General features: G+C 47.6%; 3 protein-coding genes and 1 long non-coding RNA gene across 6 annotated transcripts in view; all 4 read left to right on the top strand.

The window, feature by feature from the left end:
- Positions 1–6293, top strand: part of Htr3a (5-hydroxytryptamine receptor 3A) — an 11125-nt gene extending 4832 nt beyond the window's left edge. The window contains exons 5-9 of the mRNA XM_005069491.4: positions 1454–1623; positions 3878–4038; positions 4365–4575; positions 4655–4876; positions 5508–6293. Of these exons, the coding sequence (XP_005069548.1) occupies positions 1454–1623; positions 3878–4038; positions 4365–4575; positions 4655–4876; positions 5508–5806 (1063 nt within the window). The 3' untranslated portion in view covers positions 5807–6293. The remainder of the gene's footprint in view (positions 1–1453; positions 1624–3877; positions 4039–4364; positions 4576–4654; positions 4877–5507) is intronic.
- Positions 6294–66831: 60538 nt separating this feature from the next.
- Zbtb16 (zinc finger and BTB domain containing 16) lies at positions 66832–250958 on the top strand. 2 transcript variants are annotated; one of them, XM_040729733.1, is made up of 7 exons: positions 66832–67117; positions 70025–71382; positions 158463–158560; positions 184837–184923; positions 238208–238378; positions 243257–243424; positions 245546–250958. In XM_040729733.1, exons 2-7 carry the CDS (start codon positions 70115–70117, stop codon positions 245773–245775), a joined length of 2022 nt encoding a protein of 673 aa, XP_040585667.1. In that variant the 5' UTR covers positions 66832–67117; positions 70025–70114; the 3' UTR covers positions 245776–250958. The 2 variants fall into 2 exon arrangements, with proteins under 2 accessions (XP_040585667.1, XP_040585668.1); XM_040729734.1 differs by lacking the exon at positions 66832–67117 and adding an exon at positions 67224–67402.
- Positions 126557–128749, top strand: LOC121133417. The gene is made up of 2 exons (XR_005870243.1): positions 126557–126754; positions 128511–128749. It is a non-coding gene; the product is annotated as an uncharacterized LOC121133417 (long non-coding RNA).
- Positions 250959–286731: 35773 nt separating the features above from the next.
- Nnmt (nicotinamide N-methyltransferase) overlaps positions 286732–287442 on the top strand; it is a 12647-nt gene continuing 11936 nt past the window's right edge. Inside the window, exon 1 of one of the 2 annotated variants that reach the window (XM_021226788.2) lies at positions 286732–287442. This exon is cut by the window's right edge and continues 287 nt beyond it. The gene's annotated coding sequence lies outside the window, so the exon portion shown is untranslated. The other variant, XM_005069489.4, reaches the window with a different exon arrangement.

Here is a 287442-nt window from a genome sequence, read left to right as displayed (position 1 = left end):
CAAGTTGGCATTTGCTCAAGTCCTCCTTTATCCATCCCTTTCTTTCTGTACTGGATGCTACAACTTTATCTTCTTAGTGCAGGGGCCTCTACCATAGGAACAGAAGCCAGCAAGCGATGTCACACTGAGTTCTAATAACTTAATGGAGACAGCTGCATTTGTCAGAGGGGACCGTTACAGTTTTTTGGAAAGGAGTGAAACACCGATGGCAGCCAGTGCTCCTGGACACAAAAGAGATTGGGAGCCAAGGAACATGTTCAAACCTCCCAAGCCACACATTTGCTGAACAGGCCACAATTGGCACCTCCAGGATGAAGTGGGTCCCATTAGCTTTTGTTCCCAGCAGCCCAACACCATCCCAATGCCTTCAGCCAGCTGACTTTCTCCCCATCCTGCAGGTTCATCCAGGGTCCACCAACTGGACATCTGAGTTCAAAGGCAAGGAAGATACGTGGGGAAAATATGGATAGAAGGGGGAAAGTAGGCTGGGGCTGTGACTCAATTGGTAGAGTATCTGGCTAGCATGCAAAGTGCCTGGGTTCCATGCCTAGTATCAAATGAACCCAATGTGGTGGCACAGGCCTACAATCCCAGCCCTTGGGACATGGAGGCAAGATTATTAGAAGTTCAAGGCCATTTCTGACTACATGGAAAGTTCAAGGCCTGGACTACATGAGACCTTATCGTAAAAAAAAACAAAACTAATACTAAGGGGAGGTGCGGAGGGATTCATGTAGTATCAACTGCATTGTCCAACTCCATGGCATTTTCCTAAAGAAGGCCATTGAATTTGACTCCACCTTTGAATGCCCAAACGGCACAGGTGGCAAGTATTCCACCTGTATTTTAGCTTCTTACCTTTCAGACAACCCCACAGAAGGATACAGGCAGGGACCCTGGGCTTGGCTTACCTCAGGCCTTGGGGTCCAGGCTCAGTCAGGAGAATGTGCTGAATTCTTGTTGGATTTTCCTAGGCCCCCTATTCTTATTCATGATCTCTGTTCTCTTCCCTCCTGAGATGACTGCTCCCATTATGGGCACTTCTAGAAATGAAAATCAAAGCAAAATCAGAGTCAGGATTGAACAGGATTCTTCTTTCCTATCAATCATTGGCTACTCTGGATGCCAGCTCTATTCTGTGGGCGTGACAGCCTGGAGACAGCTAGACTAGCTCCCTACAGCCAGTGGCTTATAGAATCATGGATTCCTTCTCTGCCTTTGAGAGCTAGGTTGTTAGGGGAGTCAAAGAGAAACACCCTTTACTGTTTGGAGCACAGCTTCAATAATAGTGGGTCAGGAAGCTAAGATTGATAACACTGGAAAGTTAAGGCCAGACAAAATGTCTGGATTATCTTGCTGTCTAGATCCTTCCCTGAATTTCTTTTCCTATTAGGCTACCCAAAAGATCTTTAGCCTCTCTGTGCCCACAAACCAATTCCTCTTCCCTTTCCAGTGTGGACGTGGGGAAGTCTCCGAACATCCCCTATGTGTATGTGCGTCATCGAGGTGAAGTCCAAAACTACAAGCCCCTTCAGGTGGTGACCGCCTGTAGCCTTGACATCTATAACTTCCCCTTCGATGTGCAGAACTGCTCTCTGACCTTTACCAGCTGGCTGCATTCCAGTGAGTATGTGGGCTTGTGGGTGGGGCAGAGGTTGGGGTTCCCGGGCACTTGGGGCCAGGAACACTCTCTATGATAACAGCCTCCATTAATCAAGACACTACTTATCTTCTCCCTCCTCTCTTCCCTTCTGACATATCTTTCATGTATCTTGTTCCTTCCTGATTCTGGGGATCTGACCTAAGACCTTGCCTGAGCTAGGCAAGTACCCCACCACTGAGCAATAGATCCTGCCACTTGTCTTTTTAACGCCAGTGAGTCTCTGGTTCCTATTCCTCCTGTTGGAGCCAATATTCTCACTGCCTCCGCTAGTTGCTACAGGGAGTAATGGGACAGTGTGACTGGGCTCCTAGGTACTCTGCAAGGGACAACTCTTACTCAGTGTCTCAAAAAGGGTCTGTCAGGAAGTGTATCTCAGACCCACCCACTCCTCTTCACCCCTGAGTTAAGCCGTCCCCTCCTGCCCAGGTGTCCTTGTTCCCTTCCTGCCCTGGTTTTCCCCATGCGCCACCCCCACTGTGGCTCCTGCTCCCACAGCAGCCAGTGAGCTCTTATTAAAATGCAAATCTGATCATATCATTAAACTCCTCAATGGTTTCCCAGCAGTCCTGGGACCCAATCCAAATCCTCGACCTGGTCCTGCCCACAGTGTACCACACCAGCTTCATCTGGTGTGTGCCAGCCCAGCTGCCTTCCTCTGGAGGCCCGGAGGTTCTGTCCGTTCTCTTTATCACAGGCTGTTCTCTCCCCCAGTGACCTACCCCTCTTCCTTCTCCTACTCTCAACCCCTCCACTCACCTGATTATCCCCCATGGATCACCAGCTCCTGGGAGGACTTCCCAGAGCCCCCCAGACTAGCTATCTCTTGTGCAGTTTAAAAAAAAAGCCTGGTTTTTCTTACTAACTTCATCGCTTGACGACACTTGTTCAGTCCATGTCTAATTTTCTCATGGGTATAATTTCAGAGGAGTGGGAACATGGTTTCTGGTCTACTATTAGACTCTCTAGTACAGTGTCTGGCCCTGAGAATTTTTACTGAGCATTTAAGTGCCAGATATTCAGTGGAGGACTAGAGAAGGCATTATAGGAAGACAATCTGTCCTGTTCTGATGTATTCATTACATTAAACTTCAATTATGGGGGCTAGAAAGATGACTCAGCAGTTAAGAGCACTTGTTGCCCTGCCAGAGGACCCAGGTTCTGTTCTCAGCACACACAAGATAGCTCATAACTGTAACTCCAGTTCCAGGGAATCCAATGCCCTCCTCTGGCCTCCACAGGCATTGCACACATACAGTACATAAACATCCATGCAGGCAAAACGCTCATACATATAAAAATTGTTTTTAAATACAACATGACGTGATAGTCTTCCATGTACTTCTCTATGCATTTCCACCCACATGTGTGTGCATGCACACACACATGAGCTATGTATGGAGAGCACATATTGCATATACTGTCATACAGTGCTACTTGATTCTTTGTATCAACAGTGAATCCCTGACCTTTTTCAAAGTTAGTGTGTATGAGATCTTCCTCATAAATTTTATCTTCAATAGACTCATCTAGGTGTATCATTGTTTATTAAGTATTTTCCTCACTGATGAGCATTTAGATAATTTCCTTTATATGTATATTATATATAGTACATATATACATATATATGGAGAGAGAGAAAGAGAAAGAAAGAGAGGGACAGAGATATCTGTGATATGGACTAATTTAGGATTTATCTTATTTTCCTGATTCTTATTCAAAGACAGGTAGTTCTGTGAAGACAGGGTAAAAAATGTTTAATTCATTTCCTAGATGAGAAGTTCTAACAAAAAAACACAGAAGGCTGTTTGGAAGGTGTGTGTGTGTGTGTGTGTGTGTGTAAGTAAGTAAGTGATACAGAGACATAAAGCTTCCTAATGAATGCTTCCTGCGGTTTTTTGCACTGTCCCCTCACTATAGGCTTGTGAGATAGACAAAATGTGTTCTATCGCCTCACTTTTTGAATCTCCTGCAGTCACAGCCATGCCCACTCACATAGAACTTCATTTCTATACAGCTGGGGAAACCAGGGCTGAAGGTTAAGGGCAGAGGTCTGGGGTTTAGAGATCTGACAAGAAGGTTCCTTGGGTGCTGTCCATCATATGCATCACCTTGTTATGCTTGGAGGCTCTGGCTCTATACTTGAGAGTCCAAAGCCTTTTTTTTCTTTTCTTTTTCTTTTTCTTTTTTCTTCTTTTTGCCTTTGTCTCTTCTCAGTCCAGGACATCAACATCTCCCTGTGGCGATCACCAGAAGAAGTGAGGTCGGACAAGAGCGTCTTCATGAATCAGGGCGAGTGGGAGCTACTGGGAGTGCTCACCCAGTTTCAGGAGTTCAGTATGAAAACCAGTTACAGCTATGCAGAAATGAAGTTCTATGTGAGTGGGTGTGGCTAGACCTCCACACTGGGGGTGGTGTAATGTAAGGAGGTAAACCGGGAAGGACATGTAGCCCTTGTGCCAACTCCAGGTCCACACACATTCCGTGCAACTTCAGCAGGGGCCATGGGAATGCAATGGAAGCACCCTGTGTTTATACTCAACAGGCACAAGCCTGGGGCCGGAGGAAGGACATGGGTCCGTTACTCTCCTTCCCCAAGAAATCCATGCTAGATGTTCTATAAGAAGAGTGGGGTGGGTAGGGGATAGTGGTTCCTAGGTTCCTGTCTGCCCAATCACCTGCTAAGCTTCTGTCCTGGTCCCAGGTGGTCATCCGCCGGCGGCCTTTATTCTACGCAGTCAGTCTCTTGCTGCCCAGTATCTTCCTCATGGTCGTAGACATTGTGGGCTTTTGCTTGCCCCCGGACAGCGGCGAGAGAGTCTCTTTCAAGATCACGCTCCTTCTGGGATACTCGGTCTTTCTCATCATTGTGTCAGATACACTGCCAGCAACAGCCATCGGCACTCCCCTCATCGGTAAGGCCTTCCCCCAAGGAAGTGTTCACTGTGGTGAGGACCTGCCCCCACCCTTAGTGTTTCTCTTTCTCTGGCTCAGGTGTCTACTTTGTGGTGTGCATGGCTTTGCTGGTGATAAGCCTTGCTGAGACCATCTTCATTGTGCGGCTGGTGCACAAGCAGGACCTTCAGCGGCCAGTGCCAGCCTGGCTAAGGCACCTGGTCCTACAGAAAATGGCCTGGTTGCTCTGCCTAGGGGAGCAGCCCATAGCCCATAGGCCCCCAGCCACCTTCCAAGCCAACAAGACTGATGACTTCTCAGGTGAGAGAGGATAGGGACAGTCTCACACATAGAGTCTGGAGGTTTTGACATGTCAGAGATACAGGATAGGATCTGGGAGCTCAGTGCAGGATAGAAGCAGGAGGATGCTTCAACCAAAAAAATCAATCAGACTGGAACCTTGTTTCCCTTTTCCCTTTTTTAAAAAGATGGGGTCTTACTATGCAGCCCTGGCTGATCTGGGCAAGCTTTCACAGAGATCTTTCCTGTTTTGGAAGTGATAGGGTTAAAGGCATGTACCACCTTTTGCTTTTCTTTCAAACCCCTCATCAGTCTAGGTGAATGAAAGGTGAGAGTCATAGAGGCTGAGCCCCATAGACTGAGAAGAGCTCAGAGGAGCTGGGTGTGGTGGTGAGGGCATGCCTTGAATCCCAGCACTTGGGAGACATACGTAGGTAGAGCTCTGTGAGTTTGATGCCATTGCAGGCTATGTAGTGAGTTTCAGACCATCCAGGACTACATAGTGACATACTGTCCTTAAAAAAGAGAGAGAAAGGTAGAGTGCAACTGAGGAAGACACCCAACTTCTGGCCTCCATGCCCTACCTCTCTGCCTCAGCGTCAGAGTATCTCACTGGCCTCCCTGTCATACCAAGGCTCTGCTCTTCTTTCAGTCATGGGAAACCACTTCAGCCATGTTGGGGAACCCCAGGACTTGGAGAAGACCCCGAGGGGCAGAGGTAGCCCTCCTCCACCACCTAGAGAGGCCTCGCTAGCTGTACGTGGGCTTTTGCAAGAGCTATCTTCCATCCGGCACTTCCTGGAGAAGCGAGATGAGATGCGGGAGGTGGCTCGGGACTGGCTGCAAGTGGGATATGTGCTGGACAGGCTGCTATTCCGCATCTACCTGCTGGCTGTGCTGGCCTACAGCATCACCCTGATCACGCTCTGGTCCATTTGGCATTATTCTTGAGTGAACCCAACCCAAAAGGTTATGCAGGGCTAGTTAGGCTAAGGATGGAGGATTTCCCCTTAGGTCCTTCATTCTGTTTCCAACACCAAATAGTTTGAGCAATCCCAAACCAGTGTCTGAACCCTTGGCTCTGAAATTTAGTGCTGAAGACCCATTCTGCCTCTGCAACTCATTCACTACTTCCCCACCATAGCTTTAAAGTATAATATCTTAGTTCAAGTATGCTCTAATTTTACTTATCAACACATCAAGCCTGGGTTTGCTTTCCGGTACTTCCTCGATTAAAGCCCTTGTAACTGCTCATTTCCACAAGATTTGGTTTTTGATTGAAGAAAAATTAGCTCTCTAGCACAGGTTCCTGGGACTTCTGCATCCATTTTATCCATCCTCTAAGGGCTCCCTATTCAGGTCACCTGTGGCCACCCCCTAGCATTCAGCTTTATCAGCCAGTAGGGGCAGGAGGATAATAAAGCACAATGGTATCTTGTTCTCTGCTCATGACCATTTGTATTGAGCTTTGGGAAAAGTCTGGATGGTGGAATTACCTGTAGTTTCAGTTGACAGATCCTTTCTGGACGGAGGAACTAGAGGGTGACATGACAGCCATCATGATGAAACAATAGGAGGTGGATGAGTTTGAAGGTTAAGACTGACCATTTATCAAATAAGTGAAGAGAGGAAGGCTTTCTGCAGTCCATTGGGAAAATGCTGGAAGGATCCATGTGGGCCAACTCTTCTAGATTTATGGTCTCTAGGGAGCAAGCTCTGCAACAGAGTGCCGCCAAGGAGATAAGACTTCAGCACCACGGCCAGCACCCCTAACTTAGTGTTTAGGAGATGCTGAATGCAAGACTTGGGTTGAGGCATCTCCCCTGAGCGCTCTTAGTACCTAGTGTCTAGTGGCCATAACCAGGAAGCAGGGCTTGGTGGGAGGCAGACCTGGGATAATGCTCTTGGACATAACTTTTCCTGGTCACCTGTCCTAGACATCAGGGCTTAAGACAAGCTAAGCAAGGCCCCAACTTCCACTCCACGCACCTAATAGGCATCTAGGGGAAGGAATATTCTGTCTTAGTCTCAAGAGTGTATAGAAGAAGTTCCCTCTGACACTTTATCTTGTTCCTATCTTATTCCTCTCCCTCTTTTGAGCTGCTTGACACTCAAAGGAGAGCAAGATAGGGAGGGACTAGACAACGAATGGCCAGGCTACAGGGACAGGAACCCACCGACAAATGTCTGGGATGAGACCAAACAGTGCTATTACCTCTTAAGCTATTCCAAAGCAGCCAACAATAAGAAAGTCAATACAAACACTGGGGATGACACCTTCTCAAACCCCCAAACTCTGCCACTTCAGTTCATAAACCACCTGGGAGGCTGAGCAGAGCGCAGAAATTTATGGCCTTGGGTTTTGTCACACGTGAAAGAGCCCAAGGCTGAAGAAGGGCTTACCTGGTTTATCTTTTGTTAGCTGCCTCTTGTCCAAGAATCCACGCCATACAGAAAGAGCTCCTGAATTCTAGCTGCTAGCTCCTCAGGTGACCTGGTGTTCATCGCTATCTCTACCCCAGACAAATGGGCTTTTGATATGACTTCAGAATTTCACCTTTATTTTTTTTTGTTTGTGTGGCAATCAGGCTCTGTTAACAAACAGGAGAGTACAGGACCCAGAGTTGCCTTTGGCTGAGCAAGATGTGGAGACCTTCTCCTTGTTTAGGATAGGCTCTGCAATTCCTCATTTGGGGCCTGTTTTTTTTTGTTTTTTCAAGACAGGGTTTCTCTGTATTGTTTTGGAGGTTGTCCTGGAACTCGCTCTGTAGACCAGGCTGGCCTTGAACTCACAGAAATCCGACCGCCTCTGCCTCCCGAGTGCTGGGATTAAAGATGTGCACCACCAATGCCTGTCTGGAGCCTGGTTTTAGAGTCAAAAGCTGCCCTACCTACTAGGACTTCTGGGCCTAGTCACTCACTATCAGAAGGTTCTCGTGTCCCAGGCCACAGGATAGAAAGATGGACAGTCAATGCACCACTGGCCATTAAGTGGGTAGCTATTGACAAAGTGTTCAACCAGAGAGCTAGTAAGACACTCATCAGCCTATTGATTCCCCATCTCCCCCTTCTCACCCTTCACTCGTAATCAATGGGGCGACAGAGCCCAGTACTGAGGCAGCCAATTAACCACCTCAGGAATGAGCTGCTGCATGTAACATCTTCCAGTCCACTGGCCACATCCAATAGGAGCATTGATCTGGCATCTGTGCCATACTTCCCATGGATGGGAAACTGAGGACCAGCACTGGAGAATGTCATCAGTGCACCAACTTCTCTTCATCAGTGTTAATCTTGGACTATGCCCTAAGAAGTCCTTACCATGTTTGGGGACACCTCCAGTCACTTGCCTACCTCCTTCCTTTCATAACTAAAGTTCATACTGAGGCATTTCAAAGAGGCTAGGCTGGGGCTCCAGTCCCTAATGTGACAACTAAAAAGACAAGTAAAACCAGGAATGGTGGCTACATCTGTACTTGTGAGACTGAGGCAGAAGGATTACTGTGAGTTCAAGGTCAGCCCGAGTGACAGTGAGATCCTGTGGAGAGAGGGTGGTGAAGTTTAATGGGCAGAGAGGTTTATGCAATGTAGCCATATTGAGATAAAACAGATAAGCGGGTACAGTGACCCTAAATTCAGGTTTGGGTCACTGACATGAGCTTTAGGAGTAAATAAAGGAAGATTCATGGCAAGTGGCAAGAGATATGAATAAGCAGCCAATCTTGGTCTAGATAAGGACCTGCCTACTCCCACCCATCATTGCCTCAACTGCAAGGTGGTCCTAAGAGGTCCTTGGCTTGAGGGGCCAAGGTGGCTCTCAGAAGATAATGGCTTCTATCCCAGAGCTATCCCCATCTAGGGTGGGGGTAGTCTGAAGTAGGAAGATAAGTTAGACAGACACTCTCCAAGTGACTCACAGACAGACCCACAAAGGAAAGTCCCAGGCTCCAGGGAAAAAGGAGCATAACAGAGTGAAGGGAGAGAACCAGCCTTCTGTTCTGCTCATGGTTAGCTGCGGGGAATCGAGGCCTTTAGCACACTCCAGCTTCTACAGGCCTGCGTTAGTCTACATGGCCCCACTGCCTCTGACCCTATCCTAGGCAAAGGGATTGGCTTGATAGGCTTCAGGTCTCCACGCCCCTCCCGCACCTCTTCATCTCCCCTCTCGAGCGCTCCTAGGAAGGAAATGGCTTTTGTTCCTGATGTTGGCCACCTGTGCTCAATGACCTCAAAGCGTGCTCTAGAGTGGACACCTGGTGGCTTTCAGGAGCGCTGGGACCGGGAGGTTGAGCTTAGCAGCCAGTGCAAGGGGTTGGGGTAGGAGGAGTGGGAAGGCTGGGTGGGGGGGGCGGGGAGAGGTGGGGGAGGATGGACGACAAGACCAGGACACAACTGTGATTTCCCCCAGGCTAGCTTAGAGGAAAAGTTTCCTGGTGATGGAGTGGGGAGTGCAGCTCAGTGTTCACCAGCCAGCTCCCCCCCACAGCACCCCCACCCGGAGCTTCTGAATCAATACATTCTGAATCTAATCTAATAACAGAGATTTAACGAGGGGATAATGTGCGTGGAGCCGCCAGGCGCTTTGTCTCTTCTTTCAGGAGGCAGCTGGGGCCCATTATCTGGGGACAATGCCCCATGCTAATCACTCCCTCTGCCTCCCTCCGCTTGTTTGGGGGAAGGGGTGTTGGGCAAGAAGGGGCAGCTCCTCTGACTGCACCAGAGGCAGGCACACTGGTCCAGCCCACCCCACGAAATTGCCTTGGCCTAACACCAACTCCCTGGCCTTCTCTTCCTGCCGCACTGGGTACTCTGACCTATGAGAGATGGGGGACATCCCACCAAGGCAAGCACACAGCTACTAACTAGGTTTCAGCTGGGACTTGGATGGGTTTTTTGGTTTTTTTGTCTTTCCATCTTTCTAGCTTAGTCCTCTATAATTTAAGCTACCACACTGAGGCCTGTGATGGCCAACCCTGAGTGTCACAGTGTCGTGGTTAGAGAATTCAACCCCAGTTTTAGGGAATAAGAATATCCCATCCTGAAATAGCCTGGCCCCCTCTCTCTCTCTGTCTCTCTGTCTCTCCGTCTCTCCGTCTCTCTGTCTCTCTGTCTCTCTCTCTCTTTCTTTCTCTCTCCCTCTCCCCCTCTCCTTTCCTTTCTGTTATATCTGGAAGTGTGAAAGTTAGACTGAAGGAAGAACTTCCTGGCAAGGCCAAGGCTAACAATGATTATTAGGTCAGGAGTCTGGAAAGGAACAAATCGCATCTCCTTTAGCTCTGTGGCTTGGGAGCGGTGACAAGGGAGGACAGATCCACCTCAGTTTTTGGGAGGAGGGAGCCCAGAGCTGTGCTTGGACACCCACTGCCTGCTGAAACATTTTTACTGCAGGATATGAGCATGTGGTGGAGTGTCACACCCAAGTGTAAGTAAGATCTTCCATCCCGGGCTCCTTGTGTCCACACTATCCCACATCATAGGTGTTAGGGGTTTTGTGATCCCAATGAAGAAATGCTCAGGGACTCCACAAGGCTCTAGTAGAGTCACCAGGCATCATGCTGGCCCTTCTTCATTGGCTCAGGTCACATTTGGAACCAGTGAGAACTAATCCTGGTAAGTGGTGGATGGAGACCTTTGTCCTGCTGGTCCCATATTAAGGACAGGCCTAGCCAAGGGAACTAAAGAACCTACCTTTGCCACGCCGTACCCAAATACTGGTGCACATTCTGTCCCCGTGTTATGTCTCATACTCAGCCCCACACCTTCGGCTTCCTAACAGAGTTCCTCCATAAAACTTCAGCTTTGAGTTCCTGTACTGAGACAGTGTGAGAGTCTTGCACACTCTAGGAACCTTGCCAGATCTCCCATGCAGCCCTACAATCTGTGTCCCTTTGTAATGAGCTCTAAATCCATAGAAGAAGGAGCTTTGTGAGCATGGCACCTGGGACTTATAGGAACCCAGGAACTCACTTACCCGAAGTCAGAAGAACTTTTCCAACCAAGGGTTCAGAAAGAAAGAAATATCCAGCAAGACACCAACATTTGGCCAAGACAACTACAGCCATGGCTTCTAAGTTCTGTCCACCAGGTGGCAGCAAAGCCCAGAAATTCTATGGAAAGTCAGGCACAAAACATTTTATTGCCCCCCTTCCCTGCTGCACCTTCCAAATAAAGGCCCCTATCCCTCACCAATGGTGTCTGCAGCCACCTTCCTTCAAGGCCAGCCCTATCCTTTGGGCCGTCAATAAGGACAGCATTCCTGAGCTCCAAGTATTCAGGCGGAGCACCTCCACCAACCGCTGCCACAGACTTGCCCACACTGAGCCCTGTGCTCTGAGGCTCCTGCTCAGACTCTGACCATGCTCATCCCCCCCATCCACAAAGTTGGCTCTTCTGTCTCCCTCCTTTCTGCACACGTGATGAAGATGTGGGTGGCTGGTGGAACACTGTTTTGCCCAAAGCACTCTCAGCCTAAGCGCTGGGAAGACTATTTCTCTCTCCTGCCCAACTCCAGCCATACTACACCAACTTGGAACCACTTCTCACCCTCCTGGGGAAAGCAGCTGGTGGAGGGATTGGCACAAGTACTAGGAGCAGGTCAGTGGGTGAACAGGCAGGACAAGTGCCTGAGAGACAGTCACTGACCCCAGGCTTGGCTCAGGGAATGGCTGAGGAAGACATGGCTGTCCTCAGCAGGGCTTTCAAGAATCCATTCCTTTACTTATCAGGACATGTATAATGTTCACAGTGTGGCTACTGCCATGCCCTCCAATCCCCAGTCCCCAGTCGTGTCCCGTCCCCCCCCTCCCCCGGCAAATAACCTACTGCACCTGCGCATAGTCAGACCTTGTGAACTGAAGTTCCCTGAAAAGGCCACATCTGTGTTGAAGATTTTGCATATTAATTGACTGATTAGAACATCCACGAATGTGGAGACTTGGAATGTGGCAGATTCAGAGCTAAAATTACCATGGGCTATCTTTAGTACCCATTAGTAGGCATTGGCCAGCCATGGATCTAACCTAACATCCTTCCAACTATCCGGTAAAACCATTGGAGTACCTTAACAGACCACATTGACCAAAGCTAAGCATGTCAACCTTAGATAACACGGTGTCTTAGCCCTGCAGCAGAGACTTCCCTTCTTCGCTGCAACCTACCCACCTGCTGCTCCCACAGTGCAGTTGGTAAAACCACTGTGGCATGGGTTCTGTGACGGTAACCATTTCCACAGTGCAGCAGCAGGTCATTTGGGACAACCTGAATCCAATTTGCTTGCCACGGACTCTCATATCTGGCTCATAATAAGCCATCTATTTCCCCTGGAATGAAAACTGGTTTTTATTGTTGTTGCCGCTGCTGCTGCTGCTGTTTCATGGGAGGTGGTTCATTTGGTTGAGAAGTCCAAAATGGAGCCACAGGGCTGAGTGCCTTCTGGACAATCTGGGAAGAATCTGCCTCCTGGCCTTTCCCAGACTTGAGCCACCTGTGCTGACTACAGGGAGTTCTGTCCCACCTTCAGAGTCAAGCCCAAATGTCTCAGCTCAGCTTGGTATTGGCATTCACTGCTCCCAGCTCTCTCTCTCTCTCTCTCTCTCTCTCTCTCTCTCTCTCTCTCTCTCTCTCTCTCTCTCTCTCTCTCTCTCTCTCTCTCACACACACACACACACACACACATCATTATTCACTGCCCCCGGCTTGCCCCTTTCCTCACATCATCTTTGTGAGAAAGTTGGATTTTTAATTACACACATGCATCTGTTTCTGCAGGGGAGCATGGACATGTGTGTACAGGTGCCTGAAGAAGGCAGGGCACCTGATTCCCCTGGTGCTGGAGGTACAGGCAGTTGTGAGCTGCTGGGCATGGGTGCTGGGAACTAAACTTAGGTCCTCAAGCATAGCAGACAGTGTTTGTAATCACTGAGCCCTCTCTCTAGTCCCAGCATATCATCCTCCTTTTCCCGTGTGTGTGTGTGTGTGTGTGTGTGTGTGTGTGTGTGTGTGTGTGCATGTGTGTGCATGTACAGAGGCCAGGGGTTGACATTGGGTATCTTTCTTACCTTCTCCCTGAACATGGATCTCATTGATTTGGCTAGGCTACCGGCAGCAAAACCCAGGTCCAGGGATTCCCCTGCCTCTGACACCCTCCAGCATTAGGGTTACAGGCCCACGGCACCAGCTTTTTATGTGAGTGCCAGGGGTCTGAACTCGGGTCCTCATGCTTTCACATCAGATACTTTATGGACTGTTCATCTTCTAGCTCCTTATCACACCATCTTCTGGCCCGTGTTTCACACAGATCCCTGTGGCTATAACCTGCCCATACTGATCATCTAGAACCTGCTCATCTTGAGAAGTCTCGGCTCAGCACCCAGAAAAGGCATTCCAACTCACAGTGTGTCACACTCACAAGCCTTAGAGCTCAGGAAGTAGATCTCCTTGGCAGGGTCATCATTCCTACTCTGAGATCTTCTCTGTGCCTCCATCTACTGTCTGTAAAAACCACAGAATAAAGCACTCAGTTTGTGAGATTGTTCTGAGGGTTTAGTAGATGGTGGCTAAGCTCCAAACACTGTTTATTCTTGCTGGGGTTTTTTGTTTTGTTTTGTGTTTTGTAAATCTGTCTGCCTCCAGCACAGGAGAGTTGTGAAGTGGAGTATCATGTACACACTAAGTTAACACAGAAAGAGAAATCATGTTTGTATTAGGCAACATGTGCCGTGTGTTTGCAAGGTAAACATGGATCAGCTCTAGAAGTTCAGGAGAAGGGGACAGGAAAGCTGCCTGGAAGCCAGGATGTCGGTGCAGCAAGAGACAGAGGACCAAGCTTGGCTCTTCCCATCTCCTCTCACCACCAGGACAGTCTCCTGAGTGGAGACGGTGCCAAGGGCTTCCAGGGCTAGAGGTCCTACCCTGGAATGGGGCTCAGACTTTATGTATGCAGATCTTCTGAGATATTGGCAACCTCCTGGTCCAGCTTCTCTGTCCAGGACAGTGGATGCAGGAGATGGTGTGGTGATGTCCATAGGACCTTCCAGGTCAGATCCAGTAAATGATGCCTTTCCCTCCAGGTGACACTCGGCTGGGTGTTCAGGCTCCATGAGTGCCCACCCTTTCCTCTTGACTGTTGTGTTCATGTCTCTTCTTTTGCTCCTAAGACCTATTCTTGGTGATGAAACTCAAATCCACTAAGCATCAGGCTTACAGTTCCCACAGGGGTCACTCTGCATTGTGGGACAGCTGGTTTGGGACCGTGTCTGCCCAAATCACCAGTACACACAGCATTGGCTTTGCTGTTGTTTACCCAGAGAGGTATCCAGAGCTGAGCACTATGTCTAGCATGGGGTGGAGGCTGAATACTGTCCTTAACAAAGGAGTCTGGTTCCTACTGGAGTTCTTTTCTGTCAAGATGACCACAAAATTGGGGTCCTTCTGTTCTGGAAAAACCACTGCACGTGCAGCATGCCATTAAGCAGGATCATCTGGTACACCCGCTACCTTGGGCTCTCTCCAGCCCTTTCAGCAGCCTCCACCCCAGAGGCAAGGGAATCTCCAGGTTCTTCTGTCAATCTGTCCTCCCCAAATCAAAAGTAGTCAGTCTAGTGATGGGGGTGGGGAATCTCCCACTTTGCTCAGTGTAGGGCCATGGTTTCCTTCCTGGCATAGACCAAGGAGTCTGAAAGGTTTCCTGTAGGGGTCACAGGTCAAATGCTGCATGACTCAGCAGAGCTCATAGGAGACTGGTGATCCCAAGACCTCCCCTCCCCCAGGAAGATGGAAGACCTGGCAGGAAGCAGTTGTAGTGAGCTGCACAAGGGCTACCACTCACAGAAAGGGCATGGTTCTCTCCCTTCTCTGAGAGATGGTCTCCTAGGTGAGGCAAGGAATTGTGGGTGTGGTTTGAAGAGGGCACTGCCAGCAGATGAACTCTCACTGTGAGGCTGAAAGTTGACTCAGCAGGACTAGATTCACAAGAGAAACCTGGTAAACTGCTGTTTTAAAAACCTTTTTGTCTATATGGGGCATGATGGCACATACCCTTAATCCCAGCATTTGGGAGGCAGAGGCAGGCAGATTCCTGTGAGTTCAAGGTCAGTCTGTCTGTATAGTGAATCCTAGGCCAACAAGACCTAACATAGTGAGACCCTGTCTTAAATTTTAAAAAATCTGTTCTTCAACAATACTCCAATAATGCTACCTTTGTGAGAGGAAATCTGTAAGCTTCCACAACAAATGTGCTTTTTTTTTTTTTGGCTGAAAGGGGAAATGGATTTGCCTGTCCCCCACTTCCTGCCCCCCCTCCTAACATCTTCTCGGGGCTCCTCAGGTTGAGAGTGGAGCAGAAATCAATCACCCCGTAGCCAGGAAGAGACAAGTAGCTCCCTCCCATCCAACCTCCAGTCCTAGATACCAAAAATGGGAGGACATGAAGACCTGCTCTGGTGCATACTGGGTCTTGGGCTCTGCCTCACCCTCCTAGTGAGCATCTGATGCCCCAGCTTTACAGGGTGTCTGTGTTGCTTCACACAGGTTTTACGCACTCTGTAGGGTAGAGGGTATGGTTCTCTGGGGTGCTTGATACAAGCCTTCAAAACCTGCGATATTAAAAAAAAAACCCCAGCAAGATGGCTTAGCAGATAACAATGTTTGCTCAACAAGGCTGACAACCTGAGTTCTATGCTCTAATATGCGTGTACATCCCACACAAAGACCAAATAAAGACAAAGAAAAGAAAAAGCCAAGGTGGCGAAGATAAAATCCAATGGCCACTGCCTCAGGCACAGAGGCACTCTACAGTGCCTGAAAGTCACCTGGGCTCCTTGTCACAGTAAAGTATACCCCCCCCATGGCATTGAATATCCTAATGAGGCACGTGAGGTATAAGGTTGTCTGTAGCACTCCCTGTAAGGAATGGGGCAGGGCAGAAAAGCCTACACCATGCAAATGAGTTCAAGTCCCACTGTGATCCCTGGAATAGTGACTGAACTCCCTCTTCCCTAACCCACTTCCTCCTTTGGAAGTTGTGGTGGCATGATTGAGAACGTCCCCTGTATGTTTGGCTATTTGAATGCTTCGGTCCCAGTAGGAGGCGCTGTTTTGGGAGGTTATGGGTGGTGCAGTCTTGCTGAAGGAAGAAGGTCACTGGGTGCGTACAATCTGTCCCAACTCCAGTTCACTCTCCCCGCTTCGTGTTTGCTGTGGAAAATGCTTGCTGTCAGATTCCCGTTCCAGTCCCCTGCTGCCTTGCCATTCTCACCAATATGGAGTCTCCCTCCGGATCTGTAAGCCCAATAAACTTTTTCTTCTCTAAGTCACTTCTGGTCAAAGTGTTTAATCCTAGTAACAGAAAAGTAAACAATACAGAAGTGTGTGTGTGTGTGTGTATTTCTATGTTCCTGAGCATGTGTGAACCTTAGTGGGAAGGCCAGAGGTCATCCATGAGTACTATCCACCTTGTTTAAGACATGGTTGCTGGGTGGTGGTGGCACACATCTTTGATCCCAGCACTTGGGAGGCAGAGGCAGGAAGATCTCTGTGAGTTTGAGGCCAGCATGGTCTACAAAGAGAATTCCAGGACAGACTCCAAAGCAATACAGAGAAACCCTGTCTCGAAAAACCAAAAAAAAAAAAAAAAAAAAAAAAGGCAAGACAAGGCATGGTCAGTCACTGGTCTGCAGTTCCCTGATTAGGCTAGGTTGACTGCCAGCCCTAGGGTTCTGCCAGTCTCTGCTCCCCCAGCTCTGGATTACAAAGGTGAACAACCACAACTGGCCTTTCCCTCCATTTATTTATTTATTTAGTGTGTGTGTGTACCGTAGAACACATGTAGCGGTCAAAGCACAAACTATGGGAGTCAGTTGTCTCCCCCTACCATGTGGGTCCCAAAGATGGAGCTTAGGTCACCAAGTGTCAAAGGCAAGTCTACCTACCCACTGAGCCATCTTGGTGACTCCATAGTCTCGGCCATTGAAGTATATCTTTTCCTAATATATTGTTTCTGCTTCTGCCGCAACTGTGTGTCCCTGCTCAATTCCTGGGACCCCTGTGGAGGTACCTCCGGCACCCTGCCATCAGCTGCTATAGCACCATTTACAGGGTTGTAGTACGATTGGACCTGCGGAAGTTACCTCACTCAGAACACACTATTCCCTTGTACATGACCGTTTGTCTAGTTATAATATCATTCTGGAAAGCTCCTGCCCTGCCACCAACACCCAACTCAGGTCAGCTCCTGGCTATGAAGCCCTGCATCCTCTCCGGGTATCTATCCTGTCCACTGTCCTCTTCTATCACCTACACATGCCTGCCATCTGCTTGGCTTTCCTATTATCCACATACTGTCTTCCACCCCAGCTGCTAGCACAGTGCAAGGCTGAAGGAGGCCCCGGGATGGGTGGGAGCTGGGTATTGGGGTGGGAGGGCTAAGGATGCTCTTGTGCCCTGTCACTGGACACTACAGTCTGGGGAGAAATGCCCTCTCCACTCCTCTGGGTAAGGATGGGAAACCCAAGACAGACTTGGGGGAGGGACTAGTCACCGCTATTGCGTGTGTCCAGCACTTTTGAACAGCAGTGTTCTCTAAAAGAGTCAGAACACGACTCAAGTCTCTCTAACAGGTCACCCCTTCCTGTCTCTTTTTCCACCCCTTTTCACTCTGCAGTGTGGGGTTTTTAAAGCCTATTTTGACTCTCCCTGTTGTAATAAGAAACTAGCAATTAACTATTATAAGGCTGTTTTACAATCGCGTGGAAGCCCCTTTTATCCACTTTGCCTTAAATGGTTATATCTTTTATCCCTAGTTTTCAGGAATATAAAACTTTACAGCGCCCGCTGCAAACCTTCATACTTTGCTTTCCAGTTTATGGTTCCCTCTACAGATATAGCTTTCACATAAATAACACTTTCATCGGTACAGTATTGGGGCTGCTGGGGCTGGTTCCATCAGTGGACTTGGCAGAAGAACATAAGGTGATTCCTCATGAGCCAATGTCCTAGTTAGCCACAATCAGTCCTTTTGCCTCCAATAGAGGCTGGACCAGCAGACTTTAAAGAAAGTTGTGGACCCCAGTGGGAAAAGATTTAAGTGGTCCCCTTATGATACTCCTGGTCTGAGACTTGCCTCCCAACTGTCAAGAAAAGAATGTTCTGGATACTCCAATTCTTGTGTAGGCAAAGATTTCCCCAGAGTTACTAGATAGTAACAGTCCTAAGCTTAGGTGGAACTCTCCGTGACAGGCCAGGAACAGAGCTCAAGCCATGCTCTATGTGAGACACCAGACTTAAGGACAGTCTAAGGAGAGGCACAACATAGCACAGTCACAGAGAGATGGGTCCTCAGGTGGAGTCTCTTGAATATGAGTTTCTGTCAATTAATCTGTACTTTTGTGTTTTCCTCAAGCACTAAATGATGCCTCATGTGATATCCAAGTGAACCTGTGCCCCATCCAAACTACAGCTCTGACATCTCACATGGGCTTATGGAGGTCAGAGACTGAATGGGACAGAGATGCTAACAGAAGTTCCCTCCTGGCTGGAGATGCAGCTCAGCTGATAGAGAACTTGCCTAGCATGCAGGAAGCCCTATGCCTGAGCCCCAGCACAGCGCGAAACTGGGCATGGTGGCACGTGCCTGTGATGGAGCACTCAGGAGGAACAGGCAGAGGAGTCAGAAACTCAGTTTTCTACATAGAGATTTCAAATGTGACTCCAGTCTGAGACACAGGAGATCCTATCTTAAAGAAGTGGGGGAGGGAGGGGGTTGGGAGAAGGAAGAGGAGGACTGCCGCATTGTGCTGGAAAGCAGGGAACTCCTCCTGCACCCGACCTGCCAGATCGTCATTGCACGGCACAGCAGCCAAGAAGATGCCTCCCAAACATTCTTCCCTCCTTCCTTGACTCAGGTCAGCCATGCTATGCAGCCTCACAGCATGGTCCTCATTTGTCTTTTATTAGACATTCCCCCTAATAAAATCCTTGCACATTTAATCCCTTCTTGACATCTGAGCTCATGAGGCCTGGAATAATGCACATTTCATTCACATAAGGAGAGGGGAGTATACACAAGCATCGCTCACATCTCGATCCTGTAGACAGCTTCTTGAAAGACCCACAGCCAGAAAGACAGGCATGCAAATGTTTGTATGAAATGCTGGGAGCCAAGGTATATATCCCTAGGTATAGATTTATGTAGGCAAGTAGATGTCAATAGCTATAAATACAGCTCTAAAATGATAATCATCCAACACCTGGGAATCAGTCTGTAATTAGTGGTGATGCTATGCGTGGGGAGAGCAATGGATGTGTAGCCACAACAACAATTATCTTAATACACATCTTTATTTATACACGTGGTTTTACTTAATCCTCACAGCTATTCCACGAGGGGTACAATTACTATCTCTACATCACAGACGCCGAAGGGGAGAGCAGGAAAAGTCTTCCATAGTGAGACAGTAGCTTGACTTGGTTATAGATAATTTCGCCTAGTTGTAAAGCTAGTCAATGAGTAAGTAGGGAGGAGAGGGGGAGAGAGGGCTCAGCATGTATAAACATACATGGGAATGGATGTGGAGGCCTCAAATAGATGAGCAAACCTTCCCTCACAATCATGACTTTTAGTCTGTAGCCAGGGACCCAGAAAGGAGCTGTGAATTCAGAATACAGTACTGGCTAATGGAATTCATCTCACTGTCCAGCAGGGATAAGAGCCCCATTTCTCACTGTGTAACCCAGGCTGGCCTGGAACACACAGAGATCCAACTGCCTCTCCCTCCCAATTGTTATGAGGGGAAGCATGTGCCACCACATCTAGGACATGGCATTTTAGTATTCATCTTGTTACAGGTGCATCCAATGTAGTTTATAGGACAAAGAGCTGTACCAGGACACATGGTAAGGTAATAGAAAAAGAGGCAGCCAATTAAGAAAGACAGTTGCTCACAAGAATGGGAGCAGCTATGAGTGGGGAAAGGCATAGGTTCAGAAGCTCTGGGCTTCAGCTCTCATGGCCTTTAGTAGTCATGTGCTAGCACTTTTATAGATCATTTACACAGAGCTCACCTTTCCCATGTGTATATGTTACATGTGGCTGACTTTTCTCACACATGCTGGTTTTTGCAAGCAGTCTAGGTGTGGAAGGTTCCAGTCCTCTGCCAATTGGCTTCTTTCATATGTTAACCTTGGAACTTTTCTCTCCAGCTCCTACTCTCCTGCCACAATCTGATTGCAGGAACACCAGTTCCAACTCTTTGAAATTACTCTAGTAAGTCTGTGCTTTATTATCATTCTTTATTATTGTTGTTGTTATTTACTGGTTTGTCAAAAAAAAAGGACAGGGTCTCACATTGTTTCCAAGACTGACCTGGAATTCACTATGTAGCCTAGGCTAACTTTGAATTTGTGGAAATCCTTTTTCCTCAGCCTTCAGAGTGCTGGAATTACAATTGTCAAATATAAGCCCCCTCACCCATCTTATAACGTCCTGGTTTCTGTAACTAGGCTTCTATTTTGTGTTCAGAATGAGAAGCAAGTTCAGGAAAGCCTTCCCAGTTGCCTAACCCAATGGTGACATTGTCAAAATCATCCTCCTAGGCCTCTGGGACACTAATGGTGTTGCCCACATGCACCATTCTGAATCTCTTGACATGCTGAATGCTTTCCATTTTCCACTTTGTTTCTTTCTGGTGGGAATCCTGATCTGGGAACTTTCCAAGAGTTGAGTTCCATCTTTGAGATGAATCCTGATTGGTCTAAAAACACAGGTTCTCAAAGAGAGCTCCAAGACCAGAGATCTCAAACTCTGGGCTGGCAAGATGACACAGGGTAAAGCACTTGCCCCACAAGCTTGACCACAGGAGTTTGAATCCTGGAACCTACAGTGGGAGGAGAGAAACAGCCTGAACATTGTCCTCCAACCTCTATAGAAACACCGGTACTCATAAGCCTACCCCCACCAACCCCAGCTTCAGGTGCTAAGGATGTAGAGTGCTTGTCTTTCATACTTAAGCCCTGGGTTCAATCCCAGCATTTAAACCAGGTGTGGTGGCACATGCCTGTATGTAACCCCAGTACTTAGGAGTGATAGGCAAGAGGACCAGGAGTTTAAAGCCATCCTTGACCACGTAGTGAGTTTGAATCCAGGCTGGAATATCTGTGACTCTGCCTCAAAACAACAAATCAAAACAACATATGTGAAACAAGCCTGCCACAGAAAGACAGATGTGGCAAGAATTCTCTCACACGCGGAAGGGGAGGTTGTTGATACAATATAGGATGGAATGGTGGTCATCAGAGGCAGAGAAGAGGGAGGATGGGGAGAGGTTGGACAACAGGTTCAAAGTCCCAGTTAGAGAGCAGCAAGTTCAGATGTTCTGTTAGCAGTGGGGTGACTACAGTCAACAAAAAAGTACCATCAATTTCACAGTAGCTTCAAAAGAAGATTTTGAATGTTCTCAGACAAAAAATGATACACTTGAAGTGACAAATACCATAACAATGCTGATTTAACTATTTCTACAAAGCATACATGTGTCAAAAATCACCTTGTAGCCCATGAACATGCACAACTACCATATGTCAATTAAAATAAGATAAAACTTAAGAAAAAGTACAAATTCACAAGCCTCACTTCCAGTACAGATCTGCTGTGTTAGAGACTGGAGATAGATGGAGCCGTACACGCTGTGAGATTTGGGTTTTCTTGTTGTTATTTGCTTTTCTGTTGCTAGGGATCAAATCCAGGGCTTTGCCTAAGCTGGGAAAGGGATCTTCCACTGAGTCACCCCGCCAGCACACAACCTGTGTTATAACAAGCATCCAAGTGCTCAAATTTGAACCCACTGGTCTAAGGCAATAGTGAGGAGTGGCCCTGTTCCCTTCCCAGCGATTGGGTTGGACGTAGTCATGTGATAAAATCATGCTGATTGCCAATGAGAAATGAGAGGACGTCTGCTGGTGATGGAATCCTGGGGAGGCAGGTGGGGAAGGAGGTCCCTTTCTGTTTACTTGACATAATCATAACAGATGACTCAGGGACCGTGGCAGCCAGGTCTGAGGAAGCCAAAAGGCAAGCCCCGAGCCGACAGTGGTGGAGAAGCAAAAAAAAAAGGGGTTTCTAGGGGTTGAATTGAGTCCCCACTAAGATAAACTGAAGTCTTCACTCCTAGTTCCTCAGTATATGAACCCTACTTAGATAAAAAGGCATTTGCAAGTCTAGTTGGCTATATTAATGTTAAATTAGAACAAGGTGAGCTCTAAGACCAACCAACTGGTGCCCTTGTGAGAGGAGAGAGTTACCCAAGAAAAAGAGATTTGTGCATCTCAGAGCTCCGTCTGGGAGTCAAGCCTATGCAGTCACCAAGACAGCTTCATGGCCTAAGGGAAGGGGCATTCCCGTGTGACCAGCCATCGGGAGGTCCTGTGGCATGCTCCAACAACCTGCAGCTTCTGCATGCACACCTGGGACCAAGCTTCTCTGGTGTTGAGGCTATGGAAAGGCAGCCGTGGCAGAGGTGTGACGTGGCAGTCTCTTCAGTAAAGGTTCATTGGTCAGAGCTAAGTCAGGTGACTCATGAATGTGGGTGAAGACTCTAAGACACCAGAGTTCTTGGGGATCTGTGAGGGTGTGCAGGTCTGCTTTGTATTTTATGGTCACCACAGATAGCGTCTGTTCCTGTGACCCAGTGAGACTAAGGGACTACCAGAAGACACTGTAACAGGAGAAGGAGCTGATCCAGTTCAATGTATGGTGCTGTGATAAAATACCTCAACCCAAAGAAACCTAGGGCTTATTTTAGCTCCAGGTTACAGTCCATCTTAAAGTAGGCATCACAGGGACAGGTGCTTGAACCCGTTAGTCCTCACACTCGCAGTCAGGAGCAGGGAGAGAAGAGCCATGCATGCTCACTCACTTGCTTTCTAGAGTTCAGCTCCGTTCTTTCCGCCCTCACACAATTCAGGTCCTCCTGTCTAGGAAATGGCACCACCCACACTGGCCTGGGTCTTCCTACAGCAACTAACTTATTAAGACACTCCCTCATCCCCTGCACCACGAGCTGGGCAGTGGTGGTGCACACCTTTAGTCCCAGCACTCTGGAGGCAGAGGCAGGCAGATCTCTGAGTGTGAGGACAGCCTGGTCTACAGAGCGTGTCCTAGGACAGTCAGGGCTACACAGAGAAACCCTGTCTCGGGGGGAAAGAGGCAGATCTCCAACCTAGCACATGCAAAGGCACTAAGTTTGGTACCCCAGCACTACAAGACACCCCCCCACACACACAAGCATACAAGCCAACCTAATATAGACTCACCTTCCAAATGATTTTAGGTTGTGTCAACCTGACAGCTAAAGCTAATCAACACAAGACCACATTTCACTTAACTGTAAACCCAAATCTGAGGTTGCCTCAGGCTTCTTCATCTTTCAAAGTTCATTGATCTTTAACTCCTATTCTACTTCATAACTATTTTGTCGTCTATCACTGTTGCTTTGTTGTGGCTGCTGTTTTCATGGTAGCCATTATTTGGTCTCCCTTTGTGTGACAGTTTATTTGCCAATTTGACTGGGCCATGGAGTGCCAAGATAATTGACCAAACGTTTCCAGAGGATGTTTTAGATGATGCTAACATGTGAATGGATAAACTAAGTGAAGTAGATTTCCTACTGTTGTTTCCTTGTATGTTCTGGATGCCTTGCTAAAGGGAGCAGGAAGGCTCAGGAAAGGTAGAAGAAACAAGACTCATGAGGCTCCTCCTGAGGTTCTATAGGCAGTTAGCAGTGTCTCCAGAAGAGGAGGCTCTTCAGTGAAGCTGCCTATAAGTTGCATAGGAAACTGGTGATGCAGCTTTTGCGAGAGGTCACACAATTTGGCGATACAGATGCCCAAGTCACTCATAGTCTTGTAAATAACCAATCCTAGTTCCTGTCTGTTGTGGTGATAAAACACTCTGACCAGCAACAACTTAGGGGAGAAAAGGGCTTATTGGGATGACATTTGCAGGTTACAGCCCATTGCTGAGGGAAGTAAGGAGAAAAACTTGAAGCAGAAACCATGGAGGAACACTGTTTGCAGGCTTGCTTCTGGGCTTATGCTCAGCTAACTCTCTTGTACATTCCAGGAGCTCCTCCCTAAGGATGGTGCTTCCACCATGAGCAGGGCCTGCATCAATTAACAATCAAGATAACCCCCCACAGACATGTTCATAGGCCAATCTGATCTAGGCAACTCTTTAAGTCTTCTCAGGTGACTCTAGGCTGTGCCCAGTTGACAAAGTCAACTAGGATATAACCCCTCACCCATGTTTCTGTAAGTAACCCCAATAACCTGGTTAATTTAGTTTTTCTTATCTGCCATCAGTGCCTTATCTGGGGTAAATACTGTTATTTCCCATCTTCCCAGGGAAAAGCCACAGGATACTCACCGTAATATGTATGGGCCTCGCGCGCATGCGCGCGCACAGCGTCAAGTTAAAGGTAAGAAAAAAAGCAAAAGGCTGACCCCTGCTTTCATAAGAGAATTCCTGCAGCCTGAATGCTGTGAGTTAGGACATGTTTCTGCTTTTGTTTTCTTGACCTTTGAGTTTAAACAGAAACATCAGCTCTTCCTTGATCCAGCCCGTCTTCAGACTGAGCCTACATCATTAGCTCTCATGAGTCTCAGGCCTTCAGGATTAGATAAGAACTACATTATAGCATCAACTAGATCTCCAGGTTGCGCTTGCAGATATTGGGACTTGATTTTTCTGGGTCTTTCTATCCACTCCATCCCTATTCTTTGGTTTTCATTTCTCTGGATACTTCCAACTTAAGTAGACTACTACAGAAGCTTCCAGAAGGATCTCCTGCCTAGACTACTGCAGAAGCTTCCAGAAGGATCTCCATCCTTGCTGAGGTACTTGGCCTTCTTCCACTTTGCTTTCAGAGTGGATTTCCCAAAGCATGCCCTGAATGTGTCTCTGTATTCTAGCTGGATGCCGTGACTTCCTGTTTAACACTTCTGCATCTGTGATTCCTCTGCTCCTCCCTACTTCTCCATACTTCTCTTCTTGCCTCTTTACCCATGTGCATAAACTCCAGCATCGCTGGGGAAAAATAACTCTTCAAAAAGGCCTGGCTACCTCCTGCCTCCAGGACTCTTCCCACTTGGGATACCTGGGCATCACATCTGGTCTTGATAGCCTGACTCAGAGCCTGCTGTTAATGAATGTTTGCTCCAGTTCCATGCATAGAGTTCAGGACCGTGTAAGGCTGGGTGACAACTCCACCTGAATGTACTGTGTGCAAACAGTGGCCAACATGCTTCAAGATGACCATGCATTTAATAACCTTCAGGGAAAGGCCTCTGGCAAGAGACCTGCGTAGATCATGGGCTGGCATGGGTGTGTGTTTACTTGTGTAAGCAGAAGCAGATTTATGGCTATCTAAGCTCTATGAAACTTTATTCCAACAAATCCTTCCAAGGACCTAGAAAATAAATGTGTGCTGGGCTTTTTTTTTTGTCATTTTTTGTAACCTTTAAAACTGTGTCATTTGCTCTAATATTCTCTCTCTCTCTCTCTCTCTCTCTCTCTCTCTCTCTCTCTCTCTCTCTCTCTCTCTGCATCTCTATCTCTTTTTCTTCTCTTGCTTTCTCTTTGATCTTTTGATTTCCCAAGCATGGGTTCTCAGACCTGTGCTGGCTTATGCAGTACTAGGAAATCAATCCTCGGGCTTCATATATACTAGGCAAGAAGTCTGACTAAACCATATCTCTGTCTCTTTATCTTAATTTTGTTTATTTGTGTCTCACTTTGTAGCTCAGGCTGGCCTCAAGTTTGCAGTAGTCCTCCTACCTCAACCTTCTGAGTGCTGGGATCACTGGAGTGAACCAGCCACACTTAGTCTGTCCTCATTTTATAGATTAAAAAATCGTTCCTCGGAGTTAAGTAACTTTCCCATGTTCACTCAGGTAGGAGGCTGAGGGACTCTGTCATCTGACCCTAATTCCCAGTGTTCTCTGCCCTGTTTCCACCTAGAGTTGGGGACAATGCTCTGAGGGAGGACTGGACTTGGATTCTTAGAGAGGCCACACCAGGAAAAGGGCAGGTATCTGAACCGAGTCCAGATGAGGGCAAAGGGTACCTGCCTTCACTTCCCAGCACTGAGGGTTGACAAGATACAGCTGCTTAGGATTTGGGCCGGGTATGGTCTCTGTGGCCATCCCCCTACCTCTAGGCAGCTCTGGTAATATGGGACCCTGGAGAGCAGTGACAAGATGTAGCATCACATAGCTTTATGATGCTGAAAGCTCTGGCTTCTATTTTGGGACCTAGAAAGGTCATAGTCAGTTCCTGCCTATGGGAATGGCAGGAGAGACTCATGGCAGCAGCTGGGGTTCCCAGCCTCCTGGGTCCCACTAACTGGGAGACACGAACTTCAGCCCCACCAAGTGCAGAGCTGACACAGACTTCCTGCTGAGCCCCACGGTGCTGCTCTGTACAGAGTGCCTGGTGAGCTAAATGCAGGGAGAAATATAAAGACTCCTGGCCTCTCAGCCCATTCCTGGCATCGCCTTTGGCAGTGACCACACCAATAGTTCAGCTAACTAGTAATCACAGTAGCAATTAAAAGCTGCCCTGCAGGGGAAGGGGAGGGGGAGGCTTTCTCCAATAGCTGGGCAGAGCACTGTTGACTCCAGAGGGGCAAAATCTTCACCCCATCCCAATGGCAGCATCGAAAATGCCCCCATAGAACACCCTGTAAAGGCTGCAATCTTGAGAATGTAACTCAGTGACTACCGTGCTCGCCTAGTACATGGAGCCCCTGGGTTTGATCTAGGCCTGGTAGTGCATGCCTGTAATTCCAGCACACAAGAGGTGGAAGCAGGAAGACCAGGAATTCTAGGTCATCCTAGGCTGCACAGCAAATCCAAGTTCAAGGACAGTCTAGGGTGCAGGAGACCCTGTCTCAAGGAGCAGGAGCAGGAAGAGGAGCAGTAGCAGCAACTGTAATGGCCAGTGAGCCTTGCCTGTGGTCCAAACCTCCATCCTCAGACCTTCTCATGGTACCAGAGCTCAGGGCACTCCTCCCTTGCTTTTCTCCATTTACAAGTTTTGTGTTTACAGGAGACTTCGACCCATCCATACTATTGTCAAGTTAACTAATTTCAAGGCATCGATGGTGATCCTAGGCAGGCATTCTACAAAAGGAAGCCATCTGTGGGGAGGGCCAGATTTGGGGTCAGAAGTGTCCATTTTAATTCTCTCTATCCACTGACAGCTATGACCCTGAGTGGTCTTCAAAGCCGTATCCCCCAACCTATACACCACTGGACGCCAGTTTTCAGGCTCTACCTCAGACCAGCTGACTCCAGAACAGAACAGGGCCCTGCACTGTGTTGTGTTGAGTCAGCCTTCAGATGTGCCTGATATACACTTGAGGCTAGACCAACACTGTTGACCACACCTCGGGACAGAGACTGCAGGGTTTTGCTCTAGACAAGACTATGGTGCCTGACAATGCCTAGCTCTTCCCTGTGTGGTTGGGTGGTCTTTGTTGTGCTGCAGAATAAGGTATCAAGGCCCCACTCCTACTCCATGGTGGACCTCGGTTTGCACCATACATGACATTATGCCGCACAATGGAGGTACACTGCCTGAAACACCACAGCTCAGAGTCCACACCACTGTACACTGTGAACTGCAATGTGTTCAGGATATTTAGCAAATTTTCTGTTATTTTTCTTATAAAGGGGTTTGCATATATTTTATGTGTATGAATGTTTTGCTTACGTGTACGTGTATGTGAACCACAAGCATGCAGTGCCTGTGGAGGCCAGAAGAGGGAGCTGGACTGGAGTACAGACCATCATGAGCTACCATGTGGGTACTAAGAACCAAATTCAGGTCCTCCACAAGAATAGCAAGTGTTCTTAACTCCAGAGCCGTGGCTCCAGGGCCTGTTTCTAACTATCTAAAACAATCAGAAAATAGTTGTTTTTTTTCTTTTTATTTCTTCTCTCATACATTACATCCCAACTGCAGTTCCCCCACTCTATCCTTCCAATACCCCCTCCTACCTCCCTTTTCTCCCAGATCCCCGCCTCCTCAATTTCCCTTCAGAAAGATCGGGCCTCCCAGGGATATCAGTTAAACACAGCATAACAAGATACAATAAGACTAGGCATAAACCCCCATATCAAGACTGGATTAGGCAAGTCAGTAAGAGGAAAAGGTCTCAAGAGCAGGCAAAATAGTCAGAGACAGCCCCTGCTCCTACTGTTAGGGTTCTGCAAGAACAGCAGGCTAAGTAACCGTAATACATATGCAGAGGGCCAAGCTCAGACCCATACAGCTCCCTGATTGTTGCTTTAGTCTCTGTGAGCCCCTATGAGCCCTGCTTAGTTGAGTCTGTAGACCGTATTCTCCTGGTGTCCTCCACCCCTCTGGTTCCTACAATCCTTCCTCTCCATCGGGTTTCAGAGCCCTGCCTAATGTTTGGCTGTGGGTCTCTGCATCTGCTCCCCTCAGTTGCTGGATGTAGCCTTTCTGATGATAATTAAGCTAGGCACCTATCTAGGTCTCTGGGCTATCCAGCCTCTGGTGGTTCCATTCAGGAAGTGTCAGGGGACCAGGCCTCAAGTTGGAGCAGTCATTGGTTGGCCACTCCCACAGGTTCTGTGGCACCCTTACCCCAGCACATCTTGCAGGTTGAAGAATTTGTGGCTGGGTTGGTGTCCCAATCCCACCACTGGAAGGAAGCCTTGCCTGGTTATAGAAGGTGGCCTGTTCAGGCTCCATATTCCCCATTACTGGGAGACTTCCTAGGTAGATACCACTACACTAGGTTTTCACATCCCCTCCCCAACTGTCCCCTGAAATCCAGTCATTTCTCCCAGGACTCTCTGAGAGAGTCATCCCCCCGCCCCCACGCAGCTACTTTTGTTATCTCATTCAGGAATTGTGCTCTGCAGTGGTTTACCACATTGATTGCTCACTTGCCACCAAGCACCAAAGAAGGGAGCTGCTATCCACTTTTGTTGTTGTTTGTTTTGGAGACCAGGCTGTCCTCAGACATGAAGGTGACCTTAAACTTCTGATCCTCTTGCCTCTGCTTCTGCTGCCTGTGTGCTGATAGCAGGCTTTCCCCTTCCACAACACCCGCCCCCACATGCCTTCTCCTGAGATTACCAGAGTTCCTACAAGGAACATCTGGACTGACCTGGAGACATTGGTCCTTTTATCAGCAGGTGTGGGATGCGGGCCTCAGACCCAGCCCCACAGTGCCATCTGCAGCAGCCTGCAGTTACCAGAGACCTCCGTGCAGGTGAAGATGGGATTCTTGGCTACACCACAGAAAAGAATTTCAGGAACAGTCGGTATAAAATAGAGTTGGAATTTACTGGGAAAAACTATAATATAGGTTTTAGCCTAGGGTGTGGGGCTGGGGGCGGTGGTTTAACGGAGTGAGCACAGGGGCGCTCAATGAGAGGTAATCAAGTGTGGGCTCCCCCAAAGAGTGTCCATTAACTGTCTTAGTGGTGGCTCCTGGATACACTCAAAAAGCTGCTACAGAACTTGACCAAGGTCACAGCATGGTTCTGTCTGCACTGGCTGAGATTACAGCTGATAATGAAAAACCTAGGTCTCAAGATGTTTTTGCTATCAAGTTTATTCTTATTTGTGAGACTTCCAGGAAATATCTGGGAAAGGAGTAGGCATGCTTGAAGTAAGCATGATTCATTGCTATTTTAATATTCTTATTTGAAAGTTTCTCCGTATAATAGAAACGCCGTCGATTTCATCAACCTTCACAGCAGACGCGGCTAGTTACGCTGCCTTTTGATTCTCTGCTGGTGATGGACAACCAGGCTCTTTCCCCCTTCCTTCCTAGCCCGCCTCAGTTGGTGACAGGGACATGCTGTCTGTCAAATTGCATTTCAGATTCCTTCCCTCTGGCACTACCCACTGAAGAGTCATGATTGGCTTTCAGTAAACTCCAGTCTTCCTAGTCTCTAGGGTGACCATCACAACTCAGAAAGGGACAACATGGCAGATTTGTCTCCCTTCATGAAACAAAGAACAGCAGAAAGGAACTGTATCAGCGACTTTTCTCACAGCTGCAATCAAATAGCAGCCGCTAAGAGATGAAGGACTGCTTTTAGCACATGGTTTGAAGAGAACTTCATCACAGCAGAGGGGGTACGACAGAGGGAGGAGCTTGCAGCTGTGGTTTGGGTTGTGGCTTCTTGTTCACGTGTAGGTGGAGCAGGGGGCACACGGGGGACAGGAAGCCAGGCCGTGTTACAGCCTAAAGATACATCCTACAGATACCCATTTCCCCCGTCGAGGTCCCATCCCTAAAGAGCCCACAAACTTTCAAAATAGACCACAGCTGGGGGTCAGGTGTTCAAAGCTAGGGGGGACATAAAGTGTGGTGGTGCATGCATTTTATCCCATCATTCAAGAGGCAAAGGCAGACAGATCTTTTAGTTCCAGGACACAGGACAACAAGGGCTACATAGTGAGACCTGGCCAAAAAAAAAAAAAAAAAAAAAAAAAAAAGCTGGTGGGAGGCATTTTATATCCAAACCACAACAGTGTCTCCAAACATGTCACTGCAACGAAGAAAGCAGGCTGGCCTAATCATGCTGCAATTTTGTAGGCTTTGGAATTAGTCTCAGAAGATATGTGGGAAGCCATGTTTGGGCCACTATTTCCACACCTGCCCTCCACTGGGATAGGACAATCCATGTCAGGTGGCCCTGGGAGTGGGGGAGCTAATGTACTTACTGATGGTCGATAGCCTGCTCTCTCAAGATTGCCTGTACGCACTCACACATACACAAACGCAAACATGCAGTCACATTCTCACACACATTCACAGACTCACACACTTACACACTCGCACACCCAGAGACACACGTACTTTCTCACACATGCGCACACAGAGACACACACACCTTTTTACATGTGCACACACAGACTCACATACACACACACTCTCTCACACATGCACACCCAGACATACACACACATGGGCACACACAGACTCACACACTTACACACTCTCACACAAATGCATACACAGACTCACACACATACTCACACACACACACATGCATACACACACTCACATGCAAGAGAGAGGGGTCTGAGCATAGCAGCTTAGTCAAGACACTAGATGGGATAAAAAGCCATAAACCAGGAAGTTAGCCCCTTGGGTCCCATGCTTCTTCGGGTCTGTGTGTGTTAGGAGTTTAGCACTTTAGGGAACCTACTACACAAGGCCTAACATGTGACTGATCCCATCTATAGGGGTAGCTTCTGCAATCATGATCATGCAGTATGTTAGTCTTGGGGGAAGCTTGGCAAGCATTGAGGGGGGATTCTCTGTAGTATTTTGTCAATGTTCCGTAAGTCTAAAGTTAGCTCCAAGGTTGAAAAAACAAACCCTGCCACCTTTCTCAGTGTCTGTGCCTTGCTGTCATGTTCTCAGCATCTCTGGCCCCTCGTTTATCCCTCCCACACAAATCTACACACCCGCCCCCGGAGGTAACCTCCCTACAAACACCCACTCTGTCAGTCCCAAGGATTCCCATGCTCTGGCCTCCATTCAGTGCCACTGTCCCAGCCCTGGGTCACACCACCTTCCCCTTTGCCTTACCATCATCACCTGATTCCTTTCGGTGGACCCTCCACTCCGGTATGGTGCACAGTCAGTGAACTCTTCACCCCCTGCAGCTTTGACTAGGTATCTCCCCCCATGAGTGACATCGCTGATTCTGAGTCATTGTAAAATGGTCCTCATACCCGTATCAGTGGCATAAAGACTTCAGGCGGATCCCGAAACAAAGTCTAACAGGGGCGTCCACACACAGCACAAAGAATAGTGGCTTGGACTGGTTAATTCTAACTCTCAATTCAACAACCTAGAATCACTCGGGAAGATTGCCTTAATGAGGAATTACCTGGATCATGTGGGCTTATCTGTAGGGGGTTGTCTTTCTTAACTGTTAATTGATGTTGGAAGACTCAGCCCATTGTGGGTAGCACCATTCCCTAGGCATGGGGTCCTAGACAGTATAAGAGAGGAAAAAGCTATTTGAGAGCCAATGAGGAAGCAATATGCATTTGTTCATTTCTCTCTGCTCTTGATTATGGATGTGTGAGTTCCTGCTGTCAAGGAAGCCCCCAGAATGAGGGGCTATAAGATAGAATTGTGAGCTGAAAGAAACCCTTTCTCCCTCAAGTAGCTTGTCAGAATATTTTTATCACAGCAACAGAAATGAAAGTAGAACAAGTCAGTGTGGTGACGACACACACCTGTAATCCCACAACTTGGTAGGTAGAAATCAGGAATTTAAGGTCATCGTTGTCGATACTCAGAGTTTGAGGCCAACCTGGACAAAGTGAGACTGTCAAAACAAAACCAAAATTAGCTGAGATGAGTGTCTCTTCTTGGACTGGATATGAAGGTAAGGCAAGGGAGAGGGAGTGGGCTGGGTTTCAGGTCAGTATCTGTACCGTGTGACTTCTAAAGAAGAGAAGGGAGGGGTTTCAAACCATCTCAGTAGCTTTCATGATTCTAGTCTCTGCTAAGCAGGGACTACAGGTGATACCAGAGCCAACTGCACCCTCCAATACATGAATTGAAAAAGAGACTGAGCTTAGAGCAGAGCCCACTACTTCATCCTGTCATACTGGCACCTTATCAGTCTCTCTCAACTGTGGTCTCTCATAATACCCTCTTTAGTTTGGTCCTTGGAATGAGTTCAGTTCACACCTCTAAAGTCCACATGCCCTCCAAAAAGTGCACTCCTAGCTTGATAACTACCAATTCCAGCCACAATATTCTATGTTGCAACAGTAAGTAGCAAACACATGATAATAGTATAGTCATTGGGAGGCCCCGTACTGGGGTGGCGATTGGTTAATAAGAATCAGTCATTGAGCCGGGTGGTGGTGGCGAACGCCTTTAATCCCAGCACTCGGGAGGCAGAGGCAGGCGGATCTCTGTGACTTCGAAACTGGGCTGGACCGACAGCCTCAAAAACAATACAGAGAAACCCTGTCTCGTAAAAACCAAAAAAAAAAAAAAATCAGTCATTGAGGCTGGTGGTGATGGTGATGGTGGTGCATACCTTAATCCCAGCACTCAGGAGGCAGAGGCAGGCTGATCTCTGTGAGTTCAAGGCCAGCTCAATTTAAAAAGTGAGTTTCAGGATAGCCAGGGCCTCACAGAGAAACCCTGTCTCAAAAAACAAACAATCATTGGCTAATTACTATACCCAGAGGGTAGGAACTAAGCTGTGTAATTCCAGGCACTTCTAGTAACTTCTAGCACAGCCACTTCTAGCAATTTGAAGGCTGTGACCTCAAAGAGACCTTGGTAACTACATTGGTAATGTACCCAGCTGCAGGTCTGTGAAAAAAAAAGGAACACTGACACACACTGGCAGGGCAGAATGACATATTACAAACTACAGCTGTCGCACTACTGGATAAGAGGGCCAGGGAAAGCCAACCTGAGGAGCTGGCACTTGAATAGTCCTGCGGGAAGTACAGCAAGTGTGAGCACTTAGGCAGTTAGCCTTCATTTCCACCAGTGCCCCACTAAGCTAAGACTCCATTTTGTTTTAACTTGCAGGATGAATGGATGAGCCATGAGGGTGTTTCCACACACATCCCCCCAGATGTGTATGTGTGTGCAAATACACCTGCACGCTCGCATGCATGCATGCATGCAGACACCAAAGGACAGCTTCAGGAATCATTCCTCAAGTGCCATCTACCTTGTTTTTTTGAGACAGGGTCTCGCTGGCCTAGAGCTCCATGAATAGGCAATGATATTTTTGGTTGTGAGCCTAGCCTTTAACAGTTGAGCCTTCTCTCCAGCCCGAACAGGCAACGATAACTGGCCAACATGTCCCAGGAATCCACTTATCTTCACCTGTCTCCTCAGCACTGGGGTTATACATACACGATATTTCCAGGCCTGGCTTTTTAAATTCAGGTATTAGAGACCAAACTCAGGTCTCTATGCTTGTGGCAAGCACCTTACCAGCTAAGCCATCGCCCTGCCTCTCCCTGTGCCTTTCCACCTGCCTAGGAAGGAATCCAGGCCCGTTCCTAACCCCAACGTCCAGATGGAATGCTGTGGTCCATGACACATGCCAACCAGAAGGTCCAATTGCAGGCCTCCCCTGGCTTGACCACAGGGAGCCTGAAGAGAAATTACATATCAACTCCTACAGCATCGCAGTGAAGAAAACACTCCCAAGTGTTGGAGACTTGCAAACTTGCTGGGTGCGCGTGGGCTGCCTCAGGAGCAACAAATGAGCCTGTGCAGATGGTGCTGAGATAAACGGCACCATCTTTTTACTGTAGCAGTACAATTGTAAATTTCTAGAGACATTTATTAGGTGGCGTCTCCCTTCTGTGGGACTGTGCCTGGGCTGGCACGAAGAGCTGCTGCGAGCAAGGTGGAGAGTGGAAACTCAGCTCTAATGGCATGGTGGGCACCCGGATCTCCCCCATCCCTCTCCTCCTGTTCTCGCTTCTGACAATTTATAGTTCAGTTTGATGTGTGAATAGCTGTGTCTCTCCAGTAATATGTATTCTCTGTAAGTATTCCCTGCTGTGGCAGATCCTAAGAGAACTCCATCAAATAATTATCTTCCCTTTTTATTTATTCTTCGTCTTTTCACTTGATCTGCACCACTATAAAATATTCCCATGGTCTCTTCTGAGTGGAAAGCCTTTCGCGTGATTGTAAAGTTTATTTATATACAGTATTAACTCTACACTCTGTGGTCGTTCATCTAAGCATTTGCTCAATTTGACAGCACTCTGCGCCTAGGATAGCTTCTTCCACCTCCCACCAGAACAGGGAGAGCTGGGGTCTTAGGGGTCACTGGCTTGGCCACAGGCCCCAGTGGCTTGCAATAACCAGCTCAGGAGTTTCTGTCAGGCTTTTTCTCCATGATCCTGACCTTGAGAAAGTAGCTCCCACCCCAGGGCCTTGGTGATCATCACTAAGGCCTCCTTTACCATGGTGTGTCTCTATCTCCCTTAATCCAATTACTGCTCCCCAAAATTAAGAGAAACTGAAGGTCGGCAGTAGGAGGCCACAGGACCAGGGTGTAGGTTTCACACTCCAGGTTCAGTGACCTACCTGACCCAGTGTCCTCTGGTCCTCTCCCATCCTGTGGCATCTCCAACTAGACTGGGTGTGCCCTGTGAACAGTCTCTATTTCTTCTGCCTTCTTGATTTTGACCAAAACCTTTGGCATGGGCATTCAGCTCACATCAAACTACAAGTAGTTATTATCTGGACTCAATTCCAGAGAGTCATGGTCTATCTAGGATATTCATCCTAGCTCCTCTATAGCCAAGTAAAACTGTATATTTAATGTACAGCTCTATTATTTCTGTGGCATTCTCTCCAGCCAGATGACAAGATCTCCAGACCTCTCCAGGGTTCCTCTGTCCCCTCACATCCAGGGCATGGCTCTGGGTCCTGGGTTCTTTATTGCCCCTGTTTATCTTCTACATACTTCGATGGTGCAACCAGAGAGAAGAAAACACAAACTACTCCAGAAAAAGAATATATTTGATGTCAGGACATCTGGAGTCTAGTCTATTCTGACATTGCTTTTTTAAGATGCTTTTGCCTTTCATGGTCCTCATGCTGGATACGGCAGCCCACTCCTTTAACCCCAGCAGTTGAGAAGCAGAAACAGGTGGATCTCTGGGAATTTGAGCCAGCCTGTTGTACAGACTGGATTCCAGGCCAGCCGAGGATTCATAGTGAGACCCCATCTCAAAAGCAATGATGGCAATGACGGTGATGATGGTGACAGAACAACTACAGGTTTCAAAAGCTAAAGACTTAAAGGTCACTCAGCATCACTGTCCTGATGCCTGGTGGATATGGTGACAAGTAGAATCCCGGGGCTTGCTGGCCAGCCCAATCTGTGAGCTACAGACAAATGAGAGGCCTTATCTGGAAAACAAGAGCAGAGAACTTCTGAGGAGGGACACCTGAGGTTGACCCCTCTGGCTCACACACACACACACACACACACACACACACACACACACACACACACACACACACACGCCTATACATAAACAAGAAGAAAGAAAGCACAGAAAGGGAATTTAACCATTAGGAAAAGGAAAAGATAAAAGGGTCTCTAGACCGCCACATTTGTTTTTGGATACTGAGATGATCTTCAGGTTTAGAGGAAGAATTGGAGCAGGAGACAAGAGGTATGCATAATTAAGTTATTCCAGTCGAACTGTGGTTGATCATTGTTTCAAGTGACTTACTATTGAGTAGATGATCTGGTTCCCAGGAGTTGATTAATCCCCACCTCGGGGTACAGCTAGTTCCCTGGCCATTGCCTTCATCTGGGGATAGCTTGTCCTGAGATGCTGTGCTTTCCCTGGAATCCAAGATGACTGCGTGTTGAGAACAATGACTAGAGACCTGTGTGTAACAGGACATTGCAAGAGCTGATAATAAGGTGTCTCGGTTACTCTTTGTGCTTTCAGCCTTGAAAGGGAAAGAGGCAGGCGAGGTGTCCCTAGTTTCGAGACAGACATCCCTTGAGTGACTAACATGCTACATGCCTAGGTGAGCAGGTGACTAGAAGGGGGCAGATGCAAAACGCAGGCCATTCTGCTTTGAACGGCACTGATGGCCCAAGTGAGGAGACAGCGTTCTGTAGCACAGGCGGGCTCTAAATGCTGTTCTAGAGTCATCAGAATCAGAGGGACCAGGAGGAAGAGGAACAGAAGAAAGAGGAAGAACATTCCTAAGCTCTCCAAGGTACAAGGCTGAGGCGTCACCACGAGACACCTGTTTTACAGAGGAGAGGCACATGGAGATCCGAGGTTCTGATACTGCCTCTCCGAGTCATACCCTGTGACCCCAGAGCCTCCTTTTCTGCTGCGGACCCTTTCCCTCCACGTCCAAAGAGGTGGAAGGTCAGCAGGGTGTATTGCAAACCCCAAAGCCGAGCTAGGAAGCAAGGCAAGGCCGTTCCTCTTTCCCTGGCAGCAGTGAGCTCTGCTCTCTCAGGGACCCTTGGAGACGCCTGGAAAGTTCAGTAGCAGCTGCACAGCATTTACATCTTACACAAAGCAAGGTTACAATGTGATCTTCTCTAGTTAATAACCTTGACTTATGGAATAATAGCAGGGATGGCTCTGTTCTTTTCCTGCAAGGGATTCTGGCTGCTTAGGAGTGGTGAGTGAGCACAGACCCTCTTTCCAAGATCCCGTGTCTTCTTGCCCCATAATGTAGGACTAGGGAGGTCCAGAGGGTTATGATGATAATTGAATCTCCTCTCACCCCACTCCCACTTCCATTCTCAGCTTAGTAAACCGTCCTGACCACGGCACACCTTTCCTGACTCTGCCTCTTGGACCAGAGCCACAAGCAGCAGAGACTGCAGTTCCGATGCCTCTCCACTCCAGGAGTGTTCCTGGCAAGGGTTAACTGTGTGTATAAAATTGATTGCGATTTTAGTAATTCGGTATAATCACAGTCTACCAGCAGGTTGCTTTTCCAGCAGGAGGGTTTGGAATTATTTTCTGGAGTTTGCAATATAGAACTTAAATTAAGCCTCAGAAGTCAGGGGAGCTCGGCAGCATCCCTAATGCGGTGCTAAATTCTCAGCAGCACAGTCTCTGTGTTAAAGCCTTCGCTGGCAATTAGGTTCATTAACTATCACAATACCTTATTTATTACTCTCCGTGCCATATGGTTTCCCAGCTAAAGAATGGCGCCCGTTCTCCTCCAGACCATTTGGCATCATAAAAATGTTAACAAATAATATTATGGCTCTCGGGGGCACAAGGCCTCGCTGGGTTCTGGGTCTGAGCGGCGGGAGAGAATATGAAAACATTTTTCTTATATAGTGAAATAAAAACTTCCTCAAGACAGAAGTATTCAGAGAGTAGCTCATTGTATAACGTAAACCGCAGTTTTATTTACCCTCCGTAATGGTTATGTCGATATTTGCATCAGCTGGGTCCCTTACTCATCTTCCTCCCCACTCTTTTTGGGTTGTTTTCCCTTCTATCGTCCCCATTCTTGCTTCTTGGCTTCCATGGTATGAGAGTAACGACAGGCAGACCCAGCCCAAGGCTCGTGGGTGAGCTGCTGATGAGCCGGTAGCTGTTCTGGGGTTGATCGCAGTTTAGCCGCCGTATCGGTCAGCTTTCCATCACTCTAACAAAGTACCTGGGCGCATCAGCCTATGGAGAGAAGAGGGCAGATTTGGCCCACAGTGTTGGAAATTCCTGTTGCTTTTAGGACGTGATGATGTGGTGCATTTGTGTGGGAATACCTGGCAGAGAAAAACAGCCAATAAGCAAGTGAGGGGCTGAGCCAGGAGCCAAGGTCTCACAAGAAACCCCAGAGATATGTCTGTTTTCTCTCGTGAGGTCTCATTTCTCCATGGTTCTCCCATCCATCGGTAGCCCCTTTGGGGGTCAGTTCTTTAACACGTGGACCTTTGAAGGCGTATAGGATCCAGACTTCAGCAGCTGTCTGGCCTCAGGTGTGAGCTCTGCTCCCCCCATCTCAGGGCTCTGTTTCCTGCTCCTTCTTCTGCTAGTGTGTCAGTGAAAATGGGAAGTGCTGCCTGAGCCTGTGCTGCCCCAGTCTGAACAGGGGTGTTTGGCCACCCAGACCAGGCAGCCTCCACTGTGGAGGAGAGATGAAAGGAAACAGGCATAAGAGAGCAGGACCGGGAAAGCCACCCAGAGAGGACGAGGCATTGCCCACTTCTCCTGCCCAGATGTTGGAGTGAGAGGCGTTGGTCTTAGAGCTAGAGTAAAGGGCCACATGGAATCTGTTCTTCAGCAAACAGGTCCCGGTGCTGCGAGGGCCCCGCTGCAGTCTGAATATGAACTGTCTTCCGTTGGCGTGTGGGTTTGTTCGTCTGTTCCCACTGTTTGGGGGAGGGAATGAGTAGTTGGATGGAGTGGGGCTTGAGGATTATCACCTTACCCAAGTCCAGCCCCAGCTTCTGGTCCCTGACCTCAGATACAGCATAACCAGCCTCCTTGTACTTCTGCTACCCCAGTCTGGAGCTACTATGCTTTCCCTACATGATGAAATAGCCCCCCTCACAAAGCAGTAAGCACCCCCCAAAAATTCCTCAAACAACCTCTTTAGTCTGGTTGAGAAACCCTCTTTGGAAAGCATCATAATGCAATGGTTAACATTGTAACTTAAGGCAAGACTCCATCTACTGTAACCACTTATTTGGGTAAGTTGTCTATGGGTGGGTGCTTCCATCTGTAGAATGAGAATAATGATACCAATACCCATTGCCATTTGGTTGGTCCAAAGAATGAATGAATTAAACTCTCTAGGGACCAAGGACGATAGCTACCACAGAATAAGTATTATACAAGGGAGAACTGTGATGACAGGGTCTGTTGGGCCACCTCTTTTTCATTTCCACTATCATTGAGGTTTAGGAAGCTGTTAAAGACCCATGTGCTAAGAGCTTGGTCTCTAGCCACTAATGCTATTGCAAAGTTACACATTATTTAAGATAATGGGACCTAATGGAAGGGAGCTGGGTCATTTGGATATCCTTGGAAAGGACACTGAGATCCTGGCTCCATCTACTACTTGGCTTCCAGGCCGTCGTGATGTGCAGGGCTTACTCTGCCATGTGCTCCTCCTGTGGTGTGTGCTCCCTCATAACAGGTCCAGAAACAACAGGCCATGGTCAAACACCTACAGAACTGACCTAAAGCTCTCCTCTCTAAGGTGAGCACACCAGGTGTTTGTTACTACAGCGGGAAACTGACAAGCACAGTCCCTCTGGGGCATTTAGAAGAACAGACTAATCCCAACTCCCCAGTTACACCATTCCATCCCACGTCTGGTCCTGATGCTGAGCTGTATGAGCCAGGGTAGTGACAGGTGACATTTGTTCCCATTCCAACATCATTTGCTCCATGTGCCATGTATCCTCTGGGTTCCCAGACTGCACTGAGTCCCCCTGACCCAAAACCATGGTGGCACAGGGCGATAGCGACCTGCTAAGAATCAGAGTCAAAACATTAAACTAGATGACACTTTGGATATGATCAGGGGAGGTGACATCGCCATAGTCAAACATCTATGACAGAGTGGAAGAGCATCACTAATAAAATCCCTGCTGCCCCAGCTTCACTCAGTAAAATAGGGGAGGGAACAGTGCTGTGAAGAAAACCTCAAGCTGAATCTGGGAAACGTCAATTGATAAAAATACTCAGAAAACCTGGGTCCCATCCGTGGAACTGAGCTGACCCAGGCCCTTTACCAGCTCCAGGATCCTTAGAAAGAAGAACAAGTTTTGGCAAAGAAAAGCCTGTCCCTAAGCTGGGTGTGGTGACACAGTCCTAAAATTCCAGCTGGGAAGGCTGTGGAAGGAGGATGGTGAGTTCAAGGCCAGTCTGGACTACAGAAGGAATTCAAGGCCATCTTGACAACATATTAAAACCCAGTTTTAAAACAATGCAAGCTAATTAGGAACATATTTTAACCCAGTCCTACTCAGGGGCAGGTCTCACAATGTGAGGTGTAGGGATGGACTCTCCACCATTAGCCCAGCTGCTCCTCAGGATTCCGTCTTTCTCTCCAAGCTGCCTGTCTCCCTGCTCTTTTCCTCCCATGATTCCAGCTAACTACCTTGCTTCTTCTATTTTTACTAAGAGGGAACAGTCTTTTAGGAGGATTGCAGGTATGCACCACCATACCTGGCTTTGCCTGCTTTATTTTCGTGGGGCAGTTCCCTCCCATTTTTAGATTTGTTTTACGTGTATGACTTTCCTGCACTGTATGCCCGTGTACCACCTGTGTGCAGTATCTGTCTGCAGTGCCTGTGTGTAGTGTCTGTGTGTACCATCTGTGTGCAGTGCCTGTATGCAGTGCCTGTGTACACCACCTGTGTGCAGTGTCTGTGTACACCACCTGTGTGCAGTGCCTGTGTATACCACCTGTGTGCAGTGCCTGTGTATACCACCTATGAGCAGTGCCTGTATACAGTGCCTGTGGAGTCCAGAAAAGGATGTTGGGTGCCCTGGAACTGGAGTTACCCATGGTGATTCACATGGGTCCTCTAGAAGAACAACAGGTACTCTTTTTTTTTTTTTTTTTACGAGACAGGGTTTCTCTGTATTGTTTTGGAAGCTGTCGGACCAGCCCGGCCGCGAACTCACAGAGATCTGCCTGCTTCTGCCTCCCGAGTGCTGGGATTAAAGGCGTGCACCACCACCCGGCTGAACAACAGGTACTCTTAACCACTAAGATATCTTTCTAGTAGACTAGGTTTTCTCTCTCTCTCTCTCTCTCTCTCTCTCTCTCTCTCTCTCTCTCTCTCTCTCTCTCTCTCTCTCTCTCTCTCTCTCTCTCTCTCTCTCCAGAGTCTTGCTATGTAACCCTGGCTGGGAACTCAGAGATCTGCCTCTGCCTCCCGGGTTCTGGGATTAAAGGGTATACCACCATGCCTACCTGAGTAGGCTATTGCCTTTGCAGGTACATGCAGAGTCTAGAGCCTCAGGTGTTTTCTTCCACCTCTTCCTAACTTGGTCCCTTGAGACGATATCTCCTACTGAATCTGGACCCTCACTGAGATTTTTCAGCTGGTCAGTAAGTCCCAGCAATCCTCCTGTCTCCATACCCACCCACTGTGGGGTTACAGGTGTGTATGGTCGTGCTAGACTTTTCACCTGGGTGCTGAGGACCTGAACTTGGGTCCTTGTAGTAGTTTGAATGTACTTGGCCCCATAATCTCATGGGAGTGGCACTATTAGGAGGTATGACTTTGTTGGAGTGCATATGGCCTTGTTGGAAGAAGTGTGTCACTGTGGGGGCGGGCGTTGAGGTTTGCCATGTGCAAGATACCAACCAGTGTGTCAGTTAACTTCCTGTTGCCTGCAAGATGTAGGACTCTCAGCTGCTACTCCAGCGCCACATCTGCCTGCATGCCGCCGTGCTCCCACCAAGATAACAATGGACTGAACCTCTGAAATCGTAAGCAAGCTTCCTCAGTTAAATGTTTTCTTTTATAGGAGTTGCCGTGGTCATGATGTCTCTTCACGGCAATAGAACACTGACTAAGACAGTCCTCACGGTTAGTTACTCAGCAAGTGTTCTTTCCTACTGAGTCATCTCCACAGCCCCGTTCTGTTTTTTTAAGGTCTCTCCAAAGTTGCTGCCCCAGTTTACTCTCCCATCTGCAGGGTTTCAGGCTTTTCTTTCCCCACATCCACACCAGCATTTGCTATCATTTCAATCATGACTGACGATTCAGCAGAGATTACCAAACAATGCTTGTCAAAAGCTCAGACATCATCCCGCAGCATGCGGTAAATGCTAGCTCTAGAATCATTGATTATCTGCCACGAGCCAGCCTCCATCACTTATTATGTAGTATAGGTTCTGTACATTACCTCTCTTGGTTTTCACTACAACCCATAGGCAGCCATTCCCCTCTTTGTTAGAGGAGAGGGTAGATGAGTTAGTTAGCCCATGTGCTGACTCTGACATCCAGGATAAGGCTCATTTGCTCCATCCTGAAAGGACAGGCAAGGAGAGTCCAACATTCTACTTCCCAGGACCACTAAGAGTGCTGACGTATTATGACAGATGGTTCCACCCTGGGAATCCTAGTGTCACCAAATGTCACCCTAACCCAGCACCCACACTATTTGGGAAGGAGAGTATCAGGCCACTGAGCCATGGGGGCAGGGTCTCACCAGTCCATCGGCCTCCAGCCCAGCAGGAGGAAGGGCAGCTTGGGATGGGAAAAGTAATCAGAAGTGGGTACTCCCGAAGCTGTGACCCCCAAGGAAAAGCAAAGAGAAGGCCAGGATCAGGATATTGTTTCCGGGAACATTACACAGAGGCCAGAGAAGAGGAGTGGGTGGTGTCAATCCCATGCAGCTGCTGGAAATTAATCTAATGGCACTGGCGCTGGATCTTCTTCTTCCAACCCATTTCATCCAGAGCCTGATGGAGTGCTAGGGCTGACGGGCAGCTTAGTATGCCATGCAGCCTTGGGTCCACAGCCACACCAGACTTCTGTCCCTATGACTGCTGCCAGAGCTGATGGGGGAAGCTGTCATGGGGCGTGCGTGCGTGCGTGTGTGTGTGTGTGTGTGTGTGTGTGTGTGTGTGTGTGTGATGTGTATGTGTATGTATGTATTGTGTGTGTGGTGTATGATGTATATGTGGTGGTGGTGGTGGTGTGTGTATCTGTGTACATGAGGCCAAAGGTCAAACTCAAGTGTCTTCCTCAGAAGTCCACCCTATTTTTTGAAGCAGAGTTTCTCATTGATCTGGGACTCACCAACTAAACTGGGCTGTCAAGCCAGTGAGGCCTGTATTGGGGTAACAATCCCATGTAGCCATGATCTTTTAGTTGTGCGGTTTCTGGGTTCTGGAGTTTGAACTTGGACGCTCATGCTTGCACAGCAAGCGACCCCTCCTGCTCTTGTCCTCTTCTTTCAATGTGGCCTTTTCTTCTCCTCTTGAGAAGGGACCATGGTGAGAGAGTAGGAAGGGCTTCACAACAGCAAAAAGTGTAAACCACATAACAAGCGAGGGCAACTGGAAACCATCGTTTCTGTTTTGTTTTGTATTTTGAAACCAGATCTTACCACATAGCCTGGGCTCACCTTGAACTTGATGAGTAACCCATGGTAGCCTCTGTCTGCCTTGGCCACTCAAATGCTAGGATTGCAGATGGGTACCACCTTCCCCTCTAAATCCCAAGACCCAGATTCACTCTCCTTAGCTGTTAAGGACAGAAGAAATATTGATGGGACCTTTTTCTCCCTGCATCTGTGCCAGGGGTTCTTCTCTCCTTCACCCGGAGAAGCCTGCACCAAAGGCTCCACCCGCAGGCAGACACCAGCTTCAAAACAGCCTCCACGCAGGCACAAAGATCGCTCAGAGAGCCACTAATTCAAGGGGACATGGCCCTATGCAGGTTGATGACATTGCAAGCCACGAAGGAGATTTTGACTTAATAAATGCCTGGATTGTAGTAGTATCCAAAACTCCCAGATAATTCTGAAGTGGACACCAGGACTGAGAATTATGGATGGAGAGGAACCTCCTTGACCGGCTGGTGTCCGGTTCAGTTCTGCCTTATGGCCACTAGAGGTCAGCAGGGCCTGGCAGAAGGGGCAGCAGGTGGCCTTGCCGAACGCTATGGCTTCTAGAGCTGACCGCACAGCCAGCCTCTCCCTGTCTGGCCTCCAGCGGGCGCAGATCAGGCCCTCCACTCTGGGCAGAGGGGGGCTGGGGACACCGCAAGGGGGCGAAGGTGGCCTGCTGACAGGATTAAGGCCTGTGAGCTACAGAAAATCAACCTCACTTTAAAGATTTTATAAAGCTTTCCTGGTTAAAAGCTCGCAGCCCTGACCTCTTCCCTGCACCAGGGCTGTGTGAGAGACCTGGTTGTTCCAGGGCACTGTGCATACTGAGTAAGCCAGGCAGTGAATCTGCTGGCAGGGGCATGTGGAGGAGCTCAGGGCACAGAGAGGATGCCCATAGGGTGAGCCAGCGTCTGTACTCCAAACGCTGTTTATCTTGACTCTCGGCTGTTTCTGCTGCAGGAGGAGTAGCACAGAAAGTTCCTTTATCCTGGCTCAGAGACCACACCTCAGATCTCTCAGAGCCCAGGTTTCAGATGAGCTAGGGAAGCAGTCCAGGGGCTGAGTCTTTGCCTACCCCAACAATATTCAGAGCAGGAAGAAAAGAGGCTTCCCCATCTGGCAGCTTGGGAGAGTAGAAAAGGGAAGCTAGAAATGTCTGATCTCAGGATTCAGACCTGGGAAGGCCCCAGCTTATTCGTAGTTCTCTTCCCCAGTATGGTGTCTGGATGGCCTGGTTGGACACTGCACATGTATTCGCTGGCTGTTCCCTTTCTGTGGGGAGCACGGGTCTCTAAACCCCAAGGTTGCTTTGTGATAGAAAACATTGATCAAACCAAAATGTTTGATGTTGTCAATCTTTTTTCATATCTAACTTGCACAGTATTTTAAATCAATCCAAAGAGAAATTTTCTAGCTCTTTAGCTATCTAGCCCCCAATTCCCCATTCTTAATCTGAAAAATGTTTGGGGGATATTTGTTAAAGGACTCCCAAACCCCTTTCTTTTAAATCAGTCTTATAAAGTATGTGTGTGCCTGTGTCTGTATGCATGTGTGTATGTCTGTGTGTATGTGTGTGCCTATGCCTATATGTATGTGACGTGTGTGCCCGTGTGTGTTTGTGTGTATGTATGTGTGTATATGTAAGTCTGTTTGTATGTGTGTGTCTGTATGCATATGTCTGTATATATTTGTATGTATATCTGTGTGTGTGTATTGTTGAGGTTGTTGTGTAGAGTATAGTGCTGAAAGAGGTCAGAAGAGGGCATTGGATCCCTGGGAGCTAGAGTTACAGACAGTTGTGAGTTACCACACAGATGCTTGGAACCGAATTTGAGTCCTTTTTCAACCACTTTGCAGTCACTGAATTTTACAGGACTCAAGTTGAAGAAGGGGTATGTGTGGAGCATGTGTATATTTTGGCAAGCTAGAAAGGGTGAGCATATCCTGTTCCCAAACCCTTGTTGTCACCTGCCCGATGTCCTCAAGAGAACTATGAAGGAATGCACAACGACTAGAGAAATATATCTACCTGCTGTCAGTTTTCCTGCCTGTAAGTAGGGATAGTATTTTTGGTTCTGCCCGACTTCCAAAGCAGATGTGAGGCTCAATTTTCACCACCCTGTTTTCTTTTCTTAGCTTTTTTTGGCGGGGGTATAGGGAGGGCTTCACTATGCAGTCCTGGTTGGCTGGAACTGCTATGTAGGTCAGTATACCCAGTAGGTGGGTATAAACTTATAGAGATTTGCCTGCTTCTGCTTCCAGAATAGCAGGATAAAAGGGATAAAAGCAGTGTGCCACCAGCCCAGGACCACCTTTTGAAAAAGCAGGAAGTCTGATAGTGTGTCCAAAGGGCCTGAACTGTCAATGACAACCTCTCAAAACTTCAAATCAAACTAAGGAAGCACCCCAGTGATTTGTACATGCCTCTACTCCTGCCCTTAATTTTTTTTTGAGACAGGGTCTACCCTGCCTAGCCTTGAATTCATAATCTTCCTGCTTCAGACCCCTAAATGATGAGATTCTAGGTCCTCATCACTAGGTCTAGATTCTGGGCCTCCTGTTATGGGTGCTAATCCCACCCCAGAAAGCTCTACAACTCATCAGCTTCCAGTGGCTACGCCTTTGGATATCTGGTCACACTGATGATTAGGTTCCAGCCTTATCAATTCTGTAAATTCAAACAGTTGTTGTAGAGCAAATGCCCTCTTTAACGTGTGCATCCAGGAGTTGCCCAATCTTTGAGCATCCTCCGTACATGCACTAGACCCTGGGTGAGATCCCTAACACTGTGTAAACCAGATGTGGTCAAGCAAGCTTGTATCCCAGCACTGGGGATGGAGAGGTAGGAGAATCATAAGTTTAGCTCATCCTTGGCTCCATAGTAAGTGCAATACCAGTCTGGGTTGCAGGAAACCTTGCTTTAAAAAAGGGAGGGAGGAGGAAGAAGAAAGGAGGAAGGAAAGGAAAGAGGGAGGAAAGACAAATCAGAGCGCAGCTACTGTGTGGTTGGTGAAGCCTGTCTTCAACCAACACACATAAACTTTCTTTCCAGGAATGAAGACTAGAACTCCTTGGGGATACCAGACCAAATGTCATCCTGACTTTGACTTCATTGTCAAGATCACACAAGGAAGGCAGAAAGTTAAACACAAGGGAAGAAAGAAAATAAAGAGCTGGCAGCTTAGACAAAAAAGTGGGGTGGCGGAATGCCACCCCAAAGACTGTGGCTATGTGTGAAACCTGCAAGTCACTTACAGCACCCTGACCCTGGAGGCTAGGCCTGAAGTGTAGAATGAGCCCAGAGTCCCCAGGGAGACGGGAAAGCCTTGGGACATTTGAGAACATGGCTTCGTCTCAGGACCAACAGCTAGGACCCACATTGTCACAAGAAAATATAAACAAGTGAGTTCCAAGGTCGATTCACACTTCGATGGATTGTAAAGTCAGCACGGCAGACATTGCTGGAGATGATTCCCCAACCCTCTCTGTGCAGAGAAAGTGGGGTACAGGCCCAGGAGGCCCTAACTAATGGCTTCTTAGGGTGATAGCCCTGTGCCTAACAGTGGTGTTTAGACATAACTGCTTCTTTGACCTCTAATGGTGACTAGGGTTTATATGAGGTTTCTTCTAATTTTGAGACAAATTATGAAGAGGAGGAACCCAAAGAAGGATGGAGAGCAATGGTGACCAGGAAATGTGCCCTGTAAGTTCATGTGTTTGAAGGCTTGGTCCTCAGTTAGAAGTGGAGTTTTGCTGGAGGAAGCACCTCACGGGGATGAGCTTTGAGCATTTAGAGTCTCCCCCACTTCCTATTTGCTTCCTGTGTGTGGTTGAAAATATGAACAGCCAGCTTCCTGTTCCTGCCACCATGATTTCCCCCCTCTGCTGGAAGTCTGATGGGCTTCTTTCTAGTTCCCCCAAGGCTCAGCCTCCTCCTCCTGTCTACTCACCTGAGTGTTCACTGGGACTTCTGGTGGGGCTGTGAGTTGGTTGCAATTACCTTGAAGTACGATGCTATAGGAGAAATTATTTAAGTTTAGACAAAAGCATGACTCCAGTGCGAGGCACAGGCTGTCCAGAGTCAGGGAGGGGTGACGATGCCAGCATGTTTATGGTGTAGAGAGTGAGGGCTGGAGATGAGTGCCAACATGAAAAGGCCTTAAGGGCTGTGCTAAGCAGTTAATTGTAGCCAGAAGAGTTCTTGGAGGTTTGTTGTTTCAAGGGTTTTTATTTAAAGTGTAAGGGTGTTTTGCCTGCATGCATCTTTGTACACCACCAATGCCTGGTGTCCATGGAGACCAGAAGAGGGCACTAGATCCTCTGAAGATGGAGTTATAGACAATTGTGAACTGTCACATAGAAGCTGGGAATCCAACCTGGCCCTCTGGAAAAGCAGCCTGTGCTCTTAACTGCTAAGCCTGCTCTCCAGTCCCTCTGAAAGATTTTTTTTTTTTGGTTTTTACGAGACAGGGTTTCTCTGTATTGTTTTGGAGGCTATCGGTCCAGCCCGGCCTCGAACTCACAGAGATCCGCCTGCCTCTGCCTCCCGAGTGCTGGGATAAAAGATGTGCGCCACCACCACCCGGCTCTGGAAGATTTTAAAGAAAGACTGAGATCTGTTCTTTAAAAAAATAATTTTAGCATCAATTTGTGAAAAGCTTGTCTAGATGGATAGAAGTATGATGGCAAAGAGGGCCACACCTTCCCCAGCAAAGTACTTCTTTGACATGAATCAGGCTGTATCTATACAAAGAAGTTATCTCATGACCCCATAGCAAAGGCAGCTTTCTAAGAGCAGGGCCACAATGAGGGGAGGGAAGTGGGGATGTGCCTGGCCCAAAACGGAAAGAGACATCACTCTTTGAAGTTGGGCAAGTGATTGAGAGTGATGTCTCATAGGGTTGGGAATGTGCCTTAGTTGGTAGAGTGCTTGCCTGACACCCACAAGACCTGGGTTTAATACTCAGCATTATGTAGACTGGGTTCAGTGGCATATGCCCATAATCATAAGTAATTCAGAGGTGAAGGCAGAAGAATCAGAAATTTAAGGTTATCATCCTCAAGTACATGGTGAGCTGGAAGCCAACCTGGGCTACTTTTGACCTGGTCTCAAAAATAAAAAAGGATGGATACCTAACCACCTTGCTTACCTTGTTCTGTCCAGGTCCTGATGATAAACCTATCGACAATAGGTCCAGTTTCAATCTCTCCATGGAGAGCGCCACAGAGAGCCAACAATTCTATGCTCACCTGTTAGATGCTCACACATCATGTAAGAAGGCTAACTGGTGTGACAGACCCGGGTCCACTTCTCAGCTTTGCTTTAGTCAAGTGGAATAGCTTCAGAAGCCTCGGGTTTCCTCTTGTAAAACGTTAAATGAGAATCTGAGATGGGACAGCGCTAAGAACAGAGCCGCTCATCCGTCAGACGCTGTCACCCAGTCCGCCCTCTCTTTACTGCTGGTGCACCCTTACAGAGCAGGGAGGGACATAGGGATACCTGAGGCCATTTCTTTTTGCAGAAGTACCGGCAAAAACAACTGTAGTGTGCAAATGGCCCGTGGAAAGACATATCCCTCTCCCTTCTCTGGCTGTTAATTATGTGGGCCTGGATCCCACACTCTCAAAAACACGTCGCCTATTTGTGTAAGCTTTCCTGGAAGGAGAGAGGAAAGAACAAATAGAACAAGCGTCTCATCTTCTTCTTTCTTTGTACAACTACTTATTTTTTGTCTTTTCCCCACCCTGTACAACTACTCATTGTGTGCCTACTATGTGCTAAATATTGTTCTAATGCAGCTGGTGCCCTACATGAACCACGATCTAGTCTCTGCTCTCAGACGCACTGTTTAAATCGAAGAGAGGGCTGAGCAGGCTCCAGGGAGGCTAGCCAGGAAATGAACAATCAAATAAAACAAGGGAAACAACCTCTAAAAAGAGCAAATGTTGGGGAAACAGGCAAGGCAGGGGTGGCTGGGATGGGGACAGCAAGGGTATAGGGATCAGTGGAACAAGAGTACTGTGAGTGGAAGGAGGTCTTTGCACTCAGGGAACAAGTGCAGGGGCCCAGAGGCAGGAGCTGGTGGTCTGCAGTAGCACGAGCTTGGGGCCAGGTGTGTGGCACCGGGGCCTGATTTGCGGTTAAGGCAGGAGTAGGCGTGTTCAGAGCTCATGCACACTAGGCCTACATTCAAATCTTCATCCCCACTTCTTCATCTTATCTGGGTCACTGTTAAAGTCTTCCCTAGGTATGCTGACATGGCCCCCTCATCATGGAGTCCTTCCTCTGAGCTGGCCATAGCCTCACCACCGATACTTCCTTTTCTTTCTGTAACCACAGAGCATCATTGGCAGAGGCAAACTTGCAGTTTCCTGCCCACACTGAACCCCTTGCTCACCCGCTCTAGCCCTCTTTCCAGTTTGTATGTTCCCGTGGGTGAGGGTCCCCCAGCACCTGGGTTATCATCACATCAAAGCCGTAACGCAGAATCCTCGCTTTAAAAGCACCCACGCCACACCTCTCCAGCTGAAGTCCCAGGCTCAGTTTCAGAGAATCTGATACAGTTCACAGAATCCTAGAGAGTTTGAAAGTTAGGGCAGAATTAGGGATGAAGCCAGCTGAGCGTTTTGTGTTACCCCAACTTGAGGGGAAATACCTTGAAAGTGATTTACAGATTGGCCAAAGGACAGTCTAAAGAATAATGCAACTAGTTTAAACTAATTAAAGATACACCAGAGAGGTGGAGGTGAAGATAGCTGGGCTACACTGTGAGTTTCAGGCCAGCTTGGTTACATAGTGAGTTCCAGTCCAGCCTGGGCTGCACATCTCAAAACAAACAACAAAAAAACCAAACAAAGCAAACCAATACTCACAAAAGTCTAAGGCATTTTCCATATAACACCTCCATGACGTTTTTTGCATTTATGTTATTGTATACTGCGGCACTGTGGCTAAACCCAGGGTCTCATGAGTGGTAGTACAGCACTCTACCCTCAACCATGTGCACATACCCAGATTTTTAATTACACACATTTATTCACCTACCTATTTATTTGGGTGTCTTCTGGGGACCCTACATGCCATGGTGCAAGTGTGGTGGTCAGAGGACAGCCTGAGATAGTCAGTTCTGTCTTTTCGTTTTTGGAGTCTGTGGATCAAAATCAGGTCGTTAGGCTTAGCAGCAAGCACCGTTATCCACTGAGCTGCCTCACCAGCCCAGATGTTCTTAATTTCATTTTGAAATGGGGTCTTATTAGTTGAGCCTGGCCTTGAACTTGTAACCCTGATGCCTCAGTTTCCAGAGTAGTGGGAAAGATAGGGATTACTGCCACACTTGGCTTTATGCCAAAAAAATTAAAACCCAGAGACATCAAGTGACTTGCCAGAGGTTACACAGGAAACATTTGATAGAGCCAGGCGTGAATCCAGATTTTCTAAATAGAAAGCTAAAGTTCACAACATTGCATCATGCTCATTCTATGCCCAATGGGACAGAAAAAAAGTAGCAAATAGACATTCCAGAACAGTCTCAAGAGATATTGAGAGTGGAAAAAATGTACTAGCCCTCCATCATTATTTTCTTTTCCTTGTCATTAATGGTAAATTCAATAAAACGAAAACTCTGTTTGGAAAGAGTCAATAGTAAGCCAGTCTTTCTTAGGAATGAAAGTCACCAGTGTATAGCTACTGTTTGAATGTGTCCCCCTAGAAATACAGTTTCCTTTAATGATGGAGCTTTGCAGAATTGGGTATCCATAAACTGGAACCATCCACATCTTGCAATAGACTATAGTCAATTTATAGTTTTTCTTGTTTTTATTACATTTCTCTCCCAGGTAATATTTTTGGCATCTTATTTTTAGATATGGGTGAGGGGGTGGGAGAAGATTATTTTTAAAAACTGAAATCTAACATATATATCACTAAAACCATATGTAATATTAACCTATATGCAATTTTAAATGATTCTTTCAGGCAGGCTCTACATGATAGCTTTAAAAAGAATAGACTGGGCAGGCTATGCGTCACCTGTGGTACTAACGGTGATGTTCCATCTAAGAGATTCATCCTTGACTTCCTTTGCCCAGGAGGGAGCCACGTTTGGGACTCTGACAGCCCTAGGCTTACTTCCAGCATGGAAGTGTGGAATCTTGGCCAGGTTCCTTCACATCATGGAGGTTACATTGACTCTTGGTGTGCTAGTTACTTTTCTTGTTTTCTGACAAAATACCCTTAAGGGAGGAAGGGTTTATTTGGCTCACAGTTTTAGGGAATACATTCAGGGGTTGTGCGGCTGTAATGGCAACGCCAGCTGTGGCGACAGGAGCTGAGGCAGCTAGTCACTCTGCTGGACAGAGAGAGATGAATGCTGGTGTTCTCTCTCTCTCTCTCTCTCTCTCTCTCTCTCTCTCTCTCTCTCTCTCTCTCTCTCTCGCTCGCTTCTTACGTTCCATCCAGGACCCCAGCCCATGGAATAGTGCTGTCCCCATTCAGATTGGGTCTTCGCTCCTCAGTTAAATCTCTCTAGAGACGTTTTCACTTCTGTACCCAAAGGTGTGTCTCCTAAGTGATCATTATTAATCCTGTCAAGCAGGCGGTGGGAGGAGCCTTCACCCCGGGAACTCTGACTTCAGAGGTGAGGAAGCTGAAGGTTAAAATCTGCCAAGCTTTATGCAGCTGTTCAACAGCAGCTCTGGGGTTGTGACCATGTGTGTGACTCCTTATATGTGCCACACTGCTTCTCCATGGGACGGTCACCGTTGCCAACTGCTAAAGGCGCATACTCATCAACTGTGCCTGCCAGAATCACAATTATCAAGTTAACTGGAGAAATGGCTCAGAGCTGAGTTCACAGTGCTCTACCACAAGGACTAGAGTTCAGGTCTAAGTACAGCTCATAAACGCCTGTAACTAGCCGGGTGGTGGTGGTGCACACCTTTAGTCCCAGCACTCAGGAGGCAGAGGCAGGTGAATCTCTGTGAATTTGAGGCCAGCTTGGTCTACAGAGCTACACGGGAAACCCTGTCTCACAAAACCAAAAACCAAACCAAACAAACAAAAAAACCACCTGTAACTCCAGCTCCAAGGGATCTGATGACTTCTTCTGGCTTACTTAGGCACCTGCCTGTGCATATTCACTTACACAGACATACAAATACACAGAAATAATGATTTTTTTAAAAAAATTAAGATGTATTCACTTTAAGTGAGTATGTCAAAACAACTGTCCCTGGGTATGTGTTTGTATGTATGTATATATATATATATACAAACACACACAAACACACTAAAGAATATAAATACAGAATAATAGGAATCTACAAATATAAATGATCACTTCTAACTGGTCACATCGAAGATGCTGGCAGATTTCTTACAACACTACGGCCATCAGTGCTGGATTATGAGTCACAGGAGGCTTTCAGCCTCGCCCCTCCCCAGTCCCACTTGTTGGTGAGCTCATATTTGGTTACCCAGTTTCCATCACCCGCTGTGATGGTTATCTCAGTTGTCAACCATATAAACTCTGCAGTCTGCATGTGAGATGGGCTTCTGGGCATGCCTGTCATGTGTTGTTAGCTGACTTAATTGAGATGTCAAAACCTGCCCACTGTGGGTGACACCAGCCCTAGGCAAGAGACACTAGACAGCATGAAAGGAGAAAGCACGTTCCTGTGCTCTGCTTCTTGACTGTGGGTGCTCTGGCACCAGCTGCCTCAAGGTCTAGGCTGCTCGGCTTTCCCACCGTAACAGAGCATCCTTAGAACACCCCCCCCCCATTTAGAGTATTTCATCACAGCAACCAAAAAGAAACTAGGGCATCCTCTGAGCTAGCTTTGAACATCAAGTTGTCACCAAAGACTCCCAAAAGGCTCATGCTACATGCAGGGAAACAATTCCAGAAGATTTCCAAGAATAACTCAATGCCTTCTATGACATTCTCATGGTAGCCCCAGACTGACTTTGGTCCCATGTCCTGACTTTGACTAGCCTTGTGACTTTGGGAACATTGCAGCACTTCTCTGCTCTGCGCCCTCTCTGTAAAAAGGATCCGGTTAAACCAGAGTAGGTTTGAAATCCTTGTCTTCAGCACCATCAAGCCAGAGGACAAGCAAAGGGTATGAAGAGAAACAGAAAACACATTTCCCTTTTGGCCTGTTTGCACGTGTTTGAGTCCATTCTTTTTTTTTTTTTTTCCGAGACAGGGTTTCTCTGTATTGTTCTGGAGGCTGCCCTGGAACTCACTTTGCAGACCAGGCTGGCATCGAACTCACAGAGATCAGCCTGCCTCCGCCTCCCGAGTGCTGGGATTAAAGGTATGCGCCACCAACGCCTGGTCCTTGAGTCCATTCTTTACAGTGCCTGTGCTCATCCTTCCAAATCCATGTAGCGTCACAACTGGTACCAGGGCCACCAGTCCCGGGGCCTGTCACTCCTCCAGAAGTGGCCCCTGGTGAAGCTGCTGCTCCACCTTACTTCTCTGGTTTCCTTGTGGGGTTCACCGGGAAGCCTTTGTCTTCACCACCTGTAGAAAACCGAAGAAACTGGGTCTTAGCAAAAGTCACTTTCTGCCCACACTGCTGCTTGAAGGCCACCTGGCAAGGCTCCCAGTGTTTCATTCATGCTCAGGATGGCATGGTGGCTAGATTTGAAAAGCCCAGTGGGTTTGAAGTCAGCCCCATTCCACCTCTTTTCCGTCCACTGAGAAAGGCTCAAATGCCTCTGTAGGAACGGCACAAGATAGCTCAGAAGGGGGTGGGCGGGGGAGCTGGCTCAGTGATGTGATAGCACCCTTGATATGTAAGCTCAGGACTTGAGTTTGGATCTCCAGCACACGAGCGAAAGCCAGGTGCGGGCAAACACCTGCAACCTCAGCTTTGGGGGGCACACAGACAGGTGGATCTTGGGGGCTTGCTGGCCAGCCAGCCCGGAGAACAAGCTCCAGGTTAAATGACAGATTACATCAAGAGAAGACGATACCTGGAGCTGATCTCTGGTGTCTCTGTGTGCATACACAAGTGAGTATAGCCACACGTGAGCACACCACATGTACAGCATGCATGTTGTACTGGTTTGAATGAGAATGGACTCCATAGGCTCACATATTTGAATGCCTGGTCCCTAGGTGGCGGAACTGTTTTGGAAAGATTAGGTGTGGTCTTGTTAAGAGAAGGTGTGCCACTAGGGGTGGGTTTTGAGGTTTCTAAAGCCTAAGGCAGGTCCAGTGTTTCTCTTTGCCTCCTGCTTGTGGGTCACATGCAAGCTCTCAGCTACTGCTCACCATACCTGACTGACCTCTGTCATGGTCCCTGAGAGGATGACCATGGACTCACAGTCTGAAACTAAGCAAACCCCTAGTTAAATGCTTGTCTTGGTCATGGAGTCTCTTCACAGTAATACAAAAGTAACTAAGACACTCAAAGCTACAAAAGAAGAACAGTAACTAGGGTAAAGAGGCTCTGAGTGCTGGGTCTGTGGGAGCAGCTGTGTGTCTGCCAGCTGTGTGTCGTTGCGAAGGTTGTCTTGCCTGGTTCAGCTTCTGTCTCTGTGAAAGGGACATGGAAGAGGACCCACCTCCTTGGACTATGTGCAGGAATAACTAAGTGATTGATGGTGAGGGCCAGTGCTCAATATAATGTCAGCTGTTTTAAGTGTACCAAATCGATAGACATTCTGCATGAACTACAGGATCCCGTAGGCAGAGTCCTCTCCCAGAGACTGCAGGAAGGAGCCGGGCAAAGCAAGATGAGAACAGATGGAGAAGGCCGAGCTTGGCTCCGTTGGTTACAAGGTATCTGTCTCCCAAGCCTCCACCAGTCTTTTCCTGTTTGTAGTTTTTGTTTTTCAGACAGTAAGCTTCCTGAGGGGGAAATCTTGATTCTTTTGAACAGAGAAGTGGTCCCCCTCGCCCCCCACCCCCCACCATGCCATAGGCTGTTGAGCGGCTGGCCTATTTTCTTCTCACATTTTACAGAGACCGAACTGTTCAGAAAATCAAAACAAGCTGCCCACACGAGGAACTACGGTCCTGCCAATTTGTGATTGCACCACAAGGAGGAAGGAGAACGAGACTGTGAGTGGATGAGGGAACTAAGAACCATGGATCTAGGGCAGAGAGGAGCTTATGTGACACTTTCTCCTGTCCCTGTAGACCTGAATGCCTGGTTGCGAAGTGACTGTCATAAATATCTATAATGTCATAAATATATATAGTCTTGGTGACCTAGCTACACTTAGGAAGTGGCCATTGACCTGGTAAATTTCAGCTGCTCAGCTCAGCATTCTGCTAATAAATAGATGACCCAAGAGAAGAAATTCTGGCTGACAAGCTATCTCTGATTTTCAAGGTATCCATAGAAGATCTCTTTCCCAGATTTCCCATAATACCCAGTTTAAGATCTTGTGAATATGAACAGAGAGCACTGGATACTTTAAAATTTTTCCTTTATTTAAAAATGTTTAATTTTTTCTGTCTTAGTCATTGTTCTATTTTTGTGAAGAAAGAGACACCACGATCAAAGTGATGCTGGTAAAACGAAGTGTTTAATTGGGGCCTGGCTTGTAGTTTCAGAGGCTTAGTCCATTACCAGAATGACAGGGAGCATGGTGGCACACATGGTGTTGGAACTGTGGCTGAGAGTTACATACTGCTCAGATGAACAGGCTGAAAAGAGAGAGACACTGTACATGGGTATGGGCATTTAAAATCTCAAAGTCCACTCCAGCAAGTACACACCTCCTAATCCTTCCAATGCTTTCAAATAGTGCCACTTCCTTGTGACTAAGAATTCAAATATATGAACCTATGGAGGCCTTTCCTATTCAGACCTACCACATTCCAATTCCTGTTCTCCATAGGCTTACTTACAGTCATAAAATAATGCAAAAACACAATCAGTACAACTTCAGAAGTTCTCATAGTCTATTGCAGTCTTAACACTGTTTTAAATTTCAAAGTGCAAAGTCTCTGAGACTTGTGGCAATCTCTCAACAATAGTCCCTATAAAATAAAAAAAGCAGGTCACATGCCTTTAACATGCAATGGCACAGAACATACATTGCCATTCCAAAGGGGAAGAAAAGGAATATGGTGAGGAAATGCTAGACCAAAGCAGGACTGAACCCCAGTGTGAAAAACTCCAAATTTTGCACTCTATGTTTGATATTGAAGTGCTCTTCAGATCTCCAACTCCTTCCAGTTTTGTTGATGGTCACACACGTCTATCTCGTAGGCTGGTTCTGTACCCAAGTCTGCAGCTCTCCTTGTCAGGTCTCCCACACCTCTGGCATCTCTGACATTTTGGAGTCTTCAATATAATCACAGTTATGAGCGTTGCTTCTCAAGGTCTCCATGCAGGGACACCAATGTCACACACATGGCCTCAGCAGCTTTCCTTAGTCATAGATATTCCCCAACCCTTTTCTTGTATCCTTGACCCTAAAGCTAGAATCACAGGACTGAAGCTGCCAAGTTCTGCGGCTTGATGGAGCTGGATTGTGGCCTCCTCATTTAATTACATTTGCGTCAGCATTCTGTTATTGATGGTTTCCTTTACTGCTTAAACTTTTCTTTAATTGCTTTTCAGAAGTTGAAGGATTAGTGGGGTCTTGCCCTGAAGCTACCCCTCCCTTTATTCCATTTAGTATCAGATTTTTCTTTAAACTTTTTTATCTCCTTGGACGCATGACTTGGCTCCAATATCACCTTTCCTGGTGCTCTTCTTCTCTTAAAACTGTACATTTTGTATTGCTCTTTGTGCAGCTTACTCTTTTTCATTATAGAGTTGCATAAGAGTTGTTACTAATAACCACATGGCAGTGTCAGTACTAAGCTGTCTCAAAATCTCTGCCAAAGCCATTAATCTAAAAGTCTTCAATTTAACCTCAAGCAGATTTTTAGGGCAAGGGCAAAAAGAAGCCCCTCCCCCCAAAATAGTATAAGAATGGTTTCTAGGCCACGAACTAATATTCATTACCTCTGGAGCCTCTTGAGCTGGGCTGTTACAGTATGCACCACTCTTAGCACTACTGTCTTCCATGATCCTACTAGAATGGCCCAATAACCCTGCTTAAAGAATTCAACTGCTTTTCTGGTTGAAGTTCCAAAACCTTCCCTATTCCTCCAAACAAAAGCATAGCATGGCCTATCACTTCTGCTCCCTGATACCAACTTCTGTCTTAGCCATTGTCCTATTGCTATGAAGAGGCACCATGACAGCTCTTATAAAAGAGAGCATTTTACTGGGGGCTTGCTTACAGTTTCAGAAATTTAGTCCATTATCATCAAGGCCAGGAGTGTGTTGGCACACACGGTGCTGGAGCAGTAGCTGAGAGCTACATCCTGATCCACAGCCCGAGAGAGACATTGGGCCTTTTGAAACCTCAAAGCCCAACTCGAGTTGCATACTTCCTCCAACAAGGCCACACCTCCTAATCCTTCTAATCCTTTCAAATAGTGCCAGTCTCTGGCAACTAAGCATTTACACTTATGAGCCTGTGGGGGCCATTCTTATTCAAACCTCCACAGCCATTGTCTCAGCAAGTTTCAGCAGCTCAGCTTAGCATCCTGTTAATAAATAGATGGCACAGAGAAGAAATTTTAGCTGGCAAATTATTTCTGAATATCAAGGCATCCATAGAAGATCTCCTTTCCAGCTTTTCCATAATACCCAGTTTAAGATTTTGTGAATATGAACAGAAAACACTGGATACCCTTAAAAATAGTTTTTCATTTAAAAAGTTTATTAAAATTTTTGAGACAGTGTCTCTCTGTGTAGCCCTGGCTGTCCTGGAACTCATCAAACTAGACTTGAACTCACAGAAATCTGCCTGACACTGCCACCGCCACCAAAGTACTGGCTTTAACTCAAAGACATCTTCTCCCCCTGTCCTCCAAGTATGCATGAGTCTGGAAAAGTGGGTTGGATCATTGGAGCTGTAGTTACAGGAGACTATGAACCACTTGACATGGGTGCTAGTACCCAAACTCCAGTCCTCTCTAAGAACGGTATGCACTCTTAACCTCCAAGCCATCTCTCTCTAGCCCCTAGACATGTTTGTTTCTAAAGACAAGATCTCATGTAGTCCAGGCTGTCCTTGAACACCCAGTCCTCCTGACTCTGCCTCTCCAGTACTTGGCAGGTGTGTTCCCTCATGCTCCTCATTTCTTCATCCTCCCAGCACAGCGACCTCTTACCACAGGCTGATGGGATGAGTCCCTTTGCTAGGCTAAAGGGAACACTCCCATGCCTGCTTCCCTGAGAAGAGATGCTGGGTGGGCACAGTGGGCAGCTTCTTTGCAGCCCCCTGGCCATGTGAGCATAAAGCTAAAGGTTAATAATAATCACAACAGGCAGCCTGCCATTGCCTCCCTGTCTGGCTGAGAGGTTTACAACTTAAACTCACGGCAGAGGGAAAAATTGGCTCAATCACTTGGAGTAATGGTACATGAAGAGCCAGTTGGGCATGTCTGCTACTTAACTCAGGGAAACCAGGCTGCTGCATTTACCGTCCGTACACACTAATAAACACGGAATGCTACAAGGTGAAATTAACACCATCCCCTGCCCACCTGGCCTCGCTTTGCATTTGCCAGCTTGCTCTTTACCAAAAAAAGCAGGGGGGGAGGGACCAGATTGGGAGAACAGGGCCACAAACCACTGTGCTTAATCCAAGTATTAAAGGCCACTCTTTTTTTTTTTTAAGTCAGGGTCTCATGTAGCCCAGGCTAGCCTAGAGCTTGTTATGAAATGAGGATGACCTTAAACTCCTGATCTCTACCTCCCAAATACTGAGGCTGTAGGCAAGCCCCATTTATACAATGCTGGGGATAAAACCAGGGTGTCAGGCATGCCAGGCAAGCACTACCAACTGAGCCAAATCTTCAACCTACTACTTAATTCTTTTAAAAAAATATTTATGCTAAGAATATCTAATGTTTCACTTTTCTCATTGGAACCCAGACCTTCACCTGTCTAGGCAAATGCTTTCCTACTGAGCCACCTCCAAAGCCCTTGTTTCGCTTTTGGAACGAGGTCTCACGAAGTGGCCCAGGGTGGTTGTAAAGTCCTCCACTCCGGACATCCTTCTGTCTCAACATGGAGCTATAGAATGCAGTACCTGAATGGCTTTCAGATCTTGGTGCATTCTCCCAGTGGCTATAGTGAGGTGGACACTGTGGTGGCCCACAGCTTCCAAGTGAGGATTTTGCAATGCAGGATCACTCAAATCCTGTGTGGAAGACACAGTACTCAGTCCCTTTGATCAGAATGTATCCTAAGCCTTCAGGTTCCTCTCAACCCCACAGCTCTGATTCCAAAGTATCTGTGCCATGCGGGTTAGGTCACAGGTAGGAAAAGGGGATGGAGGACTCCAGTCAGAAGGCTTTTATGAGCCATTCTGCATATAAAAGGAATTTACTTGGTCTATCTTCAAATACGTCTGCCCAACTTGACAGGCGGGCTCTGGGGCTGGGAGAGAGGATGCCACACTAAACAGGACTGAGGCCTGGCTTTCTGGAAGCTCTCAGTGGAGGGGGTGGCCAGGACATGCAACACTCAGTCAGATACAAGGCAGATGGCAGTATGATGATAAATGCCCAAACCGTGCAAAGGGACTCACGGGGGAGGGAGAGATTAATTCTGACAGAGGGTAGAGTGGGGAAAATTACTCAAAGATCTAGCAATGGCCTTCAAAAGAGAAAAACGAGCTGCACTGGTGAGGGAGACAGCGTACCAACAGTCTGGCTTGGAGTCCAGAGCAGCCTCTGAGCTGGGGTATTCTCCAGACTCCCACCCACCCACTCAGCACAGAGGGCAATGCAGTGAACTTTTCTCTCCAGGGGAAAAGTCCTGGGAATTCTTTCATACTACCTTAAAAATGGATGTAAATTTCAAACTCTAATATATAGGATGTTAGCATCTGTTTTGTTATAGTTTTAATATATAAGCCTTAAACTACCAGTTGCTGAACAATGTAACTTCATCTTGTGGTTTGTGAAAGCCCAGCATATAATTTCCTTAATTTTTTTGGCCAGGCATGGTGGGTCACACCTTTAATCCTAGTGCTCAGGAGCTCAGGAGACAGAGGTAAAAAGATTGAGGCCAGTCTGGTCTACATAAACAAGTTCCAGGCCAGCCAAAGCAACATAGTGAGTCCTTGTCTCAAAAAAGAAAACCTAAAAAAATTTGTATTTTATCTTGAGACAGGTTCTCCCTAAGTAGAGACCAGGCTGACCTTGAACCTGCAGAAGTCACCTACCTCTGCCTCCATAATTCTGGGGCTAAAGGTATGCGTGGCTCCATCAGGCCCCCCACATAAGAAAATGTGTCAGGGTGTGTGTGTGTGCTTGTGTGCGGAAGCACAGGACACAGCATGGAAGTAGAAGTCAGAGGACAACTTGTAAAAGTCGGTTCTCTCATTCTAGCACGCGGAGCCTGGAGACGGAACTCAGGTCATCAGGGTGACAGCGAGTGCCTTGGCCTGCTGAGCCATCTCCTTGGTCCCTGGCAATTCCCATTTGAAGAATAACTCCAGACACTCAGCAGCTGAAGGTGCACTGGAAACAGAGCTTTCTCTTTTTCTGCTGCCTCGCCTTTTCTCCCTGGGTCAGGGTACATGATGGTGTGTGCTAAGAAGTGGTAGTGATCCGTTCTAAACATCTTAGGAGTCGATTTCATCATTGTGTGAGTGTACATACACAGACTAAGTCAGCTCTGACGACATTGTCATGTGATTACAGTTTCACAGGCACTGTCATGTGGGAACACTAGCATAGATGTGGCCCAACATCAACTAAAATGTAGTTATAATGTCCCTAAGCATGTTCTGCTATAAGGACCCTCAGGAGGCCAGACTTTGTTTTGCAAACAGACAATGGTAACCACAGGTTCAGTCAGTAATGGGGGAATAAGGTGATTTTCATAAATTTATTATCAGGAAAGAAATGTCTAATATCATACAACTTGGCAGAGTACCTCCCAGAATTGTGACCTTACACTCTTCCAGGGTTTTTCCATAGCTATGGCATAGTAATCCCTCTCACTGTAAAACAGCTGCCTTGACACACCCTCCCTCCCTCCCTTCCTCCCTCCCTCCCTCCCTCCCTCCCTTCCTCCCTCCCTCCCTCCCTCCCTCCCTCCCTCCTTTCCTCCCTCCCTCCCTCTCTCTCTCCCTCTCTCTCTCTCTCCCTCTCTCTCTCTCTCTCTCTCTCTCTCTCTCTCTCTCTCTCTGTGTGTGTGTGTGTGTTTAGAGCTTTTTGGGGGGACAGAGTCTCACTATGTAGCCTTGGCTGGGATGAAAAGGGCCAAGTAAACTGGGCTGGTCTCAAACTCATAGATCATCTGTTTCCTGAACGCTTAAAGACATGTGCTACTGTGTTTGCCTGCCTGCCTTCTTTTCTTTTCTTTTCTTTTCTTTTTCTTTTCGACAGTGTCTCACTACATAGCTCCAGTTGCCCTGAAACTGGTTTTATAGACCAGACCCGCATCAAATTTACAGAAATCTGTCTGCCTCTGCCTTCCAAGTGCTGGGATTGAAGGTGTGTGCCATCATACCTGGTCCCTGACATATATTAAAGATTTATTTTTATTTTTAACTGTAGATACATGTGTGTCCATGTGTGGGTATGTACATGTGAGTGAGGCCTTTGGTTCTTCTGGACATAGAGTTATGGGCAGTTGTGAGTCTCCCAATGTGTTTGGGATGGGATTCTGGTCCTCTGCAAGAGTAGCAAGCACGCTTTATTTTTTTTTAAATGACTTACTCATTTGTGTGTGTGTGTGTTTTGCTTGCACAGATGTCTGTGCACCATGTGTGTGCCTGATGCCCCTGTAGACCAAAGAATGAGCTGCTGAATCCCCTGGGACCTGGGATTGGAGTAACAGGCAGTTGCCAGCTGCCGTGCGAGTGCTGGGAACCAAACCCTGGTCCTCTGGATGACCAGCCAGTGCTCTTAACCATCCAGGTATCTCTCCAGCCCCAAAAGCAGCCTTGGAATCTAAATCTGCAAGGATAGACTGGAGTAAAAGCTGAACATCTAAAAAAAATAGGGACATGCTTCCCTTCTTCCCCAGCTCCCAACAAAGAAACAGAGTTTTGTTTGCTTTAAAGGCCCCATTATTTCCCCAATGAAAACTTGGGGGTTAATTTTCAGCATGGCGCCTGGGGATTCAGCTGTGGGACTATCATTACCTATAATGGGAGTCATGCCGATTCCCTCCATGCATACTATATGGAAAATGCACCCCTCGATAGCTACAAAAGTTTCCTTTTGAAATTGAGGCTGTCTTTCTCAGCACAGAGCAGATTTCCAGAAACACCCAAAGCTATCCGGTGTTGGCCTGAGGCCTGTGTGAGTTTGTGTGTAAGGCAGAAAATGCTTTTGTGTGTGTGTACAGCCCCTTTCCAAATAACAACATTAAAACAATGTACCTCTGTAGCTGATAACAGTAGTTGCCATATCTCACTCCAAAGCTTTGTTGGAAACCATATAAAACATTTCACACGGTTTGTGACACTCAGTGAAATGCTGCACTTCCCCATAATAACCTGAGCCCTGCTGCCTGCCATTAAGGGACCTCTCTTATTAGGCATCTCTTTTTTAAATGGCTGCTATCATCTGGTCCCAGTGTACATTAAATCCCATTATAATTATAAACACACTTCCCCATAACATCCCTTGCAGATCTCATCCACACTGCCGACCCCCTCAGGGCATCTTTGCACTAATAACAACTCAGATTTGCTATTTGAGTTGACAACATTAGGTCCCAACACCATTTGCAATATGCTGGGTAGAGAAAGAGGAAAGAAAACACCTTTGTGTCCTCAATCACAAAGATCTTGGGGTCACAGTGACCCCAAGGCTCTGAGGCTAAAAAGAAAATCCTTCCTCTGTCTTTGAAAAGTTGTTCTTTAGCCAGGTGCATTGGTGTAAAGAGGTTATGTAAGTGGGACTCTGTCTCAGTCAACCAATAGTTCCCGCAGATGCCAGCCAGAGTGTCCTTGGTATCTGGAAGTGATGCCCAAGTTTGTGGCCTCCATGGTTCAGTGCCTCATGGTGGAAAAAGAAATTATCATCTAAGCAGCCATCTTTATTGGGTTTTCTGAGCCTAAAATACCAGAACATACACTTCACCTCAGTACTTTGGTTGGCCCTTTGCTATTTGGAAGATGTGTCCCCTGAAGTTCTTTAACTTAATTCTCTTAGGGAATACATGATATGGGGGCATGGACACCACAGCCAGAGTACTGTGGAACCAAACCCAGGCCTATGTTTGCCAATCCAGAAGTCTATGGATTAGACTGCATCCTCAACCCAAGGAACCAGACTTTACATTCACATGCAAGAAAAAAAATACTCAAGCACTCGAGTGTCTACTAGATGTTTTTATTGTCATTCAAACCTCCCTTCCAGTAGTCTAGAGATTCTGGAGAAGGAAGGAGAGTGCACAAAGCCTTGAATGATAGCCGAAGAGTGGAGTTGCTGGGTCCTCAGCTCAACGCACTGCTACCTAGCCCTGTCTTCAGCAGAGAAAGACAAGGGAAATTTTTAAAAAACCCTTGGTTTTTTCATTGACTCCTCTCAATAAAGGCCAGGTAATCCAGGCTCGAGCTGTGCAGTCGCACAGCATGATTCAAAGCATCAAGTCAGATTCAAACAATCTCTAGGAGTCAGTGTTCCCTGCTACCCAAATGAGGCTACTCAGAGAATGCCAACAGTGTTGTTAGGATGACTAACTTCAAAAATATAGGTAACAAGATAAGATCCACAGGGAATGCTCCAAGTGAGTTGTTACTCCCACCATCTCCTTCCTGTATGTTTCCCTCAGACCGGATACACTCTTCCACTAGCTGAGCTTGGAAAGGCTACATAGCTGGGAGGTATTTAGGGAGAAGAAGAATGAGGAGACTTTGTAGTTGAATGTTACCCGCAGGTTAGCTCATCTCTGTCTCGGCTTCCAGCAAGACAGAGATTGGGGCGTCTTGCATTTTGTCAGAAAACCTTAAATCAAGGTTCCATATTTTGTTTTGTTTCTGAGACTAGGTCTCACTTAGGTGCCCTGGGGCTAGCCTTGAACTCACAGAATTCGGCCTGTCTGTCTGGATAAAAGGCAGGCACCACCATGCCCCATGGTCTTGTGCTGAGAGAGAGAGAGAGAGAGAGAGATTGTTCCTATGATTTTCTTTCCAGTCTGCTCTGTTTTAGGCATTACCTTATGAAATCTCTCAACTGGGGACTCTCGTCAGCCTTCTAGGACCCAAGGACACAGCTCTAGCTATAAATGGTGCTGGTTTGGGATGGTGCTGCTTTATCTGGGCCCAATAAACCTTATCAAACTGCTGTGCAGCCAGCCTTCATCGCTAAGTGGAAATGCTCCAGAGCCCAACTCTGGCACTCAGCCCACAACCTCGCCTGCCTTCTCCCTTTCTGTTACCTTTCCCACCTCTTAAATCCAGGCATTACTCTCTCTTTAACACTTACTAACAAGGGCTGGGCTCTTTAATGGGCAGAGTTTATGAAGCAAGGGAGATTTTCACATAGAGTGACTATGGTGGTGGGGGGGGGGGAGGCCAAAGCCAGGCAGGAATCTTTCTTTCTTTCCCATTGTGTGCACAGATTCTCTTTCTCTGATTGGAGGATTAATGGGAGAATAGGATCAGAGGTTAATTGTGAGCTTCTCAGGTGACTGCTAGAGAGGCTGGTAGGTGGATGTGGACTCCAGACAGCAAGCCCTCCTTAGACAGGAGCTCAACAGGTGCAGCGGTTTCATTCCTCTAAGAGGCAAGGCGTCCATCCATGGGAGGCTCTTCTGCCCCTTATGCTCATCCACTTTTTTTTTTTAATGGCAGTTCCATGTTAACTTGCCTCAAATTCCCCTTGTGTCACAGAAGGCCGGCCTTAGCTTGAAAAATCAGGTAGCCTTTAAACAGGATTCCTTTTTGTTGTGTATCAAATGACTTCGGGGGACTCCCCTTGCCTCACCCATGTGATGTTGCCTATTAGAGGGTCACTCAATCTCAACTTCCTTCCTCCACTTTTCCAGTGCTCCCTTCTTCTGACTTCTGTCTCCCACTGCTAGTCTGAGAACTGCATGTCCCTTGCTAGGACGGAATGCCTGGTCATTATGAACACTTCTAGCAGCCCCGTGTAGTCGGTGTGTAAACTTAGCCCTTGCCAGTCAAGGACACAGCACTTCTAACTGAAGCTTGGAGCTAAGAAGACCTCATGACTTGAGGGTGGGGCTGTGTGGGCGACTTTTCTGAGACCCCTGGGTGGCGCTCTCCACCACACCCCCAACATCAATGCTCTGGGGCTTTTGCCAGAGGCCAAGGCTCTGAAAAGTACCTTCCAGCCTCACCCCACCCCCAGCTCAGAGTGTAAAGGAGACCCAGCTTCCCGTAGCTGGAGGAAGGACACATTTTCCTTTGGTCTCTTTACCTTAGGGTTGTCTCAACTCTACCCTTTAAAAGTGGAGCTAGCTGCTGAGGGGGAGAAAGTGTTTTAGAGAGGGCAGAGCTTTCCCGAGCTTCCATTCGCATGCGAAGGCTGAGCTGAGCTAGGTTCAGGCTCTTCAGAACTTTCCATCCAGATTCCCGGGGCCGGGAAAGTTGGGCGGGGGGCGGGGCGGGGGGGGGGAGGCGGCGATGCCTAAGATTGAGAACGTGAAAGTTTTACTCAAGCCTTGACCTCAGCTTGGAACTATCTAGATAGCAAAATCGAGACGCCGCCCCCCTTACCAGATCTTCCCTGACGCTCACCCCCTGCGGGCAGGCACGAGAGGCCTGGTTTGGGACTAGGGAAGCAGCCCGTTTTAAATCAATGTCTAGGGTAAGGCAGGATGCAACCCGAATCCCGAGGAAAAGTGAAAGGCTAGATGCCACACACTGAACTGGTGCAAATACTAGAAAACGGTACAAAACTCCGCTCTTGAGCACCGAAGTTGGGGGCGCGGGATACACCGCATGCCCAGTGGAAATGAAAAACCTGGGGTTAAAGTAGGGACTGCTCCTCCCTCTCATTCTTCTGGTCCCTTGGGGGTTGCCGGGTCCTCTGCGGCTCCTCTGCGGCTCCTCTTCCTTGTAACCTTTTGCCCTCCCCGCCTAGCCACGAGCAGCGGCCGCTGGAGCCGGGGCAGCAGCTAGATGTCAGGCGAAGCCCGGAGCGCCGAGCGCAGGGAAGGGAGGGTAGCGCCCGGGAAGGGAGGGCCGGGCTAGGAGCGCGCACGGACTCCGCCAGGGCGGGGGTGGGGCGGGGTGGGCGGGCCGAGGCCGGCCAGGGGGGAGGGGAGGGGGCAGCTGTGGGCAGGGAGCCGGGCTCCGTCGCCAGCACTAAAGATGGAGAGGCGCCGGGGCCTCGCAGGGGAGGGGGCTCGGCGTTGACGTGGGACGCGGCGGAGGCGCCGCAGCCGGTGGTGATTTGCTAACCTAGCGGCAGAGAGGAGTTAAGGGTGATGAGAGCGGGTACTGCGAACTGCCGGGCGATGCCGCCGCTGCCGCCGTGAGATCCGGAGCAACAGTTCCCCAGCAACACCCCTTCCCCGATCCAGGCACACCCCTCACCCCCCCAGGCACGCACACCCACCCCAAGCTCCAGGCTCGTCAAGCGGTGAGTGTGTGTGTGTGTGTGTGTGTGTGTGTGTGTGTGTACAGAACCCGGGAAAGACACGCACCGCCCAGCGATCGCCTCACGCCAGGGCGCCCTGGGGCGGGAGAGGTTTAGGCGGGTGGCGCTAGCTTTGGCCACTCGGCCGCCGGGTTCCTGCGGGGCTCTCTGGTTGCTGCTGCTGCAGCGGTCACCCTCGCCGGTTGGGGGTCAGCTAGAAAGCGGAGCCCAGGCTGTCAGCTTGGGCTCAGCTGCCTCCCCAACCTTCCTCCTCCGGGCACAGTCCGGGTGAGAGGTGGCAGGCCGGGAGGTCTGCCTGGGCTGCGGGCGCGTGTGGTCGGGATTGGGTGGCTTTGTACAGCCAAGGGCTGGCGGAAGAGCAGAGAGCCTGTGGGTGCTCATATGTATGCGGACCGGTGCGCTTGGCGTGAGATAGAATTGTGCCTTATTTATTTGTGTTTATTCGCTGCCCCGCTGGGGAGCTAGAGCCGAAGGAGTCGAGGAGTGGACCTGGGTGGTGGAGGGGAGGGGACTGATACCGCTTGGGTTTTGTTTTCTTTAGAGAAAAATGTGGTGGGATCTTTTTTCTTGATTGGACTTGGAGCCCCTTTTTAAGGAGAGAGGGAAGCTTCGAAGAGACTCCCCATGCTCCGGGTCCTCCTCGGCTCTCGGTGGGAGCAGCCTTGGCGCTGGAGCTCGCTGTGCGCTCCCGGCCGCGCAGGGTGGGTTCCCGGGCTCTGCACCTGATGCGTTCGGGATGTCTTTCCCACCCTGGCGCGCCGGCTGCAAGCTTGCCTAGCCCCTCGCACGCTCCCGCACGCGCTCGAAATGCGCACGATCCTGCCAGCCAGTAGACCCACCGGAATGTACAGACGCGCTCCGCAGCTATCAGCTCGCCTCCTCCCCGCCACGCTCCCAGCGTGTCTAACTCGGGCACGCCGGCAGCTGGTGCGGGAGGCCGGGGACCCTGCTGATGGCTTCCCGGGGATCCTGATCCTGGGTGGGAGACGGAGGACCCTGAGATCTCTTCTTGCTTGGCCTCCCACCACTCGCCGCAGGGCTTTTGTGCTTCTCCTCCTGCGGGTTGCGCCGCTTTGGCCGGCCTCGCAAGGCGACCAGCCAGTTCGGACCTTCTCCTTTCCCGGGCTCTTTCGCTTTCCCTCTTTTCTTAGCTCGGTTCCCTTTCTTCCAGGCGCCTGACTCCCGGGGAAAAAGTTACCTTCCTAAGTTTGCAGAAGTCCTCTGCAAGTCTCTGCGGGGGTCGCTGGGAACGAGGGGTGTGTTGGGAGCGCGATCGATCCTCGGAGCTCTGGCGGGTTAGCGCTTTGCCCAGCGCCCCGCCTGGCTGATCGTTGCTGCTAGCGGTGGTCCGATCGCGGGTGCAGAGCCGTGGATGAGGGATAGGGCACCTTGATTTGCCTGAAAGCCCAAAAGGCTCCTTTGGGGGAAGGTATTCGGGCAGCGAACCTTCTTTATTTTGGCTTCTCCCTCTTAGTTCTATGAAACTCTGATCTCTGCCGAAAGCTCACCATGTTCATGAAGCCTTTGATGAATGGATGTCTCACCCTTGTTGATGCCCTCCGTTTCCACTTTGGGGTGGGCAATAAGAGTGACCAGCCAGTGCCATTAACATTTTCTTCACGAGTTTTGTGCGGAAGACTCCTTAAGAATCTTATTGAGGGTGAAGGCGAGCTCCGTGAAGAGTGGCTGAGAAGCCTACCTCTGTCCACCCTCTCCCCAGGCCATTGGCTCTGTGGGATGTTGACCACAGTTAGGCAGAGACTATGACCTGGGCCCCGCAGGTCTTTCTGTCCATGTCCCAATGGCTGTTCAGAATCCGAAGCCACTGAGTCATCCAGAACACGCTCTGGGAAAGGCCTTTGTGTTCCAGCCCCGTCTTCCCCACCTTCTGGACGTAAGGCAACCAGAGATGCTGGTGCCAATGTCACTTCTAGAGCCATGTCCAATGTCAGTTTTTCTCCTTGCCACTACTTGCCAACACCTGGGAGACATCCAGTCTGGCATGAGCCCTCAAGGCTGTTGGGAACATCCCCACCCTCCCATGGTGTCTCTCTGCTTTCTCGTTTTAGAGCATTTTGTCCATTGGGTGCTTGTGGGCAGGAGGGAAAGGAGGAGGCTGTAACATCTTGTTTAATTGTATGCCAGCAGCTAGTGCAAACACACACACACATACACACACACCTTGGATATACACAGTAACTTTGAGGAACTTGTAAGTAGGAATGGCAGTCTAGAATGTGAATTGTGTGTGCGCGCGCGCGTTCTCGTTGCAGCCCTGACTACAGAGTGGGAGGACAGAGGCCATAGGAGGCACAGGATGACGGAGAGAGGGCTTGACTAGGAGAGGACAGCCCCATTGCTCGTAGATATCAGGCCACCACCACATCTAGCAGCCATGGCAAGATTTGTCTTGTCTCTTAAGGCCATCTCAGTGAGGCAGAACTAGAACAACGTTGAAGATGAGGGTTTGCTTATAGGGGTTTGACAGTAAAGCTGGATGCTTAAGTTGACTAAAGGAAGGAGCTAAAACTCGTTCATCTGAAGTATGTTTGTGAGGCTCATGCTGGACACTGGTCTTACACGGGCAGTCTGTACTCTTGGGGTAAAGAATGCCTAGGACTCATTGTAATCTTCATCTCACTTCATCCAGCAGATGCTACCTATAGAGCAGTTGATCAAACATATGGGCAAGCATAACCTCATTTTTACTCTCAGAATCTGGGCTTGTTGAGAAGGCTGATTCATAGATTCTCGGAAGCCCAAGCCCCTTCCATTAAAGCCCTCCAAAGCCTCTTGCCGGAATGGGGGTATACTGTGATGTTTGAATTCTTATTTTTAGGGGATGTTGACACTTGGTCATCTCTTTTATCTCTTCTCTTCTTTCTCTAGACCCCTCCACTAGCCTTGGAAGCCTACCCTGCCACACCGCGTAGAGCAAAGAAGGAAAGAGAGCCCCATGCCTGAGCCAAGGGGAGCACTATGGATCTGACAAAGATGGGTATGATCCAGCTGCAGAACCCTAGCCACCCTACGGGGCTGCTGTGCAAGGCCAACCAGATGCGACTGGCCGGAACTTTGTGCGATGTGGTCATCATGGTGGACAGCCAGGAGTTCCATGCCCACCGGACAGTGCTGGCCTGCACCAGCAAGATGTTTGAGATTCTCTTCCACCGAAACAGCCAGCACTATACTCTGGACTTCCTCTCCCCAAAGACCTTCCAGCAGATTCTGGAGTATGCCTACACGGCCACACTGCAAGCTAAGGCAGAGGACCTGGATGACCTGCTGTATGCAGCCGAGATCCTGGAGATTGAGTACCTGGAGGAGCAGTGCCTGAAGATCCTGGAGACCATCCAGGCATCCGATGACAACGACACAGAGGCCACCATGGCGGATGGTGGGGGCGAAGAAGAAGAGGACCGCAAGGCTCGATACCTCAAGAACATCTTCATCTCGAAGCATTCCAGCGAGGAGAGTGGGTATGCCAGCGTGGCTGGACAGAGCCTCCCCGGGCCCATGGTGGACCAGAGCCCTTCGGTCTCCACCTCTTTTGGACTTTCAGCCATGAGTCCTACCAAGGCAGCAGTGGACAGTTTGATGACCATAGGGCAGTCTCTCCTGCAAGGAACCCTTCAGCCCCCCACAGGGCCCGAGGAGCCCACACTGGTCGGTGGTGGGCGGCACTCCGGGGTGGCTGAGGTGAAGACGGAGATGATGCAGGTAGATGACGACCCTGGCCAGGACAGCCCTGGGGCAGCAGAGTCCAGCATCTCAGGAGGGATGGGGGACAAGCTTGAAGAAAGGAGCAAAGAGGGGCCTGGCACTCCCACTCGAAGCAGTGTCATCACCAGTGCCAGGGAGCTTCATTATGGGCGAGAAGAGAGTGGTGAGCAGCTGTCACCTCCCGTTGAAGCTGGTCAGGGACCTCCTGGGCGACAGGAGCTCCTGGTACCCCCAGTGGAGAAGCATTTGGGCATATACTCAGTGTTGCCCAACCACAAGGCCGATGCTGTGTTAAGCATGCCGTCTTCAGTGACCTCTGGTCTCCATGTGCAACCTGCCCTGGCCGTCTCCATGGACTTCAGCACCTATGGGGGCCTGCTACCTCAGGGCTTCATCCAGAGGGAGCTGTTCAGCAAGCTGGGTGAGCTGGCTGTGGGCATGAAAGCCGAGAGCCGTCCTCTGGGGGAGCAGTGCAGCGTGTGTGGGGTCGAGCTTCCGGACAACGAGGCCGTAGAGCAGCACAGGTAATCCCCTGCCACAGCCTTGCCACCATGCTCATCTTCTGGCCCTGATGGCAGTCCTTAATCATCCTGAATCTGGGGACCTGGCTCCTCTGTGCTCCTTGAAAAGCAAACAAAAGCAAAAACAAACCACTCTTTCCCACATTACGGTATAGGAGGGCACACAGTTATTTTCAGAGTTCAGTGAGAGGAAATGGTGTCTATCTAAGGCACGAGGGAACTCATGGGCCCAGCCTCTCGGCCCTCCTTTCTGTTTTGCTTTTGGGCTTCCATCTGGTTTTCCTGTGGTTTGATCTATGCTTTTGTTTTGCCCAGAGTGACTAACTGTTTAATAAGAGTGGCAAGAAAAAGGGCAGGAAGTAGGGGTTCAGGTTGAGGGTCTCCTGTGGCCAGGGATTGAGCTGGGCTATCACGCTTGCTTTTCCTACCCCCGCTGGCCCAAGTTTGTTTAATGGCAGCCCATTGTCTTTAGCCTAGGACAGCAGCATAGGCTGAATGCTGTTTAAGTCCTACGCATACCCTAGGTCCCAAACATCTGTCCTGGCAGACACACTGTGAGGCAAAGAAAGTTCTAGTTAAATTCAAGGAGAAGGACGAATATAAGAGCTTTGGTTTTACAGCCTGTATAGTCTGCTCTTATTCCCTCTCTGAATCACAAGGACCACTAGCCTTGACTGCCCTCAGGCTTCTGTTTTAATCTCTGCAAAACGACCCCCCTGTGAGTTTTTGTGACACGCTTGGTTCAGGACCAGTGCTTTACCTGGAATTGAACATTTGTTACAATATCCTTACGAGGTAGGCAGTGTTTTTGTTGTTGTTTTGGTTTTCCCCAGACAGGGCTTCTCTGTGCAACAGTCTTGACTGTCCTGTAACTCTTCTCTGTAGACAGGTCTGGCCTGAATTCAATGAGATCCGCCTGCCTCTGCTTGCCCAGTGCTGGGATTAAAAGTGTGCGCCACCAATGCCCGGCTAGTAGAGGAGTTTTGTTTCTTTGCTTTTTTTTGTTTGTTTTTATTAATACACAGGCAAGTGCTGAGAGGGAGTCCTAGCAAGGCAGAAAGAATGAAACTAAGACTTAACATGCCATGCATTGTGGTTCCTTGTAACCATCCAGTGAAGAAGAGGACTCTTCCTGAAGAGCAGGTGGGGGAACATTGACCAGTGTTCACCAGAGAGGGAGTCAATAGTGGGTTTGCTTTTTCTGTTTGCCATAAACTTCAAGCCCATCATTTTTGTCCCTCATCCCTGGGTCTGATGAATTGTACCCACAAGTCTGGTTTTCTGTTGTCATGGATGCTCACCTGTTGCACAACTTCTGGCTGACTGTTATGCTGATTTTGGGTGGATTTTCCACTTTTGCAAGCACTCTCCCCTTCCTCCATCCCTGTTGCTTATTTAGGGGACCTGAGGGTGGATGCGGAAACCGATATAATCACCTCTAGCCGCAGCTTGCTCCGAAACTGCCTGATTGGCTGCTCTGAGCTGAACCCTATGGAAAGTGGCACTCAGCTAAAAGTAGCCTTTTTTTTAGTGATATATAAAATAACAACTGCGGATATTTGTCTTCTTGGTACTTGGTCTGCTCAGAAATAGATTAACGAAACTGTTTTTGCTTACATTTTCCTTAAGAGGAAACCCCCTCCCAAACCTGACCGGATAGGTCTGTCATCTTCTCCGGATGAGGGCATGCATTGAAAAGTGGGGTATGATGGAAAGTCACTTTTTATGGACACTTTTGGGGTGGGGATGAGGCTAGAGTTGAAAAGTGATTGCTATGCAAGTTGGGATCCCTGTGTAAAAAGCCATGCACACCAGCAAAAAAAAAAAAAAAAAAAAAAAAAAAACCAAGCTCAGCAAAATGTGCCTGCTATCCTAGCCCTGGGGAGGTGAGATAGACAGACCTCTGGATCTCTCCAGGCAGTCAGCCTCGTCTATAAGCTCCAAGTTCAGCAAGAGGATTGAAGTGGAGAACAGCAGAAGAAGATGCCCCCCCCCACACACACACACGCAGAGCGGTGTGCACACACACATGAATGCTTTTACTTCTGACTCAGGTTTTTTGGGAAATTAATTGATTAATTTATTGTTAAGACAAGGTCTTACTGTATAGCCCTAGATAGCTTGGAACTGCTGTGTAGATCAAGCTAGACTTAAACACACAGAGCCCTACCTGTTTCAGCGTCTGGTGAGCAGTGCTGGGATTAAGGTTGTGTACTGCATGCTTGGCCTTTTTCTAATTCCTGAATCTTCTGAGCCTTCCTTCCAGAACCAACAGTTCTCCATGAGTCTGTGTATGGTAATTTTCTTTCTACTCAAGAAGGCCATGAAGGATGTATCTGTCCGGGGAGTTCTGGGTTTTCATGTGATGGGACCCTAATGGGAATAAATGAGGGTTGGCTGAGCTGTATCCCAAAGGGCTGGGATGGGGAACCCAGCCATGTGCAGGGTGAGCATCTTCAGAAGTTCCTCAACTTTCTGTGATCAGCTTTAGGGTTGATGCTGATTGAAGTGACATCCAAAGTCACTGGGACTGTGGCCACCATGAAGGTGAAGAGCTCTCCCTTCTGTCCTCTGTGTAGCTCTAGCTTACTTTTTTCATCTCCCCCAATTGTCTCTGAGCTCTCATGTATGAGGTTCCAAGCATTCTTGTCTATCGGAGCCTGTGTGAGGTGGTATAGACTATGTCCCTGTCCTCATGAGCTTATGACAATGAGGCTTGATTCTGGAGTCCTTGGTGCTACACCGTGGACTGCTGGAAGGAAAAATGTGCTTTTGACTGAGGGTGGAGATGAGTCCTTCGTCCCAAGCATCTAGATCTGGGGCCACACCCCTCTGTGCTAACAAAGCTGTGAGATCTGAGCAAATCAAGAGAGGGAGAATATATTCTTTGTGTGTGTGTGTGTGTGTGTGTGTGTGTGTTGCACACAAGTGTGCGCACATTCGTGCATAGCCCTGGCTACCCCAGGCTAGATGCACTTTGTGGGAGGCCTTTCCTCTCCTCCCTGCAGGCACCAAGATTAATACACCACCTCCCCATTCCCCACTCTTCTCTGTGCATCACCCCCTCCCACCTATCAGCAATCTGAGAAATGTTCAGTGGAAGAAAAATCATCACAGCTACCAGTGCAAACAGAAAGGCAAGATAGAAAAATCAGATGCCAGGAGCTGTGGGAATTGGCTGGAATCCTAACAGGGATGATTGTGATAGGGTAGAGGCCACAAGGTTTGTTTTATTTTAAGCCAGCAGGTTAGAGTGTTGGTACAGATGAAGTATCTGGCATTTATTCTTGCTTTGGGGATGAAGGAAGAACAGTTGTAGAGAAGTAAGGCAGGGAAGTGGGCTGGTTATTGACTTGGATGCATAGGTTTCCCCATAACTTGATTCCAACCTGGGGTGGCATGATGGGAGTACCTCTTGACTGGACAGAGACTGGTAATGAAACGTGGTGGGATTGTGTGTTGCGATTCCTGTACCAAATGGTGAGATATCAAGGAAATATCAGATGGAAGAAAGATGGATGGATGGGAGGGAGGAAGGACAGAAGGACGGACCAGACAGGGGCGCCATTTGCATAAACCAGGTGGCCTTATTTAACTAACAGAACCCGAAGGAAGCTAATCAGTGAGAAACCATGATAGGTCAGCAGTCTTCTCTGAATTCTGGACCCAGGGATCTTTTCCAGCAGGTCTCTAGATGCAAAGGGCAGTGTCTGTAAGAGAGGGGGCCCTATCAGGCTTCTGGAAGACTGGACTCTCCTGGTTGAGGCCCACCTGTTTTCTTCCTCTGAAAACCTGGAGCAGTTCTGCCTTTGGGTCAGTCTGGATGTGGTCTCGGATCCAGCTCACCTGGGTCAGGTGAGCCTTTTCATCCCTAACCTTCCGCTGTGGTCAGTGACTTTACAGGAGCAGCATGGCTGACTGTGTGGAGACGCAGCCCTGGTTTATGGCTATGTCTGCCAAACACCCAAGGCAGCTTTTATTGTGCTTCTGGCCTCAGTGCTGCAGAAGCAGAGTGAGGTCTGGATCTTCTATAGGAGCCTCTGCTGGATCAAGTACCGAACAACCCTCAGGTCAGATCAGCAGCTTGGCTGCATAGTGGAGACTCTTACTTAGCTCTGCAAGGGAGGCTCAGGCACCAAGGAATGATCTTGGCTGGCTCCCTGAACCCCCTGTGTAGAGCCCTTCCCCATAGCTATGGGGCTGCCTGGAGGATACACGAACCATGTGGCTGGGATGTGGGAGCTCTGTCTGCTCATCTTAGCATCTCTCACATGGCAGATTCTTTTCTGTGAGGGACCCTGCAGAGGTCTGATGGCCATTAACAGCTTGTTTTGAGACACGATCTACTGGACCCCAGTTAGCTTCCAACTTCTATATAGCTGAGGATGGCCTTTTTTGGACTTCTGATCCTCCTGTTTCCACCCCCTGAATGCTGGGAACCACCATTCCCAGTTTTCATGGTGCCAAGGATTAGATCCAGGGCTTTGTGTGTGATAGGAAAGTACTCTACCCACTGAGCACATGCACCCTGTCCATCAATTGAGTACACACACCCTGTGAGTACACACACCCTACCCACTGAGCACAGGCACCCTACTGATTGAGCACACATACCACTAGCTAAGGCTTCCTCAGCCGTCTTCCTCCTCTGCCTTCTCCTCCCATCTTCCTTCCCCCATCCCCATGTCTCTGTCAGTTCACACTGTAGCCCAGACTAGCCGTGAACTCCTGGTGGTCCTCTTGTCACAGTATCCCAGATGCTGAGATTGTGTGTCTGAGCCGCCATGCTTGGCTTCTAGGCACCTATGAGGTCACATCAAGTTCTTGTAGAACAAGACAAGCCGTGGCGTGGATGGGAGCCCGAGTAGCCACATCACTAATGCCCACTCTCTGCTGCAGTGCACTATCATTTTGTAAAACACATTGACAGGCTTCCTCTCTTCTAACTCACAGTCTTTTGAAGGGGTGAGGGGATGAGAATCCTAGCTCTGTGATTACAAAGTCGGAGAAGCTCTGAAAGCTAAAAGGTTTTGTGTAAGTTTGCAGCAAACTCATTTAGCGGCAAAAGCTGATGCGAGGCTATATTTATCCTGCTTTATTTTGAATATTCATATGTTTTGCTGCAAAAATATTAATGTGTTTGATTACAGAGTGCTGCCCTAGATGCCACTGGAGCTGTTAAACACAGGTCCCAGTGAGCCTACCATCTGCATGGTTTTGATTTCTGAAACACCTAGTGGGTTTGGGTAAGTGATTGTGGGGCAGTATCATGGCAATTTAGAGATAAAGAAAAGATTTGAAAGCGAGTCAATGACTTGCCGATGGCCACACAGCTATAGACGGTTAGACCCAGGCACTGGGCCTGCCTTCTAGCTCATGAGCCTTGGGCACACTGCAGCAGGCCTTGTAAGAACATGGACAGTGCTGTTCTGGCTCAGCTCCATCTGACCTCGTTTAGGTACCATCACTGTCCCTAACCTGCCAGGGTTGGAGGCTTCAGCCATCTTCCTTGACGCCCATTCTAAAGGGTTTGCTTAGTAGCTATTTACAGTTACTATGTCACAAATTTGCCCCAATCCTATTCAAACCCATTTCTGTTTCCAGTAAGTGTCCTTTTGGGGGCGATGAGTGATTCTGTCCCTAACCTCCTGGGATCCTGGAAACCTAGTCTGTGACTGTGAAGAGAAATAAGGTGGCAAAGGCTTTGCCAGGGACCTACCTGTCCACGTGTCTGTCCAACTGCTTTGGAGGCCAAGGCTCTGAGTTATCTGTGTTATGTCCCTTTCCAACCTGGGCTTTCTGTCTGTGTTATATTCCCTTCCATCCTGAGCTTTCTCCTCTAACCATGATGAGTACTTTCTGGGTTGTTAGTTAATTGTGGTTTGGAATTTGCATTGTGGGGTCTGACAGCCAAGATGGAGATCAGTTTGGTTTCCTTCTGTCTGCACTCACTTTTGTTTTTGATTTTTTTTTTGAGATTGGGTCTCACTATATAGCCCTGGCTATCCTGGAATTCACTGTGTAGATCAGGCTGGTCTTGAACTCACAGAGATATATTTGCCTCTGCCTTCCAAGTTCTAGGATTAAAGGTGTGCTCCACCATGTCCAACATGTGTTGCTAGAGGTTAGTGAGCCATACAAGATCTAGAATGAACTCTTGCAACTTTCATAGACCTGCATGTTCTAGGAAAGTTCTAGAGTCTTTAAAATGCTCTTATCCTGAATGGCTAGACTCAAATTCCACTTTTGACTTCTGGCTAATTCAGTGTATGTGTGTTTGTATGTGTGTGTTTGTGTATGTGTATGTGTGTGTGTGAGTGTTGACTTTGAAGCATATACAACTGAAAGGTCAAGTATAAGACTTGAAGAGTCTTGCTAAATGAAGATAAGAAGTGACAAAAGGCTTTCTGAATGTTCTATGATAACTAAGACTTCAGTTGGCATCTTAGGGGAAAGGGATAGCTCTTCATAGTTATTCTGGTAGAGAGGAAGATTGTCACAGTGTCCACTACCACCTCAAACCTATGTTTTATACATAGTGAATGTGCTCCCACTGGTCTGCTCAGAGTACTGACTTTATCAGCGACCAGGGTTGTGGTAGTTAACCTCTGCAGGCTGTCATTATTTGTAAAATGGTGTGACAATAACATTACCTACTCAAGCGGGCACCTGTAGCATTTTTTTTGTTTTTGTTTTTGTTTTTTTGGAGACAGGGTTTCCCTATATTGTTTTGGAGACTGTCCTGGAACTCACTCTGTAGACCAGGCTGGCCTCAAACTCACAGAGATCCACCTGACTCTGCCTCCAGAGTGCTAGGATTAAAGGCGTGCGCCACCAATGTCCAGCACCTGCAAGTATTTGACACACATGGAAACGCACAGTGCGTGTGTTCTGTGGGTGTTTGCCGCCTGGTAGCCATCTATATTTTGCAGAAGGCCATGCCTACAGCACAGACCCCTGTGCTGCTGTCTTCCCTGGGAAGTGGACCAGTGTACTCTGGTGTCTCAGGTACACTTTGTCCCATTGACCGGGGTCTGGTAGTCATTCCAGTTCTTTAAATTTAGCTGGATGGTGCTGCTGCTGTCTGGTCTAAATACCAAGCACAGATGTGGTGTCCACTCTCGGTTCACAGGGCTCAGTGTGGAGCCCTTTGATGGAGGTGGGATGGGGCACACACACACCACCTTATTACAGGTGGTCTTGGGCTGGGCTCACAGGAATGATGGGGGCTGAGAACTCCTTCCCTAGGGCTCCTTTCCAGAGTGATTCAGGGACAATACTCAGTGCTTGTTATATGTTAGTGTCTGGTCTGGGTACACTAGTGAGATCTGTTAATTCCTAGCTGGCCTATAAGGGGGATGCTATTTTCGCATTTCTGATGGCCAAGGAAAATCCAAGAGTTTAAGTCGACTTGTGTACGGTAAGCAGGAGAGGGCGCCATGATTGGTGCTTTGGTCTTCTGATTCATTTTCCCTGAAGCCAAGGGACCAGCTCTGTTCTCTCATTTCTTCTGGTGGCTTCAGTCCCCTGCACATGGCACAGTGGACAGGTGTTTAGGGGTCCGAATTGTAGAGATCCGGGAAATCTGGTGTCATGTCTTGCTGACAAGTGACCAGCTTCTAGAGGTAGAAGCTTTTATGCTGACTGGAAAACAGAAAAACAGAGAAAGGGAGAGAAAACAGAAACCAGTTTTCAAAAATAAAAACTCCGAGTTGTTAACTCCATGCCAGCATAATCAGAAATCCCCCTTTCTACTGTTTCCCCTGAAAAGCCCCCGTGTCCTTATTATGCTGGCTCAGTCTGAAAAAAAAAACAACAAAACTATGGTTGGGTTTTGCCTATGCGAGGCTTAACTCTGCAGCTGTGGGGAGGGGCTCTGGCCCTTTCTTGTCAGCATGGAAACTTCGGCTAAAACTCCCCCAAATCCTGTTTGAGTCTCGGTTCTGAACTCACTTTCCACTCTGACCCTAAGACCTGATTTTCTTCAGTGTGAACAGATTGTATTCCGTGTTATGGGAGGAAGGATCCAAGTTAGGTAAGAGAAGGGACTTCCTGAAACAGCACGGCAGCGCTGAGGGAATTACTAAAAGACCTGCTCACAGATGTGTTGATGAAGAGGAGAAAAAGAAAAATGCTAGTCTTGTGTAAGTCCTGTGTGGCCAACAGGACTGCTCAGAAGGTAGAGACACAGCACACATGAACTCCAGCCATCAGACAAGCTAAAAATAAGACCCACGCTCCATCAAACCCTTACCTCTGCAGAGGACAGGGTGGCGACATGCAGAAACAAAACTGAGGTGACTGGTAGCAACAGGGATGGGCTGAGAAGTTGCCTACCTACCTTCCACTTCTCTTGTGACCCCAGCCTGATAGGGGTGCCACCGAGCCCCATCATCCTCTCCTGGGCTAAGTGGATTAGCTGAGGGTTGTGGTCTTAATGCCATTAGGTCTGTTGGCACGACGCTCCTCGCTGTCATGAGAAGCAGATCTGGCCTAACGTAATGGCCCTCTGGGTAATCCATCAAGCCTGGAGTGCTGGGGAAACATTACTAGTGTTAATTTGGGGGAGTCTTTTATGGTGACTGGGAAAGATGTGGAAGGATGCTTAGGAATTTATTTATTTAAGCCATTCAGCAGGTTAGCGGCTGCCAGGGGTCTACTGAGGCCAACTCCTCCCACCCATTTCTTCAAGGAAGCCCCTCCCTAACCCCTGAATCCCAGGTCTGATTACTTCCAGAGTTGGAGCCAGGACTTAGCAGGCTCTTGTTTCTCACTGAGGTGCCTTATTAGGAGCACCTGGCATCATAAGCCTCTAATGGGAACCAGCGCTCTCCTCCTGCGTGACCAGTGACAAGTCGCCCTGTCAGCCGGAGCTCGCCGTGCGAGGAAGTTCTTATTAGCTTTATGGTCAGGAGGGCTTGTCCTGTTCAGGAAATGAATGTTGCCGCTAAAGGTCCTCGGCCCTGACCCCGGTGGTGTAACCTGTGCGGGCTGGGGAGACTCACTCAGGATGCTCGGGATTGCAGCCCCTCTCTGGTTCTCGTCATATGTAAAGAGGGGATCATTGTGGTGTGGTGCAGCCTTGAACTTTTGATTTATGCAGTGAGGGTAGCTTAACCCTTTCTGAGCCTGGAGGGCTTTGCAGCAAATAGATCCAGGGTGTGCATCCATGCATGTGTGAGTCTTTGTGTGTGTGTGTGTGTGTGTGTGTGTATGCACATTTGTATGTGAATGTGTGCATGCATGTTTGCATGTGAGTGTACGCATGCATGTTTGTATGTGAATGTGTGCATGCATGTTTGCATGTGAGTGTGTGCATGCATGTTTGTGCACCTGTGTGCACATGTGAGGGAAAGAAAATGCACCACATACCAGTGGGCTATTAATGGAGGGGTGTTTAGGGGGTCTTGCTCTTTCTCTCCCCGCTCCTTCACCCTTCTTTCCTAAATTCCCTACAGCGAGTGGCTACAGAGTGGCAGGTGGTGAGAACATGGCATCTGGAAGTGAGAGTGGGCTTGAATACGTTCCCTTCTAGAAGCTGGTGGACAGGGCAGGGTTCTTAGGCACTTGCATCTGGGTCAGTGGGAGGAAATTAGGAGCATGCCATTTGGCATGGTGCCATCCTAGTAGTGGGATCAGGGTGCACACAGCATAAACCATTAGCCAATTTGGGGTGTTCGCATGGCCCTGGATGACTGATTCGAAAAGAACATGTAGCCCTCTTTAAAGTCTTCTTCATGAAGTCAAATTTACAGAGTTAAAGAATAGTGTGTGTGTGTGTGTGTGTGTGTGTGTGTGTGTGTTTCTTCCAGTATATCAAATGCTCCCCCTAAGCCCATCATAGCACCAAGTCCTCAAAGTAAGGCCTCTCTGGTTGTCATCCTGCCCCCACGCCCGAGGGAATGTTTCTAAATGTGACTTTGGCTGAGAACAGTGGCATCTGACCTCATTCTTAAGGGACACTTCTGTTTGCTTCTTTTTGAGAAAAGATGTTTGTGAGTTGTCCGGTCAATGGGTGCTCTACTTGGTTGCTGCTGGTTTAAAGTCCTCTGGCGACAAAGGAGTGAACGGCGCCTTGATGGGGAGCGTGTGGAGTGTGGCCTAGAAAAGAGGGGTCAGTGCTGGCAACTGCCTCCTTGGGGACAGACTTGTCTGTGTGTGTGTAGCATCGTTGACGGCAACTCACAGAAAAATACAAGAAAGTGCTTTCTAAATCGTGGGGTTGGGGACAAAGAAATGACAGACTGGCCAGCCGGGTTGAGGTCATTAAGCTTTGGAGACCAAGACATGGACCTGTTTCATGCCACTGGAGGCAAACTGTGACCCCCCCTTAGATTTTTTTTCTTCTTCTTTTGCACAGCAAACCTGCACCGCATCTTGAGTGAGTCGGTCCTGCGCAGCTCAGAGCAGGCAAAAACTCTGAAGGCACTGGCCACGTTAGGAATCGGAAGTACTCAGTGAAAAAGCGAATTTGTGACAGTTGTCCTCTAAAATGATCTGCTAAATCAAGGCTCAGCTAGCAGTTGTGAATCTACCTCCCTGCATTCCCCGCCCCCCCCCCCGCCCCCACTCCTCTGGCAGAAGGGCTGAAGATGGTACCTAAATGCAATGGGAAGCTAAATCGAGTGAGCCTAAAAACACTTCTTTCCTTGAAGTTCCGTGTTGAGGGCTACAGACCGTGGGGCTTCCAGCACAGTGGACTTCAGGGCCACCATTCTCTTTTTCATAATTATCTTCTATTTTACTTCTGGTGTTCTGACAGCTATAAGAGTGTTTTTTTTCCTGTTTGCCAAGTCACAGATAAATACCAACTCCCCCAAGCCAGATTCAGTGGTGTGTGTGGGGTGCAGACCAGAACACATCTTGGCATTCCTTGTTGCAAAAGTGAAAAATATCTCTGTTTGCAGTTAATTTTAGTGGCAGGCAGATCATGTTAACTGGGTGTAATTACTTCCAGATATGGCCGAGGGTTTTGTGTGTTGAGATGAAGGACCTGGTAAGTGCTCACTTCCTGTGTAAATTAGCCTCTTCCATTCCGTCTTTCATTCTGGCCAGCCCTGGATTGTGTCATTCTCCCGCTCTCCCCCTCCCAGCCTGCAGCCCTGGGGGTAAGACTTGCTTGGTCTGTCCCTCTGAGTGCGATTCTTTTGTCACCTAGAGACACTCACTTCACTGAGTTTGCAGTTGGAATAAGAAGCATTTGAAAAGGTATTAACTGGTGTCCTGGCTGCATCTGTCCCACAGATCTGCCCGAGAGCATCTCCCAGTCATGTGGGCTGCATCTTAGAAATCAGAACTCGTGTGTGTGTGTGTGTGTGTGTGTGTGTGTGTGTGTACATGTGTACATGTGTATGTAGGTTCACACATGTGTGCACGTGTGTGTTTGGATATACATGTGTGAGTACAAGAGCATATGAATATGTATATGGGCTCATGTGTGTATATATGGGTGCATATCAGATGTTAGTCTATGGTTCTTCCACTTTTTTTCTGAGACAGGGTTTCTCTGTATTGTTTTGGAGGCTGTCCTGGAATTCACTCTGTAGACCAGGCTGGCCTCGAATTCATAGAGATCTGCCTGCCTCTGCCTCCCGAGTACTGAGAATAAAGGTGTGTGCCACCAACGCCAGGCTACTTTTATTTTTTTATGTCAGATTTTAGCCTTGGTTTCCCCCAAGGGTTCCTCCACTTTTATGCTACTTTGAGACAGAATCTTTCAATGCCATGGATATCACTTGTTAGGTGGTTAGGATGGCCATCCAGCAATCCTGAGGGATTTGTCTGATCCTGCCTCCCCAGTGCTGGTCAGCACATCCAGATTTTTCCTTGGGTGCTGGTGATAGAGCTCAAGTCTTCACTCTTGCACAGCAAGCACATTTCGGACTGAGCCATCACCCTGCCCTCTTATTTTTAATGCATCTGTCTGTCTTATTTTTAATGCATCTGTGTATCTTTGGCTGTCCTGGGACTCACTATAGACCAGGATGACTTAGAATTCACACCTGTCTCTTGAGTGCTAGGATTAAAGGTGTGTGCCATCATGCCCAACAGAACTTTAATCCTTTTACTTTTCTATCTCAGCAAACAGGGCATGTGACAAGTGGTCAGGAGTCTCAGAAAAAAACGACCTGGTTATTGACAGACAGTAAAGCTATAGTCGCAGAGAATATATAAGTCCCACATGAAGCCACCAATCTTGACAAAGCAGGAAGGACCCACATATGCATAGACTCCTGCCAGAAAGGGAAGAGAAAGCCCACCCGAGCCGTTTCTGCCAAGTTGTCTGGGTCCCCAGCATTGGAATGGAGGAAAAGAAGATTCATTTCAGACTCTCTTAAACACCGCTTCTACTCTGTGGCTAGCATTCTTGGTGCTATTTGCATAAGGGGTGACTGTTTATCATCCTGCATCAGCTCTACTGATAACCCTTGTGGTCTGTGGAACAATCTACTAGGAGTAGATGGCTTGATAAGGGCCACCTTTCTCAGTCTGTGAAGATAAACTGTAGGGGTCAGGTGAGAGGTGGTGAGGTTGTCAGATGGGGTGCAGTTGCAGGGAAGAGAGCTGCATTGGGTGGCTGCATTGATCTCATGATGTCCCAGCTTCCTGCCCTCACCTCCTGTCCCCCTGCTTCAAGGAAACATTTAGAGACTTAGGTTCATGCTCAGATCAGAGTCGGGTGTTATCGGCCACCTTTGCCTCTCACGGTCCTGCCTTCTCCCAGTTTTAAAAGCTAAGGATGTCAGCCTGAGCCCATGTACCTAACCCCAATATGCAGCTCTCGCTGAAAGAAAGTATCTAGGTAAAGGAAAAACTTCTGACCCTAACCCTTGTCAATAAGCTGCCTGATACTCAAACAAAAGAGTTTGGACTGGCTGCTAAAGACAGGTACCCAGCTGATAGCTTTGTTTTGATGTCCTTGCAATGTTTGCAGATCACGGAGTGGGCTATTTAGAGCAGGGGGTATCCACAGGGCAGACTTACTGGGAAGCACAAAGTCCAAGAGATGCCAAGATAGAGCAGTGCAGTCCAGCATCAGGCGTGCATGGGGGGCTGGGCTATCACTCAAAAGAGGGTTTCTGGAAGGTGGTGGCAGTGTTAATTTTTAGTTGCTGTTGAGTTAGTGACAAGAATGTAGGCTTTAGAATGAGGTATGACTCAAGTCATCATAAGATGGCTACAGTCTGCTAGCTGTGTGCCTTGGACAAGCTGCATAGCCTCTCTTTGTCTATAGCCTTGAGGGTGTGTTACATTTCAAATGCTCAGAGCAGTGAAGGTTTTCTAGAGCTATAGTGCTGGGCTCCTTGAATGCTGTTGTTTTGACCCGAGGCAGAGGCGATGGTAGGAAATCCCGCGTTAGCAGCCAGCAAGTTAGATCAAAGAGGATTGTGCAAGTGCATCAGGAATATAAAGGCCCCCACTTGGCTAGGGCTGGAGCTCAACTGACAGAGTGATTATCTAGCAAACATGAGGTCCCGGGTTCGATCCCCAGCATTCCGTAGGCCTGAGTACAGCGGTGCCTGGCTGCAGTCCTGGCAGGTGGGAGATGGAGGGAGGAGGATGAGAATCTCACACCCTCAGGTTACATATTGAGTTTGAGACTAACCTGGGCTACATTAGATCTTGCTTTAGAACAGCAACAACAAACCCCTAAAACAAAACAACGAAACCCCGAAACAACAACAAAGTGAGTAGCCAACCAACAAATTAAGGTGTCTCTGTAGAATACTACTATTGTAAAGAGGCCATATTTATCATGCGAGGCTCCTCAGTGCAGTGGTGCTGCTGCCATCCCTGATGTTTGGAACATCTCTAGGACTTTTTAGAAGTCTGCACTACATCCTTTTGCCTTGCCTTTGGGAGGATGGCTTAGAATTGGGGAATTGATAACCCTTGGAAATTTTGTTGAGTGATGAGTGCCAGGGTGGGGGTACTGCCTGGGAAGGCAGGATCTAGGAGCTAACCCCCCTACCCTGTGAGTACTGACTCTGATTCTCAGCTGGGAAGTGAATGAGACCACAGGGCATATGACTTCAGCTGCTGTGGCTGGAATCCCAGTGAGGCAGTCTCCATTGTGACGACCTGGCCTGGTCAAGACCCCGCTCACTACTATAGTGTTTCTGTGTTTGTGATGCAGCCTCCTGTGAGTTTGGGCCCTTGGGAAATTTACATTGAATCACCACACACACACACACATACAACACACCCCTGCAACTTGGGCATCACTGAATAATAAGAGTCAGAGTTGGGCAGCATTGATTAAGATTAGACTAAGGTAACCTAAGGGTCAGTGCAGAGCCTGCTTTGGAATCCAGATTGCACCTTTTTGGAAGACTCCAGAAGACTAAGGCTCACATGTGTTCAAATTCTAGACTGATACCCAGCACCAACTCTGTGGTCTCGGTTCCCTTTCCTACCAGTGTTATTTTCCTGAGCCCTTGGCGAGGTTGGGGAGGGGGAGCTTTTGTTTCCACTCTCTCCCAGAGCAGTGGTGGAAAGCAGTTCTTCTGAACACACCTTAAGGCTGGTTGATTGTCCTGCCTAGCTCTGCGGTGGCCCGGCAGGGCAGAGCCTGTGCTCTGCCTGTGTGCCCCCCCTGCATTATTTATAGTAAACCCCATGAGCACAGAGTGCTAAAGAGGAAGGGTGAGTCACCCATTGAAGCCATCGATGACATAAAAACAAGCAAAATGCTTACTGTGTGTTATGCAGCATTTCAGGGCAGGTTGTGCTAATTTGAACACTCCCAAACTGGATCTGTGAAGATGTACATGGGGGGGGGGGGGAGTTAAAGTTCAAGCTAGGTATTGAGGATCTGCTTCTGTGTCTGCCCTCTGTCCCCTGCTGCCCTCAGGTCCCTTGGTGTTCCACCAAGAGGAGTGCTGCCTCACTTGGTGTGGGTAACCTGTATTTTGGGATAGTTAAGGAATAGCCTGGGGGCGTTAGATTGGGCCTCTTCTCTGTCCCTACTCTTGCCTCCTGCTGAGGAAGACACCCCACCTGCTTTATGCATTGGGTGCTCAGGTGTTTGGGGTGACAGAATCATGATAGAATTTCAGGGTTGCCAGTGCCTTCAGGAGCTTCATTTTCAACGTGTTCATTTAGGGAGGGGTTACTGGAGTTCTAGGGAGGGTCTGTGATTTACCCAAGACTACATAGCAAGCTAGTGGCCAAACTTAAGACTAGGAAGTGGGACTGTCACTCTCCATCTATTTAAATTACTTCTTACAACCCAGCCAAGGACCACCCAGGCCTGCTCCCCACTTCCTCCATGCTGGAATCTGACTTGAGGAGTATTTCAAACCTTTGTCACTGGACAGGGGTCAGGTGAGTTTTGGCACAGGGGCTTGAGTTTGCCATCCCCCCATGCCTCTTTTCTGTCAGCCTGGGTTGTCAAATGTCCATTAAGTCTTTAGGCTGTGAGGGTATTGTCTGTGTTAGGGGGCTTGAAATGCAAAGACTGCTAAAATAATGGGTCATGCCCTTGAGCTTCGGATTTTAGCAGAGTTGAAACTCCCTGGAGGGTACGTATGTGTTGGTGTCTGTGACCTAGTGGAACAATGGAACAATGGTGCAGGAGAGGCACGCACTCTCAGATGACCTGGCTTCCCACTGGAGGCACTTTTGTGAAAATGTCTTGAGTTCGTTACTGGCACTGAGGAGGACTTGCAACATAGCCGTGTGACATCTTGCCAATGGATGAGAGACATTCACCTAGTAGCTCTACCCCATGCCCTGTACCTGTTGTAGTGCCAGGAGAGTGGCATTTGAGTGGGCTGTTGAAGGACAAGTCGAGTTTTGGGCATGGTGGCTCACACCTGTGATTACAGTGGGCAGAACCCTAGGCTACTGAGTGCAACCCTGTCTCAACTACCTCTTCAAACCCAAACGTAAGATTTGTTTCATTTTGAGACAGGGTTTCTCTGGATAGCTCCAGCTGTAGACCAGGTTGCCGTGAATCTAGATAGCTCCAGCTGTAGACGAGGTTGCCGTAAACTCAGAGCCCTGCCCGCCTCTGCCTCCCTGCTGCTTGACTGAAGGAGGGCACCACCACATCTGGTGTCCGAAAGTAGGATTGGAAGATGGAAACAGAAAGTGGGAACGTGTGGTCAGACCCGGCAGACAGAGGAGGAAGTCACTCTTCTACCAGGGCTAGGGGTCATCCATGCTGGAATGGTGGATTGGCATCCCCTGGGGCCACCCTAAATGTTGTGATGGGCCTAGAGAAGGGAGAGTGTGGCGATAATGACAGAGGGGCTGGAAGCTCAGTAAAGCCTAAGTTAAGCTCAGATTCTGACCCTTGCAGACATCATGGCCTGAAGGGTCCACCTTGTCCCCTCAGAGAAAGATTCTAAGGGTTTCTGGGCATACACTTACCATCCATTACACAGTATAGGGAGCAATGTAATTGTTCAGTAAATGTAACCGTTGCTCAGTTTGGGGCTGTATCTTGGGATAACTGGGAACCTTGGAAGGTGTTTTGAGAAGGAGCCCGGCAGAACCCCACACTGATGTCACTTGCACTGAGTGTGCCTTTTACTGTCTCCAGCCTCCTTCCTGTCTTCTAGCAACTGGCTGAAAAGGTGCTTTGAGGGTGGTTAACTGTCCCTAAAGAGACTTCCTCCCCATGTCTCCTATCTGGCACTCTGCCAGTGAAAGATGAAATAAACCCTCATCACCTCATGTCTGTGGGCGGAGAGCCAAGGAGAGTAGCTCTGGGGAAGAGGGGCTTCAGCCTGCAGGATCAGAGAAGTGACACCATGACGCTGGTTCCCCAGTGTGTTACCCATCTCTCTTTTAATAGCAATAGGAGGGCCCTAAGTTAGGCTAACGGTCAAGCCTTTCTTCTCGCCTACACTGACAGCAGGGGCAGAGCGGGAGGCTATCTCTCACAGGCCATTCTGGGCTGTGGTTGTCACACCATGCAATGTCTGCAAACCGACAGTGGCCAGGGGAGATAAGGGCCCCCGTTGTGTAATGAGGGCCGTGGGCTGTTTGCCCGATGGATCTGGCCCCTGGGTAACTGCTAACCTCAACGGAGGGGCGGCCGGGCTTGGCAGAGCCCAGGCCCCTCACTGACTTGCTGGGGCCTTTTTGTGGTTGGATAAAGGAAGCTCATGTAGGCCGCCTGCAGTGTGGAGGCCTGGCCCACAGGGCTGGCATGCCTTGGTTTTCTCTCTTCTTTGTCTTATTTTTGTTGTTGATGAGAGAAAGAGAGCGAGGGGGGAGAGAGATCCAAAGAGGGACACAGTTTGTCTGGGCATCTCCCACATCATTTCAGCATAAAATAAAATGAATGGTGCAAGCTGGAAGCCCCATGGGCCCTGAGTCTTGAAACTTAGAGACCCTGGCTGGAATAGAAGCATGGCTGAAGTTTCTAGAAGCCAGCAGATGCTTGCAGGAGCAGCAGAGGGGGCTGTGTTGCTGTTTCCTCTCTCTTTCCATCCCTAGGTGCATAGGCGAGGTCTAGCACGTGTCCTTTGACTTTTAGAAGTGACAGGGCCCAGACCCTTGGCTTCTGGTGTCTCCTGGTTGTCTGAGATGGGCAGCGACTGAGCAGGGCCACGTGGCCACTGACTTCTTGGTCTGTAACCTGTTCCATATCCCCCATCAGAGAGGTTTTTTGGGTCTCTAAGCAACTTGGTTCTGTTTCTAGGTTGTTGTTTTTTTTTTTTTTGAGACAGGGTTTCTCTGTATTGTTTTGGCGGCTGTCCTGGAACTCACTTTGTAGACCAAGCTGGCCTCAAACTCACAGAGATCTGCCTGCCTCTGCCTCCCAAGTGCTGGGACTAAAGGCGTGTGCCACCAATGCCTGGCTTGTTTCCAGGTTCTTAATGCCCTCTAGTAATTCTTCCTGGGGAGGGGACCACAGGGACTCAGCCAAAGCCCCTGGCTGTATTTTGTAAGGTGGATTTGTGTCTTTCCCATGGGGGCAGTGGTTTCCCTTAAACAACCGTGATTTCGATCCTATTGTTATTCTCACAACCGCCTTCTAAGTATCTGAGTTTGTAAAACGTTTCCTGATGGCATCATGGTGGTTATATTCAGTGACATAACCAGGTGGATCTGCCCAGTTTAGACATGAACCAGGCTCTGGTCTCCATTGTTTAACACCTTAGGCTTACATTAATGTGCTCTCCCCTGAATGTCTTTTTTCCTGTTTTTGATACCATGTGCTCTTGGTTATCTCTGGGCTGTTTGACTGATCCCCAAGGCTGAGGTGATATCTTTTTTCCCATAGAGGTAGGCATGTTTTGTCTTTTGCCATCAGCTCGAGCGGATGGTCTCTTTAGTTGGGGGTTGCTTGTGCCCACTGTAGGGTTCTGGCTCAGGGATGGGCAGGCACAGGAAAGTGGTGATTTAAAGGAGTCAGAGGCAGTGACTCTCATTGATTTTAGCTTATCTGACCCGTTAGCTTGAGGCTGCCCTTCCCTCAAAGTGTCCAGCTTGGCTGTGAGTTAGAGCAACGGAGAAATGTAACGTATGCCATCCTTTTCCTTGCATTAATTAGGGCTGAGAAATCCATTATTTAGAGGGATCCCAGCACCCGAAGGAAGGCTATCGAGCTTGCTGTAGAGATCTGCAGCTTCAATCTGGGGCCAGCTGGAAGATTCCCGGGTAGCCGTTGAACAGGGAAGGGAGTGTTGGGGAGTAGTAGAAGGGTCAGGTGCCCGCTACACACTGTGCTGTCTTCACTTTTCGCTGTCCCCCTGATTTCATTTCAAATACTCATCAAGATCCTCCCAAAGCTGGCTGTGGTATTGCATGCCTTTAATCCCTGCACCGGAGAGACAGGCAGCTGAATCTCTGTGAGTTCTAGATCTGTCTGGTCTACAAAGATCCATGACAGCCAGGACTACATGGAAAAACCCTGCCTCAAAAAACAAACCAACACATACCCACTCAGGGATGGCCACTCTTTGTTTGAAGAACTCACCAAGACAGGGAGGACTAAGCTATGGATATTCAGGTCAGAAACCATTTATTGAGCACTTGCTGTGTTTGCTCATGCTGTGTTGACCTAGAGACCTAAACTAGAGCCCAGAGCAAGACAGCTGTGTGTGTGTCCATTGTGTGTGTTCCTGTATCTGGACATGTGCTCAACTATCCTATGAGGGAGGCTGAGGAGAACAGAGGAGAGGGAGAGGGACACAATGCTGAAGGAAGACTTGGGGGGGCAGTTTCATGGTTTAGGTGGCACCTGGCTGGCCCTTGCGGGATAGCTAGGCTTTGGCCAAGGGCTTCCACTCAGTAACTCGTTTGTAGATGGAGGGGAGCAGAGGTGTGGCAGTGCGAGTGTGGAGCTAGAGTGGAGGATGAGTATTGGAGCCCCGGGAGGGAGAGTGAGCTAGGGCAAGGTGTGGATGCTAGGTTACAGTCAGGTTGTTTGCAAGGCCTGACTCGTTGGGGTTAGATGACAGAGAACAGGGAGGGCATATGTGGCGAGATAGATAGATGCTTGCTCAGGTTGCTAGGTCCTCTCTGATCATCCATTGTCCCTGCAGGGTCAACTGGTAGGACTGAGTGATGAAAAGGAGTCTTGTGGGAGGCCTGGACCCTGTGTACTGGGCTTTCTCTGAAGTTCTTAGCTCTCCTATTCCTCCAGAATCTCTGAACGATACTGAGTGGGCATTGCCATTATAGTTTTTTTTTTGAGGCCTAGTTTCATGCATAACATAGAGTAAACATTCAGCAAACCTTGATGCTTGGACCTACTTTACCCATAATACATTTCTTCTCTGCAAATTCAGATTTCTAGGATCACACGGTGCAATCCTTCACCAATTGACGTTGGTGCTGCTCTTTCAAAGGTGACTGCTGGTCTCTCCTGTGAACGTCCTGCCACTTCCCCCACTTCTCTGGTAGACCCCCTCCTAGGTACACACAGTCTCACACAGGAAACTCTGGCATCTGTGGCACTCCCAGATTGGTTCCTTCCTAAGAGGCCATCTCTGTGGTTCCCTAGAGACCATTCCTCCAGGCATGAAATGCCTGTGCAGGCTGAATACCCCAAATCCGGAAATCTGAAACTGTAAACTCCCCAAAGCAAAGGGTCTCAGATTTCAGATCAGGGATGCTCAGCTTGGAGGGCTGAATACACCTGCTCCAAATCTTAAAGAGATCTGGGGTCTGGAATGGTGTAGTGTCTGTGGGTAAATGTGCTTTCTACTAAGACTGACATCCTGAACTCAATCGCTGGAACCCACATGATGGAAGGAGAAAACCAACTCCTTGCGAGTTGTCCTCAGACCTCCACATACATACATACCGTGGCACACAAACCCTCACACAAAGAAAGAAAAAAGGAAGGAAGGAAGGAAGGAAGGAAGGAAGGAAGGAAGGAAGGAAGGACTCTTCAGAATCTGAAGTCTGTTCCCAAGCATTTCTCGGAAGGAGGAAGGCAGTGTGCTCTCACTGTGTCACTAGGCGCTGAAGGAGACCCTCTTCCTCAGAATGAGAGTGCTCCCCAAGGGACTGTCTCTGTGTCCCCTTTCTCTCCACATCTCTTTTTCTTGGCAGTTCTGTGGTTTCTGTCTCTCTGATGCTGACTGTTGGAAATCTGATCTCCTCCTATTAGTTGTTGTTTTGTTTTTTCCGTGCGGGGTGTGCGTGCTTATGTGTGTGTGTTCCATTCCCCTTGCCTGCTGAGCATAGCAATCCTGCCAGGAAACAGAATCCAGGATCTCTCAAAGCTGCCTTAACATTGCTTCTCTAGACCCTCCTCTGTGACTTTATTTGTGAGGGAGGCTCTGCCCTGTCCTAGGCACTTACCTTCAGACGTTGGTGTTTCTTGTCCAACTGTCTGTCTTCCGTATCTGCCATCTCCCTGGTGAAGCCATTTCCTCACCTTCAGGTAACCACCCAGGCTGGTCTAATCAACCCCCCCAATGCTTCCCCCACCACACCCTTTGTAGGCCGGGCTCCACTCTAGAGTTGTCAAGAAACTAGAGAATTCTTTGCTCAGTGTTCAAGTCATTGGTGAGCCTAGGTCCCAGCTGCATGTGTACCGTCCCCCTCTTTCTCAGCCTGTACTAGAGGATGGCCACTCCCTCTTTCTCAGCCTGTACCGGAGGATGGCCACCTCATCTTTCTCAGCCTGTGCTGGAGGATGGTCACCCCCTCTCTCTCAGCCTGTACCGGAGGATGTCATCCCATCTCAGCCTGTACTAGAGGATGCTCACCCTCTCTTTCTCAGCCTGTGCTGGAGGATGGTCACCTCATCTTTTTCAGCCTGTACCGGAGGATGTCATCCCATCTCAGCCTGTACTAGAGGATGCTCACCCTCTCTCTCTCAGCCTGTGCTGGAGGATGGTCACCTCATCTTTCTCAGCCTGTACTGGAGGATGGTCACCTCATCTTTCTCAGCCTGTGCTGGAGGATGGCCACCTCTCAGGGAAGAGGCCATCTTGCATCTGTGCTCCCACCTTGAAGTCCACTGTCCATGTTCTTTGTCTCGCCTGTTTGTCCCTCTTCGTGCCCCACTATGGGGTACAGGCCTCGAAGCCCGGTTGCATGCTGCCACCTCCTTCAGCAGTTCCGTTTAATGCATTCCTGCCCTCCACTTCCAAATGGGAACCAACCCCCACTTGGTACTTCTCTGTGAGACTCAGTTCTGGAGGACAGCCCTGTCAGGGTGAGCCAGGATGGAGGGTTGAGTGCTGGCTGTTTCTTTGCTTGTGAAATTCCCTGGGGCTTGTTTTTTTCTGGGAGTTATTGGAAGGCAAGGGCTTGGGTTCAGTACCTGCTGGCTTGGTTAACCCTCTTGCCTTTCATTTTTCAGTCCTTCCTTATAGCAAGCTTGATGACTGTTTTTATCTGTCTCTCTGTCTCTCTCACCCTCCCTCCATCCCTCTCTCCTTCCCTCCATCCCTTCCTTCCTTTCTTTTTTGGAGATAAGGTCTCATGTAGCCAGGGTGGCTTCAGACTTTTTATGCATCCAGGGATGACCTTGAGTTTTGGGTCTTCTTGCCTTTACAAGGGGTTACAGGTGTGACTGGTCTCCATCCCCCCACTTTTTGGGGAATGGAGATGGGAGAGTTCTAGAGTAGAGGACAAGGACTGTGGTTTTTGTTCCGCTCCAACACTGGTTGGGAAGGACATAGATTCATGACCTGTGATGTCTCAGGTAGGTTGCCTTGGGGAGCAACTTCTGATCCCAAAGGTCCCAGGAAGCAGTAAGTCTTGTGTACAATGCTTGGAGACCTTCCCTGTCCATCTTAAGCTAGAAGAGTGGGAGACCAAGGCTGTAAGATGTTAGGGAAGCAGAGGGTAGAAGCTCACTATGAAGTCCCAGTGTGCCCACTGGGGACTTGCCCACTAGGGATGAGTGTGCACCTAGGCCATTTGGAGCCTACAGTTTGTAAACTTAGTGTATGTGTGAACGAGGGACAGAGATGAGAGGAAACTGGGTGGGGACTTGAGGGGGGTGGTCTCCCCTCCTCCTTTCTTTCCACAGCCATATGGAAGGTGCTTGGGGCCTCCCTGGGGTGACCAGCAAGTCTTTAGGAAGGAAGCAGGGGATTCTGGAACACTTTGCTGCCCTTGTTCCCTGCTGGGTTTGTTCCTGTAATTAAGATGGGAGGTTCACAAAGGGATCACTCAGCATTCAGCTGGTCCAAGGCCATCCAGGCAAGACAAGTGGTATTACTGCTTTGAGGCCCATTTTATGGATGACTGACCGAGGGCCCGCACCCCTGCCTAGCACAGTACTAGTCATTCTAGGTGACTTCCTGACTCTATGGTGCTATTCTCCATTTTCATAAGCTGCTGGTGGCTTAATGGGACAGGAGAGGGCTCTTTCTTGAACTGTAGATTCATCTTGTCAGACCAGCATCTGAGTCCTGAGAGTGGAAAAATAATCTTGTTTTATTCTCATAGTCCTAGTGCAGGGAGTATGGCCTCTTGGATTTTCCATTTCCCTGAGCTGAAGCCTCACTGGCCCAACCTCAGAGCTCCATGGGGAGTAGAAGGTGTCTGTTTTAGCTGTAGGAGACTCATCAGTCCTGGTTTCCTGCTGGTGAGAAGGTGCTTTGGAGACCTATGTGGCTTAGGCTATGTTTGGGCAGAGCTTCTGAATTTTTGGGTCAGAGACCCAAACCTATTGGTCCTCCAGTCCTGGGAATCCCAAGGGCTCATTCTCTAGGTTGCTGTATGGGTGAGGCCTGTTCTATTTTCTTGGTTATGACCTTCCACTGGACCCTCTGGTATCTCAGATACTCATTTCCTGTAAGATACAAATGGACAGACTAGGCCCTTGGTTTCTGTTTGCTTGTTGGTTGGTTGGTTAGTTGGATTTTTTTCCCCTTGCAACATTTTGTTTCCATTGAAAAGTTAAACAAATTTGTTAATAACTTTTCATTAAGTTCCCCATCCCCTTTTCCTTTTGTGGGGCTGGCCATGAAACCAAGAGCTACGCACACATTACGCCTGTGCTTTCCAACTGAGCTGTACACCTAGCCCAGTTCTGTTGCTATAGTGCTGACTGCAGCCAGTGTAAGGACCCGAGTTTAGATCCTAAACACAAAGGTTTGTGCCTACAGTCAGTTTCCTGAAGATTCTATCAGTAGAGAAACAATGAGTTACATGTTCAGTGAGAGATCTTGTCTTAAAAAAGATGTGTGTCAGTAATTGAAGGTGATACCTAGTGTTGACCTGTGGTCTTCCTATGAATACACACATATGTACTGCCACATGAACACACATACATACAGAAATATATACATACATATGTGCAATTTTAAAATATTTTGTTTTGAGATAAGGTTTCACTATGTTGCCTAGGTTGGCCTTGAACTCACTGTTACACAGGCATGCCTTGAACTCACGATCTTCTGCCTTACCCTTACGTGTAGATAGGATCACAGGCCCGTGCCACCAGATCAAGCATGCTTATCCCTGCCTTCTCTCAGCTGAAGATTTTGTCTTCTCCCTGCCCCTTCCCCTTGCAAACTTGCGACTGTCTGGGTGGTACAGGAGGAGGGCTAGGAGCTGTGTGTCGTCCTTCCTGACCGTAGACACAAAGCCGTGTGGTTTGAATGAAGAGCCTTCTGTCACCATCTCATGCTTTTTGACCATCTGCCCGCCCACTCCAGCTGTGAACTGACGGTTCTTAGACTGTGTGGGTTAGGTCCTGTAAAGGTGGGTGCTGGTAGATGTAGATGACTGAACTGTTGGGTGGATGTGGAGGCGTCCTCTGTGTTTAATGAGTTTGGTTGCTACCTCATTGGGATCTTTTTCACTCCAAACTTCCTCCCTTGTTCTCTGGCACCTCACATGGCATGGCTTCTGATTGCACTTGAAGTTTGCTAGAACAGTTTCCTCAGTGTGCAGTTGTGAACAAGAGTGGACTCTTTGGTGCCTACCCAGTTGGCTGGATAAAGGAAAAAAACTCTCCCTCTCCCCAGCTGTCCAGTCTGGGACGATTTTTCCCTGTGAGCGTCTTAAATCTTGACTAAGCAGTGTACCCCCTCTTCGTTGGCATCCTTAGACCAGCTGGCCTTCAGGGGCCTGAGGGTCATTGGTGTTGGGTGGGGTGAGCAGAGGGCTTATCTAAGTGACCGCTCCATTGCTGTAGAGAAGAAGATTAGTCAGAAGAACAAGTCAAGCAGATGTCTTCAGCTCACAGTCCCCTCTTAACAGCCCTGATTCTCGGTGAAGGGGCTGTGTTCATGCATGTAGCCTTCCAGGGCTGACTAAAACAAGTGGGAAGTGTTCCTGGCTTTTTGTCACAGTCATTTTTGGTTGCGGAGGAAGAGCCGATGAGAGAAAGGCTTGGACTGTCAGGAGGGTCCAGAGACCTGTGTGTGTGTGTGTGTGTGTGTGTGTGTGTGTGTGTGTGTGTGTGTGTGTTTGCACCCATGTGCTTGGGTGTGTGTCTCTGACTCTGTTGCTGACCAGGGCATGTGGTGGCACTGGTCCTGACTTTGCTTTCACTGGAATGATGGAACCCTGCCCCTCAGATCCTCTGTGCTTCGTTGGATGGTCTGGGCATCCTCATGGGAAGAATAGATGGAGGAGATTCCATGTTTCTTTGTCCAAATAGCAGGTGCCTGGACAGCTCCTTGTCCCTCACAGGGCTGTTCTCCCTGTGTTGTCTTACTTTGTACATTAAATCCATGAGTAGCACTGGAAAGGTAAAAAAAAAAAAAAGGATTCAGATTAGCCCTCTGGGACATGTCACATACAAGGGCTGTTTTGAAATGGTGTCATAGAGACTTTTTTTTCTCTGTATTTATGTGTTTGGAATAGTATTGACGTCAGTAGTTCAGCCATTGAGCCTTCCCTGGTTAGCTCTTTAGTGTAGTCACTCATAAATATTGCTGTTTGGATCTTGTGGTAAAACAAAAACCCAGTGAGTTCACTTATCTAATCTGAGATGTGGGTTCACTCAAACACTTAGGAAGGTTTACACTATGGTTACCGAGGAACGTAGGCCATTCCTGTGGGTTACATAGCTGTGGTTGTACCCATGTCTGTGGGTCAGTGGGCTCTCAGGCAATAGGTTGAAGGCCTCCATATGGGGCTATCACTGCTCAGAAAGTTTCCGTGTGGGCTCAGGTGCCGTTGCTAGTGGGCCTCTCGGTGCTTTTGTGTGAATTAGAAAAGTCGCCCATTTTGTGGGAGGATGTGGTTCTTAGAGCCCGTGCCTTGGTAAGCTGGACCTAGCTGGATCTTATATCTTCTCGCTCACCCTACCTACCATCAGACCCCTGAGTTCCCAGGACCAAGGGTCTTTTGCAGCTGGAGAGGTCCCGAAATAAAAGCCGTTCTTTATGTGAGATGTTTTGAGTTCTTGGTTCACTGAGTTTCTGAAGATCATGGCCTTCAGAATCCAGTCTGTTAATCCCTCAGCCAGGTTGGGCCCTCAGGTAAGCAAGCAGTTTCTATAGAGCGTGCGGCACAAGGCTGCAGGTCGCCGTAGCTAGGTATAAACAAATGTGGGGCATCGCCGGCTGCTCTGGGAATGTCACATGGAGTTGGTTGCATCCTTTTAGCATGGCTGTCTCTCTCGTGACCAGGGCCAAGAAAAATAGCACAGAGGTAGGAGTGGTGAGGAACGAAGACATGAGCCCACGTCTCACAGCCAGTCACCACAGTCCTCAGGCTTAGCACAGGTCTTACACAATCAGTTTCTCACACACTAATAATCGGCAGTGACCAGGAGACCCGTCCTCTGGGCAAGTTTTGGGCCATTACAAGAAGATCCAATTTCCTTTCATATTTAATTAATCTCATCAAGTCTGGGTCTTGCATGTGTGTGCGTGCATGCGTGTGTGTATGTGTGTGTGTGTGTGTGTGTGTGAGAGAGAGAGAGAGTGAGTGTGTGTATGTATGTACAATGTGTGCATACATATGTGGAGACCATAGGTGATTTCTCCAGTTGTTCTCCATGTTATTTTTTGAGACAGTATCCCTCACTGAGCTTAGAGCTTGCCAATTTGTCAAGGTTGTCTATCTAGCAAACACCTGGGTTTCTCCTATCTCCATTCCCACCCCCACCCCCAGTGTTGGGATCTTAGGTGTACCGGCCACATTAGGCTTTGTGTGTGAGTGTGTGTGTGTGTGTGTGTGCGTGTGTGTGCGTGTGTGTGTGCGTGCGTGCGTGTGCGTGCGTGTGTGTGTGTGTGTGTGTGTGTGTGTGTGTGTATGTGTTGGAGATCTGAACTCAGGTCTTCCATGTTTGTATAGCAAGTGCTTTACTGAAATGGACTATTTGGGGGGGTTAGTGTTGGTTTTTTGAGACAGGGTTTCTCTGTGTAGCCCTGGCTATCCTGGAACTGGCTCTGTAGACCAGGCTGGACTTGAACCCAGAGATCTTCCTGCCTCTGCCTCCCAAGTGCTGGGATTAAAGGTGTGTACCTAAACTACCACCCGGCTACTTGGGTCTTTTAAAAGCCATTTCTGGGCTTAGTCTGAGGGGTGGGTGAGCGCACAGCATAAACCGTTCATCTCCATGCCACAGCATACTTGGGCACTGAACTGACAAGCTACTGAAGTGCCCATGGGAAGTAGACCAGGCCCTGAGAATAATTTCCATTTAACTAATTATTATTCTTACTCCAATAGATTTGAAATCTATTTAACTTTTCAGGGTCCCCTAGCCTTTTAAGTGTTTCAAGTGTACTCTCTCTGATAGGTTACCTTTTCTCTCCCTGTAGGCTATAATTAGTGTCCTTTACACAAAATTGGCTTAGAATTGGATTTGGAGAAGATAAGAATCAAATTACCAGTATTTATCTTGTAAATTCCAAAAGATCTACTTAAGACACTGTATTAAAAAAAGGGAGAGAGAGAGAGAGAGAGAGAGAGACATAAAAGGCATTTTTATTCTATGAAAAAGCAAATTTCTTGTGGCCTGAGCAATCCAAGGGCATTTTAATGCTGTATTTCCAAAATTCCCATGCAGAATCCTAAAATTGCCTCTTCCCATGCCTGTTTGTTTGTTTGTTTTTTCCTCCAATTGAACATCTGAACAATGTTCCCAGGCTTTGAACGGTGGAGAGGTGTGGGTTCATCTTTCATTAAAATTCGGGGAGTTTGGCTGATCTATTATCTCTGTTTTGTGGTGCAGTGTATAAACCTCTTATCTTAAAGAGATAGGCACACTTTTAAAATAAAAAAATTATGTCTGTCTGTCTGTCTGTCTTTTGCTGCTGTATATGCCAGGTTAGCTGGCCTGAGAGCTTCCTGAGATTCTCAGGTCTCCACCTCCTATCTCTCCCCTGGAGTTCTGGGACCAGGATGCATAAGACCACTGGGGTCCAGGCTTCACCCTTGTATGGCAATTGCTCACCAAGGAAATGGGCACAGATTTTACATTGACAGTTGAAGTTGAAGCTGGTGGGAGACCATATCTTGGGGGGGGTCTCCTGTGTGTCCATTCACCCGATAAATATCACTGTGCTCCTCTCCATAGGCTGTAGAGTTTGAAGAAGGCCGTGTGAGGGAACACACCAGTGTTGTTAGCACTTTCTCAGAAAGGTACGAGGCCGTGAGGGCCTGTGGAAAGTGTCCATTAACCAGCACACTGTATTACCCGCGCTCCACAAATCTTTTGTTAAGTTGCCCTGCCGGTGTGAACTCTTGAGTTTTCCTCTGTTGAGTCAGGTAGGGTGAGGCTCCAGTGGATGTCCCCACCATGTGGTAGTGCTGGTGCGTCTGTGACCACCTACCTCCTGCGTGGCTTTCTGCCTTAGTAACGTCATCGAGTTTCCTAGCCCACTTCTGTCCTTTTTTGGTTCTGATGAGAGTGTTGAATACCAAAGGGGAGAAAAAAAATAGAGAGAAAAATCTTTAAAAGGAACAAAAATATGTTTTGTGAGCAATTCTACTTCTGGATATCTACCCAGAAGAACTCAAGGCAGGAATTTGAATAGACACTTGCACGCCCCTCTTCACCTCAGTGCTATTCACAATAGCCAGAAGGTGGAAGCAGCCCACACACGCTTACTGCCACATGGGCGCACAGACAGACTGTGTGGAATACTACTCAGCTTTAAAAAGGAAGGCCATTCTGGCACATCCTCTAACACAGATGGTCCTTGAAGGCGTGATACTAAGTGAAAGAAGCCAGACACAAAAGGACACATCTTGTATGGTTCCCTGTATCTCAGATACCAACTCTGTATGACGTAAACTCATAGAGACCCGAAGTAGAATCAAGAAATGAGAGGAGTGCCTGTTTTGTGGGGACAGGGCTTCAGCTGACAGCTTCTGCTGAGGGCTTCAGAGCTTTATGTAGGTACCAAATGGCATCGAACTGTGCACTTTAAAACAGTTCAGAAAAACTCCCAGTTTTATGTCGTGTGTATTTTTACTATCATAAAAATGTGTTTGATGCTAATTGCTACACCTGGTGCTTGAGGCAAAAATTTCTTAGAAAATAGTTAGGGCATCATGCTATTAAAAAAAACAAAGCCTCTTGCTAATTCACAGGAACACACACACACACACACACACACACACACACACACACACACACACACACACACCAAACACTTCCTATCAGCTATCCACCCAATACTCTCCTCTAATCATCATTGTTACAAGCACATTATTTCCCTCTAGTGATTTTTTTTATTTTACCAGTATTTTTTAAATTTAAATTAGAAACACGCTTGCTCCACATGTCAGTTCCAGCTCCCCTTCTCTGGTGGTTTTTTTAAAAGTCAAGGTCTTGCCATGTAGCTCATGGGTTATCTCTGATCCTCGTGCCTCAACCTCCCAAGTGCTGAGATTGTAGGACTGCCTTGCCAGGTCTAGCAAATTGTAAACGTTTGTTTATGGTATTATATCACTCATCTGACTGTGTGTAGGGGAAGCATTTTTAGTTGTTGCTGTTTGGGGTGCTGGAATTGAACCTATGACCTTGCATGTGCTAGACAAGTATATGAGCACCAAGCTGCGCCTCCAGCCCTTGCTTTCCTTTTTGCTAGTTTTATCCTGTGTGTTGGCTACAGCATTTTAATTATCATCTGTGTTTATGTCTAACAAGCATTCAAAGGTCAGGTCACCTCACAGTAAAGTGTTTTCCAACTCTTGGCCTGAATGCGTACTTGCCCTCTAGCACAATTCTAGTTGGACTTCTATGCTATCTCCTTGTTTTGGGGTTGTTTCGTTTTAATGAAACATTTTTGTTTGTTTGTTTGTTTTATTTTGGCTTTTGGGACAAAGTCTCACTCTGCAGCCCAGGCTGTCCTGGAACTCACAAGAGATCTGCCTGCTTCTGTCTTCCTAGTGCTGGGATTAAAGGCATGCTGGACCACAAGGCCAGCCTTGCCTTGCCCCTTAATAATTAAAAAAAAATCTTTAGCTTAGAAAGGAAATTCAGTCTGAGCTTGCAAAGCTTTTACCAGAGAGGCTTCCGAGAGTTTTGACCTGGCCCCTTTGTGGGCAGGCTTTGGGAGGGCTTACATTCCCCTCCTGTGATGGGCCTCATCTACCCTGCAACCTGTTGCAAATTTGGCCCGAGATTTTACGAGTTTCTGAGCAGAATAAACTTTCCCCTCCTCTGCTCTTTTCCCTTTCCTCTCCATTTGATTTCCACTTACATGAAACCATAAAAGCTCCCAAAGAAATGCAAAGCAAACAACAACAAAACCCCCTAAGCCCCAAAAGGTTTGAATGGCAAAATGGAAACAGAAGAGTCCCCACTTCAGCCCCTGACACAGGCAGGGAGCAAGGAGAAGCCTTGTTCTGGGCTTCTGGAGACTTAATGGCCAGCATGTGTAGGTATGGGGCTCACCATATATATAGTACCAGGCGTGTGGGTGCACTTGTGGGGAATCTGAAAAAACATCATTTGGCATTTCTGGGTTTATTTTAATCTTACAACCTTTAACGCCAGACACATAGCTGCTTTCCCACTTAATGTAACTATACATTGATTGCTTTTAATTAGTGTTGGATCTTTCTTGGTGTTTCACAGCTTGGGATATATAAAAAGTCTGACTTAAATTAAAAGAAGAAGAAAAAGAAGCAGCTAACTCTTGACAGTCTCTGGAGTCTTAACAGAAGCCAGCCCTGGAGTCTGTAAAGCCCTCCTTGCCTCTTCTTGTCTTGAGTTGTGTGGGCAGCCGAGCAAAGGATGAGGGCAGAGGGTGTTTCCTCTTCAGAACCTAATTAAGCACCTGTACTGCAGTAAAGGTGGAGAAGAACCCCATTTTCACAGCATGGCCAGTGGGTGATCCATCAAACCAGAGATATGGGGTCTGGATCAGAAGAAAGGAGTGGGGACCCCTCCTTCAACACCCAGGGACCGCTAAGACTTATTTGTGGTTTGGGAGGCAGGATTCTCCATGTTTGCTTGCAAGCCTCTGTGGCCCTGGCAAATTCTACAGTAAATATTTCAGACATCCTCAGCTCTGCTCTCCTCTCCCTGCAGTAAATTACATATTAAAGTAGCCTGGTAACTGAGCACTGGTTGCTGTGAGATAAGGGCTAGGAAATCAATATGTTTGCCATGTGCCTGCTTGTTTATGACACCTGCCTCTAGAACAGTTGAGCAATGTTCTGTTTGTTAAGGCTGCATTTCAGAAGCCCGCATCCTCCTAAAACACCCGAGATCTTAACGGGGAGAGAGAGGTGCTGCTGCACAGATATCGATTTTAGTTTTTCCAAGAGTGGAATTACGCTTGGAAACAGTGCTCACAGCCCATGAGTCCCATGACATCGCCAGTATGGAGGGAGATAGATCCTCTGTCCTCCGTGTGTGTGTGTGTGTGTGTGTGTGTGTGTGTGTGTGTGTGTGTGTGTAAAAGCTATTTGTATATATGATGTGGGCAGTTGACAGAAGGTGTGCAGGGGGATACGGAAGTGCAGGTGTTGCTTTGATTTCTCTCTTCCACTTCTGTTATTTCCAAACCCCTCATCTGCCCATTCTTTAAAAAAGAAAATAGGAACAAGAAAATACAGCTGTTGGGAAATGAACATGCCAGCCTGTCGCTAGTGGAGTTTCTCTTCTTTTCTGTTTTGAGTCAGGGTCTCATGCAGGCCAAATGTGTCTCAAATCCCCTATGCTTACTAAGGATGACCCTGAACTCCTCCTGATTCTCCATCTTCTACCCACCAAGTGCTGAGATTATAGCAGTGCACTGGCTCCTCTGGGTTATATGGTGCTGGGGATAGATCCTTCATACTAGACAGGTGCGCAACGTTAACTCAGCCAAATTCCAAATCCCCCTTCCAGTGTCTGTCCGTCCCTCTGTCCCTCTGTCCCTCTGTCCCTCCGTCCGTCCGTCCGTCCATCCGTCCGTCCGTCCCTCCCTCCCTCCCTCCCTCCCTCCCTCCCTCCCTCCCTCCCTCCCTCTCTCTCTCCCTCCTTTCTTCCTTGAGACAGGATCTCACATGATCCAAGTCTGGATGTTCTGGAACTCACTATGTAGACCATGCTGGCTTCCAACTCACAGAGATCCTCTTGCCTCTACCTCTAGAGTACTGGGATTAAAGGCATGCTCCACCACTCCTAGATCTAGTGGGTTTTTAATAATAGACAAGACTAGTTTTGTGATTGAACCTACTGGTGGGCAATGTTTTTGATTGTTTTGTTTTTTTAAAATAAGGTCTTTTTGTATAGCTATAGCTCTCCTGGAAGTTGTGTAGTCTAGGCTGGCCCCAAACACTGCAAAATTCATTGTATTCCTTTTGCCTCAACCTTCTAGAAGTGGGATTACAAGAGTGAGCCATCGTGCTCCCACCAGGCAATGCTCCTTAAAGCTATAGAATAACACCCCAAGTGAACAAAGCATTAGTGTGAGAGTGAATGCACTGCTGTGTTGGAGGGTGATGGTGCATGAGGCTGACAGCCGGGGAGAGAGGAAGATGACAGCCTGGGTCCCTTAGCCTTCCATTTTGTAAAAGAGTAGCATAATACACCTCCCCTTCTTCATCCAAGTGATCCAGTAGAAACAAATGTGTGTCTAAACATATTTCTCAGGGGCCATTGGATACCAGGCATAAACCCTGTATTGTGTTGGTGTGTTTGGGTGTGCCAACTGCACCTTTCCCAGAAGAATACAGCCCTGCTTTCTGTGTTCTGTCACTCCAGTGAACAGACAGCTTTCTCTGCATTGCTTTGACAAAAAAGTGAGTTAAAGGTTTAAAAAGAAACATGACCTCCTCACGGAGCATCCCAGAGGCAGCTGCTGCTTGGGCAGATGCCCCCTGTATGCAGCCTCTTGGACAGGGGGCATGACCTCCTAATGGCACTAATGTATTCTGAGGTGTCATGGTTATGTTTGTGTGTTTTTAAATCCAGATTGTCAGGTCGTCCTTAATCAATAGTGGCAAAATGTCTCTTTTCTTCCTACTTTCCACGTGAGGGTGAGTGACTTATCCGATCATACCGCTGCTTATGCACAGTCCAAGATCACACTAAATATAGGGTGGAGGTGGCTTAAGGTGGGAGAGCTTGGTGAGTTGAGCAGCAGCTGGGGCTGCATAGCAGGGGAGCCAGGAATTAAAGGAAAAAAACCCTCCCTCTTCCTTAACTACTGTATTCATCCCAGGCATGCTAATTGACTTATTTTGAAAAATTAGTATATACTTAATATTTTATCTCATTTTGTAGCTCTAGCATAACTGGATGGCAACGATATTTAAAGTAAGATTGAGTTGAACAAGAGTTACATACTACATTCCATTTCAGAGGAATGTAGTCTTGAGTTTAACGGGGAATGCTGTAAGCAGCTGGAACCCAATGAGGATGCTCGTAGTTAGTTCTTCAGGTGTTTGGGGAGATTTGTAATTGTGGAAATTGCTGAGAACTAAGGAGGTGTTACCCCCCCATCTCCTTTCTCATCTTTCTTTCTGTGCTGGGGGATGAACCCGGGACCTCATGTACCCAGTGCAAGCACTCTGTCGTTTGAACTACACCTCAGGCTTCACACTGACCTTTCTGATGGACCCTTTCATGAGGTGTGACACACGGTGCTTCATGGAATTATTAACATTTCATGAAACTGGGATAATGATCAACTCAGACTGAAGTCAGATGATGTCACATTCCCTGCTTTCAGAAGGACTGGCCTGGGAGCCCAGACAAATCCCTGGAGGGTGGGCCACCCTGGAGTCCTTTTTAATGAGATACTCACGTGGGCCACCTCCTTGGGGACTCAGGGGACACCAACAATAAGAAACACTGTGAATTTTTTTTGTAGTTGTGGTGGTGGTGGTGTTGGGGGTTGTCTCTTCCTGTGCAGGGGCTTGGAGCACTTGGCTGTGATCCAGCCTTCCATACTTCCTCTAGAGTAGCCATGATACTTTGAGTCTAAGATTGACTGGTTCATCTGTTTAACTAAATTTACATTAGAGGTGTGACAGAAATCTGTGTTGCTGAACAGAGCAACTCCATGCTACAGGGTTCCAGGTTTCGGAGTCAAGATGGGTTTCCATCAAGACCTTGGCTACTTTTGAAACTTCCAACTTGTGCCAGCCCTCGTACATCTTAAGGTCACACTCTGCTTGAATGAGACTCTGACCCTGTAAGAAGGGCATGACACTGCCTAATTGGTGAGGTCATTGTGAGGATCCCGTTTAAAAATTATATAATATGTAAACATATATATTTGGGCTGGAGAGATAACTCACTGATTAAGAGCACTTCCTGGTATTCCAGAGTAGTCCCTAGCACCTACACTAGGCAGTTTATTACTGCCTGGAGCTCCAGTTTCTTCCGATCCTAGTCCCACTGGCCTCCACGGGTATCAGGTAGGCATGTGCTACACAGAAGCCTATGCAAATATACACACACCCTCAAAAAACACACGTGTTTATATTTCTCGATGTTATTGTAGTACACAATAAATGTTAGTTTTCCAAATTTTATCTTAAAGAGCAGAGGATCTGAATTTATTTTTTGTATTTTTCATGCCATGGCACAAATGGAGGCACACTGTTCATTTGTTTCTTAGTTGGTATGTATATATATGGCAATGAAGGAGGAGTTGGTGATCCCCTCGGAGGAGGAACAGGTAAGGTGTTCTCCCTTGCAAAGCCTTTTCTTCACGAAGCTGCTGATGTTCTACCGACTTGCTGACTCATTTTCCCTGTCCCCAGCCTCAGCATCGAGGACCTCCTTCTGCTGGGATGGTCTTCTGGGCTCTAGCATCTGTAGTGGATTCGAAGCGAAGACTAGGACAGGCATACTCACAGACTTCCGAGACAAGACCCCAGTGACTGCCCTGCAGACTCTCAGTGGCTTCTCATAGGGAAAAAACAAAAACAAAAACCAAAAACAAACCTTAAGGCATACTCTGAGGAGGCTTTTCCTCTTTGGCTGGAAGGCACTGGGGATTTGCTGGCAGCCTTGCCTTGTGGTCCTAGGAGCTGGGGCGCTGCCATTCCTAATGTGCGCTTGGCTTTTTATGCATGGACTGTCCTCCAGCTACTAGGCAGATTTCTCACTCGCAGGTTTTCCGGAGAAAGGTTTGTCATTCATCATCACCCTTTTCATCCATCACAGAGGCCAGGGAGGCACTGCCTAGGCTGGTGGGGAGCTGAGGGAAAAGGTTATATGCGGTTTTCTTTCTTCCAGGTACAGCTCTTTCCTGCCAGCCTCCCTTCCCACCCGTATGCCCCCCCCCAACACACACACTTTCCTTACAGAGGAGTGCATAGGCCTGGGTTTAGGGGACCATTGTGGTGTGTGTGTAGGCAGAGGGATGTGTTTTACTGATAGCTCCTAGTTGGTCTTGTCATCCTGTGGTGTGGTTGAGTAAGAGGTAAACAGCCATTTAATTATTTATTGGGTGCCTGGAGGATTTTATAGACAGAAGAGCTTAGGGCAAGTGCAAGAAAAAGGGCCAACCCTGGGGCTTCTTGTGTGGCTCCCTCTTTGACGCTGACACTTAAAAAAAAAAGATTGATCTTTAAAATAGTGTGTGTGTGCGCGCGCGTGCACGTGTGCATGCACGCATGTGTATGGGTGCCTGCAAAAGCCAGAAAAGGATGTCAGATCCCCTGGATAAGTTGTCTGGCATGCTTATGAGTGCTGGAAACTGAGCCCTAGCCCTTGAGGGAGCAGCAAGCTGTCTTAACCTCTGAGCCATCTCTTCAGCCCAGGCTTGATGCATACCAGGTACCCTATAGCCACATCCTATTCAAAGCAGGTTTAATATTCCATGGTTGGAGTATTAAAAGACCTTCGTTCCAGGCAGGTATGTGGGTGATGACGAAACCAGTGGTCACCAGATGTCCCTTAATTGCACTGATCATTGTTTCTACTCCAAAGCACGATGGTCATTGATGGTTAGAGGCAAAGGGAACCCTGAGGTTATTGAGAGCCTTCTCCTGTGTTGTGGGAAGCAGGCTTGAGAATGGAGTTCAGGCCCAGCTAGGGGCAGTTTGCCTAAATGGGGGTTGGGTAGTGAGGAATGCTCAGAGAGTAGATGTTCCAGACTTGGCCAGTGCCTGAGCAGTCTGCTGATACTCACTTTCTCGAAAGAAGGAAAGAAAGAAAGAAAGAAAGAAAGAAAGAAAGAAAAAAAGAAAGAGAGAGAAAGAGAGAAAGGAAGGAGGAAGGAAGGAAGGAAGGAAAGAGTTTCTTTTTTTCGTGTGTACCGTCTACCGTCTGCCAGGTCTAAGGAAGTTTGGGTGGCTGCTTTCTTCACTTTGGGCAGTAGAGGCTCAACCTGCTTGTGTGTTTTGGGGACCACATGTGACAGCCAGTGCAGCCTTTCTTCTTGTTGCTTTCCGGGATCCTTCCAGAGAGTGAGGCCCCTATCTCTTGGGGGATTAACTCCTTGTGGCTCCAGGGTCGTTGGTACTCCCCCACAGGCAGCATATCTAACCCTCTCTGCAAACAGGATGTTTTCTCTCTAGCTTATCAGATGGCCCAGGAGATGCGTGGTGTAGATAGAGGTAACGATTAACTCATCCTGAATTACCAACTTAACCACTGAGCAGAGAGGGAGGCTTTGACAGGAGCAAAAACAGATTGGGCCCTCTGTCTTGAAAGGAGGTGTAGGGGTTGGAGGTCAGGTTGCCTGCTTGGGCAGCTCACCCCTCAGCCCCACGGTGGGTTTCCAGTTCAGCAAATCAAAGAGGAATTGACAAGCCATTCTTTCCTGTGTGTGTGTGTGGGGGGGGGTGCTAAATAATTGACTGTGTGGGTTAACCACTCTGCTTTCTTTCTTTGCTCACTTCCAAGCTGCTTCTTAGACTAGCATTAGGACTAAGGGATAGAGTTTAAGCTTGTTTTTGAAGAGGCAGACGGAAAGGGTAGGAGCCCATCTAGACACCTGTGCCGTTACCTTTCTAGAGTGCTGCGTTTGGATTGCATACAAGTTTAGATTTTCTGTTTGTTTGTTTCATCCCAGGGACTAACTATATTCTGTTTGCCAGTCTTGTAAAAAAGGTTCTTCTTGGGAGGCAGAAAGGGCTGAAGCAGGACAGGGAGTGGTCTCACATACTTTACAGGGTAGACACCGAGCGTGTTTGAGCCTGTAGACATGGGCTGCTAGGCTGGGAAGGACCCAGATACCTGAGGAAACACGTCAGCCCTCACTTCTAGCCCCATGATTTGAGCGGTTCTCACTTGTTAGGTAGGCCGTTTCTACTTTGCTCATCACTCTCCCTACTTCTCTGGAGCAGGAAGGGACAGGAAAGTGGCTCTGAATTGCTGGCCCTTGGCACCGGCCTCTGCAAACTCCTTCCATTCAGTGGCTATTGGCCATTGCACTCTTTAGTTATGGCTGAAGCCACAGAGAAAGATGTGTTTCTTGTCACCTGGACTTCAGACTAACCTCAGTCATGACAAACGACAAGAAGTCCATCTAGGCACAAGAGAATTTCTTATTGCTGGTTCCCCCTGTGATCAAGGCTGTTTACTGCCCTGGAAGCCATGCTTCCCTTCCATTGCTTTTTAACAGAGTGGGTCAGCAGACTTCTAACCCAGAGCGTAGCCCTCTACCCGCATAGGGAAGAAACTGTGTTTGCAAAAGAGACTCCTTGTTGAGTTTGGCCCTTGCAAGGTGAACTTAGCAGCTCCTTCTGGTAATCAACACTAGTTTAATCTTGTTATCTGAATGTATTTTAGATTCTTACAAGCGTGTGGGCCAAGGCTGACTGGTCAGCCTAACACTCTGAGCTAATTCCCAGGGGTTGAAACCCTGGGTGGGGCTGTACTTTGGGTGGAGGTGGTTTAAAAAAAAAAAGGTGTGGGTTATCTGTGTAGGTTTCAATTAAGGCTGCAATCTGGCTTGTCTCTGGGTTCCTTGTTTGTTTATAAACTGTGGTTAGGTGAGGTTCCCCCCCACACACACCGCTCTTCCTCTCTAACAGTCTCATAGGTAAACTCAGAAGGAAGACAGATACTTCTCAACTGTCACCCAGGGTGCCATAAAAGAGACATTTGGACAGCGGTTGTGCGGGGATCCTTGTCTTTGCTCAGTGTTAACACAAAGAGATTGGGGTAGCCCCATCACCAGGGGGGAAGACAGTTTTTCTTCATTTAGCTTTTAATTGCTTTCTTTCACTTTTATGTATAAAAGATTGTCCATTTAATTAACTCAAGAATGCAATTTCAAAACCACTAATGCTTTACACATGATAGCTTTTAAAATAAAAGTAGCATTCTAATATTGCATAATGTTTTCCTCTCCCAACACCCCCCTCCCCGCCCAGCCTCCACCCCTCCTCTCTGTATTAACCTTTAACAGTAGAGGATTGTTAGAAGAAAATGCTGCCCCTCTCCATGTCTCTCAGCAGTGAGTGCCGCATTGGTGGTGGCAGCCCTTCTGAAGTGCCTTGTCACTTCTGTGAGTAGGGCAGTACTTCACGTCACCTCCTCTGTGGCCCATTCCAATTCGGAATTGGTCATCTTTGGGTTGAGGGGGGTCACTGTGGCCCCCGGTCCTTTCTGCTGCCTTTTAAGAAACAGTGATGCTCTGCATGGCAATATGGGAAAAATAAGAAGAAAACTGCAACTTAATGCCTAGTCTTCTTAGGCTGTGTATTTAAAAGACTCCTGTTTGCAAATTGACAGAGGTGGGGTGTCTCCGATTCCACCCTCGTTAAGGAAAAAAACACTACATTTTTGTCTATCTGTATGTGTGCATGTGGGTAAGCTCACACACCATTTCGCTGCCGTGTGGGTTCAAGGATCAAAGTTTCGGGTTGTCGGGCTTGGCGGCAGGTGTCTTTCTTTACCTGCTGAGCCATCTCTTCTTGGCCTGTTCTCCTCTGTTCTGGTGGATCAGAAACCTGGCTTTTTCCTATCTCTCCTTGTTCCCTTATCACTTCAGAAAATGTTGGAAATGTCTCATGCCCTGGGCCTTTAAAAACAAAACAAAACATTTTTCATTAGTCTTTGGTCATTGTCCTTGTTAGTCCTCCCTGCAACGTCTCCCTCCCGCCTCCTTTCCTTCCTCCTTGTCTTTCTTCTTTGCCTTTCTCCTTACCTTTCTTTTCTTCCTCCTTGTCCTCCTCCACCCTTTTAGGCATCCTCTCACACTGGTCCAGTCTGGCCTGGAACTCATTATAGACGAGAGCCTGCAAACCTTCCTTCCCAGAATCCCCCACCCCCACCGCACTAGGATCACAGGTGGTTGCTGCCATGCTTCCCATGCTTCAGTTTTGCCATCAAACCACGCCCAGCCCTCCCACCGCCATGCCATCCAAGCTCAATTGTTGCATCATCTTGCAGCCAAACCTAGGAAGGATCAGGGTGCAGAGGGAGTGGACTCTGGGACTTGTTGCAGTGATCCCAAGTCCTAAGGTGACCACCCAGGCGGGCTTATCTATCTATCTATCTATCTATCTATCTATCTATCTATCTATCTATCTACCTACCTACCTACCTATCTACCTACCTACCTACCTACCTATCTATCTGTTTATTGGAGATAAACCAGTGGAGTCCCTGAAAGGTCAGTGATGCCCTGTGTCATGCTCCCTGCCACCCAGGGTTCAGATGGCATCCTGTCACCTGATGGAGGGTGGGTGCTGGCTAGAGCAAGCCAAGGTTCAGATAGACTGAAGACCCAACAGTTCACTGGCCTGCAGCAGCAGCTCTTTGCCATCCAGAGAAGAACTTTCTAACCCTGGACACCCCATGAAACTGTTTGCAGCTGGGGCTTATTTAACACTCGATGTCTCAGGTGGACTGTTTTCCTGTGTTCTGCTCCCCCCCCCAGGGAATTCAGTGGCTGCTGAGAGTGGGGGTCACTTTGCAAAGAGCTCCTTTCTCCTATTAGAGCCTTGAAGAGCATGGCATTTCCTAGTCAGCCGCCATGGTCTTTGTGCTGTATTTTTGTAAGAACAATTGAGCAGATGTAGGAGTTGCTACACAATTATTTTCTTTTGCCAGGATAGGTGTCTGGCAAACACTGACTTTCCTTGAACTAGGAGACGCGGATACGCACGTGCCTTGGGAGAACCCTGTGCTCTGGATTTTGTGCTATGCTGGTAAAAATGTCTCTGAATAAATGTTTTCTGATGAGGAATTAGGGCTTCATTTAGGGGTGGTGGTGATGGCTAGAGGTGACTTGCCCTTACAACATGTTTTTTGTTGTGCACTCTTTGTGGAGAGTGGGTTTTCAAATTGGCCTATAGTGGATACAGTGGGGGATTTGAAACTCACCTCATGCTTTCCCATAAAGCCTGCCCCCTTGCAATGTGGTCCCCGTCTGTCTCTCACCTTTGCTGTTGCTGGATTGTCCCTAACAAACAGCCACTGTAGAAGAAGGGAGAATTTTGTGAGCAGAGAGGCTGACGGGAAACATGTGGCTTGATTATTCATCAGTTCTAAGGTTTATTCATTGAGCTATTTAAACTTGGGTGTGTAACACAGCAGCTCTGAACGGGCCTTATGGTGCCAGCTTTAGCTCTGAGACCCCTAGACTCTGACAGAGAAGACACAGAGATCGGCTGAATGTATGTATAAAACCTTCCCTGCCATTAGAAAGCTATTCCTGGGGCTTGGGACTTAGAACACCTATCACCTGAAGTTTCTTAGAGTTCTTTCTTCTTGTCTTTTTACAAAAAAAAAAAAAGACCAGTGTGTATTTTGAGTATTTTGTGTATCTATGACTGCTGTGGTGGCCACAATATCTGATTTTTTTATAGAATTGATGGCCACACTTCTCCACTGGTCTCTGTATTGCTCTCTGCCTTTTTATTCTGGAGGGAGTTCACTTTAATATGGTGAAACTTGGCACTTCTCCTGAGACACATAGTCATTAGGAGATTGCCAGCATGGATTGATTAGGGTACATGGCAGAGGTCTCTCCTTTCTTCCTTAGGCCTGGGGAGGCGGCTACTTAGAGGGTGACAGTCTCTGAACTCAGCCATTGGACACTTGGCTTCATTTTGTCTGTAGGACAGGCCTCGACATCCGGTGTGACAGATGAGAAATTTCATTTCCACCGATGAGAACTTCAAAATAGATATTTCGCCTATGCTTTGAAGCTGGTATCTGTGACTGAGACTTGGGTTTTTCTGATTGCTTAGTCTATTCGTGGGATGCTTGCTTGTTTTCTCCCTGTTGGTCTTGAAATGGGCAGACTAGAGTGCCAAGGCAGGGCCGCCTTTATCATCAAATTGCGGCTCTTCTTTCCCGCTTGTTCGTGACAGTGGGGTGCAGACTACATACAGCATGCTGCCACTAAGTAGCAGCCCGAGGCATTTTAGGGATCTCTGTTAATCCGGATTCTTAACTTTCCTGCCGAAAAGAAGTTTAGGATGGGCCAGAATGAGGCAGAATTGAAGTTAATTAGGAACACATTTTAAGACAGATTCAAGAGTGTAGATTGATAGAAAGAGGAATTGAGACAAATAGTAAGACATAGCCAACTTAACAAGAGTTGCATTTATTTAAATGTTTTAGTAGCTGCTATGTATACAGTTTTGGCCTCTTGTAAATGAGATTGTAGACGGTTTCTGAGGTACATTGGTTAAGATTACAGCTGACAGAAGAAATCCATAGGTCACAGGGTTGAGTACAAGAGCTAAGACATGCCTTTTATTATAAGTGAAGTTCATAGTTTTGTTTGTCCAGAGTCCCAGAAAATGCCAGGTTTATAGCTGGCCATGGAGAAAGGCCATACTTGACCATAAATACCTGGGCCTAAAGCACATTTATTACTATTTTAAATTTTTCATTAGGAATATCACTATATGAAAGTAGCAATATTGAAAGTTGGGGAGTTGGCCCAGCTGTTGCTATGTTACAGATGACTGCAATTCAGTACCTCACACCTAAATTGGGTGGCTCACAACTGCCTGTTACTACAGCTCCAAGGAATCTGGGACCCTTTTCTGGCTTCTCTGGACTTCTGCACGCACACACACACACACACAGACAGACACACACACACATACACACAGACACACACACACATACCCTGAGACCAACACATACACATAAACAATAAAAATAAGAGTCAGTGATTAATACCACTTGCTACTCTTGCAGAAAATCCAAGTTCAGTTCCCAGCATCCACATGATAGTTCATACCTTTCTGTGACCCCAATTCCAGAGAATCTGGCGTCTTCTTTGTAGCTCTCATGGGCACTAGATGTTCTCATGATGCACATGTATATAGCTGTAAAGGCAAAGCACACTTACTCACATAAAAAATAAAGTTTTTATCATTAAAATAATAAAAAATAAAAAGAGTATTGTCTTAGGTAGGCAGCCTTCACAGGAAACTTCGTTAATTGTGCTCGAATCTTTGACTCTTAGAAAGAGCTTCTAACTCTGGGGTGTGGGGACCCTTTCCTTTCCAGTATTCCCTTAACTCCCCATCTTTATATCGTTTCTCACTTTGCTTCATCAGTGGGCCTGTTAGTACTGATGAGGGAAGAAGGCAGACAGATTGTCCTAACCCATGACCAGCTTAACTTAGCTAAGGAGACAGATTGTCCTAACCCATGACCAGCTTAACTTAGCTAAGGACTGGTGCTTTGGAAAGGGAGGCTCAGGTGGAGGAAGTAGAAGAGATTAAGCCCCCCCCCACCCTTGATGTATATCTCTAATTTCTCCTTTAGCAGAGTTCCCATGGTCCTGTCAGTAGCTCCCCATCTAAGCGGGACCACTATCCAAGGAACTTTGTTCTTCCGATCTGGATTTCTTTTGCCCTGTGGAAAATGCCTCTCTAGAATGGATGGCTGGCCTGTAGTGAGGTCCGGTTGTTGGGGTGACATTACTGACTTAGCCAGTTCTTTGACTAGCACTTCAGACCCTCTGACCCAGCCTGTTCTCATGGTTAGTGACACTCGTTTGAAGAGACTTGGGGCTTGAGGGTGACAGAGCTGCCTGAGGCCAGGTTTGGGGAGCACAGGGATACCCAGATGTTTTGCATAGTTTTCCATTGCCCTGATTCGGAATGTGTCCCCTCAGGATGGGTTATGGCCTGGAAGTGAGTCTAAGATAAACATCCTTGCCCAAACTGTTTCACATTGCAAAGGCATGGAAATGGTTTGAGAGAATGGCTTCACAGTTGAGGAGAGAGCAAGGGTCGGGTAGGGGGAGGCATAAGGCCTGGCTTTCGAGACAGTTGTCCAGGGCCTGTGTCTTCCAGTGGTTTCAACAGAAAACAGACTTCACAGAGATGGTGCAGTGTGCGCTGGGCTGCTTCTCCCCGGGAGTGGCACTCAGGCAGTGTGACGTGTTGGGATAAAATATGGAAATCATGGTTTAGTTGGCTTACTGATTAGGATCTTTAGGGAAACTGGTGTGTCTTGGAAAAGCCATGGTGTGTGTGTGTGTGTGTGTGTGTGTGTATGTACGTGTATGTGTGCGTGCGTGTGTGCCAGAGAGAGAGAGAGAGAGAGAGAGAGAGAGAGAGAGAGAGAGAGAGAGAGAGAGAGAGAGAGAGAGAGAGCTTGTAAAACACATACTCAGGGCTTCAAAGGCCTTCAGCATTGTTGTGTTCTCATAACAAACGCTATTTAAAAATGATCATTTTGGACTATCAGAAAAAGAGGCATGTTTAGTGTGGAGGGATTGTGGAGGGTAGGTGTGAGTCCTGGGGAGGCTCTTGGTGGGGAACCCCAGTGCCATGGAAAACTGGGCTCTCTTTTTCTGGATGGCTGTCATCCTTTTTACTTTTCCTTTGGGAATGGCTCAGGTTTTCTGAGTGATTCTGAGGTACAGGATGGGCAACCTGAGTGAACATCCCACAACACTAGGGGCTTCCAATTTTGGTTGTCATTCCACCTGGATGACATTCTCTCTCCTGGGGACTCAGGGAATAGTCTGGAGTTTGCAAAGTCCATACCAGAAAACTTGTAGGGTTTTTGTACAAGACTCATTTAAAAGAATGTGTGTGGCAGTGCCGAGGTTGCCATGTTGATGTCACTGACACAGATTCTAAGCAAAGGGGCAGGCATCAGGATAAGACCACGGGGATGTGCAAGGGGCAGCAGCCTTTTCTTCTCTCCAGATCTTGATGCTCCAGTGTGCCCAGGAGAGTGGAGATGTAAACAATTCTGATTGCCTCCAGGACGTAGCATCTAATCTAAACATGATTAAGCTGATTTGATTTTATAGATCGGAATTTCTAAGTGATAGAAACGGATGAGGTTAATGTGAAATATTTACTTAATAAAAAGCCTCATTACCTGATGCTAAAGGGTACAGGAAAAAAGGATTCTTGGTTGCATGCTTGATCTTTTGGAAATGAAGTTGGATTCAAGTTTTCTTGGTAAAAACTGAATTCTGTGATCTTGTTTTTACACATGCTGTGCTTAAATATTAACACCAATTGAGCAAATTGCCTTTTAACTGCCTTTATTTGCTTTCATTAACAGTATAATTTAAAAGCTCAAGAATTTGCATGGAACCTGTTGTGCATGTTGGAGGGGGGACTATTCATAAATTAATTAATTGTGAGAGCATTATCTTTAAGGAAGGTCACCAGACACTAGGCCAGTTTCAGAAAAGCAATGGTGTGTGTTTTGCTATTTCTTAGAGTCATCATGTACTTTTGGTTTAGAGATCTGGGGCACGCACGTGCTTGTGTGTGTGTGTGTGTGTGTGTGTGTGTGTGTTTTAACTTGGTTGGATCAAGAAAAATTTTAATGATTGGGCATGTTTTAAGTTAAGTTGACTGAACCTAATTATACTGTAGTTTCAGAGAGCTAAAGGCAATATCATTGCTATTTAAGCACCGGTTTCAGAATGAAAGCCAACCTATATAATTGGCTGAACTCCCTAAATTCTTCACCGCTGACTTGGAACTCCCTTCGCACCCTTTTCTCGCTCCAGCACCAATGGGAAGAGAGGGGCCCTGTCCAGCACTGCACTGCCAGCCATGACATGGTCCTCCCACTGGGGCTAGCTCGTCGAACTGCTCTTGCATGAAATTACTCTAAGGTTCTTGAAGTCTCGCAGTCCTCTGACCTCAGCTGCTTCCTTCTGGACAGATGTTCCCTCGGCTGAGAACCTTGGCCAAAACAAACGTTGTGAATGGGATGAGGAGACCACTGTGTCCTAGGGAAGCTGGAGCTCAGTTCCTTTGGGGGTTATTGGACACATGCTGTTCTGACACCCCTGTTTTGACAGCATGTCCCTGTTTCACCTTTTCTCACACACATTCCTTCTCCTGGTGCTGTTGGTGGTTTTCATAATTGATTTAATCTGTAGTCTACCTTTCCTGGGTCTGCAGATGCCAGGATGCTGACTTATTTATCTTGGGTGTTTTCGTTGGCTGCTGCTGACACACGTCGGTCCGTCCCGCCCCTAGTGCTCCTAGGTCCTCTTTAAGAAAGAGTCTCTGTGTTCATCTGTCACATGTGTGTTACTCTGGGGGAAGGAATTGGAAATATTTTAGATAGTGTATATTTTAAAAGCCACATACAAAACCCAAGGAATGCAGAGGGGGAAATGGGCAAATTGACCACATCAAAATCGAGCAAGTTTTACATGATCTTTCTATTGTGTTTTGGCTTTTTTCTTATACATTTGTTGTTTTTCTCCTCCCTCCCTCCCTCCCTCCCTCCCTCCCTCCCTCCCTCCCTCCCTCCTTTTCTGCTTGCTAGCGTTTGTTCTGTGTGTGTGTGTGTGTGTGTGTGTGTTTGGTTTTACGAGACAGGGTTTCTCTGTATTGTTTGGAGGCTGTCGGTCCAGCCCGGCCTCAAACTCACAGAGATCCACCTGCCTCTGCCTCCCGAGTGCTGGGATTAAAGGCATGCGCCACCACCGCCTGGCTTGTTCTGTGTTTTTAAGGGACTTGCCCTGTAGCCTAGGCTGGCTTTGAATTCACTCTGTAGTCCAATCTGGCCTTGAACCTTTTTAATTTTAGGATTTCTGAGTGCTAGGGTTACACACTTGAGCCTCCATGTGTGTTTCTTTGTGTAGACGAATATTAGTCCCTCATCTGTTCAATGCGTAGGAAAGTATTTTCCTGGTTTGTCACTTACTTTGTGATTTTGATTCTGAGTCCTCTTACCATATAGCATTTTTATTCATTTAACTTAAAAAGTGTCACAGTGATGGCTTTAGAGTGGGATGATCAAATTTTAGAATTTGAATATGAGAAGAGTATTTGGATGACAGGAAGGGAGGGGTGAAAACAGAGAGGGGGAGAGAGAGCATATGTAGGGGTGAGGACAAGTGAACACTGAATCTGGATCTGGTGATAGGAGGTCAGGAGGTTGTTTTCTCCCATAATGCTGTCTGGGCTTTTGAGGACCACTGGCCAGGGTTTAACGAGCATCTGAAGCATGTAGGTTTCCATATTTCACGACCCATTCTTGAGTTGCCTGTCTAGAAGGCCACTCTTCTGTGTCTAACCCTTCTTATACTCCCTCTCACCCTTGAGGTCTTGCTGAAGTACAGGCTTCCTGAAGTCATCACTCGGCCCACCCTTCATTCATACCTGTTTTTGAGGGTACGTCCTGCCTTCTGGCTCATGCCAGAAATACTTCTGCAAGTCTAATGCTCCTCCTTCAGAGGCTATTTTTTGTCTCTCTTGTCTATAGCGTCCCCACGTCTCTATCAGTCAGAGTGCCGTATCCAGTCATAAGTAACTAAGCTGCCGAACAGATCAACTCAGCCACCCTTTTCTCCTGTTGTCTCTTCCTCAGAAGTCAACACTGCAGGTTTGGCTGTGAGTTAGGTTCAGCTATTATCTGGAAATCAGCTGGGGTTGTGGGAAGAAAGGACTCAAAAGTGGCCAGCATTACTCTCTCAGCCTCTCCCCTAACTCCATCTAAGAACCCTGCCATTATGGTCATTTTCCGAAGGTGAGATCAACGGTTGATCTTGGGTACCTGCCAAGCTTTTTGCCTGGAGTTCGGCCATGGGTTCACAGAGTCAGAGTCTTTGCTCCTGTGAGGCTAGTGTCTAGTTTGGAGCTTAGAAAAGTGGTTCAGGAAGAAAGATAAAATAAGATACATGCATTCTACAAATGATCCCCTTGAGTTATCTTCTCATTCTATTTTGCCTACCCATTTTGTCCTTTCTTTTCTCTTGGCACAATTATTCCCAAAGTTGACTCTATGGCAGATACTTAGGTAGCCATGTTGGCTGGATAGATACCCAATCAATCTGGAGCTGAAACTCAGCTTTGGTTCTTCTGTTTATGTGTGCATCCATCCATTCATTCATTTAGTCAGTCATTAACAAAAAGTTACATAATTAATAGTAGCTAGATTAAACAGGTTTTCCAAACACATGGGGTCAGTGGTCTCTTACTCCTTTCTTGTTAGAAAGCTGAATTATTAATTAATGGTAGTAACAGGTATAGGAATAAATAAAGTCCCTATAAAAATCATCATGTGTATTGTAACTTCATCTCCAGGTGACAGAAGTTTTCTTTTTTCTTTTCTGTTTTATTTTTATTCATTATCATTTTACATATTTGTGTGTGGTTGTATATGATGTATACATATGAGTGTAGGTGCGCATGGGATCACGCGCATGTGGAAGCCATAGTAGCCAAGTGGCAGTCAAAGACAGCCTGTGGAAGTCTGCCATGGGTTCTAGAGATTGAAATCAAGTCATCAAGATTGGGTGACAAGCACTTTCACCCACTGAGATGTTTTGCCTTCTCCTATTTGCTTTTCAGACAGAGTTTTGTTTTGTCCAGTATGGCTTCACTATGTATCCAAGGCTAACTTTGAGCTCTTAACTCTTTCCCCTACCTCCCAAGTGCTGGGATCACAGGTGTGTGCCACTATGCCTAGCTAGGGAGTATTATTTCTATCTCCATAGTGTGTGTTCAGAACAGAGGTCAAATTTTTACCCATAGGTAAGTTTAAAATAACCTGGATTCTGGCAGCAGAGGTGATCCCTGTCTGCTATAAAGTAAGGGGCCAGTGATTGCTTGCTAGAGTATAGAATAATGGATGAAGATTGGAGATTCTATAGTCCTAGCACTCTGGAGAATGACAAGTTCAAAGCTAGCATGGACTACTAAGTGAGTTCTAATTCAGCTTTGCCTACTTAGTGAGGCTTGTCTCTAACCAAAAATATCAGAGGTAGAAAACTTATTTGGAGCTAAAGGGGATGGGAGGGCTAGGGACACACAGAGAGTTTCTGTGTGCATGGACAATTGCCTTTAATTTTTAAACTAAGAAGTTGTGTGTTTATTCATCTACAGCCTCGTTTCAGAGTCAGGGAACATCTGCCTCAGCCTTCCAAGTGCTGGGGTTCAGGCCTGAGACACCACACCTAGTTTTAGCTTAGTTTCTAAACCTGCTGATTATCTGGATTATCTTTTAAATTTCCCATAATTCCCTTATGTGGTGGATCTGTGCCTTGGCTGTGGTTCTGCGCTGGGAGCTGGTGCTCATCTCAGCCACAGTGTTTCTGAGTTTGTTTTGGTTCTTCTCAGAATTATTTCCAGGAACAGAACATACTTTCCAATACGTGGGACAGAGGTCAGGGTGGAAGTCAGTGTGTCCCTGGAATGTTCCAGGCCAGGGCTCTCATTCACAGAGGTTCTGTAGATATCTTTGCGCAGACCAGACTGGCTCTCAGGGCCCAGAGACACAGCGTTCAGGCTCAGCATTTTTTTTTCTTCTTTCATCCGGACCTTTGTTTGGTGGGAGGTAGGAAAGCAGGTTGAATGGGAAGAAATCCTGTGTTGCTGCAGCTTTTCACACCCCTTTGATTCCTCACCTCAGCTCTGAAGGCTTTATGTCCATCCCTGGGAAAACTCTAGTGAATGGAGCCATTACCTTTATACACAGAAGCGAGGGTAGTAGGGACAGTGTGCATGTCCTCAAACAGTTAAAGTGTTTGGGGTCTGCTGCCTCTCTAGAGGTCAAAGGTGAGACAGACTTTTTGTTGGTGGCATCCCCCCACCCCTCCCCCGCCCTTAAACTCCCTTTCCTTGTTATCTCAGCTCCCAAATGTCAGCTTTGATGTCTATTGTTGGGACTTCAGAGGACTCTTTGCACGTTGGCAGGTGTTGGTTTTAGTGAGCAGGCGGAGAGTTCCACATTCTTGGGGGCAAAGAAATGGATCCCACTGCATTCCTACTCCGAGAGCAGAGGCCCCATTGCTGCCCCTCTCCCTGGATGTACTTGCTGAGCAGCACCTCTGGTCCTGGTGGGTCTGGAGAGTGGGTGGTGCAGGGTCTTTTCCTCCCTCCCAAGCCTGTCCAAAGGGATCTGCCTTCAAGCCTCAGAGCAGCTGAAGGGAGGTCGTCTAACAACCGTGTATTAAGATTTCATTAATCAAAGACACTTCCATGGCCCCTTTACAGAAACACAACTGCTTTGGCTGTCCTCTGCTGACAGCCCGATAATTTATCTTTTCCAGAGGAAGGGAGGGGAAAGGGACAGAGAAGCACTTGGGGGTCCTACTTACAGAAGGGATCCCTATGCCAATTCCTGGCATGCACGTGTGGGTTCACAAATTGATTTTAGGGATCTGCGCTCCGGCCTCACATATACCTTCAAAGCAGTGTGCAGCCAGCCACATCCCCTTCCCACACAGCCCACACAGCAGGGAATCAAAATCGCTCCAAATCTAATACTCCAAGCACAATAGATGGGCTGACTGTGTCTTTTTTATTTGCAAGGAAGTGTTCACCTCTGATTCCCAGCCCCAATATATGCTGAATTGGGGATGACCATATGGGAGCATATGTGTCTCCTGGGCAGTTGGGGTCAGGGAGGGGTGATGGGGACAGTGAGCCTTAGAAGCCACTGATTTGAAACGTACAGTCTTCCTTTTCTACTCTACAGAGCTGCTCGCATGCAGGATGGCATCTGACCCTCTGTAACCCTTGGTTCTGGATGCGAATATCTGGATATTTTGTCACTCTCAGAGCCTCTAGAGTAGGTGGTAGAACACTGCATTGGTTCCTTCCTTCCTTTCTTTTCTATCTTTTCTTTTTTTAGGGGCGGGGAGTAGCATTGAACTCATCAAATATTTATTCAGTACCAACTAGATATGTTTGGCTTTGTTGGGAGGTGTGCCGGCAAGGTACACTTTGTTACTTAGCTCTTAGGGGGCTAGAACCATTACACAAATAACTATCACAAAAGATGATTTAAGAAAGTCAGTGGGGGCTGCAAGAGAGATATGATCCTTCCCATCTGACCAACATGTCCAGTCCTGCCTGTGTACCAGTAGAGATGTGGAAGTCTGAAGACTTGGTCCTTGTTCCCAAGAATTGAATGATCTAGCAGAGAGAGTAGACTTGGAGATGTAGAAACGCGAGGTGGTCTAATCCAGGTGGATGAAGGCGGAACCGTGTGCGAAGAAACGGGGAGGTGCCGAGGACAAGAATGTACTGGAATGATATCTAAGTAGGGCTTTAAAGAACAAGTGGGAGAGACTGATTACAGAAGAGGGCAAGGCATTCTAGAAGAGACAGCATGTGCGCAGGTCCTGGAGGGGGACAGAGTTAAAGCCTTTCGTCCTCACTGTGGCTTGAGAACGAGCTAGAGAGAAGTAGGGCCTAGAGGTGAAGTTGAGGCTTGCCGGAAGGTCTTTCTTACCCAGCAGAGGGGCCTGCACTTCATTGTGTGAGTTTTTGAGAAGGCATTGGAAGGGGAAATAGATAAGAGAAAGAGTGTCTTGATGGAGAACACTCTGAGAGCTGGATTGAGGATGAGTATGCAGTGCATTAAGGGGCATCACTGAGAAGCCAGTTGAGTGGTTTGGGTGAGCAAGAATGAAGGCTGAATGATGTCAGTGGCAGAGGTGGGGGAGGGAGGTGGAGGACAGGGGTCAGATGGGCAGCTTGATGGGTGCAGGGAGATTGTAGGGAGCAGGCTGAGAGACATAAGAGCTGCTTGCTTAATAACTGGAGAGTGGTACAAATGTGCCTCTTCTGGGGAGGAGATACTGGGTTTTGGTTTTGGACATGGAATTTAAGGAAGTCTTTGAAAAACTTTATGTGGAGGTAGCCTGTGTACTTACAGTAGGTCTTGAGGGGAGGAAGGTGTGTGTGTGTGTGTGTGTGTGTGTGTGTGTGTGTGTGTGTTTGTGTGTCTTTATCAATTGCTCTTCACCTTATTCTCTCACTGAATCTGAAGCTCAGCAAGTCAGCTAGACAGTCTGGGCTTTCTCAGTCGCTGCCCTTACCAGGTGACAGGAGTGTGCCACCACACCTGACTTTTTACATAGGTACTAGGAATCTGGACTCAGGCCCTCATGCTTGCACAGCCAACACTTTACCAACTGATCTACATCCCCAGCCCCAGGAAAGATATTTGACAAGCAGAAGATGTCAGCCTACAAATTCAGTTGTATTCACTGACTTCAGATGATATTTTCAAGTGAATACGAATCAGAGGTATCTTAATTCTGCAGCAGAAAACGATCTTTTGGAGTTCCTTGAATCATGAGAAGTGTTTTCATCAAAGCCCTTTATTCATGGGTGTGCTAACATCTGGGGAGCAGAGATAGATATTTTCCTTAGGTCTGCACTCCTGAGCCATGAGCTCTTCCCTCAATCCTAATTAATCCTTTGTAGTTAGTGACTGATGAAATCATGGCTCTATGAAATTTTAATCCTTGGCAGCATGCACGCAAACTGACTTTATCACAGGGCCCCAGGTGTGTGTGTCAGAAATTAGTGTGTGGAATCTATTGCATATTTGATTGCCTTATAAAATCCACGGGATCTGGAGGAAGCAGACTCGTAAGTGTCAGAAGGTTGTTTTTATTTCTGTGGCCTTGCCTAATAGTCAAATGTATGTCATGTAATCTTAGCCCCCAGAGAGTGTGTAGTCAGCTGTAATGCCCTACCTGAGGAAAGTATATACCTAGGGGGACCAGGAAGTTGGAACCTGGTCCTTGGCTTCATATGCTGCTGCCTCTGTCCCCTTTGCTGGGAGACCAGATGACAGAATGAGTCTGGAGTGAGGGATTGAGAAGAGAATAACGCTTCTGATACAAGGCAGGGTCGAGGCTCTGTGATAAGATCACGAGCTCTGGCTTTCACACTGTCTCAAAATGGTGCGCTATGGACTGGAGTAACAAGAATGCACAGTTTACATGCTGTTCAGATGGTAGCTTAGTGCTTGGGAGTTCAGGTTGGCCTTTTGACACAACATTTCAAGGCAGTTGTGCAGGTGTTCACGCTTATGCCCCCACAGGTTACTCTCCACCACAGCCGTATCTCCTGTGGCAACTCTGGAATGACTTGTTGGGTTTCTCACCAAGGACCTCCTCTTAGGCCCCCTCTAATTGGGCATCCGCTGCCACCGTGTGTGCTGTACTAGTCGTCTCCTTTCGATGCGAGAAAGATAGCTGACAGGCAGATATTTTTGTGCGGGATTCCCGAAGTTTAGTTGGAAGCCTTGGTGACAGACTCCTCCTAGACAAGTGGAAAACCTCTGTTTTAGGGGTTTTGCAGAGCGATGAGAGATGAGTACACCATACTTGTCAGTCCCGTACAAGGGCTTTAAAAGTCGGATCCATATGGATCTGACAAGAAGGGCAGAGTTCACTGGGCACTGTGGAGGCCTGAGCCTGAAGGGGGATTGCTAGGGGGCCCCTTAGGACCTTCCCAGGAGGGAATTCTTTAAGGAAGAAGTCACTTTGACATCTTATCATGTCAAAGTGACTTCCTGGGGCCCATGAGCATCTGTCAGTACTTCCCCAAGGATCCAGGAGGCTTTTAGAGCCACACCAAGCCTCTGGAGTGTATATAGACCCCCAAGGCAGAACCGGTGGTCTAGAGGGGGAGGGACCAGAAACAGAGTAGTAGTCCTGGAGCCAGTGTGGTTCAAGACCAGCTTAGATGGGATTTCTCCAGATATCCCTCACCCCTTTTCTTTCTCCCACATCATAATGGCATTCATCATCTTGACGTTAACACATATGACATCTAGTCCTTGGAGACCATGACCTCTTGGTGTCTCTCCATTGCTGCTACAGGAGAGTTTCCCTTCTAATCTGCCCCATGTGCTTCAGGTTTCTCCCCATGACACTGGCCCTTCTTGATCTTCTCCGTGTCTTCTCTGCGTACCATTTGGGTGCTTTCTTTTAAACCTGATCAAGCTGTAGGGCGGCAGTGTCATATTCTCATAGCTGACATGATCGGTTGGTTGTATCTGTCCATTATTGTATTTAATCATAGCCATGGCCCTAGAGGTGAGAACTGTTCCTTTTCTGCTTTAGAGACGAGGAAACTGAGGTACAGGCTAGGGGAACCATTCCTGCACAGTTGCCCAGCCTTGAAGTCATAGAGTGAGGCTTTGAAGTCATCACTGACAGATTCCTGATCCCATACCTTTCCCATCACATCACACTACAGCATTCCTCAGACCTGTGCACATTTTAACCTTCCTCCCACGCCGGTACTTCCAGAATGGCCTTTACATCTGTTGGCAGCTCTTCATCTCAGACTGTCACAAAGGATTTTCTGAGGTGTGAAGTGTCATGACCCCTATCTAGGGCAAGTTTGGCTATGGGGTACTCGCTGTCCTCAAGGATGATTCCTAAGCCCCAAGCCCACAGATTTCACGGAGACTGAAATGGCTGTATTCTTCATAGACACTGGGCTTGCCTGTTCCAAAAATGGTGATTTCTATAGCAACCATTTATTCTAGCAGATGTGTGCCTGGTATGGTTGGCAAGAAGGGCGGGATCAAAAATGGAAACGGCCTTTTATTCTTCACTTCCTGAACGCGTGCCCTGTATATGAGGCAAACAGGAGGGGAACCATGGCATCCTTTTAGCCTGTATAACATGTAGGGCCCAGCGCAAAGGATGATTTCTGTCTGCTGCTTAAGCTGGGCTGGTTGGTGGTGGAACTTTCTTTGGCAGGCATTCCCGTTGGTTCCAATTCAATGACTGTCTGTCACTTTGGTTTCTGCAAAAAATGTAGACATTTATCATAAGGTGGTTGATAAACGTGGAGGGCACAGTAGCTGAAGATCACAAAAGTCTGCTGTACTGTGTGTTGCCCAGGCTCTTCGGTTAAGGTTGTAGGTTGAAATATATGCATACATATATTCAGCTGAAGCCAAATAAAAGAATTTGTTGTCCTAAAACAGGAGTTTCTTGGAGCCCAAGGGCAAGAAAGCGGGCCTCGTTTGAAAGGTGAGGGAAGAGAATTAGCATCTCGCTGTTGGGTGCGTTCTTTAGGTCCCTGCATAGTCTGTACAGCCAGCTTCATCTCTTTTTGCAGAGTGAAGCGAAAAGTGGCCTCCCCAGGACTCCCAGGAGGACAAGTGACAAGGTTAGGTTCAGCTGTCCGTATCTGTGTCTAGATGCTAGAGAGGCACTCTGTCTTATGCAGCCGAGCTAGTGCTCACACCTGGCTAGTCACCCACCGAGGCTTTGTTGTGAGGGCCATGGGTGTGGTCTGCTCAGAAGCACATGGCGGTGTCTCGCAGTGTGGCTCGCACAGCAGTGTGCTTCTCACCGTTCTGGCGGTTGGATTTCTGAGATGAGGGTGCTGAAGGATTCCTGCTGAGAATTCTTCCTGGCTTGTCTTCTCTGTGTCCTCATCTGGTGAAAAATGAGGCAGAGAGCTGTCTTGGTCTCTTAGGGTTTCCTCTTTCTCTTCTTTTTGAAACAGGATCTCTCTATGTAACCCTGGCTTGCCTGGGCTTATCATGTAGACCAGGCTGGCCTTGAACTCAGAGACTTCCCCGCTTCTGTCTTCCAGCAGCTGAGATTATAGGTACATACCACTATACCAGGCTTGGTGGGGTGGGAGGTGTCCTCTTTTTATAAGGACACTAATGGGGTTAGGGGCCAACCCTTATGACCTTGTTTAACCTTAATTGCTTCCTTATAGGTAAGTCACATCTGGTGGTATTTGAGGTGAGGCTTTCAATATGGTAATTTTAAGGACACACTATAGTGTAGTCCATAGCAGTTCCATAGTTTAATATGGCTGCTGGGGTCCACTCTTGCGTTTTGTGGATTGGGAGGGGCTTATCATGCCCTCTAAAAGAAGTCTACCACAAATAGAAAGAATGAATGTACTACCAGAAAAATGCTGTATGCCAGCCAGATTGGAGTCTCAACTACCTTCTATTTCTTTTTCTTTTTTTTGAGATAATTCTGTAGTCTTCACTGTGTAGTACAGCTAGCTTTGCACTTGCAACAAGCCTCCTGCCTCAGCCTCCATGTGTCCCTAGGTCTGACTCCAACCTCCTTCTTGGTTGTACTACAGTTGAAGCTAATAGCTATGGTGTGTGTGTGTGTGTACCCATATATACATGTATATACACAATACATATGTCAACATACATGTATGCATGTGTATACATCCATGTATGTACACATGTATGCATATATATTTGTATATTTATATTTACAAAAATACATGTCTTTCTAGAAAGAGATTGTCTGAGGATGGCTTTCCAGTCCCTGTTCCACACTGAAGCCAGCTGGCCTGTTTATTCACACATGAAGTTTGAATTTGAGGAACATACATGTTCTTCACTGTCATGAATCCTCATCTTTCTTAGGAATTGTTGAAGACACCTGAATTTGCCATTCTGCAGTCTGTAAGTGCTATGTAACAGAAGATTTCTGACAATGACCTTAAGGGTTTTTTTTAATGAAATGGTGAGATATGATCTAGGGACCCCAGACTCTTGTCACCAATGGCTAAATGGGAATGTGGGCACCAGGCTGTTCCAGGGAGCCTCCTGTAGCGTACACTCCCGTGCCAGTGGGATCCGTGCTGTGACAGAGACCAGATGATGAATATATTTTTAAACTTGGAAGCCATGAACCACTTATTATTTCTGAATTAGGAATCAAAACATATGAATAATCTCAACAGGGGTTCAGCAGATGCATTCTGCCTTTAAGGTCACTTTGCTCTGGGGAGATGGTCTGGGGTGATGGGAAGCCAATTCCAGCCCATTCTTCTTGTGACTCGGACATTCGTGTGGCGTTTGCTCAGCTAACCAGTCTCTGAGTGTGATGCAAGCGTACACTGTAAGTGTGGTGACATGGGGTCAGGGCAACACTTGGAAGCAAGCGGCCATCTTTATTTTTTTTAATAAGCCAGTGCCACCAGGTGCTGTGAGAAGAAGCTGGGGTCTAGTGGCTGTGATGATTGAAGAGGCAGTGACCTGAAACAGTGCTTTTAGATGCATCACACATACTCTTACCCTTCCCCTTTGCCCCTCTCTGCACCTCTTCCCCCCACACCCCTGCCAAACGAGGTCCAAACTGAGGTGTTGTGGAATTGCACCCTCGCTAAACTCTGAGACTAAGGCCAGTCATTTAGGAAGGAGGTGGTGGAAGAGGAAAACTCCCCTCCTCAGTGTTAACCTGTTGGCCCTGTAGCATGGAAGAGCCTTCGCCATTCAAGCACTGACACATCAGCATCTCCTGGACACAGCCTTGAAACCCGAGCTTCACGCACCAGGAGACAGTTAAGCCAAGCCCAGCTGATGACAATAGCCCTGTTCTTAATGACTGGGCAGGGTGCACCTGTTTCGGCCTCTCACCCACTCTCGTTGCTGCTGAGACACCGGTGTTGAATAACCAAATGTAGCATTCTGCTCTGCATTTGAGGGTCATCAGGGACAGAAGGCTTTTTGGAACCTCAAGGACCTGCATTGCAGCTAGAGAGCCATGTACAGGCTCAGCTTGCTCTCTGAAGGAAGGGGACCCAGGGTGGGCACTCATTGGGCCTGACCTTTTCATCTGAGTCAGATGGATCCCAGACCATTCGTTTTCTCTACCCACCTGTTTTCCAGTAGTTGCATCTGATGACTGTAGCAACACCCATTTTGAGAAGCAATGCAAACAAACTCTTAAAGAGTTAACAATAGCCCCTGTCTTCCTCCACCCCGGCCCTTCTGTAAGGTAACCAATGTGCGTTTCATTTTTATGAAGTCATTTCAGAACAACAGAAGAGTTCCAAGAAAAATCCAGAGTGCCCCCACATCCCCTCTTCCAAATTGGGACATGCGGATATTGAACAAAACGTGTTCACTGACTTCTTTTTTTGGTCCTGTATAGCTGTAAGCCAGCCCTTCCCAGTAGGAGGTAGCTGTGCTGTCCGTTTTTACCTTGCAGGTTAGGAGGCTTGTGCAAGATGTGCTGATTGTAGGAGTAGTCTTCGGGCTTCAGGGTCTCGCTTAGGAGAGCTAGGTTCAGACGTGGTTCCATAAAGGGAGTCACCCCACAGATAGATCTGTTTTCTCATGAGGTGGCAAAGCAGCCCTTCCTGAGGAGAGGTGGGGAAACTGCCCACCAGCTTCTAGAGAGATTCACATTTGTGTACCTCACCTCTTATAACAGATGCACCCTTATTGTATGAGAGGAGGACCTAAGTACCCTGCAAACCCAGTCTTGTGTTCTTGGATGGCTTGGAAAAAGGTACACATGGAGACCGCCATGTTGAGGAGCCTCCCGATGAACCTGCTGCTTCTGCAACCTCTCACTGCAATCCCTTCGCCTAGGAAAGGCTGTGGCTTTTATCTAAGGCACCTCTGCCCCATCTGAATTAAATGAATGAATTAAATCACCATCAAAAACGAGGCAAACCTTGGGCTCTGTATTGAAAATATTTTAAGAGGGAACCACAGAGCTGAGTGTGGTGCCCTCTGCCTTTAATCCCAGCACTGGGGAGGCAGAGGCAGGCAGGATCTCTTGAGTTGGAGACAATGCCTGGTTTACATAGTGAGTTCCAGAACATCCAGGGCTACAGAGAGAAACCCTGTTTGAACCGCCCCCAAACCTTCCTGTGGCTTCTGACAGCAGCAGGCACAGCCCTGAGCCACCCCATGGCTCTAGGCCTCAACAAGGCGAGGACACACATCGGAGGCACAGCTGGCACCACAGGTGTACAGCTCACCAGACACATCGTGCGGGCTTGGGCACCCTATGAGCAGTGTGCGTGGGATGTCCAAGGACAAGCCGGTGTTCAAGTTCATCGGAGAGAGGACAGGCATGGACATCCCTGCCAAGAGGAAGGAGGAGGAACTAAGCCACATGTTGGGAGCTATGAGGAAGTTGCTGCCATTTCCTCCTCAATAAAAATTTATGCTGGGCGGGGGCTAAGGGGAGGTAACCACAGAACAGGACTTTGAGAACTCCCCTCTCTTGGTTTCATTGTCCCTGGATTGGTTCCAGGAAGTGTGATGTCTTGTAAAGAGCTGAGCTGTTGTGGAGTACAGTGGGGAAGGAGCCTTTGGGAGGGGTCGGAGTGTGGCTGTTGGGAGTGACCTGGCATTGACTTCATCCAGGGGCAGGGTCGGGGACCTGGGCTTCTGTGACAGTGGCTAGATGAGAGCCTGGCTGAGTGGTTAGACATGACACCTGTTGAAAGTGAGGTTCTTTGTGTCCTTAAGTGCAATTAGAGCCCCAGGTCAGGTGACTGACTACTTGTGGTCTGAAGACCCAGGCAGCAAACAAGTGTTCTCCATCTTTCCATTCTTAACTTCTGGAAGCAATATTATCCTTCCCTGGAAACATCCAGGAAACTGTTTGTGGTTCCCAGTGGTTTGAGGTGCAACAACTTTGTCTTCCCCAGAAGATTAGTAATCTCTTAGGATCGGGACCTTGTCTTTCTTCCTTCATCAAGCAGGGGCTAGGGAAATGTGTCTCCTCAGCCCTGTCTTGTGACCTGAGGTTAGCATTCTCTAATTCCTCTACCTGTAGAGGACTAGGTCTGCTCCCTTGAGTCACAGAGCCTGGTACCAGTAGTGTATTCTCAGGGTGAAGACAAGAGTGGTGGATGAGTGTTCAAACCCCTGTATGAGTGCACTGTTCTGTGTGGATTGTCTGTAGGAAACCTCACTTACATATTCACCCTGTGTCACAGCAACCCACAGATGGAAACCAAGGTGACCTGCGTCAGAATCCCATGGGGTGCATATGTAAAACTCTTGCCTGCTTGGATGGACTGGAATCTGAATCCCTGAGGGTGGAAACAGATACCTGTGTTAAATAAGCCTCCTAGATAATTATAACATGAAGCTAGAGGACCACTGTCCCTATTTGGCCCTTGCATACTCCAACTCTCATAAACACAAACATACATACACCTATGAAATGACTGCTTTTCGATTGAAGGTATAGCTCAGTGGATCATCACTTGCATAACATACGCAAGGCCCTGTTGTACCCAGCACCAAAGATAACACACACACACACACACACACACACACACACACACACGCACACGCACGCACGCACGCACTCACAACAGTCTGCTTCTTTTGCTGTAGGTAAGTGGCAGGGGCAAGGACACGGGGTGGGGGGCAGTGCTGGAGGCTAGGCTCCTGACTAGAGGTACCAAGAGCCAGAGGAGGAAAGATCAGGGAAGGGTCTCAAAGTGGGATTTTTAATAGGGCTGCTTGGGTGGCTGAGGGCTCAGGGATGAGCTTACTCTGACATTGATGAGGTCTGAAGCCTCTATACACTTGGCCAGCCCTCAGACCTCTGGTACTCCCTACAGGAATCATGTGTCCTTAACAGTCAGGGTGTAGGGCTTCAGGAAAGGTAATGGTGTTACTCTTGTGTCTGGGAGAATATGATTAAGCATAGGTGACCACGTAGAGTTGTAGAATGTTACGGTGTTCCTGTTTGGCAAGTTTAGGGTTACTCTTGATCGCAACTTGACAGGCTCTCAAATCACCAGAGACAACCCTCTGTGTGTGTCTGAGGGAGTTTCTAGATTACGTTAATTGAAATGGAACACCCTCCTTTCGGGTGGTCATATATATATGGGTTTGGGTCCCAGACAGGATAAAAAGGTAAAAGTAAGCTAGCACCAGCATTTATCTCTCTGCTTCCCAACTGTAGATGCCAATAGCCAGCTACTTCATACTCCTGCTGCTTTGCCTTCCCTGTGTGGTGGGCTTCACCCTCAGATTGTGAGCCAAAATAAACTCAAGTTGCTCTTGTTAGGTTGCTTGCCGTAGCAAGGAGAAAAGTAAGTTAATACATCGAGAGTCTGGATCCTGAGTGTAGGGAAGTCTTCCTCCCTCTGCCCAGCCCCCAAGCACATCATTAATGGCGTGGTGAGTCCTGAGGACCTGGCTGGCAGTGGGAGTGGGGTCCCTCGGCAGGACGTTAGGCTTGCCTGGGTTTTAGCCTTTCTTGCTCAGCTAGGAAATTGGAAAACCATTGTCTGGGCACTTGAGTCCCCTTTTGTCATTGCTCCAGTGAGGTGCCAGAAACCACAAGACCTGCCTTGGGCAAGCTTGGGATGTCTGGATGTCGGTGATGGGAAAGGGCAGGCCCTGAGACATGGGTGCTAGCTTTTCATGCACTCTTCCCGCTCCTGCTTTGAGCACCTGGAAGCAACTCTTCAGGAGAGCCTCTCCCAGCTTGAGGCAGAGGCATGAGCAACTTGGCCTGAAGTTAGCTTTACCAGTGGGCTGCCACCAAGCCACTCCTGCACTGCAGTGGCCATGTGAAAGGTGAAGAGAGTGGGCATGGTTCTGGAAATCGTGTGGTCTCAATGGGGCAGGAGGATGTTTCCTGCTCTGTCGTCCATGCTGGGTTTAAGTATGTGTACATATGTGCCTCGTGACTGCAGAGGCCAGAGGAGTGTCAGATCATCTGGAACTAGGATTACAGATATTTGCAAGCCATCATGGGGGTGCTGGAAAATGAACCCTGGTCCTCCGGAGTCCAGCAAGTGCTCTTAACCACTGAACCATCTTTCTAGCCCCACTGTGATCTTTCTAAGTGAAGTTAAGGTTCCCAAAGACAGAGCTGTGTTGAGTCTCGATTCTGGCTAGGGAGAGCCTAGGCTAGTTTAGAATGAGCATGAGTTAGTTCAGTCAATTTATCTTTCCCTGAAGTGGCCATATGCCTGTAACCTGTTCCTTTTTTGGTAGATTCTCCTCCTAGGACACTGGGGAAGTCTGGGGTGGAGTAGGGGACAGACTGCAAAGGGGCAGCATACATAATGCCTTCAGTCTCTAGAGCAAGATGGGACTGGGAAACTGGCCCTCGTGTGGGAGAAGGCCACATCTCTGTGTGTATCCAGATGTCTGGAACCTTGGCTACACGGGCACCCTTTATTGTAGCCTCTGTCTGGGTGGGTAGAGCTCAGTACTCGCTCAGCCCCCAGTGTAGTTTTGTCCTTTATTTCCTGTGGCTATTTTCCTCTCCCTTTCTTCATTTGAAAAAAAAATAATCAGCAAAATCCTTATTTCCATAAGCATTTTCCCCCTGGCTGTAAAAAGCTGAATCCTAAACCCATTATTATAGCTGTTCGTGCTATTTTAATCTACTCCGTTTGGAGGTGAGAGGTAGCAGTGAGTCTGCAATTACTGAGTACATTTGCTCCATGGCACAGCCACCGGAGCCGGAGGAGAACCCTCCTGAGCAGGGTGGTGCCATGCGTGGCAAATCACTTTCAAATTTACTAAAAATATGCCCCTCTGCAGCCATGTAGATATCATAATTTTCCTCCCCAAGCCTTCCTGAAATTTCTGTTCGCTTCCTGCCTGGTGCTGGCTCTCAGCACATACTCCTTGGCTCGCCCGCTCGCTCCCTTTCATTCTTTCTCTTGGCCTTCATGCCCACACACCGTCTGGCCTCTGTTGCCCTCCACCCCGTGCCTTGTTTCTTGTCCCCCCACCCCCCAGTTTTCATCTCCTGCTCAGAAATGTTTTCTATTCTACTACCTGGCACGGTAGTGGAAACCATTTTTGGTTTGCCACGGTCAAGAAGGAGAATACTTAGCATTTTAAATCTCCTATCTATTTCACATTTAAACAAGCTGGCAAGCTGGAGCGGTGCCGCGCCTCCTACATACAGTAATTGTTGCATCCCTAGGCTCCCTTTTCTATCTCTGTGCCTATTTCATTCATTTTTCTATTTGCAGCCAGTGCAGAATATGGGCCGCTCCCCCTCCCCAGCTCCTGAGTCCCGCTTTCCATCCCGTGACCTTGGCTTCCTCGAGTGCTGCACTGTAATGAAATGTGGCATGGCCACATGGATCTTGATAAACTATATCAGTGCATGAATTGATTTTCATATTGATTTCCTTGGACCGGCAAGGTGTGTGTATGTGGGAAGCAAGCATCTTGTAATGACAGTCCTCGAGACTGGTGGGGATGCCTGGGGAGGAGCAGGCTTTGTTTTCTTTTCACCTAAGAAAACTTTCTGCTTGTTAGCACCAGGGAGAGGCTGTTGTGCTCTGTGGGTTCACTCTTAAAAGGAGCAAAGTGCCAAGGTTGTAAAGGCATGCAGCCTGATCCAAGAGAGAGAAGTATACCAAAGCTGTGTTCCATGACCCAGGCTTGGGGAGAAATATGATCTCAAAGCTTCCAGCTGCTTTGCTGTTAGAGAGACCTAGGAATCTATCAAGTTAGATATTGAAGATCATGTGCACCCGGCATCACGGAGGATCTGGGTTGGGGAGAAGTGCCGGCACCTTCCCCTGGTCAATTCCACTTTCCCTTTTCAGGCTAGTTGAGATGTGGCACTTGTGAATGTAGGACTGATGTTCTGCCCTAAGGGAATGTGTATAATTCATGATGTGTCAACACTGATGGCTGGGTGTGCATTGGAATGTGTGCTTGCAGCTATACGCGCATACAGGCCTGTGCGTGCCGAGTTTACGGGATGTGAGTGTGACAATGGTCTCTTGCCTTGGCGGCTTTTATTACAAAGCAGTGGACAACCGAAAGAACAGCGTCAAGTCAGGATCAAAGCTTTATTTCCCAGTTCCTTCTCTCAACTTCTGCATAGACGCTATCAGCAACCACTCAGCAGATAGTTGAAGAGTTTAGGGTTTCATGTGATCTTATGTGTTTATCTGTGCTCATGTAAAGAGAATAAGTCAGTTGATAGAGTTGTTGTGCCATGCGTTGGTGGCACACGCCTTTAGTCCCAGCACTCATGAGGCAGAGGCAGGCAGATCTCTGTGAGTTCAAGGCCAGCCTAGTCTACAGAGCGAGTTCTAGGAAAGCCTCCAAAACAATACAGAGAAACCCTGTCTCAAAAAACTAAATAGAAATGCCCAACTAGAAAACCTTTTTAGTTCAGAGTTCTGATGAAAGTCCTTGCACTACGGAGTAGCACACCCCCTTCTTTGGTAAGTACCAGGAGGTGAAGTCATTGAGTGCTTTGACATCCCATGGTCTGTTGACACTCAAGACGAGCATCTTGGTTCTCAGTCATTGCATAATGGCATTGGAAAGCATAGAACTTGCTTGGATTAATATAGTCAGTAGTTCTCAGCCAGGGATGGCTTTATGCTCAAGGATACATTTAGCAAAATATGGAGACAGTTTTGGTTGCCACAATGTATGTAGGAGAGTTGTTGCTGGTATATATTGGGTAAGGCTGGGACTATTTCTCAATTCACAGTCTCCACAGTCCTCCCCCCCCCACTATAAAAATGTACTTGGTCCAAAATGACAGCAGTGCTGGAGAATCCTTGCCCTGAGATAGGGTTTTATTTATTTATTTTTGGTTTTTCGCGACAGGGTTTCTTTGTATTGTTTTGGAAGCTGTCCTGGAACTCGCTCTGTAGACCAGGCTGGCCTCGAACTCACAGAGATCGGCCTGCCTCTGCCTCCTGAGTGCTGGGATTAAAGGCGTGCACCGCCAATGCCCGGCGAGACAGGGTTTTAAATATTGTTGTTTTGTTCAAAAGTTTGTATTAAATTCTTACATGTAAAAATAATTTTTCTCAGCCAGGCATTGGTGGCGCACGCCTTTAATCCCAGCACTCGGGAGGCAGAGGCAGGCAGATCTCTGTGAGTTCGAGGCCAGCCTAGTCTACAGAGTGAGTTCCAGGACAGCCTCCAAAGCCACAGAGAAACCCTGTCTCGAAAAACCAAAAAAAATAATTTTTCTCCCCACAGGCCTAGTTTTTCTTGGGTCAGGTGTTGGAAATGCACTGGCATAATTGAAGTTCCTAATTCACTGGCATTTATTGTTCTAGAGAACAAACAAGGAAGCCTGCCAGCGTGCAGATCAGCAGGCCTGTCCCCAGATGGCCGGCCCACCCATGAATGCCCAAATTCATTGACTCATGTAGGGCTATTCAAAACCACAAAGATCACATGAGCTTTAAGTTGGACTTTGAGAACTCATGGTCTCACAAGGGGACATAGTGCACCCTTGTTTTCTTTGCTACTTACACCAGATTTTTCAGAGACTTCTGATAGAACTTTCCAGAGATGCCAGGCTCGTGGGACTGACTGTGCATCAGAGGCAGTTTGGCACTGTGTGTAAAGCATCTTTAATGTATGTAGACCCCCGCACTGCTTCTTGACTGGCCTGATGTAAGTCCTTGGCAGAATGCTTTGGTGAGACAAATGGGCAAGAGGGCCAAGGTGGAGATTTTGTATGCTTTGATCATTTGTTGGATAGTGTCATTGGAAGTCACTGATTCCCATGTGATCCATTTGTTTAAGTAGAACCTCACCAGGGGACTAGGGAAAATAAAGGACCTCCTGTTTTGGAGTAAAGGGAAAGCTTTTTCTTTGGGATGAAATCACAAGTGAATCTGCAGCATGGGATGTTCTGAAACCCTTGCATATTGCTCCATCGACCTTCTCCACTGCCCTCCCACATGCTGTAAAAGAGAAGCGAAGTCGGTATGTCTGTCTGCACTTCTGATGAACACAAGTGAGACAGCTAAGAGACAGAGTGTCCTGTTTTTTATTTCGTGTGCCAACCATCTGTCATGGTGACCTCTGGAAGGGCCTCATTGTTTTGTACACACTGAAAAGGGAAAGAAAATGCCCCGGTAAGGTTGGTTTTCCAAATCTCTTTCAAAGGGCAGAGTCATTCTGTGGAAGTGTGGCTTGTCTCCCATACTGTATTTCCTCGTCTTGTCTTGCCCTCTGGTTTCTGCCAACAGGAGCAACAAGGAGATAGGGCTATTGGTGGATTCGGGGGTGGGACTCTGACCTGGCTCTGCGGTCTTCTGGCTATGTGACCATGTGCAAATTTTTCACCCTTGTTCAGCCTCATGGGGACCACAGCATATGCTCTAGACCCTCTGCAGACTAGCTTTCTCAATTAAAGAAAAAAGCATTGTAAGTTGCCCAGAGCTGTGCATACATCAGGCACTTTGGATGATGCTTGATTGCTATGTGGGATGGGCAGCAGGATGCATAACAGGCATTGTTCCTGAGGAGTGTGACAGCTTCTCCTTAGCCACTCCTGTTATTGTTGCCTGTCTTGGGTCACCTAACCTGCTGTTAGCTAGCTGGCATGCTTAAGAGATTGGAGACATAGCCAGGGTCTTCCTTGGTATGTTGTAGACCCAGAGTGGATGTGTCTCCCGTCCTTTCTCTTGATGGAAGAGTATTTATAGCTGGTACAAGTACAAGTCAGAAGGTTCTTATAAAACGCTGTTGTTACTGCAGTACAAAGTTAGAAATGCTTGAGGTTTCGGCTTCTTGGCTCTTCCACGCGGCCATGAATATTTTATGGGAAAGGAAATACTTAGTGTCTGACTCTTTTTATAGTGCAGCTACTCACAGGATTGGGAACCTTCCAGATCTTGCCAAAATCAAAATCACTGCCCATACATCCGTTCCTCTGCTTCCTTTTCAGAATCACCAGAGCCCCCCCACCCCCACTCACAGATGTGTCTGGTTCTCTAGGTGAATGACCCCATTTGTAAAACATGGGAGTGCAGTTTGCAGTTCTAATAAATGGCCTAAGCTGGCGACGGGGTAGGCTACTCATCAGTGTTACCCAATCCTGCTGGCCCTGGGTGTACTGATCAATACCAGGTTGGCTTATAGGTAGAGTGCGCACCACTGCTAGGTGCCCATCAGCATTTTCTGTCAAAGTCTTCTCTGCTTGGGAAGAGGTGTCCAGAATCACCAAAGTCCACTCTGATCTTGAAACATAAAAATCACTAGCTTAACCTGGATATGGGAATGTACCTCTTTTACGCCAGCCCCTGAGTGACTGAGGCAGGGAGATCTCCAGTTTCAGGATTGCCTCAGAACCCCCCCCACACACACACACTGCAGCAACAGATTAAGCTTAATGTCTAGCAGACCCCACGGGACTTCTCCTTTCACAGTTAAAGGTGGGTGAGATACCCTTCCCAGACTTTCTCTCTGTTCCCTTCAGTGACCCACATGTAATGTAGGAAAATGGGATCTTTGTGGTTTCAGCTGTGGCTGGCTTAGTGGGGACTCAATGAAGAGGAAAACAGGTCCCCTGGCAGGCGAACACAGTGGGAGTTCTTCATTGCTGGCCTCAGTGGGGACCCCCAGAAGCAGGTATCATCTGGTTTAGATTCACAGTTCTCAGATACCTGTTAGGACTACTGTTGCCTTAGACCAAGTGGCAGGTCAGATCACAACATCCAAGAACACTTGACCTCAGGTAACTATCCCAGTGGGACTTCTCAGAGGGGGACACAGACAGTAAATGTCTCCTGTGGAGGTGAGCTCAGTGGCCTAATTTTTTATAACAGCATGCATAGACCCACAAGTGTAAAGTATGGCTGCTGATATGCCCAGGGCCACAACTAGTTGTCCCCATGCCATCACAAGACACAGACCTTTTAAAGATTTTACTTTTGATTATGTGTGTCCACGCACATCAGGTAACAGCAGAAGCCAGGAGCGTTGGATGCTCCTGGTGCTGCTACTCTAGGTGGTTTGAGGTGCCTGATGTGGGTGCAGAGAACTGCATTCCAGTCCTCTAGATGAGTGTTATACACCTATAACCACAGAGCCATCTCTTCAGTCTCCCAGGACAGAGTCTCTTAGCAAGAGGGAGTTGTGGGGGGGGGGGGGGGAGTTAAATGTAGACCGAATCTCCGTTTTACTCTTTTATCAGCTGAGCTCTGGGAGCTCAGGCTTCCTCTGCTCCTGCCGCCTGTACTGCTCTTGGCATTTGCCTTGGCTTCTGCGTGTCTAGGGAAACGGTGTTTTACACACCCTCAGTGGTCATGTTACTATGAAGCAGAGCTCTGATTGCTCACGAAAGCTCCAGGCTTCCCCCCCACCCCTTTACTTCTTGGTCTTCAAACTCAGCAGTAGCAAAAGACAAGGTGGGGGAACAGAAAGCTTATGGGATTGTGGGTTTAGAGACTTGCTCTTCCTAATGTTGTAAAGGTCAAGGAGGAGCAGTCACACACACCCCCAACTGTGTTTATTATTCTTAGTAGGATTTGGCACAGCATTTTATATCTAGGGTTAACCTCAGAGATGGAGTATTTAGCTGGGTGTTGATACGCAGTGTCCATGTGACGACCAGTTAGATGAATGTGATAGACATCAGGCTTAATGAATTGGGTATCTAGACTGGGGCTGTAGCTCACTTAGTGGGGTGCATGAATAGTATACACAAAGTCCGGGGTTTAGACCCTGACACCGCATAAACCAGGCACTGTGGCCTATGCCTGTAATCCCAGCACTTGGGAAGTGGAAGCAGGAAGATCAGAAGTTCAGAATAAACCTTGACAGCACGGAGATTTTGAGGCCAGCCTGGGCTGCATGAGACCTGTCTCAACAATTAGAGCAGAACAACAAAAAGAACAGAACCCTCAAGCGCTGTGGATCTCCGCTATCCTTGGTCCTTTTCCTTGGAAGCCACCCCTGCCCTGCACCTACACAAGACAGGGTCTCTCTGTGTAACCAGACTGACCTGGAACTCAAGAGTTTCACCTGCTACTGCTCCCCGAGTGTTGGGATTAAAGGCATGCACCACTGTCTTAAACAATGCAGACAGGTTTAAAAAAAATGGAGCCAGAAAAAGAAGAGAGGGAAGACTTGGATCGGTACTTGTTATACGACAGACAATGCTCTGTTTTGTTTTTTGTTTGTTTGTTTGTTTTAACATCTGCCTCTCAGGTTAACGGCAAAGCAGGGCTTAGCTGTAGCAACTGCCCGGCTCTAGGAAATGATGACAGGGAAGGGGTGGTCGTTGTTGACTTGTGAGGCAGCAACAGCCGTCATCTCACAGTGGGCCCTCCCCACCCAAGAGATGAAGGACACTGACTATAGGCAAAGCAAGCCCCCATTCCCACTACAGAGCCCAGGAATTGTGTCTACTGAAGACTTTGTCTCTCCCATTATAGTTTAATCTTGAAAGGGTAAATGTAGTTTTAACCAAAGACGGCATCTCTTCCCTTCGAAGTTGCTTCATGCTGTCTGGGGACTTTATGTCATAGCTCTCTTCTCTAAACTAACATGTCCTATACTGAAACAGATCTCTGCCTCTGTTACTTGCAAGGTGTGGTGGTCTGTTGAGCACTAGATGAGAAGCCTGAAGGGGCCAGGATAAGAGGATGCATGCGAGCTATTGGCTGGCACCATTGCTCTGGCCTAGGCTCTTAAGGAAGCGGTGTGGGAGGGCAGGAGGTGGCTCTCAGGACCAGGTATGGATTTCAACTGTGGGAGTTGGGGGACAGACCATGTGAGTAAAGAGTGGGTAGGATTTACTATTTTAGTCTTGGCAGACTTTAGAATTTTGCAACAGAGGCCAAGGAAGGATGTAAGAGCTGAAAGAAGGATGGATAGAGGTTTGGAGGTGGGTGTGACCCCAGATGGCAATAATCGTTACATACAGAAAACAGGCTATTTTTTGCATAAGTTGCTTGGAACTTCCACGCAAAACTTCTGGTACTCTCTGTGCTGCCTTAAGCCTTGTATCTCCCCTTTTTGTCACTTCTCCCTTGTTCCTGTTGCATTACCAGTATGCCCTATTTTATATTTTATTTTGTATTTGACACACAATGCTTTGCATTTGCTGTTTGGTTATAGACTCTTAGCAGGCACAACCACTGTATCATGGTTTTTGAAGCTCTTCACTGTGACTGGCCATATGCCTTGCATTACTAGACGGTAAACTTGAATGAGCAGAAAGACCGTGCCTTACTCTTTTCTTCTCAGAGAGCTGTTTGCTCATTCTCAGTCTTCTCGCCTGTCCCAGGCCAGTTTTAATCTCAAAAAAGGGGCAGTTGCCACCTCTTCCTCGTCCCGAGATAATTCCGTGAGGATTTATAACATGTGCATCATGAGACATTGATGAGTGTGTAGAAGTGGAGAAGTCGCTAGAACATGTAAGACCACACTCCCAGGCTGACCCTTACGAAAAGTGTGTGTGTGTGTGTGTGTGTGTGTGTGTGTGTGTGTGTGTGTGTGTGTGTGTGTGTGCGTGTCTCTTTCCATGCACACATGCAGGTACCTCAAGAAACCAGAAGGGCCTGTCAGGATCCTCAGGACTAGAGTTACAGGTTGTTTGAGCTGCCTCATGTGAGTCCTCTGGAAGAGCGACAAGCACTCTTCACCATTGAGCCATCTCTCCAGGTTCTGGGCTGGCATTTTTTGATTCATGGTCTTGTGTTGCTGTCTGGTCAAGATAACTCTGCTCTCCATTCCTGAAAAAGAAGGGTTAGCTTCTAATCCCCCAGCACTTCTTGGTTTCCTCTTTCCTACTTGCTACTGTTTTTATTGTACTTCTGCCCGGCCTCTTCCTTTGTGAGCGCCACTGGCTTGTTCAGGTGCTCATTTCAGCTTTCTTTGGAAACGGGAAAGCCTAATTTTACTATAATAGTTCCTTAATGATTCTCTAAATGGGGCTTGCTTACTTCATCTGCTCCCCCACTTTTCAGATACTCAACAACCATCTCCAAGAGGGTTCCTTCTTTCCCCCTCAGAGACCGGTGGTTTGCTCAGCCAGGTGGTAAGAGATGGTGTGTGAGGGCAGGAGATGCTCACTTGCCCACACATATGTGGCAAGGGTTCTAGGGAGGGTGCCCATTTCTGTCTATTTTTTTTTGACTTGTTAAGTTCTAACCACAGAACAAGCCTGAGCCTGTTGGCAAGTGGCCAAGCACAGAGTGACTGGCAGGAAGGGCCCGTCACTTCAATATTCTTACAAGAAATCCAGTTTTCCATGAATGGGAGGCTGTGGAGGAGGTTGGAGGAGCAAACGCCTGGCTGGTCTCCAAGGCCAGATGTTCTGTAGTGCCATATGTCACGATAGGAAGGCTAGCACTGAGGCTTACAGAGCGTGTCAGACCCGTGCTCTTCAGCCCCCACACTCGTGGTGACTCCCTTCCTTCCTTCCACACCTCTCTCTCTGCTCCCCGGGCACGTCTCTCCCTACAGTTGTGTTGTCTGAACCATCTGCACCACTCTGCAGTGCTCATGCTCTCCTTAAGTTGGCGTGTGTTCAGGGTGCTTCTCCTTAGCCAAGAGTGATGCCCTGCCTCTGGGCAACGCCTGCCGTATCCTTGGTATCTGCTCAGACCAGTCTTGAGCCCATCTCCCCAAGGAGGCCTTTGAAGTTTTTTGTTTTTATTTATTTACTCTTTGTTTTTCTTCAATCTGGGTCTTGTGTTCATTAGGACATGACATCTGAACAGATGTGTTAGTCTCCTTTTCAATTTTACATGGTGTCTTTATGCCTCGCCCAAAACTCTTTCTCTCCTTCCTGTCTTCAGTGTGTGGTGTATGCATGCCCCCCCTGCGCCGTGTGTGTGTGTGTGTGTGTGTGTGTGTGTGTGTGTGTGTGTGTGTGTGTGTGTGTGTGTGTGTGTGTGTGCGCGCGCGCGCGCGCCCACACGCACATGTGACTGCCTGAGGTTGGCATCAAAAGTCCTCCTCAATCACTCTTTACTTACGTTTTGAGGCAGGGTCTCTCACTGAACCTGAAGCTCACTGTTCAGCTAGACTGGATTACCAGTGAACCCCTGGGATCCTCCTGTTCCCCGCTCCACCACCACCCCCCCCCCACACACACTAAGGTTTCAGGTACACAGCTCTTCTGTGAGTGCTGGGGATTAAATCGCGGGTCTTGCCCTTGGACTTGTTCTGGAAGTACTTTACTCATCCAGCTCCTTGTCTTGTGTTTTCACATTGCCAAATGGATTCTCAAGCTTTATAGGTTCTGAAGGGGGGCCGGGGAGGACTCAACCATATTGAATTGGTGGCCAGTTCACCTGCTAAAGGGGACAGAGTAACTTGGCACAGGCTTTGTGCTACACATTCTTGCTGCCATCTGTGTCCTGTGGCGGTGATGGTATGCTTCATGAAATGGAGGTAACAAAGGCAAGCAATGCTCTTTCGGGTTTCCTACCCCTTGGAGCCAGGGACTTTTACCAGGCCGGCAGTAGGAGCAGTTTGCTTCAATCTCCTTCCTCTTTCCTCCTCCTAGAAGCATTCGGTGTTGCCATGTTGTTCTGGAAGGCTGGCCTAATGACTATCTTTGGAAATACTATCATTCTCGAATTAGAATTTGGGCACTTTATCTCTTTCCCTGCTCCGGTGGTCCCTTCCCACACTGAGCCTTCTGCTCCCAGCTAACTCCATTGTTCCAAGAAAGGTGTTGGTAGCTCTTCAGTAGCTGTAGCAGTGGGAATAAAGTCCCTATACTTTTCGCCAGGATTCTGCCTGATCTCGCCCAGGTTACCATGAGACCACTTGGGATGAATCAGGCCAGTCTCCCAAATGCTTGTCCAACTTGGCTTTCTCATCCTACCACCCGGCTTAGACATGCAAGGGTTTTCCATTTTTGACACTGCCTGGGTGGATAGAGCCACCCCATGTAAAAAAAAACCCTGAAAAACAAGCTCAGCTTTGCCCTGTCCTTATGCCGTCTTCAGCTACAGCGCCCACAGTTTCTCTGTTCCTCTTTTGTGCTACCGTAACATTTTGGATGTAGTTGGATATTTTTGGACAGATCGGCCTATCACCACTTCCTCCTTTTTGGATACCTTCTGTCATTTTCCCCTGTTCTCAGTCTTTTCTTCCAGGTCTGTGTCTTGGAACTACATTATAGACTGGCCAGGGGACATGGGAGTCTCTCTGTTCCTCATCCCATTTATTCTACTTGTGTTCTCATCACTGAGTGAAGTAATGTTGTCATCACTGCCCCTTTTGACAGGTGAGCAGACTGAGAGTCCCAGTCCACCGTAGACCCGGGATGTGAACGCAGGGCTAGCACCATAGTTGCCATGGCTCCTTAAGCTCATGTGATTGTCTTAATCATACCAGGCTCTCTCACCTGATGGTCTGCACCGCTGTGGGCCAGTTGTTTTCATCCTGTGTTTCTGTTTCCTTCTTATCAAAACAAATAAAAATTGTCTGTGCCTCTTAGGATTGTTCCAAGGACAAAGTGGGAAGAAACACAAAATGCACAGGACAGGGGCCATTGTAAGTACTTAGCTGTGTGTTGGACAAGTTTCTCTTGGTTCTCTGCTACCGGTATCACCTAAATATTATTGTTTGCATTCTTTTTGTGTCTCTATGATCTTCTGGGTGGAACAACCCAGGACTTTACACATGCTAGGCGAGTTCTCTCCAACGGAGCTCTGCCATTGGACTTCCTGCATTATGGTAGCACCCAAGACCGTATCGTATACCTGGATTGTGCCCAGAAACCGCTTCTTCAATGAGTGCAAAGGTGCAGGGGTTTCTAGAGGTGCCATGGAGACAAACACATAGTCTGATGTTGTCTTTGCAGCAGATGCCAACCAAAGCTTGTCTTTGCCAGTGTCCAGCCTCAGCATGCTCTTCAGAGTAGCAGTAGCTGGGGGTAAGAGATGGCAGGGTTAGGTGGAGGCTGCAGCCCATAGCCCTCTTGTTGCTTGCAAACTTTTCCCTTCCCACCCCCTTCCCGATAGCTCTGTGCCCTGCCAAGCCTGTGCACAAGCCTTGAAATGACAAAGTACCCTTTAGTTAATTGCACAACGGATTGCCTAGAGTTAAAAGTTCTGATTTATATGACTATAGCTCTAACTGCTCAATAACACAGGCCTGTAATCTACTTTCATTTCAAACAGAACGGTGATTTATAGGGCAGCATGCCGCTTTAGCTCAGAAATGAGGTGTTCAACATATGCTCTGTTGACATAAATTTGGAATTTATCGCTGTTGTCAAAACTGCCTGTTGGACAAAGGTGGGTATTAAGGCAATAAATGGCTCAGAATAGTTTTCTGTCACATTTCCTAACCATTGTATTCAGTCTATTTGAGGGAAAAATATATACTTAAAAGTAATCAAATGTCCAAAATCCATGCATCTTGTTTTGAATGGAGAGAAGAGAGAAGATGCAGGGGTGGTGATGGGGGGCACAGAAGCATGGGGAGGGGCAGATGTGGGGGATGGTGGAGAAAGCGTTTTGTGAAGTTATGGTCCATTTAAGAGATTCCTCTTTGCTTCCTCTTCTCATCCCCATTAGGCAGTAGGCTTTCCTTTCTCATTTACAAAAGGGGGAAAGAAAAATGAAAGCTCATTAAATAAAAATAGTAAAGGACATTTTTATGGGTGGGCTTAAAGCCAGCCATGTCGGCGAGGAGTTAGTGAGTGGGGATCAGAGGGAGGCAGGGAGGGATTTTGTTTATGGGGAAATAAAGCCACCAGCTGGGGTTCAGTTCCTTGCTAGGTTGTGAGCACAGCCTTTCCCGCAAATGCCCTCTTCAAGCTTGAGGTGCTTATGGACGGGGTGATTATTTGATTGGCTGGCTGATGGCGGGAAGTGGCTGGTGGGTATTGCACCCCAATCAGGTCTGATTGAATTATTACCCACCAAACGCTCATCCAGCCAGTCAACAGCATATCCTTTCAGCAGCCATTATTCCCATGCCCTTTGTTGGACTTGAGAATTCAGATAAACAAGGCAAAGCTGTCTTCTGGGGTTGCCCATTTAGAGGGAGAGTCAGAAACACAAGCAAGTGGAAGTTTCCCAGTTCCTTTCATGAAACCATAGACACGCAGGCCAAGGCACCGTGTGTGGTTTTAGAAGGGAGGCCCTAGGGAAGGTGATACTGACCCACGTGGCCCTCTGAAGGCATCAGATCACTCCTGGGGAAAATGGTACTTTGAGAATTATACTGCCACAATAGGACTTTGTGTGTTTGTTTGTTGAAACAGGGTCTCACTGTATAACCCTGACTAGCTTGGAACTATATGCAAACCAGGCTGGCTTCGAACTCACAGAATGGCACCTATCTTTACTTCCTGATTGCCAGGATTAACATCATATGCCACCATGCCCAGTGACTGTATTCTGTTAATGTAATGCATACTGTTGACATACAGGTGACTACTGACATATATCACTGGGTTTTCTGTATTGTCTTTATTATTATTGCTATTACTATTATTAATTTGCAGTGCTATGAATTGAACTTAGGGCCTTGTCCTGGTTTTGAACCACACCCTCAGATCTGTCATATGTTACAAAAAGCAGAGCCCCAGTATCACACCATCTCAACTCTTGAGTACCAGGGCAGGCTGTAGGCAGGACAGGGGTCTTAGTGAATGCTGTCAGAGTCGAGGTTAAGAGTGTATCTCCTTTCTCCATCCCCTGTTCCAAGATAATAGCCTTCAGTACCTTGTGGACTGGTGAGCACCATGCTGAGAATGAAAGCTTTGCAGGCAGATGCGGGGAGGAGCAGCCTGGATTGGGCCACAGCTGCTCCTTGGGCAGTGGATATTATGCATAGCCTGTGAGCTGCCTCAAAAGTCAGGAGGCAGAGGAGCATACGAGCTGCCTGGTGCTTTCCTCCTGAAAACGAGGCCCAGCGGGAAAGAGGATGCGTGTTTGCTGCCTTTATTTTATTTTATTTTTCCTTTTATCTCTGCCCACGTGCTTGGACCGTCTCAGTATTGATAAATGTGCCCTTCTCCACGCCCCCACCCCACGTTGTCTCCATTCTCTGGCTCGTGTGTGTCCTACACATACATAGTCTTGTGTACCCTGTGCATGGCACCAATTGTAAACCCCCCTTTGTGTGGCTCAGCCCCCCCAACCCGCCGCCTTTGCCACCAATTCCTGTCCTTTTCACACAAAGTTCCCCGTTGGGAAAACTCATAATTTTTACACCACACAGTCTTGACTGGCCATTGCTGGAATTACTGGCTCTTTGAAGTGCTTTCTGTTGGGGCATTTACAGGCTGTCTTAATTACCTGCAGCTTGCAAGGGACCTTGTTTGGTCCCTGCCTTTGTTTGTTTGTTCTTTGCAAGGAATCTGTACAGAAAGGGAACCTGTTGCCTTCTACGGAGAGAGAATCAGGAGACAAGAAGTTTAGGACCAGTGCACAGTTTCTCTGAGCTGCCTGCTTCGGGGCAGTCTGCCTCTTCATGCAAGCTCAGGCATTTTCATTTTAAAGCATTAAGTCTATTTGCAGACCTCCTGGCTGAGACAGCAGGGCTGTGAAATCAGACAACCTTCTGTTGACCAAATCAAAGTTGGTTGTACTTGAGCCAGGATCCCTTTCCTATTTTTTAGCTAAATCTGTTTTAGGAACGGCATCATTAGATTATTGAGCCTGGACTTGGGATGTGGGGAAGGGTCTGAAATAATACGTGTGAGAGTGGTACTTGATTTGAGTCATCTGGTGGTGGTGTTTTTCCTTTTCTTCATTTGTTTTTTCTATTTGATGCTTTTCAAAAACGGACTCTTTTCAGGGGCTGGAGAGATGGTTCAGTGGTTAAGAGCCCTGGTTGATCTTGCAGAGGACCTAGGCTCAGTTCCCAACCCTCACACGGAAGCTCCCAATCATCTGTAACTCCAGCTTCAGGAAATGCAGTTACTCTTTTTCTGACCTTGGTGGGCACCAGGCAAACATATGATACACATACATGCATGTGGGAAAACATACAACATAACACATACAATAAAAATCTCAAAAGCCTTTAAAAGAAGTTAAAGTGACTCTTTGGGGTTCCCGCGGAGCCACCATCTGGCCTGTTCTCTGTGCAGGTGAAGAGCTAGTACACTTGAGGGGTGTGGGGGTCTGTCCCCTTCTCTGCCATCTTCACAGCAGGACTCTTTATTCGTTTAGTCTAAAACTGGACTGCGTGGCTGGAAGCTGTGGGCATTGCTGATAGAAATGTAGAATAGTGCAGCTGCTTTGAGAGACAGTGTGGTGGTTCCCCAACATGCTGGCATGGATAATGCTCTATGACCCCCACCATTCCCTAGGTACATAGCAAACAGAAGTGAACGTGTTAAGACTTGCTAACTGATGCTCATAGCAGCAGTGTCCGTGACAATCACAAGGTGGATGATGAATGGACAGACACACAGGGTGTGGTATAGCCGTACAATGGCATATTATTCCACAGTAGGGAAGAATGGGGAAGCTAACACAAGTACACTATGGATGGTGTGTGATTTCCACATGTATGAAACGTTCAGATTAAGTGAATCCACAGAGGATGCTAGAGGCTGGACTAGAGCAGGGAGGGAATAAGGCAGGCATTGTTAGTGTAGGTGAAATATTCCAGAATTAGATAGTGGTGATGGTTGTATGACTCTGTGAATGTACTAAAACCAAACCTCTCAATGGTACGCTTTCTAAGGGTAAATTGTAGGGCATGTGGGTAATATTTCAATAAAGTTCTATTTAGAACTACCCACTGACTGTGTCCCAGGTGCCCTGCCCGATTCTGACATCGCACCAGGTAGCTCTGCCTTGAGGGAACGTACAGTTTAGGTGAGGTAAGAGCCCATTGTGCACCTGCAGCTTGTGTTAGATGGTGGAGGGGAGAGTAGGGAAGAGTAGTAATGGAGCACTGCTGGCGTAGAAGCTTCCCTGGCAGACTGGGGCTCAAGTGCAGGCTGGCTGACGAGGGAGCTGGCACACGGGTCCGTGCAGACAGAGTGGACACTGGTAGGGAACGAGTCAGCACGTCTTCCCTGTGGGAGGCTCTGAAGCACCTGTAAGACCGAGCCTGCAAGGGGAGTGTGGGGGGCTTTGTTCTATTTCTTTGCCTTGAGGCTTCTCTGTGCTTCTATCTGGCTCAGGGGGGGAAGTCTAGGTAAGGTTCCCAGCGGGTCTTTTCTGGCTGGTGGTTTCAGAAAGCACCTTCAGTGTGAAATGAGGTGTACGCTACCTTTGGGATTATACGAACTGAGATGACTTGGTTGATTCTTTTGGTCTCTCTCTGTATCTTCCTCTGTATGTCTCTCTCTGCCTCTCTCTGTTTCTGTGTGTCTCTCTGTTTTCTTTCGTTTCTCTTCCTTTCTTTCTTTCCTTCCTTCCCTCCCTTCCTTTTTTTCTCTCTATCTTTTTCTCTGATTGGGTTTCACTCACTGTGCAGCCCCAGAGCTCATCTGCAACTCTCTATATAGATCAGTCTGACCTCAAACTCAAGAGATCAGCCTGCCTCTGCCTCTGCCTCCTGCGTGCTGGGATTAAAGGTTTTTTGTTTGTTTGTTTCCCTTGTTGTTTTAGAAGAAAGGGGTGGGAGTGAACTACCAGGTTTAGTATTTATTTTTGTTTGTTTCTTTGGTTTTTCAAGGCAGGGTTTCTCTGTGGCTTTGGAGGTTGTCCCAGAACTGGCTCTGTAGACTAGGCTGGCCTCGAACTCACAGAGATCTGCTTGCCTCTGCCTCCCGAGTGCTGGGTTTAAAGGCATCCACCACCAACACCCAGCTTGTTTGTTTTTAAGTAAAAATCTGTCTCAAAACTGAAAAAAAAAAGCCTCAGGCTCAAAAACTGGAAGAAAAAAAGGTAAAAATCTCTGATTTCCCCCCTTCTTCATTAAAATGATAATAATTTTCCCTCTGTGATTTGATGTCCATACAGATAATCTGACGACTCATCTCTGGTGTTCATAACCAATGTGGAGAGCCCGGTGCTCAAGCTCGGAATCCTCATAGAAAGTAATTTAATTTTCAGTGTAGTAAAGCAGGAAGAATGAGGCAATATACATTAAAAGGGTTTTCAGAGTGGTTTAATTCCAAAGGCATGGGCTTGCAGGTGCTTTAAGTAGCCTCTGTTCTTCTTCACAATGGTCCAAGTTTCTGTGCAGGGCCCTGGGATTTAAAGGCAGCTCTCTGACTCCCTGAGTGAAGTGGAATCCTAAGAAACAATTCCTGATAACCAACCCAGGCGACACGGGGAGATCACGAAAATGTAGATTTTTGAAAGCTGTTTTCTTAGAAACTGGCTATTTGTGCTGGAGAAAAACCTTGTATGGGAGACAGAGAGAAGGATTTAAAAAAATCAACCCCTGCTCATCCATAACCATAGTCTGATTCCCTTATAGGGCCTGTGAGGATCTGGAGAGAACACTTTGGATTTATTTCTGTTTCCCCTGGGCTGACATCATCTAGTATGCATCATGGTACCCTGTTTTGGGTTTGGAAAAAGCTCAGGAAAGCTATAAATCTTGAAGCTTTTTACTATTTTTCCTTTTTCTCATTCTCTTTAAAACACACACACACACACACACACACACATACACACAACTTTTCTTCTTTGTTAAAAGAAAAACTACAAACGTGTGTATTGATCCCTGCCTTCAGATCTTAACTGCCTTGGCTGTAATACCTTGCTTACATCTGCCAGGTTTTTGTGCAGTGTTGCAACATCTCCTTAATCCAGTGAGCATAAATAGAACATTTCAGTCATATTTGGCTACCAGCAACTTCACAGATAAGCATGCTAAAACCTTGTTGAAAGAGACTGTATGTGATTGTGTGCGATACCATCAGCGCACAGCCCAGAGCCCAAATGAAAAACTTTTGTTCTTGGTGAAATTTGTTGATAGAGATATTTGAAATAAATGACTTCAGAGAACTCGATATTTTTAAAACAAGGGGTAGGTTATGTAACAGCCAGGAGCTCTGGCCACCCAATGCTCAGAGGCCCCATGGTCTCTAGAAAACCTCCTCTGGGAGATAGTTCAGTATGGGTCTTTGTCATTTTCTATATTGTCCTTGCGCCCAACTTCCCCTTCTCTTCCTTCAGTTTATTTTCTGTTTTTCTTGAGAAAGGCTCTCATTATATATAGTCTTGATTTACTGGAACTTCCTATGTAGACCAGGTTGTCCTTGAACTCACAGACACCCACCTGCCTCTACCTCCCAAATGCTAGGATTAAAGGAATGCCTACACCATCACTCCTGCTCTCCTTTGATTTTCTCTTTATATTTGTGTATAGTGTGTGTGTGTGTGTGTGTGTGTGTGTGTGTGTGTGTGATGCGTTCAGGTATTCCTACACATGTATGTGCATTTGTGTGGAGGCCAGAGTCTGACATTAGGTATCATCCACTCTCCCCACCTTATCATTTAAAACAGAGTCTCACTGAATCCAGAACTTATCATGATCTCTAGGGATGGGCCCATCTTTTCCACCTTCCCAATACTAGGGTCACAGATAGACAAGACCACAACCCTCTTTCCTGGAGGAGCTGGAGATCTGAACCTGGGAGTCCTGATGCTTGCACAGCAAACGCTTTACCTGCAGAGCCACCTCTCCAGCTCTACGATGCTTTTTGAAGCACAGGACTATCCCGTCGTTTGTCAGTCACATTGGCCTTGATCCCATGCCAGTGACGTGTGCGTGGCTTTCTTTTTGAGAACCCCTAACAGAGCAGGAGAGCTTTCTTTCTTGGGCAAGAGGTAGCTTTCCTTGTACTGAAGTGTGTGGATGTGTGTATCTTCATCTCCTACATTTTTCTCTCCAAACTCCCTTTTCCGTTAATGAGATGTATTATGTATGTATCACATGGAACCCTCTGTGTATTCTGGGCTCTGTGATAAAGATGGAGAGGATGAGTGTGTGGTGTGAGCCTTTCACAAAGGGCATAGAGTACAGCCAGTGTAGACTGCATCAGCCCCACTACTTTACAGCTTGTGAAGTTGACTAGCAGGAACCTAAGAGATAGTCTTGATCTAGCCTTGCCTGGCTGCAAAGACGTGAAGGCAAAGGCTAGAGAGTTTTGGCCAACGTTGTCTGCTGGTTGCAAACAGACCTAGAGTGAAAACCACATCTACTCCCAACCTTTCGATTCACATGACCTGGTAGAGGGTCCACACGTACCTCCTGTCTGGATGAGTCTTGAGACACGTGGCTTGGCATTCCTTCTCCTTCCCTAACAAAGACTCCAACCAAAATGGCTGTTTCTCATCATCTGTGGTCTCTTCGTTGTTCCTAGATCCACTCCCTCCCCCAAACCTGCAGCAGGGAGGTGTTAACTAACATTGTTAGTTCTCTGTTGTTTTTGAAATTGCTTCATTGAAATCCTTGGCTTTTATTAGTATATTTACTTTATGGCATACATAAAGATCTGTATTAAAAAATAAATTGTGTTGTAAAAGCATTGGGTAATGTTTATTAATATTGACTAGTCAGGGAGCCACGAACTATATTGCTAGAAGGATAATTTGTAGTAATACCAGCTACGCATTTGAAGCTTGTCAAATGACTGTCTAATCACCACATTTTAAAAAAGAAGTGGGTAAAAGGACAATTTCCCTTCTGCCTTGAGAAAATGAAAGTGACCTGTTCCTAGCTGAGATTGGAACTGTCCTTTCTCTCTCCTTGGGGCTCCAGCCCACTCTCCAGCTCCAGGAAGGTGGGTGGGGCTACCTGGCAGTGACCAGATGTGTCCCTCTGTCTTAGAGCAGCTAGAGATCACCTCACTAGAAGTATCTCCTCTTCCATGTCTATCTGCTTGAGTCTGTGCTGAAGGGGTTGAAGGCAGAGATGGAGGCCTGATCCTGTCCTTAAAGAGCTTGGAGTCCTGAGGAACTTACAAACAGCTTAGTCTTGAGTGATGTATATAGTGTAGTGTCACCCGGTATGACTAATGACCTGCCCAGCCTGGAATATGACACTGTTGGTGGCATTAAGAGACATTCTCTGAGAAGATCTAATGTCACCTTTAGAAGGTAGGGGACATCCATCAAGTGTCCTCCGGCCGTGTAAAGAGTTCAGTCTGGTTTAGGGTGGAGGCCTGTGGTAGCACTCACTGTTCAGCGATTTCCTTTCCCATGAAGATACCCGTCAAAGGTTGAATATGTTGGTACGTGCTGTAATCCCAGCATTGGAGAGGATGAGGCAAGGGGATCATGGGCATGAGGCCAGTATAGGTTACAGAGTGAGTTCAAGATAAGTCAGGGTTAGAAACAAACCAAACCAAGGCAAAAGAGGCACCAAACCTCTACAGTACAGGAAGCTGGATTGAATAGTCTAAGTAGCCTTCATTTCCCTGGAAGCTGGCTTTGGGGAAGAAATCTCCAGTGGTCTCATCTTTGTGTCGGCACTTTCTTAGACTACTGTTGACTGGTTGACCTTTGCCTTGTCATTTGATATAAGGGTCTGTGGCCTCAGACCCTTTTTAAACCACAGCATTTTAAAGGAAGATGAAATAGCCCAATATTGAAGTCTTCCCTCTCAGTTTAGTTTCTGTTTAGAAAGGTGAGTGAGCCCAGCCAGATGGTTTTACAACTGAGCTGGAAGTCTATTTCTTTTGAGTCTAGAGGCTTTGGCCTAGTTCATGATGTCCCCACAGGGAGATATTGGCTAGGTATCAGTATTTGTTGACATGGTCTCTTCCCAGAGAGGCCCAGCAGGTTTGCATGGGGCTGACTTCATGAGTAAGTAGAGGATCTTCGAGAAGGTTCTTGCTTTAGTGGGCTGCAACCTTTTGAGCATGCATTTAGACCTTGGTCTGGATTTTTATTCACAGAAGCTCCTATTTTCTTCTAAAGAAGCACTGAATAGGTCAAGTCTGTGGTGTGATGCATAGCTTTAAATGTATGTAAACTTGACATAACCTTTAGTCACCCGGGAAAAGAGTCTGAGTGAGGTGTCATCTACATTGGGTTGGCTGGTGTGCATGTCTGTGCTTGGCTGTATTAATTTATGTGAGAGGGCCCTTCTGAGTGAGAGACACCATCTCCTAGGCAGGGAAGCCTGAATTAAGAGTAGAGAAATAGAGCTGAGCATAGGCAAGTAAGCAAACATACATGGTTCATTTCTCCCCGCCCTGCTCTTGACTGTAGATGTGACCAGCTGTTTCCAGCCCTTGCCTCGGTGATTTCCCCACTATGTGGATTATAACCTGGAATTTTAAGTGGAAATAAACAATGTTCTCTCCTAATATGCTTCTTGTCAGAGTATTTTATCACAGTAACAAAAATGAAATTAGAAAATGTGGTCATGAGATTAGAAGGGCTTGGGCCTGTAATCCCTCCTGCTCTGGAGGCTGAGGTGCTAGGAGGATTAGAATAAGTTCAAAGCTTGCTTGGGTTGCAGAGGGAGTTAAAGGCAAACTGGTGGCCTGGAGAGAGCCTGTGTCTTGATAAAAAACAAACAAAACAACTGAACTGGGAAGGGAGGCAGTGCCTGGTGAACAGGGTTAAGGTCTTTAGTCCCAAGTACCATCAAACAAACAAGAAGAGGTTAAGATGACCAGCTTCAGGGAGCTGCTATGTATGGACCAGCCTCTGAGCAGACACTAGGTGAGTGGGAAGGACCGTCAGGGCTTCATTGGCCTAGTCTGAATGTTAGTTAGCTCAGAGGATACAGCCCTTAGCTGAGAATGGGTAGAACTTTATCTGAGGTACACCTGTGCATTCTCTCCCACTGGCTTGTCCCAGTTAACAAGTCCTAGTTCCCTGTACTGGTCTCTCCCCTAAAACTCACAGGTCAGGTCATTTCAGTTTTCTGTTAGTAGAATCAGGGAGTACAGCCCTTGGGCTGTTAGAACTGAGAGCTCGTCTCTCAACCTTTCTTGCTTTTGGGAGGTCCCATCTTTGCCATTTTTCCCTATACAGAACATGAAAAGACAGGAGGCATTGACAGTGCTGGGCCTTGGACTCCCTCAACCCCCTCAGTCTAGAAACCAGAGCCTCTAGTTTTTTTCTCTTAGTGATGCTGTGGGCCCCTTTCCTGGTCTTGCCTTCTTGGTCCTTGACTCAGTGGATGGAAGGGGATTGCTTCTGTTCATGCATGCAGGGCTCCCTTAAGGTTAGGGCCAGCTGTCTCTGGGGACTGAGGTTGGAGGAATTGCTCCTCTCGGTCATTCATGTTCTTGTGCTGCGCTTTTGAACCAGGTTGATGAAGGCCTAGCCTGGAGGTGTGAGGTTTTTCTCAAAATTCACATTTATCAATTCCAGGAAATTACCATTGGCCTTCCTTGTATGGACGTCAGGAGCCAAAAGATAAGGTCTGGTTCTGGAATAGAGCTGCCGATGTGGCTGTTGCACTCAGAATATTTCTAGGACAAGCCGAGGAGTTTCCTATACTTCCTTTACCTAGAGGGGTTTCTTTAGTCTTGAGCAGTCACTTTAGAGTGGGACTTACGAAGTAAAGGCAAGATAGAAATAATGTCTGTTGCTGAACAGCTCTCAGGCCAAACCAGAGTCTTCATGAGTTGCAGATTCAGTGAGCACAGACACATCCCAATGGCAACCTGGCACCCATGGTTTTGTTAGTGAGAGCTGCATGGTGGGAGAACTAATGAGAAAAAAAGTCCTTCTCTTGTGTTGCTAAAAGATTCAGATTTGCTTAAATGTAATTTATCATAATGTTGCGGCTTCCTTGCAACTATAGGTAGAAATGGTCAGGAACTACCTTTTTTATCTTCTGGGACATAAGTGAACATCTCTTCCTTGCACTGTGAGTTACCTGTTAGATCAGGCATTTGTATGAGATGGATCACCATAAAGGGTAGGGAAGAACTTGGGGCCACTCTTTAAGAACAGGTAGGGACCTGAAACATATCTTCTACTGAGAGTATAGAGAGTGGATGGAACCACTCTAGAACCAGGTTACTTTCAAAATGGTGGCTTCCTCTTGGCAGGAACTCCATCATCATTGGAGGCAGCACAAAGAAAAGTGAGAACTTAGGCCTTGTGAAAAGACAGGACAGAACATGACGTGGAGAAAGGCCTGTAGGGTGACATTTTGGTCTAAATCTCTGCAGAGAGTAGTAACAGTGGGTAAAGAGAGTTGAGGATGATGTCATTCAGAGTTGTCATTTTGCTTTAGCTGGGATGCTGTTGCCATAGGGGCTCTTCTGAAGACTGTGCCAGAGTCTGCTGGTTGCTGGGTCTGTAGAATGCACTCATGTCTTCTCTGTCACTTGGGTTTTCTTACAAGTGGGAGAATTCTCTACTTCTGACCTTCTTCCTTGCTGTGTAAACAGTCGTCTTAAAGATTTTTTTTCTAAATGAGTACACACCTTGTATAGGACTCCCTTTTAAGTCCCAGGCAGGCCTGGAAGTTGTCCCTCTTTCTGTTTTGAAATCTGTGTGCTTGGTCTGGCTTTCCCTGCCAGTGAAGCATGACCTTTGACCTTGCTCCATGTGGACTCGCATGGGTGCCATGCTGGTCCCTGGGAACCTGTGTGGGGCACTGAGTTAGTAGGTCAGTTTCAGGGCAGTGTGCTTCCCCTGAGAATTGGGCAAGACACAGCCCCAGTGTCACCCAAGACTAGGAAACTCATGGTGACTGAAATGGTCCTGAGGAAATGCTCCTGTGACTTCTAGTGGTTTCTTTCATGGAAAGAAAGAGAAAATAGAGGTCCTCTGGATTAGAAGGTTTTAAAATGAACAGACTGCTGGGTTGAGTCTAGGCTTTTGCTTGCTATGTTATAGCATGATGGTTTGGGGGTCATAGTACATCATAGTAAACTGTGATAAGCAGATCATGGCCCAGGAAAATAATAATGTCTCTTACAGGAACTCCTTAGAGGCTTGGGGAAAAGGATATGGCTAACTATTTTGAATAATAAAGCTTACCTCTACCTAAAATTTTAGTTAATGAGCTGTATAATTTTACAAATTAGAAAGAATTTGAGAGCTGGGCATGGTGGTGCACACCTTTAATCCTCACACTTGAGAGGCAGAGACAGGCAGATCTTTGAGAGTTCAAGGCCAGTCTGGCCTACATATCAAGTTACAGACCTGTTACAGGGCTACATAGTGAGACCCTGTCTCAAAAAAAATAAACTTCAAGTGATTATGATAGCAGTTCGTGACAGTGTCTTTGAACCAGTTAGGACTGGGTCAGGATGAGAGTGTGGGTCTTGTGTTTATGTTCTGGGCATTCCTCCCTGTTCCTTGCTACACCCACGCAGGAAACAGGCTGGAACCCATCACCTTTCACACAGGGCCAGTCTGGTTGTCCAACTGGAAGAAAAGCCACTTTCAGCAATTGCTGAGCAAATCTACTCATATCCAGGGAAAAAGCAATGGTGTTACTTAAGAATGCTCATCAGAGTGAAGGATTTGCTCTGGAACCCTTGAGGGAGAGTTGAGTGCAGGCTGGTGGGGAGTTTTCCTCATATCTGAAGACTAACCATTCCATAGTCCTTTGGGAAAACAAATCCACATGGGGTTTTTGATCCCATGATTCCAGGCATGGAAGTCCTTGGAAACTAACAAATCACAAACAATTAAAGGTGAAAATCAGCTGGACCTAATTCGTACTCAACTTTCAGGAAAGTACCCGGGAATCCACCCTTGAAGAGACTATGCTGTGTAGATACCTCTTAGAAAGGCAAACATTTATCATGCCCAGGCAAAGGGGAGAGAGGGGAGAGAGAGAGAGAGAGAGAGAGAGAGAGAGAGAGAGAGAGAGAGAGAGAGAGAGAGAGAGAGAGATAGATTGAGAGAGAGAGAGAGATTGAGAGAGAGAGAGAGAGATTGAGAGAGAGAGAGAGAGATTGAGAGAGAGAGAGAGATTCCTAGGTACCTATTTAAAAAACATACTTTGCCCCAAACACCATTAGGACATGCCCCAGTACCCTGACATTGTGAAATATAATCAGAGTAAAGAATGTTCAGTTAAAATGTTCTGTACTCTTTCTCAATTTGGATAGATCAGCCACAGCCAAGAGTGAGATAACGCGTGGGGGATGGGTGGGGCGCTCTACAGTGTTGTGGGAGACCGTGTGTGTTTATGTGTTTGTGCTTGGGAAATCATTTGTCTTTGGCAAGGGAGAAGAGGAAGGCAGCAAACAGAACAATGTGATTGAGAAAGAGTTCTGCAAAGAGAACTGTCTGTGATCCCTATCAGAAGGCTGCACACATGACATTGGGTGCTATCCTCATGCTACGGTGGCCCATTGTGTGGCATACTGGGGAGCACTGAATGATTTTGGAACAGTTCTGGGATCTGTACATTGGTAGCAGTGTGTGGTTGGGTGACATGGTCACTGCCAGTCTGAGCACATTCTACCCAGTTTTCTCTAGTGTAGGCAGCACCAGCTCGAAAGCCCACCATGGTTTTAGCACATGATCATTCTGGACCAGCAATGGCCCAGGCTCTAAGAGGGCTGAGTCCTCCCACCTGCCCCACCTGCCCCACCTGCCCCACCTGTCCCACTGAACTCGGATTCTGTCTCTGGCTGCCACTCTCTGTCCTGGTCCTTAGTGACAGGGAAGACACAGACACTGGGGGAGGTGTAGCTAGATTCCAGTCAGATCCAGCAGTGACCATTGGAGCTTAAGAATAGGAGTGTGGTAGAGAGAAGAGTCATCATTTGGGGCCAGCTCTGACCCCTCCCCAGTGCTCAGCTCCCTACTTGCTGGTCTGCTGGGTTCCTTGCAGCTGACCAGCCCTATTGCAAATGGTCTGGGCAGAAACACCCCAACAGGGAGTATTGGAGCCTGTGACCATTTGTTGGCAGGGTAATAACATGTCACTGCATAGAACCTCAATTATGGTGAATGAGGTGGCACGTATGGAAGAACATTAGTAAGCTAAAGAACCTTGTTCTAGATTGAAAGTATCCAATGTCTCAAAATTCTTCTGTCTGTTGGGAGTGGGAGGTAGGTTACAGCTACTCAAAGGACAAGCTGGATACTGAGAGAGAAAAGCATCTTTGTCCAAAGAACCTGTTCCTTCTTAGGCTTCTTTGGAAAATACCTGTCTTGGACATCGGAGATGGGGAGAAAGGCAAGACCCTGGTGCAAACTTCAGAGTCTAACAGGTGGCAGGGGTTAAAGTCAGTCACACAGGCCAGGCAGTGGTGGCGCATGCCTTTAATCCCAGCACTCGGGAGGCAGAGGCAGGCCGATCTCTGTGAGTTTGAGACCAGCTTGGTGTACAGGAGCTAGTTCCAGGACAGCCTCCAAAGCCACAGAGAAACCCTGTCTCAAAAAAAAAAAAGCCTGTGTGGGTGTGGGTGTGTGTCTGTCTGTCTGTCTGTCTGTGTCTGTGTCTGTGTGAAATAGTGTTGCCTGGAGGCAAACAAAGGTGAGAAGGACTCCATTCATGATATGTGCTAGCTCGATAGTGAGCCCTCTGAACTCAGATCTGATTTCCCAGTCTGAGTACCAGTGTTTAAAGTGATAAGAAGTCCCTGCACTTCTAGGAACAAGATTGGGAATGGATACAGCAATCCATGGACACAGGGAACACATGGAGACTACCCCAGAATCAGGGTGGGGTGAGATTCTTATCAGTACCTCACTATCTCTTTCTCCTGTTCCTGCCACTGGGAATGGCTGTGCATGCCTACAGATGTGGGGGGAGGGGGAGGGAGCTGCCTTCTGTCCAGGTGGAGCAGCAGCAACCTGTCTCCTCTCCTTTACAGGAAGCTGCACAGCGGGATGAAGACTTACGGGTGTGAGCTCTGTGGAAAACGGTTCCTGGATAGTTTGCGACTGAGGATGCATTTACTGGCTCATTCAGGTAGGCAAGGCCTCCTTCACGGGCCCCATGTCAGTACAGACAACTACTTCCTGTCCATTTCCCTCTCAACTCGGAGCTGGCCATGGTCTGATTGTCTTCACTGCCAGCCAGGGCTTTGGTCCACCTTGTCCCTTGGATCCTCGCTCCAGTTTCATGGAGCAGAAAAGCCACCCTGAGAGTGTGCCCGTCAAAGGATCCCATCCTCGTGCTCTCCCCTGGGGTTCCCAGGCCATCACTGGTACCCATGCCCTGTGCGATCTACCTTCCAAAGTAGACTGCAGTTTCATTAGCAGAAACAGTTGTGGAATTAGGTTCTCGCTGTCTAATGAATCTGACTATTGGGCTCACATTATACAAGAGCCTTTAATTAAATAGATATAGAAAGGTTGGAACTCAAAGCTAGTTATAGCGTGCTGTCTTTTGCAAGTTAATTTTATCCAATTCTAGTGGGGTTGACTATGGCTGCTAGTAATTTTGTTCATGTTTGGGCAAAACTGTTCTTCCCCAAGAGGTATGTGGAAAGGGAAGAAGCCCTTAACACCCTGTGTGCCTGGTGTTGGGGGTACAGGGAAGGATCCTGCAGATCTGGCCCTGCAACCTTTGAGCTGAGGACACAGCCTGCCTTTTACTGTAGAGCCTGTAACTTCCCTGCCAGGCCATAGTCTCCTCCCTCTAATAGCTTTGCCTTTAAACCTTGCACTCATAGTTTAGGGGAGAAGTGCAGGCTGTCTGTCTTCTTTGGTCTTGCTCTCCTTCTGTGGGTGACCACCAATATCTGCCTCTGCTTTGGCCGTAGTGCCTCAACAATATGTCCTTAGGGGGTTTAACATGTGATCCATCCCTTCCCGTGACAGACACTATGTGACTATGTCACCCCGGGGCAAGCCTCATCACCTCACACCAGATGCCTCCTGCCTGGTGGGCTGTCTGTGTACTGTTCCTCCTCCAACGTGCCATGTGGATGATGGTCTAGGTTCTCACTGGCAGCTTTGTGGTACCCCACTGAAACTTTGCTGCTTAGCCCGCATGGCTTCCCTCACTCAGTGCTTAGCAAGTGCTTTGTTACCTTCATTCCATTCTGTCTGCATGACAGAACACTTCTCCCACCTTTCCAGGTTTTTCCAGACCCTTTTTCAAAATAAGAGCACCTTTAGCCATTCCCCACTTGTAGTCAGAAGGATCCATGACATGGTGCCCATGTTTCTGTATCTGATGCTGTCTTTGAGCAAACTCTTTCTTCCTCGTGTTACTGTTATGTCTGGGATTGCCTTTCTCCCCTGTTGAGAGGCAGGAAAATACAGTAGAAGAAACTTGGTCACCTACCTACCGACATGGTGACTTGGCCTTTCTGAGCCTCTGTCTGCATCCTTGTCTGTAAAGCAGGAATGTTTAACTCGAACTCGGAGAACTTGTAAGGCTCACACAACTTCTTTCCCATTATGCCCACTGTGTGGCAGGTACTTGGTAAGTGTAATCTCCCTTCTTTATCCTTACCAGACAGTAAAGTGTTAGGGCACAGGATTGAGCCTGTGCTATGTCTAACACATTGCCTGCAAATGCTTATTCAATAAATGAATATAGCCTGGGCATCAGATGAGCCACTCAAGAGTACTGTAAGGTCCTGACTGGTCTTACCAGCAGCAGAAATCCTTTCACGGCTGAGGGGCTTGATGGAATGGGAACACACTGGACCTCCTGACTCTTCCAGGCAGTGGGAGCAGGCGTGACATGGTTATAAAAACCATGTCTGCAGTGTTGGTGGGTATGACTGAGATATGTTGAGAGCTGCTGAGTTCTTTCTACTAGGTGGGTTTGGTGGCCCCAGTTCTGACAAGACAGTGACTTTGTATCACTTGCAAGTGGGGGGCCCCTGGGAGGAGTCCACTTTGGTCCTATCAGAGGCACCACCTCACAAGTTTCAGGAAGTGGGCTGTGCTTTCTTAGTTTCCCATTTCAGTGCTGATGTATTGTCCACTGAAGGCTGACTATATTATGATTTGCCCCTCTGAAATCCACTTGCCAATGCCCTTGTGAAGGAGGACCATTTTGTTTTAATTCTCCCTAGCACACAGCTCCTAGCCTGCAGCCCGAGACTTCCAGTCTTTGCCTGTTCGTCCTGTTGTCCTGCAGATCCCTCGCTCTTGTATAGGCCTGTCTTGACATTCAAATCGCACCAAAGGACCGGGAGGCTGGACCACTTCCTGAACCCTTGCTCCCTGCAGAGACCTGAGCTTGCTGCAGGTTAGGGTCCGGGTCTGAGGGGTTCCCAGACTTCTAGCAACCCCTATACCAAATAAGAGAACTCTGTAGCTCTAGAGGATATTCATTTTTGCTGGTCTTGGTGATCTATAACTATCATCCCAGCACTTGGGAAGTAGAGAGAAGGGCTCAGGAATTGAGGGCCAGCTGCAGCTACACAGCAAATTCAAGGCCAGCCTGGGCTACATGATACCCTCTCTTAAAACACAAACAAACAAACAAAAAACAAAAAGAGGCAACATTTATTTATTCATTCATTCATCCTGAGACACACTGGCTGTCCTGGAACACACTATAGACAGCATATATTTCTTGCTTCTCTAGTTTGAAGGCTCTGTGCTGGGAACTGACAGTGAGACCAGCCTAGGGATTTATACCCATTTCTTTTTTAGAGGATAAAGGGTTGGAGCTGGGAAGGTCATACTTAGTTGCCCAGGGCCCGGGGAACCTGTTTCTGGCTTTTTCTTGTATTTTTAAGAACGTGATGTGGAGATATGAACCCCAGGCTGAGCAGGGGTCCTGGTGACTCCCTAGGCATTGCTCTGCCCTGGCCAGGCTTATTCAGGCTGTCTCTTCTGCTCCACTGAGCAGCGTGCCTCTCCCTTCCTCCTTCTCTTGCGGGTGCTGGCCGCCCCACCCCCTCTTGGCTAGCACAGCCTGTGTTTGTTATTGTAGTCCTGGCGCTGAGCCAGGTCTGGCTGTGAGCCAGACTTGTGGGTACAGTATGTACAGTGAGTGCTCAGCCAAGTTTGTCATCATACTCGATTATTTTTTTTTTCTAATCTGGAAGGGGTGGGGTGAAAACAAGAGTTTCTGCGATGCTGGAGGAGAGAATGCACTGGATCCCATGGTGTTACTTCTGTGAGGGAGGCACTCCAGTCGGCCTGCCTTACCCCGAACACATCTCTCCCTTCCCTGTCGCCTTCTCCCCTCTTCACTTCCCCATCAGATGAAATCAGCCTGTAGGAGATCGACAAGGCAAGCTCCTATTTGCAGTGACTAGAATACTAAATTTACACTCTTAAATCAGTTTTCATTGTGTTGAAATTGACAATTTGTTTAATTAGAAGTTTGCCCTGTAGGAGGCCCTTCCGAGAGGCTGCTGTTTCTCCCCTCCCCTCTCTTACTTTCTCTTTTTTTAGTTGTGTTGTTTTTTAAGACCTTAAATGGTGGTAGTGAATGTTCACTTTAATTGAAGTTTTTATCCTGATTTCAATGCGTTAACTACCCAAGTGTTTATGAGATATACCTGATGATAACAATAAGTTTAAATTAACCACCAACCACTAACTCATTAACTAATGAGTGATCTGGCCAAGTTCTACATTTTAGGGATGGTTTTAGGGATCAGAAGGACTGGAGAATTAGGGTTGTGACTGTCAGAGTGAAGAGCAATGACTTCATTCAAGTTCCTGACAAAGTTGGGATAGGGTTGTAGCGGGGAGCTGAAGAGTATCCTGCCAGCCCACCATCCATGTCTGGGGATGACTCTGAGGCCTCATTTATTGCCTTGTTCCCATGGGAATCATGCCTGGAAGCATTTATGGATCCCCAATTCTTTGCTTTTGCTTTGATTTGCAGCTGGGATGTGGGGCTAGACAGACCACAGACTGTAGGTGTGGCTCAGTGGGCTCTGAACTTGCCCAGTATAAGCCTTACCGTTAGACTTATATGAACTTGTCACTTCTTATCGTGGCATACTGCAGGCTTATAAAGACACTGCAACTGCTTGCTCTGTTTTGGACCCAGCTATTAACTAGGAGGGGTCTGAGTGTTTAGGTGGTCAGGTTCCATTCTGGGGTATCATTCACTTTTAGAACCAGTGCATATTTAATATGCATGAATTATGAGTGAGGTTGTGTGATGGATGTCAGGGCATCCTTTCCCTCCAGGAACTTGGTCTAGTAGGAGACATCAGGTTAGTTCTTTAAAAAGTGCTGAAAGAATTGTTCCCAGTGTCAAGACAGAAGTTTGGGAGAGATTCAGAAGATGTGGACCCCAAGTAGAAGGTGAGAGCTGTGTTCCGGAGGGATCACAGGAGGCCTGACTGTGAGGATGAGCAGTACTGTTTGGAGAAGAGTATGTGGGTAGAGTGACAGAGGAAGGACCTAGAATAGGGTCGAGGCAGGATTGTGGAAGTCCTTGAGGAACAAAATGATTTGAAACTCCCCAGCACAGGAAAACCTCTAACATACTGAGAAGGGAGTGACATTGTTTTCCCTTCAGAAGGGACTGTTGAGCTTTGGCTATTGATTGGCCTGGAGTGTACGACATGTGAGACCCCCTCAATAGTCAAGACAGGTAGGTCACTGTGGTCATGGCTGCAGTGTGGAATCCCAAGCTTCCTACACTAGGGTAAGCTGTCAGGTGGAGATGCCCCACACACTCGTTCCCTGATTGCTCTTGCTGGTGCTTAGGTAATTAGGTGCTGCCAGCCATGCTGGTTGAGAGCCCATCCCTGTGACCAGGCTTGTGTCCATACTCAGAGCCACACAGAGGGATGAAGGCTTGGGGCAATGGGTTTTGCAATTCTAGCCAGAGCTTGGGGTAGCCCTGGTATATTAATCTGAAACCTGAGTCATCCATAGAGCAGGTGAAAGTACTAGAAGGGGACAGAAGCATGATTGGTTTTCTTTGGCTTCTGTGATCAGGGGGAAAACATACAAGTTGACAAAGATCAGTGAGTTGACCTGGTTTCTTCCCTCCCTCCCTCCGTCCGTCCCTCCCTCTGTCCCTCCCTCCATCTCTCCCTCCCTCCCAGCACTTAGCTTTTGGCTTCAAGGTTCTTAAAGATAGGAGGAGTGAAAGCATGGCAACTGACAAGTCCCTGTGACTGCTAAATTAGAGGTCCCCACAGTAATCATCAGAAAGGCTGCCTTAGAGTTCAAAGATGGCTTCTCAGGACAGCACTTTGGAGTTGGCCAAGCACATGAGTGTCTGTAGCCAGTCCCTTACCCTGCCTCCTCTCCAGGGGATACCAATTTTCCTCTCTGCTGAGGGTAAAACTGGAGACTCCTGGAAATACCCTGTCCTGGGGGCACTGTCTACTCCCTCCCCAGGTCTTGAGCGGTGCCCACCCACTGGGCATTCCTGTTGGCAGTGGGGCGGGCGGTTCAGTGGTGCACACACTAGGGTAGCAGAGAGGAAAGAGCTGGGAAAGCACTTTCTCCTGTCTCTCTTGAACACACTTTTCACTCGCTCTTCCTCTCCCTCCTCTGAAGTTGGCCAGCTTCCTGAACTTTTTTCCCAGAGCGGTGTCGTCACTGGCCTGCCGGCAGGGCTGGATGTTCTGCCAGCATTCCAGAGAGTTTATGATCGCTTGCAGATGCGTCTCCAAGAACACACTGTACCCAAAGCAGAAATTAATGCAGGCTTGACTGCGGTCCAAGCCCCTACACGGGAGAGAGGAGAAAGAAAACAAAAACTGTTTAATGCTGTTTATAAATTATACACTGGCTGATGAAAAATACATTTCTTTCCTGCCCCCTTCCACACTCCCCCCTTCCCTGTAGCCCCCTCCCCACCCGCCCCTTCTCCATTTCTGCCTCAAGAGCCTCAGCTGAGAGCAGGAGAATATGGTTTTGCTTTTTAGCTCCTGTTTTGGCTGGGATCCGAAACGCTGCCGCTGATTCTTAGCCAGAGTGTTTTTCCCTTTACCTGATGAAATACACTGATTTTTTTTCAGCCCACGTGAGCTGTTTTTGGCTTTGTTGTTTGGGTGGGTGGGATTTTTTTTTTTTTTTGGCCTGGGGTTTTGTTTACAGAAAGTGTCATGTGCCGTTCAGGGCGCCATGCTAGTCCTAGGAAGATGAATCCACCACATCGGCCCACCTTAGTGTCACTGAGTATATACTCTGAGATACCAAAGCCTTCAAGGCTTGACCTCAGACTAACTGAACTGACAAAGTTGGGGACATTCTTTGCAGGTCATTGTATTAAACAGTATTATCCACCACTTCTCTTTCAGCCCTTCACCTGTAACCTGTGTGAAGAGGGGGTCCACATTCCCCCCAGTACACAGACATCTGCACATGGTACTGTAGCAGAACTGGGGAACTCACTCTGTCTACCCCTCTGGAACCCACCCAGCGTCTTCCCGCATCCCACAAGCCCCCCTATCCCAATTTATTCTATAAATTCGTTTCTACATTATGTCTATCCATTTACATGGCTTTTGTGTTTTTTAATACTGCTAATGTTTATCATTTGCCCAACAGGCTCGACAGATTTTGCTTCCTGTAGAGCATTGAGGCTTTAGAGCCCCCTCGTTGCTAAGTAGCAGTCTCTCTGTACTGTAATGGGCTGATTTTGTATTCCGTTCAGCGCTGTATCTTATTTTTGTATGCAAGACAAAGTGTTTTGATGGAGGACGATTGCGGCAGTGTCTGGAGGCTGTTTGGAGTTTTATGGGCTGTACAGTACACTGTGTGCTCTGCGAACAGAACACAGGCTGTTGAATTTTGGATTGGATTTGTCATTTTTCCCCCGCTCAGAGAGGAGCCTGTCAGATAGAACATGACTTTAAGGGTGGAAGAAAGAAAGTGGGAATTATGTAATATCCCTTTCCTCTCTCCCTCTTTCTGTCTCTCACCCTCGCTCTCTTTCAGTGATCTCTCCATTCCCAAATCGGGTGGCACACCCCCTTTCCCACTGCCACATGATTTTGCACAGCTAGGTGGTGACGTTCCTATTAGGAATGAATGGTGCCCTGGAGGAGAGAATGGGGCATCTGTCTGTCTGCTATTCATTGGAGTCTTCTCCCCTTTGCTCCTTCCTTCCCGCCTAGGTTTTGGACTCCTTCCCTAGCCCTTGATTTTATCTAAGGAGGAGTGGAATGGGGCTGCAGGGTGTGGCTGTTTTTATGGGATGGGCCCGAAAGCAATGATGTTTTGTTATTCTCGGAGTCCTTATACCCTTGTTGGGCTTCCTAGATGTGCCCTGTGACAAGTGTGTCCCTGGGTGGACTCCCATGGCTGTCTTTCCCTGTAGCCTCTGTTCCCGAGTAGGCCCTGTGTTGTGTCGAGTCCAGGTCTGCACCTGCAGACTGTGTCCTGCCTTGGCCATCATGCTACTGCTGCCCCTCAGTGCTTCCCCGGCAGGGGCAGGTGTTTATCCATAGCTCTTCTCTCCTCTGCTCCCCCTCCTCTCCTCCAGTCGCACTTCATCTTTTTGTCACCGTCCTCGAGTCTGTGTCAGCAGCAGCCGTTGCTTGACACTGCCATGTGTTTTCTGTCTCCTTTCCTGTGTCTTCATCCGTCTTTGTCTTCCTCAGCCTGTCCTCTCTCATCTGTCTGTTAGTCTGTCTGTTTCCTTTGTTACCACCCTCAGTGGTCCTTAGCTGAGAAGTTGGGCAGCAGTCAGAATGTGGAATTGAGATCGCTCTGGCCCAGAGGCCTAGTCAGGACTCTGGAGCACATGATGAGAAAGCTCCAGGCACATGGGAGCTTACATGTGCTGGTCCCTTTCCTTCTGGCCTGGCTTCTGTTCTCCCTGGGTTCTTATATGCTGTTTGCAAGTGGAGTTAGATAGAAGAACAGGGTTAGGTTTGCAAGGCCCATATTGGACACTGCCCCTCAGATTCCCACCACCAGACCCCTGCTCACACAGGTGTGCACTGTGTACCTACCGGAGCATGGAAGCCCTAGACAACCCTTGCCAACAGTTCTCCCATACGTATGACCTGGTAAAATGCTTGGCAGACAGAAAGCTTGGATTGCTATTTCTGAAGCAATGAATATCCTGTAACTAAAGTGAGGGGGCTCAGTGGGTAAAGGTGCCTGCTGCATAAGCCTGGTGACCTGAGATTAATCCCTGGAACCCACATAAAGGTAGGAGAGGACCTACTTCACAGGTTGTCCTCTGATGTACACACACACACACACACACACACACACACACACACACACCCCTACCACTACCACCAACAGTAATAATACATACATAAAAGTACTCCTAGGGAGATCTGGATTTGATGGGACCTGAAGCTTACATGGATTTGGGTGCTTCCTTTAGGAAAGGATTCTGAATATTCAGTGTTTGGGATATGCTAGGAAAGGGGTGGTTGCCTGAGAGAGAGAAAAGCTGCAACACCAGTCCATTCTGAGGCTCGGACCCCTTTAGACAAGGAACAGCTGATTGGAGCCCCGCCCCCACCCTCACTCCCGCCCCCTCCCAGATGTAATAGCTGGTAGCAGATAGTGGTGTCTGAGAACCCATAGGAAGGACATAGGGCAGCTGTACCCGTTGGCCTTTGGTTTCTAGTCTTCAGGACTTAGGCCAAGTCTTCCTCTTGTTTTTGGTAAACCATCGCTGGTCATAGGAGCCTGTAAGCTTCTTGGTATCCCATGCTCTGTTCTCAGTCAGCATGGCTGGTTGTTGGTAGGTAGGTCCTGAGTTCTGTCATGCCCTGAGCCTTTAGACAGATTGAAAGCCATGGTAACTGCTAAACTAACGAACTGTGGGTTGGTATGGTGTTCAGCCCCATCTCTGTCCCTGGTGAGCTTTCTGCCTAGGTCAGTAGATACGGTGCTTTTGGAGCAGAATCTAAGTCTGGGCTAAGGTAGAGGACAATGTTTTCATCAAACACTGTGTGTGCTCATCTGTTTGTGTGCACACGTATGAGAGAAAAAAAGGAGATTGAGACAAAGTGTTTACATGAAATACTCAGAAATGTTCCTCTGCTGTAATGGGCCTACACAGGCTATTACCTTGAAGATTTAAAAGCGAAATGAGCTCACGATATCTAGTGACTGCCACCGACATTCATGCTTGGTTGCAAAGCCAGTGTTACCTTCAGCTTCGTTGTTGGTTGTTAATTTTTGGATGCTGGTGGCACACCCCCACGCCTTGGATTCCTACAGGAGCAAGCTGATTGATGGATAGATAGGACCCCAGTGAAGAAGAACCTTTTCATTTTCAACACAGCCTCTGACCTTTCAGGCCAACAGAGCAGGTTTCTCTGAGGAATCCAGAGAGCCCAGGCTGAGACTCCAGGTCGACTTTGGCAGGGGCAGCAGTTTGCATTTTTTTAATTTAATAATTTGGGTTTCCTATGAATGGTTCTGCATGGTGTGCAATAGTATGCATTTTCATAACTGTCTCTTCCACTTTGGGTAAAGGAAGGGAGGGAAAAAATAACAGCAGCAGCATTCTGTGGGCAAGGAGGAAAACAAGAGAATGGGGCAGAGAACAGGCTAAATTTAAAATTGTAATTGGCTGACTTCCACTGGCTTGCGGGTGTTTTAATGACTCATAATAACTTCATTTAAAACCAGCTGAGCAGAAAATAGATTGGAGAGGAGCCTCGGGCCATTATGGATTTGTTTTTTTTGACAAGCTCGGTTTTCAGCAGCCAGGAAGGCTCTCAGAGAGGGCTTGGCTCTCTCTCTCTCTCTCCCTCTCTCTCTCTCTCTCTCTCTCTCTCTCTCTCTCTCTCTCTCTCTCTCTCTCATGACTGGGAGAGATTGTATTTTAAAAGAAAATAGATAGTTTTCTTTTTTAACTCTCCCCCTTACCCCTTTTAATATTTTCTTAAAAATGATTAAAATAGAAGCCTTGGGGTATTATTTTAGCATCTTAAGATCCCCCCCCCACCCACATACACTTTTGATGTGGTAAACAGAACATAAATAAAATTGTTTTGGAAATGACTGAATTAATTAGGTAGTAAACCAACTCCAATGAATAAATTCCCCGGGCTGGTTTGCTCTCACCCTCATCCATATTTTCACCAACCCCTTCTTCCTCTTCCTCCCAGCCCCTCCTTCCTCGGAAGGAGACCCTCCCTTTTACATGGCAAGGCTCTCCTATCACAGGGGCAGCTGTTCAGTGATTCCGCTGCCCCACGTGCCGTTCACCGGGATTTCCATAGGACTCGCTCTGTCCAGGAAGTTTTAGGAGTTGCCAGAGGAGGCTCTGACCTGCCTCTAGTTATTTCTAAATAAAATCCTGTTTCCCATGTTAGGAATGGTGCCAGGGCCAGAGACTGGTCCCTTCTTCCCTATTTTTTGAAAGTCAGCCCACTCAACCACAGGGTGCGCCTGACTGGTCAGCACGGAGGCCTCCTCTATCTGATTGCTCTCAGCCATCCACTGGGCTGTCCCCTCTTATGACACCTGTCACCTTCTTTGTTAAGGAGTTGCTTTTGTTTTTTTTTTTTTTTTCAGTTGTCCCCTTTCATGTGCTAGGTCCTAGGCTCTTGGGAACATAGGATTCACGTATTTCTGTGTTCCCCCATACTACCTGGCATAGGAACCTGAGTGATGGTTAGACCTGCCATTTGTGTAAATGGGTGGGGCAAGAAATGGACTGGAGGGTCTCTTGTGCTGCCTCGATCCCTGGGACCAGCTGTCTGGACCTGAAGAGGAAGGCAGGGATCTTATCAGTAGTCTGTGTCCTTGCATCCCTACAGCCTAGCGCATAGTAGGCAGTCGGTAAGTATCTGCTGAATAAACGAACGGCTTTGGGTACATGGTAATGGATGGAGACAGAGAGAAAGGCACTTACTGTGTGCCTGCTGTGTCCCAGGCACAGTGCGGCGCTGGCACGCTGACAGCGTTGACACGCTGATGCAGTTTACAGATGAGGACACGGAGCCTTCACGTATCCACGACTGAGCCGGCTTGAGATCGGAAAGCCAAGGGTGGCAGAGCTGAATCGACTCAGACCTGTCTCTGTGCCTGAGCCTGGCTCCACACACTGTTGAGTGTCACAATACCTGCTTTTCTGTGTGTTTATCTACTGATGCCTTACAGATTGGGGGGGGGGGGAGTAAGATAGGAGAGCAAAGGCCAGGAGGGCCTCCGTCTTCTGAGGCTCTGAGGTGGGAAGCGCCATATTGGAGCTGCCCCAGAGCCTTGCAGTGGACCAGCCACCAGGAACAGGAGCGGTTTGTCTACCTGTCCTGCTGGGCCAGGGCAGCATGCATTCAGTGACTGTCTGACACATACATGGCTGTCACTTCTGCATTATTTTGGAGGGCTGGGCCAAGATGGGTCTGGGAACATCACTAGAGGCTTCATAGGTCAGTCAGTATGCAGCTTCACCTTCAGGGAGAGCTTGGCAGTGCCATGCCCTTCACGCCTCTCCGTCACCATGTCCCACAGAGAGAAGAACAGAAAGAGACCGCTACCTGTGGTCGTCTATCTTCTCCTGGAGAAGGCACCCTGGGCTCAGGAGTAAAAGGGATACCTTGCTTGTTCTGTCACCCTAAAAAAGGAAGCTTATGGGTGCTAATAGCTCTGTTGGTGTCCAATATCTTGTAGTGTGTCCTGTTTGAGGTTGTGGTCCCCCTGGCCTTTCAGACCTTGTCCAATGGAGCTGTGTCCTTTGACATGAGACTAGTTTTGTTTGGTGTAGAACAGCCACATTGTCTCAAGGCACAAACTGGGGATACTGGAGCCTTCTGGGGGCGTTCTCCGCCTAGTGAGAATCAGATTGTGAAGGTTGGGCAGCAGAGAAACTTGAGTGATGGTGGTAGATCCCACCCACATGTGGCTCTGTTTTATAGGGAGGAGAGCATGGTCATGCATGTACTCAGTGGTTAGGCAGCTGAACGGAGGGTCAGTGGTATACAAACCCAGGAAGGGGAGACCACAGTTGGCACTGCTGCCATTACAGGTATTTTGCTAATGAGTTAGCTGAAGGGATAAAATGAGCCTGGAAGGAGAAGGGTGTGACTGTCCCCACAAGAAAAACAAGTGGATGCTATGGGAGTTCAGAGCTGTGAGAATATTCCTTGGATGGGGGGGTGAGGAAAGTAGTCCAAAAGAGGGTTGGTGGCATTTAAATGGGGGGTACCCTCTGGATGTAGTGTCCAGGAAGAGCTCAGGTTGGTGTGCGAGGGTAGGGTGTCCTTTCCAGGTGAGAGGAAGCAAGAACATATGTGAGCTAGAAGGAGCCAGGTAGGAACCTGTCCCCGTCTGTCTCTGGTGTCCATAGTGACCATCAAAGGCTTAGAACCCTGTGCCTTGTGTCTGAGGGTCCTCAGGTAGCTGGGGGTATTGTGGTCCTCTTGATTGGCAGGTTGAGAAGAACTCCAGTGAAAATGAAAACTGCTGTCCGGCATGGTGTGAGTGGGTGGATGCCTGGCATGCCAGCACTTGGGACACAGAGGCAGGAGGATTGAGAATTACAGGCCAGCTTGAGGTACATTGGAGGACTGAGGGTTGGGAGTATAGCTCAGGGGTAAGAGTGCTTAACCAGCACGTACAAGGACCTGTGGGCAATCTCAAGCAAATCAAGAGAGAAGGAAAGAGATGGGTAGGTATGGGAGAGGATTCTGCAAGCCTCAACCTCTACGTATTTAAAGCATTGCTTTTGGGTGAACTGAAACTACTGGACCACCCTGAGGACCGATGGAGGAGTTACAAGGATTTATCCCAGCTGAGCATCACCCTGAACCCCAGCCCATCTCCTGAGATCACAGGGAAAATATCCCTATGTGTGCATCAGTGAGAGTAGGCTGACTCCCTCGGGTTGGAGGCAGGACCAAAGACTGCTGTAGGGACGTGACTGTGTCTGGGATTCAGTGCAGCATACGTGCCTCTTCTAGACTCAGCCCCCTTATCCTGGCCCCACTAGTTGGCACACTCCTTTCTCTTTTCCCCCAGCCAAGCCCATTTGGAACAGAATTCTTTCACTTGCCAGAGAAAAAGAAAAAAAATCCCAAGTTCTAAACTTTTCATTAGGTAGTTGGGATAAAAAGCCTTCTGGGGTAGGCGGATTAAACCTTGCAGCTCTCTCGCTGGCTATTAGAAGCTAATTGAGCACCTAGAGCTCATTGGCACCGAGTTCTGCTGGTGTAATTATGCAAGGCCACCGTCATTTCAGTAACAAGGTAACTCCAGGTAAAGAGAGAATGCCCTGAAACTTCTGATTCGCTGGAGTTGTCCTCAGTTGCTTTCCTGTAGAGCTCCCAGGACAGACAAAAGCCTGGAGGTGAGACTTTGGTGAGACAGGCTGTTGTCCTGGGTGATGACTGTCTCCCCAGCCTGAGTCTTCCCATGGAAACAGCCCAGTATGTCTGGTAGAGCCCTGCTGTGAGCTAGTTTGTTCTTGATTGAGGTTTGGGGTCTGGAGTCACACGTTGTGGGATGGAGGATGCAGAGGAGCAGGTGGAAGCTTGAGGGTTGCCCCAGGAGTAAGAAGGCTGAATGAGGGACCAGGAGACTCCCAGAGCAGCGTCTTCCACAGGCATGGGGGGGGGGGCGCAAGGCCTGATCCAGGTGATAAGGAAAGACTCATAGTCTCTGTCTGTCTTTTCTGTAGGTCTGTCCGGTATGGGTGGGCAAGATGTGAGTCTAAAAGACTAGGATCAACTAGGCTTTTAACAATGTCTGGAGGATTCTATACAGTAGGCGACACCTTCTCTGCCACAGTATCTTTCCACTGAATCCCACCTTTATCCCAAATCACAATCAGGAGGTCTGAGTGGGGGTTGCTTCCCTCAGAGCTTGGGCTCAGTAGGTGCCAACTGGACCTTGAGTACACTTTGGAAGGAGCCCCAGGGCATGGCCGAGCTGATCAGCTGATCGTGTCCTCTGGGTGGCCCTGCCTGGCTTCTGGCCGGCCACCCATCAGCATTGAATCATGCCCCTAGGAGGACAGCATGTAACTTGGCTTCCCAATATAGCCCCTGCCCCGCAAGGTGACAGGAAGAGTCATTGTCACTCAAGCACTCCATCTTCCTGACACCACATGGCTGACCTGGCTTTCTTACTTCTCAGCCCTGCCCAGCCTTGAATTCTGCTCCAGGGGCCTCTGGGGAGCTGGGTTTTAGTTTAGTTTTTAAGTGAACTGTCCCCTGGTGGTGTTTTCTAGCCCCTGCCTTCAGTCTCCAGCCTGGGCTGAATCGTTCCCCCCATCTCCACAATTATAAGTTTGTCACAGTCAGAGCTGAATGGAGGCAGCCATGTGGTGTTTGGTTAAATTGTAAAATTAGCTAGGAAAGTTAATGAGGCATTTCTGCCTCTGCTTTTCAAAAAGCAGGAATCTTACGAAGGTGCTCCAGGTATCTTGCCTACGAAGGAGCAGGAGTGGGAGTGGGGCCCAGGCAAGGTGGCACTTGCTTATAATCCCAGCACTTAGATGTTGAGACAGGAGGATTACCACGAGTTTGAGGCTGGCGTAGACTGCATAATGAGTATCAAGTTTGCCAGGACTACCTAGCAATGTCTGTGTCTTAACAACACCACCACCAACAACAACAAATAAGGAAGGGAAGAGGGCAAAGAGCTCTTCAGACTTGCACAAGTCCTGTTTCGAGTGGATATCACTGTGTCCGTTCTGTGGATGATGGCAGGCTTATTACTTACTGCCTGAGCTTTCCAACCTACCGCTTCTCTGGCTTGAAGTTCACGTGGTACCGCTTGCCCACTTGCAAATGCTGACCCTCACACTCTGGAAGTCACAGTCTCAGAGGTGCGTGCAGAAGCGCTGCCAACAGTCTATTTTCTGCGCACACCAAATTCGCAGGTCCTCTAATTACACCAAACAAACCGTTCTGTTTTCCAGCAGCAATTCGATGTCATTTTAGTTGTCAGGAGCACTTTAATAGTGCTATGGGCTTCATCCTGGACATAGTCCCCCGCACCCCCTGGACCTTTTGTATAGAGTGAACCAGAAACAGCCAGTCATGTTTTCCCCCAGTTGGGGAGATGGGCATTAATTGTGACAGGCAATGTTTTTGTTTTGAGAAGTGTGGCGCCTTGAGCCTTCTGAATTTTGAGCCTGAAGCCGGCAGTGCTGGGATTGTAATGTAACACCTCAATTATGGTGCAGGGGGTCAGAGAGCCAGACTCTGAAACCTACAAGGTTCCTTAGATCCGTGGCTGGAACCACAATTAGGGTTTCAGAAACACCAAAGGCAAGCCAATGAGTGTCGTTTTTAACCAGTTTGAACATTTTACTACTTCCGAGCATCAGAAACACCCGGGCTGGAGAGCTTGCTTCTTGTCCTCAATAAAGCGATTAAGTTGAATGGGTGCTGGGGAGTATTATTAGGCTGAGCAGGGCTAAAAATAGGCCCGCTCTGTTTTCTGAAAGCCACAGCAGGCCTGGAGAGGCTGGCAGCCTCGAGGTGCCACTGAGGGGGTCGGAGGAAGGGAGAGGGATCATGGCAGGCCCTTCGGCATGGGGTCTGAGATGGGGTGGTGGGGACAGAGACACGGCAACCAGGTGGAGGGACTTCTCGGCTGTCATCTAAAGTGGCATCACAACAGATAAGGTGGCTTGGTTGCTTCTCAATTTATTTGAAGAATCTGACGGAGGGTGTGGGGAGAATGAAGGTATTAATTCTAAATGATTGGCAGGTCCAGATTTTAGGGTGCACTCCTAGACCTAAATTTTACCTACTTAGAGCCTTTGGCCTGTTGTAATGTTCTAGGTAAAGGGTTTCAGTTAGGGCAATGAGTAAATGGAAGTGTTCTCAGAGGGATATGCAGAGGAAGGTGGGGGTAGGAGAGCCAAGAGGGAGAATGCTTTCAGCAAAGCCATAATGTACCAAGGATGCCCAGGAGGAGTGAGACAAAAAGACTTCTTGGTAACTGAAGGTCAGCCAAGAAAGCCATGTCTGTTTTAGCCTTTGGAGAGTGCTGTTACTTGTTAATGCGAGAGTCCATTTCTCTACTTTGAGTACTATTGTTTCTTGTGGCAGGGCATTTTGCTTCCATAGATGCCAAGAATAGAGTGTCAGAGGAGACATCCTGGCCTGGACACCTGGGAGAGTTTGGTCCCCAAATGGCATTTCTAGATGAGAACCCCACCTTTGGGGGCTTGTACAGCTCACACTCGAGGGGATAATGCAGAAATGGCCTGCTGATCCCTGGCAAATGGCTGCTCTATATGTGCAGTAGTGGTCACACTTGTTTCAGTGTTTGAAGCCCTTAGAAAGGCTGTGGGTGCGCGCACGCGCACGCGCGCGCGCACACACACACACACACACATACACACACAACATACACACAACACAAAGTTGCAAGTGACATAGAGAGGTGACTGGAGTAGGGAGAGAATGGGAGATTCTAGAAATCGAGGACATGAGAGATATACCTGTATGGGGCATCCCAAAGAGATCTATCCATTTGGAGAAGACAGGGCATTCTCCTTGGTGAGAAAAGAAGGAACAGCCTGAAGGAAGGGAGGATCAGAATGCTCTTGGTGGAGGGAGGCTTCCCACTCCCAAAAGGTAAGTACAAACTCAGTAGCTCAGTAGAAGTGTCAGAGGATGATGGGACCATGCAGTGGCAGGCACAAGCTTGAAGCGATATAGGGTAGATGTGACCCCAATCCTAACATGGTATCTTTGTAGTAGTAGCTCTGCTCTCTTGCCCGCCCTCCCTCCCGCCCCCGTCCCCAGTCTGTTTGTCTTGAGATAGGGTTTTACTATATAGACCAGGCTGGCCTCAAATTCACAGAGATCCTTCACTGCCTCTACCACCAAGTGCTGGGATTAAAGGCATGTACCACCACAGCTGGCCGTTTTTTGTTTTGTTTTTCCTACTGTCCAAGAAGCCTTGTGAAGCTACAGCTTACCCTGGGAAGTATGGTCCATGTGTGCAGGTATATTCATGTGCTCATGTGCATGCATCTGGGATGGCAGCCTGGGACCAAGCCATCTGGGGATGTGTCAGCAGTGTGGTCCTTTAAAGATAAGAGGAGGTCCAAGGCTCGGGTAACAGACAGTGCTTTGAGGTTGCTTGGTGCTGGGAGAGATCCCTGTTACTATTCCGAGCCTCTCACCTGAACATTAGAAAGTCAGGTCAGCAAAGAAAACATATAGAGTTTGAGTTCTTATATCCCATAAGATGGCTGAAATTTCCATTGTTTTATATATATATATATATATATATATATATATATATATTTCCATAGCCAGATGGCAATGCCAACTCCCTTAGGTCAAAAGGCTCTGAACACCCAAACGTCCAGTGTCCCTGGGCCTCTCCAGTGTGACCTTTTTGGTGCATTGTGGACCCTGGCTAATGATTGCTCCAGCACCGAACTCAGCTCCATCGGGCCACCTGATGGAAGAGGGTATTTCCACCAGAGAGATGTCCCTGCTCAAAGGAGGCAGCCTGCCCTTGCTGGATGCAGCCAGAGCCACCCTTCCCAGTGCCAAGCTGTGAGCAGTCGCATTCCCTTTTGTAAGCATGGACGCTTGCTTTGCTGTGACCTTCCAGATGCCGCCTGCCCTACTCCATTCAGTTATCTCTCTCTCTCTCTCTCTCTCTCTCTCTCTCTCTCTCTCTCTCTCTCTCTCTCTCTCTCTCTCTCTCTCTCTCTCAAGCCTGTGATTTACAGAGGGTATTCATGGCCCACCCGTGGTCACACAGCTCAGGTAGTGACAATCAAAGACCCTGAGTGCACTTCCTTTATGCTTTTGGAAACATCTTAGTTGTTCTTGAGCTGGTAATTTACCATGCTCTGTGTAAGTGTGACCTGGCCTTCTTTCCCAAGCAGTGGGGGTATGTATCCAAGAGCATCGAGCTAGTGTCTCATCTGGCCAGGCCATTCACTTTTGTAATGGGCCCTTCCCTCAGGAGTTGGGGATACAAGGGGAGACACCAACCTGGGAGCTGTTACTCATCAGCTTGAGGACATGAAACTGGTCTGTAACCACCCTATTGATGATGACTTGGGCTCTCACTATGCATCAGGTTCTTCACAGTTTCTCATTTAAACTATTGTGTGATGGTGAACAGTGCCCTTTAAAAGAGAGATGTAAGGCTTCAGAGTTCATCCTGTACCACGAACAAGAAGAGGAACCCAGCACCACAGCACTGTAGGACTTCCCAGGCTTGATCATCAGCCTTGGTCCCCATCAGTATAACAGGTGTTGAGGGAAGTCTCTTCCTTCACAGCCCTTATACTAGGAGGCATTTATGGGCTCTTTTGCTATTGACTGTGGTGTTTTGATCGCCCAGTCATGGAAGTTGCTTGGGGGAAGTGGGGTCAGAGACTGTAGTCAAGTAAGACCCTCCAGATAAGCACTTAGATTTGAGGATTGTGTGTGTGTGTGTGTGTGTGTGTGTGTGTGTGTGTGTGTGTGTGTGTGTGTGGTTAAATATAATCGATTTACCATCGTATTTGGATTTTCTTTGAAATAATTTAACATCAATGGATTTGCTTGTTACCTTCTGGGTAGCTAATAGAAGATATGACACTGTTAAAAAGTTGCCCATGAATGATGATGGGAATAGACTGGAGAAGCACTTTGCCCTTGACCTCCTAGACCTGGTCTGTCTTTGTAACTGTTGCTTTGTACTGGGACCCCGAGAAGCACACTGCTAAGTGGTACCTGTCTTTCCTTAACTTCTGTGGAATGAAGAGTTATTTGAGTGAACTACTTTTCTCCTTTCTTTTTCTTTTCACTTTTCTGGGGTTGGAATATGCATTCTAAGTGTTACACTATTTCCCTTGCATGCACTTACTTGTTTTATGCATCTTAGATTGATGTTTATGATATCTAACATTTATCGTGTAGTTACCATATGCATGTGTGAGGATAAAGACTTTACATGTATAATTTAAATTAACTGACCCTTAATTAACCATACAGGAAACAACTCACTCATTCAGGGTGATGGCTAGGGAATGGTAGAATTGAGTCTTGAACCTAGGTTTCTTTGATACTAGAATACATATTTTAGTGACATTACCATTCAGATTGTATATGTGGTGGGGGCTAAGTTTCTAAGCCTCACACAAAGAGAGTCTCATGCAACTAAAGTCAGACTTGAACTCCTGATCCTCTTGTCTCTACTCCCAAAGTGCTGAGATTATGGTGTGCATCATCCAGCTAGACTCTAGTGCTAAGAACTGTGGCAGAAGGTCTTTCAAAGCCTTTCTGAGTCAAGTGGGAAGCATTCAAGACAAAGTGTTGTTCTTCCTATGGGACCTGGGACAGAGAATATATGATTCCTGCAAAATCTGAGGGCACTGGGCACATTGCTACTCTTCCATCTGTTATAGTGCCTTAGTTGGGTGGTATTCTCTCAGGTCTAGCAATGCCTTGCTGGTACCCCCAACCCATCCCAAGGTCCCGTCTTGTGCAGAGTGTTCCCTGAGTCATCCACAAGGCACCAGCCTTTACCCAAATCAATAGTTGAACCTATACACAGCCACCCTTAGCTCAGAAAACCCCCCATGCCTATATGCCTCTGGCTTTCTGCACCCTCCCTTTGATTTGGGACATTGAATCCCTGACCTCTCTGCCCTCTGCTCTATGGTGAGTGAGGCCAGTGTCCCCCACTGCAGTGTCAGCTGTAACACCTTAGAATTATACCCTGGACCACCCCTGGTCTGCTGGCCTGCCATTGAGTGACATCTGCCCACCTGTACCCCCTTTCCTGTCCTGTGTCCCTTACAGAAACTGATCCTTCTCAGTTTTTCATTTTTGTTGATGAAAGAGAAAGACGAGAGTTGGGGAGAGCCAAAGAGAGCCTGAGGCTGCAGGCAGCTCTCTCCGGGAGTCCACAGCTCCTTGAGGGAAGGAACACACAGTGCTGGCCTTTGGAACTGGCAGCCAGTGTGCTGTTCTCTGTCTGATAAGAGGTACTGTAAATAAAACTGTACACCGTGGCCTGTTGTAAAATGCCCGAGTCTGCACTCATTGTTCTGACAGCTTATGCTTTTTTTGGGTCTGCTGTTTTGGTACACTCTGTACTTCCTTATGTAAGCAGGCATGCATATCTCATCAGAACATTCAAGATGTTTATTTTAAAATCGCGGGGAATTAAAAAAAAAAAAAAGGACACACCACTCAACATCAGATGCTGGCAAGGCACTATGTGTCCCTGCCCCCCCTCCCAGCAGTTCCTTTTTTATTTTTATTAGCTTGGGTGTTGGGGAGGCTTTGAAGAGGGAGGGATCTTTGAATTATTTTCCTTTCTTTTGGCTTCTTCTGCCTTTGCTTCCCTAGAGAGACATCCCTCTGCATTCGATTGTGTGTAGTATCTTCTATTAATTTCTGTATGCCTAGGACCCTCCCACATCTCTACTCCCAGCCCCATTTCTGGTTAGGAAGACAAGGGAGGAGGTTCTATACTTTCATCAAGAAGACTAGGCCAGAGGAGGAGGCCACTGTGGGGAGTGTCATGGCTTCCACTGGGCCTCAGCTCTGTTGTCATTGGAATCCTGACATTCAGATACAACTTTTATGTTTTTGCTAGTGCCTCTGGCTGGGTTTGATTTGGGTTCTGTGAGCCAGGGAGTTGAGGGTGGGATGCCCCCTCCACCCTTGCTGAAACCCTAGGCCAGCTCCAGCCTCAGTCAGGCTGTAGTGTCTGTATCTTTTCTTCTCACCAAACCTTTATCTGATTGTGCAGCCATCTACATGTGGCCTCTGTCAAGCCTGGGTAGCACCAGGAAGTCAGCGCACAGTGGGAAAAAGTGGCTCCATTTGGGCAACTCTTTGTGCCTAATCCTGATACTGAGAACTTCCTTGGGCTCTGGGATGTGAGGGAATCTGGTAGGGGCAAGGGTGTCTGTTTGTCTGTCTCTATCAATCAGGCTTATTGACCTTCGGATAAACTTAGGGGTGAGGGTGTCCCACAAAGCAAATCACTGCCAGCCAGCAAATGTCCATGCTAGCCTCCCAAGGGCAGTCTGCCTGGAGATGGGAGGCTCAGTGTTTACTAAACGGAAGTGGTGTGCTGCTATGGGGTACACAGTGCGCCAAGAGGAATGGGAGCCCCACTTTTCTTCTTTTTCTGTGAGCTCCCCGAGTCCCAGAGAGAAAGCATGTCCTGTAGTTTCTACAAAGGGGCCATAGAGAACCCAGAAGGTGTAGAGTCAAGCAACAGCTTGGCAACGAGCTGAATGCCCACTGTCTCCTTCCCAGGCCAGTTTTATACCCCAGTTTACTCCCATAGTCTCCAATGTGCTGGGGAAGACAGGGCAGAACCCAGAAGCAGGCCCATTGCGGGGGCTCCAGGGGCTCATTCCTGGAAGATTTAAGAGCTGGGTAACTGAATTGCTGTTGATGCTGACATATGGGTCCTATGGCAGATTTTTCTGTTCCCCGCAACAAAACAATCACTCATTTTTAAATCAAGAGGACGAGGAATGGTGTGTGTGTGTGTGTGTGTGTGTGTGTGTGTTGAAATATGTCTTAACAAATGCGAGACTCACTTTATGCAAGATAAATGGCCCTCAAATAACAGTGCATCGAATCTCAGTAAAATCAATCATACTTTAATTGCACAAAGGCAGTGTTTTAAAGGAATACTGGGTGGCACTGATGGGGTAACTGCTGTTTACTGGTCCTCTGTCTCCCCCCAATCAGGACGCTGTGACTCGCTGGTTAGCTCTAAGGGAGACCTGCTCTTCTGGATCCCATTTTACAGATGAGATGGCACGCTCGTGCTTAGATAGCTTCCTGAGTGTCGGAGCTACTGAGTCCCTCTGCCAAGATCAGGACTACTCAGTTGGACCTAGCTCCAAGCCCTTAACCACAATGTAACCCCCGCAAGGGGGGGGTAGTAATAACATCAATGATCTCTCAGCATCAAAGAGTTTTATATTTATTAATATTTGGCATCTGCCTCAAAGACACAACACAGGGGTCAGTGAGATGGTACATTGGATAAAGGGACTTGCTGCCAAACCTGAGGAATTGAGTTCTATCGCTGGAACCCACATGATGAAAGCATGCCCCACCCCACATAAATAAATGAAAATGCACCTTAAAAATGTAAAGAGAATTAGACAGATAATGACCAATTCTACTTTATAGCCAGGGAGCTGTAGGTTGATTGAGGTGAGAAAACTTGAGTCTGGTATGATGTCTACAGCATCAAGTGTCTGACTCAGGCCTGGGACTGAGTTCTCCTTGGTTCACTGTGATTGGTAGAAAGGACTGGATGGGACCAGCTCCCCAGCCTTCCTGTTTCTCTCCTTCTTCCGTTTAACATTTCTGTCTCCAAGTGGTCCCTTTCTCAACTCTGTCTGCCACTCCTGTCACCGACCTCAGTTTCTATCCACTCTGGTCTCCTTGTTCCTACTTTGCCAAGAGGATATTCTATGACAGTGCTCTTGTTTCTTCCTGCCTCCTCTCCTCCGTTTTCCCCGCAAAGATGCCAGCTCATCTGAGACTGCTGCTCTGACCCCCTCCCTCGTAAAACAGCAGCCCTGCCCTGTATCCCTTTTACCAGCTGTCTCCTTACTACACACAACAACCTGGCTTGTTTTGCTTTGGTTAAAAAAATAAAACGTATTTGCATCTTGATTATAAGCTACATGAGGACACTGTTGTCACCTTCTGCTTTTATTGATGGGTACCCATGAAGCAGTCTCATGTGGGAAGGCTATGACAGTCATGACCATCTTGGAGCTGTGTCCCTGGAGTTTTTATGTCTCTGTGATGAGCCCCAGGACATTTTGTGTGGGTAAATATCACTGCTAGGCTCATAAACACCCACCCTCTTTCAGCTGACATGGCCACCTTCGACACTCCACCCCCAGCCTTTCCATTGATGCTTCTAAATGTATCAGGGCGGGATGATGTCACTATAATGCATTTCAGGAATGGCCGTGTGGTTTATACACATTTGAGTTGCTTTGAATGCAAAGCTGACATCATACCAAAGGCGGCAGTGAACAACATATGCACAGTAAACAGCCAGAGACTGTCTCATTGATTAACAGATGAGGCCTCTATTATCGATCAAAGCTTGCTGAGGAAATTTATCACTTTTAATTTCAGGGCTGCCAAATATTTCTGCCTCTGAGCCAGCCATTCCAGAGACAGTTTAATGTACAGCCTTCTTGGGAGAGGGGATTTCATCTGGTGTCTGTTCTACTCTTAGTTCCTCACCCTGCAGAGTCTCAGGATGTGAGTGTCTCTGGGCAGGCATGGAAGGAAGGGGGGCTTCATGAATGGGAGCCATCATCTGTGATATCAAAGTAGACCGTGGAGGCTGACCCAGAGTCCTTTGGGGAGAGAGACTTTTCACATGCTGAGCTTAATATTGTGACTGAAGCCAGCGTGGAATGAAGGTGACATTGAAGGCCACCAGATGTGGTCAGGCTGGGATTGAGGAAGCAGTCTTTTAGTTGTTGTGTGCTGTTGTCTGTTTTTATCTCCTTCTGAACCCTGGGTGATGGTGCATATTCGCCCTTCATTTCCTCCCTCCCTTTCTCCGCCATGAAAGTGAAACGCTACTCCCAGTCCCATTGATGGCTGTTTCTAAGAACCTCTCCATACCACGTCCCTTTGAAGCTCACAGCACTATTGGGCTCCTAACTCGATTGTGATTACAGGGCTCCAAAGCAGTGGCCGAGCCCATGAGGTGCTTGCCCCTCCCAATCTTCTTTGGGGAGTTGTGAGAACAGATAGAAGCAAAGAGCATCAGATCCCTCGCAAATCCACTGAAAATCATTGGTGGTTAATGATTCAGGCCGAGGGGAAGTTGCTTGTGTGAGGGAGCTCGAACTGCATGCAGCCCAGCTCCCCCATCCTGACCCTCTCTGCTTTTTAAAGCGTTTCCCGTGTCCCCCTTCCGCTGAACATGGATGAAAGTGGTCCTAGCTGTCACCTCCAAGCACACAGACACAGCTTTGCCACCTTCCCTGTAGAGTTTTTCTTGGCTTCATTTTCAAAGCTCTGTAAGCCATGGGCCAGGTGCTTGGCCTAAGGATACCCCGTGGCTTTCAGGGACACCCGGAGGTTGTCATAGGCTTCCTCTTGCCTCCAGATGAAACTCAGCTACAGTCACCCGAGGCAGATGACTCTAATTATTTTGAAGTCTCTTCAGGGAAAGCAATTTCATATCTACCCTGGAGTGCTCTCCCTCACATTTATTCAGCCAGCTCCTGTGCTGAACACATACTAGGGTATACATAGCCTGTTGTTCAATGGGGGTACAAGTGTCAATGAGACTGGGGTCATCACACTCTTCAGTCCTTCTACTCTTCATTGACAAAACTGTTCACTGATGTTTAAGTCTCTGTAATTTGACCTATATTCCTTGAAGCATGCATTTTCAAACTTTTTCATGTGACAAGGTCTTTGTTTGTAGCCCAGAGTGACCTGGAACCCACCATGTAGCCTAGAGAGGTGTTGAGCTTGTGGTCCTGTTTCATTTTCCTGGGTGCTGGGATTACAGATGTGCACAATCATGTCCATCCTTTGTTTAAAACAAGTACTAGAATGATTTTTTCCAAATGCAACCTGACATGAAGCCCTAATACTTGAAATGGGTAACCAGGTGAATGTTTAAAAGGGAGAGGGGAGCTTGCCTAGTTATCCATAATGCATTCTTGCAGATGGAACCCTGAAAAATCTGAAAATAAGGAATAAGGAAGATTAAGAGTTGTGGAGTCAGGCTGTTGAGATTTACATCTACCCTCTGTTCTGTGTGACAGCTGGGATATCCTTAACCTCTCTGAGCTGGTGGCTATCCATCTGCTAAATGGAAGATGGTAGGGGCATATACTCCAAATGTTATTGTTAGGACTTGATGAAATAATGCATATTCAGTGTTCAGCATCCTGCCCAGTATGTAGTAAACCTATGGGAAATCCTAGGTGGATTTAAAACAGCAGCAGGGGCTACAAATGTGCAAAGAATTGCCAAGCACTTACGAGGCTGTACGGTACTGGTGAGACCCCCTAGACACATATGAGGAAGAGCTCAGACACAATGAATGGTAGAGAGCAAGTTGGAAGAGGCAGAGTAGTGAGGGCTGGAGGGTGTGCCCTTGGTTCATGGTCTTGAACATGAAATGGCATGGAGAAAACAGGAGTGAAACTAGGACAGACACATATGGGGAGCCAGGCAATGCCTATAGAATGTGCTAAGGGACAGTCTGGCTATGGAGTTGCTTGGCTCGCTGGGCCAGGTTATGGTGAGATGAAGGAATTGAGAACTGGCACAGACTGCAAGTTTCTTACATAAAGAAGTATGAGGAATTACAAGGCCTTCAAGGGAGGATCAGACAACCTAAGTCCAACCCGGAGTCTTCCAGTGGTCCAGGCATGATACTACAAAGGTCGGGAAAAACAAGGATTTCCCCTACATAGCAGAGATGTCCAGGGTGAAGACATTTTGAAGAAAAAGCACCAAGACTTGAGACCGGCGACCCTTAGATGAGATGCAGAAGACTACTGAACCAGTGATGTGATGCTGTTTTACATTGACCTGGTGACACTGTTGCTTTGAGCTTTGAGTATGGCTCATGCTGGCTCTGAGTATACTGACAGAATTTGGGTTGTCATAGGCTCCCACCGTGAGTCAGGTGGACATTGCTGTAGACAGGATGATAATGGTTTCCCAGAGAGTCGGGCTTGCAGGATGGTGCAGCCAGAGAAAGATGTCACCTTGCCCAGCTGTAAAGGCACGGGTATCAGAGCTGAGACCTCAGTGATGACTAGGGATTGAGGACCTAAGGGATACAGAGAGGCAGAGGAGCTGTAGAAGGATGGGCAGTGATGAGGAGGAAGGCAGCCCCTTCAGGGAGCCACCACAGCCTAGTCTGCCTGGAAAGGAGGGAGGTGTGGAAAATGAAGTGTGAAAGACAGTACACCATCAAGAGCTATGTGCACCCCAGGAAGGAATTTGGACACAGTCCTCAGAGTACTGGGAAATTCTGCAGAGGTGTTAAGTGACCACACGCAAGGGGCTCTTAGGGCGTCAGTAATAAATTAACTTTGCACGCATTGTGTCAGAGGGTGTGCAAATATAAGTAGTGTGTATTCTATGAAACGCAAGCAACTGATACCCCTCCTTGTTGGTATCTTTTGCTCTTACCCATCCACCCAGGCCTTCCATCTTCATGAGACATCTTACCTAGACTCTTAGACTCTGTCTTAGTTTTGTCTGGGCCATGCTGATTTTATTTCTTCTCCTTCAGGAGACCTGGGTGAGTGGTCACCTGTCCAAGGTAGATCTGGGCTAGCTACTGAGGTTATGGATTATCTCCAAGTCAGAATCCTGTATCCCAGCCACTTCCCTAGTACCCAAGATGCATTCCACTCAATGGACTATGGTTCTAATGTTAGCCACTTCTTTCTTTTAGCGGGTGCCAAAGCCTTTGTGTGTGATCAGTGCGGTGCCCAGTTCTCGAAGGAGGATGCTCTGGAGACACACAGACAGACCCATACTGGTGAGTGTCCCTGACTCCATTTCCCCAGACTGCCCAGTATTATAGTACAAAGGAGGCCTGGGAATTTGGTGACATTCTCATCCTGACAACATGGTATCATCATGTCCAGGGTCTTTGTGGATGGGAATGGGCTTGTGTGGATGCCTGTCCATGGGGCTGAAGCAAGGGTTATGGATAGGACAGTTCCCCGTGAGAACTGAGTTAGGCCAGGTTCTGTCCATAACAAGCCACTGAGCCTCCATCCTCTCCAGGTGGTTTTGTGTGTTCTTGATGAGGCCCTGGGGAGTCTGTGGTGTTGCCTAAGCATCTGTTCCCCTAGCTATTGGTCAGAAACTTCTTCACATTTTGTCTGGTGAAATTCAGAAACCCTGGTGTAGCCACACTGTCTGATCCTCTCTGCTGTAACAGGTTGAGTCATCATCTGTAACATATCCATCTCCATGCAGGGATGTATTTGAACAGTGTTAACTGGCAGAGATAGAGCTGTGTTGGATTCCACAGTGCAGATTGCATTGACTATGACTGACAGTCCTGTTGCCTTCGAGGCCAGGATTCACGTTGGTTGGTTGCTCACTATGTGAAGGTACCATTCTGTTTGCTTTCCATGATCCCTCTTGGCTAGTCTGTCAGGAAGCCTGTAAGCTACTCTTAAGTCACAAATGAAGAAAAGAAGTCTTAAAAGAGGGTAGGAGCTTGCCGAAGTCAGGGGCAGGGATAAGTGTGACACTTCAGAGGTTGGACTGGCCAGCTTTCATACTGACTGGGGCAGTTCCTAAATGGAGCCGTGCATGAATTACTTAACCTTTTTTTCCATTTGGGTGTCCTCATTGATTAGGAAAGTGGAGCAAATGACAGTACGGATCAGTCAAACAGTGTTTTGTGGGGATCAAATAAAAATATTTTACCTGAAGTTCTTCACAGAGTGGCTCATAGTAAGTATTTAATGAACAGAAGTTGACTGATAGAATTTAACAAATGTTTATTGCATTCCTGCAGTGTGACTAAGTTGTTGGGGGCATTTAGGCTTTTAGGATATAGTAGCATATGAGGCAGACAATTCTGACTCTCATGGCACTGAGCTTGTTGCTGGGATGTAGTATGAGCCACAGCGTATATGACATGATGTCAAGTTAAAGCGGGTGCAGCCAAGAAAAGCTAAAGCAGATGAGAGGGGGAAAATAAGAGGAAGAAAGGTGGGATTTCAGATAAAGTGGCCATGGACAAAGGCTTCTTTGAGAAGGTGACATTCGAGCAGATGCCTGAAGTGAAGGATGAGCCACTTGTATGTCCCAAAGGTCTTACGGCCAGGTGGACCTCATAAGTTCAGAAGAACAGTGGGCAGGACAGAGAGCAAAGAGGTCCATGAGCATGGAAACGAGGCAGGCCTCTCAACCCTAGAATTTGGGCTTTGTTTTCTATTTGCTAAGAGTTCTTCTGAGGGTCATGCTAATTAGTTGTTTCATTTTATCAGTGACAACAAGTAGCTTAAGGATGGAAGAGTTGATTTTGGCTCACTGTTTGAGGTTACAAGTCTGCATGTCCCTCCTCAGGTAAACATCTTTGGACACACCTTCTTAGACATGCCCAGAAGTGTGTCTTCCAGGTGATTGCAAATCCAATCATGTTGACACTGAAGATTAACTAAAACAAGGAGAGGGGAAATATTTGTGGATCACATGTTAAACTTACAGCTAGAAAGTATAAAGAGCTCTTACAAGCTGGAAACACAGTAGAAAACAAGGAAAGGAAATGGCTCATAACTCCAAAGATAGACATAGCCAAAGTGCGCATAAAAAGATGCTCCATGCCATTAGCTGCCAGAGAGATGCAGATGAAACTCACCCACCAGGATGTGACTCTCCAAAAACAGAGTTAGTGTCAAAGGCTTCTGAGGATGCGGGGAAAACCAAAACCTTCAAATGTTACCCGTGGGAAGGTAGGGTGGGCACAGCCACTTTAGAGAACCACCTGGAAGCTCTTAAGATGTTTAAACTTAGAATCACCAGATGACAGAAGTTTTCCTTCTTCCTGTCTACCAAGAGAGATGAAGATGTGTGTCCATTCAGAAACTTGAATGTCAGTATCCACAATGTCAGTCAAGTGAAAGTAACCCAGTATCAAAATCAGTACACAGACATGCAAAATACTAGGTATACACATGCAAAGAATGGGGTTTGGTTGCAAAAAGTACTGAAGTATTGATACATGCTATAGCATGGCTAAACCTTTAAAAAATTCATTGAAAGAAGCCAAACAGAAAAGTCCATGTGTTATATGGCCTCCATTCATGTGTATTGTCCAGAATGGGCAAATCTGTATAGACCTTAGAATACATTTGTAGATGCCAGAGGCTGCGGGTACTGGGGATAAGTAGAGATTGACAGCTGAGGGATACAAAGTTTCTTTGGGGGAAGACAAACTTGTTCTAGAATTGAGTGTGGTGATGATTATGCAATATATTAAAATCCATTAAGCTGTATATTTTGAAAGTATAGATAGATACATTGCATGTCATGTGTAACATAGCTTTTATTTATTTATTTATTTATTTATTTATTTATTGTGGTTTTACGAGACAGGGTTTCTCTGTATTGTTTTGGAGGCTGTCGGTCCAGCCCAGCCTCGAACTCACAGAGATCCGCCTGCCTCTGTCTCCCGAGTGCTGGGAGCTTTTAAAGTTGAGTGAATATGTATGTGTGCGCATATGTAATCTGACATTGTCAGGAAGACTAACTGGTAGTCCACACATGCCACCTCATGTATTTTCATAGATAGATAAATACAGATTTATAAATACATGTAGACCTATACACACAAGCTTGCATAGAGAAGGGAAAGATGTGCCGCTGGAGGACTCTTGGGGAGAAGCCTGGAGATAAAACCCAGGACCTCGTGCTTGCTATGCATGCACCCCACCACTGAGACACATCCCCAGGTTCCACTGGAAGATTTGAGTGTTAGCAACTTGACTTATACGTGTGGAAGAACACTTGTATTGGGAGTTGACCATAGAGAATGTTCCAGCACCACTCCAGCAGCCCCTTAGAAAACCCAAGTGTTCTGAAGGATGGTTGGGCTCAGCTGGATAGTTTACACTTGGACTCCCTTGTGGCTGCCATTGGCTGATAGCTGGGGCTGGCACCCTCTGGTTAGTCCAGGTATGTGTCATGGTGACTGCTCCACTCACACATCTGACTTAGGACTCCTCCAACGTGGCCTGTCAGCAGTAAAGCAGCCTCTGTCTGTTTCTGTAGAAGACAATAACTCAGACTACAGGAGCCAGAAAGTACATGATGCCAGGCCTATAAGAAGCTGGGAAAACAACTTGAAACATATAGTCTCACCTCTGCTTTATTTTACTGTTTAAAATTGTCAGGTCACCCCCAGATTTAAAGGAGAAGAAACCTAGATTCCCCTTCTCAATGGTGAAGTGGTGAGAACCTGTAGGGAAAGAGAAATTAGTGACAGCCATCTTGGAGACAAGCAACTACAGTGCCTGGAGGATCCCAGGAAGGCAGGGTTAGATTTTGGTGCCATTTTCTTGTTGCTCAACTGTGCACACTCAGGAATCCCACTCTGGGAATTCTGACCTGGGGTGGCTGAGGGGAATTTTGAGCCAACTTTTTCAGGTAGCTTCATTCTGTCCATCAGGACCAAATTCTAAGTAGTGGAAGCAAGCTTCCTTCTAAGCCTGGGGCTGGGGAAGCAGAGTTCTGAGGGAAGCATCAGGTTGGTTGCTCTCAGACAGACCCACTCACTGATTACCTGCTGTGTCTCTGGAAGGTGGCAACAGCATGGCCATATTCCACGAACACTGGGGACCCAAGCACGGTCTCTGAACTTGGCTTTCTGTCAGAGACCATGTGGCTTTCTGCCAACAGAGAGAGGCTCCGTCTGAGAAATGTCATCTGAGTGGAGATAAAGTGATGAATGTTTAGTAGACCACATGTGACTTCCTCAATAAAGATTGAGAAAACTAAGCTCTAAAAAGGGTGAAGAGTGGAAAATATGGAATGAAAGGCCTCCGTGGAAGCTGGGTGTAGGTTATGGGAAAACAACCCCAGAAGAGCATCAGTTACCTCCTAGTATAGACCAGGTACTCAGTGTGACAGTCTGCATCACTCCAGAGCATCTTCCTGCTGCGTGGTAGGACTCCTGCATCACTAGTGGTAAGTACTTCCTGCCAAACCCTGCTGTACCCCTCAGGCTGCTCCAATAGCAACGAAAGAACATGTGAGCTCCATTCAGCATCTCTGTTTTACAAAGGAGGCCTCAGGAGCCAGAGTTGGGCCTCTGTTGCTAGAGTGCTTCCTGGCAGTGTGAATCCCTGGGTTCCATCCCCACCCAACACCACCTGTATGCCTGTAACCCCAGCATCTCCAGAGGTGAAAGCTGGTGGATCAGAAGTTCAAGATCATTTCTAAATTTGAGGCCAGCCTGGAGTACACAAGGTCCTGTCAGTCACACACACACACACACACACACACACACACACACACACACACACACACACACAGACCCAGGAGAGGGGTTCCAAAGGAATATTGAAAATAATACTGGCTGAGCATGGTGGCACCCACCTTTAATCCCAGCACTTGGGAGTCATGTGTGTGGATCTCTGTGAGTTCAAGACCAGCCTGGTCTACGTAGTGAGTTGCAGGACAGCCAGGACTTCATAGAGAGAACCTGTCATAATAATAATTAATAATAATAATAACAATGATGATGATGATACCACAAGAGACAGACAAGCCAGAGAGCTATCAGGAGAACAGAAAAGAGATCTGGAGGGGAGAATGGAGACCCTGGAGAGAGTACAATACTGCTGGTGTCGCTTGATACTTCTGATACATCAGTTTATCAATCACCTACCTTAGCAGACCAGTTTTAACAGATAAGAAAATGGAGGCTAGAAGGTGCCCATCAGGAAGTCCAGAGCTGAAACCCATCCCACCTCCAACTTTAGTACTCTCCCCATAAATCCTCAGCTGCCCTCACTGTGGCACACCACACTGTCTGTGAGCCTGTGGCCTGGACAGGTCAGGGAGAGCCTGTGCTGTCATTTAATTCGTGGCCCTGTCCTGGCGAGTCTCATGACCCACTTAACTAAGAATTCCCAACCTTCTGATACCCACATCTTTATCTTGTGGAAGGATATAATTTCCCTGATTCAGATTGGCCTGATCATTCCCTGACCAAGGGCTCCACACAGGGAGGTAACAGCTAGCATTGGATACTATGTGGGATGGGAGCTATGCTTGTTCTGCAGGTAATTACTGAGCCCCCAAACTGAATCCAGGAAAAAGTAGCTGCAATTCCAGTGTCAGCTAAGCAGATGGTAACATCACCTCTCCCCCCTTTGACTCCAGTTAGCCTGGATTTCTATCCTGGTGCACACGACACCCCCTACACCCCTCCTCGAGATCTCCATGGGCTCAGGCTGGCGTTTCAGGGAGGCCATCCTTATGGTGGGGCTGGGCTCCGGCTTTGTTGTCACATTCTGGTTTTCTGTTTGGGTACAGCAAAGACTTTGAGGAGATAAACAGAGATCATTTTACACCTTTTATATTATGACAGATACATACTGCAAAACACTGCTGCTTCCAAAATGTTTGGGTTGCAGAGCAGGGAAGAATTAACAGCCAGGCAGCTCCCGGGAGGCTCGTGCTTCATTTACACATCAGAAGTTTTTTTTTCTTTTTTTACCCTGTTCAGTCAAACCAGAGTGAGAAAACACATGCATGTATGTGCACATTCATATGCACAGCCAGGGCACCTCCTGGGTTCAGTACCAGGACCCTCTTAAATTAATAAGTAGTTCTTTATGTCCAGATAAACTGATAAATACCATTAATGGCTTAATTTATACTCTGGGTTTGAAATTTGACACACGGACACTATCTTGGCTCAAGAAACACAAGTGGTTTTGTGCCCGAGGTTTTAATGACCAATCAGTAATATAAATTGCTACATCACTGAGCAGAAATAGCCTCTCCTTGTCATTTGATCTGGAAACTTCTCCGGCCAGGCAGCAGTTAATAAATTTAAAAATAATTACCCTCCTTATTCAAAGTCAAACTAATTAGGAGTGGGTTTTACAAATCATAATGTTGTTCAAGCCACTGTACATTCCCCCCTGAGACTTGAACAGGCCTAGGGGCAACAGACAATGCTGGAAGGGGGTAAAAAAAAAAAAAAAGAGGGCAGAGGTGCTGTCTTGGCTGCTGGGCTTAAAGGGAGTGGCTGGGACAGTCTGCTTCGTGACCCAGGGAGGGGGCTGGGCACTGTCGCAGAGGAGGCCATGAAGATGCCTGTCAGTTCTGGCCATCCACATGGAACTCTGGGCAACTGCCTATTTTGGTGTGAATATGGGGGAAACGGGTCAGGCCGGGCTGTGTGGCAGCCAGGCTGAGAGACAGAGACAAGGAGCAGGAGGGGTGGACATGGTAAACATACTAGAAGCAGAGGGGTGAGTAGGGTGACTTCTGGAAAACAAAGTTGCTTTCTCAGAAAGTGTGGGTCCTAGTGGGCGGCATGGGTTCATGTAGCACACTACAGAGGGAAGGGAACTCGAGACTACTAGAACCTTAAGTCTTTTTTTTTTTTTTTTTGGTTTTACGAGACAGGGTTTCTCTGTATTGTTTTGGAGGCTATCGGTCCAGCCCAGCCTGGAACTCACAGAGATCTGCCTGCCTCTGCCTCCCGAGTGCTGGGATTAAAGGCGTGCGCCACCTCTGCCTGGCAGAACCTTAAATCTTAAGGGCACAGTTTGGGGTACTGGGGATCTAGTGTCACACACAGTCTTAGCTTTGTCATTTATAAATTTTACCATCTTGGATGTTTAACTTCTTTAAGTCAGTTTGCTCACCACCATTTCAGAAATATGTGGTGCTTGGTGTGTATGGGGTATCATGAGGATTTGACCTGATAATCCACAGAAACTCTCAACAGAGGCCTTGAGTTCAGGAAATGGTAGCAGTGGACACTGTTAGTGCCTCATCCAAGTCTTATTAGAGATGGAGAGCCCTCATCCTCTCCCTAGGTAGGTGGAAAGTGGAAGGGCCATGTCCATAGCGATGGTGATACGGAAACTAACTACATCAGCTCCTTTCCTAAATTGGGGTTAGGGACTTCTAGGATCCTACTCATGTCCTCCAGCCGAGGCATCAGCTCTTAACATGCCTGTCAAGCCCACAGCCACTACAGCACTTGAGATGAGCACAAGAGGTTCTACACTCTGAACACAGTCATGCGGTAGTTTTGATAGACATGAAGAACCCAGGGTCTGGAATGTCTAATGCTGCCATTGCCCTGCCATAGATAAACAAGACTGAACCAATGCAGAACCAGGGGCCAGGATTAAGCAAGTGTTCCAGCCTCAAGCAACACCAGAAATGTCCCCATCACATCTTAGGAGAGGCCAGGGTAATCCCATTGAGGACTCAGGAAGACAAGAGTTTCCTGGTGAGATCTCTCATCTGCCACCCTCAGACACCTAGATGTTCTGAATCTTCTGCTTCTCGTAGGACTTTCTACCCCATCCTCCCCTTTCTTCATAATGAAAGAGAAACAAGGACAAAAGATGACTAGAGACCATGGGTACACAGAATTAGACCAAGAACTCGCCCCCAAGAAGTTTGGGGCTTCAGAAGATCCTCCGTGTTGACAGGGATATTTGCTGTCAATCAGAAGAGGTTATGCAGCCGTTTTGTCCCCTTATTCGTTCATTCACTCTCTGAGTTTCAGAGTGTTATTCTGGATATGCCAGGTGCCGTGTGGATGTAACTCACAATGGTGAATGAAACTTGGCTCCTGGCTTCCTGAAGGTCGCAAGTGCTTAGGGACATGAGTGAGCAAGTTGAACTTGGCCTTAGATGTGGACACTGGAAGAGCTGGCCTTCATGGGCACTTGGCAGTACTAAGGCAGACACTATTTCTCCCTCATCTTTGGTGAAGAACACTGAGACCTAGGGGCTTGGGAGACACTGGTCCAGGACAGAGCTAGAATGAGTGTCTCATGCTTCTCCCAGAGTCCCTTCTTTAGTCAGTGTCTTCTCTTCCTGTGGGGTGTGGGTATTGAATCAAATATGCACAGCAGGGGTGGAAAGCCCATGTTTGGGAAAGGTGGTCAGTTAAGAACAAAAAATCCAAACTAGAATTAGGACTCACATGATTTCATTTTGTGCCCAAGCTTCTCTCCCCTCTGACTACATAATAAGAGCTTTCTTTCACTGGCCTAGGGGGAAAAAACACAAACGTTTAGTTTCCACATTGCCATGCCATAGGAGAAGCCACTCAATCAGACGCACATGTTTGGACACGGCTTTTCATGGACTTAAAACTGGCTTCAAACAGGTCTCTCAATCCAGAGGCCATGAACTGACACCACCGACAGATAGGCCTGTGCTATGGACTCCTACCAGGGAGTGGGCACTGGAGGACACTCGTTCCAAGGACCCTTCCTGTTTTAGGACAAAGGAGACTAGAAGTTTTATCAGTTACTTTTGTCATTGTTGTGGCCCAAAAATACCTGACAAGTACCACCATAGTGGCAGGAAGGGCTAATCTGCCTCACAGTTTAAGGGCAGACAGTACATCATGGGGTGGGGGGCATGGCAGCAGGGAGCTTCATGTTGGCAGGAATGCGTAACTGGGGCTTGTCACTTCCTGGCATCTTGGTGAAATGGGAAGCAGAAATATGGAAAGAGGTGTTCATCTTTTCTTCACCTTCCCCCTACCTCTTTTTTTTCAATCCGTGTCTCCAGCTCAGGATGATGCTGCCTCTTTAGTTGGTCCTGTCTAGAGACGCCATCAGACACATACCCAGAGGTGTGTCTCCGGAGTTATTCCAAAGTCCATTCATGTTGACAGTTGAGATTAGCCGTCCCAGAGGTAGATGTGTGCCAGTAGCTGACTCCTTGGGGGATGCAAACTGTGTCTCCAGGTTTGTGTGTTGGCATCCTGCCTCTCCGGCCCATGCCTCACCTGTGCTCTGTCAGTGACACAAAAGAGTGAGGCATGCCCTTGGCTGGTCTTCAGGTGGAAAAGGAAACCCTTGTCTGAAGGGCTCCTCACAGAGGCTGGCTGTGGGAGGAATGCAGGAATAAGTAGAGGCAGAGTCAAGGCTTTAAAGGGTAAAACCAACATGTCCTCCTCTCAGGATCACTGCCAACCAGCCTTGTTTATCTGCTGACCTGAGCCTGGCTAGAAGGACATGTTGGAAACCTAGAAGTCATGTCAGGGTGGCTGGCTGGATCCAGGCGTCAAGCACTGTCTCCGCCTGGGGCCCAGCCCCAAAGGAGGCATGACAGACAAGAGACAAGAACACGCAGATGATGAGAAATAACCCCGATCTCCCTGATACTTTACATGAGATAAAAGAGGAAGAAAGGGCCTCAGGCCGCTGCCCAAGGTGGAAGGTGGGGGAGGGCAGGACAGTGAGTCATCAGACGGACAGGCAGACTCCATGCTGGTTGGCAGGATCTCACCATTGAAAGCATAATAGCATTTGACTTTTATAAATATCAGAGGTGATTCGTATAGCATTTCACATGCCGTGCCAAGGAATTTAACACGAGGAAGCTCAAACCCCAGAATGGCCACAGAACGTCATAGGCACTTTGGGAGGGAGGGTCATGTGCTGCTGTTTGTACAGTCAGTGCTCCAGCATAGATTTACTCTTGACCTAATTTCATGCTGTTACTATAAAGGCATGCTTGATGCCTAATATAGAGTTTTATTTTCCAAGCACAGATCTCTCAGCTCTGCGGAAGCTGCTTGCTGTAGAGTCAGGAGGGGCCCCCAGCTGTCACTTGCTGGTCTATACAAACTGCCTTCTGCCCTGGGTGCTCCCAGGGTCCCTCCAGCCGCCTTCTGGAGGTACCCCTTATAGTTGATTTTTTAAACGAGCATTAATGTTTGTTTTTTTTAGAGCAGTTTTAGGCTTGAAGCAAAATTGCCTAAAAGGAATAGACTTTCCAGGAAGTCCCTGTCCTCATACACCACTGTCCTTCCCTACTGTCACCGTCCTACAGTGCTATGGCTCATTTGTTACCCTGCCCCACCTGTGGACCTCCATGGACTAAGCGTGTTACTTCATTCTTAGTGTGGGTCATGTTGTAGACTTAGAGCAGTCCATAATGACACATGCCCACCATACAGAGTAGTTTTGCTGCCCTGAAAATGCTTTTGTTCCCCCTCTCATTTCCCCAGTACTTCTAAAGAGTTACTTTATTTTACATTATGTAAATGTAAAAGCATGTGGGTATTCTGGGGGAGGGGTATTACATATAAGTGCATGTATCTCAGGAGGCCAGAATATGTGTCAGATCCTCTGGAACTGGAGTAAAAAGCAGATATGGGTGCTGGGAACTGAAGTTGGGTCTGCTGTCCACCCTGGTCTCAAACCCCCTATGTTAGCTGAGGCTGGTCTTCAACTTCTGATCCCTCCTGCCCCCACCTCCCAAGTGCTAGGATTCCGGGCATACACATCCACATTTGGATCCCCATGCTATTCAAGTGAAGCATCACTTCCTTGGGCAGTGTATTGAGCAAATCAGTGGTGTTTGATTATCTGGAGATTGGTAAAAACAAGACTTGAGCCAAGACTGGTTATAGAGGACTCGAGCTAGACTCTAGGCTCACCTTGAACAATCACTTTGTGGCAGACATTCTGCTGGGGGTCCTGAGGTAGAGAAGTAGCAGTGGGCAGAACCTGCATGGGCCTCATTGTCCCTCCCCTCCTACCATGACATAAATGATGTTGGACACTGTTGTTGGCATAGAGGGAGATAGCGTGGCACTTGAAAGAGACAGTAACTTAGGAGGAAGGAGAACTAGGTTTTTTATCCCATTTCTGCCACAGACAAGCTTTATGACACAGGAAAAAAATTACATCATTTCTTTGACTCTCACATGGAGGGTGTGGGAACTGGGATTGTGTGATCCAGGGCAGAGCTTAAGATCTGATCTTGTATTGACAGCGTGAATTTCTCTCAGCCTGTCTTCATATTTGAGAACTATTTATAAGTATGTAAATGGCATTGGGGGTATAGCCCGGTTTGTAGAGTATTTTTCTGGAGTGCAAAATGCCTGGGTTCAGTCCCTAATATTGCATAAATTGTGCATGGTAGTGCATGCTTGTAATCCCAGCACTCAAGTGGAGGCAGAAAGGTCAGAATTTCAGGGTCACCTTCAGCTATATGGTGAGTTTGGGACTAGCCTGGGCTGCATAATATATACTATGTACTATAATATATAAATATATATTAATAGACATCTGCTGTAAGTGATAAGGCGGTATCTGGAAGAAGCTTGGCTCAGAACTGCTGGAGAACAGTGTGTGTCTTAGTGGTGGCTGCTGCTGATTCTACCTTGAGGTCTGCAGCTTCTTTCCCTAAACTGCAGACAGTGTTTGCTTTATTTCATAGCTTTGCATTAAATACGTACTGTGTCTGCACAGGAGACTAAAATGAAGACCTGCCATTTAGAAACTGCTCTAGGAGCTAAAGGGGAAGTGAAGCGTTTGCCACTCTGTGGGTCTTTAGTCTTCAGCACATCTGCATCACCGATGGGGACCAGCACAGGTCCCAGGAAGTTTAAATGACATGACTGATCAGGTGGTAGGGCCAGATGCAGGTGGATTCCCAACAGTGAATAGAATAGTATTGGAGACTTCCCATGTCCTTTCTGCCCAGAGTTTCCATTCAGTTTGCCCCACTGTTGGAGTCCTTGTGACTAGCCTTGGTCTCCCCCCACTTCTCCTCTGTCCCTTCCCGTTGCCACTTTCTGCTCTTGGTCTCTCCTTTCTGACACCCGGCCCTTTCCCCAGTGTTAACCCTGCTGCCCGCTGACAGAAAGGAGTTAATAAAAACCTATGTGTAACTGAAACTTGAAAAGCCATAAATCGCCTTGTTTTTTCTAGAATGTTGGTAGCATTTTGATTTAATAGTTGGACAAACACAAGGGCCTATTTTATTCAGAGTTTACAGGCCTCAAGGCTGTTATTCCTCCAAATTTAATAGCATCGAAATTGCAGGGTTCGCTATAATTTGCCTATCGCTTGCTGCTCCGCCATTGATGTTTATTGTCAGCGGGATGGAATCTCAATCCGACTCACTTAGATAACATGTCTGTTAAACATTTAGATAATTGTACAATCATTAACTTGTCACATTATTTTAGAGATTCAAAACAGAGGCAGGGTAAGTAGAGGTACCCAAGGGGAGTGGAGGTAGGGGGAGGAGGAGGAAGAGGGACCCTCTTTGGAGTTAGATAACTGGAGATGAGAGAATTGATTGTGCGCGCTGCCATGTCATCCAAGGTGTCTGAGTTATGGAGGTGTGTGCTGCACAGAGAGGCCTGTGGTTTCCCCCTTCAAGTGGCCTTCTTAACCACAGGACCACGGCAGTCAGGCCTGCTGTTTGCTGACCCCTGGGACAGGGTGGCAAGTGATTCATCCCCGACTCTGGCTTTTATGGACTGAAGACTGATTTTCCAACATTGTCAGGAAATCTGAGTGTGAGATTACTTGTAACTAAAAAGCATCGGGAATGAATTAAATGGCCATAGACTCTGTTAACCATGATACCTGACATGGAATGATGTCTGTGGTGTTTTGAAGGTCTTTTTTTCAAAAGCAGATTGTTTTTTTTACAAGACAGGGTTTCTCTGTATTGTTTTGGAGGCCTCGAACTCACAGAGATCTGCCTGCCTCTGCCTCCCGAGTGCTGGGATTAAAGGCGTGAGCCACCACCGCCCGGCTCAAAAGCAGATTTTAAAATAAATTTTGAAAAGGGCTCGGTCTGTAAAGTGCTTGCTGCATGACCATGAGGGTCTGAGTTTGGGAACTCCAAACACACACATGAAAACCTGACTTAATGTAAATGGAAGCTATTCTGCAATAGTCTGGAATGTTCTATTTATATTAACAGAGACTATTTTTAGAAGCAGGATTAGAGGGCATTTTATTTTCTGTTTTGTCTGTTTTAGTAGCTATTGTGCTTAGACGTTTGCCACCTAGATAATGCTAAAACCCTAAAGTTGCGTTACAAAACGGGAAAACTTCATGTCTATATCTCATTCTTCCCATGGAGGGAGTCTTCTAACAGGAAATTTTGAGAGAGATCAAGGTGAAACCTTCTGGTCTCAGAAGGACCTGGGGCAGGGAAGTTGTGACTGTATGTCTATCTAGCTTTGAATAGCCTGCCGTGTCCTGAGTCCCCAGAGCCTACACTGTGACTGAGGAAAGAAGAGCCCCACAATTGCCTGGGACAGCCTTTGTGTACCCAAGTGAGGAGTAGAGGAAAATACAGGTTAAAAAAAAAAACACCCACAGCTTAGTATTTCCCCAATTGTATTGTAGATAATGCAGGTATTTGGGGATAAGAGGAGAAACAATATAAATATCTTATAGATTGTAAGCTAAATAATGCATATATTTAGAAAAACAACTTAAATATTTCATATGGTACAGTGTAGATTCCTGCCTAAATGATGAAGCTGGCTGCTGAGGCCTGCAGGTTGAGGGTGAGGGTTCTGTGGAGGCCAGAATGGAGGGCAGCAGGGATTCAGTTAAAGAATGAGAGACTGGACTTGGTAAAAGTCCAGCCAACTATCACTTACCTACTACCAAGTAAGTTGGGTATTCTGAATTTTTTTCCCCAACTGTGTCTTAATCATCCAATGTTGTCAGTTTCTAATACGGAAGAGGAGCAAACAATAGGATAATTACAAGAATTTCTTTTCTATGATTTGTGTGTGTGTGTGTGTGCATGTGTGTGAGTGTATGTGTGTGTTGTGTGGCTGTAGGGTTCAAAGACACCACTGGAGCTCCTGGACCTGGGGTTACAGGCAGTTCTGAACTTCCTAACACGGGTTCTGGGAACCAGACTCAGAAGAACACCAAGTACTCTTAACTGCTGAGCCATCCCTCCTGTCACTAAGAGTTTATTCTCAAAAGGCAACTTCAACCAAAAGGCACTAAAAAACACATACTCACACAGAAGCTTATAAAGTGACTTCATAGTACCAGCCTCCTAGTCCAAAGGTAGGAGCAATCCAATTTTCATCAGCGGATGAATGGATGAGTACATTATGGTATATCCATAAAATGGGATATGATTCACCCATAAAAAAGTGAGGTACTCCTGCATGCTACAGGAATGAAGTCTAAATATGGAAGAATGCACATGGAAAAGGCTATACTCCATGTGATTCCATTTATTTGAAATGTGCAGAATAGGGCAGGCCCCGGAGAGAATGGGTTATTGGTTGCTAGGGACTGGAGTGGAGAGAGACATAAGGGTGAGTGATTACTAAATGGCTATGAGTTTGCTCTGGGAGCAGATGAGAACACTCTGGAATCAGTGGTGGTGATGGCCTTCAGCTTTGCTGGATTCATTAAGAACCATGAATAGGGCAAAATTTTGGGGTGTGTGAATTACATCTCAACTAAGGGCAGATATTTTTGGGTATGTGAATTACATCTGAACTAAAATAAAGTCAGCTTCAAGTATGCCTTTTAAAGAGACAGCTTAATCCTACATTCCTACTGTATCACAGGACTGTCTAGACTTGGCATATAGGGACGTTTAGGGAGTGCAGGAGACTATGGCCAAACAGACTGTCTCTGTTTTGAGATAGAGGTGGGAGAGAAAGATGGGATGATACAGGGATGCCTCTTTGCTGCCCCCATTCCTCTATTCCAGAAGGAAGAAGGAAGACGTGTGTGCCTTTGTACGGGTACAATATCCACAAAGTCTTGAGACCAGGCAGTTATGTGCTAGAAAGATCTGGGCAGAAAAGCCAGTCCAGTTTGGCCTCGGAGGAGTCACTTGCCAAGACAGGACATGGCAGAATTGACCCAGCAGCTTATACAAAGAATGAGTCCTACCTGTGGGTTCAGTGTGGGAGAAATGAGAAAACACATAGAATCCAGGACTATGTCCCAAGTCCCACCTGCTTCTGTCCATCCTTTTAAGTACCAATAGGGTGGTGAGAGGCAAGGCATGCTGTTTCATAACCAACCTGTGCCACAATGACCATTTGCGTAGCTTCCTTGTATTCACCCTGCCCCATCCTTTTTCTTCTGTGAGCCCAGGGTGCCTTGCTTGGGCAGTGGGGGGCTGAATTCCCACCCAAATGCTCTTTCTGGAACAGTGGAAGCAGTAGGTAGCAGAAACCAGGGTGTCCTTTCTTCCCTATCTCGGCTGCTGTCAACAAGACAAACAGGGCAAACAATGTAGTTCTGTGGCTGCTGTCCACCGGCCATTCCAGGCAGGCTCTGGATGCTGGGAACACATCTCGTCTCCGCCTTCAATCTTTCTTGAAGCTGTTTCCTCCCGTTTTCTTCAGCCTTGCAAATGGCCGCTCGCCCTGGGCAGGATTTAGGCAGGTGATGTATGTCTTCTCCTCACGTAACAAATGACACTGCCCCAAGGCTGGGCAAATGGAGGAACACCCAGGCATCAATTTGTTTGCCAGCTTAAAATCTGTAGTTAAGTAGCAAAATTAAGCATTTCCATACAGACTCAAGCCCCAACTAGGGAAAAAATTGTATAGAGTTGATGAACTCTAGGCAGGTGGTAAGGGAATGGGGGGGGGGTGGGTAACAAAAGCTTTTTGTTCTAGGATGCTTTCTTGTGAGCATTAGGAAAAGTTACCTCACAAAGGGATTGTGGGTTTGGGTCGGATGAAATGGTCCCTGTCCCTACCAGGAGAAGATCCATTACAGATTGGAAATGACTTTGTCTCCAAGAGCTCGTTGTCAGATGGGCTGTGCCTTCCCTTCAGCCAAACAAATATAAAATGCTTCCAGCCTCTGCCTCGATTTTCTATTACTGTTTCACGGGACTCCAGAGAGTTTTAAGATAGCAATTTGATTAAGCTTATGGGGAAGATTCTATCAGATAACATTCTCTTTCTGCAGGTAGAGAGAATGTGTTCGAGTATTAAGTATGTTTTAAAGGTAATTATCTTTTCCATATTCATTTTAGTTACAGGAAATGAAAAGGGGGAGTCTTGGCAGCTGTAAGTTGGCCCTTGGGCCCTGGAGTCACTGTGACATCTCTCTGGGGAACACGGTGAAATGTTTTTGACAAATGAGTAAGCATTTGTTTTTGAATTTGAAATGATTCAGAGGTCCCCACCACCACCACCACCACCCCGCCTCCAGAGAGCTGGTCTCAGAGTGCTGGTGCTGACCTTGTCTGACTCCCCAGGTTGCATTCCTTGTTCTGGAATGCTCCTGGATGTCCAGAGGGGGCTTGGCTGTTACTCAGAAAGAAGGCTGGCCTCCCTGAAGGGCATTGTGGTGCTGTGGCCCCACCTCCCAAGAGCAGAGTCTGGAATTAGCATTTGTATATACCTAGCCCAGCTTTAGGTGTCCTCAATTGGGAGACGTCAGAGGTCCTAGGATTCTAAAATCTCTGCATTCCTAGATCATAGAACTGGAGCGGGGGATCTTAGAGAGTGTGCCTCAGAGCCTTAAAGATGTCCTGTGACTTTCCCATGACCACACAGCAAGTCAGACAGACACACTCTGTGCTCGGGACAGAAATCCCCGATCACTATTCCTGTCTTTTAGTATATGTACAACTTTGTACAACACAAACAGACAAAGCAAAACAGTCCCCACCACCATCACCTGCAATTTCCAGGGCGGGAAATTCTGTCCTGTGTGCCGTCTATCTTGGTTAGTTTTTTGTCAATGTGTCCCAAGCTAGAGGCATTTGGGAAGAGGGTACCTCAGTGGAGAAAATGTCCCCATCAGTTTGGCCTGTGAACAAGCCTGAGGGGCATTTTCCTGATTGATGATTGATGTGTGAGGGTCCAGCTCAGTACTGTGGGTGAAGCCATGCCTCAGCTGATGGTCCTGAGTTGTATAGGAAAACTGAGCAAGCCATAAAGGGCAAGTGCTCCTCCATGGCCTCTGTATCAGGTCCTGCTGCCAGGCTCATGCCTTGGCTTCCTTTGACGATGGGTCGCGATGTAGACGTGTAGCCGAAATGAACCTGCTTCTGATTGCGGTGCTTCCTAACAGCAGGAGAAACCCCTACGTAAGGCACCCTCCGCGGTAATTTTGGAGAATGAAGGTATTCACAGAGTCTTAGGAGCTTTGAGGACCTGCCTGCAGGGACTGTGCAGCTCCACGACACCCTCTCTGCCCGATAGCTGTTGTTCTAAGTACTTTGCATTTCTTCAAAATAGGAAATTCGGGCTTCCACCCCAAACAACCCCACCCTCAGAAAGCGAACCATTGCTCGGGAGCAAAGGACAGCACCTGTGTCTGAAACAATACAGAATACAGTGATTGGATGTGGTGCATGCTCTGGGGACTGAGGGTGATATTTTCCATGTTCTCTCAGTGTGCCTGCAATCCTCGCTACAGGCAGAAACGCACAATTCTTACACGCAGCATCCTGATGTATGTATGTTCTATGGTTCATTGGCTTGAAGCCTAAAAGGAACCTAGGTTGGGAGTTTACCACTTGCGCTCCATCCAGTACACTAGCTTGCGCAGTGACCTTGGAATGCCGGCTCCATCTTTATTAGTGGTTGGTGGCGGTGGAAGAATGGATGTGAAGCTTGTGACTACGTGGCGTCACCGCCTGCATTCTGGATATAAAGAATGCTGGCATCCATAGTGTGTGCTTCCCCTTGTGTCTTTGACTTCTGTCCTTCAAAGCATCCCCTGGTCTTATCCCAAGTACCTGTTAAACTCTCGTGAGGGGAGCTAGCATGTGGCTAGGTAGACAAAGAGCATGTCCCAGAATCCATGTAAGAGAGTAGAAGGCACGCACACCCACACATACATCGTACACACTGACGATTGATGCTGCTGCTGCTGCGGCTGGTGGTCATGATTAAAAAGAGTTTTGTGAATCAGGATCTCTACCATGTTGGTGATCTTCATAGAGCCTTACAAGATTCTTACATGTCACCAGAGTTCAGAACCACTGGGGGAATAAATCAGACTTCACTGTGTGGCCCCGAAAGTCCCCACCCCCAGGTAGTCCTTGACCTCATCTTTTGCTGTCCTGTGACGTGCCTATACAGAATACTTACCTCTGCTTCTACCTCGTGAGTTGAGGATGATATCTGGACCATTTGGCATCATTACCCTTTGGCCGTCTTATTCCAGTAGAGATTTGCTGTGTGGTTAACCAAAGACAGTGAATCCTGCTTCCTGGTTGGGAGAATTTTTTTCTGTTCAGATTCAGACTCTACTTCCTTCTTACCAGCTGTAGCTTCTTGGATACGTCACTTGACCGTCACATATCTCAGAATCTTTAAATGATAAACTGAACACCAGGGACAGGGGAGATTGGTCAGTCATGCGAAGGGTGATGACCTGAATGGGACTCTCAGCACCATGTACAATCCAGGGAGATGGGGACATCAAGATTCCTCGGGCTTGCTGAACAGCTAGTCTAACTGAAGGGATGAGTTCTGTGGAACGTTATCCAAAAAAAAAAAAGGGGGGTGGATAGCTGGGCAGTGGTGGCACAAGACTTTAATCATAGAACTTGGGAGGCAGAGGCAGATGGATCTCTGTGAGTTTGAGACCAGCTGGCTCTGCAGAGTGAGTTCCAGGACAGCCAGGGCTACACAGAGAAACCCTGTTTGGAAAAACAAAACAAAAGGTGTACAACAATTGAGGAAAATGCCCCATGTTGACTTCTGAATTCCCTGTGCATGTACACACTCATGAGTATACACAATTACACAAATAGGATACCATACTTGGACACATACACTTAAACCTCAAAGAGAGTGATGTGAGGACCAAAGCAGACTGTTTGTAGGTGATAAAATACAGCTCGGGTTTGAAGTGGCAACCACATCGTTTCTTCTCAGGATCCACAGGGACTTCGACTTCCGTGTGCTCTGTGGAGCTGGTGCCTTCCATGTGTCCTCCCATCCCAGCCCTCTGGTCCTTTCTTTCCCTATGGCTTGCTTCCTGCACCTGCCACGCTCTGCCCCGTACATAGGATGAATGCCTTACAAAGGCAAATCCAACCACTATTATGCTGTGAGTGGTGTAGAAAATAATGAGGGAAATAGGCTGAGCCATTCAGGACTGAAGAACCCAGTGTCAGGTGGTGGGCAGAAGTTAGGAGGAGAGGTCTTAAGATTGTGACCCTTTGTCATCTGAATGGGTTGCCTGAGACAGACCTCACATTCTCTGCTAGGTTGAGTTCTTAAAGAGATTGCCCACACCTGCAAGTCTTCTCTCTATCAGTTATGGTTTGGGAACCAAACATCAGCACCTTGCTGGCCTTCCAGGAGCTGGCAAGCATGGTGAGAGGCTGGCCCAGAGGTGCCTGTTGGGTGGCTGCATAAGATGAGTGCAGAAAGGGTGGGCACCCAGGCCTGGTGGGGCGAGCAGGCAGGACTGATAATGGGGCTCTGCTCACACTGAACCTTTCCCCTTTCCTGTCCCCTCCTGCCTAGAGTAAACTTACTTTAGTGGCCATCACTTGGGTTGTGGACCTTTGTGTGTGTGCCTGTGCATGCAGGCTTTCCCTAATCCCCTCCTTGGTTTTCGAGGTTAGGAGTGTCTGGGATTTGCAGAGGGAAGAAGGGTATAAAAGGGTAAGGCAGGAGACCCTGGTGCCTGGATTCAGCCTCCCACATTCCGGAGATCCCCAGAGGCCCCTCTCCCCAGACCCTTCAGCTCCGAAAGCCATTGTGCTCGCTTCTGGCCTCTGACCCCGAGGCTCTGGGAAGCAGCAGGTTGTTGACACATGGACAATCATTTCTTGCAAAGCACAGGCCTCCCCTCACTCCTTCCCTCCCCAGCTCTGTCTCTGTGTCTCTGTCTCTGTCTCTCTCTCTCTCTCTCTCTCTCTGCGTGGTGACTTTCCCCAACCATGAAGGCAAGAGAAGCTGGGGGTGGGGGAAAGTTTTCAATCCATCACAGGGGGCAAGAAGAAGAGGACCCTCCATTCCAGGTCCTTCAGGCAGCTCCCCAGTTTCCTGGGGGATTTTCCTTCTACAGTCACCTGGTGCCGAGGCGTGAGTGCCCTCCACAGCCACCTGAATCCCAGCCGTGTGTGACAGGAAATGGCCCAGGGGGAGCCTTTCCTTTGTGAGTCTCACTTACATGAGGACCCCACATTTCTTCATGAGGGATCTCTGTGTCTGTCCTCAGCAGGCACGGGAACAAAGAGCTGCCTAGCCCTGTTGCTGCTACTTCTGAGGAGTAAGGCTTCAGGAAAGTCATTTGTCCTTTCAGAGGTTCGGTTTGCTCTTTGGCAGAGGAGGGTCAAATAAGCTACTTGCCTAATGGGCCTGCTGTGAAGGACAAATGGAAGGTGGTGTCAGGGAGTGCCTGTCCCACTCCAGCGTGCTCTGCAAATGCATGTGTGGGTCGCTGATGGTTTCCCGCACAGCCAAGGCTAGTATTTTGTGAGTATTATTCTTACCTGAAGGATGGGGTACCCAAGACTTCTCCTCCTGCCTCGTCTAGGCCTTTTTTAAAGCATTACTCAAAAACAGGTGGGGTGTGAAAGAGAACCCTTTAAATTTTCAAGCACCACTTTGCATCCTTTCCTTGGTCTTAGTACCTGTAACCTCATGGCGAGCCAGGAGCCAGTTTGCCGGAATAAAATCAAGTCTGTCTTGCCAACAGCCAGGCAGCCCCATGCAGTGGGCTGGGTCAGTACCATTTCTCCAGGAAAGAGAAAAAAAATAGCTGGTTAACTACAGAAATATCTCTCCCTTGTGCTCTAATGCTGAAAGAAGTGGATTAGTGTGGCCATATTTAACCTTTGACCCTGAGACAAAGGCATTATCAAAATTAGTTACTAAGAGAGTCTGTCTTCTCCTCTCTGCCCCCACTTCCCTGTTTGCAGGGCTTTCCTAGGATCTTGGTAAACTTCAGAGCCAGAGCAAAGGTTTCGAAGGCCATGGTTGCCTTGGAGACATTCAGGGTCTTTGGTTCACAGTCTAGGCTCTGGAGATAGTCTAATGTGAACTGAAGGACAGAGCGGGCATCTTGCACTCGTGTGTGGCTTGGGCTTAAAACTTTGCTCTGAAACCAACCTTGTTGCTGATGTGGTTGGAGATTGGTCCTAATAAGATGATCTATTGGATTTTAGAACTGTATTTTCAGAATGTTTAACAGCTGTGCACATTCAACTGCCATGTGAGCTCAAGTCATGAGTTAGTCTTAAGGACTGGTACCCATCACCTTCTCCGTTCATCCCTCTGTCCATCCTGGAGTCCAGTCTCTTTGCAGCTGGAGGTATGGCTGGACCTAACTTACCCCTGAGTTCAAAGCTCATCCTCTCTGTTATTGACTGCCATCGTTGCCTAGGCTAGTTGAACTCTACCTTTCTGTCTTCCTATCTGGAACAACATAGTGACAGTAACACCCTCTGGAGCTATGTCAGGTTAGATAACCATGGGATATTTTTTCAGTAGTTAGTGAATATTACCTGTCATTGTCAGTATTATTGTCATTGCCATCAGTATCCTTGCTACAGCTTCTTTATCACCCCCCCTAAGTCCCCATTGGCTCCCCCCTAGACTGTCCCTGCCACACTGGTGGCTTTTGGGTTTTTTTTTTTTTTTTTTTTTTGGCCTGAACTTCTTGCTTCCTATTTCTCCTCTCTCCTGGATTTTTTTGGGTGGGGGGCACTGTTTATACCCCCCCAATCCTTCCTGGATGGAGTTTAAAATTTGACTTTCTTTCATTCCAGGAAGTCCAACTGGCCTGGCAGGACCGGGAGGGGAAAGCACTTTCTTTATAAGCTTGTGATGAAAGCTGTAAAGCAAGATGGTCAAGGGTCTGGCCGGCCCTGGCTCAGGATTAAGGCCAGCCCTGGAATGCTGAGGGGCCTCTCTCAAGAAGCGAGTATCTATTTACAGTGATGTCTCATAAACCCCAACGCCAGGGCGAGGGCAGGGGGACTTGCCCTCCTGGCATGTGATTGATTATCTGGTATTTATGCCATTGAGGACTTGTCAGCGGTCTGGGGTCACGGGGTCATCTCGTGTGTCTTGCCGCCATCCCACCCCCTTTTGTACAGTGTGGGCCGGGTGCACTGGGCACAAAACAGCTTTTTCTTTTCCTTGGGAAAAGGGGGAGGGGAGGGGGGAGTGTCAATGAAAAAAATTTTTTCAACCTTTCTGAATGTGCCCTTTTAATTCTAAAGAGCATTTAATTAAAAGTAGCAAGAAAATTCATCTTAGAAGGGTTTAGCTTACCTTAACAGATACTTTTGTGTCCCAAGAAGCTGAGTGACAAAAAAAAAAAGAAGCAAAGGAACTGAGTAAGAGGTTTTTGTGTCTCCCTCCTCCGAACATCCTCAGGGTCCCCTGAAGCCATGTTCACTGGCTGGGTCCTATGGTCCTGGCTTAAGCAGGAAGGAGAGAAACTGGGTTTTTTTTTTTCACATTGCCAAGCAAGGTTCCGTTGTTGTTTGTTGTCTGTACGACTTTCTCTTGTTCTGGATGGAGGCCCTGAGTTGGATAGGTGAGCATTGTCACTTAGAGGCAGCTGCCAGGCCCTGGGGTCTCCTTCAGATGCCCTGCCCCAGTGCCTTTTCATCACTGGAAGCTTTAGGCCACCTGGAGATAAACATCATGGCAGTGCCGTTGTTCTTCAGTTCAGGTGCCTGGATCTTGGAAACCACTCTCTTCTTTCTTGTGTTGGAGCCATCTCGGAGTGGGGGCGGGGGTGGGGGGGGTGGGCGGGGGGACTACTGCTTCCCTTCTGTGCCTCTGAGCCAGCGGTGTGTGCTTGGAGTTCAGAGGAATTGTCCCAACTGTGTGGGAGGTACTAGTTCCCTCCCCAGCCTTGGTCACCCATTGACTAGCTGGAGTTCTGCTCAAGTTCAGGGATGGCCACAGAGGAGTTAGTCTCTATTACCCCTGTACGCTGAGGGGACCTCCCAGACTTGTGACAGGACAGAACACTAGTAGGGAGTGCTGTTCCTCGTGGTCTTGCTGCTGTGAGGAAGTGGCAGCTTCTGAGACCCAGCCAGGATCCTGGCTTTGGGACACCCATGATGGTGAAGTGTGAAGCCTTCCCGGGATGTCGTGTCTGCCACTCAGCTTACTAACTCACCATGCAAAGCCGGGCAGAGGGATTATGTGCATAGAGTTAGCTGTGCATTTGCTGTACAACTTGATGTCCCCATATTGCAGGGTTGGGTCCTTCCTCTCCCACACACACACCATCCTCCACAACAAAGAATTGTTGTCTATAGAATAGCTTTAGAAATCCCAATTCCTTTCTATTTCCTCCATTCCCATTCAAGTTAAATTAGTGAATGCTAATTTGGGTTGATGGGACACACTGTGAGGAAGCTGGGGTTCTGGCTCCTGCTCAGGGAAGGACCAGCATGGCCGTCCACATTCTCTTCAGAGCCACTCCGTGCCCTGTGCCCTGAGAATGCCTGGCTTGGATTATTTTCTTAGTCTCATATAAACTGGTCAAGGTAAACATTCTTGTGTCTAAACACCAAAAACTCAAGCTAAATGCAAGTAGACCTCCTTGGGGTCATGTAATAACCAACATAGCTAATATGGAAATGTGCTTTAAGCTAAATATTAACAAACATTTCCAACACACCCTGCCCTTGGAGTTGCTTAAAATCCCTATATGACAGTTGTTGTCATTTTTTTCTAAAGATGAGACAGGCACGGAGTACTCAGGCCACTTCCTTCGGGTCACACAATTAACGGCAAGGTGGAGGGGGGCGGTGGATCTGATTCACAGTGAATGACACAGACAAGATGGGAACCCGAGCCTTCTGAGGCCAGTGCTCAGCTCTAGCTGTGTCTTTTCTCACTAGCCTGACATCCATTTGTTGGGAGACACTATACAGAGACACATATAAATCAGCCAGAGACCAGCAAAAGGTCACTGTGAAATCACACACCAACCTGGGTGGTGTGTGCAGAGGAATTTGGGGGAAGACCAGGTATTCAGGCTTCTCACTGGACTCCCAGAGTATGAGGCCAGTGTCTTCTTTTTAATGTTATTTTTCTATTACATTCATTTATCCCCCCATGTGTGTAGGTGTGGGGGTACACATGCTGGTGTGTGTACACACGAGGTCAGAGGACAATCTGCTGTAGACAGCTTTCTTTCCCGCCATGTAGGTTCCCGGCATTGAATACAGGACTCCAAGCTTGGTGACAAGCACCCTTACTCATTAAGCCATCTCACCAGCCCAAGAGCAAGTCTTATCCAGCCTCCATCTCTGGACCATCTCAGAGCTGATACCATGAGAGAAATGACTAAGAAAGATTTAATTAGGGGCCTGGACTGACTCTGTGTCATGACAATATTATCGAGAACGATCTACTTTTTGTATGTTTTCCAGATCCCAGGGGCTCTTCCAGCATCCCCATGGGTCTTAATATCTTCAAGGTTAACTGAGGCATGAGAGGTATCTATATCTTGCTAAAGGAGTCAAAGCCGTTTGATTTATCAAAAATATATTTTTCTGGTACTCCCATGGTAGGACAGAAATGAGTCCTGTACGTTGTTCTTTGACCTCTACATGCGTGCTGTGGAACCTATGCAGTCATACACACACACACACACACACACACACACACACACACACACACCACAGAGAGAATAAACAAAACAAAAATACCTATTTTTTTCTGATTACAAAATCCTTTCCTTCTCCTGAAATGGCAGAAAGCAGGAGGAGAGGGAGAAATGCAGAGGTAAGCAAGGGTGTGGGCACGGTACGAAAGTTGACTTGCATGAGCTGGTCTTCCATGTTCCTCGTTGTGAGTCACCTCTTTGATAGAAGGATTTCTGGATTTATGAAGTTAGCTGTGTCCAGTTGATTGAATTGATAATTCAGCCCCCAAATGCTAGGAAGAACAGTCTTTTATGTCCCTTAATGAGTACTATAAAAATAAGTGGTGAATCTAATTTTATGAATGATCCTTTATGACTTAGCTGATAACTAGTATTCGTTCAGCACAAAGAACACATAACTCAGGCTGGCCCTGTGCTGGCTGCTTGGAGCCAGATGACCTGTGTTAGGAGTCACCTTAGCACTGGACTTGAAAGACCTGGATTCAACTGTTCCAACACTGCTCTCTCTGGTGGATCATCAAGCTGGGATTTCTCATTTGAGGGAGGTGGTAGTATTACATTCATTGGTGCACCAAATTGATGCTTTTATTAATAAGAGCAACTTAAAGAAGGAGAACTCATTTGGTTCAAGGTTTAGGGAGGGATATAATCCACCGTGGTGAGGAACACGTAGCATCAACACTCAGGAAGCAGAGAGAGATCATTGCCAGTGTGGCTTCCTTCTTTATTAATGTCTGTGGGATGACACTGTCCACTTGTAGGGTGGGTCTTCTCTCTCAGTTAAATCTCTCTAGAAAGGCTCTCACAGATGTGATCAGATGTGTCTCCTAGAGGAGTCCAAACCTAGTCAAGCCGACCATGGTGGAGCCATGATAAAGGAGCCACTGGTCCTGACAACATGTATGACCAAGAACTTAAGCCTCAGAATTTATTTTCCTGAGAAGGGGTTGGAAGGGGGGAATGTGGCGGAATATTAGCTGTCTGGTGGAGGGTATTGATTCTACGAATAGGTTGTCTGGTGTGCTAAGCAGGAGACTGGAAAGGATGACTCCTTTATCTTCTTTATCCAACAATGAGAGGAAAACCAGAGGGAGAAAGGAGGGAACGAGGGAGGGAGGAAGGGAGGAAGGGAGAGAGAGAGAGAGAGAGAGAACAGAGAGAAACAGAGAACAGGAGCTTAGGTGAGACACTGGAGAGAACTTTATGAGATGCAAAAATGTCCCTGCATGTGTTGTGTGGGCACACATATGTCCTGAACTTCGCAGTGTTTTATTGGCCTGTCTGTTTTGAAAGTTCACTTTGAGTTGCTTTTTACAGGATTTTATTTTTAAGTTGTGTGTATAGGTGTGTGGGTTTGTGCTTGTGAGTGCTGTAGAGCCCGAGGAGACAAAAAGGGCATCGGATCCCCCTCCCCCCACCAGCTGGAGCTCCAGGTGGTTGTGAGCTCTTGATGTGGGTGGTGGTGGGAACTGAATCTGGGTCCTCCAAACTTTTATAACCACTGAGCCATCTCTCTACACCCATGATCACAAATCTTTAAAAATAGCACGTGTTGGCTCGAGAATTCCAGCCTCGTTCGTGAATGCCATTGAAGAAGGGCTGGCTACTTCTTTATTACATAACCAGAGGCGAGGACTTGGATCCAGTGGGTCCATGGGGCTGCCTCAGAAGCAGATAGGCAGGAACTGGACAGGTGGAAGCCCTTGGACAGTGTGTCCAGGTTTGCAGGCTGGTAGTGCTGGCTGCGGTCACCATTTGTCCCTTCCTCCACTTGTGAGAACAGGCCCTGAGGCCTGATTGAACCTTTCCCCAGGCTGTTGAGCTGTGAAGACAATACAGCTTTAGGGGCTCTAGCCCCTTTCTTCCTGGTGCTCACTGTCCCTCTGAAGACCGCTGGGTGGGCCAAGCTCCCCATCCCCATCTAGGTGCTTAGCAGTGATGTGGGAATGAGTCTTGGCCTCTGCTCTTATGCCCAGCCTGCTTGCTGGGTCTACTTTCTCCCTTCTCCTTCCTCCCTAGGCTGTGAGCTGCTGTTGGGTCAGAATGAAACTGGGTGACAAGAAGGAGGGATGCTGCTGAGTTATAATCTTGGCATGTGGAGACTGATAACCTTTGCCAGAGATGCTCAACCAACTAGTTAGGGGTCTGAAGAGACTGTCAAGACTTCTAGACATCAGCCCCAAATATCCATAGGAGAGGCAGCCTGAGCCTTTTACACAGTTCGCCTGGCTGTTGCAAGGCTGAGAACCATGAGAAATAAGAAAACACACACACACACACACACACACACACACACACACACACACACACACACTGATTAAACATGTCACTGAATGAGCCCTGTTCACTGGCACTTATTAGAAGACCCATGCCTTTATTGCTTCTCTGTTTCAAGTTTACCTGGGGGGGGGCGGAGCTGCTGACCACACATCTGCTCTCCTGATCCAGAGATTTCAGCTGTGGGGGTGACAGACATGAGGACCGGTCACATTCATGCCAAGTGCCTAGTTCCCTGAGGTAGACAGAGATGCACAGATGACTGTGGGGGCCAGAGGAAGGGTGCAGCCATCCAAGAGACAGATAAGGGTCTCTGGAAAGAAGAGACCATGAGGTTATAAAGAAACAGCAGGAATTGACTGGAATCAAGGAAGTGAGATGGAGAACTACATGGAATCAGTCACATGTACTTAAAAGTCGTTGCCAGAAGGAGGCTTCAGTGTCATAGCAGAGACCACATGTGGCTACAGGCGACAGGGTCAAACCACATAATAGTCACAGGAGTCCCCAGAAACCCTTGCTGAGGGTATGTTCTTTACCCCCAGCTCCCTCTGGTGCTAGTGGGCGGATTGACACTGACCCTGCACTGTGCTGAGGAGTCTGGGCTGGAGTGGGGCGGATTTTGGAAGGGGTGCAGGTGACTTGGGATTGATTGGTTGGTGTTTATGAGGAGTGAGAGAGAGAAGTCTTACATGACTGGATGAGGAGAGTAGGATAACACAGAGTCTACAACAGGTGTCTAGTGTGGGCAACAGACTGACTGTTAGCACCGGCAACCTAGGCAAAGATCAGAGACAAACATAGAGATCTCAAGGTTGAAGACGTTGAGGGACCCTCCAGGGAGCACTCGGATTTGTGGATTTTGCCCTCATAAGAGAAGTCTAGACTGCAGTCATTAGCTTCCTGGTGTTCACTGAGACCGTGAAAGTTGGGTTCTCCTGAGACAGATGTGGGGATGAAATTCATGTATCAGACCAAACACACTATGGATGAGCATGAGGGTGAAGGAGGGTGAAAAGGGACTTCTGACCCGAGGGTCCTGGAGGAGTGAAGTGGAATCCTCAGGGCCAGGCTAGAGTGAGGAGGGCCCCTGCTGGCCCAGCTCCTGCCTGGGTGTCTACCTGGCCCTGCTGAAGAGAAGAAACTAGAAAGGCAGCCCTCAGAATCCCTGGGGCCTCTAGGGATTGCAGGTCCATCCTTCTGGCACCAAGGGATTGGATGCTCTGTTCTCCATGCTGTGGTTGGCAGGTTCTCAGAGAAGGACCTATTGTTCTTGCCTTCCTGGGCAGTTTAGTTCAGGTGAAGCCTCACACTTGTTTGTTTGTTTGTTTGTTTGTTTTTGTCTCATCCCTGTGCATGCACGTGCCTCTGTTCTCGGATGTGCTATGCTTGGTTCCATCTCATTGTTGGGAGGGTTATAAGCACTCAGGTTCCTTCCAAAGGAAGCAGAGAAATTGGATCCCTGGGCCCCTCCTCAGACAGTCCTCATGTTCTTAGGACCCCACTTCCCACAGCAGATCCTAAGATGAGCACTTCATTTGGGATGTGTGTCCTGCTTCCTCTCCAGACCCTTCCCTCAGTAGCATGGCACTTGGGGACCAGCTGCCAGAGTGATTGACACAAAGCCAATCTATAAATAAAGTCTTTTTCTTTTCTCATAAAGACTTTGTGGTTGAGTTTGCCTTCAAGGTCAAGATCAGACCTTTCTAAATAAACACATATCAAAGGATCATTAGCAGAGCAGCACTGTTAAATTGAGATATTAACTTCTGTCAACTGCTTGTTTCTTTTTTGTTCTGTAACTCATGACTGCAGTAGGTTTTTATTATTTTGTCCTTAGGCAGTAGCATCTGGCTTCTGTAGAGACTGTAAAAATTAAAAAGCAACACAAATCATTGCGAGAGAAAAAGCAGTAAATTCAATGATAAGAATTTAAAATTAAAATGTTGCAAAGCTTTTATATTCTGCAAAACACGAAACGAATGAGTCTATTGCCTGTTGCCATAAACCTAGCCCAGCTAATCGTCTGCTCCAGTTTTTTCCTGTCTCCTTTGCTCATCACCATCAATTCTGTCTCGGCAAGAGGCGAGACATAAAGTGAGAGCTCTGAGTGAGTGTGTGTGTGTGTGTGTGTGTGTGTATACACGTGTTTTGCATGTGCATGTATAAGTGTATATGTGCATATGCATACATGCATGTATGTGTACATTCGTGTGTGTGTATACACGTGTTTTGCATGTGCATGTATAAGTGTATATGTGCATATGCATACATGCATGTATGTGTACATTCGTGTGTGTGTGTGAGTGAGTGTGTGTGAGTGTGTGTGTGTGAGTGTGTGTGTGTGTGTGTGTGTATAGAGGACTTCCAGTCAACCACCCCAGGGAACAATTGAGAAGCCTCATCTTTTGGCTTTCATAGCCAGAAGATTTAGTTTCTATATCAGAGCCATTCATTCTTACTGAGAAATAGATTTGTGATGCTATGTTCTAGGAGGTAGGGAAGATTAAAAGTAGATTTTTCTTATCCCTGCTCTGGAGGAACTATCTATAGTGTGTGTGTGTGTGTGTGTGAGAGAGAGAGAGAGAGAGAGAGAGAGACAGACAGACAGACAGACAGACAGACAGACAGACAGAAGACAGACAGGCAGGCAGACAGACAGACAGACACAGACAGAGACACAAAGAGACAGAGAATGAGGGGCTAAAGAGATGACTCAGTGATTAAGAGCACCTGATGCATTTGCAGAGGACCTGGATTCAGTTCCCAGCACCCATATTAGGCAGTTCACAATCGTCTGTATCCAGTCTGGGGAATCACAAACCCCCTTCTGGTCTCTGTGAGCACACATACATGCATACAAGCACACACACAATAATAATAATAAAATACACATTTTAATTAAAAATAACATTATTCACTAACTAGTTAGAAGACAGTTTAGGGTGACTGTTCACAGGGCTGTGTTGATGTTATCCAAGCTGTATGCAGTATTGCCAGGAGCCATTGGTGCACTTCCTTAGAGCCTGGGTTGCCTTGAGTTATTTGCACAGTGCATCTGGCTTGGGACCTGGAAACACTGGTATGTTTGGCATGAGCGTTTGTTGAGGTGAGTTTACACCCCCATGTCTGAACAGGACTGTGGGGCTGGAAAAGTGAAGTGGGGACCATACAGGTCCATTTGCTGGTCTGAGTCCTGGACCCATAGACATGAAGCTAGAGTGCTTTGTCCGTGATGAGTTTCTCTAGCCCAGGCAGAGAGCAGGAAGGAGTGGGCCTTGGCCTCCATCAAAGGGGACCAAGGAAAGTGTGAAGATAGGGGACAGAGAGGTCGACTAAAGAGGGTATGACTAACTTGAGGTCACCGAGAGAGGAGAATACATTGTTTTCTGGGCCCAGATGGTCCTTGGAATAAATCAACCTAGGCAGAAGCAGACTTCCAGTACAAGGAAGTTGGAGCGAAGGCTCGCCTGCCATTGCTCAGTGACACAACCCAGGCCCCTGGCCCTGAATGGCAGCCATTCATTTCTCTGCTGAGGGTGTCAGAAAGAGGGGATGTGTGTGTGTGTGCACGTGCACGCATATGGTGCGTATAAACATGTCCTTTTATAGCCCCTCATTCTCACAGGCAAGTGTGGGTGTTTATGGGGTGAGGAACATAGGGAGGTTTTTAACTTGGAGCCCAATACTGAGAGGTTTATAAGCAGCTTTGTTTCCCTTTGTCTCGGTCGGTAGAAGGAGAGCCCTCCAAGGGCATGGGTCTCCTTTATCAGAGCATTCCTGCTCCCCACCCAGTGCAGGGCACACAAGGTCCCGGAGGAGTGAAAACAGTCAAAGCACAGGTGTTTGTCTCCCCTCCTCCACCAATCCATTGTACATAAGCAAATGAGTGGATGGCTAATTATGTGCTATTTCTCACATGGCTCCCATCTTAAATCTTAGGGCAGTGTTGAGGACTGAGTGAGGTAGGGTAGCGACACTCGCGATAGCCGTCACACAGGTAGGTGTCACTGTTGCTCACGTTTCCGAGTAGGTGTCATCACTATGGTCTCTGCTTGGAACTTGCAGGCGTGTGCAGAACACGAGCTCGGTGTGAGCATAATGCCCTGTGGCCATGTTGCTAGCAAGGAAGCAAGAGGCAAAGCAAGAGTGTCTTTATCTCCTTCCACTTGCCTGTGGTCTCCCTCCAAAGGCTGTGGCATTTCCTTTTCCTTTGCAAGAATCCACAGAGGCTTCTTAGGAGTGAGGAGGATAGGGCACAGCTAGGCGGTAAGAGCACTGAGTAAATACCAATGATCAAACAGATTCTCCCTTGAGAGGGTTTTCTTCCCATGAAGATGTTAATTAATATAAATGTACTATCCTCACATTCTGAGGCATCCATTCTGTACAGGCTGCCTACGGCTGAGAATTCAGCTCTGCTTCAGCTGTATTCTTGGAATCTTCATCCAGTGGAATGTAGCTCCATAAGAGAGTCAAGCCAGATCTGATCTGTTTAGAGGTTAAGTAAGTGGCTTTGTCTTAAAGTGTAAAACTAAGTGCACAGTGGAAATCCATGAAGACATCTCAGGCTGACTTGCAATTTAGATAGCCTTTACCCATCCCCGAAGCCACCCCCTACCCCCCCCCCCCCGCCTTCATCTCTCACTTTCTTCCACTCCATTCTGGTTTCTACCAACCTCATGGTATTCCAAAAGACCCAAAGCTAGTGGGGCGTTGTTTCTCTCCCATTCATATCTAAGACCTTGCCTCCTCCTGCCTGTCTTATGAATGCTTTCTTCACTAAGCTCCTTGGAGTAGAGGTGGTGTCTGGGAGGGTGGTGGTGGTGGTCACTAGCATCTTCTTCCTCTGACTGCTGGATTTGCCAGGGGACTCCCAGTCTTCTCTCAACAAGCCATTGTTCAGTTAGCAATTGCAACTGAATAGCACAAGGCTGAAGAATGAAAGGGGAAGGAGGTGGGAATGCTATATATTCTAGGAATGTTCGGAAGTGCAGGTGCCACGGAGTGATAAAACGCTGGTGGCCTGACTCATGATTTGGTTCTTGTGCTAAACACTTTGTCTTTGTGACAAAATACCTGATAGAACAACTTAAGAAAGAGGAAATATTTATTCTGACTCCTGGTTGTAAAGTTCAGCCTACGGTCACTTTGCCCCCATATGTTGGGACAGAGCATCACAGAGGCAGGAGTGTATGGTGGAGGCTTGAGGCTAATCTTCACCTCTAGATGGATGGAAAGCAGAGGAGAGTTCATGCCAGCCCTCTCACTTGCTGTCTCCTTTCCCCTTTTACTCTGTCAGTGCCCTCAGTCCATGGGATTGTGACACCTGTTATCTGGGTGAATTCTTCCCCTCTCAATGCCTGTCCAGTCTCCCAGGTGACTCTTAAGTTCAGTCAAGGTGACGAGGAAGATTTCCTGCTACAATGCTGTTGTTTCTTTCAAGAAATAAATTAGTCTAGGTTGAGTGCTGTGTGGATAGATTTTTCAGATAGGCATCATTGGAATGGCAGTTTCCTTCATTTTTGCTTTCCCATGGATCTGGGGACTTGGAAAACTTTGGAGGACCCCCATCTAGGCTCGAATGGGAAGGTTTTGAAGGTTTATCAGATGCATGCCTTCAGTGATCATTACCCATAATTATTCCGACCTGGATGAACAGAAGATGACATTTATGTTGTCTGGTTTTCAGTGGGTCTTCATTTTTCTTTTAATAAAAAGAAGCTTTTACCCCCAATCCTTTCCTGAAAGTGGAGGAAATGTTAGGAAAGAGGAATTAAGATGATAGAATATATACTTCCTTGCCTCACTTTTAAGAGTTCTTTGAACTTGGGCGATGGGAGAATCAGGAAGTAGCAGTGAACAAAGTGTCTGGGCAGAGGAAGGAAGCTGAAAGGTATGGGCCACACCTTGCCTGGGAGCTGGCTCATCTCTGGAGGCTACTTGGCTTGTCACATTGCTCACAAGCATAGCTGGCATTGTGTTCACAGCTAACGGGTCTCTCAATCCACAGGACGCTCTGCAGAGGCTTCAGCCAAAGTAAGAACAACTCAAATCTGACAAAAGCCTGATCAGCTCTTTAAAATACATATATCCATCTTTATTCCCCCAGCAGAATGGTATTGGAGGTTATAATTTATGTGCATGTTAATTACATGGTTTTTGGCATTTCCATTAACCAGCCTTGTTTCTTGTTTCTGCAGTAGAAATTGAATTTTAGAAACTATGTATTTTACATAATCACCATGTGAGGAGGGACGAAAAACCACCAAAAACGGGACTTGGAGGTTTAGTACCCTAGCTCAGTGGATTTGGACATTTAGGCCAAGTGTGTGTGGGGGGGGTAGCTCAAGACAGCTCATTCGGGAAGGAAAAAGCAGTAGGACCATTCATCAAGGACAGACACAGACACCAGGGTCCAAGAGGGATTCCCAGGTTTGGTGTCAGGTCCCAAGTATGGTGTTCTTCACTGCATCTTGACCTGTGACCATGGATAATACTCAGAGGTTGTCTGCCCTTCTGCTGTGCAGCCCACTCTCTGCTGTTACACTGGTATCAGTGACTCTCTGTCATGGAGAATCCCTTGGGTAGTTCAGCACCAACAAATACTTCTGGGATGGAAGAAGAAGCCAGGCCCACACGAGGCTAATTTTCACTTCTGGGTGGCTGGAAGGCAGAAAGAAGTGCATGCTAGCACTCCCTCCCACTTGCTGTCTCCTTACCCCCTTTATTCTGTCAGTGCCTCTGTCCTCGGTCCCTGGGATTGTGACTCCTGTGGATTATTCCCCTCTCAGCTAAATCTTCACTGGAAACTCCCACAGAGTGTGCCTAACCAGTCTCCTAGGTGACTCTAAATCCAATCAAGGTGACAGTTCAGATTGCCCACTACAACTCTGTTGTTTCCTTTTTAAAAGATAACTCCATGAGACAGAGCAGTCACAGCTGAGGGCTGTATAGATTGGATTCTTATGTAGGCATCTTTGGAATAGCAAGTTCTTTCATCCTTGTTTTTCTCATGGGTCTGGAGACTTAGAAAACTTTGGAGGATTCCTATTTAGGCTCAAATGGGCCTCTGCTGTAATGTCTTGCTATAGGCAGATGAATACAATTCACTTAAAGAATATATGGGCCCAGAAGTTTGCTCCTCACAGGAAATCAGCCTAGGTAGCTGGAAATGAAAGGAAGGCATGTTTACTTGAGGATAGGAAGAGTCAAGTGCTATGGCTTGGGCTCTGGAAATCATAACTAGCAACTCTGGCTCACGCTCATGGAGAGGTAGTACTAGGTTCATTTCTTCATGAATCCATTTGCTGTTAATCTCCTCGGTAAATATTGAATGCCCAAGATGTAACAAATAGTTTATTAGGTTCTGGGAATTTAGTGACATGATACAAGAGTCCCTGCCTTCTAAAGTCTCATGCCTTCTATGAAAATAGATAAGCACTTAGGCAAAGTCGCGTAAATACTGTCACATTGTGCAGCTGAATGTCAAAGACTATGTTCAAGGGGCCCACTGATTGTGGATAAGGCTTTGGGGGTGTGGTTTCATCCTAAGAATGAGAGAGTGTTTAGTTAAGACAGTTGGGTAGAGGGAGGAAGGGAAGATGGTAGACTGAGGGCCAACATGGGCAAATGTCCAAGGGTGGGAGAGTTGGGGAAAGTTCATGGAGCTGAAAATGGCTATGGGAGAGAGCTAAGATTCACAATTAGAGAGGGAAATGGGCACTCCATGGTGAAAGCCTCCCCAAAAGCATTGTCAGTGTGCTGAACTCTTGCTAGGGACAGTGGGGAGCTATTAGAAATCATAATCAAGGATATGATATTGAATGATAGCAAAGACAGTCACTTCAAGGGAAAGGTATGAGTAGATTGAAGAGTTTTTGCTACAGGCAGAAAGACTATGTAGGATGAGACTGACGTCATCTAGGCAAAATAAAAAATAGTAAAAAGCTTGAGCTCAGATAGTTGCAGCAGGGATGGATAGGAGTGCCTGAGAAGATGCTAGAAAACTGAAGAAGTTTGGCTGGTGTGCAACAAGAAGTGAGAGAAAATCTAAGACTGTGCCTGATTTTATTTTTCTTGCATCATGGAATGATGATGGAGTTGGAAATAGAAATGGGGGTAAAAAGGTGATTTGTTGCTAAGATAATGAAGAGTTTTGGTATTTTAACAGTGAGATTTGAGCCACTTGGATGTGGAGAGGTTGACAAAGGAGTGGGTTGACTATTCTGGACATACCCGCATATAAATGATTGTCCAGAGTCCCTGGAAATAGGAAATTTTACATAATGAGACTGTATAGAAAGAGACAAGTCATCAGGCCCTCCAAGGCAAGCAAGACTAGACATGGAGTCAGGGGTTGAGAAGTCATCTCAGGTGGAAAAGAGCACAAATGTGTAGAAATACTCTTTGTAAGAGGTACTGTATATAGTAATAGATGAGTTTTAAATGCTGCCAACAAGGCCCCCAAGAGGAAGACGAGATATGTCTGTCGAATGTAGTGGCATGGTGACCCCTGGTTATCTGAGGTGGGCAGTTTTGGTGTTGGTGGAATGGTTGAGACAGGAATGTAATGATGATGGATTGAGGAGTGCATGGGCACTTTGGAGGTAGAGGAGTCATGTTTGGGTGGCTGTAGGGTAAAGGGGGTTAAAGGATAGTTGACAGGGAAGCTCAGGAATTGGCCTGCAGTTGGAGGACGGCTGTTCCACATACTTGAAGTGTGGAACAAGCAAAAAAAAACCCAAGGAAACAAAGGGGAGATGTTGGAAAGTCAAAGAGCCATTCTGGTGGGGGGAAGTGGACTGGAGAACTTGAAAGGCATGTAAGTAGATTTGAACTGAACAAATGAGAAGCTGCCCTTTTCATGATGCAAAGCCTGAAATGTTCCAGTAAGTACCTCTTGGGCACCCTGACTAATTCAGTGCACCAGACTTAAAGCTGCTAGTGCATATGTAACAATGTTCCTGAGACTGGGTCTTTGATTAAAAAAAACAAAAACAAAAAGACCAATTTATTTCCTCACAGTTTGGAAGGCTGAAAAACCCCACACTCAAGTGCCAACATCTGTTGAGGGCTTTCTCACTAGGTTATCCCACAGCACAAACAGTAAAAATAGTGAATGGTGTGGAGGAAAAAAGACCAAGAAGAACAACTCATCGGTTATAAAGGGAACATACTTCATCCATTAGGCCCCACCTCCTAACACAGCCAATTGGAGTGGGGAGGCACACTCAGGTTATTCCAATACCTAAAGTAGAACATCACAATCTATGATGTTCCTAATTGCCCCCTCCCTATAACGCCCTCATGCAACTGGCTGGATCCATGATTTAGACAGCACTGCTCACTCCTTACCATGTCATCATGATAGACGCTTCCAGATGTGAGCTGACTCAAGCCTTGTCTGGTGTGTATTGTGGACCAATCCCAACAAAGAAGAAACTAAAGATCAGAGATAGCAGGTCACTCACATGTGATTACATAGCTCAGGAGTAAATGGCAGGTGTGGAAGTTGAGCTGAAGCTTGGTCTACCTGAAGAGCATAAGCTCTGTGCTCTGTTCTTCTCAGCCTGCGAGCTTCTTGAGGACAAGGAAGGCTTTATTCGCATTGTGGTTTTGGAGCTTGATGCTCAGGCTGCCTTTTGTTTGGCTGGTTTTGTTTGGCTTGAGGTAGAGTGTCACTATGTAACCCAGCCTAAGCTAGAGCTCACTGTGCGGTCCACGCTAGTCTTTTGCTTGTGTGGATCCTCCTGCCTCAGCTCTCCTAGTGCTAAGATTCCATGTGTACTGTTTGATAACTGCATTTTCTTTTCCAGTGCTAGGATCTGAGGCTAGGTTCCCTCCAGGCCTTTCTCTATAGCATCCTGGGTGTGCAGGCTATAGGGTGTGGCACCAAGGAGCATATTACATACCAGTTGTCTGCAGAATGTGCCAGCCATCCAAACTCCTTTTCCTGGAATAACTAATTGGGAAAGTTGTAAGGGACAGAGAGAGAGAGAGAGAGAGAGAGAGAGAGAGAGAGAGAGAGAGAGAGAGAGAGAGAGAGAGAGAGAGAGAGAGAGAGAGAGTTTCTTATCTCTAATACAGTTCCTCTCCTACCCTTGTGAATAACAAGATGGACAGTCTCCTCTTTGAAGGCTTTAAAGTCCATGCCACGCTCCAAACACTGCATTAACGTCACTTGCTCAGGGTTCCTCTCCATTGTTCTGCATAGCAGACCTTTATATTGGCTGTCCTCTGACCCACTCTGTCACTCCTGCTCAGTCCCTCACTAGGACAGGAGGCCTAGTGAAAGCCCTTGGAGCCCTCCAGAGATAACCCTGGGGGCTGCATATAGCACAGGGCAGGACTGAAGTACGCAGGAGGGCAATGGCCTGCCACCGCTAGCGTCCCACGTCAGATGTGTCCTTCCCAAACCTTCACACTGTTTGTGTGCTCACATCCTCTATCTACTTCTGGGACTCTGCATACAGCAGAGGGATGGAAAGAGTGAGGTCAGCAGTAGGGAAGTTGTCACAGACATGAGGCCCCATAGGAGGGAAGAAGCTTTCTAGAGTCACAGCCTGTTTCCTTTATTTTGTAGAGTAGAAGTCCAGAGAGAGAGAATTAACTTGGTTAGTGTTTCATCCAACTGCTCAGCCTTCTCTCCATTCCAGTAACATTTCATTGGTCACTTGTTGGGACCAAGTGATACACTAGTGTATAAGAGAAATGGCCCCCACGCTCGAGTAGCAATCCTCCTGTCAGGGAAGGCGGGAAACAGCCTTAAACTTGAAGGACTCACTGGTGTCACAGCTGAGACGCAAACATCCCTCACCCAGTATGGCTGAAGGACCCTCACATAACTGCTCTTCCAATCAGTAAACTGAGAATCTCTTCTGTTCTTGGTGTCAGATTTTGGTCTGAATACTTCTTGGCAGTAGAGAGGTTGGGGACTTTAAGTAAGCATAGACCATGGGTTTTAATCATCATTATTTTAATCTTGGTAATTTGGTAACACTTGAACCCTTTTTAAGAGTACCCTTTAGTGATACTAACACATCTTCATCGTTACATAATCATCACTGGCATCCAACTCCAGACTCTGGTCATCCTGGTAGAACTGAAACCGTGTACAGGAAACCCTACAGCCACATCCCCTCCATTTCCAACCCCTTGAGTCCTGATGGTGATTTTCCTTAAACCCCGGACTCCTCAGAAAGGCGAAAGCCTCTGCACACATCACCAGATGATGTCTTTGCGAAGTAGGGGTGCAGCACAACACTATAGTGCTTGCCTAGCACACATGAGGCCCTAGGCTCTATCCTGAACACCTCGTTAGAGAGAAGGAAGAAAGAAAGAACAATGTCTATGAATGTATGAAGTAAGATAAGACTTCAGTAGAAACCAAAATTATAGGTGCCGAATACTTTGTGAAAAAATCATTTGTAGGCTGGGTGCTGTAGCAAACATCACTAATCCCTGCATGCAGGAAGCCAAAGCACAGTTGCCAGTCCAAAGCTACCCTGGAAATACATAATGAGCTTGGAGGCTAGCCTGGGCTATATAATGAGTTTGAGGCTATATATAACAAGACCTTGCTTGGGGAAAAAACAAACAAAACATGTTCAATACAATAATATTTGGTACTCATTGTTATCCTATGAACTAGCAAGACATGGTTAAATAGCTGTCATACTTTTGTAGGTGTGGCTTTCGTAAATGACATTTGCAATGTGGCATGAAAATAGCTATCCATGACAAAGGTGCTCCAGGCACCGTGAGTCCAGCTGCTTTGCTGTTAGCATCCCCAGTCCAAAGAACTGCAAAATTTCTCAGTGAAAATCAAGATGCTCTATTTCTCCCATCCAAGTTCACCAGCATCCCGAATTCCAGCCCTGACAGTTGGGGAGTTTCACAGGCTTCTGTCGAAGAAGGCTTGCTGAGACTCGAGTTTGCCCTGCCTGCAGGGGCAGAGCAGAAGGTGGGGGCACGCTGATGAGCAGGTTGTGGCGAATGAAGCCCTCCTCATGCCCAGCATCATAGGAGCCCAGCCAAAGGAAAAGCTCGCCATTCTTCCCCGGAGGCAGGCAGTCTGCTGTCTGGGAGGGGTGGGGCCAGTGCCCTCTAGAAGTGTGCCTTCTGGCAGCTTCTCCGCCCCCCTCCCACCCCCTTGTCCAAAGGCCTCATGCAGAAGGGAGCCATATGGCCCTTTGTGGACACATTATCCCTGGGTACAGTATCTTCCTGGTGTGAATGCGGGCCCTAATGCCCCAGAGTCAGCTGCCCACCTCCTCCCCCGCTGCCCCCTCCCCACACCAGCCTAGGGGGAGAATCAGGTTGTTGGGGGGCAAGCTCACAGAATCGGGGAGCCCTTTGGAGTCAGGGTGAGTGAGAAGTGTCTTGGTAGCACCCACACCCACGCCCACACAGAAAAACAGTTGAAGTGAAGTCAAATGTCTCAAAGTCAGATCCTTTTTAGTATGAATTTGCTGTGTCTCATTCTGAGCACTAATTCCAATTTAATTGCAAGTGGCCTGAAGCCTCTTCAATAGGAGTAACAAATGGTTTGATTTTGTAAACTTCATCAGACTGCATTTTAAATGCGACACAGTAGCCCAACTCGAATGCCAATGAAGCACTGGAGTAGCTCTCTGTTTACTAATTATCCGTTTTTACTCCAAGCCACGCTGGCTGGCTTGTCTGATTAAATCGGATTTGTGGGATAGAGAGCAGCTAGCTGAGTTTTCTCTATAGTAAACGAGATTGAAACTATGGGCCGCCTGGCTGCACACTGTAAATTATATTTCCTTTTAAAGGGGACGTGTCTCTTTTATTTCACCGTTAGCCCCCTGCATATTAAACTTTTACAGCACAGAAATGGACCCGGCAGCTTCTAGATGCGGCCTCTTGTTCTTTAACAGGCATCCCCACTCGTGTCGGAGATGAGAGGAAAATCCTGGGAGCTGCAGTCTGTGGTCCCTCAGCCTGCTTTCCCTTTTAATCCCTTTCTTCCTCTCCTTTATACTAGAGTTGAATTTTCTTCTATTTTTTCTTCCATTATTTTCAAAGGTCCTCGAGATGATATGGATTCTTAGAAATCGCACTGATCTAGCTGAAAGAGTTCTGCAAGAAGACTCTCCCACAGAGTGATGTCAGTCAGTATTGGGCACTGAGCTGGAGTGGGCAGAGGTTGACCATGCATTTGGTTACCATGGGCTGAAAGGCAATGGAACAGATTTTCTACAAATGTAAATGAATTGTATTGGTCCATGCTGCAATGGCAGACATCCTTCACTCTGAATTGAAATAGGATCGCCAGGCATCAAATACCTGTGGTTCAGCAGTTACAAGTGGGGTGGGTGTGGTAAAGGTTCTACCTGCCTATTGGCTGATTCTAGGGTCTGTCTGCCCAAGAGCTCTGAAGCCTATTTCTTTGTTTTTAAGATAGCAAATCAGTGTCTGTCTCTGGTTCTTCCATGCACAAATGCATGTACCCGTGCATACACTCCACACATACACTCACACAGACACTCACACAAACATACACACTCACACAAACACACACACACACACTCCATAAATTCCACACATATACTCCACGGACTACGCAAAAAAAAAAAAAGGAAAGGAAAAAAACAGAGAGGGAGGCACGTGTTCGTACACCACAAGAATGGATGCTGGGCATGTTGAGTGGGGTATAATCAGACTGTACTTAAACTCTGCCATTTCTGAGACTTTTGTTCTGAGTTGCATCCATTCTGCCCTCACTCTTGGTGTCTGTCTTTGTGTCTGGAGCTTTTTATGTGTTAATTTGCTTTTGAATGTCCTGCAACATTAACGCGTACACTTTTCCCTTTTGGCCCATTGTGTGCTGTACAGTACACGGAGCCTCGTGGTGTCTCTGATAGCCTGGTTACCGTGGGAATGAATGGCCTGCCATGCTCTCGGGCCTACAGTCCTCTTTTTAATTGTTGACAGTAAAAAGCATTTAAATGCTGCTTAATTTGTAATCCTCTTCTGGGGGAGAAGGAGAGGAACCATTAAAATGTCAGTAAAATGAATACATCTTCTCTCTCTCTCTCTTTTTTTTTTTGGTTTTGTTTTGTTTATTTACAGGGGATTTTCCCCTTTTCCTTGTCAGTGTTTGTCAGATATTGTAAATGCTCTGAACCAATCAGTATTTCACTTATTTCTAGTTTCTGTCTCCCCGCTCCCTCCCACTCTGTCTCTCTGGGGCTTTCTCTTGTCTTGAGTCTTTCCTGTACCCCTTTCTTCTACCAGGTTTTCATGCCCAGGTACCTTTTTTCCCCCCAAAGATTCCACTTCTGGGCCCCATCCATACCTTTTCTAGAGGCCTCCGGTGACTCTATGGGTACTTGAGATATGGTGTCCATGGAAACTGCCCCATGTAGTTGAAGAACTACCTGGGAATTTTTTTTCTGGTGTGGAAGTTACTCCCATTGTTAGCTGGTAGCTCCGTGCTCTTTGGCAAGCTCTGGGTGATCTACTGAGAATGTAGGGGCCTGCTGCACACTGGGACCTGGCCACGAACAGGAGGCCACTGTATTCAGAGGGGCCAATTCATCCTGTCCTCTGTGTGTTCTCCATGCACTCTGCTATCCTCCTGATGCTGGGATGTTGGACTTTCTGTCTCTAGATCGCCGCATTCTCTTCCAATCAGCCAAGCCCTAGCCTGACTCAGAAAGGGCTCAGGGGCCCTGGAACTCATCATACCCATGGCTGGTCCTAATAGCTCACCAGGTCTCTCAGGGTGGTCCTGTAAGGTCTTGCTTCCTTCGCTTGCTAGGAACTCCCATCTCATGGGGTCCTTTGGGATGCTTAAGACCTGGATTATCACCTACAGGTACCTAGTCAATGTCAGGTTCTTTCTCTGCCTTGCTTGTGACTGTGTCAGCTTGTGACAACGATTCCCATTGAAGCCTACCAAATCTCCCTAAGTAAAAGACTGTCGTGACAGTTTGGGAAGGGAAAAAAATTACTGAAAAGCACTCAGCACTGTCCTTCATGAACCTAAAACATTGAATATTAGAGAGGGACATATTCTTCAAAGGTCCTTTCTCCACACACACACACCCTCATTTTCCCAAGAGCTTTCGGCATCTAAACAAGAGCGCACAGTGTGTCATTGAGCCAGGCAGGCCTTCTAGCTGAGGCTGCCACTGCTCTGTGTTCTAACTTCTTCAATGGGGAGTCTAGTATGAAGGTCACAGGAGGGGTGGGGCAAGAGGACAAAGGCTGGCCTGTCTCATGCCATCCTGACTCCTCATCACACACTTTGAGAGCCCCCAAGACCAGATGAACTGGACTCCAAGAGACCCCGTTTTCTTATAGTCCCCAGGCAGCCTTTCAGAGAGAACGGGTCATTCACTGTCCATAGAGGTCCCAGACCTGAAGATCAGCGAGGGAGACAGACTTAGGTACGAGCTGAGTTAACTAGATGAGGACTGTAAGAGCTCTCAGTTTCTGGAAACCCAGAGAGGTGATGGCATCACTCACCTTGAAGCTTTACCCCAGTGGACAAGCCCAGTAGGTAAACAAAAAGATGATCCCCCTCCCCCGGGTCCTGGGAGAAGTTGGCATGCCATCCACAAGTACCAGGCTCCACACCATCCTTCCCTCATATCGGCTAGGTCATCAAGGCACCTCCCTGACAGAACTAAGTCCCCTAGAGGCCCTTGCTTCACACCCACAGGGCTGGACCAGAGTCCAGGCTAGGTGAGGCTCTCATGGGCGCCTGCTTTTCCTTCCAGGACTGTTGAAGTTGGTCCAATTTTTCAATCGTGGGCCAATTAGTTTCACAAATGGGGGCCCCTGTGGTGCCAGGGCACATTTGTTCCGGGCCTGCGCACTGGCCAGCCCCCATTGTCCTGCTTCCCACCCTGGTGTGGGCCCATTGTCCCCATCTCCAGCAGGCCCTGCTTACTGTTGATTTATACGGGCAGGCGTCCTGCGGGCTCCAGGCTTCCCTGCCACAGCTGGCTGAGGTGCTTAAGGCCTCGGACTCCCTGACCTTTGCCCCAGCCCTGCTGTCATTTTGAAAGTTACAGACCAGAGGACTGCATACTTCTCCGGATTTGCTTTCCATCTCAACCCCCCTTCCCACTTCCTTCTAGCTCCCCCTGCCCTGACTGTCGAGGTTTTAAGTTCATTTTGGAATGTCTGAAAGGGTCCAACAAGTAGCCTGGGAAGCCAAGCGGGCAGGGGCTGCTGGAGCAGGTGGAGGGACCGCAAGAGGCAGCTGACTCCTCCTTGCTGAGGCTGCCGCTTCTCCGTAGGTGCATTCTGACCCTCAAGTTCATGAGTTCCGGTCTTATAATCCATTCGGAGATATGGAGTGACCCACAGGAAGCCAGAAGGTGTGATGTCATTTTCCCTTGGCACCTTTTTTTGTCAGGGTTCCTTTGTCCATGGTGAAGTGGGCTGTCCAAGGTGGCCGACAGCAAGGAGCAGGTCTGGTCCCACTGTCATCCATTCCTTTATTCGCTCTTGTAAACCAACACCTCCTCATGCCTTCCCTTACCTCCCTCTCTTTTCCACGCCCTTGCTGTAGTCCCCCTCCCACATTTTCTCCCCCTCTTGGGTCGGTTTGTTGGAGTGATTGACAAAATTAGTAAATCCATTCATGTTACTTTTATTGTGCAGGTCTCAATAAATCCCGAGTGTCCGGGGCACACCTTAATGAGCTAGTGAGCTGACAAATTTGTTTACTGTAGCTGGAGGTGCTGGGTAATGAAATGCGCTTGTGTCTGGGCTCGCTGCTAAACAAATACCCAGTTTCCGGGAGGCAGCAGGCTCTGCTAGCTAGCTGCCACCGCCTGAGGAAGCAGCCACATTCCCCAAGAGGTTGAAATGGGGTGTGTGCTTGTGTTTTGAAAAATGCAACCACTCACCCATCCGTTGCTTGGTTTTAAAACAAATTCCAATCAGCTGTCTATGCTCTCCTCCCTTTGTATGCTATTCATTGAGGACTTTTTATTCCTTTGACAATATCAAATCCCAACATCCCTCCTTCCTGTTATAGAAATAATGGAATGTTAGAGAAATGTGTAGGTACCTCCTAGGGTTCTACGACTTAAGAAAAGGAGGAAGAGGGAGGAAGGACTGGAGGAGACTGAAGATTGACAGGGTTGAAGGGGACTAGAAGACTAGAGGCTAAGGTTTGGGGTTCCTGGGTAGGTTGGAGAATATACGACCAGCAGTGACTGTGTAGGAGACAAACATTCATGCTAATTTAGTTTGATGCTAATTTGGCTTGAGGGTTCCAAGGTGTTAATGGATGAGTAGTCATAGGCAGATAGTGGTTGAGTGAGACTTAGCTGTGCTTTGGTGGCAGATGACATTACTGAAGCGCTAAGCGGACTAAGACGTGCTGCAGTTGGGTAGACAGGGTTCTTGTGGCAAAAGATCAATACCCGAAGAGAAATCAGAGATGTGAATAGGCAGCTTGTGATCCTTCCTCCAGTGGCTCTTTAAGCCCTCAGTGTGGGCTCAGGGAAAGTCAAAGAGAAGTTCTGCAGATATGAGGGTCTAGGCATTTGTCTCCATTCTGTCTGTCCCCTGCATCCACACCTCCAGGCCTTTTCTGTCTCTTAAGATGAAGACAGAACCTCTGGCGTGAGCCAGCTGGGCTTCCTGTGCCTGTCTCTGGCACAGTGGGTGATGCATCTCTGTACCTTCTTCAACAACAACCTGGAGGCACATACATAGAGGAGAAAGGTGGGGGAAGGAAGGGTCGAGGTAATGATTTAACTAATGGCTCTGGCATCTCAACAAGGATAAGCCCCAGGGGTCAGCAGCATCGGAGGTGAAACCTCCTTGCAGGATTAGAAGAAGGGATGCAGGTAGAAGTGTCTCCAGTTAAATCGAGGTTTTAACTTAGCCCCAATTTGGCATTCGTTCCTTTCCGGGGAAGCAGCTGCTCTGGGTAGCAGGAGAGATGGCTCTTCCTTGGGACAACAGAAACACACACACACACACACACACACACACACACACACACACACACACACACACGTACACCCCACATGGAGCAGTTGTAGTTTGCTTACCAAAAGAAATGGAAGTATATTTAGCTTCCTCTCCTCCTTTGATTAAGGAACTGCTTGTCGAGGGAGATAATAAGAGCCTTGCTCCAAGAAAGTGTGGCACCTGAGCACCTTCGCCAGCTGCGTGCCCCTCGGATCATGTTCCTTCCTTTCCATTCAGGAGCTAATTGGCATGGAAATGGCACAGGTGTAAACACGAGGCTTTTGTGTCTCGTGCTTTCAGACCCCGTCATCACCTGGACAAGATAAAGGCCCGAGACCTATGCCATCCCTCCTGCCTCCTGTCCCACCCCGGCCTGGCTTTCTCCCAATTTTTGCTAAAATTAAACTTGTTTTTAAATCGGCAACCTGTAGTCTTGACTGCGCTGCTCACTTTCTCCCGTGGTAGTGGCTTGGCAGCATCTTGGATTCCTCTCAGAGACCTCTACCTATATAAAGCCAAGAGTTTCAACTGTACTTTGGAGAAGAATTTCAGGTTAAGTCAGTATGAAGCAGAATTGGAGGTTTTTTAGAAAAGGTTTTTAACATAGTTAAGTATGAGGGTTAATGGGAAGAGAAATGCTTCAGGAAAGGAACCTACCACCTAAGTATGGGTATGAGTATCTCAAGAGGGAATTTAACTGAGATGTTTTAATGGTAACCAGCATTCGATTTTGGTATCTTCCGAGGTTATGTCTCAAAGGGTTGGTAAGGCAGTGCCCCACAAATGAGATTGTAGGGTGATTTCTGAGAGACACTGGACAGGATTACAATCTGGTAAGACGAAACCACAGGTCATAAAGACTTCACAAGGGAGGTGGATATGTTTTTCACTATAAATGGAGTTTCTAATTTTGCTTGAGAGACTCCTAGGAAATTACTGGTTTATAGTTGGGAAAGGATAAATGCTGGTCATATACGCTTAGACATGGTTCTCATTTGAAACACGTCATATAAAAGAAATATTGACAGCATTTGCAGCAAATTGTGCTGGAATTTTTTTCTTTAAGTAAAATTTTGTATGTGTTGTTTGTCTGCATGTCAGTTTGTCATGTGTGTGCCTAGTGCCTATGGGGGGCTAGAAAATGTAGTTGAATCCCTTAGAACTGGTGTTACGAATGGTTGTGAACCACCACATGGATGCTAAGAACCAAATCTGGGTCCTCTACAAGATCAACAAGTGCTCCTAATCACAGAGCTATCTTTCCAAGCCCTGTGACAGAACTATTGACCCTCAGCCAGCAAGAGAATTTAACTAGATACTTGAGTTGAGGGACTCCTGTCTCTGCCCATATCCCCTTAATTTTCCCCTTCTCTCCTGCCTCATTAGGGTTTATGTACACAGGTCCCAGGCATTCACTTGGAACTTATCCATGTTTCCTTAATCCACATTCCAAATTTATCCTTGCCATCCCTCTTCCTAGTTCAAATCCCCTTTGGGCAAGTACTTAGAAAGTCTAGACTAAGCCACATCTCCTCACTCTTCAGAAATATGAGGGGTGGGGTTGTTTGGTCCTTTTTCTGGAGAAGTAATTCTCTTCAGGCCAAGGCTGTGAGTTTTGTATCTGATTAATAATGGAATCCCCAAGTTGGTAGAAAACAATGCATGTGTGGCAAATACTCAGCAATGTTTGTCAGTGGCCTTGAGGCAACACTAGGACATGAATGTTGGAAGCAACAGGTCAGTTATGAATTTTGTGTCCTCAGCAGGGAGGTGCAGGTCAAGGACTATGTTGGTCAGCTTTCTGTAACTGTAACAAATAACAGGTAATGAACACACCCCCACACACGCACACACACACTGTGACTAGGAAAGGTTTGGTTTGCTTTGCAGTTTAGAAAGCGCCATCATCTCACAACCCCTTGTGATCCTTGGGCCTATTATGAGGCAGCACAACCTGGCATGGAGCATGAGAAGGACCAAAGCCTTCTCACCTCTTGGCCAGGAAGTGAGAGAGACAACAGGAGAGATGGAAACCCCACCCCTCCCTTTCAAGGGCTTCTACAGTGATCTGAAGACCTCCTTCCCAGGGCTTCCATCTTGTCCCTGTAGCACCAGGTTGGGATGTGAGCCATTAGCCTGTGTCACAGGGGGACTTTTTTGATCCAGTCTACAGCTACAGCAAGGACAGCAGTTGCCTGCCTCAGGATCACAAAGCTGAGAACAGCCACACTTGTGGGTCAGAAGTGGGCTCTTCGTATTGTTTTACTACATGGATGGAGTGACTGATTCTTCAATGGTCAGCGTTTTTGCTTCTGAGCAGCAAAGCTCAGTTATGTAGTCTTGACAGACATTGTAGGTGATGTCTAGTCAGGGTTACTATTGCTGTGATGAAACACCATGACCAAAAACAACCTGGGGATGAAAGAGTTTATTTCCATATAACACCTCATTATCAAAAGCAGGGAGGACAGGGAGGAACCTGGAGGCAGGAGCTGGTGAAGAAGCTTCAGACACGTGTAGCTTACTGGCTTGCTCCCCATGACTGGCTTAGCCTGCTTGCTTTCTTTTTTTTTTTCCTTTCCTTTTATTTATTTATTTATTTATTTATTGTTTATTTATTTATTTATTTGGCTTTTCAGGACAGGTTTCTCTGTGTAGCTTTGTAGATCAGGCTGGCCTTGAACTCACAGATATCCGACTGCCTTGCCTCCCGAGTGCTGGGATTAAAGGCGTGCGCCACCTCTAGAGCTCAGTGGTGATGCTCTTGCCCAGCACGCATGAAACCTTAACCTGCTTTCTTACAGCATCCAGGTCCACCATCGCAGGGGTGGCCCCACCCACAACGGGGTGCCTTTGCTCTCCATGTCAGTCACTGACTAAGAAAATGCTCTACCGTCTTGTCTGCAGTCGGAGGCATTTTCTCAATTGAGGGTCCCTCTTCTGTAATGACTCTTTAGCTTGTATCAAGTTGACATAAAACTATCCAGCCCAGGGAGCCACTGAGTTTGGCACCTGGGTATCACCTGGCATTAGTGATTGCCATGGAGGTGGTGTAGGATTGTGTGGGAGGCTCTTGATAGTGGCCTTGCTTATAGACTTAGTTCCGTTCTGAGATCTCCCCAGCGCAAGCTGTCTATCTCTGTGCCATGACCTACTGACCACCCATCCCCCTGCATGCACACACTTTTGTCGTCATTCCAAAGTCCCTGTGTATTGTCATTGCAACGTACAGTTATCGTGGGCCTTCTTGCATTAGCCCTGTGCTGTGTGTTGGGGGAGATAAAGATGGCTATTCTGGTCCCTGCTTTGGCAGCTTAGTCTTGTAGGCAGAACTGAAAGGCAAAAGTAAGTGCAATAAAGGGTTTTATATGTTGTAACAATGAGTGCTCGGAGGAAGATGGTGTCCTTGGCACCAAGTCTTAAATAGTACAAGTCATCCAAGATGCCACTGCTAAGGTCAGCTTCCTAGAAGAGGCAACCCAGAGTCAATAAAGCAACGTATGTTTGTCCTTGTGCAGGGCCTCCATGAGTCACCATCCAGGTTGTTCACTGTACAAGGTGTCCAGCTGAGGAAGAGGTGGAGATTACAATCTAGCTCTCTCTTACTAGCCAACAATGAGATCTGTTGTCTACCCAGAGGGAAAAGACAGACTTTTCTAGTTTAGAGAAAGGCATCATTTGGGCTGGCATTAGCTCTACAACTAACCATTTTGTGACGATCTTTCAAGTAGGTATCTCATTTGTTGTTCTTGGCAACCACAGCAGTATGGAAAAGGATGGACACACACCCAGGGAAGTTAAATGGCTTGTGTGGGATCCCAAGGCGATGGAAAATGCCACAACCAGAATCCCTGCTCTCCATCTTCTTCTCTCCATCTCACTGACCATGATTTCTGAAGACTTATCTCCAGAGAGTCAGAGTCCAGCTCCTTGATGATGGAACTAGCTTTGATTCTGATCATTGCCTCAGTGGAGGATCCAGCGTAGGCGGTGCAGGGAGTGGAGTATGCTAACGCAGCGGGTCCCTTGCCCCGCCACACATCTCACCGCAGCTAATGAATTGCTAATACAATTTTCTAGATAATTTTATTTCCATAGCCCCACATTTTAATGTGTTTCCAAAAGCTAGCATTTATTTGCTTAATCTCCCAGTGTAATAGAATCGGCCCTGACTCATCATACATGCAAACAATCAGCTAGGCAGAAACGACAGCAAATTGTTTAATAACTCACATCTAGTCTTTAGATTTTTAACTTGCACGCTCCAATGGTTTTTCTTGCGTCTCATCCACTCCTCAACCCTTCCCTGATTTTCTTTTTTTTAAAGTCCTTTTCTTTGACTGTGAATGTTGGTTTTCAAACAGAAGAGTGGGGAAGGTAGGCACAGAACCTCTAAACCCTCTTCCCACCCCTCGCACTGAGTCTTGGTTGGTGGATAAGCGGCCAAGGAGGGATCTGGTGCCTGTGTGAGGTCCCAGGAAGGAGAGAGAGAGACAGCTGGGTTCATAGTATCTCTTTTTAACTGAAAGTCATGGAACCTTAAGCCTGTCAGCAGTGTGCAGAGCTGGTCATTGGACCTATCATGGGTACTACTTTTCCCAAATAGAGTCCAGTTCCTATCAGGCCGTTCTCTTCCTGTCTACAAAACCGCTGGCCTCATCTGAACGCCACCTTCTTCCTGTAGTAACACAAAAGCTATTAACTCTCTTCCTGCTTTCAGCCATATGGGACCACACCTTGGCTGCCTAGAGAGACACTGCCCACCAGGCTGTTGGACACTTGTTTTCATTCAGTTTGAGTTGCTGTAACATGTCCTGAAGGCTGGGCAGTCTGAGATAGGGATCCCAGCATGACTGGGTTCCCAGGAGGCCCCTCTTCCTAGTTGTAGACTCCAGACTTCTGACTGTGTCCCGTGTTCTGACTATGAAATAGGATCCTTTTTTATAAGGGCACTAATCTTGTTGAGGAAGGATCCACCCTTGTAATCAAAAACTTTGCAAAGCCCCCACCTGCTAATATCATCACTGGGAGGATAGCAATTGTAACATACCCATATTTGGAGGGGGGCACAAATGTCTAGACCTTTGCCATCCTCCAGTCCTTCTAGGGTCATGTTTTGCCCATAGGATGGCATCCGTGCTGTCCCTCCTGGTACATGTGGTGATCTGACCACCCCAGTTTTCATGGCTTCTCTCCATCCTCTGTGATGCCTGCTCTGAAATCCATCTGGAGTGTTTCCTTAGCCAGGGATGGGTGCCTCATATTCTACCTTGGCTTCTCAGATGTACTCCATTTCTCAGAGCAGAACTCCAAATCTCCTTGGAGGCTCTTGCAGAGTCACTCTGGTCTCATCCATGCTCTGGGTGGTATTTCTGGACCGGTGCCCTCCACCTCCAGGATTGATGTCCAAAATTCTCTGCTCCATCTCAGCCTCTTGGTGGTCACTTGGCATTGGGGTTACACAGAGCAAGTTCAGGTCATTCTGTGAGATGGAGGTGACCCACTAGGGCAGCCTCCAAACATCTTAGGAACAGCAAAGGGACAAAATGCCACAGGAGACTCAGTCTTCTCTGCTAGGTGGTGCCTTTCCAGGTGTCCTCCTGGGGTGCCATTCAATTCATCCTCTTATTCCATGCTGGGGATCTCAGAATAAGAGTAAGAAGTCTTGGCTGGTACAAGGCCTGGCTGTTGAGGAAGTGTGCTCCCTCAGACTGATTTGAGGCAGCTGTTTGAACACCTGGCCTAATTGGGGCTTTCTGTGGGGTAGAGTCCAGGGTACAGAGGGTGCAGGTGCTGGGAACCCTCAGCTTGAAGAAGCTGGGACTGATGTGCTGTGTGTTAGAAATTGTTGTGGGTGGACTCTCCTTTTGTTTACCAGGCTTGACAGGACACTGAAGGACTCAGTGTCAGTCCTCGAAGCAGCTTCTGCCTGCATGTCTTCCTCCAATCAGGCAATGGGGCTGAGGACTTGGGATCTCTCCCTGAGATCTTACTGCTGGGCTCAGGCTTGGGAGGCTTCACCAGTGTGCTCTGGCCAGCCTGTGTCTGTACTTCTGGACTATTGCTGGAGTGATCCCCGCATGCTTTGGTGTTTGCTCCTTATTGCCTTGACCACATCTCTTCTGGAGGAAGCTCAGACAGATGGGTGCTTCTAGCCCAGAGGTAAAATGGGCTTCAGAGGCTAGGGAGGTGTGGACCAGTGGGTAAAGTTCTGGGCAAGCGTGAGGACCTGCATTTGAATGCCCAGCACCCACATAACAGCTAGGCTGTGTGTGTCTGTAATCCCGACACAGGTAGTGGGGACAGGCCAGCCTCGTGACTCAATGGCCGTCTAGCCTAGCCAAAACTGTTCAGTGAAAAATCCTGCCTAAATGAAATAGATGGTGAGGAATCCTGATGACAACCTATGACCTCCAAATGCCCTGACACACACACACACACACACACACACACACTAAAAAAATAAAAATAAGGGGGGGATCTGATCAGTGATTTCTGGAATCAGACCAAGACATTTCTAAATTCCTGGTTCTGCCTCTTTCTTCCTGTAAGGATGCAAGTTTTAAGTGAGTTGACTGCACAGATAGCACACCTAGCTAAAAGGACCCTCATTGTCTCTCCTTCCATTCTGCTCCTGGAGCTTTGGAGGACATTTTCTTCCCCCATGCAACCCTCCTAGATACTGATAGATGAAGCATGGCCGCAGGTACCTAGACTTCAGTGTCTGCAAAGAGAGGGGCAGCAGGTAATTATGAGAAGAGAGAGGATGGTGATGAGTGGTGGTCCCTGCCTTTATTCCAAACTGAACCATGTATGATCCTGAGGAAGCAAGAAGCAGCCTTCCCATTTGCCCTTGCCATTTCCAGTCAGGGAAGCAGCAAGGCTCTTTGTTGTCCCTTCCCTTCCTCCCTCACCTGCCTCTGGAAGCTTCCTCATGTCCCGCTAAGCAACCCACAACTTTCAGTAGCCCAAGTGCTCTGACACGCCCTCCATTTGGACTAGACTGATAGATCTTTTCGGTTTGTGTCCCTCACATGAGGGACAGCAGTGTGCACTAACACACAGGCCATGCTGCCCAGACACTGGCAGAGAGACAAGCAGATGACTCTTATCAGGAGTGGATGTTCTTGGGGAGATGAGACCCAAAGTGGCAGACAAGGAGCTATGAGGCGAGACTCAGCTGGAAGGCGACTTCAGGGAGGGGTTGATGAACAGAAAATAGCAATCTGCCTCAGTGGGGTTCAGTGGGGCCCCTGGGCTCCTGGGTCAGCCAGCCGAGTGGCAGAACAGAACTGAACAAATATCCCTTGTGACTCGTTAGTGTCAAATCCTTTGACAACTTCCCATTGGTCTTGTGATGAAACCCAGAGCTTGTAGTGTGGCTGGTTGGGACCCCACAAAATCTGGCTTCCAGGCTCCTCTTTATCCCCCTTCTCACCTCCTCCCTGTTTCCACAGTTAGAACTTGTCATCCTGCTCTCCCTGGTTTTGCCGTCCCTACTTGTTCCATTCTCCATTCCATCCTCTTGCATGTTCTCTTGGTGCGCTGTGTGCTGGGTGGTACTGAGCTGAGAGCAGGAATGCCAGTATGCATTTCCATCGCCACATCCCCAGAACCTCAAAGAGAGCCTTCCTTGTAGAAAGCATCACAGCACTATTTGTGGAACGAAGTGACTCCCAAGATTCCTGATTTCCTAAATGGGAAAGTGGTTATGAGAATGTGTCCAGCGGGCGGTGGTAGCACACCTTTAGTCACAGCACTCGGGAGGCAGAGGCAGGAGGATCTGAGTTCAAGGCCAGCCTGGTCTACAAAGCTAGTTCCAGGACAGCCAGGGCTGCACAGAGAAACCTTGTCTTTGAAAAAGAAAACAAAAAGAAAGGAGGGATGGAGGGAGGGAGGGAGGCAGAGAGAAAGAAGAAAAAAGAATGTGGTCTACAGCTATCCTCAGGGAATGAAGGAATGAATGAATCCCTCTGCTGCTCCCAACTGCGAATTCTTTGGAGACTGGAATGAGTTAGTCTACTGTGCTTCCCTCTCCTCAGATGAAGTTTGTGGTTTTAAGAGAGTTATGTTAACAACAATGGCCAGCCCGTATGATCCAGGTAATTGTTGGTTTTCACAGGTTCTACCCCATCTTCCCACCTCTGCCTCAGATACTGTAAATTCCCTGTGATTACAGGCACCCAGTCACCCACCTTCTCCTACGCTCGACTCAAGACACTTGTAGAAATGCGTTTGGCCATCTGTGTGGTTTTGGGTCTTTCTCCACTAATCTTTAGGTCTCATGGATGCTGGACACCTGTTGACATTTTTTCTCTGGAGCTATATTCGGGGTGCTCAGTCAACATTGCCTGGCCTGTGCTAACCTTGACTTTGAGTTAGATTTCACCTTCAGGGATGAAAATCTGGCCTTGGGTCTCTGCCTTGCTGAGGCTTTCCCATTACTGTCTCCCACAGGCACGGACATGGCTGTCTTCTGTCTACTGTGTGGGAAGCGCTTCCAGGCACAGAGCGCACTCCAACAGCACATGGAGGTCCACGCAGGCGTGCGTAGCTATATTTGCAGTGAGTGCAACCGCACCTTCCCCAGCCACACTGCTCTCAAACGCCACCTTCGCTCACACACAGGTAGGCTGGTCCCGTGGGGGGTGCAACTCTAGGCCTTTATCTGGGCTTAACCTCCAAAATGGTGTGTGTGTGTCTGGGGGAGTTCCAGGTTGAGGCATTTACAACCTTTCTCTGCTTGACGTTGGATGCAGAAGGGCTCCATAGATAGCATTGAAATGGTGACAGTTCTCCCAACCCACCCCCGCACCTGTAGACAGTCAGTCTGTTTCAGGCTTTCCACACACAGCACAAAAAATATTCATTAAAAAAAACAACTACTCTCAGAAACTTTGATTTAGTGGTCCAGGGTGGGCTCTGGATCTCAACACCACTAATAAGTATTCTCAAGGGATTCTGATGCAGAGGGTACCAGAGTGCATTTTGAGAAAACTGGCCTAACTCTATTATAGTCCCACCACTTCCTCAATCCATCCAAGAATAGCACTGAAGTCAGCTCAGGGCACCAGAGGGCACACTGAAGAACTCATCCCACCTTCACAACAGAGACAGGGGGCCTCTACTTGGGCCTTAATGTTGTCTAGGGAAGACAATGAGAGTATTTGAACAACAAGCCATGAGATAGCCCTGCTCAGCCAGTTCACGCAATAGGATGAAAGACAGGGTATGTGTGAGTCAAGTATGCAGGGCTAGTTGCCCAGTCCTAGCCTATCCCTGCCACCACCCTCTAGCTTTAGGGGATAGGACATTCAGTGTCAGGAGGCCTTGAAGGAACCCTTGGTCTTTTCCTAGCAGAGGAATAGATGACTTAATTCCTTTCTTTGCCCTAAAGTAAAATGAGATCATCTCTTACTGTCCCTGGGTGAAAGAATGCCACTTTCTGAATCATGTGTCTGCGTGTATGTTCCTGATCTGTTTTTTTGGGAGAGCTGGGATTAAATCTCTGTGTAAGGATGTAGCAGGGTGCATACACAGGCCTGCTAGGGAGGACATGAGTGCCCCTCATGCTTCACGGAGGGTTGGAAGAATCTCATTCTTTAGAGCCTTTTCATAGTTCAGGGGTAGGGTGTGTGGCTGGTCCTCACATGGGTGACAGGCTCTGATGAGTAAGGAAGTTTTACTCTCAGAGCTAGACTATCCTGCCAGTTGTAGGCATTCTCACCAAGGAGCCTGCCTTCACTCTAGGTTCTGGATAGCATCCTGGTTAGAGGAGCACAGTGTCATACCATTACCAAGTATGAATGGCCTACACGATGCTAAGGCTAATCAGTAGAAAGGAGGAGGTCTTAACTAGTAATGTCCAGCAAAAGGAACCAAGGAGAAATGGGTATATGCTCAATGAATTTCTCTACAGTATCTGCGTAAGAGTCTCCATGTAAGATGTATACACCATCCCATCAATGTCTTCCTCAGCAGGTCCCTAAGTTCACTCTTAGGGAAGATGGCTAGCCTCCTTTAGCCACTTCTAGGTATGCTACTGGGTCAAGTTACTTGACTTCACATGACATGATGATTCAGGCCCTACTGAGCCACCCAGCATGAAACTTATTTTGCCCATGCCACCTTCTCAGAATTCAGTTAGCCCATGTCATTCCTGCTCCACCCCAGCAAGGACAGAGTTTGGGAGAAACCCTTGCTTATTCTAGAAACACAGACCTGTGTGCCCCTTGCGCACACACATTCAAGCACCCATTGATTTCACACCAGCCCAGCCCAGGCCCTGCACACCCCCAGCACAATGCCTCATTAATATTCTGTTGTTCTTGGCCCATTTGCTGCTGGGGCCGGTGTTTAGCATCAGCAGCTGTGTTTGGTACGTTAGTCCAGCCGTGCTCTTGGCATTGATGGATCCTTGATTCACATGGCTCATCATATAATAAACTCTCAGCTGCACTGAAGGGAGGGGCCAAGAGAAAGGGATCCAAGGGGCCCCGGGACTGGAACCAGGGTGGGAAGGTTGACACTGGGCTTGGCCAGAGGTAAGAAAGCCACTAGGTAATGGCAAACTGGGCAAGAAGAAGGGTCACAGGTGCCTTGGGCAGGCCAGAGGGGCTCTAATTAGTCTCGTTTGTCCTGCACTTAATGTCAAGCTCATTAACGCGTCTACAGAGTTAATCAACATACCACAAATTGGATTTTGACTTCTGTCGCCCGTTTTATGTACATTATGGCCAGTCTGACACGATTAGCTCTCAGGGTGAGGGTTGTAGGTCTGGTGGCCATTGAGCTGTAAAACCTGGGTGGGAGGTCAGGGTGGGTATGAGTCTTGGTGACTTGTCATTTTTTTTTTCTTTCATTCTCTGAATGTGTTTTATTCTTTCCCCGGGCAGACTCAAGAGAGTTCCTATTTAAACTCATTTAACATGTGATCCAGTTCGTAATTAAATTCATAAAAATCTGGTCAAACAAACCCCTCTGCTGTTTGTTAAACTCTTAGGGCCCCCCTCTGGAAGCAAAAGGCACTTCCCTCGCTGTGGCCCCTTCTTCTTAGGCTGGAGGGGAGGGCTGGGTGACTGCCGATGTACGTTTTAATTACCAGCTTCGGCTGAAGTCTCATGTGGCCCTTGCTTTATTTATTTATTTATATCTTAATGAGGATACTGAATCTTTGATTAAAGTCGTAATCGTTGCCGATTCAGGAAGGAGGGGGAGGGGGATGTCAGGCCAGACGGGGCCGCGTGTGCAGACAGACAGAGAAAGAGGGAGGGAGGGGGAGGGGGAGGGAGAAGGAGGGAGAAGGGGAGAGAGGGAGAGACAGACAGACAGACAGACAGACAGACAGACACAAACTGCCCCTGCTCCACTATGGTAGACCCACAGCCGATTAGTACCTGTGTCAGTGAGGGCTAGCCTCTTGGCTGGGAACAGGAGGCCCTCGGTATAGTGCTAGGGTTGGTTTCCCCAGTCCAGAACTCCAGGACCCAGTCCATCTCCAGATCACTGGCCATGGAAGTTCTGACCCGGGACAGTGCCCCAGAGATGGAGAGGGATGGATAGAAGAGGTGGTTCTTTGGCTTCTTAATGGATCCACACACACTCCCTATGCCCTCGGTGCTTTTTGTACATTTCACCCTGTGAGGGAGTTGGTCAGTGAACGGACCCCCCCAACAACCATGCCCCACAGAGTCTCAGAAACCGTTCCGAGCCATCAGAGGAGGTGAGAATTTATGTGGGTGCAGGGGCCTGCATTCAGGAAGAGGGATGTTTGGTTAGCGGCCCACGGAGGGGAGACGGCAGAGAGAGTAAAATATCATTTTAAAGAGGGAGTGAAGGCACAGGCATGCGAGTCTATAAGGAGAAGGACAATTTATGCCCAGGCACGAGCACAGTTTGACATGGGGATAATGAAAAAACGTAGGTCATTGTGGATGACTTAAGCCTTCAGCAGCTGAAGAGAATGTATGAAATGCAGAGGACATTACACGGTTGGCAGCCTCGCACATCTGCAGAGGAACAAGTAAAATGCAGTGGGCCATTCTTTACCATAAACTGTGGTTGTTGGAGATGCAGCCCAGAGAAATTGTAATTACAGTGACAAGACGAATCAGTGATATTTAAATATTCATGAACAAAGTCTGGGGTGATCAATCTATCTTTATTGTCTGTGCCTTCACTCCTGTAATAAATAAGTAGCTCAAGTCCTCACCTTTCATCCCCCAAGCTTGACACCTCGGTTACAAAAATGCAAGGTGGTTAACCCCACTCCCTACCCTCCTTTGGGGCCACAGGGATTGGAGGGTGGAGTGTCCAGGAGAAGAAAATTAAACTAATGGACATGATTCTAGACTGAGGAAGGGCTGGTCTTCCCAGCCCGATACCCAGAATTCTCCAAGAGTTGGTTCTAAATCATTCCTGGGCAAGCCCTGAGGGTGGAAAACACTTCTTGGTGGCTCTGTTAGTCAATACAGTGCAATGTGTCACTTAGCAATGGGACCAGACCAGAGCCAAAGTTCCAATCTATCTGCTTCCAGCTAGGTGACCTTGGGGCAGTGGTCAAGTATCTCTAAGCAACTCTTCCCCCTCCCCCCATTTGTGAGATAAGCACATCCTTCATCAGATAGTTTCCATGGACATTTCAGTGAAGTCTTCAGCATAGCAGTAAGAATATGCCAAATGTGGGCAACGTAAATGGGAAAGAATTCTTTTAAAAAATCGTATTTCTGCTGGGCATTGGTGGCACAAGCCTTTAATCCCAGCACTCGGGAGGCAGAGGCAGGTGGATCTCTGTGAGTTCAAGGCCAGGACAGTCTCCAAAACAATACAGAGAAACCCTATCTGGAAAAAAACAAAAAAAATCGTATTTCTATGAATAAAAGACTGAAAGTGCTCAGTATGCTTCTCTTTGGGGACAGAGAAGGAAATACAGCTTAGTCTGCCTGAGGGACTAAAGGGAGGCACCCAAATGGAGTTGATGGATGAGCCGTGCTTTGAAGGACGGCTAGGGGTTCGCCAGGGAAAGCAGTAGGGATAAAGCAGAGGGGTTGACAGTTTACTGGTGGAGTAGCAGAAGAGCAGATGACATTCGGGAAGCAAAGAGAAGCCCCCTGAGTTGGAGGGGTATTTCTGAGGGTGGGGAAGCTAGGCTGGAGTGGCCCCTGGCCCCAAACCAGAGGAAAGGGAGAAGAGGTAGTGTAAGGCAAGGTCTCAAAGCCCGGCTCTGTTCCACCCTCACAGGACGCTGCTTCCTGACCGTTGCTGCTCTTTGCTGAGCCAAGCAGGCTTTCTCTTTCTGGGTCTGGCCATCATCCCATGGATGGCTTTGGGGACATAGTAAAATCTGGGTGAGAACACAGGAACCGCGCTGTTCATGTTGTGGGGACCGGTCAGGTCACCTTTGAAGGTGGCGAACATAGGCAGTCTCGGGACACCCAATGTGCCCTGCTGCCCCTGAAACAGCGGCAGGAGGAAGCAGGGGTCTGATTGAGCCCCTTGCCCTTACAGGTGACCACCCGTACGAGTGTGAGTTCTGTGGCAGCTGCTTCCGGGATGAGAGCACACTCAAGAACCACAAGCGCATCCACACGGGGGAGAAGCCCTACGAGTGCAACGGCTGCGGCAAGAAGTTCAGCCTCAAGCACCAGCTGGAGACGCACTACAGGGTTCACACGGGTACCGAGGACGGGACGGGCCCCGGGCGGCCCCGGGACCCGGGTAGTGACTGGGAGCGGGTGGTCCAGAGGAGAAGCCCAAGTAAACACGGTTCAAGGTTCAACCAGAGAGAAAAGGGATGATGTGGAGACTGGAGAGACGAGCTAGCTCGGTGGTGTTCTTCCAGGGGACCAGAATTCGTTTCCCAGCATCCTCTTCTGGCCTCAGAGGGCGCCACATTTGCGCGCGCGCGCGCGCGCACACACACACACACACACACACACACACACACACACACACACACACACACAAGAGAATACTTTAAAAAGAGACAGAGAGAGGTAATATGGTGGCCTGAGTACCACGACCTTCCTCTTAAGGCCAACGAAGTCGTCACTAATCAGGTGTTGCAGATATTGATAACTAATTACAGCACATGTCTCATGGGTTCCGTCAGTCCCCTGAAGCAATCACAACAACAACAACAAAATCATCCAGGAATGCTAGAGGCAATATGGTACTTATTCCAAATCCTAAATTAAGGTTAAGTTGGTCAGATTAGTGAAAAGTGAAGTTTGAGTGGTTCCATTTTGCTCCATTGATGGTTGGAGGCAGAATCAGGGGGCATTAAGTTATGATAAGGGTCAGGAAATCGTGGTATTGGTTCTGGTATGTCCTGAAAAGAAAGGAGCCAGTGCATTTAATAGGAGACTGTCTCATCATGTCCGAGTGCTTCCACATTCCTTCTTACACAGGAGAAATGTGTGTCTCTGTTTTTGCTGGGGTCTCAGAACAGACAGGTAGAGAGGGTTTAGAGTCAGAGGCAATGGAGCCTAGAGCTGGCCTCTACTTAACTGGAAAACCTGTTATATTTCTTCCCCATTTCAAGTTCAGTGACATCACCTTGGTTGCTTAAAATGGGTCCCAGTGGGAGTATTGACCGCATAGCAATAGAGCTGTGTGTCTTTGGAGAGCTGGCTGTTAAGTACCCACCCCCTGCAGTCTGCCAGCTGCAGGGAGGTAGCATTTTCTCTAAGGCTGACCAGTGAAACAGAGTCAAGGGAGATGCCCTTTCTGACTAGTAGGGACAGCACCCAGTCCAAAGGAGGGCATGGTGACCTCAGCTGGCTTAAGGGAGGGGCAGGTAACCAGCAGGAGTGGAAGACAGCTGTTCTCAGAACTCATTCTTCTTGCCTGAGTTCTGTTTTTCTTGCCTCTGGCTTAAAGTCACAGGAGGGGATGGGGTGTTCACTGCTGACAACACAAGTAACCCAAGGGATATCCCAGAGTCCCAGGGTTTCCCAGTCCCTTGTTGTGGGATGGGACCTAGTGGACAGATCATTAAGTGCATTGGCAGTGACTATTGTAAATAGCTGGTCGATAGTTAGATCACTTTGGCTGTTCATTACTTCATTATTTGCCGGGGCCTCAGCACGGAGGAGTATCGATAGCGAGATGGCTGACCAGTTAATTACTGTATTGAAACAAGGTTCCCTTACATCTCTGCTCAGCTCCAGGGGACTCTAGTGGAAGGGATAGTCTAGACTGCAGACTAGGGTGTCATCTACTCTCCTAGGTTCTCTGCCCCTCCCCACCAGCCCTAGAATAGGAGGTAAAGTTGTGGGGGTTGGTCCTTAGAGAGTCAATGTGTAGATGGCCCCCCAGATGTGATGTGTTTGAAGGATGGGATTTCTTGAATTTCCCCTACCCCTCCTTACCATCTGTAGTTCTAAAAGGACTCCACCCATCCTCCTGTTTCTTGTGGATGGGCTTTGCTATGACCAAGCATCCTGAAGGACTTCAGAGACCCACTACCCCTTTTCACAGTACACAGAGTCCTTAATTAGAAGGAAAGGCAAGGGGCGGAGCTCCATGGGAAGTTACTAGGTACCAGTGACTGGCCACATTATCCTATTTGCAATAGCCACAAAATGAAATAGAAGTGAAGTACCCCGATAGCCATACCTACAGCCCTGTGTGATCAGTGGCCGCCATATTGGATGGCCCAGCCGCTGTACTGGGAAGTTCTGTCGGAGACTGCAAGGCTAGGAGGATAGACATTCTCCAACATGCCCAAGGACAGCAACACCCATAAACCTTCTGTTCCTCACACTCCCCTGTCCTTTCTTGTCTCCTCCGTAGGTGAGAAGCCCTTCGAGTGCAAACTCTGCCACCAGCGCTCCCGAGACTACTCGGCCATGATCAAGCACCTGAGAACGCACAATGGAGCCTCTCCCTACCAGTGCACCATCTGCACGGAGTACTGCCCCAGCCTCTCCTCCATGCAGAAGCACATGAAGGGCCACAAGCCAGAGGAGATCCCGCCTGACTGGAGGATAGAGAAGACGTACCTCTACCTGTGTTATGTGTGAAGGGGGGACACCCCCACACACACACGGTAGAGCAGCGGTGGGAGCCTGCAAACCCAAGCTGGAGTGAGATAAAGTGGGAAGACTGCGGGGGGGAAAAAAGAAAAGGGAAATAGGAAAGAAAAGAGAGAGAGAGAAGGAGAAGGAAACTTGGTAGTTACTTGGCCTTGGAGTCCTTCTGGGGCTCCGGATGATGTGGCTGTCATACCACTGCCCCTTCCCTGGGGTCTCTGCCCTCCTTGGTTCTCTTGGGTGGGTGGGGTGGTTTGGCTCATTTACACAGTGGCATATTTTTCTCCTCTCCACAACCTAGACCTTCCTTTTGTGTACAGAAATGGAGACCAGGAAGGAGCAAGTGTGGGATCCTCTGGTCAGAGCCATCGCCTCTGCCCTCACTCCTTGCTTCCCCTCCTCTGAAGAGGGTGGGAGGGGAGCAGAGAGGGCAGCTGTAGGGGTGAGGGGTGGTGTCTCTGGCAGCTTGACTGGGAAGAGAAAAGCTTTCTGCTCTGCCAGCCATACCTGGTACCCCTCGTGGTCTCCCAGAGCCTGTGGCTCCTCTTACCCTTACACCTGCTTGATGGCTGTCCTCTGTTCACAAAGGGCTCACACCCTGTGTGGATCCGGGCTGTAGCTTCCTTAGGTCCCTCCTGGGAAAAGCTGTGTCAGATTCCAAAACCCCTTCCTTCCTTCCTTCCTTCCTTCCTTCCTTCCTTCCTTCCTTCCTTCCTTCCTTCCTTCCTTCCTTCCTTCCCTTAGCTTTCAGAGAACACAGAACAAAATAAAGCCTGCACTGTACCCTAGCCAAACCCCCTCATGAGCAAGATTCCTGCTGTTCTGCTTTCTACTTGCAAGAAGGGAAAGAAAACAAAAACCAACTAAATATATTCCATCCTGCCAAACAAGCGCACATGGCTGCAACCCCACTTCAGCCCCTAGAGGAGGGAAGGCAGTCATCCTATTGAAAGGTCCCATTGTCCAAGAGAAGGAGTGGATCCCCTCCTGCAGGTGAGCTTTACCTGCAGGCAGGAATGGATGCCCTACCTGAGCAGGGTGGGAGGGCTAGCCACCGGGAAAGTTGCTACCGCACTGAGGGTCCTTTAACCTCAGATCTGGAGATTAGCACCAAATCCCTGGCTCGGTCCTCTCAGCCCTCAGGGAACAGGGAGGAGGAGCTGATGGCGCTTTGGCCTCTTGTTATGTTTGCTTTTAGCACATTGTACTTGAATTACCTCAGTTTTTATTTTTTTGTGACCTCATGAGCTTTTCAGTGCCCTGTCTGTTTTTGCCCTTTGGTTAGAGGGGGTTATTGGAGGAATGGGGAAGGTGTACTTTTCTGTTCTAGCATAAGTTAATAGCTGGCTTTGAATTTGACCTGGTAGAGCCCCACCCCCACCCCCACCCCCGGAAGCTGTCAGTAAAAGTGGACCACTCAGGATCTGAATGGAAGGCCAGGAATGGGAATGGAAGGGATCGTGATTGTGCGGGTTCTCCCTGTCCCCACAGAGTTACCTATGAGTCACTCTTAGCACTGTCCAGGGCTCAGACCATCAGTGCCCAACTTTAGTCTGAGATACTCTAGAGAAAAGTCCCACTGGTCATAGAATTATCTGGCTGTTGTTAGGATCTATACAACCACATGGTCCCCCTGTGCTGTTAACCACTGCCAAAATTGGTTATATTTTCACGACTGGTATGCACATGAGGGGCCGACCAGCCTGATTTTGTTGTGCTGGGTGGGGCACTGTTTTTCTAAAAGCTACCTCTTGTGTTTGTCCAGTCTTTCGTTCCTTCTACAGCCCTGCCTCCGCCCACCCACCAGCCTCCCCACCCTGAATTTTGGAAAGCACATTTGCAATAATTCCTTCTGCTTTGGGTTGAACCTCCCTTCATTTCATGCTTTATGTATAAGATAATTGCTGTTTTCCTCCTCTTTTTTCTCTAAGAGAGTTGGAGCTGTGTTTTGATCTTAGGTTTTAAAAAGTGGTTTAGGGAAGCAGTTGGCAGGGATGAAGGCCTGTGAAGAATTAACAGAAAGTCCGAGGGATGGGCGCTGCTGTAACCACTTCCCCTGTCCCTCGGCCAGGCCCCCATCCCTCCAACCTCCCTTCAATATCATCCACCGTATCTGAAGGCCTTAAAAATTGGATGTTGGGAGGATGTGGGTTGGGGATGCTTGTCTCTCCAGTGTGAACTTGTGATGGTAAGGTATAGAGGGTGTTACTTTGGAACTATAGTTAGTGATGACTTAGTGCATTGGGAAGGTGAAAAGTTTAAACTTGAAATAGGTTACTGGAACAGTTGTCATGTTTATAATGTGAAAAGAGCATCTTTTTAGGAAAGAGCCTGTCTGTCTTCAAAAGTCATTATGCACTATGGCTCCCTCCCCCAGCTCAGGGGGGGTAAAGTGGGAACTGCTGACATTCAGGGGCTCTGTAAATCTCAGAAAACAGCATTTCTAGCAGTAAGATGTTATTCACAACCGGTGGTGAAGGGAAGAATATCCAACTATTCCATAGAACTGGCTGGTCCCTTGCTTTCCAGCCCTTCCCACTCTGCCCCTCCTGTCCCCTCCCCCACCTGTACCCCCCCCAATCATAAACGTTTGAGAGGGCTGAGCAGATCTTTGCAAACTGTAATGTTTTCATAGTATTTGTTAGTTCCTTCTTTAGTTCTGCAGGATCTTGCTCTTTCCTTTTGTAATGTGAATAGGAAAAAAAAGATTTAAAAAGAAAAAAAGTTTTAAAAAAGTTCACTGCCATCCACAGCAAAATATCCCTTTGTACGTATGCACGTGTGTGCATGAGTATATGTGCTTGTGTCGTGTGTGTGTGCTTGTGTCGCGCGCGCGCGCACGCGTGTGTGTGTGTGTGTGTGTGTGTGTGTGTGTGTCTGCAGGTGAAGTCATGCTGTGCTGTCTGTGCTGCTGTCTCAGTGTTGGCTGGTACTCACTCAGCACCTACCTGCCCTGTCTGTCCCTGAGGGCTCTGAGGATTCTAGCAGAGATGGGACAGCTTAGAAGGGACACTTTCCTTGTTTCCCTTGCAGCCCAGACCCCAAGATGCTCCAACAGGCCTCTCCCCCAGCTTCCCACTAACAAAGAGGAAATGTTTTTAAAGTTGCCAGGGCCCTTTCTGCTGGCTTCGATGGCCACCGGGCAGGTAGGGGGCTGTTGGGAGGCCTCTGGAGCACCTAGAGTTGGGGAGGCTGGAAGAGTAGTGGTACTTTCCCTCCCAGGGAAGCTGGAACTGGTTAATTCCACTCCTCTTGGAGCCTTGTGGTTTGTCACTCCTCTGCCTTTGGCTGTGTTCTGACAGAACCCCCGAAGTGCTGCTGCCTTATCCAGCTCTGTGACCTTCTCCCGCCTAGTAAATCCAAGCTGCTTACTGGTCCCTCCCTCCCCTTGCCCAGCTTCTACGAATGAATCCCTTAGTGCTTTTGGTGACATTGACCCTTCCCTCACGACTCCTTCCCTCCTCCTCTGCTCATTTGAAGCATTAAAATCCTATGTGTATATGGGATAGACAAATATATATATATATATAGAAAGAGAGATATAGCAAGAGATATAAAATAGAAAAATGTCATTGCTGCTCAGCTGCTTTACATGAAGAAGAGGAAGGCAGATCTGGGGTACAAGGGTGGGTCAGAAGGCTGGGGGAACCCAGTGATTAGTACAATCCAGGGATGCCACACGGGCTTATTTAAATCTTTGTGCCTGAACAGTTTTTTCATGTTGAGAAAAAAAAACTGCTGCGAGTTTTTACAAGTGTATGGTACGCTTCCAGATGCTATGGGTGCGGCCAGGATGAGAGGACCAGGGTCCCTTCTTAGAGGAGAGCAAGCAGGAAGCACTTTTGGTCTTGGGCCATGGGGGGTGGGGCAGTAGAGTGGATAGACTTTTGGCCAATCCCCTGGCAAGCCAGACTATGGTGGACACTGGGGACACAGACGTGTAAGACAGATGCATAAAAAGCTGGAGTTCTGTTGGTTTATTTTTTCCTTCTGCTTGTTTTGTCACCCCCTTGCATCCAGTCTCCTCTCCTGGAACTTCCGGCTTGGCTCCTGTGACTGCACTCACCTGGAGATGCCGGAAGGAGGACTGACAGCAGAACTAATGGGTGGAGGGGGACAAGATATGCCCAGAAGAAGGGTGTAGGACAAAGAGAATAGATGTGATCAGGGGAAAGGGTGAGGAGAAAGGAGTAAAAGCCCCAGCAAGCCTGCCGGCCAGCAGCTCTGCGTCCTCGGCTCCTGGGTGGCCCACTTTGCAGACAGGGTCCCCTCCTCCCCACATGTATCATAGTATTTGTTCACATAGTGTTATGCATGAATCCTTGTAAGGTGAAGAACCGTCATGATGCACCATGCCATCGCCCTATATATAAAGATAAATATATATATATATATGTATGTAAGTTATAGCACTGAGGGCCTTGTGGCCCTGCTGGACCAAGCAAAACTAAGCCTTTTGGTTTGGGTGTTATGTTTTGTTCTTTCTTTTTTTTTTTTTTTTTTGCTTGTCTGATGTTGTGAGAGCACAAGTGCCAGTCCAATTGCTTTGTATCACAGAATAGTGTTTTTTAATTCATCAATGTTCTAGTTAATGTCTACCTCAGCACCTCCTCTTAGCCTAATTCTAGGAGGTTGCCCAATTTTGTTTCTTCAATTTTATTGGTTCTTTTTGTTGTTGTACAAATCAATCTCCCCACCCTTGTCTCTTTCTCCTTCCTCTCCTCTCTCCCCTCACCCACCCTCTGCTTCCCTCAGATCCCCCTCCCCCTGTCAGCCCCATCTCTCCCTTCCCTCACCTCACTTCCCTCCAGCCCAGATTGCCAGTTCTTTCTGTCCACTCGGAGTACGCCCCCAATTGCCGCTTCTCCACACCTGCCTTCGTTCCGTGTAGATTGATGCGTTTCTTTGTAACTTCAGTGTTTCTGACAAGATTTAAAAGAAAAAAAATAAGGAAAAAAATGAATTTACTGCTGCAGGTTTTTTTCTCCATGTGTCACTAAGTGAAGTTTGTGCCTTCTATAGCAAAGAGAATATTTTTTACATCCTACTAACAGTAGATTTTTTTGTAGTGAACATTTTTTGTATTTTTATTTATAAGTCTCATAAGAAAAAATAGCGATGTTCAGTTGTATACCTTGAATCTGCAGTTAGAAGAGAATAAAGTAATTCAGTCATCTCTGGCTCCAAGTGTCCTTTTTAAAGATGCGCCCCCTCTTTTTTTCTGACTTGGGTGGGAACACAATGGAGGAACCTGAATTTCTGCATGGAGAGAAAGCTATGTGTTAACATTAAGTCTTGATTTTTTTTGCATTCTTAATATTTGGTGTGTCTGTGTGTGCATGCAGATATGGATACACACATGGACAGGTATGCATGGTGTGCATGTGGAGGTCAGAGAAACTTCTGGATGTCAGTTTTCTCCTTCCTTCCACCACATAGGTCCTGGGGAATCACACTCAGGTCCTTGGATGGCACCGTCCTTTGCCACTGAGCCATCCTGGCCACCCACATTCTTTTTACATGACACTCCAGTGCTACATTTATAAGCTATACACACCCATAGATCTAACACAGGCCTGGCAGCAAGTGTCTTTACTGGCACCCATTCTTGTCTCAAAATTTTTGCTGTATTTTATTACACACACATTTATTGTATGTCTGTATGCACATATGCCAAACACATGAGAGGAGGTCAGAAGAAACCTGTGAAAAGATTGAAGAATTACTTTGTGTATGAGTGTTTCATATGCATGTATGTATGTATGTATGTGCACCTTATATGGGTCTGGTGCCCTCTGAGGTGATAAAGGAGCCTCAGACCCCCTGAAAACAGGGTTAGAAATGGTTGTGAGCCTTTGTGTAGGTGCTGGGAATCGAACACGGGTCTTTAGCAAGAGCAACAAGTGCTCTTAACCACTTAGCCATCTGTCAATCCCAGAAAGCAACTTTGGGTGTCAAGTCTCTGTTTACCATGTGAGTCCTGGGAACTGGAATCGGGTCATCAGGCTTTGGCAGCAGGAGCCTTTGCCCCACCGAGCTCTCTTACCACCGGCCAGCATGTCTTTGGAGGATGGGGTTCAAGATGCATTTCAACGTGTGAGGTGACTGCTCAGGATCAGGAACTGGCACTTGGTGATCAAACCAAGATCAGATACCAAAACAGGCTGCTTTTCCCTGCCTCCAAAGGCAGAGTCTCCTGTCTTCCTCGACCTTAAGTACGCTTCAGAGTTGCCTCAACACAAAGCTTCCACTCGGTTGAAGGTCCGCCGTTCTGTTCTGTGGCAGCCAAGATCTGTTGCAAAGCTGGAGATTTTGCTCAGTGCTATGGTGCCTGCCTGACGTACAGAACCTGGGGGTTCTATCCCTTCCTCTGCTGCAGGTGGAAGCCCCACCCAGCTCATCTTCAGCCCTACACCCAGTTCTGCTCAACCCCTGGATGCATAAGCCCAGCATCTCAGTCTTCCTCCTCCAGCATCCCCTTCCCGCTGAGACCCAGGTGGTCAGATGGGACTCAGATCCTGGCCACCATACTGTGTCACCGCACGGCAGTGCTAACAGTGTGGAGCACCAACCTGGCCCACAGCTGGCTTCCAGTCACCAGTGTCCCTGCACTACCCCTGTCATGCAATTTAGAGAAAGTCTCTCTCTGTCTCTGTCTCTGCCTCTCCTCTGTCTTCCTGGCCCCATAACCCTAACCCTCCCAGGAAGAGGCCCAGCCCAGAACAGGCAGCCCCTACCCATCCCCAGAGTCTTTCTGCCCCTGCTGTCTTAGGCGTTCCTTCTCTTTCCCCTCATCTTCCACCCAGGTATGCTTCTTTTTCACCCCCTCCTTCGTTTCCTCCCGATCCCTCATTCTCTCAAGTCTAGATTTCTCTTGCCCTGTACCTTGGTCCCATGTCATGGTGTCCTGTCCGGCCCCCCCCCCCCAGTTTAGGAAAACAGCCCTTGGCCAAAGATGTATATGTTTTGATTGGGATCTGCTCCCCTCAACCCTTGTCCCTCTTGGCTAGCCCCCGCCCCTCCCCCTGCACCCCGCCCCTCCCTCAGGCCTCAGCTTTCTCTTGACAGATGGGAGGGCAGTGGGCACTCCCTCTTTAAAACAACATTTAATCGCCGTTTTCTGTTCTTGGACATCAAAGCTGGGGCTTAGGCGCTGCACTGGGGTCCTGGCGGCGCGGGCTCTGGGGGAGAGGAGGTGAGTGAATAGGGCCTGGCTGAATGGGCTTTGTGTGACTGCCGGGGTCTGCCTGCTTTACATGCTCTTTGACCCAGATATGATCTCATGGAGAGAAAGGGGCCCGGCCAGGCCAGCCTGAGAACGCCGAGGCCGGCCGCAACCCCCCTCCCTCCCTGGGCAGCGGGTCGGGTCGCAGCTGCCCTATGCCCCAGCCTGCAGCATGGGCAACCTCCTCCAGGGCAGGCCTTGCCTGGGGTGGGGGTGGGGTGGGGCACGAGGCTGAGGTCAGAAGAGGGGACAGGCAGCTGGCCTGGAGAGATACAGCCCCCAGGTTGGGTGGATAGCGATCTCACATGTGTTCTCTGGGGTGGTTGACTGGAAGTCCTCTACACGCACACGCGCGTGCGCGCGCACACACACAGGCATGCACACGCGCACACACACACACCTGTGCTATCCTTTCCTTTCCCTCTCACTACTGCCTAGGTTCTGGCACACCTGCGCTGGGTCTCTTTCCAGTAGCTCTGGATGCCCGCTCCCCCCAGCAGAGCTGAAGCCCATAGCTAACAGAAACCTGAAGTACCATGAAACTCTGGCAGGCACAACAAAACGTCTCCTCCATCCAATCAGCACACACCTATCCCTCCACCTGGCTTTCCACAGTCACACTCCCTTCCACCGGGCTGCCCCAGAGCCTCTGGTCCCAGAATCCGGAAGGGCATGTCTACCCATGCCTTCTGCACCCCCTCCCTCTTCCATCCTGTGCTTTGCCTGTGGAGGACCCAACACCCCCACCCCAGTGCAGTCCCTGGTGGTTCTTCATTACTCCTAGGATAGGGTCCAAGCTTCCCAGTGAGACCCTCAGTGGCAGTCCCTCCCTGGCACCCCAGTCTGTCCTCTAGATCCACCCCCGCCTTGCTATAGTCAACTTCATCACCAGGGTTAGGGGCTTGTACCCTGTGGTTTTGTTGTGTTGTTTCTGCCAGCCGAAAACAGCCCAGAGCAAGCTGCCTGGTCCTCTCAGCCTCCCCAAGTTCTTTCATCCCAAACACTACCTTTCTCAGGACACCTTTCCCAGATGCCTGAGACTGAATTCCGTGCCCTGTTACTCAGATCCTACCTTTGTCACAGTGCATTACAGTCACCTAAGCTCTCGGTTATCCGTATCTTCACACATCAACTTCCTTGAGGTTAGGAACCGTGTGTTCCGTATCTTGGTGTTTCTGGAACCTAACACTGCACTTGGCAGGTGCCCAATAAATCTTTGTTGAATGCACGGTTGGAAAAAAGATGAGGGGGAGAAGAGGGGCGATTCGCTGTCTGGAACCGAGGATGCAGTTGTCAACGGTGAGGGGAATGAGCTAAGTAGGGAGGAGCCCCTCGTGCCCATCTGGGAACCCCCCCCATGACATCAAGGACCAGTACGCATGCTAGGCGGGCTCAGTGTGGCCTCTTGTTGCCCTGCTCTTGTTCCTGTGTTTGTTCCTAAGGTCACCAGAAAGCAAGAAGGTGTGGCAAACTCAGGACAGTGGCTTTTCATAGCTGGGGACTACCTGGCTGGGACCTAACCAGGGAGGCCATCTTCTCATGCAGACACAAGTTCTTCACCCCATAGGGAGGCCCCAGCTCTCTCTAAGCTTCCAGGCCCAGAGCAGAAACTCTTCCACACTTCCGACTCCAGCCACTCCCCGCCCAGAGTGCCGACTCCCCTGGGTTGCTTCTTTTTTTTCTTCTTCTTTTTTTTGCGCCCCAGGAGTGCCTCGGTGAAAGTGAACTCACTCATTTAAACCTGACTCTGCAGCCCTGCAGCCCCCTGTAGAGCTAATTACCCCGTAGTTCCAAACTGATTGCTGTACACTAAGCTTAAGCCCTCCTTTATTTACTGACTACATTAATAGCAAAGGCAAGAGGTTTCAGCTGCTCCCGACTGTACACGGCCGGCTGTTCCCTGCTGCCCTTCTCCACACATGACAGAGCCCCCAAACGCTCCACCCTAACCCAATCCCCAAGGCCGGACTATAATGAGAAGTCACAGTTTTGCCCATAGCCTACTCCTGACACTCCGGGCTCCTTCTCTGTCTGGTTCTTGGGCAGTGGGAGAGACAACAGCCAGAGCTCACCAGCTGGAGGGGTGAGCGGGACAGCGGGGTGGGAACACGTTTCATTTACAGGACATGGTATAAAGAAGCTTCCATTCAGTCTCACAGCTCTTGGGAAGAGGTACTGGCCGCTGGCTTCCTTTCGCAGGGGAGCAAACAGAGGCTGTGACACTTTTCCTTTCTTTTTCCAGTGTGTCCTGTCAAGGGCTTAGCCTACTCTCCTTCCTCACTCTCCCAGAGTTGACAGTTGTCATTCTGTTGCCTGTTCCCACCCCTTGTCACCAGAAAGGAATTCCTCCACGAGTTGCATCAAACCCCACAGACTCTCAGTGTTTGCTGCCCCTTTCATGGCCTTGGCTAGAATTTGCTGGAAACCAGGGAACATTTCCAGGAGACATTCCAGGGCAGGTCTGAGTCTCACTATCCTGTTGACTCACACACCTGCAGAAGTGGAACATGGTGCCTTGCCTCTTTCCTGGTCTGCAGCTCAGGGGGCCACAGCTGTTCACAGTCACTGTCAGATTCTCAGATGCCCCCAGGCCTCAAGGCAATGCTGGGTCCTGGCCATGAGACACAGCAGCACTCTGAAAAGCCGAATGGCTCCAAGAGGCCCGAGGAAACTGGATCGCCTTGATCCAGACCAGCTTGGTGGCCGCCACACTGGGTACCTATGAGAAAATGGGACAGTTGGGGTTTGACAAGAAGAACCTAGAACTCAGAGTCAAAAGGACCCTGTGTTTCAAGCCAGCTCTGCCATGCGCCGTATGACTTTGACTGCGTGTAAAGGCTCTCCAGGGTCTTCTCTTTTCAACTGTGAGATGGGACAAGTTTTAGCCCATCTGCTCTCAGTGCAGTTATTATGTCAACTGGAGTAAGACACCCAGGTCAGTTTTCTAAAGACGCCTATGACAGTGGAAGCTATAAGGGGACAAGGAAGGCCTGGGATGGCTTGGAAGGTAAGCTGGAGGCCTAGGTGTTCCTTCCTAGACCAGAAGACCCTGGTGCTGAGTGGCCTGAAACCCACCACAATGCCTGGATAGAAGCATAACTTGGACTCTGTCTCCACCTAGTGGATAGTGCCTGAAGTTACTTCTACTGCTCAGGCAATCTGGAAAGTAACTGAGGTATTAATTGAATCTGCCCTGGTTTCTATGGGTCCCTTAATATATAGGCCAGGAGGAAGGGTGGGTAAGCAGGAACTATGATTCACACTCATGCCAAGGAAGGGACATAACTTGGTAAGGGGAAGGTCAAAGGGATTTTCTGAGTCACCCTGAACCACTACTTCACCCTTGAATTTTTTTTCTCCATCTTCCCTCCTATTGACCTCTTGGCCATTTAGATCCCGCTCTCCCCATGCCTCAAACACTAATTCATATTTATCCCTCACCTCACACAGAGGGGGAGACCAGACTCAGATGGACTGCAGCTTCTCAACACTTTTCTGCCAAGAGAGACCCAGGCAGGCCAGCAGAACTAAGCACCCCGAGGCTAGCTGGCAAGAGGTGATGACAGGAGACAGTGTATGGGGACAGCAATTCCTGAATTCCAGGACCTTCAGAAAACCTAGAATAGAAATGAAGTGGCAAGCGGGGTGGTGGTGGTGCACGCCTTTAATCCCAGCACTCGGGAGGCAGAGGCAGGCGGATCTCTGTGAGTTCGAGGCCGGGCTGGACCAACAGCCTCCAAAACAATACAGAGAAACCCTGTCTCGTAAAAACAAAAACAAAAAAAAAAAGAAAGAAAGAAAGAAAGAAAGAAAGAAAGAAAGAAAAGAAAAGAAAAAGAAAGAAATGAAGTGGCTTGCTGTCTTTCCAGGGCAGTGGGAAAGCCTAGGGCACCACCCCATCCTTCCCCTGCCAATCACTGGCTGTCTAGACCTCACTTCTCCAAGTGTCTCTCCCTCACATGCATACCTAGGGCCTTACTTGATGGGCCATCATGTCTCTTACCCTTGGTCCCTTGGCACCGCATTAGGATGGGTTAGAAGACCCCCAACACCACGTTTCCGGCATTCTAAGGCTCTGGGTAGCTCTACACAACCTCAGAGAAAATCACTGGCTCCGTATCACCTGCTAGCTTTCCCCTTTTCTTTTAAAGCTGCCTGATGGGTATGTCTTCAGGATACAGTGAGCTTCTAGTGACACCAGGTGGACAGAGGCGGTAATCTGCACATGGCTGTCAGGCTGATGAGAAAGAAGGCTTTCCCTAACCACTAGCCTCTTGGGAAGGAAGGAAGTCACAGCAGCAGAGGGAGGACACACGGGACTTCACAAGCCTGACCCGAGAGACGCTGACCTGGCCTTGGAACTCCCTTAGCAATTAGCCCACCTCACACACCAGCGCTTGACCTTTCCTTGAATTCTCTGCAGAACAGCTGAGACCGGGCTGGGCTGTCTAAATTAGATTTGTCTGGTGTCAAGGAAAATAAAACACAAGATGCACACAAACAGCATAGCACGACAGCTCACAGGTCCCAGAGGGTCACAACACTCCTCCCCAGGGTTCCGTCTGCCTTCAGGGACTTGCGGCTGCCACTGATGCCCACCACATATGAACTCTACCAGGGAAGCTCCCTGAGTGCTACGGATTCCGGGGTGCAGAACTATCACAGGCGAGGCGCCCTGTCCAACGTCCCCTCTTCTGTTGGGCTCTGCATCCTTTCCTACAGTCTTCCTAGACTCTTGGCTTGTGTTCTTCTGTCTGGGTACCCACTTCTCCTCCACCCATTTATTCCTGTAACTATGTAAACCAACCTTTTTTTGCAGTTTAGGATCAAGGATCAGTTAGTTCTCTTATATCCCAGAAAACATCTGGCTTTTCTGAATTTCCTTTCTTCTTGGGAAGTTTTTAGATCTTCAGAATTCATGTCTTAATGGCAACGGCTACACACATACACTTAACCCTGGTGTCTCCATTTTATCTGGACTTCTGTAGGTTAGGTCTGCACTGGGCTTGGCTCTGCCTTTCTCGTTTGTTATTCCATGGAAGAGTTATGCTGACTGCTTTAGCTTCTGCATACCACAGGACTGCATCTTTCTCACCTGTGGCTTGAAAGATGTTTGAATGTGAAGTGTCCCTCCCAGGCTCATGTGTTTGAACACTGGGTGGCCAGCTGGTGGCACTGTTTTAGAAGGTTGTGGAACCATTAGGAGGTGGAGCCTTGCTGAAGGAAGGGAGCCGCTAATTTGAGTTCAGATTCCAGTCCCACTGACTGCCGGACCCGTCCACTCTCCACTTCTTGACTGCAGCCTTCCTAAATGTAAACTGTTGCTTCCTGCTCCTGCCCCCATGTCTTCCTCACCATGATGGATTGGAGCCTTTCTTAAACCATTCAAAGGCTGCTAGGAAAGGCCCTAAACAATGTGGCCATGGTCTACCTCTCTGAAAGGCTTCCTCCCATTATCCTGTCACCTTGGTGCCCAGCTCACTGTCTCCCACCTGTTTCAAGGACAAGGGAAGCCTTTGCATGAAGGCATTTTTTCTTTTTATTCTTTTTGTAACTAATCATTTTTTAATTTATTTTTTCACATTTCAATCCCAGTTCCCCTCCCTTCTCTCCTCATGCTCTCCCATCCTTCCCCCCCATCCCACCTCCCATCTGCTCCTCAGAGAAGGCAAGCAAGCCCTCCCCTAGGATGTCAACTAAGTCTGTCCCATGACCTTGTTGAGGCAGGACTAAGGCAACCCCCCATGTCTGGGTTGAGCACGGTGTCTCTCCATAGAGACAAAGTCAGTCTATGCATTGTAGTTATATCTTAGTCCTACTGCCAGGAGCCTCATATGCTGCCTGAGCATCACCATTGTCACCTGTATTCAGGGGTCCTAGTTCAGTCCTGTGCTGGCTCCCCAGTTGGCAGTGGAGAGTCAGTGATCTGTCACTACTCGGGTCAGCTGATTCTGTGGGTTTCTCCATCATGGTCTTGACTCCCCCCTCACTTCCATTGTACTCCAGGAGGTCGGCCCAATGGTTAATTATAGATCTCTGCATCTGCTGCATGAAGGCATTTTTTTTTTTGCCCTTTGCCAAAATTTCCTTGGCCCCACAGACCTATGTGTCGCTGTAACGATAAGCAGCACACTTGTTGAGGGTATAGGTAACTGTTTATTGTAGAAATTACTTACAAGAGAAAACGGGCAACTAAGGTGACTCAGCGCAGCTTTCGCCACAGAACCGGAAGCCGAAAAGAGAGCTGGCGTCTCTCCTGCAAGGTCTTTTATTACCACCTCAGTACTCGCCTCTAGCCACACCCAAAGTGGGCATGGCTAGCGGCATAGTTCACCGCCCTTTTATTACCACATCCGTGTGCACCTCCAGTCACGCCCAAAGTGGGTGTGGTTAGTGGTGCGGTTCTAAAATCTCTTCCTTCACATGCAGTTCGGGTCTCAGCTCACCCATGCCTGACCTTACTGTCCCAAACTTGCTTGTCATACCATATACCACCACTAGCCATGGCCCTCTTGTCTGTGTTTGCAGCCCTGCTGGCCTTGTTCGCCACCATATGCTTAGTCACAAAATGGGCTTGCCACACAGTTGTTATCACAACCAATGCTAATGTTTATTTTATACCCTTGTGTGTCTGCCATATATTGTCTTAGGTCTTATCTTTTTCTCATTAGAGTATTATATGTTAGTTGTTAATTTACAAAGCGGGGACCAGAGAGGAAGAGTGAGCTCATCGGACAGAGCCACTTGCTGCCAAGCCTCATGGCCCGGGTTCAGTTTCTTGGACCCACACTGTGAAAGAATAGAACCCGCTCCCACAAGATGTCCTTTGACTCCATCCTCACGCTAAGCGCACAGATAAGTAAATGTAAAAATAATTGTGCGTGACTGTACAAAGTGACGGGTTTTACTAGGACAGCTCTACATGTGCATAGTTAGCTGTTTTTCTTGCTATGACAAGATACCCAGCCAAAAACGACTTTAAAGAAAGGTAGGGCTTATTCTGGCTCATGGTTTGAGGGTGCAGTTCATCTCAGTGAGGAAGTTGCCGTGGTGGGTGTGAGAGACGGGTGGCCACATGGCAACTGCCATCAAGGAGCAGAGGCAGACAAATGAGGTGCTCAGCTTCCTTTCTTTTCATTCAGTCCAGGCCCCCAGCCCATGAGCCAGTGCTGCCTGTATTCAGGTTGAGTCTTCCCTGCTCAGCTAAACCTTGGTGAAAACACCTCATGGATACATACCAGGAGGTGTTTCCATGGTGATCCCAAAGCTCATTAGGGCTAACAATGAAGACTGAACCATCGCATCCTTTGATCCCATCCCCTTCCCATTACCATCTCTTGTTTGAGGCCTTTATTGGAAGCATTTTAAAATGAAAACTTTCAACAACACTCAGAAGCTATAAGAGAATAAAATAACAAACCCTTCACAAGTCCATCATCTATATTCAAAATTACAAAGACTTTGTTGACCCTGCTCCATTTTTCTCTTTTTGTCATCTCTTTGTTGTATGTATGTATGTATGATGTATATGTATACATGTATGCATGCATGCAACATCATAGTTACCACGTCATTTTTGTTTCTATGTACTTCCATATATTCATTTTTAGAATGAGTTTGCACATGGATGTGGTGACACATGCCTTTCATCTCAGTACTGAGGAAGCAGAGGCAAATGGATCTCTGTGAGTTCAAGGCCAGCCTGGTTCATACGGTGAGTTTTACAGTCACATAGTGAGACTCTGTATGGAAGAAAAGAAAAAGAAGCAAAAGCTTTCTTCTGTAATGGTGGTGTTGCTCAGGAACTTTTAAAGATTGGGAATGAGGGACTGGAGAGATGGCTAAGACCACTGGCTAGAGAATCCGGGTTTAATTCTTAGCATCCACAAGGTAGTCTACAACTGTCTGTAACTTTAGTTACAGACTAATGTCCTTTTCTGGCCTCTGTGAGCACTGTATACACACAGTACACATTCCTAAATGCAGACAAACATTCATATACATAAAAGTAATATAACTAAAACTTTAAAAAAAGATTGGGAAAGACTCCTCAATAGCATTATCCAGACTCTGTTCAGCTTTTCATGATTGTCTTAAAAATAACTTTTTGAAGTTTGTTGTATTAAGGAACCAAACTAGGCCTACACATTGAATTGGTTTGTATTTTTCTTGCAGTTTTGTTTCCTGAGCTGTTGACTTGCTGAGGGCAAGTATGGGACTATCAGAGCCTGCACTAGGGCTGTGTTATGGGAATGTCATCTGGGGAGATCCTGTGGAATGCAGTCATCTGGTTGACCCAGCTTTAGGTCAGCAGAGTGGGGACTACTGGGCTAAGTGAGACACTTGGAGCCTTTGAAATAATCAGTAGCCTAGCTCCCTTTATGGTGTCACTGAGGCAATGGCTGAGAGCAACCTCACAGAACAGCTAATTACACCTCTTGTCTCAGTCCTTCGGCTAGCCTCTCCCAGATGGCCAGAACATCTGTACAATCCTCCCCCTTGTTTGCAAATTTGCCTCTTTATCTTGCATCCTTTGGAGCTTGCTGGGAGAGGGTCAGTCTCCCAGCACCTCTTGCTACGGTCCCCAGACCAGCTGTGCAACAAAGCTCATGGAGTTTTGTCCTCTCTGTTCAAAAACACACCGGAACACATTTTTATGTTCCTCTATTAGCTACTTTTCTCGTTGCTGTCACAAAACACCTACAAAAGCAACTCAAGGAATGAAAGGGAGGTTTTTTTGGCTTACAGTTTTGGGGATATGACTCCGTGTGGTGGGGAAGTCATGGAGGCAGAAACATGGACACATCAGATGTACAGTCAGTCAGGAAGCAGAGATGAATGAGATAGTCAGCTCACTTGTCAGTCTGGGGCCCCAGTCTAAGGAATAGTACTACCTGTGTTAAGCATGGGTCTTTCTTACCTAGCTAAATATTTCTGGGAACATCCTTACAGATGCACTCAGAGATATGTTTACCTGTCCATTCTAACGCCACCTGAACTGACAACGAAGAGCAACTATCACAGATGGGTTGAATTCTTATTCTGTGACCTGCCCCAAACCTTTCCTAAATTAACTATTGAGAAGGCAAGCAAGTAACTTTGGCAGGCAAAGTTGTGTGCAGACCATATTGCCTGTTCCTCCAGTGGCTATCTTAGATCTCTTGGGCTCAGGACATCGGAATTTCCTAATGGGTATATTAAATAGACAAGGGGAGAGGAGGAGATCAAGGGTCTGGAGGAAGCAGCCGTGACCTCAGGTAAGGAAGGCTGGGCTCCACAGTGTAGTGTCCCCGGGGTCTTCACTCCTTTCTGGAGATGTGTGTTTCTACTTTGCCTTCTCTCCCCACTGCAAACACTTCCTTTAGTATTCCTCAGCACGAAGGTTTATCCAGAACACACGGTCTCAGCTTTTATTTACCTGAAAATGTATTGTTTTCTCAACTTTGAGGGGTGCTCTTGTTGGACATAGAAATCTGAGCTGTTACATTTATTGTTGTGCTGTTGCTGTTTTATTTTGTGTAGAGTGTCCACCTTTGTCTCCCGGATTCCACTGTGTCTGATGGGAACTCAGTCATGATTTCGTCGTTTTTTTTTTCTCCTCCCCAAGACCATGTTCTTTCTCTCTGGTTGAGTGCTGTGGAATAATCTTTTCGGACACAGTGAACATATATTACTTTCCTTGGTTAATAAAGAGCTAAGTTGCCAATAACTGGGCAGGTAGAGGTTAGGCAGGACTTGGGAACAAAAAGAGAGCACGGGGAAGATGGAGGGCAGAGTCACCAGGAGACTCAGAGAGAAGCAAGAACATTCCATGCTGAAAAAAAATGTACTGCCATGCAGTAGAGTGTAGATAAGAAATATGGGTTAATTTAAAATGTAAGAGCTAGTTAGTGACAAGCCTAAGCTATCAGCCGAGCATTTATAATTAATAATAAGTCTCTGTGTAGCTATTTGGGAGCAGGCTGGTGGGACAGAGACCTTGTCTACAGGTTGAGTTCACATTTTTCAAAAAGTTAGGTCTGATGTGCTCAGGGTGAGCTTCCTCAGCTGGAGTCTGACTGAGCTTCCTGGGTCTGTGGTCATTTGTGTGTCCCACCAAATTTTAGAAGCTTGTGATGACTTTGTTTTCTGTGCCTTTGTTCCCTTCCTTCTTTACTTCGGGGAGTCTGTTTCTAAGTATGTTTCCCACTTTCATATTTTCTAGCAGGTTTCTGACACTCTGCTCATTATACTTTGGTGTAGTTTTCTCCCCTCTCTGATTGGATAATATCTTTTGTTATTAATCCTTTTAGCACACTGCATTACACTTAATGCACGATCATTGTACTTGGCTCACAACATGCACCCTCCATTTTCCTTCTCCTGTCTCCCCTCCCTCCTTCCACTGGTTCTCTCTCTGCTTTTCTGTGGCATATATCCATGCATATATTAGGTTTCATATGGGTGGAAAGATGTAGTATTTGTCTCTTAGTCCATCGTACTCTCTTGCTTTATCTTCGTCTCCCTGCAGATTACTTCCATCTGCCACACCCTTCTTTTTACTCTGATATCATGTATTTTAAAGTTTAAATTCCATGTATGAGAGAAAACAGGATATTTATCTTTTTGAGTCTGACTTATTGGCTAAATATGATGATCTCTACTCTCCTCCTTTCTCAGCAATGGCACCATTTCTGTCTTCAATATGACAGAGTGTAACTCCATAGCTGTATATTTCACATTTTTTTATCCTTCTGATTGGATAATTTCTATATCTCTGTTTCCAAGTTTATGGATTCTTATTTTTGAAACCTCGGCCTGCTGTTAATGCCATATTGCAAACGCTTCATTTCAGACACCGAGTTTTCATTCCACAACTCCTTTAAAATAAACTTTTTCTGTCAAGATTTTCTTCTTGTGGCTCATTAAAATCACCTTTCCTTTAACTCTTTGGACATATTCATAATGGCTTTAAAGTCCTGGTCCATTAATTTTAGCATCTAAAAGTCTGTTTCCATTGACACCTTGTCATTCTACAAACAACATTTTCCTATTTCTTGATACATTTAGAAATTTTTTCCTGGAGGCTGGGAATTGCCAGTGATATGGTGTAAGAAGTCTGGGTTGTGCTATTAACACATTAGGTGTAATAACCTCTTTCATTTCCCAAGCCATTTTGGGTTAGTGTTTTCATCACAGCAACAGAGAGCAAACTAGAACACAGGAGCTGGGGAGACGACTGAGCAGGTAAAAGCATTCAATATGTGTTTTATAGTGATCCTTGTTGCTGGGCTAAAGCACCATGACCAAAATCAACTCAGGGGAATAAGGAATGTATTTGGTTTATAAGTTATAGCCCCTCATCGAGGGAGGACAAGGCAGGAACTAGATGCAGGATCTGAACTAGAGATCATGGAGGAGAGCTGCTTACTGGCTTGCTTTCCACGGCTTGGCCAGCTTGCTTTCTTATACAACCCAGGACGACCTACTCAGCTGCTTGCAATGTTATGGGTTCTCCGCCATTATATACACCATTAATCAAGTCTACGGGACAATTTGATGGAGTTAATTTCTTAACTTAGGTTTCTTCTTCCCAGGTGACCCTAATTTGTGCCAAGCTGACAAAAGCTATCCAGCACAATGCACAAACATAAAGATCTGAATTCAGATTTTCAGAACCACATAAAAAGCCAGGCATGACTGCTTGCACCTGTAACCCCAGTGCTGGCTGAGCAGCAGAGACAGGAGGGTTACTGGGGTGTGCTAGCTGCCAGTCTAAGTAAAAAAAAAGTCAAACTTCAGCTTCAGGGAGAGACCTTGTCTCAGGAGGAGGCTGAGAGTGACAGAGAGACACACTTCTCTTCTGATTTCCATATGATGCACGTGCGCGCACGCGCACACACACACACACACACACACACACAGAGAGAGAGAGAGAGAGAGAGAGAGAGAGAGAGAGAGAGAGAGAGAGAGAGAGAGAGAGAGAGAGAGAGAGAGAGGTCAGAAGGGGGTGTCAGATTCTCTGGAACTGGAGTTACATTCAGTTACAAGCTGATGGACTTGGGTGCTGGGAACCAAACTCAGATCCTATGCTCTTAACAGCTGAGCCGTGTCTCCAGCTCCCTAGGGTTTATTCCACGGTGAGTTGGCTGCATAGTTTGGGGCCTAAGGCAAGGCTTCGTTTATGTCAGGGGCAGGGAGTGAGGCAGCAGAAAGCTGCTACGTCATGGGTCTGGGAAGCAAAGAAAGAAAGGGGGACACTGGCAACCCAGATCTCCTTCAAGGGCGCATCCTTCCCACCAGGCCCTACCTCTTAAATAGCCACCTCTCCATAGCTCCACAGGCTGGAAACAAAGCCTTCAACACACGACCTTTGGGGCATATCCAGGATCCAAACTGCAGCTTTGCAGCACTAAAACATAGGTTATGTTCCTCATGTTTTACAAATAAAAAAAAAACATGGAGACAAAAAGAGACCGAATAATTTATTCAAACGCCCATATGTTGTAGACAGCCAAACCAGATTTTGAATCTAGGAAGTTCAGCTCTAGACTCTGCCTCCTTGTGTATCTTACAGGAGTGGGAACTCAGCACATTTTAGATGGATGCAGATGGCTCTTGATACTTCTACCTTTGTGGTCCATTGTATTAGTTATTTCTCAGACAACAACAACACAGACAAAAGCAACATGGGGAAGGAAGGGATTATTTCGGCTCACAGTCTGAGGGTACAGCGCGTCACGGTGGAGAAGGCAGGGCAGCATTGTACAGTGACAGGGAGCGGGCATGGATGGATGCTGGCTTCCATTTCTCTCTCCTTTTAAATGGTCCAGCACCCTAACTCACAGAATGGCACAGAAGACATCCAGGGTGAATTTTCCCTCCTCGGCCTTCATGGGAAACACTCCACAGTCTCAGTCAGAAGTTTCTATCCTGGATGAGTTGACCATGAAGAGCAATCTCCGCACCCGTTAACCTGCTGCACCTGCTCGAGAAAACGCCAAGCTTACATTGATCTGGAATGTTCCTCTCTCTCTCAGACTGTAGAACATGCTGGAGAAAATGACCCTTGGCATACTGGGCCCCTGCTGAGTTATCCAGGCTATCAACAACATCTGACACATTTGTTCCTTCTTACCTGTGAGTCATGGATTCCAGGGGAGCCTCCCGGTGTCCCACACTCCATGGATGCTCAAGTCCCCTATATAAAGTGGTTGTTGGCACAGAACCCAGATATCCTCCAGAATATTTTTGAAAGAGTTGTTTTTTTAAATTAGTTTTTAATTATGTGAATGTGTCTGTGCGTCTGTGTGTGGGTGTGTGCACATGGTTCTAGGTGCCCATGGAGGCCAGCAGAGGGCGTTTGAGTTCCTTGAACTGGAGGTACAAGTGGTTGTGAGCTACCCAATGTGGATTCTAGGAACCAAACTTGGGACCTCTGGGAGAGTAGTACTTGCTTTGAACAACTGAGCCATCCCTCCATCCCTCTCAGATGCACTTTAAATACTATCTAAAGTGCATGCAGTGACACGAGGTAAATGCTATACAAATGCTATACAAGTGAGTAGCATGTCACTATGTTCAGTCCAGCATCTCCCCCGCCAATGTTTTTAACACCCATGGGTCTAGATACAGAGGGCTGCACTGTGTCTCTTTGCCATGGGGCTCTCACCTCGCATCTTGAACACCTGCCCCCTCTCATCCCTACTTTCAGGAAAAACATCATTTCCAACTGTGAATGCCGTTTCCTGCGTCTCCTCATAAATTTGACTTGTTTTGGCACCCGTCCTTGCTTTTCCCTTTCCTGTCAAAATATTTAGTGTTTCTCTGTCAAAGCTTCATCCACTTTTAGCTACTACCCCGTGTCTCTCACAGCCAGGCTTTTTTGTGAGCTTGTTTTCGCTCCCTGTCTGCGCTCCCTCTCACCTCAGCTCACTCCAGCACCACAATCTGGCTTCTGTTTGCTGGCTTTGCTGATGTATGACTGTCACCTTTGATCTTCATTAATTCTGTCCTTGTGCTTTCCTTAAGTCTATTTACTCTTTTAGTAACATCTTCATCTGGATGCTTAATTCATCTCTTGGTGTCTCTTCCTGTTTGCTGAGTATTTAAGGCTGTGAAGTTTCCTCTCTCTAATTCACGCCAGAGCCCCCTCCCTGACCCCCACAGATATTTCCCGTTTGTTTGGTTTTGTTTCCTCTTTGATCCGAGTGTTCAGGTGAAAATTATGACATCTCTCAGTCCCAGAGTCTCCAGTTTCATGGTTTTGCCACCAATATTTATTCTGTGGCATTTTGACCTGAGGAGATACTGGATTATTTTTAATATGGGGGATTTTTTAGAATTTCTTCTGTACAGTTGAGTGTCATGTCTATTCCATTGGCGGCTTGAAGAGAAAGAATATTTTCTACGTCCAGATTATAAAGCTCTGTGTCAATTAGCTAAGTTTGTATTATTAACTACATGTTTTTTATTGTTGTTGATGGTGGTGGTGATGTGTGTGTGTGTGTGTGTGTGTGTGTGTGTGTGTGTGTGTGTGTCCAGTCAGTGAGTATGCAGGTGCAGGAATACATGCATGCCCATGCAGGGGCCAGAGAAGGACATCAAAGAGTCTTCCTCTACTTCCTTTGATGTCTTGAGACAGGCTCCCTACCTAAACTGTAGCTTGCCATTTTGGTCAGTCTGGCTAACCCATGAGCTCTCAAAACCTGCCTGTCTTAGTCTACTAGTGCTAGAGTTACAGGTGTGTGTAGCTGTGGCGGGATATTTTTTTTATTGTGGGTGTTAGGGATTTGAACTCAAGTCCTTCTGCTTGCAGAACATAAGCTCTTACCCACTGAGCCATCTCCTTATGTTTTTGTTTCCTGTATCCCCAACAATTTAGGGAAGCAGGAGCGGAGGAAACCTCTACTTTTTCTCTGGATTGACCCTCAGTTTGTTGCTCCTCTCTACATAGTGTTAAAACAAAAGAGACATCTTTATGATTATTTCGTAGCCCAGGACACCAGGAGAAGAGGATGGGAGAATTACTCCACTTGTTCCTTAGTAATTGTATCCGTCTGTTGGTGCCAGCATAACAAAAAGTTCCACGTGGGCACCCTTAGCAAACAAATGTTTCTTTTCTCACAGTCTAGAGGTCCCAAGTCCAAGATCAATAAGGCCTTCACTGTGTGGGTTTCTTTCATGGCATCTCTGCTTGGCTTGTGAGTGGCTACCTTGTCGTGGTGGGTGTCCTCTCATGGTCTCCTCTCCCTCCCCTCTCTGTCTCCCTCCCCCTCTCCGTCTCCCTCCCCCTCTCCCTATATCCTTCCCCCATCCCCACTTCTGCACGTGTCTCTCCTTACTATGATGCTGGTCCTTAATCAGATTAGGATCCCATCCTTAGGAAAAAAGACTGTCTCTAAATATCCACATTTGTAGTTTGAGATTGAACGGCTAAATCTGGGGGCAATACAATTCAGTCTGTAATAATGGGGATGGAAATGGGAAGCAGATAAAGAGAGGGGCAATGCCTTCTCTCTTACCCGGAACCAGGTAAGCTTCTCGCCAAGGGGAGACTCTAAATTAGATTCACGTGTCCACCAGTTTAAATGGGCACTTGAACAATTCATTTCAGTCACATGACAAATATTTCTTACATAGCATCTGTTTCCAACTTATACCTCTCTGTCTGTGAGTCCTAGATGTTGGATTTCTATTCAGGTTCTTCAGCCTCAAGCTGAGCATGCTCAGAACCTAACCCGTCCCTTCTCATTCTCTCACATAAACCTATACCCTTTAAGTACACCTGTTCTGCCTGTGTCTGCAGTGCTATCAGCATCTGTCAGTGGTCTGGGGCAGGAACTAAAGTGTTGTGTAGTGTTGTGCAAGGAGGTCTGGTCCAGTAAGCACTAAATATTAAAGTCTAACTAAGGGCTCAGTTAGCAGGTGCAAGGCTTGAGTTCTGTCTCCAGCATCACAGAAATATCAAGTGTGGCGGTACACATCTATACTCTCAGGTGGTCAGGGAGTCACATAGCAAGTTTGAAGCCAGTCCCAATCAAGGCATCTCATCTTTTTATACCTGAGAGTGTTCAGGGGTTTCATTTACTTACATAGTTTGAAGGCTTCCTATAGAAGAACATTAAGGAGAGGAGAGGAGACTGGGCTCTGACCTATAAGCCAAAGCCACTGAAAAACCTGAGGGCTGAGTAGGGAAGCATGTTGGGGATGACTAGACAGGAGAGGTGACAGAGGCAATTAGCCACAGGGAGGAGGGCTCAGGAAAATCCCTTCTTTGACTGCTCCATCCTTCACTCAAGTGTTTAGGGGTGGGGCTGTTGGTGGGGGTGGGTTCCTGAGAGTAGTTTGATCAGGAAGGGTGTAGGAGATCTGGCTGTGCCTCTGAGAAGGTCTACTGCTTTCCGTGACTCTTTGAAAAGTCATAGCATCTAGTGTGTCACATGGCCCCTGAAGCCTTGCTTCTTTGAAGTCTGGGTAAATATCTACTTGGATTTCATGCTTGGCCAGAACCCTTGGAAGACAGATTCCTCCATTTCTTCCTGAAATACTTCTTGTATTTCAGCCCTGGGAGAGGTTTGTGAGCTAGCAGAGGATCATGCCATGTTCAAATAAGATGTTCACGCCTTTCAACTAGCACAGGTGTGTGGGGCTGGGTATGGGGGATGGTTGGTTTTAATTATTAACTTGACACAATCTAGAGTCATCTGAGAGAAAGACCTTTGAGAATGTCCATAGTTACCTTAGTTATGTCATTAATATGGAAGACCACACTGTGTGTGGCACCATTTCATGGCCTGGGAATTCTGCAATGTCTAAGAGTGGAGAAATCAGGCTGGGAACTGGGGTGCATGCGTTCATTCATTGCTCTCTGCTCTTGACTGGGGATGTGACGTGACTAGCTGTTTCAAATCCCTGCTGCCTTGACTTCCCACAATGACAGACTGGAACCTGGAATGGCGAACTAACACGAGTTCTTTTCCCCCACTAAGCTGCAGTCTTTGATGGTCCTTGGCAGGCTTATCTTCTCTTTCTCCATAGCATGGGAAGCTAATAAGGCTTCAGGAAGTGTAGGGAGTCTCCTTCCAAACACAGTGTGTACTTTATTGCTTTGCCTGGTTATCCCTGTGACTTGTAAAAGTGTCACAGTGAGTGGCTTTCTGGTTTGTCCCAAATGAGGAATGGACAGAGCAAGCTAGAGCATTGAAATCAAACAAAGGATATTGCCCCATTTAGTTTGGATGGTCAACTTGACACAGTCTAGAGTCATTGGAGAGGGAAGCCTGGATTGGGGCGTTGCTGATAAGATTGACCCGTGGGCCTTTTGGTGTGAGACTGCTTTGATTATCAATTGATGTAGGAGGGGCCTAGCAACACAGTCCCTAGGCAAGTGTACTGGGACTATATAAGGAAGCTAGCTTAGCTGAGCATGAGTCAGACAGAAAGTTCAGAGCACTGAGGCAGCAAGCAGTGGCCCTCTGTGGTTCCTGCCTTGTCCTCCCTCAGGGATAGACTGAGGCCTAGGAGTATAAGCTGAGGTAAATTCTTTCCTCCCCTAAATTGCTTTTAGCTGGAGTGTTTTTATCACAGCAACAGAAAGGAAGTGACAGGTGTCTTCCATGGATCTCAGAAGAAGAAAAGAAAGCCGACATAATTCTCCAATTAAAAATTCCCTACAATCAAATTTTCTTAAATCTTTACGCCTGCAGCAATTTATTTGTCAGTGTAACCCCCCCACCATGAAACAAATGAACAGGGAGAAAATAGCAGCTTAATGGCATGCTAAGTTCAATAGCCCATTTTTCCCCTTGGATCTGTGGGCTGGTGTCTCTGATTCTGAACCGCAGGTACATCTGAGCCGAACAGTGGCATGCTTCCTGCTTGCAAAACTGTTCATAATTTGTTTATTAGAACTACAGAGACAAGTAGTTCCTGGTGTGCTCCAAAAAGGACCAAGACTTCCAGGCGCTCTGCCATCTGAAGACGTTTAAGAAGCAGTTAATTGCTCAGGCATCAGATGGCAAAAGCCCGCAGGTAGGCAGATGGGTTCAGGCAAGAGAATGGCTGCCCACTGAACAATAGGTTAGAGGCTGGGCCAGAGGCAGGATTATAACAGGACCCCTGGGGCCAAACAGGCTTCTCTCCTCAAGGCCCCTTTCAGCTTCCAAATCTCACCGCAGGGTCCAATGCCGCCCCAGTTTTGTGCCAATGCTGACTGCTGGAAAGCATTGTTTGATCGGGCCCTGCTTTTCCTTCGGGGTCCCACTCCACCAGAGAAGGTTCTGGAAATACAGTCGGTGTTTAATGCATGTTTGTTGATTGGTTTTTGGAGCATTAGATGATCTCCAAGGGGCCACCTGGCAGTGAAGAGCGAGAAGAGGAGAGAACCCACCCAGTGTCCCCACGAGAGCAAGCCCATTCCCTCCTGGGGAGCACTCCTGTTTCCCTACCTTCCTGCCCTCAGCGTCCATACTGAGTCCTGAGCACTGCTGGCTGAGCAGTACCTAGGGCTGTGAGCGCAGATGAAATCCCACATCCCAGAGTTTGCGTTGTCCAGTGGTTCACTCTCTGCTGCCAGCTCCCACAAGTCTCTAAGTGGGCTAGAAGGGGCAGAGCCGTTTGGGATGTGTCCCCAGAGCCTGGCTTTGATTCTGAGAGTTTGGGTCTGTTGCGGTTTGAGTGTGAACTGTTCCCCGCAGGTTCTTGTGTTTGAATATTTGATTCCCAGTGCGACTGGCACTGTTTAAGGAAATCTCAGACCCTTGGGAGGCAGGACCTATGTAGAGGGAGTGGGTTATTGGAGGCTGTCTTCTGGCCTTGCTTCCATGTATTTTATACTTTTTGGTCTTCCGAGATGGAGTGTGAACAAGCATCTCATATTCTTGCTTCCACAGCCACAGGCTACTCCCGTTTTGGTACCCTTCCTACCGCAATGGACCGTGTGCACTCAATCAATCGGGTAAAAGAAGTCCTCCTTTAGGTTGCATCTAGTCCGGGATTTGGTGAGGAGAAAAGTAACTAACACGGAATTTTCTAGAGTAGGTGAATGTAAAGGAATGCTCTAGTCGACACCAGCTATCACTAATTTATTCATTCAGCTCCTCTGTGCCTGTGGGAGGTCTTGGTCACTGACTACACGGACAAGAACTTCTTGAAGCTGAGAACACAGCTGAGAAAGATGTCGGGCATTTGGTCTCCAGGGATGAAATATGCATATTCCAGGGAACAGGGAAAGGATGTGGGTTGCATCTCCAGGGTACAAAGCTCACATCCAAGTATTTACCAGAAGCATCATGTAGACTGTCCAGGAAGATGGAGACTGAGAAAGAAGGGAGCTTGGCAGTGATGGCGCACACCTTTAATCCCAGAACTTAGGAGACAGGGGCAGGTGGATCTCTGTGAGTTCGAGGCCAGTCTGGTCTACAGGGAGAATTGCCAGGACAGGCTCCAAAGCTACACAGAGAAACCCTGTCTTGAAAAGCAAAAAAAGAAAAGAAAATAAAAGAAAGAAAAGAAGGAAGGAAGAAAGGAAGGAAGGAAGGAAGGAAGGAAGGAAGGAAGGAAGGAAGGAAGGAAGAAAGAAGGGGAACAGTGAGACGGAGAGGAAAGGGGAAGAGGGATGGATGAGCCTGGCTCCTGAGCAAAGGAAGGGACAGGAATAGGTGGCTAGAAACAAGCCTGGAACCACAAAGAAACTGCCCCAGGTACACAGTCAGGCCGGAGCAGATGTGGCAGGGTGACAGCCAGATCATCATTAGTGAGTTTCCATCTCTGATAGTCAGCATCATTGATATTCCAACACCAAACTCCAGACCTTCACAACAAACCCGAGGAATCTCCATGGGCCTCACAGGGTGACTTCTCACTGTTGAGATTATCAACACAGAGAAGCCCATCTCTGACGTTGGGACTGGGGGATGGAACCATGAAACCATGACTAGTCTTGCCTGTAGGCAGAATAGAATATACTGACTATCTTTGTTAGGGTTTCTATTGCTATGAAGAGACACCATGACCATGGCAACTCTTATGAAGAAAAACATTTAATTGGGGGCTGGCTTACAGTTCAAAGGTTTACTTCATTGTCATCATGACAGTAACCATGGCAGCATGCAGGCAGACGTGGTGCTGGAGAAGTAGCTGAGAGTTCCATATCTGGATACAAAAGCGATGGCAGAGAGAGTTAGTCACTAGGCCAGGCTTGAGCTCCTAAAACCTCAAAGCCCACCCCCTACTGACATACTTCCTCCAAGGCCACACCTACTCGAATAATGCCATCCCCTATGAGTCTGTGGGGTCATTTTCATTCAGATGACCACACTGACCTCAGATAATTTCAGAGAACGAGGAAGAGTGCTCCATTCCCCAGATGCATCCCTCCCAGATAAAACACTTGGAGTTGATCTCAGATCCTGATGCCTTTAGCCTGCAGCTATAACTTGAAAACTAAATCCAGAACTGGGAAGATTCTTTAAGCACCTGTTTTCTTTACACAGCACAAATGACATTCTGAGAAGGGTGTCGGGATGGTAACTGAGCAGGATGCGTGGCAGGGGACAGTAAAGAGAACGGAGTCACTGCAGGGACTCAGCGAAGGCTGTGGGGCTCATTGGGTAGCTCTGCTGACTTCAGAGTCTCTGTTTCTCCTTGTGCTTGCTTGAGTTCTTGGAAGCCATGGGTTAGGCAGAGGACAGAGATGCTGTCAGGCCTCTACTGCAGAGAGAATACATAAACAGAATGCATATAGCACAATGTCAGTGGATCCCCGGCTTGACCGATAGCTGACTTTGTGATCACGTCTCCCTATGGGTTTTGCTTTCTTCAGATGTGTGATGGAGATGCTGGGAGTTTATGAGAGGGAGTGGTTGACAATGAACATAAGTGTGTCCCACGAGCCAAGCATGACCCAGTGGGACACTCTTTGCATTCTAGAGAAAGAGCCACAGCCAGGTACTTGGATATTGTAAATGGCCTGACAGAAATGAGGATATCATAAGTGATACTCGTGCCCCTCACTTTGACTTTCAGACTATTGGAACAATGGACCCCAAGAAATTGATTTCCCACTGTCACTCGACTATCTCGCTCACTTTCCTCTCCATTAACCTGCTTTATTCAGAGCCTTCACAGCAAATACTTTCCATGTTATTATATGTGATTGCCAGGTAAATAGGGATGTTTACTTCAAGCAGGGGAACTTATAATATACTGCACTAATGGTCTGGGATGGAGAAAAGACTTGGACCAGAGACATAAAAACACACTTCCCTATGTGGAGGGCTATACAGGATTGCATGGAGTGAAAAGGGAGAGCTCCCACCATCCCCTTTTAAAGGTAATTTGGGATATGTATAATAATGCTTTTAATGGTCTTGGGAACTGAATCCAGGACCCTACAAGGCTAGGCAGGTGCTGTACCACTGAATATGTCTCCAGTCTTTCCTTCTTTAGTTCCCACTTGGAGACAGGGTCTCACTGAGTTGCACAGGCTGACCTTGAACCCACTTTATTGAGAGGCCCAGAAAGGTCTTGGGCTTATGATTTTCTTGCCTCAGCCTCCTGAGTAACTAGGATTGCAAGTCTTTGCAACCAGACTCCTCTGGCATCTGCACAATTTCTGGACTCATGCACCATGCCCTCTATACCTCTTCTAAGACTGAAGGCTTGCCTAATGAGGTGGCAGGCTTCAGCACAGGGGGATGTGGGTTTTCATCTTTAGTTTTTCTCCTCTGCGCTGTGATCTCCAGTGTGACATTAGTACCCCAGAGCCTCAGTTTCCTCATCTCTAAAATGGAAACAGTAGCTGTGCTGGCTAGTTTTATGCCAGCTTGACGTACACTGTAGTTATCTGAGGGGAGGGAACCTCAATTGAGAAATTGCCTCCATAAGATCAGGCTGTAGACAAGCCTGTAGGGCATTTTTCTTAATTAGTGATAAGGGAGGGTCGACCCACCGTGGGTGGAGCCACCCCTGGGCTGATGGTTTGGGATGCTATAAGACAGTAGGCTAAGCAAGCCATGGGTGGAAAGCCAGTAAACAGTGCTCCTCCATGGAGCAGGCTCCTGTCCTGACTTCCTTCAGTGATGGACTGTGATGTGGGAGAAACCCTCTCCTCCCCAAGTTGCTTTTGGTCACGGTGTTGCATCACAGCAATGACAAGAGCCCTCCAGGATATTATGATACCCTTTTGAAAATGAATACACACACACACACACACACACACACACACACACACACACACACACACACACACAAAGGAAACACAGCCCATCAAGGCAATGTCTTTTTACGGAAAGGGTGAGCCATGACCCAAATCAGGCTAGCAAGCATGCATGGACAAGATAACCTCTGTCTTACTCGGCTGTTCCTCATTGGGCGAGGTTCAACCTCATAGTCTACTCCCAATTGGCTAATTTGGAAAGTGGGGCTACAAGGAGAACAAAGGGACCCAGTGGGAGGAGGGGACATGAGGAGGCGGGCACACAGCCTTTAAACCTGTTTGTCAGGAAAGATTGACCTTCTCACACCCCCCGGTGACATATAGGCGGTAGATACATATGCATTGTTATATATGAAGATCAAGGCCTGCCTTATGGATGTGTGCAAATAAAGAATCCCAAGGAGAACTAATGTATCCGATGTTTTTCTCATTGCTGTGACAAAACACGTGACAAAAGAGTTTAGAGAAAGGAGGTTTGTCCTGGCTCATGGTTCGAGGGGCTCATTCTGTGTCATGGCCAGGGAAGCCATGGAGGCAGAAGCATGAGGTCACACCATGTCACAGTCCAGAGGCAGAGTGACAAGGAAGTAGGACCAGATAAAAACTGATGCTTCTGTGTGAGAACCCATGAAAAAGAATAGAGGGGAACAATCGAGGCAGGGAGGCCGGGGAAGGCTGGGAACTGGGAACCGTGCAGACACAACTGAGCTTGAACTTGCATAGACAGATGGCGTGAGAGCAGAAAGCACCTGGTGTTGAGCCCAAGCCCTCCTCACTCAGTAACAGAGCAGAACAGAAATTGCTTCTGGGAGCCGGGTGTGTTGGCCCATGCCTGCAATCCCATCACCGAGGAAGCCGAGGCAGGAGATTCCCAAGATCTTGAAGCCTGCTTCTGGGCTACATAGCAAGTACCAGACCAACGGGGGCTACAGTGTGAGACTCTGTCGAAAGAAGGCACGGAGGGGCCCTGGAGAGGTGGCTCGGGGGTTAGGGTGTTTTCCGTTCCTGGGAATGACCTAGGTTCAGTTCCCGTCACCCACATTGAACAACTCCACTTCCAGAGGGTCTGACACCACCTCTGGCCTCCACAGGCACCTGTACTCGGGGTGGTGTAAATAAACTCACGGAAGCACACACACGCATACACACAAATTTTAAAAAGAAAAGAAAAAATGCTTCTAGAAGCAGGATCTACAGGCAGAATGGAGCCACGCCCAGAATGGACCACTCTGAGGGCCTCCCACAGAGGAGCTGCCTTTTAATTCTTCAAACCCTTCCTTCTTCCCTCCAGGTCACCTCCTGAATCGTCAATACTGGGCTCTAAGGGGCTTTTTATTCTGGTCGTAACAAGATGTCTCTTGGACTTTGCCGGTAGCCATGGCAACCAGAGTAGTACAATACAGTGGGAGCCAGGTCTCTGGTGATGATAATGACACCACTGATACTCCCTGGAGAGGGTCAGGAGACCCTCCCCTGGTACTCTAGCATTTCTCCTTCCCCTAGCCGCAAGGCATCTTGGGAGATGCTAGAGAATAAGGAATCGAGAGACTGATCAAAGGCAGGACTCCACGATGCAGCTTCCATGAGGTCACTATCCATGATGGGTTGAGACTTTGTGATGATGCAACTGTTTGGGGTCACCCATGCTCCTGTTAGCAACCCCTCACCTGTGTTCTGTAAGAAAGGTCAAAAACAAAACAAAAAAAAAAACCCTCACTGGTCTCACCAAGTTGGATTTTGGTAAAGTCATATTTTGATCTGTCATTAGTGCCCTTGTGGGGTGTTTGGGCATGGGTTAACATCTGTATCAAGACAGAATGCCCTTGGGAGGAAGAGTTGTGTCCCTGCAGGACTGACTGCTCTCAGACCCTCCCGACCCAATTTGGAGTTTTCATTATTCTTCCTTCTCTGGACACAAGGGGGCAGCAGAGCTCTGAGCTTAGCAGGCTGCAGGGTCAAATTGGGCTGGATTCTTCCTCTTTTGCTAGCTCATTGCCGGCTTATTTGCCAGCAGCCACCCTCTTGTCCTTCTAGATTCCAACCTGTGAATAGGGTAATAAGGAAGAGGAGGGTTGCAGGTGGCACAGAACCTCCTAACCTTCACTTGGGCTTATGCAGTATTCATTCCCCGGCCACCTCCACAGCAGAAGCTAAGGCCCAGGAAAGTTCACCCCTGCTGGGAATGTGTCCTTGACACACCAGAGCAGATTCACGCCAGCTGACCTTTGCGGGAGAAATTTTTCCCAACCCTCAAACCTCCCCAAAGACCATGAAGTTGGGGCAAGAGAACCAAACACAATGGGTAGGGCGCAGCCCGCTCATTAGATCTGTGTTGCAGTTATTAAGGCTGTGTGCACTGTCCTTAGTGAGGTATCGAAAGACGGGCCCCTCCAAAAGTTTATCTGATGGGCCCAGGCTAAGTTAAGCAAAGGTGGGGGGAGGGGAGACTTTTCAGGGAAGGGGCCAGACAGTGCAAGCAAGAGATCAAAGTCAAGAAACCACGTGGGCGTTGAGAGGGTTCCAGTTCAAGAGGCAAGCCCCCAGTGTTGCAACCAGGAATAGACTCCTGCTCTGTGAATTGGCTGTGCACCTCTTCAGTGAGTTGAAAGGGCTTTCCAAACAGCTTGCTTTGGAGAGCTGACTGTGCAAGCAAGGGGCAGCAGGGCTGAGGGAAACTGGGAAGGAGAGGGGGAGGCTGGGAAATTGATTTTCGAGTGGTCCTTTTCCTCGTGTGTGGGCGTGGTGCTTTCACTTCCCTGTGCCCACACAAGTGACTTTTGCAAACTGGGAAGCGACAGTAAAACTGACAAAGGAGGTTGAACGGACTGAAGATGCCTCTGCCGCGTTCGATAGAAACAGTCTCAGAAGCAAAAACCGCAAGACTAAAACCTGCTTAATTGGGTTCCATCAAAATTAGCTTCCTGACTAGGGAAAGTTATCATCTTGATGAAGGCAAACTGAGCAGGCAGGCAGGTCAAAAGAAATATCTCCAACAAATAAGACACAGAGAAGGGTAGGTCCCAGCAGCAGCGAGATCTCAAAGACCCAAAGGAGTGAGGGCGAGACTGGGGAATTCGCAGAGGACGTTTTGGCAGCTAGCAAGAGTGGTTTTTGTTGTTTGGTTGATTTGTTTTGTTGGGCAGAGAGTGTTTAACTTTCACCAGGTTTCTTCATTTTTGGGAAGGGATGAGGGAAGGGGTGCCCGACCAGACTATTTCTTAGCCTCCTTGTCTCAAGGGATCAGTGGATGACGCCCAATTGGGCCAGACTCTGCAACCTTCTGATCCACCCCATTTTCTCCCCTTTCCTATGGCCCTAACTCGGGGACCCCAGCTGACCAAAGACCCTCACAAGGAAAGAAGGCAGGCTGCCTTCCAAGCCTCTGCACACTCACTGTCGGGACTAGAAATGAGCACTTACTTTGTAAAGCCAGTGATCTGTGGGGCTCATTATACTGTTTGGTTTAACTCGATGACACGTAGGCTTAGCTGTAGTCAAACTTCTCAGAGAAAAGCCAAATATTTTAAAGTATATGACTATCTTTATTCTTATGTCAGCAAAAATTAGCAGACTGTTTTAGGAATAAAGACTGAGGAACTCGGGTGTAGTAATGCAGAAGTTGGTGGGGATGTTGACTGGGATGGCCTTACTGGGACAATCTGGTGGACATATTAGCATTCGGAGTTTCCCCTCCCATTAGCCTGTCCCATGTAAACTCCCATGCAGGTCTATGCAGAGGAGACATGAAAGTCTGTGGAATAGTTGTTCAGGGGCATGGGGAACAACCTGAGTGGATGTCACTGAAGGGTAAATGGATGGAGGGTACAAATCATGGAGAGCTGTGCAGTGATGAGAAGCAATCAACCTTGCACACAGAGAGACTTACAAAACAACAACGTAGGAGCCTACAGGATAGCCCGGTGGGTAAAGGTGCTCGCAGCCAAGCATGAGAATCTGAGTTTGATTTCTGGGGTCCACGTGGTAGAAGGAGAGAAACAATTTCATCAAGTTGTTCTCTGAGCTCCACACTGGTAACACACACACACACACACACACACATCACTGAATGATGTAATAAATTTTTTAGTCTTTTTTTTTTTTTTTTTTTGGAGGCTGTTGGTCCAGCCTGGCCTCAAACTCACAGAGATCCGCCTGCCTCTGCCTCCCGAGTGCTGGGATTAAAGGCATGCGCTACCACAGCCCGGCTAGTCTTTCTTTCTATATGTACATTAAGCATCTCAGAATGACTGCCTATCTGGATCAGAATGTAATTTGGGATGGGAAGAAAGAAAACCATCGTTTGGCTGGTTTCCCTCTACTCTCCAGTTTCTTAGTTCATTAGCTCTCTGACAAGAGTTTGCACTGACAGTCACGGTATCCATCTTTGAGGTTTGGTTCTCTCCAAAGGATCTGATTTCCAACAGGTTATTGCTACTTTCTTTATTCCCTTAAGCCTGCGTCCAGCCTTTAGTGCCTCTTCTGATTTAATAGACATCTTCTTTTAGCCACCTGACCTCATGCTTTTTGTTTTCAGAAACAAAACAATAAAAGAGAAGCAGCAAGATAAAATGCAACCATGGTCCTGACATCTACTCAGAGTATAAAACTGTTTGTCTTTGACACATGCAATGCATAGAGGGGGGAGAACCCTGAAATGGCATTTTCTTTTGTGCAGCTCACATAGGAACTGGACAGACACCCCTGATAGGTATTTTACCATTGCAGTAATTAGCAAGAATCAAGACAGAAATCGTTGGAACAGGACAAGGGGCTCGTTGATAGAAAGCTCATCTAGTATACATGAAGCCCTGGGTTCATCCGGAGCACAGCATAAGTGCTGTGGGACTCCCCTGTGACCCCAGCACTCAGGAGGCACAGGCATGAAGAGGAGTGCAATGCCAGCAGCATTAGCGATATAGCAACTCTGAGGTCAACTTGAGCTACATGTCGCCTTGTCTCAGAATGAAGGAAGGAGGAAAAAAAAAGAGGAGAAAGCAGAGGGAAAAGGGGCGGGGGGGGGGGCAGAAAGACATCATTGGAACAGAGAAGAGAGCTACAAGCCGGGGTGATTTGTGTAAGCAAGGGGCAACAGTGTCACACTGGGAGGGGGAGGAGGAAAGGCAGGGGGCAGAACCATCCAAATAGCTCAGAGTCTCAGCGTCTGCCTTCTGGGAACTGAGGAAGCTCTGCCCCGGCCGCTCTGGACTTTGGTACGGCATCTGTGAGGCACATGTGGTTCCCTGGGCCACCAGCCATAGCATAGGAACCGGTACAGGCCTCTGCCAAAAGCCCTGGCCCCAACTGTCCTCTCTCTACAGGTCACAAGGCACGTAGGGAGGGTGGAGCTGGAAACTGGCCTGGTTCCGCTAATTTTCCCCGAGTAGCCCTCAGCTGTCCCGCCCCAAGCCAAGCAGTTTTCCACTGACAATGGCCCTCTGTATCCTCCCCCGAGGTGTCATTTTCAGTGCTGGTGGAAACCAGCTCAGTGGATTTTGTAGCCAGTTTAAAACTTCGAGACATGTGATTATTGCTCAGATATGTAGGGTTTCTGGCTGTGTCTGTGTGGCTGAGCATCCTCCCCCTAAGCCCTGTGAGCATGTGCGCTGTTGAAGCCACGAGAAGGCACTGGTCTCTGTATAATAATGGCTCCTCATGTCGGATGCAGCACCTCCTTGTGGACTGCAAAAACACAGTTCCCCTGAAGTCCCGCAAGGAAGGCTACTCTCACCAAATGCATTCATTAAACCCGAGGCAGGCCTTGTGGAGCCTCATCACATTCGATGACGTCTCATTCCTGTAATGCTAGTCATCATCAACTACTATACACATCAAAGGCTCCTAGTGTGTCGGCTCTTCTGACTGGCTCCCAGATTGCCCGCTCTTCTTTCTGACTTCAGGAGTTATTTAATCTGGTTCCAGTTTGGAATTCTGACCTGAGCCCATATATAATATGGATTATAGTTTCCATAGAGAACTGGAAGATGTCTCGGTCGACGCATGTCTGCAATATAAATGATCCCCTGCCTCCATGGAGCCGGCTCACAGTTGCTGGTGTGCCCATGAAATGTGGATCCTTTTTGGAAATAAGTGGGAACCATGGAGTTTCAAAAGAAAACTCATTCCCCTGGGGCCTGCATCTGCCCTGACACCCTCTAGTCTGAGGCAGACATTGGTTCTCTCTGCTTGTGTTGCATTGCTGTATCTTTCCCTCCATCCTGTTTTTAAAGATTTATTTTGCTTTTATTAATATGTATATGTGTGTATGGGTATGTGCTGGTGCCCACAGAAAGAGACTAGAAGAGCATGCCAGATACCCCAGAACTGGAGTTACAGATACCCACTGCCCACGTGGTATCCTGCAGACAAGAAACCTGGGGGACCTATATTATCTTTCAATACCCTGGGACTCTAAACCTGTTTGTTTGGGATGATTGCATTTGGACATACTAGATTTTGGTGGTGGTAGTTTGCTTGTTCTTAATGCGTGGGGAACATTTGGTTAAAGTTAGAGAGAAAACAACGACAGGGCAGGCAAGCTGCAAATCCTGGCGGCTGCTGCAAGGAGTGGATGGAGAAAGAGAAGTCAGAGCCTTGAGTTAGAGGCAGAGACGGGAGTCTGAAAGCTGTGTGGAGGAAGGTGGGCGTGGCTGGGGGGTTTCTACAGAGAACCTCCGAGTGAGAAACCCTGAGAGAGCCAGGGCCAGCATGCCTATGGTTTTGATTGTTCTCCAAGGAAAAGACAGAAAAAAGAAAAGTTAACCCTTTGTAGGCAGATCTCAGAAAAGCAGGCAGGCTTGGCTGTGAAGTCCTGTAAGCAACGGAACACAGGCTACTTAAGCAAACAAAGCCCTATTAAATACAGAGCAGGAGACAGAAAATTCCATGCCACTTCCACGTAAAGACGGCTACAGATGGACACTGGTTAACACTATAGAACCTAAAAGTCTCCCTTTCTCTTGTACTTTCTGGTAGAGCATGATTCCTCCTTCCTCCAGCTGGCAGTCGGGGGTCATCCACTGACTGTATGATAGACGACCCCGTTCTGCCTCCCTAAACAGTACAGTTTGCTTTCAGCTGCTTTAAGCCTCGAAGCAAAGGAACATACAGGGTCTTCTTGTAATTAGCTGCTTTCACCCCATATCATTTGGAGAGTGCCCAGCTGATGAATCCCCAGTGTAACTGTCATTTACTCCTTTCTTTGTGGCTTACTCCTAGTTGATTTCTTCTGCTATTGCTGGGTGGTGATACTGTTTCTAGTTGGTGCTGTCATGGTCTTTGAGGTCATTTCATGAGAGGTTTACCTAAAGTGAAGAAGACTCACATTGAGTGAAGGCAGCACCATTCCATTGGCTGGTGTCCTGGGGCAAATAAACAACCAGACATTCATCTCTCTCTGCTTCCTGTCTATGGACACAATGTGACCAGCCACATGGCACTCCTACCACCGTGCCATCCTGCTGTGATGGACTGTATGCTCTCAAACTGTGAGCCAAAATAAACACCTGCCCCCTTCCGTAAGCTGCTTTTGTCGGGTGTTTAGTAACAGCAGCAGCAGCAACAAGTAAGATAAAGAGGCTATTCCAAACAATGTTGTAAATACAACATGTGGATATGTCCCAGTTTTTCTCTAGGTAGATACCTTAGAGTGCAGTCTCTGGATTTTGTGCATGCACACATTCATGTCTATTGTTAATGAGAATGATTCATTCATTATTCTGCTCTCCAAAAAACATAGGGTAATGACTTTTGGCAAGATCCTTGGTTCTGGTCACATGTCACTTGTACCAGTAATATCTCACTATGGTTTAAATTTCATTTCATTGATAAAATTATCATTCCATAGGTCTGTGGGCCATCCCTTTGTTCTAAAAGATCTGGTTGAGTCTTCTCTTTTTGTCTTTATCTTCTTTGGGGTTTCAAAATTGTCTTACAGAATCTGTATCCCAGCCAGGCCTGGTGGTGCATGCACCTGGGAGACAGAGGCACACAGATCTCTATGAGCCTGAGGCCAGGTTTTTCTGCATAGTTAGACCATGTCTCAATAATCCAAAAATAAGTAAGTAAATGGATTCCCAATTCATTGTTGGCTCTGTGTGTTTAGTTTTTTCTCATTCTGTGAACTGGTCCTCCTGTCCCTTAACATATGTTTGGAACATACATTCTTAACTGCTACATACTCAAATTTATAAATCTTTCACTTGCTATTAATGCTTTTGCATCCGGTTTAGGAAATTCTTCCTGACACACAAGGCTATAAAGGCATTCTTCTATATCACACTCTGAATCTTCAGACTTTCGCTTTTTTATGTGTCTTTGGTTAATAAGACTTAATTGCTTCTTGCTCACAGTGTGAGAAGGGGCTCTCGTTTTGTTCTCCTCCCTACAGAAACTCAGCTATCCCTGTGCTATTTATTGCAAGTCTATCTCTTTCCCTGCTGATCTGAGCTGCCACCGTGCATACATCAAATGTACACAGAATGGGTCTGTCCCCAGCCCCTCCACACTGGTCCATGGATGGGTCTATTTATCAAGCCCAGTGCCAATACTACTCAGCCTTAATGGTGATAGCTCTCTAATAAGTATTTATATCTGGTACAGGGTGTCCTCCCACCCTATTCTTCTTCTCCACGAGTACCCACTCCTGGCCCTTGGCACTGCCATATAAATTTTAAAGCCAACTTGTCAAGTTCTAGAAAAAAAACCTATCGGGATTTTAATTGGGATTTTACTGAGTCTATAAATCAATTTGGAGAGAAATGACATCTTTACAGTGTTAAGCTGTCTACTCCACAGAGTGGTGTTTTTCTCCATTTATTTAGGTCTTCTTTAATGGCTTTCAATAAAACTTGATAATTTGCTCCATTAACGTCCTGTATATATTTTGTTGCAGGTACTTCATAGTTTTAATGTCACCATGGGAAAAGCTGATTTTGAACTTCATTTTATAACTGTTGCTAACTGAAAAGGAATTTAATTTAGTCAGTTGATTTTGTGCCCAGATGTTTGGCTTCTTGTATTCATCCTGGAAAATGTGTAGTTACTTTTCATTTCCTATATAGAGCGCCATGTTGACAATGGATCCTTCTCTTTCTAATCCTTCTCTTTCTTTCTTATTTTCCTTATCTCCTATATTTCTGGTGCTTCTGGTATAATTTTTGTTGCAGGGTGGGGTTGTTCATGCCTTTCATCTCAGGACAACAGGAGGCAGAGGCAGGTGGATCTCTATGAGTTCAAAGCCAGTTTAGTCTACATAGCAAGTTTCAGGACATCCAAGGATACATAGAACGACCCTGCCTTAAAACCAAACAAACAAACCAAAAACCCTGACGTTTGTCAACACAGGTAATCGCTAACCTCATGTTGAAGAGAAAGCTTTCAAATGCCTGATTATTTAGCGAAATGTTTGCACATAGTCTTTACTAGTAGGCTGAAGATGCTTCATCCTATCTCCAATGTGATAGAGTCATTATTGTGGATATTGAAATTGAGCTTTCTTATTCCTTTTGCATCTATCCAATGAATCTAGCGATTTCTCCTGTAATGTGGAAATGTGATGGCTAGCACTCATTGGATTTTTAATTGTTAGATTATCGTGTGCCACAGGGACAAACTGCTTTGGTTGAGGTACAGCTGTGGCAAGAACAGGCCTTTGAGCTGGGGCTGCTCTAAAACAGGGCTGTGGCCCAGGCAAGTGACTGAACCTCTGGTGCCTCAGTCTCCTCATATGCTGGCACAGAGACAACAGTCCTAACTCACAGAACTGTTGGAAAGGTTAGTGACGTGTGCAAAATGATTCAGAAGTTCTCATGGTGTATTAAGCACCATGGAAGTGTGAGTGGCTTTCCTGACTAGACAACTTACTTTAGAAGTTTTGTATGAGTAATTTTTAGTTTGTGATTTTTCCTTTTCATAAATCACCTTTGTATTTGGATTTTTCCTCAATTTATAAGCATAGTTGTGAAGAATTTTGTGTAGATATAATTTAATCTTTTCTCCCTCCCTCCCTCCCTCCCCCCTCCCTCCTTCCCGTGTGTGTGTGTGTGTGTGTGTGTGTGTGTGTGTGTGTGTGTGCGCGCGCTCATGCCACAGCACATGTGTAGCAGTCAGAGGACAATGGAGGGAGTCAGTTCTCTTCTTCCTTCATGGACTCCAGGGTTTGATCTCGGATTGTTAGTCTTTAAGGCAAGTTGACTTGACGAAGCATCACAACAGGACTGAACGTAATTTTCATGTTATACCTTCAGTTAGGAATTCCTAAGTCTAAGTTTTGTAATGTATTGACCTGCAATTAGTTGTAGAATCTTTTTTATTATCATTTAAATACTTGTGCATCTGATGAACTGGGAGGCATTTCTCTTTTAATGAGTAAATGCGGCGGCAGAATCCTATTCTCCTTCCTGACAATGGATGTAGGGAACTTGGCTCTTTCTATCTCCCTTGACCATTTGGGAAGGTCAGAATGAAGCTGCATTCAGGAGATGAGCAAACGAAGCTCAGAGAATAGAGACCTCCAGATCCCCAAAGACAGGCAAAAAGACATAGAAACAAGGGAAGATAACTAAGCTGCCTGAGGGGTTTTGGTTCACATCGACCAGTTAGTTCCTGAAATTTGTTTTCATTTTGTATTATCAGCCAATTTTTTTTTCTTTTGAGATGGGGTCAAACTTGTAACCTGAGGGCCACCCTCCATCCCTAGCCTTAGTGGAGATTCTTTGAGTGAGTTTCTGTGCCTTGTGACCAAAGACCCCTGGCTTAATCATGACCTATGGGATACCAGGCTGTGCTATTGCATTTGGTGCAACAACTCAGGCTGGTTAATCAGATGTTATTTGAGTACCTACTCTTACTCCGTGAAGTAACTTATGACATAAAGCAGGAAATATAGACTGGAGGCACAGTTCTTAGTCTACTGGACACTTAGTTTGTCACTTCTATAATTGTTTTGGGAGAAATAATTGGCAGATAAAACCAGGAGCAACTAGGACACGGGGGGGGGGGTGGTAAGGAGATATGGGGGATGGGGGGCAGGGAGCATGGGAGGATGGGAGGGAGAGGGAACGGGGACTGATAAGTAAAATAAGATTGTTTCTAATTTAAATGAAAAAATAAAACAAATGGAAATATTCAACAACAACAATCATGCACTAGGTAGTACGGATTCTGGATTCTAATTGGTAATGTGAGCCCGGGAACGGAAACAGAAAGGAAGTGGATGTCTCAGGCTTCCAAGATTTGAATTCTTGGAAGCAGCAGGGAGGCTTGGGGAGGCTGAGCAGTAGCAAGGGTGAGAGAAAGTCAAAGATGCACTGGGCTGGCCTTGAACCTGCTATGTAGTCAAGGATGAACCTGAACTCCTGACTCTGCCTCCTAAGTGCAGTAATTACAGGCATGCGCATCATCCCAGATTTATGTGGTGCTGGGGATCAAGCCTCAGGACTCACGCATGACAGGCAAGAGCTTTGCCGCCTGAGTTATCTTTTCAGCCCTTAACCATTTTTGATTGATTTGACGTTCAAACACTTTAAGGATATCTTTTATTTATTCATTGACAATTCCGTACGTCCTTACAATGTATCTTGATGATACCCACCCTCAACTGCTTCTTACCACCTCCTATACATCTCCCTCCCACGTTCACGACCCCTCTGAGTCCAGTTAGTGCTGCCTGCTGGAGTGTTGCCTGATCTTGTAGGCTTGACCTTGTGCAGGTAACCATAGCTACAGTGAGCTCATGATTGCATCAGCCATGCTGTATCCAAGAACACACTTGTCCATGTTTTAAAAATTAATCTTTCCAGGCTTCATCTGTGGCTTTTCTCTTTAGCCAACATTCCTCAGTCATGAGCACATTTTCTCCCCCCCTCCCCGCCACACATCCTCTTTTCTTTCTTTCGCATGTTTAAACTGGAACCATTCTTTATGACTTTTTTTTTCCTGGAAAGAACCCTTGCAAGAACAAGAAGACTGCCTGGATTGTTTGGAGATGGCCGATTCCTCTAAATTTAGGGCTTCTTCCAGGAGTTAACAATCTCCACGGTGAGCTGGGCCATTTTTCCCATCTGCAGACTTTGCAGCTGACCTTCACCTCTGGGCAGAGGGTGGCATGCAGTGTGTGACCCTCCCTGTGCCATTCCTCTTCTCCTAAGCTCCTGTCTCCAGTAATGTCATCACTTCCTGGAAGAGTCAGACCATCTTTGGTCTATTTTACTGTTAGGGTTTAGCAAACAGCAGCCTC

The sequence above is a fragment of the Mesocricetus auratus genome, unplaced genomic scaffold (genome assembly GCF_017639785.1).
Source record: "Mesocricetus auratus isolate SY011 unplaced genomic scaffold, BCM_Maur_2.0 Super-Scaffold_100022, whole genome shotgun sequence".
Lineage (NCBI taxonomy): Eukaryota > Metazoa > Chordata > Mammalia > Rodentia > Cricetidae > Mesocricetus > Mesocricetus auratus.
This window is presented reverse-complemented; position numbering and strand designations above follow the sequence as displayed.

What these genes read in the sequence shown, in the direction of transcription:
- Zbtb16 (XM_040729733.1), top strand. Translation starts at nt 70,115, where the DNA reads ATGGATCTGACAAAGATGGGTATGATCCAGCTGCAGAACCCTAGCCAC. An exon ending in GAGGCCGTAGAGCAGCACAG is followed by an intron (nt 71,383 to 158,462) that starts GTAATCCCCTGC and finishes TCTCCTTTACAG; the next exon opens with GAAGCTGCACAGCGGGATGA. An exon ending in ACACAGACAGACCCATACTG is followed by an intron (nt 184,924 to 238,207) that starts GTGAGTGTCCCT and finishes TGTCTCCCACAG; the next exon opens with GCACGGACATGGCTGTCTTC.